We start from the raw sequence: 243,793 nt of genomic DNA on the forward strand, positions 1-243,793 counted from the left end.
CCCTCCTCCCACCGGAAGTGCCGTCCCCTCTGGGGCAAGAGCACAGACCGGGACAGGGGCTGGCCTCCTGTGAGCCTGCGGAGCCCGGCTGTGAGGGCTAAGCAGGGATGAGGTGGCCGTGGGGCTGTGCCAGCTGCAGGGCTGTGCAGCCTGGGTGCAAGGAGGATGGCGAGGGAGAGGAAGGCTCATCCCCTCCCAGGCAGAGCCTGGAGGGTCACGACGAGTGACTCGACCTCTCAGGTCTCCACTTCTCACCTGTAAAGTGGGGTGAGTTAAGGGGCCCCGGTGTCAGTTTGCCTGGCATGTCCCTCGATCAGTGTCTCTGGTTGACCCCCCAGCTTCCCCCGAGAAATGTCCCAGTTTAAGCAGTAAGTCGCGTGCTCCCCCCATGCGTAACAGAGCCTGCCACGAGTGGACGTTGCTGCGATTACGTGGCTGCCGTGGCCCTCAGAACATCACGTGGGGCTGGTGCCTGGTACTCCCATCTCTGTCTGAACTCGGTCCAGAAACGGGGCCCTGAGCAGTTAGCACTGGACCCCAGGGTGCTGTGCTTGGGTCCTGAGACTTAGGAAAGCAAAGAGAGGGCCTCTTGGCCTGTGCGGTCCAGCCCAGAGCCAGGGACTGTGCGGGCTGCTGAGTCCTGGGCCCTGGGGACACCCGTGCCCTGTCCTAGAGGAGCCTCCTGCAGGCCGCCCTCGTCCCACAGGGAAGCAGCCTGGGCAGTCCCTTTCTCAGACCCTCATGGCCTGGCGAGTCCTGGGGCAGCTCTGGCCCTGCTGTCCCCTCCTGGTAGCACACGCTGGCCACGTTCTCAACAATGTGGGCTCTTTCTGGTGCCCCGTGCATGGCACTGTCCTGTTGGTGCCCGTGCATGTGTTGTCCTGTTGGTGCCTGAGACCCACTAGAGTGAACGGGGCCACACACTTCCTCCTCCTGCAGGCCCGGGTCCTGGGTGGCCTCGGACCACAAGGACGCCCCTGGCCGCAGACTCTGCCACCAACCCGTGTCCACTCCTTGGGTTCCCATGGCCCGGGCTCCTGTCCGTTCCCCAAATTAGCATCCGTGGGTTCAGCTTGCGCAGTGCTGCCTTGGGGTCAAGGCAGGGGCAGGACAGATGCCAAGAGAAACCCCCAACAGGCCCCTGGGCAGAATGCGGCCTTGATGCTGTGTCCTGGGCCCCCTCGTCCTTGTTTGTGCACTGCGTGAAGTCCTTTTGCTCAGACTCCAGTAGACATGGCCTTCCCCCAACTCCCGGGGGTCCTGGAAGAGTGCAGCCTTGTAGGGGGACGCAGGGGCAGCCTGGAGACAAATGAGAAGTGAGTTAGCAGAGGTGAGCCGGGGACAGTGGTCACAGGATCCTCGGCCAGCCAAGGACGTCGCTGGCTGCTGTGCCTGCAACACAGAGAAAGCATGGCTTCCCCTTGGCAGGGAGCAGGGAGGGCGGTTAGGTCTGAGCCGGGGGAGGGCGGTTAGGTCTGAGCCGGGGGAGGGCGGTTAGGTCCGAGCCGGGGGAGGGCGGTTAGCGATGGCTCCCTGGCTAATGGTGAGGGGAGGGGAGCTCCATGAAGAGGCAGGTGGTCTTACAGGTGTGGACGGCTTTAGAGACCGCACAGGCCAGATGAGCAGCCGAGATCCAGGCTGACCCAGCTCTTAGGAGGCAGAGCACGGACTGGAGCCAAGGACCGCTGAGTGTTCATCCAGACTGAGGTCCACGCCAGAGGCCGCCAGCAGCCAGCCACATGACCTTGAACCCCGGGGCCCGCGGCTCCTTATCTGTCAGCTGGGGCCGTGGGACCGCATGATCTCGAAGCTGCCTTCCAGAAACAACATTCCAGGGTGCTCTGTTCCCCTCCCAGCCCCCAGGGCAGCCTCCCAGGCGGGGGCGCTGTGAGCTCTCCGGGGTCTGGGCTGGCTGCCGGTGCGGCCACGGTGGCTGCCGCGGGTCAGGATGGAGGACTCGGGGTTTCCTGGCTTCTCGGCCAGTGCCTCCTTCGCTCTGGCTGGTAAGGGCGGGACAGGCCAGCTTCCCTCTGGCTGATAAGGGCGGGACAGGCCTCCTTCGCTCTGGCTGGTAAGGACGGGATAGGGCAGCTTCCCTCTGGCTGGTAAGGACGGGACAGGCCAGCTTCGCTCTAGCTGGTAAGGGCGGGACAGGCCAGCTTCCCTCTGGCTGGTAAGGATGGGACAGGCCTCCTTCGCTCTGGGTGGTAAGGACGGGACAGGGCAGCGTCGCTCTGGCTGGTAAGGACGGGACAGGCCAGCTTCCCTCTGGCTGGTAAGGGCTGGACAGGCCAGCTTCCCTCCACCTCCGCGGCAGCTCCTTCCTCAGCCGCACACCCGGGGTGGGGCAGGGGAGTGCTCCCAGCAGGTCTCTGAGCTGGGTGGTCCATGGCGCAGCCTGCTCGCTGGGGGTGAAGGGGGCGGACTCTGGCAGCCATCTGGCCTCGCCTTGCCTCTCGGTTTCTCCATCTGTAAAATGGGGACAGTTGTTGGAGGCTTGAGTGTGAGGACATGACAAGCACACGGCCTGGCCCCCAGGAAGGGCTGTGTGAGGTGCGGCTGGGGCGCTGCTCTCGCTGGCGGACGCTGGCCAGGCCCCTGTGGCTGGATGCCAGCCGAGGGGACAGCTACAGCAGGAACCAGCGGGCAGCACCAGGCCGCTGTCAGTCTCCCTTGGAGAGGGGACCACCCTGCACCTCCCAGAACAGCCTTCTCCCCCCCATTGAAGCAGTTCCCCCGTAACCACAGTCGGGCTCACAGGTGGCCAGGATTCTTATTCACCACAGACTCCGTCTCCAGGGAGGCCACGTCGCGTCCTTGTCATTGTCCTGGTCACACGCGGCCCAGGAGTTCCCAGGAGGTGCAGGACCAAGCCCCAGCCACTCTGCTGCCCCCAAGGCGGAGGCGGAGACTGGGACTGCTGCTCATCCCCTGGCCCGGCCTCTCCCGCTCACTCCCGAGGCCCCTGTGGCATCCTGTGTGCCAGCGCCTCCCGCCCGGAGCACATTCCTGCCGCCGGCTGGGTTGCGGCCCTGCTCCTGCCTTCCCCCCTCTCCCTGGAAACTGGCAGGGCAGGGAGCTCTGTCCCCGCCCCTTGGAGACGGATGCATCACCCAGGAGTCACAGGGTCTGTTCCTCTGAACCCCAACCAAGGCTCCGGGGTGGCCAGGCCTGGGGAGCGCCACCCAGGGGCACCTGCAGACGAGCGCTTTCCCGTGGTCAGTCAGCTGATGGCCCGCGGAGCCCTGCGTGCTGCCTGGTGGAGTGGCACAGCCATGCTTGTTCCAAACGCCAGCGTGTGCTGCGCAGGCCCCAGGAGGGGGCGACCCCAGCCGCACCTCGCCACCCCCACATTGGCCAGCTCCATAGGAATCAGCACAGTGGCCATCTTTGGAGGGCTGGCGGGCAGGGACTGCCCGGGGCTGGGGCCCGGGTAGGGGGGCCTTGCTGCTGGGACGGACGCGCTCTGACTTCCCCGGCGTGCTCGCTGGGCGCTGTCACTGTCATCGGGAGCTGCACCCCTCGGCTTGGCGCACCTCGGTGAATGCCAACAGTGTCAGGCTAATGAGTAAGCGCCTCGCTGTGTCGGGGAACTGCGTGTTTTGGGAAGTGAGAATGATGCGTGAGTGGATGACATCGCCCTCCGTCCTCAGACTTGACCAACCCTTTTATTCAAATGTACACCTTTGGGAATCAACACGTGCCAGGAGCGAGCCGTTCTGGGGCTCAGGGTTTGCCAGAGTTATGGGCGTCTCCTAGGCATGCTCATCGCTCTGTTCAGCTGCGTCCTGAGGTGGGACCCAGAGGCTGGGCCAGATGGCGGGTCTAGTTTAACGGCAGAAGCGGCGTCAGATCACTCGCCCGGAGTCCTTGGCTGCATGGTGGGGGCCGCCCAGGACTGCCGCGGGCACGTTCAGAGTGTGCCGTGTGAGCTCACGGAGCTCCGGTTCCAGTTCGCCGCATCTCATGGACCTGCCACGTGTTGCCTTTTCTGGGGTACTTGGGGTCTCAGGAGCCACGTCCTGGTGGTGCTGCTCCGTTATGTCCGCTGGGATGGCCAAGCGGGAAGGCGCGTGCGGGCTCCACACCCCGCCTGTGCGGCCAGGGCCTCCGGTGGTGACGGCTCTGGGCACTGGCTGCTCCCACGGCCTCTTTCCACTTCCAGGTGGGCCAGGAGAAAGGGAACTGCTCCTTCCAGAGAAACCCGACGCCCTGCATCGTCCCGCAAGAGCAAGGCAGCATCTTCCACACGATCTTCGCTTTCTTCACCAAGTCCGGGAGGAAAGTCCTGGTAAGGGCGTGTGCAGCGGCCGGGCGGCGGGGTGGCTGGGGCGGCTGGGCGGCGTGGCGGTTTCCGTGGCGGAGCCAGCTCTGTGTGCTGTCTGCTGTTCCCCCGGCCTGGGTTTCATCCGTGGACAAAGCTGTGGACCGCGCAGAGTTTGTGGTCTGAGGTTTCGGTCGCAGCGTTCACTTCACGTCCAGATGCCAGGCCCTGGGAGGGGAAGCCTCTGCGGCGACCGAGTGAGATGTGTCTCCAGCTAGAATGAGAGGCTTGGAGGGGCGTCTGGTCTCTGCTACGTGGACTTGGGCTGAGGACTGTAGCCCCTACCTGACACATCAAGGAGATGCGGGTCCACATTTCAGACCCCGCCACACGAAAGGGAAAGGTTACACTTTCCCTGGTGATGGTGGGTGTTTGCGCACGTGTCAGCCCTGTGGTCTACCCCACGTGAATGTCGGGGATGGTGTGTGCCACCGCACGGGCGGAAACTGTAACGTGAGAGGGGCCTCTCGTGCTTCCAGAATTGTCCCCGTGTTTCTCTGAGCAGGCGATTCTGCCTCCTTGTGCAACCCAGCCTTTCGGTAGAATGAATTTTGCCGGACTGGGTGGGCGCGCTCCCGGGTGCCCTCTAGTGGCAGCAAGGAACGCTCGCATCTTCCTGGGACTGCCTTTGCCACGGAGGCTCCCGGGAGGGCTGCTCTGTGATTGTGGGCTGTGGGCTTTGCCCGATGCACTGAACGGTCCCCGCTCTGTGTCCTCAGGACTGCGGAAACCCGGGAGTCCCCTGCCTGACGATGCACTGTAACCTCAGTGCTCTGGCGAGAGAGGAGAGCCGTACGATAGACGTGTTCCTGCTGCTGAACACAGAGGTCCTGAAGAAGGTAACCTTGACCGTGGGCTCCGTGTGCAGGCACAGGAGCCGGCGCTCCCTGGAGGGCTGCTGCCGCGAGGGCCACGGCTGACTGTGCTGCTGGGCGATGCCAGGGGACGCTTCCAGACCCGGGGACCCCAGGGCTGACCCCCGGGCCTTGGGCAGCACCCGGGCTTCCTCACTCTCCATCTTCATTGGAGCCCGTTCCCCCAGTGGACGGGTTGCACATTTAAGTCTCCGGACTTCGCTGTGCGTCCGATTTTCCCTGGAGACCTCAGGAACCGAATCCCTCGGGTGTGGCGTCCGATCCTGCAGGCTGACAAGCCCCCGGTGAGGCTTGTGCGGCTGGTCTGGGTCCTCCCTAGGTCAGGGGTCGGCACACCTTTCCCGTACAGAACCTGCGGCAAATCCTTTCGACTTCCCAGGCCTGGCCTGCCCGGGCGGCTGCCGGGGTCTGCCATGTACATTCTGACGGCAGCCATAGAGAATACACCAGTGGGCGTGGCTGTGTGCCGATAAAACTTTGTTTACAAAAACAGGCAGGGGGCCAGATTTGACCCACAAATCTGGTTTGCTGACATTTATTTAAATCAGAGACGCTCACAACTTTTGAACTCAGGTCACTTTTATTACGAGTTTATGAGAAGTGGCTTATAAAAAAAATACCCCAGCCAGTGGATTGGTGGCCCTTGAAGAATCATAGAGATTTACTAGGATTTATTTTAAGCAAGAACCGCTGAGTTGGAGAGGCCACTTCCCACAAGACGCTATAAAAATAATTACACATGAAGATAAAATATGCACGTTAGCCGCAGAGACGCTGTTTGTTTGCCCCGGGAGAGGCTGAGTGTGTTCCTCTGCGAAACCCGTTGTGTGCGCGTGGTGTCCTGCGAAAGGCCGCTCCCAGGCTGTGCTTCCCCGAAACACAGGACAGACGGGGGGGGGCACCAGGGCAAGCCTCCCACCTCCTGTCTGCAGCCGTCGGGCGGAGCTGTGCCCAGCTCCGGCCACCCTGGCTTGCCCTCCAGGGACGGGGTTAGGGGCCGACTGGGCTGGCACGCAGGGGCCCCGCTGCACCGAGGGCAGTGTTGGAGCCGGGGCCAGGCAGAGCCAAGAGCACCACCACCGCCACCCACAGCCTCTGCTTCCCCAGGGAGCCTGCAAGCCCCTTCCTGGCCCACGTCCCAGCTCAGGTGGAGGGCCGGCCTTCGGCTCCTGGCCTGACCCTGTCGGTACAAGCGGCCCTGCTGCTGACGGTTTTATTCCCTGTGCCACGCCCACTGCCACTGTCAACACAGCCACTCGGATATCTCCGGGCGACCCCACGGCTGCTGGTTACACTCAGTGCGCTGTGCCCAGTGTGACCTGTGCGGGGCCCCGTGTCGAGGGGCACGCCCACGGTCTGCCGTCCCCTCGGCTCAGCCAGGCCCGTGGGGGTCTGGGCACAAGAGCTTAGAGCCACAGGGTGTCCCACGGGGCCTCAGAGGTGTATTCTCCTGGGAGCAAAAACCAACAGAGACCACAGTGCCGGAGGAAGAGCCCCTGGGCGAAGCGAACTGGAAGCCGGATGGGGCCGAGCTGCTCCCCTCCCCCTCCTGGAGCCCTAGATGTAAGGTGTGGGGCTGCCCCGACTCAAGATTGGAAACACGGCGTACCCTGGTCCTGGGATCGCTCGATACAGACTGGGCACTGCAGAAGTGAGCTGACCAGACTGTCAAACATCTGTTTACAGCTGTTTTTGAGGGAACATGGGCACAGGAAGGCCCGGAGAAGTGCAGGAGCCGGGTGCCCCCCGGGAGAGTCTGGTTTCTTCGGCAGGGAGTCCAGGGGCCCCCCGGAACTTTCTGGAGAGGAAGTCCTCCCTTTCCTAGTTCCCTGTGGGTGTAGCCAGCGTGGGTGCTGTGAGCCTGTCTCAGCCCACCTCCGGCCGCTGGGACCGAGTGCCTGTGACCATTTGCTGCCAGCACCTGCCCGGCGTCTGAGCCGGCCTCCTGGCGGTGGTGAGGCGGGCGGGGGCCTCGGCAGGTGTGCTGGCTCAGGTCTCTTCGCGGGCCCCACCCTCCAGACCTCATCCACCCCTGACGGCCCCCAGAGTTCCCTCTCCACATGCCACTCACACAGAACCGTGAGGATTAAGTTCCCAGGACACAGACCCCCGGAGGGAGTCCCGCGCGGCCGCCAGCTGAGTCAATGCGGTGGTGTCCCTGGCAGGCCTCGGCACCGGGCACCCGGCGGGGAGAGGCCGTGCCGCCCCCCCCTCCAGTTCCCCGCCCTCTGTTTGCACACAGAAGCCACGCTCCGTGGCGAGTGCGTCGGCTTCTGTTCCACCAGCTGAGAGGTCCTGGCTGCCCCGGGCCACAGCTTTGCCATCCCCTGTCTTTCCCCAGCGCCTTCTCATAACGGCTCTGGAGCTGCGTTTTCCGTGTCTGGATCGGTGGCTTTGACCGTGAGCCCCGGCAAGGCGTCCGACTGCCACTCTGGGGTCTTCCACACGTCCGTGGCCCCCAGCCTCCTTCTGCTCAGGCCTAATTAATAAGCCAGTGTCGTCCCATTCCTCACCCCTCTGTCAGTGCTAAACAGCCTTGACTCGAAGCAGGGTCCTTCAGGAGCGAAGGAAGAGTTGAAAGTAACTCACGCAGGGCCTGCGGGCTGTGGTCGGGGCAGGAAGATGCCCACGAGATGTGATTCAGGGGCTGGCCGCGCCACGCCACGCCAGGCCTGCGTTTGCTGTGCGCAGTTCGGCGTGATTCGTCCTCAGCTCCCCATGAGGACATCAGTGTCCACGTCCAATAGCTGGCTCTCACCACTTGGAGACCACAACATGCATGCTTCCATGTGTGGGTGTCGACACCATCCATGGCCCTCGGGACCCACCATGATCCAAAAGAAGGAATTCCCATTCGAGACGCCGGCGGCTCGTGTGTGTGCGGTGCCGGCCTGGGGAGAGCCGAGGTCTGGGCTGCGGAGGACCTTGGCGTTGTCCGTCCTGCCCCAGGCTTGCCGAGGCCCAGCCGTCGTCCTGGAACCATGGGGCCAATGCAGTCCTGTTGTTCCCCCCACAGGACAGTTCCTCTGTCATCCAGTTCATGGCTCCGGCCAAGGTGAAGGTGGACCCTGCCCTGCGCGTGGTGGAGCTAGCTGATGGGAACCCGGAGGAGATGATGGTGAGTTGGCCGCTCTTGGCGGGGGCGGGGGGGGGGGGACTGGCTGGAGGCTTGGGGCTGGAATTGGAGGGTACAGACCACAGGGTTGGACCCCAGACCGCAGCTTCCCCATGGAGACCGTCTGTGCTTTGTGGTGGCCCTTGTTGTGCAGGGTGCCATGGTTATGTGGACGTCTCCTGCGTGATTGGCCCAAGGACAGAGAATTTGGGAACACTCTGGAGGGGGCAAATCCACTCTGAAACCGGGACTATTTTTATCTCTCTTGGCCTTTTCCCTCCAAGCCTCCTCTGCCTTCCCAAACACTTCGCTCCATGGATAAACACAGGCTGTTTTAAAAACAAGTTGTTTGACTCACTCGAGGAGGTCACATCCCAGTGCCAAAGACCCAGAAACTTCTCTCCCGCACCGCCCACTCTCTTGTCCTCGGCACGCCGGCCTCGCGCACACGGCACAGGGCGTGGCTGTGGGAGAGGCGGGCAGGAACGTGGCTGAAGACGCCTCCTGCCCTTTATAGCAGGGCCTGGGGCGGGAGTGGCTCCTCCACGGTTTGACACCTGCGCTCGGCTCCTGGACGGGGGCAGGGGCGGGGGGAGAGCGCAGCCCACGAGCTGCTTTGCCACCAGGCTGTGCAGTGTCACTGTGTGCGTCCCCTCCTCTGGGAGACGACCTCCCTGGGAAGTCAGGGTTGCCGTGACGCATGGACAGCTCTGAGAAGCGCCTCATGGCCCCGTGCTAACGTATCTGCTGACAGAGAGAGAGCACGCGTGTTGGGATGCCGTGGTGGGGGAGTTGAAGGATTCATTCAGAAAACAAATCCTTGGGGGCTTCAGCAGGATCCCAGGCCTGCTGCTGTTCAGGGCGGTCGTGAGCACGTCGGGAGTCGGCGTGCCTGGGCGTGTGTGCCCGGGCGGGCCGCACACTCCCCACGCAGGGCGGGGCTGCAGCACCTGCGTGGGCCTGTGCAGGGGCTGTCCAAGCTCTAGCCTGTTCCGTTTGTATTTGTTTCAGAGGTAGAGAGAGAGGTGCTCCTGTCCGCTGGTCCTTCTCCCACACGCAACCAGGACTGGGCCAGGCAGAGCTGGGAGCTGGAACCCATCCAGGTCCCGACCCAGGGCAGGGCGGGGGTGGGGCAGGAACCCAGTCACTTGAGCCATCACTGCTGTCTCCCAGGGTCTTCCACAAAAAGCTGGACTTGGAAGCCGAGTGAAGAACTGACCCAGGCACCAGAACCCCCAAAGCACCCGTTTTAATGACAGAAACAGCAGAGCGATGCTGGCTCCGTAGGGTCAGACTTTGGAGTGGGCTGTGCCTTGACCTCCATGCTTTCTGGCCACTGAACTCCCTGGAAAGTTCTAGAAGTCCTCCAGTACTCTCTGCATCGCTGTCGTCAAGTTTCCTAGGATGAACCATGACAGATTGTCAGGAAGACATTTCTTATGCAAAAACAAACAAACAAAAAAACTGCGTCAACTTCCAGAATTTTTTGCACCAAAATAATCGTGTATTTGTAGAAAATACACTGATTTTCATTTGTCTAAAAGGTAGAGACACAGAGAGAGACAAGAAAGCAGCTAGGCCGAGACCTGCCATCCGCTGATCCACTCCCCGTGCCTGTATTAACCGGAGCCGGGCCAGGCCGGGTCCAGGAGGCCAGAGCCAAGCGCAAGTCTCCCGCGTGGGCGGCAGGGCCCAGCCACGTGACAGCGCTGCTGCCCCCCAGGGTGAGCATTTACCCCTGTGCCAGACGCCTGCCGGATCTTAACCTTTTAACTCCACTTCCCACGTGTATACCCCGCTTTAGAGTTTGAGAATGTCTGCAGGGTGCGGTGTTTATACGAGCAGTTATGACGCTGGCTAAGATGCCCACGTCCACGTCAGAGTGCCTGGGTCAATGCCTGGTTCCAGCCCCTGGCTCCAACTTCTTGTGAATGCAAACCCTCAGAGGCAGTGGTGACGCCCAAATGACTGGGCCCCTGCCACCTCCCTACGAGACCTGGATTGAGTCGCTGACTCCCAGCTTTGGCCTGGCCAAGCCCTGGCCATTGTGGGCATTTGAGGAGTGATCCGGTAGATGGCAGCCTGTCCCTCCCCTCCCCCCGCCCCAAATAAGTTAATTTAAAAAAGAATAAAGAATGTCCTTGTAGCACAGTGTTCACAGGGAAGAGCTGTGGAAACAATGAACAGATTTCCTACCGGTGGAATCCTTTGTGTAGATGGGGAAAAATCACCGGGCACGCGGCCGTCTTAATGAGAGGAGCAAGCCGCAGACCCAGGAGGACATCGCTTACAGCGTGGCCCTGGGTGGGCTGCACGCCCCGAAATGCCACGCCCACTCGTCACTGTTCTGTTCTGAGCTCCGTGCTGACATTTCCATTATCAAGGCTTCTGGGAAGAGGCGGGCCTTTCTCAGGGCTCCTGGGAAGCAGCTAACACCCAGGAACCCCGAGCCCCCACTCCCTGCCGCGCCATGACTGCGTTTCAGTCCAGGGTGGACTGAAGGCTTTGCCACTGCAGAACCAACAGTGCCTTCCCTGCGTGTCAGCCCGGGGCCCACGGGAGGACGCCCACGGAGGCTAAGCCGCCGCATTCCGGTCGGACAAAACCCGCAAGGTGTTAGGTCAGGGACCAACTCGTCCAGGCCTTGAACAGGAAAATACTCGCATCTGGTACGGAGCAGGGTGTGGGTGAGGGGAGGAAGAAGTCAGATTTGTAACCCCACAGAGTACGTGTGGCGGCAGATTTAGCTGATAAGCAGTAACGTTCCTGCGTGTGCTTCTCTGTGTTTCTATGTTTATGCCTTGGGGTGAGCAGGGCTTTCCCGAGCTTCTGGGTGAACCCCTGGAAGTGGGCAGTAGGTGCCTGAGGCCTTTGCCTTCTCTCTTGGGGAAGAGAGCCCGAGCTGGCCGTGTGTAAGAGCGGCTGCGGCAGGTCTGCCTAGTTCCCACGGCCCCAGACCCCGAGCGCCAGGGCAGAATCACGGTGCTGGTGGCCACGTGCTCGGAATGTGTTGAAGTTCACGTTCAACCAGCCCTACTTGTCAGGGAGTCGGAGGTGAGAGGGAAAGGGGTGGAGAGGGCTGGCTAAGCGCCACTGATGTCGGGAAGATTAAGGCAGGGCAGTGCGCGTCGAGGCGCGGTGGGTCCAGCCCCCACTCGGGAAGCCCACACCCCATGTGAGTGCCACGTTCCAGTCCTGGCTGCTCTGCTTCCGATCCCGCCTCCTGCTGAGGCACCTGGGAGGCAGTGGACGCCGGCTCCAGCGCTCAAGTCCCTGCCACCCGTGTGGGAGACGCAAAGGGAGCTCCTGACCCAGCCCCAGCTGTCGCAGCTGTTTGGGGAGTGAACCAGCGGATGAAGGATCGGTTCTCTCTCTCTCTCTCTCTCTCTGCCTTTCAAATAAACAAATATTTTTTAAAAGGTTTATTTATTTATTTGAAAGTCAGAGTTACAGAGAGAGAGAGAGAGAGGGAGAAAGAGAGAGAGAGAGGGGTCTTCCATCCGCTGGTTCACTCCCAATTGGCCGCAATGGCCAGAGCTGCGCTGATCCAAAGTCAGGAGCCAGGAGCTTCCTGGTCTCCCACGTGGGTGCAGGGGCCCAAGGACTTGGGCCATCCTCCACTGCTTTCCCAGGCCGCAGCAGAGAGCTGGATCAGAAGAGGAGCAGCTGGGAATCAAACCAGCGTCCATATGGGATGCCAGCACTGCAGGCGGCAGCCCCACCCGCTACGCCACAGAGCCGGCCCTAATAAACAAATCTCTTTAAGACTGAGGGAAACAGAGCTAATCATGCCCATGGCCCTCGTTTAGAGAAGGAACTCAGAGGAGTCCGGTGGCCGCCTCTCATCTGTGGTTTTACATTCCTGCCATCCAGAGCTATTAAATGGAAACTCCAGAACTAATTTTTTTTTTGACAGGCAGAGTGGACAGTGAGAGAGAGAGACAGAGAGAAAGGTCTTCCTTTTGCCGTTGGTTCACCCTCCAATGGCCGCCGCGGCCGGCGCGCTGCAGCCGGCTCACCATGCTGATCCGAAGGCAGGAGCCAGGTGCTTCTCCTGGTCTCCCATGGGGTGCAGGGCCCAAGCACTTGGGCCATCCTCCACTGCACTCCCTGGCCACAGGGAGAGCTGGCTTGGAAGAGGGGCAACCGGGACAGAATCCGGCTCCCCGACCGGGACTAGAACCGGGTGTGCCGGCGCCGCAAGGCGGAGGATTAGCCTAGTGAGCCGCGGCGCCGGCCCAGAGCTAAGTAATTTTTAGTGTTGTTACAATCAGGTGTGACTGCTCATCTCTCACCATGCCTGTTTGCAGACTCTTACAGGAAAGCACGTGGCATCCTCACAGGCAGGGCGTGGCTCTGTACAGCCGCAGGCGGCCTCGGGTGGGGGTGTTCCGGAACGTGTTCCCTGAGGATACGGGGGCTCCTGCACTCAGAAACAAGACGCACGCAGGCTCCAGAGATGCCCGGCTCTGTCCCTGCAGCCGTGAAAGGACACGGGAGGACACGGGAGGACACGGGAGGACACGGGAGGGGTGTCGGGAGGGGCTCCCCCGATCCCTGGTTGGCTACTGCGGCCCACAGATGGGAGAACTCGAAGTCTGCACCTTCCACAGCGAGCAGTCGTGAACTGAGCTGCAGACGTCCACCAGGCAGACCACCGAGAGCCCGTGGAACCGGCTGTCACTGCAAGACGCAGGACGCTGGCGTGGACTCCTGCCATTTCCAAAGAGCGGAATGCATGGGCAGTGTGCCCGCCCCCAGATGAGCGCGTGGGCTGAGGGCCGGGGCCCACGCAGGGCGGCCTCGCTGTGACAGGATCAGAACGGGAGAGCAGTTCACGGGAGGGAGCTCCAGGCTGGGGTGCGAGCGTAGTTAGGAAGCCAGAGCGGCCGGGCTACAGGGGCAGGATGCGGGACGGTGCCCTGGGGCATCAGCAGCCGTTCGTCACCGTAACGAACACCTGGACCTCCTGAGACAGGACGGAGCTGTGTTTGACTCACTCTCGGAGGCTCAGGGTGCAAGGCCGGGCAGGGGCCGTGGGTGTGGCCGTCGGTGAGGCCGGAGGGTGGGAACAGCAGAACACACGCAGGGCAAGGCTCGTGTGGCGAGCCAGGAGACCGAGGGAGCAGCTGAGCCCCTGGGCTTTTTTTTTTTTTTTTTTTTTTTTTGACAGGCAGAGTGGACAGTGAGAGAGAGAGACAGAGAGAAAGGTCTTCCTTTGCCATTGGTTCACCCTCCAATGGCCGCCACAGCCGGCGCGCTGCGGCCGGCGCACCGCGCTGATCTGAAGGCAGGAGCCAGGAGCCAGGTGCTTTTCCTGGTCTCCCATGGGGTGCAGGGCCCAAGCACTTGGGCCATCCTCCACTGCACTCCCTGGCCACAGCAGAGAGCTGGCCTGGAAGAGGGGCAACCGGGACAGAATCCGGCGCCTCGACCAGGACTAGAACCCGGTGTGCCAGCGCCACAAGGTGGAGGATTAGCCTAGTGAGCCGCGGCGCCGGCCGCCCCTTGGCTTTTATAACCACGTCCTGTGGCCACCAGCCTCTGAGAGCACGTCCCGCTGACCCAAGGACCCCCGCCACCACCCAGCTTCAGCCTGCACAGTTGGGTCACGCACGGTTAGCAGTAAGACCCGGGGGACCGAGCCTTTAACACGGGGGCTCTGGGGACCCCAGCTGACACCCAGAACGCAGCATGCCACCCGATCCCAGCTGACACCCAGAACGCAGCATGCCACCCGATCCCAGCTGACACCCAGAACGCAGCATGCCACCCGATCCCAGAGGTGCTTGTCCTTTCCACAGTGCAGGACGCACTCATTCCACTCCCCACCTCGCCAAGGGCTCAGTGTCCCAGCACTGCTCTCAAGTCCAAGTTCAGTCTCATCTTTGAGACTCAGGGCAAACTCCTCCCGCTGTGAGCCTGGAAAAATCCGACTTCCATACCTCCAGGTCATGATCATGGGATAGCACAGGGTAGATGTTCCCATCCCAGAAGGAAGGGGCAAACTGGGAGGAACTGGGCCAAAGCAAGACCAAAAACCAGCAGGGCAAACAGGAAATCCGAGGGAGCAGCTGAGCCCCCCTGTCTGTCATAACCAGCGTCCTGGGCCACCAGCCACACGCTCCACAGCCAAGTCCACGTGGAGCGCCGGGGACACCATGGTGGGGGATGAGCTGCCGTGGGCCTGGCAGCCCCGCCATGGGGCCTGGCTGGTTGCAGCCCATAATTCACTTCTCACGGCTGGAGTCTCGTCTCCGCAGCTCCTGATGGAGAACCCTGAGGCGGCTCCAACCCCACAGTTGCACTGGGCCTTGCTCTCTCCTGTGGCTGCACCCTGGACCAGCGCTCTGCCCAGATCCTGGAGTTGTCTGAGACATCCTTAGGAACCTGGGCGGAGGCCTCCCTGCCCCTACAGCCCTCACTAGGGGGGATGGCTTCGTCTAATGCACGCCCCTTAAAAATAGCAGGACGGGTGTGGACAGGGCATTGTGGGGCAGGAGTGGACCTAGAAGCTGGACACGAGGCAGTGACCGTGAAGAGGCCAGAGGTCAGAGTGACAAGGGCGGTAGGTTGATGTGCTGGGCACATTCAGGGACTGTCCGTCCTGAAGGGTTGGGAGGGATTGGAGGACCTTCTAATCCTTATTCTATCGGAAGCCGTAGTGCCCTTGAAAAATGCAAACGCTGCCACTCTGCTCTCTAAGCCCTCGTGGGTGGACGGACAGATGGACAGACAGGGAGGAGGAGAGGGATGAGGGGGGCGGCCAGGTGAATGGATGCGGGGTGGGGGGATGGGGAGATGGACAGACGGCTGTGAGGTCGATGATGGGCGGGTGGATGGCCGCAGGACTCCCCAGGAAAGCACTTAGCTCTGTCGCTGAGTGTGTGGAGAAGTGCACTCAGCCCAGCCCCACCATCTCGGTGCCGCACAGTGAAACACGCTCATGGCTCACCTCTGTCGTGGCGGAGAGGACGTTGAGTTTATCAGGGTGGTCACTCCTGATCTGTGTCGTGAGTGGTGACCCTGGCTCGGGCGACAGGAAGACACCCATCCAAGCCCTTGTCCGTTGGCTGCGTCCCCGATGGGAAAAGCCATCACTACTTGCACAGGGAGAAAGGCCTGGAGCTGGGACTAGGGGGCACCCGGCCGTGGTGGCCGCAGGAAGTGCTTTGGGTCTGAGGCCAGGCGAGGGGCCCGGAGCTCGGACAGGGGGCCGAGCGGGCCTGGTCCTCACCTTCTTTCCACGCAGGCTCCCCACCTCTGCGCTACGCCCTGGGGTGCTGTGCTGGGTTTTCCTCTGCTGAGAGAACGGTCCATGCAGCTGGAGTAGGGAAGTGGGCAGGCTTCCAGCAGGAGGAGATGTTGGAGCCAAGCTCCATGTTGTAAAGACGTGTTGCGGTTTGGGTGTGCTTTTTAAAAAAATGTATATATTTTATTTCTTTAAGAGAGAGAGAGAGAGGGAGGGAGGGAGGGAGAGAGGGAGAGGAGACAACTTCTGTCCACTGGTTCATTCCCTAAATGCTGGCAATAGCCGGGGCCGGGCCAGTTGAAGCCAGGATCCTGGCTAAGTCCCGGTCTCCCACGTGGGAAGTGGGCCCGCCCACGTGAGCCGTCTCTGCCGCCCAGGGTTGCACTGGCAGGAAGCCGGAGCTGGAAGCAGAGTCAGGGCTCAAAGCCCGGCATTCAGCGGTGTAAGCACGGCCCAGTCACCTGCCCCCGTACTTGGCTTCACAACGTTCAGTTTAAAATTTTTTTCTGAAGAGTCAAAAGGAGAAAAGAAAGAAAGTTCCCTAAATCTCCACAAAACTCCTCCTTCCTTTCCAGTGTTCTGCCTTGTCCCGCGAAGCTGAAGTCCTGGGTTTGGTAAACGATACTGCTTTTTGTGTAACGTTAGTTAGCGTACTGTCAGTGTAGTAATGTTAGTTAGCATACTGTTAGTGTAGTAACGTTAGTTAGCATACTGTCAGTGTAGTAATGTTAGCATACTGTCAGTGTGTGTAAGGTAGTTAGCGTGCTGTCAGTGTGTGTAAGGTAGTTAGCATACTGTCAGTGTGTGTAAGGTAGTTAGCGTGCTGTCAGTGTGTGTAAGGTAGCATACTGTCAGTGTGTGTAAGGTAGTTAGCGTGCTGTCAGTGTGTGTAAGGTAGTTAGCATACTGTCAGTGTGTGTAAGGTAGTTAGCATACTGTCAGTGTGTGTAAGGTCAGTTAGCATACTGTCAGTGTGTGTAAGGTTAGTTAGCGTACTGTCAGTGTGTGTAAGGTTAGTTAGCATGCTGTCAGTGTGTGTAAGGTCAGTTAGCGTACTGTCAGTGTGTGTAAGGTTAGTTAGCGTACTGTCAGTGTGTGTAAGGTTAGTTAGCGTACTGTCAGTGTGTGTAAGGTAGTTAGCGTACTGTCAGTGTGTGTAAGGTCAGTTAGCGTACTGTCAGTGTGTGTAAGGTTAGTTAGCGTACTGTCAGTGTGTGTAAGGTTAGTTAGCGTGCTGTCAGTGTGTGTAAGATTAGTTAGCGTGCTGTCAGTGTGTGTAAGGTAGTTAGCATACTGTCAGTGTGTGTAAGGTTAGTTAGCATGCTGTCAGTGTGTGTAAGGTTAGTTAGCGTGCTGTCAGTGTGTGTAAGGTAGTTAGCGTACTGTCAGTGTGTGTAAGGTTAGTTAGCATGCTGTCAGTGTGTGTAAGGTTAGTTAGCATACTGTCAGTGTGTGTAAGGTTAGTTAGCGTGCTGTCAGTGTGTGTAAGGTTAGTTAGCGTGCTGTCAGTGTGTGTAACGTTAGCGTGCTGTCAGTGTGTGTAAGGTGTGTCGGTTTCCCCATGTCATCGCCATGTTTCTGAGAGCAAATGAAACTCAAGTGTCAGACAACAGAGGGTGACGCCTTGTCCTGGAGACGCCCTAGCCCCTGTCCCCGGGTGTGGGCCACGGGCCAGCAGCACTCGGGGACGCTTACCTGAACTGTGGGATCTCAGGTAGGAAGGAGACGAGACCCCCAGGGGCCCGCGGGGAGGCAGGCGGTGGTCGGAGCCGAGTTCCAGAAAGACAGCTCGGGCGGCAGGCGGGTGGTGCCGGGGAGCGAGGGCGAGGCCTGAACAGGGCGCTCGCTGGGCTGGCCGTGAACGAATGCAGAGTGCGGGTGTTTAGGGGTGCCAGGGCTCGGGGGGTGCCAGGCTGGGGGGTACCAGGCTGGGGGTGTTGCCAGGGCTGGGGGCGGTGCCAGGGCTGGGGGTGCCAGGCTGGGGGGTGCCAGGCTGGGGATGCCAGGCTGGGGTTGCCAGGGCTCGGGAGGTGCCAGGCTGGGGGGTGCCAGGGCTGGGGGTGCCAAGGCTCAGGGGGTTGCCAGGACTGGGGGCAGTGCCAGGGCTGGGGGTGCCTGGCTCGGTGGGAGCAGCCACAGGACCCATCTGCAGGATGCTTTGCCTCCCCGGGGCCCTGCTGTTCCTTCCTTTGGGTTTTGTTTTGTTTTCCATCTGAGATGTGACTTCTTGGAACCGCAAGCCACTCGGCTCAGCGCCGCGGGCGGCTTTGTTAGAATCAGGACAGGAGAGGAGCGCTGTGGCGGCGCACAGGCGTGCACATCAAGGAGGCGAGCCGACGGCCAGCAGGCTCCGTCCCGGGGTGCGGCGGTGCAGCCTCATCAAAGGTGCCAGACTAAACTGCAGCCCTGACCCCGCCTGTGCATCCGTCAGAGCAGACCCTGGTGCCGCGGCTGGGCGCCAGCCCCTGGCTCAGGACTCTCGCGTCTCCCTCTTCAGACCCTCACCCCGCCAGGGAGGCGTCGGAGCCCAGTGGCCTCGCCGGGACCAGGGGTCAGGCTGGCTCCTGCTTGCGCGTCTTGCTGCCACGTTCCACTGGGCAGGACCCCAGGGTTCTGAGTGTGGGAGGTGACCCTGGTGTGGCTCTGGGTCTAGTGAGGACAGAGCAGGAGGTGCCAGACCAGGCTGGGGGAGTCGGGTCCATGGATGCCCTTGGTGAGGGCTGAGACTGGCAGGGGCGGGGTGGGGGTCACACTGTGTCCTGGCCTGGGCTGCCGGCTGCACGGGTTCACTTAGCATTGAGAGAGTGGGCCTCCAGCAGGCTGCGTGCGTCAGGTGCACACTCCTTTCTCTGTGTGTGCGACACTCTGATAAAGAGCTTCTCAGGGACTCTGCGTCCTTACACCCTGCTGTTCTCTGCAGAGGCACTGGGACGTACCCATTTCACAGATGGGGAAACTGAGGCTTGAAGAGCCGAAGCCCTCGTCCACAGCACAGCCCGTGAGCCTCCACTGCTACTGCAGAAGCACCTGCTTTGTTATAGGCAGCTTTCCCTCTGTCCCCACGAAGCGAGAGGCGGTTTCTGCTCTGTCTGGTTAGCTGTGGATGATGGCCTGGGTCTGGGGTCTCTGAACGGGTCTGTGGTGGGCTGTCTGTCTCAGGGGTGACAGCCACACAGCCTCCCGCCCCAGCTGTGGGAGTGGAGACAGTGAGACAAGGACGCCGCGTTTTCTTTAGACAGCAGCCGACCTTCTGGCCAGCAGGTCATCTTTAATAAAGGCCGCGGTGAGCCAGGCACCTGCGGTGTGGGGCGAGAAACTCGGGGTGGGGAGTCTGGGGCTGCAGAGACCCGAATCCGAACCCCGACTCTGCAGAGAAGCTGTGTGGCCCAGGGCAAGTCGCTTGCTCTCTCTGGGCCTGCGTGTTCCCTTCTGTAAAATGGGTGTCAATGGAGACCTCACAGGTGGTGGCCTGGATTAGACTAGACAGTTCCAGAAGAGCACAGAGCTTGAGAGTGGACGAGAGCGAGCTGGGAGCCAGGGTTAGGGAGGCCCGGAAGCTGTCACCCGGGCTGCACGAGGGCCTCGTCGGCCGGGCTGCCCGGCCCCTGAGCCAGCTTCCCCACCGCGGCTCGGCCCTGCAGGAAGGCGCAGCCTGGACAGAGACCTGTGGCCGGGTCTGGAGCCCAGGGTGCTGGGTGCACGTCTCCCCGAGGAGCGGGCCCGGGACAGTGGCGTCTGAGGGGGGGACTTTGGCGGCAGGGGATACCATGGATGCTTTGAACATTTGCCAGACCTCCCCCCCCCCCGCGAGCAGTGGGCTGTGGTGAGCCGGCGCAGGTCCCACGGGGGTTTCCTGGCCGGCGCAGGCGGGGCTCTGATTCCTGTGCCGGCATCCACCGCGGAAATGCTCCCACGTGGTGGCCCGTTCCGAGCTGCCGTCACGGTGTCACCAGGTGTGGAGTCGGGAAGAGACGCCCACCACTGCGTTCCCGGGGAGCTGGGGGAAGCCCTGTGCGAGCAGGTGGCCAGCCCACAGCCAGCGTCGCGAGTGAGCGCCTCCCCGCCGCGAGACCCAACGCAGACCGTGGTACCCCGCGCGTGGCCCACTGAGCTGAGCACAGAACAGCGCTGTCCTCCATGGAGGCACCTCCGTGCCCTTTGTCTCAACACGAAAGTGGAGGGCGGGACGTGTCTGTCCGGAACCGAGAGCCTGGAGCTTCCTCTGGGTCTCTCCGGGTGGTTTGCTCACTGTGTGATATTTAAAGCCCAGGCGGTACCGCTGCAGCTGTCTGGAGACCTGGGGTCTGGATGGCGTGCCTGTCCAGGTCCTGCTGACCCAGCCGTTGGCCTCAACCAGAGAAGCCCGGAGCAAGGTCCCTCTTTCAGCAGCAGCGTTCTAGACGCTTCCATCTCGAGTTCTCTCTCCAGGCGCCGAGGCCGGGCTGGGCTCCCCGCGCTGCGCTGCGCCTGCCTGGGCGAGGTTGGATCTTTGTGTCTCCCCCGCAGGTGGTCTTCGAGGCCCTGCACCACCTGGAGCCCCGTGGCTACGTCGTCGGCTGGATCATCGCCATCAGCCTGCTGGTGGGGATCCTCATCTTCCTGCTGCTGGCCGTGCTACTCTGGAAGGTGAGTCTGGCCGTGCCAGCGCCACCGGCCGGCGCCAGCCCTCCTGCCTCTGCGGGCGGCAGCCGCCTGCCCGGCACAGGCACGGCTGGGACGGGAATCGTGGCCCTGTAGAGTCCGTCCACAGCTGAGGATCTGGGCCACGCCGGGTGAGAGCAGAAGTCTCAGTGCCTCCCCAAGAGAGTTGACCCCTGGGCTGGCACAGAACGGTGGGCACCTGAGGTCAAAGCCGGAGCTCCCAAGAGGAGCAGCCGGGGTGGTCCAGTGTGCCGTCTGCTTGAAGGAAAGGTGCAGGGACAACCGAGCGACTGTTTGCTCCTTTCCCCTGCGGAAGAGAAACCTGAGAAAGACTTCTGCCCAGGAGCCTGGGGGAACGGGCATGGGTGCAAGGCTAGAGAACTGGCGTGGTCGCTTCCTGGGACCCTCTCCCGACCCCACGGGCGTCTGCGGACGGTGCCTCCGGGACCCTCTCCCAGCCCCACAGTCGTCCGTGGACAGTGCCCCTGGGCCACTCTCCCAGCCCCGCAGGCATCTGTGGACGGTGCCCCTGGGACGCTCTCCCGACCCTGCAGGTGTCCATGGATGGTGCCCCCGGGACGCTCTCCCGACCCCGCGGGTGTCCGTGGACGGTGCCCCTGGGACGCTCTCCCAGCCCCACAGTCGTCCGTGGACAGTGCCCCTGGGACGCTCTCCCAGCCCCACAGTCGTCCGTGGACGGTGCCCCTGGGACCCTCTCCCAGCCCCACAGTCGTCCGTGGACGGTGCCCCCAGGACGCTCTCCCAGCCCCGCGAGTGTCCGTGGACGGTGCCCCTGGGACGCTCTCCCAGCCCCACAGTCGTCCGTGGACAGTGCCCCTGGGACCCTCTCCCAGCCCCACAGTCGTCCGTGGACGGTGCCCCTGGGACCCTCTCCCAGCCCCACAGTCGTCCGTGGATGGTGCCCCTGGGACGCTCTCCCAGCCCCGCAGGCGTCCGTGGACGGTGCCCCTGGGACGCTCTCCCGACCCCACAGGCGTCCGTGGACGGTGCCCCTGGGACCCTCTCCCAGCCCCACAGTCGTCCGTGGATGGTGCCCCTGGGACGCTCTCCCAGCCCCGCAGGCGTCCGTGGATGGTGCCCCTGGGACCCTCTCCCAGCCCCGCAGTCGTCCGTGGATGGTGCCCCTGGGACGCTCTCCCAGCCCCGCAGGCGTCTGTGGACGGTGCCCCTGGGACGCTCTCCCAGCCCCGCAGTCGTCCGTGGACGGTGCCCCTGGGACACTCTCCCGACCCCACAGGCGTCCATGGATGGTGCCCCCGGGTGCAGCAGTGCCCAGGGAACCCTGCTCGGCTCGCGTCTCACCGTGCTCTCTCGCCCTCGGGTCTAGGGTGATGTCTTTGCCTGCAACTTCATCCCCTGCCCATCAGGGGTGGGGTGCAGCTGCTAGCTGACTCCCAAGCTGCTGTGTCCCTCTGGGGAGCGACGCCGCAGGCGGCTGGGCCCACGTGCGTCCGTGTTTCCGTGGCTTCCCCAGCTCCAGACACGGCAGGGCTTCCTGAAACCACAGCCCAGGTCTCTGGAGTGTGCCAGGCCCAGCAGCAGAGGCAGACAGCCTCTTAGATGACTGTGGATGTGCACTCGGCTTCAAGCACTCACGCCTTTGGGATCACAAGATAACACGTGTTTTGATCAAACATGGTAACGTAGCGATAAGGGGAGAAACCCGTAGCCCATCAGAAGCTCACCTCGCAGGAGCGGCCTGCAGAAGTGTCTGGAAGCTTGCAATATGTGTGCGCACACACAAGCTTGACACATAGAAGGTTCTGGAAGAAGTCAGAGGGCTTTTCACAAACAAGGGCGTGTGAGTGTGACCTGGGTCTGGTTGGGTGAGGCTCCATCCAGGGGAAGAGGCGTTGAGAGACGCAGCAGGGTTTGCGGGGAGCAGCTGGTCAGGTGTGTTCCGGAGGGCAGCCAGTGACCTGCTTGAGGCCCTGCTGGCCAGGACGAAGGGGACACACAGGAGGGCTGACCGCAGAACAGAGGCATGGCTGGCTCTGTGGCCACGTGGGTGTGAGGGCCACCATCGGGTGGCGCAGTGAGACACAGTCAGAACAGGCGGGGTTGGGTGACAGGCGGACTGGGCAGGTCCAAGAGCAATCAGAGGCACCCTCCATCCCACTTCCAGCTGAGCCACCAGATTGTCACTGTCACCCAGGATGGCAAAGGCAGGACTGGAAGTTAGTTTGGGAAGAGGAGGATTTGGTGCTGGGATTTGCAATATGCGGTGCCCACAGGAGCCAGGGCTGGGCAGAGGGGAGGGAGCCGAGGTGGCTCCTCCTTCCTCTCATCAGCTCGTCCTGCACAGCACCTACCTCCAGGCTCGGCGTGCCCACAGCACTCCTCCACCTTACACTGTCCTGCCCATGGTGGACAAGGTGGCCAGGGTGGCCGCCAGCCTGTCCAGATGTGCACCTTAGGACTTCCGACTGCAGATGTAGAAGGACCCCCCGCTGCGATTCCCAGGTCCATGTGGCTGGGAGAGAGAATGCTCCTGGCCTGTAGCAACGTCCACTGCTGGAAAGTGTGCAGACAGAGACCCCGCCCGGGTCACCCCGCCGGGGTAGGCAGAAAGGTGCAGGGTAGCAGCCGAGGGGCAGGAAGGAAGGACACTGGGTGGCTGCCCCAGAGGCGTCCACTCTGGCAGGATTTCTGGGCTGTTTGTGACACCGCAGGCTTTGCCCAGCCTTTCTGTCCATCGTGCAAATGTGTGGCTCCCGGACTCAGGAAGGGCTTGGCCGAGCGGTTCTTCTGCTCCTCACTGCGTGGCACTGACCTGACAGCCGAACTGGTCTTCAGAGTCCAAGATGGCTTCACTCCCGTGCCCGGTGCCTTGGCAGGGACGCTGGGCTCTGTCCCTTCTCCCCGTGCACGTCGACCCAGGGCCTCTGTCTGTGATCCTTCCACCAGCGTCACTGGGCTCTGTACACAGCGGCCTGGGCTCCTGGAGGGCACGGGACAGCTGCCAATTCTCCCAGAGGCTAGCACAGAGCTGACATAGCGCTGCTTCGTTGGTGAAAGCAGTCACAGGCTAGCCCAAGCCAGAGGGGGAGAAACAGACCTGGCTTCTCAGCTGGGAGGCGCGGCCAAGACTTTGGGGCCGTTCTGTAGTGGTGGTTGTTCTTGTTTACTTTCGTCTAACTTGAAAGGCCGAGAGACAGAGACAGAGTGAGGGGGAGAGAGAGAGAGAATTTCTGTCTACTGGTTCATTCCCCAAGTGCCCACCTTATCCAGGGATGGGCCCGACCAAAACAGGAGCCAGAAGCCTGGAATTCAGCCTGCGTCTTCCACATGGGTGGCAGGGACCCACACACTTGAGCCGTCACCTGCTGCCTCCTAGGGTGTGCGTAGGCAGGAAGCTGAATTGGAAGCGGAGCTGGGACTGAAGCCCCACATGAGACGCGGGTGCCCGGGACAGCATCTTCACCTCCACACCAGGCACCTCCTCCTGTGGTTGTCCATTTGCACTTATCTATTGGAAACACAGAGAGATGGCAAGAGAGACGGAGACGAAGCAAGCTCCATCCGCTCCCAAATGCCTGCAGCGACGGCCTGGGACTGAGTCCAGGTCTCCGTGCGAGTGGCAGGAACCCCAGTGCCGGCCTCCGCGGGAGGTCTCCAGGACGCTGGCCCACTGCCCTGGTCCACCGGTGGTTCCCTGTGTCCCCTTCAAGGGAAGGCCCCGAGTGGGCCCCAGCTGCCACGTCACTGAGGGCGTGAAGACAGGTGTGGCCGTGTCCAAGTCCTCTCCCCTCTATACAGCCACAACGCACGAATTTCCTCTTAGAAATTGTTACCTAGGGTTGCTTGCCATGCCTTAAACTCTCGAGCCGAAAGGGATTGTTGTCAGAACTGTGTCGCATCATCATGGTCGGCGACATGGTACCCAGAGCCAGAGAGGCAGCAGGCTGAGCTGATGCCACGGCGACCCCAGCCAGGCTGGCCGCTCCGCACGCTTTATGCCTGTGAGGTGGCCGGCGCTTCGTTCAGCAGACAAGGATGGGTTCCCTAGGGAACGGCAGGCCCTGGGCACGGGGACAGAGATGCCCAGAGCCCCCCTGCAGCTCTCTCTCTGCCCGTCGCACAGCCCCTCCGGCGGCCACCAGGGTGATCCCGAGGCCTCCAGACCAAGCCGCAGGAGCCCGCCCTGGCTGCCCCTCCCGTGAGACGGAAGACGCCCCGACAGTCACGCACACCCCTTCCCGCGGGCCCCAGCGAGACCGTGCGCCAGAGACACCAGTGGGGCGCGCTCATGCTGGGAGGTCAACCCTGAGCTGATGCTACACTGGCCACGGCTCCAGACAGCAGTGTGCCGTCTAAACAGTCCAGGAGCCGAAGACAGCGGACACGCGGGTCCCGAGTCAGCCCAGAGGAGCATGTCCAATGTCCCTTTGAACAGCTGCCCAGGACGCAACCCAAAGGCCAGGGGGAGAGAGGGGCCTGGGAGGAAGAGGCCAGTGCCCCAGGCCTCAGCGCGCCCTGTCTCCTCCTGGGCTGCCACCCCCACTCAGCACCCCCCGGCACCCCGCTGCTCCCTAGTTGTCTGGCAGCTCAAGTACACAAGCAGGGTGCACAGGGCAGGGTGCAGAGAGCTGCATCCCCACCAGGGCAGATCCGGAAGGCGAGGGCGGGGTCCCCCGGGCCTCCAGCCGAGCACAGCCTGGCCCGGGCCTCCTCCTGCGACACTGTGCTGCTGCTTCTGCCACAGACAGGCCAGTTATAAACAGAGCTGCTTCCAGGAAGGGCCGAGAACACGTTGGCTCCGTGGGAGTGCAAGTGGGTGTGGGGCTGCCGGGGGCCCCGGGGATGCCTGGTGACTCACTGGCGGGCGCCTTCAGGGTGGGCTCAGCTGGCAACGAAAATGTAGCTTTGGCGCAGGACCTCTGGAAGTTCCCCCAAAGTACCCAAAGGAGATGTATTTGAAGTCCTATTTAAAAAAAAAATGTATTTATCTGAACGTCAGAGTTACAGAGAGAGAGATAGTCCACCCACTGGTTTAATCCCCAGATGGCCACAACAGCAGGAGCCGGGCCACACCAAAGCCACGAGCCTCATCCGGGTCTTTCATGTGGGTGCAGGGGTCCAAGCACTTGGGCCATCTTCTGCTGCTTTTCCCCAGCACATTAACAGGGAGCTGGATCAGAAGTGGAGCAGCCAGGACTCGAACCGGAACCTAAAAGGGATGCTTGGCATTGCAGGCAGTAGCTTTACCCGTTGTGCCACAGTGCCAGCCCCTGAATTAGAAGTCTTGATCTGTCTTGGGCATTCAGGATTTTCTAATTCTCCGTGCTTTGTATACAATGTATCTGTACATTAATGTAAAAATCGGAAGTTCACAGAGAGGTACTTGAAGTGTGCCAAGATATTGGAGTTCTCACACACACTGATGGTGTGAGATGATGGCTGTGTTAATTGGCTGGACTGTAGTAATCATTTCACAGTGCATACGTGAATCAAACATCACGTTGTGCACCTGCAGGGTGGGGACCGTTTTTCTGCCAGGATCACTTGGAGTTTGTAGCATCATTCGTGGGCCGCACAGAATCAGCAGCCTGCAAAGCCTGCCGTGGCTTCCTGAATCTCGTGTCCGTCTGCGCCTGCCTTGGCGGGGCCAGCCCAGGTGCTTTCGCAGGCCTTGTACAGCCTGAGGCCGGACGTGGGACGCTCCCCACTCTGCGCCCAGTGTGTGCAGTTCGTGATTGTCAGTCCTCCCCCAATAAGCGGGGGGCGTGGAAGAAAGCCCGTCGTGTTCCTGGTTGCGCGCCTACTCCTGGTAGGGTTTTCTTCCTGCCGTGACCCGTGTCTCCTTTATGCGCCTCCCCTCAGGACCTGGGCTCTCGGGTTATCAGGGTGCTGTCTCGATGGAGACGCTGGTGAACCACCTGCCCTAGCGTAGGCTGAGTGTCCCAGGCCATCTGCGTGTGCTGTGATCTGAAGACTGGGGGGGGGGGGGCCAGACTCCTGCTCAGACATCACTGATGGGCGCGCCTCGCTCCTGTGTGTAGAGGTGTGCTGGCAGCCCGAGTGTAGGGTAGGCCAGGGCCTGTGTGTAGGGGTGTGCTGGCAGCCCGAGTGTAGGGTAGGCCAGGTCCTGTGTGTAGAGGTGTGCTGGCAGCCCGAGTGTAGGGTAGGCCAGGGCCTGTGTGTAGAGGTGTGCTGGCAGCCCGAGTGTAGGGTAGGCCAGGTCCTGTGTGTAGGGGTGTGCTGGCAGCCCGAGTGTAGGGTAGGCCAGGTCCTGTGTGTAGGGGTGTGCTGGCAGCCCGAGTGTAGGGTAGGCCAGGTCCTGTGTGTAGAGGTGTGCTGGCAGCCCGAGTGTAGGGTAGGCCAGGGCCTGTGTGTAGGGGTGTGCTGGCAGCCCGAGTGTAGGGTAGGCCAGGTCCTGTGTGTAGGGGTGTGCTGGCAGCCCGAGTGTAGGGTAGGCCAGGTCCTGTGTGTAGGGGTGTGCTGGCAGCCCGAGTGTAGGGTAGGCCAGGGCCTGGCACGCATGCAAAAGGTAGGAGTGGGAGTGCGTCAGCCGTGGGAGAAGGGGTGGGGGCAAAGGTCCCAGGGTCTCCTAGGGCCTGTGTATTAAGAGTACTGATGGCGTTGGTGCTGTGGCGTAGTGGGAAAAGCCACGGCCCTGGAGGCTGGCATCCCATAGGGGCACCGGTTCAAGTCCCGGCTGTTCCACTTCCTATCCAGCTCCCTGCTGACGCACCTGGGAAAGCAGTGATGGTTTTCTGCACCCTCATGGGAGGCCCGGAGGACACTCTTGGCTCCCAGCTTTGCCCAGGCCCAGCCCTGGCAGAGTGTGCCAGCAGATGGAAGCTCGCTCTCTCCCTCTCTCCACGTAGCTCTGTCTTTCAAGTAAATACAATAAACCTTAGAATAAAAGAGCACTGACAGCATGTGTCTGCTGCACCCCGGTGGTTATCTTCAGTTTAATGTCGCTCAAGGGGATGACAAGACCTTGCTAAGCTTGGGTTTGCAATGCTCTCTTCTTTTTTTTTTTTTTTTTTGACAGGCAGAGTGGACAGCGAGAGAGAGAGACAGAAAGGTCTTCCTTTTGCCGTTGGTTCACCCTCCAATGGCCGCCGTGGCTGGCGCACTGCACTGATCCGAAGCCAGGAGCCAGGTGCTTCTCCTGGTCTCCCATGGGGTGCAGGGCCCAAGGACTTGGGCCATCCTCCACTGCACTCCCGGGCCACAGCAGAGAGCTGGCCTGGAAGAGGGGCAACCGGGACAGAATCCGGCACCCTGACCGGGATTAGAACCTGGTGTGCCGGTGCCGCAAGGCGGAGGATTAGCCTAGTGAGCCGCGGCGCCGACCCCTTTTTTTTTTTTTTTTTTAAAGGATTGTTATTTCTCCACTCTTGGTGCCATTGCTACGTGTACCCTAGGTTACAGGAGACAGGAATTCTAGGCTCATAGTAAATCCCTGATTCTCACCCCCACACCTGATTGACAGCCGTACACAACTCCTTCAAGCCTTGCCTGTTTCCCATGGGTAGGATTGAGATTAATCCTGTAGCTTGAAATATCGTAGATGTTTGAAGATGCACAGAATTGCATGTGTTTTGTGGAATTTGGAGACCTCACAATCACTTAAAAATATTGTTAAACTATATTGGACTTTTTTCTTTCAAATTTAAAACAATTTTGAAAATTTTCCAGAAATTCCGCAAAACAAATCTTTGAAACAGATAACACTGGGCCAGGACCCCGCCTTGTTCTCTGTCAGAGCCCTGGATCCATGGTTTTGGGTCCACAGACAAGGCTGCCATCAGGATTCGGGGCAGAGGCAAAGACCCTGGGGTCAGGAGACAGAAAACGGCCTTCGCTGTGATCCAAGGGCAGCTGGGGGGGGGGGGGGGCAGAAATCCGACCCCAGGCCCCTAGGCCGTGCCTCCTCCGTGAGCAGGCCGGGATGGCGCCAGGAGGACCTGCCGTGGCCGCGGTTGGGGGATCCCTGCTGTCTGTGTGTGGACTCCATCTAACGCCCTAACCACGCTCTCCGCAAAAGCACAAAGGTGACGTTCTCCTTCTCTGAAGTAGCCTTGCTTTGCTGTTTTAAGAACCAGTGTTAGCGTGACAGGGCCACTGCCAGACCACACGGCCCTTCCGTGGCCCTTCCTCAAGACACTGACATCGTCTGTTGGAAAATTCAGAGAAAGCTACGGACTGTGTTAGCGCCAGACTCTCTGCTGCCATCTCCTGGAAAGTTGGATAAGTGCATACGGCTCTGATCGCAGAGGTGGTGGCAGCCCCCACCCCTGCACCTCCAGGGGACCCAGCTCTCTAACCAGGGAGTGCATTATGGTTTTTGTTTTTCTAAGGATTTATTTATTTGAAAGGCAGAGTCACAGAGAGAGAGAGGCAGAAAAAGAGAGACATCTTCCATCCTCTGGTTCACTCTCCAGATGGCTGCAACGGCCAGAGCTGCGCCAGTCCAAAGCCAGGAGCCAGGAGCTTCTGGGTCTCCCAAGTGGGTGCAGGGGCCCAAGGACCTGGGCCATCTTCCACTGCTTTCCTAGGCCACAGCAGAGAGCTGGATAAGAAGTGGAGCAGCCAGGACTCGAACCGGCGCCCATATGGGATGCCAACACCGCAGGCGGTGGCTTCACTCACTATGCCACAGCGCTGGCCTTGCATTATGTTTTAAGAAAGGGTCTTTGGGCTCCAAAGAAGAAAGACATAACTCATGCTGGGGCACGGGGTAAGGAGGCGAGTGCTCTTTAGGCCTGAGGCTAACATCACTCTGAGAAAAAAGCTCGCTTCCGGAAGCCTGCAGGAGACAGCGGTGCCTCTGTGCTGCTGGTGAGGGGTGGCAGCCGTGAAAACCGCAGATGAGCGTGCGTTCAGAGGCTCTGAACCCCTCCCACACACTCGGTGTCAAGTCCTCCACTGGGACAGCCGTGAGAGAGCCAGCCAGCTCTTGTCCATCTGTGGACAAGTGAGATGAGTGACCAGGCCCCTGCATCCCTTTCTGTCCGGAACCCTGCCCACTGCCCCCTGACTCATTCAGTAACCTCGCAAACAGACAAGAAATCAAGGATGTGCCCATGAGCCCGTGCGTGTGACCGGCAGCTCCGGAGCACCAGCCGTCTGTGCAGCTCGCTGTCCGTGGGCTGGCTGAGTTCCGCAGGCTGGTTCTTGCGTCTCAGCTGGGCCTGTGTGTGCACCTGCAGGCGGTCAGGGATTGGCTGGTCTGGCCTGTTTGAAAGCAGGCAGAGAGTGAGGTCCTCTGAAAGTAGCCAGAACCCACGGGGCCTCCGCGTGGGGTGGACACGGCTTCCCCTTCCTCACATCCAATCTTCAGAGGGAGTCTTGGCAGAGCTTCCGGGCGGGGGAAAGAGACTCCGCCCCGTGATGGGGGCAGATGCACAAGTCCCTAGGCAGAGGGCCCAGCCGCAGGGGGTGGCAGGTTTCTCCCTGGTACCAGCCACAGGGGGGAGACACAGGAGTCCCAGGACAAGTGTGGATGACGGGAGGGCAGCAGGACGGAGGCCCCTTCTTGGTGAGTCCACGCGCCTGGCTGTGCTGCACAGACAGCGGGAACTCCGGAGTGGAGAGAGCCGGGCAGCAGTGAGCTCGTCTGCCCGTAGAGGCACATCATGTGAGAACGGATTTATCAGCTGCTCCGCAGGTGGCTGGTGCCTCCCAGGATGTGAAAGCCATTGGGTCAGGACGTAGCAGGCCCTGGGTTTCTTATCCATGGGAGTCTCGGCTGTTCTGTCCGTGACAAAGCTGCGGCCAGGGCTGGGACGGCCGTAGAGGGCCCACGGGAGCGTGTGGTCCGGCCCTGCCAAGGCTACGGCAGGCGGGACTCGCAATCCAGTCATCTGCAGCAGGTGGTGTGTAAGTTGGTCGTTGAGTGACGTTGTCCATGTCCAAACGGCCCCGGGGGAAGAGGCTCCCCAGCCCTGCTCTGGACGCAGGACAGAGGACGATGTTTCCCCAGGTTTGACCGCGAGACTTCCTGCACTCCCAGACACCTTTGCGTGCTGCCCACCCAGCTCGGGAAACGCCTCGCCTGGTGCGTCCTGTAAGGAATTAGCAGCTTACTGAGATAGCCCGCAGGGAGTCCGGGCATTTGAAAAGTGGTCCAGTGCAGCGCTGTTGTGGCTCGTGTGTTTTCTAGACAGTTCTCTGAGGCTGCCCAGCTCACACTGGTCATGCCTTCCCTGCCCAGGCCAGACCACCCTGGACTCCACACGGCCAGTGATTCCACAGCTTTGCTAACCCGGCCTCTCCTCTCTGCCTTCCAGGTGGGCTTCTTCCGCCGAAGATACAAAGAGATCATCGAGGCCGAGAAGAACCGGAAAGAAAACGAAGGCAGCTGGGACTGGGTACAGAAAAACCAGTGACCCGCCGCACCGGTCAAGGGCCCACTCGCCAGCCTGCCGCCCTCGATCTTTGTATCTTCCATATTTGGAAGAAAAAAAAAATGTTCTCCAGATTTTTCGGAGGCCCCACTGATGCTGTCCCGTCCTCATTCTGCGGAGCCCAGGTGCTGGCCTGAGGCGGCCACGGCAGCCAGGCCGCTTGACCGGAGCCACCACCCTGCCTTTGCAAGATGAACTTGAACTGTGGAGAGCGAGTTACGCGCCTGGATGCAGCGTGCGCGGTCAACCCTCAGGGGAGAACTATTGCCTAAAAGTATTTTTATAAATCGAAGCCTTTTATATGGATTATGTCTATATTTGTACCGATGTTTTATTATTTCTATTAAATAGCTATATAATTCACTCAAGCACGGATCTCGGGCCGGAAGTCTTGGCAAACACGGAGGATGATCTGTCTGTGCTATGGGACTTGCTGTTAGAGGACTTGCCGACGGCACAAGCCAAGGAAGCCTGGAGTCCTGGACCCACCGCGCGGTGGTGCTGCGTGCCCGGCGGGGCGGTGCAGAACCCTGGGACTTTGCACGTCCGCAGCCTGCGGTCACGTTCAGAGCCAGGCGCCGCGGAGCCCCAAGTGTCTTCCCCTGTGCACCTCTCCTTGGAAGACTCCCAGCAGGAATTTGGACAGGAAATGTGGCTCCCAGCAGCACGTCTGCTCTGCATCGCATCTCCTCCTCCTCCTCCTCCTCCAACTTGATGGATTTTTGGAACAACCCACAAGGGTCATCTGGTCAACCTCAGAATGGCACCTGACCCAGGACACCTTCCATCAGGACTCCTATGTCACAAGGACTCAGCGTGCTCTGAGCGGACTTGCGTCTGCCTGCAGCAGGACGTGGTCGGCGGTCATTTTCACTCAGAGATCTCTGTCCCCCCCCCCCCCCCCGCCAGGCTTGCTGTCCCGGAGCAGGGTCATTGCAGACCCCTCCCCAGTGACGAATGTTCAACTCGTCTTTTTTTTTTTTTTTTTTTTTTTCGGTCTTGGGTAGGGATCCCAGAAGCAGACCCTGAAACAAGGATTTGTGTGCAAGTAACTTATTCAGGAAGTGTTCTCAGGGGTGCCAGGTCAGGGGTGGGGGGTGGGGGGGCAGGACAGGGAAGGAGAGAGCGCGGGCAGAGGTGCCCTTACAGGGAGGGCCCACAGGGGCGGCTTCTGCTCCATCAGGGCTGCTCTGGGAGTGGGGGTGGGGGTGGGGGGACGTGGGCCCCACGCCTGTCCCAGCCGGAAGCAGGGCCCCCAGGGCTGTGTTCCTGCACCCAAGGGAGGTGTGGGTCTTCTGCTCACAGCCCCTGCTTGGCAAAATGGCTCCAGTGAAGTGGGGGGCAGGGCCCTAAGGGAAAGCCACAGGTGGTGCCTCTACCTGGGGACGCAGAGAGACCCGGCCCAGCACTGACTGCCCCCCCCCACACGTGTGGAGCTGAGCTGCAGCCGCCAGTGCTGTCTGTGCCACACCCGGTTCTGAGTGCAGCGTGGTTGTCTGGCAGGCAGGGAGGCGGTGGGTAGCTGGCGTGCTCAGCCCGACGGAGGCCCCGGGCACACACTCAGGAGCTGTTGGTGGACATGGCCAGCATTCCCGCTGCTAGAACCCTCACTAAGAAAACGCGGGGCTGACAGCGAGTCCCAGTGGCTGATCAAGCCCCGGCCCCGTACTGATGGCCTCGAGTGGGAGCGAAACGGTGTAGCACGCAAGGATCTTAGAGGCCTCGCTTGCTGGGAGCTGACACGTCAGGGGTCTGCGCATCGCTGGGAGGACACACATTCAGCATCGGGCAGACGGGTGCTCTCTGCACCTGCTCGGCTGACTTGCAGACACAGCTGAAGTCTGGGCAAAGATGGCGAGAGTCCTGAGCAGGCGGAGGTGTGGGGCGTGTGTGTGTCCTTGGCTTCTTGCTGCCCTGCCGCCGCCCAGCTGCGGGCAGGCATTGAGTGTGCCCTGCTCCCCGTCCTGGTGAGCTGGGGGAGAGACAGCACAAAGCTGTGGACTCAGCTGACCCTCGCACTCGGGGGCTGCTGCTCACGGCGGGGCTCAGAGGTAGCGCCAGGGCCGTGCTGCGCCACGAACGAGCGCTCATTTGTGGGTTTGGTCAAAGCAAGAAGCAAAGCAGTCGTGGGTGGGTTTTGGTTTAACAGCCGTGCAAGGCCCCCGCTGTGTGCCGGGCATCGCGCCAGGTCAGGAGCTTCCCCGGGAAGACCCCAAGGGCTCTGTGCCCCGAGGTGGCCAGCCCTTCCGCTTTGGCGTGTGGAGTGGGCATTTGGGACCCCACTCACTGCTCCCCCTTGATGGATGGCGTCTGGCAAACTGTTTCCCTTTCGTAAATCACTTGGGATTCTTGGGTGTTGGGCCTGGGGCAGCTGCACCCACAGCTCTGGCCGCGCGCCTGTGGAACCTCTGACCAGCGTCCTCCAGGGTGCGGGCACCTTGCTACAGCGTCGAAGGGTGAGCCCAGGCCCTCGGTGCTGCTGCTGGAGACCAGAGCCCCACTTTAGGACCGGAGGCCTGCCGTGGGCACCTCACAGAGCAAGACCCCACTTGCTACTGCTTGATTCCAAAGGGTGGAACCACACACGTTGTGACCTACCCGGGAGGTCCCTCGGAGTCTTAAGGTAGTGGTCACAGGAATGGCCCTGCGTCACGAGGAGTGGATGCTGGCAGCCAGCCCAGGCGTCTGTGTGGGGAAGGCTGGTGCCGCCTCTCGTCCGATCCTGCTGAGCAGCACGCGGGGTGAGAGCTGACACAGGCCGAGCTGTGGTTAGAGCTCTCGCTGCGGGCAGTTCGCCGGCCCCACCCCCGGCAGGAGGCCCTCGGGGAAGCAGACCGGGTGGGGCCGTGCGTCTGTCCGCCTCTCCAGGATATTCCTGTGAGTCTCACCGCGTGTTCCCGCTCTGCAGGCTCACTGTAGGGTCCTGTCACGTCTCTCTCCGGTCTGCTTCAGCTGTCAGCCGCGTGTTCACTGTGCACCCCGCCGTCGGCAGGTGCAGAGCCTCGGGAGGTGGCCGAGGGTCTTAGCAGCAGCCGAGCCGCACAGTGGCCCCTTTGCAGAAATGGTTCCCTGTGCTCAGCGCCTGTAGGCCGTGAGAGTCTGTGGGGCCTGGGCCTGTCCCAGAGACAGGGCTGTGAAGTTCAGGAGCGCGGGGGTGTCTGCAGGCACCAACGGGCCCACAAGGCTTCCCCGGGCCATCTTCCAGGAGACATCTGTGGGCATCGCCGGGACTCAGAGGTCTGGCAGACGTTGTAAGCCATCCAGCAGTTCACCTGCACCAAACTGGGTAAAGTCAACGGCAAGAAGGTGAGACAGAGGCCATGAGCGGTCCTGGGACACGTGGGCCTCCTGGGAGAGCGGGGACAGATCCCGCACCTGGCCTCCGTGCCGTGCTACTGCGGGCTCCTGCGGGAGACATCCGTGAGAGGCGATTCTTGGCTTATTTGGGGGCGTAAGGCCGATGGCCAGTGAACACAAGTATGCTGGGTCCCCCATGCCACGTACACCTTGGTGCCCCACAGGCCCCGGTCAGACTCCCAGAATGCCGAGGGTGTGTGCCAGGGCTGTGGCTGCTGTGTTGCGCTGTAGGGCAGTGACGTCCACAGTGGAGCGTGCTTTGGAAGCCCAGACTGGCTGGGGGGAGGGTACGGAGCCAGGAGGCCAGCCAGGCACCCAATCAGGCCGGGGGGGCGGGGCGGGGCGCGTTCCCAACGTGTGCAGCGCTGGTCGGCGTGGCGATCGCGGGTTCAGGCTCTGTTCAGGGCCGTCTTGTTTTGCTGTGTTTTGGTTTTCGTGATGTGCGCGGTGTGAGAGCGGAGGGTTGCATGGCAGGTCCCCACTCTGCGTGCGCTTCGGCACCCCGTTTCTGTTGAGGAGTTGGGTGGCACGGGGGGCGCTCCTCATAAGGGCTCGTGTATTAAAGTCTATGCAGTCACTTGTACTTCACCTGCACTGTGTGGGAATGCCAGGTTTACCAAAATACATGTTTGGAATAAAAAAAAATGGCTGCAGATGACTCGGGAGTCTGATTTCTGGGGTCTGTGCCGCAGCTCCTCATTGCTGGGAAATGCCTTCCAGTGTGCCCAGCACGCACTCGACAGGGCTTGGATTCCGAATCTCCGTCCCTCTGTCCCTCCGTCCCTCCGTCCCTCCGTCTAGTTACGTCCTCGTTTTTACCGAGCATTGGAGGTTCTAATCCTCAAGACGAGTCGGACAGAGGTCTGCCTCAAGAGTAAGGCTGTGGTTATACCAATCAAGTCCACTGCTTCCTGCCTACTGTGGCGTTCACTACTGCTTTCACGTTTACTAAAGTCTCTTCTGCCTTTAGGTTAAAATTCACCCACCGCACCTTCCGGAGGAAGAGAGAAAAGATACTCACCAAGGGGCTAGGGAGGAGCCTGGAGGGGGAGCAGGGGGAGCGACTGCATGGGGCACCTGCATCTCCTCTCTGAGCCCGGGTCCGTCCACACCTGCATCTCGTATCTGAGCCCGGGTCCGTCCACACCTGCACCTCCTCTCTGAGCCCGGGTCCGTCCACACCTGCACCTCCTCTCTGAGCCCAGGTCTGTCCACACCTGCACCTCCTCTCTGAGCCCGGGTCTGTCCACACCTGCGTCTCCTCTCTGAGGCTCAGGTCCGTCCACACCTGCGTCTCGTGTCTGAGCCCAGGTCCGTCCACACCTGCGTCTCCTGAGGCTCAGGTCCGTCCACACCTGCGTCTCTTATCTGAGGCTCAGGTCCGTCCACACCTGCGTCTCCTGAGGCTCAGGTCCGTCCACACCTGCGTCTCCTGAGGCTCAGGTCCGTCCACACCTGCGTCTCCCGAGGCCCAGGTCTGTCCACACCTGCGTCTCCCGAGGCACAGGTCAGTCCCACACCTGCGTCTCCCGAGGCACAGGTCAGTCCCACACCTGCGTCTCCCGAGGCTCAGGTCAGTCCCACACCTGCGTCTCCTGAGGCTCAGGTCCGTCCACACCTGCGTCTCCCGGGGCTCAGGTCCGTCCACACCTGCGTCTCCCGAGGCTCAGGTCAGTCCCACACCTGCGTCTCCTGAGGCTCAGGTCCGTCCACACCTGCGTCTCCTGAGGCTCAGGTCAGTCCCACACCTGCGTCTCCTGAGGCTCAGGTCAGTCCCACACCTGCGTCTCCTCTCCGAGCCCGGGTCTGTCCACACCTGCATCTCCTCTCTGAGCCCAGGTCCGTCCACACCTGCGTCTCCTGAGGCCCAGGTCCGTCCACACCTGCGTCTCCTGAGGCTCAGGTCCGTCCACACCTGCGTCTCCTGGGGCTCAGGTCCGTCCACACCTGCTTGTGGTGCAGCTCTCCTCTGATGCACATCTGGAGGTTGCTCATGAAAGCTCAGGTGTTTGGGTCCCTGCCCTCCCACGTGGGGGACCTGGGCGGTGGCCCTGGCTCCTTGCTGTGGTGCAGGTGCCGGCCCTGGCCGTTGCAGGTGTGTGGGGAGTGGACCAGCAGATGGGCGTGAGCTCTCCGTCTTCCTGCTCCCAGATAAACTCCGTGCATTGTCTTTAAATGGTTTTCATTGGGTTGGTCAGTGTTTTTGCTTCACTTTGTTCTGGCTTGTCTGAATTTCAGTCTTGTGAGTTTATAGTTCCTTTATGATAACGAAACATGCGTGAATTTTTTTAAGATTTATTTATTTGAGAGGTAGAGTTACAGAGAGGGAGAGAGAGGAGAGAGAGAGAGAGAGAGGTAGAGAGAGAGAGAGAGAGGTCTTCCATCTGCTGATTTACTCCCCAAATGGCTGCAACGGCCAGAGCTGCACTGATCAGGAGCCAGGAGCTTCTTCCAGGTCTCCCACGAGGGTGCAGGGGCCCAAGGACTTGGACCATCTTCTACTGCTTTCCCAGGCCACAGCAGAGAGCTGGATCGGAAGTGGAGCAGCCAGGACTCGAACAGGCGCCCCTATGGGATGCTGGTTCCGCAGACGAATGCTTAGCCTGCTACGCCCCAGTGCTGGCCCACTGATGCCCGGCGTCCGGCATCCCCCTCGGTGCGGCGTGGGAGTGGGGCGGAGCGGTTTTACTTCTGCTTTACCCTCAGGCTGCCATTAGCCTTTTGATGACATCCCAGCTCCTGGAGAGGAGCCGTGCCCTGCAGATCCCCTCCTGGAGCGGCTGCGGGCCTGGGTCTCCATCCCCCTGCCCTGTGGTGCTGGGACAGCGATGCCCAGTGGGTCTGGGTCTCCATCCCCGTGCCCTGTGGTGCTGGGACAGCGATGCCCAGTGGGCCTGGGTCTCCATCCCCGTGCCCTGTGGTGCTGGGACAGCGATGCACAGCGGGCAGAGCCTCCATCCCCCTGCCCTGTGGTGCTGGGACAGCGATGCCCAGCGGGCAGAGCCTCCATCCCCCTGCCCTGTGGTGCTGGGACAGTGATGCCCAGCGGGCAGAGCCTCCATCCCCCTGCCCTATGATGCTGGGACAACGATGCCCGAGTTTGCCCAGTGGGCCTGGGTCTCCATCCCCGTGCCCTGTGGTGCTGGGACAGCGATGCCCAGTGGGCCTGGGTCTCCATCCCCGTGCCCTGTGGTGCTGGGACAGCGATGCCCAGTGGGCCTGGGTCTCCATCCCCGTGCCCTGTGGTGCTGGGACAGCGATGCCCAGTGGGCCTGGGTCTCCATCCCCCTGCCCTGTGGTGCTGGGACAGCGATGCCCAGAGGGCAGAGCCTCCATCCCCGTGCCCTGTGGTGCTGGGACAGCGATGCCCAGCGGGCAGAGCCTGCAGCCTCGGCACCTGCCTGCCCCCACCCCCGCCCACCTGGGTTCCCGCCTTTACTCACTGCTTGGCCTGGATGTGCCTTATTTTCTTCCACTTCATCAACAATTTAAGAAAAACAAATGCAACGCTCATCTTGGACTTTTAAGATTATTTCAACTGGAGTGTCTGAGATTTTCTGAATATTTTGGATGTCATAATTTTTAGATAGTCGCATCAAAGGGAAAAAAATCTAACAACTTATTCTAATGTGTGCTGATTCTCATGTGTTCTACTGTGAACTTATTTAAATTCTGACGTAAGTGTAAAAGAGATTACATAAGACGCTGAAATCAGGGAGATGAGAAGCCCTCCAAGCCATTTCTTTTGTTTTTGTTTTATGTATTTATTTGAAAGTCAGAGTTACAGGGAGAGAGAGAGCTTCCATCCACTGGTTCACTCCCCAAATGGCTGCAACGGCCAGAGCTGCACTGATCCGAAGCCAGGAGCCAGGAGCCTCTTCCGGGTCTCCCACGCAGGTGCAGGGGCCCAAGAACGTGGGCCATCTTCTACTGCTTTCCCAGGCCATAGCAGAGAGCTGGCCAGGAAGTGGAGCGGCCGGGTCTAGAACCGGTGCCCATACGGGGTGCCAGCACTGCAAGCCAGGCATTAACCCGCTGCACCACAGCACCTGCCCCAGGTCTACCTTTCCGGTAGATTTGAAGGTGGATTGACAACGCCACCCTTGATGTAGCCGCTGGCAGTGGACACACGAGGTAAAACTTCATGCCACACTGGGATTCATCGCACACTGGAACTTCTGTGCGTGTATAAGCTGATGGCGGTAGGAAGAGTCTAGGTGACTTAGGAGCAGCAGCAGTAATGACTGGGGTCGTTTTATGTGGTGCCAGGTTAGCCATAGCAATAGTGTCCGTCGGGTTTACTCACAATGTCTCAGAAGAGATATGTGACTTCAGACACACGTGTGGTGGCTGAGAACAGTCACCCCACAAGCCAGATGCTGGCCTGAGTGCCCGGCGACGCCACTTATCCTGGACCATGAGGCCTGGACAGCTCCGAGCCCGCGGGAATGAGTGTGCATCTTGGAATGACACCAGCGCCCTTTTGAATTTGTTGTTGTTGTTTTTGGCTCCTGCATGGGATGTTTCTCCAAGTGGCTGGGGGGTCAGTCCACAAGAGGGCGTGCAAGGCAAACAAGATCCTCGTGTAGCTGTGTCCTCATCCTCATGCCTGCTCGTGGTCCGTCCTTTGCCTCCTGCTGGGTTAGCTCCTTGGAGCGGAAGCTGGAATCACAGAAGCCACAGCACACCTTAGGGAGGCCACGTAGGAGGGACGGCCCCACCCCTGCAGGGATCCTGTGTTCCCAGGGCAGGAGGTGGCTCCAGCCCCCTACAGAAGCCACAGCACACCTTAGGGAGGCCACGTAGGAGGGGCGGCCCCACCCCCTGCAGGGATCCTGTGTTCCCAGGGCAGGAGGTGGCTCCAGCCCCCTACAGAAGCCACAGCACACCTTAGGGAGGCCACGTAGGAGGGGCGGCCCCACCCCCTGCAGGGATCCTGTGTTCCCAGGGCAGGAGGTGGCTCCAGCCCCCTACAGAAGCCACAGCACACCTTAGGGAGGCCACGTAGGAGGGGCGGCCACACCCCCTGCAGGGATCCTGTGTTCCCAGGGCGGGAGGTGGCTCCAGCCTCCCACACGTGCGTCACTCTCAAAGTACACACAACAGAAATTCAGACTGTTTACCACCCTCTTCTGAAAGACGAAGGCCCGGAATACATATCCTCTCATGTTCTCGGCCGTGTCCAAACCTGCCGACTCCCACCAAAGCCCCAAGACACAGGCGATTGGCAGGGGGAAACCCTGCCCAATGGCACGCCAACGCCTGTGACCGCCACACTGCCATGTCCCAGACCCTCACTGCGGGGACAGGGGAGACAGGAGTGACACGGCTGCAGAAGGGCAGCCCGGATGCTCGCTGGACGGTCCTGCACGGACTGCAGCTGTGTGGGTGCAGCGTCCCTGCGGCTCAGTATGCTTTCACCGCCGTAAAATCCAGAATAAGGACCCGGGGTTGTGGCCTACTCTGGAATGTTCTCTTCGGTGCCCCGACATTGCATTTCCCCCGCTTCTGCTCCAACAGCCCTTTTGTCATCATCTACCACAACTCCCTGCCCCTGGTCAGCACCCCTGAACCACAGAGCCCCCTGACTCCCAAGCCCTCCCATCCATCTGTGCCAATCTCCCCACCCCCTTTTATTTTTGGAAAGCAGTGTCTGTGTATTTCACCTCCGAGACTGCACTCGGAACACCCCGAGTTGTTGTATAACACGGAAGATTTCCCTCGTCTGGACCAGGACATCTCCAGCCCCTGCAGTTAATCTCCACCAGGGCTTCCAGCATCCCTGACACAGACGAAAATCGCTGCCACCCCAGAGTGCAGCCACCACGCAAACTCTCCTCCTTGCTGTGGGAAGCCAGGATAGAGGTAAATTTGGCAACTAGCTTTTTAAAAAGATCTATTTATTTTGCTTGAAAGTCAAAGTTACAGGGCGGGGGGTCTTCCATCCGCTGGTTCACTCCCCGATTGACCGCAACAGCCGGAGCTGCGCTGATCCGAAGCCAGGAGCCAGGAGCTTCTTCTGGGTCTCCCACGTGGGTGCAGGGGCCAAGGACTTTGGTCATCTTCTACTTCCTTCCCAGGCCACAGCAGAGAGCTGGATTGGAAGAGGAGCAGCCGGGATTGGAACTGGCGCCCATGAGGGATGCCAGCACTGCAGGTGGCGGCTTTACCCGCTACACCACCGCTTCCTTTACTTTGTGCGATAACATCTGGCACAACCTGTGCTGTGCAGCGGGGACACGGCTCAGACAGCCAAGTCCCATAGCGGAGAACCCGGGCGTGGACCCCAGCCGTGCTCCCGGGTCCAGCATCCTGCTGGTGTGCGCGTGGGGGCAGCGATGCTGACTCCGTGCTTGGGCCCCTGCCAGCCACGTGGGAGACTCTCACTGAACTCTACGCTCGTGGCTCCCGCCTGGCCCAGCCTTGCCTGTTGTAGACGCCTGGGAAGCCAGTGAACGAGAGCTCTCTGCCTCTGTCTCTTTGTCGTTTCTTTGCCTTTTAAATCAAACAGAGACATTTATCATGTGAAGCCATTTTTTTTTTTTTAGAAAAAATGAACTTGATTTTGCAGCACCCTACAGACCTCATCCGGATCTCACCGGTGCCTGTAGCATATGTTTGTGCATGTGTGCATGTGCGCATCTGACAGTTTTTCACAGCTTGGTCGCATACGGCTCCCCAGAACCACCACGTCCAAGATGGACCACCAGTGTGCTCCCAGGCACCACCCTCCCATCCGCTGCCCGGAGCCCCATGCTCATCGCCATCACTTTGTCTTCTAGAAAATGTGATAGAGGCCGGCGCCGTGGCTCACTTGGCTAATCCTCCGCCTGCAGCGCTGGCACCCTGGGTTCTAGTCCCAGTTGCTCCTCTTCCAGCCCAGCCCTCTGCTGTGGCCAGGGAGTACAGTGGAGGATGGCCCAGGTGCTTGGGCCCTGCACCCCATGGGAGACCAGGAGGAAGCACCTGGCGCCTGGCTTTGGATTGGCGCAGCGCAGCCGTAGCGGCCATTTGGGGAGTGAACCAACGGAAGGAAGACCTTTCTCTCTGTCTCTCTCTCTCACTGTCTAACTCTGCCTGTCCAAAAAAAAAAAAAAAAAAAGTTCAGAAAATGTGATAGAAACGGGACCTCACAGTCAATGAGGGCACTAAAGTCCGTGCATCGTTTTTTTCATAACGACGTCCCGTTGTAGAACCTTTTTCCTTCCATTGTTGGTCTCTGCATTCACTTCCTCTGTGCCTCCCCGGAGGGCCGAGAGCTTCCATCCGTCACGTGGGAAGGAAGGCCTCGGCTTTCCGACCGAACAGCTGCCCCACAGCGGTGGCGCTGTGTCCCACCGCTGGATTTCAGGGAGAGTCAGGTTCCGCGGGCTGTAGAACCACACCGAGGGCCAGGCACACGTGTTCTGTGAGCACACACTCAGAGACTCGGCTGCAAACCCTGGCTTTGGGACTGTTGTATCCTAACCGTGTGGCCACATTTTGCTTTGCCAAGCATCAGGTGGGCTGGGAATGACTTCTCTCCGGCCACGGACTCTGGGAGCAAAGATCTCTGAAGTTTTCGAATAGCAGTAACCACAGTGTGAGAGGCATCCAAAAACCCAGGGAGGGGCCGGCGCTGCGGCATAGCGGGCTGAGCCTCCGCCTGCAGTGCAGGCATCCCATGTGGACGCCGGTTCTAGTCCCGGCTGCTCCACTTCCAATTCAGCTCTCTGCTATGGCCTGGGAGAGCAGCAGATGATGGCCCAAGTCCTTGAGCCCCTGCATCCACATGGGAGAACCCGAGGAAGCTCCTGGCTCCTGGCTTCGGATCGGCTCAGCTCTGGATGTTTGTTGCCAACTGGGGAGTGAACCGGCAGATGGAAGACCTCTCTCTCTGTCTCTCCCACTCTCTGTAACTCTAACTCTCAAATAAATAAATAAAATCTTAAAAAAAAAAACCCTCAGGGAAGCTGTATTATAAAAATACGAGGCACCGGCAGTGTGGCATAATAGGCTAAGCCTCCACTTGTGACTCCCGCATCCCACATGGGCACTGATTGGAGTCCCCGCTGCCCCACTTCCCACCCAGCTCTCTGCTGTGGCCTGGGAAGTGTTGGAAGATGGCCCAAGTGCTTGGGTCCCTGCACCCGCGTGGGAGACTGGAGGAAGCTCCTGGCGCCTGGCTCCTGGCTCCCGGCTCCTGGCTCCTGGCTCCCGGCTCCTGGCTCCCGGCTCCTGGCGCCTGGCTCCTGGCTCCCGGCTCCTGGCTCCTGGCTCCCGGCTCCTGGCTCCCGGCTCCTGGCTCCCGGCTCCTGGCGCCTGGCTCCTGGCTCCTGGCTCCTGGCTCCGGATCGGCGCAGCCCTTGCTGTTGAGGCCATTTTGGGAGTGAACCAGCGGATGGAAGATTCTCCTCTCTCCTCTCTCCTCTCTCCTCTCTCCTCTCTCCTCTCTCCTCTCTCCTCTCTCCTCTCTCCTCTCTCCTCTCTCCTCTCTCCTCTCTCCTCTCTCCTCTCTCCTCTCTCCTCTCTCCTCTCTCTTTCTCCTCTCTCCTCTCTTCTCTCTCTTTCCTCTCTGTATTTCTGTCTTTCAAATAAATAAATCTTAAAAAGAAAGAAAGGTGAGGAACCGGCACTGTGGCGCAGGAGGTTAAAGCCCTGGCCTGAAGCGCCGGCATCCCATATGGGCGCCAGTTCCAGTCCAGGCTGCTCCTCTTCCAACCCAGCTCTCTGCTGTGGCCTGGGAAGTGTTGGAAGATGGCCCAAGTCCTTGGGCCCCTGCACCCGTGTGGGAGACCCACTAAAGCTCCTGGCTCCTGGCTTCAGATCGGTGCAGCTCTGGCCATTGCGGCCATCTGGGGAGTGGACCAGCAGATGGAAGACTTCTCTCTATGTCTCTACCTCTCTCTGTAACTCTGTCTTTCAAATAAATAAAATCTTAAAAAGAAAGGTGATTCATAGATTTCCATTTCCTTTGCCACAAAATTAACTTTTTTTAATTCCATTTTTCCACAAACTTTGAGTCCCCCTTCTGTCCCCTGAGATGGACAGTTTGCTCAGTCAAGTCCTGTGTGGGCTCTCCAGGGTCCAGGCTCTGAGCTGTTGTGTGTTAGCAGCCTGTTCCTTTTTTTGTCTGTAGGTGCCCATGGTGCGGCCGCGCCAGTCTGACTGTTCACGTTCTGAACCCGCGTGGGTTCCTGCCATACGCTTCTGCATCACTGACGTCCGTATTCAGGTGGTGGACGTGCGCGTTTTGCTCTGTGATGCAGGTACATGCACACAGTCCTGCAGGCAGGTGCTGAGCTCTGCGCCTGCGCGTGGTCTGACTGCCCACGAGGTTCCGTGGCTGCTCAGTTTTTACCTCCCACCGGTAGCGGGTGAAAGAGCCAATCTCCCCGCACGCTCAGGGCTATTTCGGGCCGTCACGACTTTTTATTCTTGTCGACTGGCTTCATCCTGCTGCCTGTCTCGGTCTGCATCTCCCTCGCTAGCAGCATGAAGCCTCTTTCCCTGTGTTTATCCGCCACCTACACAGCCTCTCCGCGTCTTTTGCCCGTTTCACACTGGGGTCGCTCGCTCTCTCACTGCGGAGTCCGGAGCGTTCTCTCCAGGTTCCGGGCACCAGGCCTTCACTGGGGACCTTTCTCCCGGCCTGGAGCTCGTCTTTCCCTGTGGCTGTGATGTCTCTCATGCTTCAGATTTTTGGCGTCATGTCTAAGAAATCCTCACCTAACGCGAAGGCCATGAGGATGTTCCCCCCGCGTTTTTCCTAAGTTTTTGTCGCATTGCATGTTGTATTTAAGCCGATGATGCACTGTATGTTCATTTCTGTCGTTAGGATGCGGGTTTGGGTGAAGCGTTTTGTCTGCTCGCTCGCTGTTTAAATAGATACTATTTTTACAGGGGTTTTAGCTGCACAGCAGAAAGTAGAGCCGTCTCCCTCGCCGGCCCCACACCCGCACAGATTCCTCTGTTACCCACATCCCCCCGGAGGGGTTCACCTGGGAGCCCATGAGCCCGGGCCCAGGCCCACAGGTGGCATTAGGGTCCACCTGCAGGGCGCGGTGGTCTCTGGTGTTGAAAAATCTATGTAACAGCCTGTGTCCACCCCTGCGGTACCAGACGGGAGAGCTTCACCACCCAGGACGTCCTCGGGGCTCCACGGGCTCCCCTCCCCGCCCGCCTCGCCCCCGGCGCTCACGATCTTCCTAGTCCTGCCGGTTCTGCCCTTTGTGGCCGCCATCGGGTTGGAATCCTCCCTCCTGCTCCTCAGAGCGGCTCGCGCTTCCTCCACGGCTGACGGCGCGTTTCTTCTCGGCGGGGAATGAGACTCTGTGGTCTGAGTGGACGCCCGGGTACTGATCCACTCACCACTGCAGGGCGGCCTGGCTGCTCCCGGGTCTAAGCCAGTGTGGACAGAGCTACTGTAAACCAAGTCGTCGTGTAGACTAAGTGCCCCGCTCGGCGAGCCAAGCCCCCGTGAGTCCAGTCTCTTGGTCCCGTGGTGAGGGTGAGGGTGCCCTGAGCGTGGCGGGACCTCCCAAGCTGTCTTCCCAAGTGGCTGCGCCGTGTTGCACCCTCACCAGCCAAGGCTGGGAGTCCCTGCTCCACACCCTCGCCCTCATCTGGGGTTGGCAGTTGTCTGCAGGCTGGCTGCTCTAATCCGTGTGTAGTGCTATCTCATAGGGGCTTTGAGGTCTTTATTTATTTGTTTATTTCCATGTATGTGAAAATCAAGGAGACAGAGAGAGATCTTCCACCCACTGGTTCTCCAGTCCCCACAGAAGTCAGGGTTGGGTCAGGTCGAAGCTGGGCGCAGAGAGCGCAACCCAGGCCCCTTTCTGTGGTTGCTGTGGCCGAGGTTCACTTGTTTGCCTGTAAAGGTCAAGTCCTCCCGCACAACTGCTACAATGTTGAAGCACAATGCTCCTCATGCCCTTGAAGCCGCTTGGTCCCGGGGCTCCAACTCCGTTCCCCTCCCCTCCTCCCCGAGGGCGGATCCGGACCCGTGATGCCGAGGACATCTTTCCAGCCCTGTTTCCATTTTCTCACGTTTCTGTAAGCATCTGTGCACTGTGCACTGTTGTTCTCTGTGCTTTAAATTTTTTTTTTTTTTTTTTTTTTTTTTTTTTTTTTTTTTTTTTTTTTTTGACAGGCAGAGTGGACAGTGAGAGAGAGAGACAGAGAAAGGTCTTCCTTTTGCCGTTGGTTCACCCTCCAATGGCCGCCGCTGCAGCCGGCGCACCGCGCTGATCCTGGCAGGAGCCAGGAGCCAGGTGCTTTTTCCTGGTCTCCCATGGGGTGCAGGGCCCAAGCACCTGGGCCATCCTCCACTGCACTCCCTGGCCATAGCAGAGAGCTGGCCTGGAAGAGGGGCAACCGGGACAGAATCCGGCGCCCCAACCGGGACTAGAACCCGGTGTGCCGGCGCCGCAAGGTGGAGGATTAGCCTATTGAGCCACGGCGCCGGCTATGCTTTAAATTTTTTAAAGACTCATTTGTATGAAAGCAGAGTGACACAGGGAGAGCAAGGTCTTCCATCTGCTGCTTCACTCAAAGTGGCTGCAACGTCTGGGGCTGGGCCAGGAGCTTCATCCGGGTCTCCCTCATGGGTGCAGGGGCCCGAGCACTTGGGTCAAACTCTGCTGCTTTCCCAGGCGCATTAACAGGGAGTCGCATCAGAAGTGGAGCGGCCAGGATTCGAACCGGCCCCCATGTGGGATGCTGGTGTCACAGGCAGCAGCTGACCTGCTAAGCCACCACGCTGGCCCCAAGCTGGCTATTTCCAACTGCCTGGCCAGCTCAAGGGAAGACAGTCTGCAGGTCAATTCTGAATTCATGGCTCAGGGCCAGCTCGAGCAACAAGTCACTGTACGGTCGGCAAAGAGAGTCGCTCGTGCGGCGCACGCCTGAGGTTGCCAGACTGCAAACTCCATCAGAGCCTCGGATCCCTGTGTGAAGGTGGGGCTGAGAGGGAGTGACGGGCCTGGGACTGGGACGCCGGGCGGGTTCCGGGAGTTCCTGGCCCTGCTGTCCCTGGAGGCTGGGCACACACGGCCCCCGCCGGTGCCTTCGCACTGCAGGGCAAGGGCGCGGGGGTGGGGGGCGGTACACACAGCAGCAGCAAACCACTGCACACGGCTCCCGGAGGTGCTGCACACGCTCCCCCCAGAAGTCTGCACACGGCTCCCAGAGCTGCTGCACACAGCTCCCCCAGAAGTCTGCACACGGCTCCCCCAGAAGTCTGCACACGCTCCCCCAGAAGTCTGCACACGCTCCCCCCGGAAGTCTGCACACGGCTCCCGGAGCTGCTGCACACGCTCCCCCAGAAGTCTGCACACGGCTCCCGGAGCTGCTGCACACGCTCCCCCAGAAGTCTGCACACGGCTCCCGGAGGTGCTGCACACGGCTCCCCCAGAAGTCTGCACACGCTCCCCCCGGAAGTCTGCACACGGCTCCCAGAGGTGCTGCACACGCTCCCCCCCCCCCAGAAGTCTGCACAAAGTCCCCGGAGGTGCTGTGCACAGCTCCCGGAGGTGCTGCTATGCTCCTGGAAGGACCCGCGGCCCCGGGTCCAGGGCAGCCCGGCCTTGCTGAGCGGTGAGGAAGGCTCCGGAAGACGCCGCTTCACCAGGAAGCCAGTGACCGGGAAGCCCGTGCAGGCCAGACCATAGCACCCAGAGAGGAGCCCGCGAGCTCGGCAGCCCGTGGATGGCAGGGGTGTGTTTCTCCCAGTGCCGGGGCCCCGCACCATCCCACATGCTACCCCGACCCGCATCCAGCTCCCGCTGTGGCCTGGGAAAGCACTGGACGGGGCCCCAGGGCTCGGGCCCAGCACCACGAGAGAGGCCGGACGGAGGCCCCAAACACTGGGGGCAGTGGGGAGCGGACGGAAGATGCCTGTCTGCCTCTCCCTCTCTCGGTCACTCTGCCTTTCAAATGGAAAGAAAAACTTATATTTTATTATCTGGAAGGCAGAGTGACCGAGAGAGGTCCTCCACCTGCGGGTTCACTCCCCAGATGGCAGCAGCGGCTGGGGCTGGGCCAGGCCGGAGCCGGGAGCCAGGAGCCTCCCCGAGACCCCCACAGGGGCGAGGGGCCCAAGCACTCTGCAACGCTTTTTCCAGGCCGTTAGCAGGGAAGTAGGGCAGCCAGGACTCGAACTGGCGGCCTTGGGCAAACGGTGTTGCCTGCGGTGGCTTTACCCACTGTCACGGCACCGCCCCCTGTACCGGGCAGGGCTCGCCAGGGCCGCCTTGCTGTGCGCGGTGTTTAGCATTTACAGAGCAGGACCTTCGACTTCCCAGAGCTCCAGGGACGCGGTGCCGAGGGGCAACAGGAATCGGGAATTAAGGGCTGCACTCAGCGGGGACAACGGGAAAACGGGCCCGGCCAGCGTTCCGAAAGAGCAGCGTTCTTCAGCCGTAAACGTGAGAGCGGCTCCGGGACCGGCATTAGCTCCCAGGTGCAGAACCTGAGGACCGAGGCGTGGGACGCAGCGCGGGCAGGGTCTGTTCCGGGACGGGGGTTTCCCCTGCACCCGCGTGAGCCGGCCGCTCTGCGCCAGCCCGAGCCCCTTCCACCAGCAGGTGCGAGGCCGTCACAGTGCCCGCTCTCCATTTTAGCTGACCAGATGGCGCCCTAACTTGTCTCTTTTTGCTCATGAGCTACGAGCAACATGTTGTAGTTTTTAACTGTACTTAAACGCTGAAGGTAAAGTCTGTTTGTAGAAAAATAAGCCATTTAAAAATACCCATTTTACACACAGAGAAGGCAGCAGAGGTGTCCTTTGACCCTAAACTGTCTTCTTGCGGCATTGCCCTCAGTCCCTGCCCACGACCACGTGCACAGGTGTGTGTGTCTCCGTCGGCCCCTGCCCACGTCCGTGTCCACAGTGTGTGAGGTGCTTGGCTGGACGCTCGGCTCCTCCCAGTTTAAAACTCTTCATTGTACGTGGAGATGCCTCGTCTCAGGATTCTAATCTTTTAAGAGTCACCATTCTACTTTGACAGGATGGCTTTAAGCTGTAGCCTACTGAATTACATGGCGGCACTTTGCCTACTGAAAACGTTAGTTTTTTTTTTTTTTTTTTTTTTTTTTTTTTGACAGGCAGAGTGGACAGTGAGAGAGAGAGAGACAGAGAGAAAGGTCTTCCTTTGCCGTTGGTTCACCCTCCAATGGCTGCTGCGGCCAGTGCGCTGCGCTGATCCGAAGCCAGGAGCCAGGTGCTTCTCCTGGTCTCCCATGGGGTGCAGGGCCCAAGCACTTGGGCCATCCTCCACTGCACTCCCTGGCCACAGCAGAGAGCTGGACAGGAAGAGGGGCAACCGGGACAGAATCCGGCGCCCTGACCGGGACTAGAACCCGGGATGCCGGCGCTGCAGGCGGAGGATTAGCCTAGTGAGCCGCGGGGCCAGCCCAGTGTTTGTTTTTATGAGCTGTCTGCAGGGGGCTTTCCATCTGGGAATTATTTTTTAAAGAGACAGTAAGGACTGCCAAGAAATAGTTGCAATTCTAGAAAAGAGAATTAAGCTGTAAGCTACAAAAGGGCACGAGGAACGTTATTGACACACTGTAATATCCCAAAGCACCGTCTTCCACAGGACCGGTTCCAGTGAAGGCGCTGGGCTCTCAGATTTAGAATATTGTGTGTCGACGACAGACGCACATCCCCCGATTAATTTATCTGAGCAGCAGCACTCGAGGTAACAGATTTTCTGTCCAAGAAGAGCCCGTCTTCCGTTGACCCAGCTCCACGTGTGGGTCCGTAACACTAAGAGCCGTGTGACTCCTGAAGACTTCCCGAGTTTGCGTCTCAGGGTTTGGAAGGCATTGCATTCGGTCTTCAGCCACTGCGGTTTCTTGGTGAATTCTTTTGCCGGTGGGAATAGCTGGCGTTTTTATCCCGAGGCACCTGCCGCCCTGGGGGGCGCCGTTCCCTCCTGGGGTCTGCTCCGTTTCCCCACTGGGCGAAGTGGTTGCAGACTGACTGTCGGATGCAGAGTGCTTGTGGCATTATCTGTGCAGCCTAGGAGGGGTGGGAACAGCCGTCACTGCTGGTCACAGCAGAATGAGCGTGCACAGTTTATCAACTTCTAGCCAGAGCCAGTGACACAGCCGCCACGGGGCAGCGGGTCCGGAGCTCCTGGGGCGCCTGTGTCCGAGTGCGGGTCCCAGTCCCCGCAGCCGTACACTGTGGATACAGCTCCCTGCTGTTGTGCCTGGGAGGCCGCAGACGATGGTCCAGCCACTGGGCCAAGTGCCTGCCACACACGTGGGAGACCTGGACGGAGCTCCTGGCTCCTGACTTCGACCTGGCCTAACCCTGGCCTTGCGGCCATTCGGGGAGTGGACCAGTGGATGGGAGAGCTCTCTCCTGCTTCTCTCCGCCCCCCGCCATGCTGAATCTTCAGGATGAAGACCTGCCTCTCAGAGTCAGGAGGGAGACAGTTAGCACCCACATCTTGCCAGTCTCCTCCCCACCCGCCGCCAGCCACCGTGACTTGTCTCTTCTGAGTCCACCCAGACTTCATGTACTAACAAGCAAGTAAGTATGGCTTCCTTGTTCGTCTTAATTTTATACAAAAACAACATGTAGCCTACTGCACATGCTACTCTGCATATTGTCTCTCTGTGCTGGTTCACAGAAAGCATATTTATTATTTTTCATGCCTGTAGGATATCCAGTCCGATGCACGGATAAAACCGTAATTTATGTACTAAGCCTCCCTTAGAGGCAAACCAGCTTAGCTTCTTTCTGATTGTGTGTTATTGCTCCAGTGACTAGTCCTGTTATTATCATTTTGCCTGTGCGCAAATACACTTTAGAGTAGAGTTCTAGAAATGGAACCAAGAGGGGGCTGGCGCCGTGGCTCAGTAGGTTAAAGCCCCAGCCTGCAGCACCAGCATCCCATATGGGCATCGGTTCAAGTCCTGGCTGCTCCACTTCTGATCCAGCTCTCTGCCGTGGCCTGGGAAAGCAGCAGAAGATGGCCCGCGTCCTTGGGCCCCTGCACCCACGTGGGAGATCTGGAAGAAGCTCCCACCATTGTGGTCATTTGGGAGTGAACCAGTGGGTGGAAGACCTCTTCTCTCTCTCTCTCTCTCTCTCTCTCTCTCTCTCTCTGTAATTCTGCCTTTCAAATAAGTAAATAAATCTTTAAAAAAAAAAAAAACAGACCTGGAAAGCATATTCACATTGTCTCCAAGTACCCCCAGATAAATGCTTTTAATTACCAAGGGAAAAATACAAGGGACATAACTTACCATGGAGACGATTTAGACATGGCTGTAACTAAGCAATCAAAATCAATATTGCTAAGTATGCCACAAAGCAGCACGATGAACCCTGTCATGTGATGCACTTGCGAGGATACGGTATCACCGCTGAAACGTCCTTGCCAAAAACATAACCTGCGTCTAACGAGGAAGCCACAGAAAACCCAGTGAGCCTCATTAAGTCCGCAAATATGTCAGCAGCTGTGACACGGCACGTTGCTAGATTTGCGGGTGGGCATCGTGACGCAGTGGGTTAAGCCGCCACTTGAGATACCCGCACGCTTATCAGAGCGCTGGGTTGAGGTCCAGCTCTCCCACTTCCGATCCAGCTTCTTGCTAATGCGTCCTGGGAGGTTCAGTGCTCGGGCTCCTGCCGCCTGCCGCCTGCGTGGGGGCCAGGTGGAGTTCTGGCTCCTGGCTTCAGCCCGGCCCAGCCCCAGCTGCTGCAGGCATTTACGGAGCAAATCAGCGATGAACAACCTCTCTCTCTCTCTTTCAAGTATATGACAATAAATTAAAAATAAACGTTTATTAAAAAGATTTATTTTTTAAAGAGTTACCGAGAGAGAGGGAGAAGCAGAAAGATGATTCATCCACCGCTCACTCCCCAGGCCAGGCCTTCAGCAGGGAGCTGGATTGGAAGTGGAGCAGCTGGGACACAAACCGGCGCCCACAGGGGATGCTGGCGTCACGGGCAGGAGCTTTACCTGCTATGCCACACGCCAGCCCCCAACATAAACGTTTTTAAAATAAAATAGATTGGAAACCATAATCTAGAGTTTATATAGCCTTTATTATCATTAAGAACAAAAATTCAGGTTCTCTAAATAGGCACTGGGACAATATCGTTCTTACCTTTTACATATTTAAGCCATCCTACAAATAGGACAAATATGACGGCCTTTCATACAGTATACAAAGAAACGGCCTTCATTACCTGTTCAGCAATTATTTTTGGTGGAAAGGAGCAAAAACCAAGGGCGAGGTTACATGCCATTTTTGACAATATGTTGCTTTTGTGTGAAATGGCTTGTTTGGACATTGGTGTTCTTGACGTTTGGTGAAACACAGCTCTTGTTAACTCTGACATCGCCCCTGACAGCGGCAGGATTCTTCCTCCTGACAGCTTCCCATCCCTTTGTCGTGGGCCTGCTTGTGGGGAGCAACTGGGAGCAACTTGGACTAGACTAAGTTACTGGAATTAAGACTTATTCTATGCATCTGCTCTCCCACAATATGGCGCTGAGAGAGGAGCAAACAGCTTCTACACAGCTGCCTCCAGTTCAACCAATTAACTGTAGGACTTGCTCCTGATTGGAGGAGAGCAGCGTACTCGGCGTGTGGGCAGCAGAGTTGGGATTGGTGGAAGAGGACTATAGAGGAGAGAGACAACATGCACCTGGAACATCTAAGGGGAACATCTATCTGAAGGAACACCTGTGCAGCCCCCGAGAGAGCCGGCCGGCGGTGTGCCGCTCCCCTGCGGAAGTGGGGAATGTGGCAGGGGGAACCCCCTTCCACGGAGGTGGAAGGGACGGCAGCCAACCCGGGAAGAACCAGCAGCAAACCCGGGGAGGGCCGAGCAGACGAAAGAACAGCGCAGGGTCCTGTGTCGTTCCTCCACGAAGAGGGGGAGCGACACCTGCTGCCTAGGTGTCTTGCAGTCCAACACATTTATGTATGAGAGCTTTATTGTCTTTGTCCACAATAATGCATGCATTCGTGAGACACAAAGCAGCGATCAGAGCATGTCTGCCCCCGGTGGAGGCGGACTGTTTGGAAAGCGGCCGACGCGCACCACCGCTGGCCGTTGTGGTGGGCACCCTGACCGCTGGCCGTTGTGGCGGGCACCCTGACCGCTGGCTGGGGCGCACAGGCTCTGCTCGTCACTCCTCTTCTCCATGGAAGAACTTTGCTGATGTGTTCCAGGTATCAGAGTGCATCCCAGCCGCTGAGTGTGTGCTGTAGCATCGGAGCGAAGTGGCCCTCCTGCGTCTGCTCACCCGCGGTGTGGGCTGCAGAGGACACTTGTTTATTGCTTTCCCTCGTGGAGCCAGAGGTGTAGGATCCAGCGACTGGGAAGCTGTGCCCAGCCATCACAGTGAGCAGACTGGCCAGGCATAGATAGAGGAAGGCCGGTAGGACTGTGGGTCCTGAACGCGGACAGCATCTGCGAACCGCCCGACTCCCGAGCACACAGCTCACACGAGCGGCGGCGTGCCAGAGGTGGTCACTGTGCGCTGTGTGCTGTCCCCGTGCCCCGTTCCCGGCCAGCTGTTTCCAAACACGAACAGCTGAAATGCAGTGCGCTCCTCACACTGAAATGACGCTGGTTCTGGAAGACGCTTGCATGGACGCGTTCTGTACTGCATGTGGGTGCGCTGCAGTCCTCCCTTCGCTTGAACAGGTGTGAAAGCAACTCCTGCAGTGGAGTTTACCCCAAGTCACAGTGAAATCTAAGATGGCTTCAAACGCTCCAGTCGCTCTCTTGCTTTTCTCAAAGAATAGCAGTGTAAAGGCACAACATGGATTTAAAGCTCCCATACTTGTATTTGCTGTTCCATTTATGTTTTACAGGGAGGACGCGGTGCGGGTAAGGGCAGGTCTCTAAAGCGCCAGGGCTGTGATGGTCAGAACTGTCTCGACCCTGGAGTAAAGAGACAAGAGGGATGTGCTGTTCCCGAGGAACCGGAGGGGAGGGGAGGGGAGAGGAGGGGGGCGGGAGGGGAGAGGAGGGGGGAAGGGAGGGGAGGGGAGAGGAGGAGAGGGGAGGGGAGAGGAGGAGAGGGGAGGGGAGAGGAGGAAAGGGGAGGGGAGGGGAGGGGAGGGGAGAGGAGGGGAGGGGAGAGGAGGGGAGGGGAGGGGAGAGGAGGGGAAGGGAGGGGAGGGGAGAGGAGAAGAGGGGAGGGGAGAGGAGGGGGAGGGAGGGGAGTGGAAGGGAGTGGAAGGGAGGGGAGGGGAGGGGAGGAGGGGGAAGGGAGGGGAGTGGAGGGGAGTGGAAGGGAGGGGAGGGGAGGGGAGGGGAGTGGAAGGGAGTGGAAGGGAGGGGAGGGGAGGGGAGGAGGGGGAAGGGAGGGGAGTGGAGGGGAGTGGAAGGGAGGGGAGGGGAGGGGAGGGGAGTGGAAGGGAGGGGAGGAGAGGAGGGGAGGAGGGGAAAGGAGGGGAGGAGAGGAGGGGAGGGGAGGAGAGGAGGGGAGAGGAGGGGAGGAGGGGAGGAGGGGAAGGGAGGGGAGGAGAGGAGGGGAGGGGAGGAGAGGAGAGGAGGGAAGGGGAGAGGAGGGGAGGAGAGGAGAGGAGGGGAGAGGAGGGGAGGGGAGGGGAGGGGAGGAGAGGAGGGGAGAGGAGGGGAGGAGAGGAGTGGAAGGGAGGGGAGGGGAGAGGGAGGGAGGGGGAGGAGGGGAGGGGAGGAGGGGAGAGGAGGGGAGGGGAGGAGAGGAGAGGAGGGGAGAAGAGAGGAGAGGAGTGGAAGGGAGGGGAGGGGAGAGGGAGGGAGGGGGAGGAGGGGAGGGGAGGAGAGGAGAGGAGGGAAGGGGAGAGGAGGGGAGGGGAGGAGAGGAGAGGAGGGGAGGGGAGGAGAGGAGAGGAGGGGAGAAGAGAGGAGAGGAGTGGAAGGGAGGGGAGGGGAGAGGGAGGGAGGGGGAGGAGGGGAGGGGAGGAGAGGAGAGGAGGGAAGGGGAGAGGAGGGGAGGGGAGGAGAGGAGGGGAGAGGAGGGGAGGGGAGGAGAGGAGAGGAGGGGAGAGGAGGGGAGGGGAGGAGAGGAGAGGAGAGGAGGGGAGAAGAGAGGAGTGGAAGGGAGGGGAGGGGAGAGGGAGGGAGGGGGAGGAGGAGAGAGGAGGGGAGGGGAGGAGGCGAGGGGAGGGAGGGGAGGGACCACATTGTCTTGAATGGGATCCTAGGACAGACAACAATCACGCTTCTTTTCTGTGTAAGGGACAGGTGAGTCGGGGAGACAGTGAGGTCTGTAGCTTAGACGAGGCCAAGGTTGCGCCAGTGTTGATTTCCTGCTCTGGCCCTCGCGCCGCGGTGATGGGAGACCCCATCCTGTGTTTTAGGACATCCTGAAGCCGTGGGGGTGAGTCTGCTGCTGGCTCTCCGTCGCAGGGAGCGATCCACCACACTGGTGTCGCGGGGAGGGAAGGAGTGGTCGGGGCGAGCAGCCCCCGGCAGGCAGGACAGCGGTCACCTGCTGCGGGGGGGTCACAGATGGGGAGGCCGGCCAGGGCCTGTCCACCACGCGTGGCCTCCTTGTTGCCGGGGCCTCCTGCCCTTCACGCTGACATTCAAGTTGTAATGACTCGGGATGAAAGTCCACACTGGGGGAGTCTGGTGAAGGGGTACCCAGGACTTCTTTATTTGCACACTATTTCTGTAACTGTTAGAAACAGAAAGCCATCCTGAGAACGCACACTGTAGAGGCAACACCGGAAAACCAACCAGAACAACAAACCACGTTGCCACCAGCACGGCCGAGGGGCTGCCGCGCGGCTGCACCCGACTCAGCTGCTTCCTCGGGGTGGCCGAGCCTGACGTCCTGCAGACAGCACTGGCGCCGTGCGGGAAGACGCTCCTGCCTCTGGAACTTTCTGTACTTATTATGTTTAAACATGGATTGATTTGTTTGAAAAATAGAGGGCTGGCGCCGTGGCTCACTAGGCTAATCCTCCTGTGGCGCCGGCATCCCATATGGGTGCCGGTTCTAGACCCAGCTGCTCCTCTTCCAGTCCAGCTCTCTGCTGTGGCCAGGGAGTGCAGTGAAGGATGGCCCAAGTGCTTGGGCCCTGCACCCCATGGGAGACCAGGAGAAGCACCTGGCTCCTGGCTTCAGATCGGCGCAGCACGCTGGCCATAGCAGCCATTTAGGGGGTGAACCAACGGAAGGAAGACCTTTCTCTCTGTCTCTCTCTCTCTCATTGTCTAACTCTGTCAAACGAATGAATGAATGAATAAAAGAAAAATAGAGAACGAGAGAGAAATCATGCATCCACTGATTCACTCTCCAAGTGGCTGTAACGGCCAGGGCTGGCTCAGGCCAAACCCAGGAGCCTGGAACTCCACCCAGGTCTCCTCCCACGCAGGTGCAGGGGCCCAAGCACTTGGGCCGTCTTTCATTGCTTCTCAGACGTGAAGCAGCAGGGCCTCAAACCGGCGCTCACACGGCACGCAGGCCCTGAAGGCGGCAGCTGAACCTGCTGCACCACATCACCAGCCCCTGGAGCTTTGAAATCACCAACTTGACGATAAAGAGTTTCCACGTGAGGGCAGCCCCAGTCGGGCCAGAGCCGCCTGGGAAGGCCGCACCTCCCTGCTGCCCGCAGAGGGGCCAGCGCGCCCTGGCCTCCTGGCCTCCGCGCTCATGCACACAGCGTTCCAGGGTTATCCGATCACCTTACAGAGTCCCGGCCGAAGAAAAGCATTCATGCAAATAAACGGAGAAGACACCTCCAAGTCGAGTGAGCAAGGTTAGGACGGAAGAAAGCTACGTTTCAGTGCTAGAAAGGGAACCACCGGGCGTGGGTGTCACACTGCTGGCCAGGAAAGAGACCAGTGGGCGCGGGGACTCCTGCACGTGGACGGTCACAGCCAAGGGCGCGGCGCCGTCTGCCAGAGCCAGCGTGTGTTCAGCGTGTAGCTGAGCTAGGGGCCGTTCGCGCCACCTCTCCCTTCCCAGCCTGCGAGTCCCAGGCGAGGGGAGCACGGCCCAGAAGCCCGAGCTCCGAGGACCAGGCAGCCCGGAGACGCAGGCCTGGGCGGCCAGGAAGCAGTCCCCCGCAGGGACAGCAGTGTCGGCAGAGCGTGTGTGCCGACGAGACGCATGTCTCTCTGTATCTTCACAGCTCTCGGGGACGATCCGGGGGTGTGCGAGCTGCAGTGGGAGTGCGGCTTCCTGAGCACACGGAGCCCTGGGCCTGAGACATTCTGGGTTTCAGGCCTCGCTCTCTGGAGTCAGAGAACGCGCCCGTCCTGGGCCGTGGTCCTGTGCGACTCACACCAGAGAGCCAGAGTTTGTCCTGGAACACTCGCCTGGACTGTGCAGCCTGGGGAGGCAGCAGCACACGGCCGGCCACTTGGGCCCCCGACACCACGTGGGAGGCCAGGATGGAGTTCCTGGCTCTTACGCCCACCTGAGGACGTGAGCCAGTAGGTGGGCGAGCTTGCTCTCTCCCTCCCTCACTTCGCTTTTCAGATAAATAAATAATTTTTTAAAAAAGAAAACGGGCTGGGAGAAAGAGATCCAGTGAAGAGATCCAGGCTGGTCTGAGAAGTGAGTTCAGAGCTGTTTAGACAGCATGTTCCAGGGTTCTGGAAGCAAAGTGGGGGGGGGGGGGGTGCGTGTGTACGCGGCTTCAGACGACCACCGACCTGTGCCCGCAGATTCCTCACCCACGCAGTAAGGGACCACCGCACAAGAGCCTGCACAGGACTTCCCAAGTGCCAGGCCCGGATCGGACCCCTGAGCGCTCAGTGGCAGTCCCTCGGGGGAGGCGGGGCTTGAAGAGCCCCGCCCAGAGAGGATGCCTGTGGGAGACAGCATTTTCCAAAGCCAGGGCCAGGGCCGCACAGCCTGCAAACCCCTACCCCACCACGCTCTGGAATGCTCAAACCCTCGAGACTGAAACTGTTGCGGACTTTGGGGCGTTTGGGACTCGTGACATTCGGGATGCTCAGCTGGTAAAGTCTGCGCACCTGCTGCAAAATCCGGAAAGCTTTCAACACTGAAACACGGCTGGGAGGGGAGACCACCTTGTGTCTCCACTCCGGCTCTGCTCTCACCTCTGCCCCGAATGGAGGGCGCATCAGGGCCGGCTAGGAAGCCAAGGCGGGAGCCTTGTGGTTTCTAAGGGAGGGAACAGGTGAGCCGGGGTGGGTGGTCACCTCGTGCACACAGTGCCGGGGACGTGGCACGGAGCGGCCTCTGAGACTGGCGCATAGACTGTGCCGTAGCTTCCAACGGGGGCCCTCAGCACGCTCCCCTCTCAGCTCAGCCCCCGTGTCGTGTCGCAAGGTTACCCAGGCCACTGGAGAGAGCACGGCTTAGTAGACCTATTGTATTGCTATTCGGGTGCGATGAGGCCGGTGGATCCATTGAGAAGTTTGTGATGCGCACAGATCCTACGAGAAAGGGCACGCCGCACGAGGTGGGGAAGCGTCAGGGTTGCAGGAGCCTTTACTGTGGTTTCTAGTGCAAGGAGCAGGTGAGACAGGGCGGACAGGTTCAGGACTAGCTGGCCGAAGTCCTTCCAGCGGGCTCTGGGGTGTAGGGGCCGTCTGTGATTGGCGGGTACCTGGCCCTGGGGTGTGGGAGCTTGATGAAGGAGGTGTTGGGAGTGTGGGCTCCGCTCGGTTTGCACAGGAAGGACTTGCACAGGTGAGCTACCCCTAGGAAGGGGGAGTCTCTCCAAGCTCTGAAAAGACCCAGCAGTGCAACCACCTGTAGGTCTTCATTTAAAAACATTTATTGATTTGAAACACAGACCAACAGAGAGAGGGATGGGGGGCACAGAGAGAGAGAGGAAAGAGAAAGGTGAGAGAGGAGAGAGATCTTCCATCCGCTGGTTCACTCCCCAGATGGTCACAATAGCCAGGTCAGGAGCGGCTGAAGCCAGCAGCCCAGAACTCCATCCGGGTCTCCCATGTGGGAGCAGGGGCCCAAGCCCTTGGGCCATGATCCACTGCCTTCCCAGGCGCATTGGCAGGGAGCTGGATTGGGAGCAGAGCAGCTGGGACTCGAAGCAGAACTGACAGCAGCAGCTTACCCGGCTGTGCCAGGATGCCAGCCGTTTGTGGGTTCTTCATGCAAAGCCCAGTGGTCTTAGCCGATAGCCGGTACCATGACTGCAACCCCTTAGTGCAGCGACTCTAGCCCAGCCTTGGCACAGCCCGGGCGACGCCATGTCCACCAAGCCCTCCCCGAAATGCAGAGTCACGGACCCAGGCAGCATTTTTTAAAGTCACTACATTTGGGGATAATATTTCACACAGCCACAGTGACTTGGAAAATGGCAATGAACTGAGCCAAGCATATGCACTCTCTCTCTCCAGCACTTAACTGGGCCTCGGGAAGCTCAGTGGGCGGGGACAGGAGGACACGCTAGGCGCAGAGATGCTGTGGTGGGGCGTGAGTCCCGCTCGTGACAGACGACTTGTCTGCAGCAGCGGAGTTCCCTCCAGAGCGGCCTGCTTCCCCGTGCCTCGGATTCAGAGGCCAGCTGTGGCGCCGCCACGCCCAGGCCTCCAGCTGACTGGTTTCTCCACAGTCCAGGCTGCCTTGCTGTGAGGCCCTGGATGGGCAGAGACCCCTGCCCCAGGTCCCTCGTGCTGGCCCTGTCCTGACACCCTCCAGTCCCTGCAGCCAGGAGAGCCCCTCACCTCTGGGGACCACGGTGCCCAGCCAGGGCCCAGCCTACAGCAAGCAAGCAGCTTCCACCCTCTCCCTTCTCTTACCAAGAGCCACTGGGACCCGTGCAGACGGCAAAGGTCAAGGAGCTCTGTGAACCCTCTGGTCTAGCCAAATCCACACAGCTAGTATCTTCCTTTCTCCAAAATATTTGCTTTTTTGGAATTTGAAAAATAACTTTAATAGTTCCAGAACATCCTAGAAATTGCACCTCCTTGGTCCCCTCTCCCAGCTCGGACCCGGACAGGGGCCTCTTTCCAGTCTGCACCCACGGCAGCGCAGGGGAGCGCCAGGTGCATGCTCCCGCGTGGGACGGTGAGGCCCCGAGGGGGAGCCGTTTGCCTCTGCCTCTTTCGGCTGAGATGGGGTTTCCTCGGGCCAGGAGCCCCACACCCGCCTTCACTCCCCGCCCCAGCCCGGCCCCCGGCTGTGCTCACCGTGGACGCTGCCACGCCACAGGAGGGCCAGAGCCACCCGGCTGGATGGCAGCTGTGGCCCTTCAGAGGGGTTGGACAGTGTGCGCTCCGGGAAACTGGGGAGGGGTGTGCACAGCGGGGGGACAGGTGGCCGCAGGGACAGTGAGCACAGAGGAGGCAGACTGCTTTCCTGAGCGGTTATCTTTTTCCCTCCCTGTATCACACGCACACACACACACACACACACACACACACACACATGTGACACAGGCCTCCAGGAGTTCGTGTGGAACTTAGAAAGCACCAGCTGCTCCCTTGTCTCACTGACGACCACAACGTGAGAGCGGCTCCGAGGACCTATTCAGGACGAGGGAGCAGGAGGCAGGGGAGTGCTGGCCAGGGCCGGGGCAGGAGGAAGGCGACGCAGGCAGCGCCAGTGTGCAGCAACCAGTCTGGTCCTGTCTGAGCCCGTGGACAAGGGAGCACGCAGCCGCGTGTGCCAGCATGTGTGTCTGCGGCTGGATGTGCCCGTGAAAGTCCTCGCCTGCATGGCCAGGGCCCCACCCGTGGGAATGGCGCCAGTGGGAGGGGCTGCCGTGGGCGGGTTCCTGTCGCAGCTGACCTTGCAAGTGCCCTGGGAAGCCAGCAGCCTGGCCGGGGGGATCTACACACACACAGACACACAGGCCCCCTTGTCTGTACCCACCCACACAGCCTCTTGACTGGCAGCCTGGGGAGTACGGGCGGCCGAGAACCCACAGCTCCGCCCCGGTCTCGTCTGGGTCCGTCCACTGTGCTGAGGCAGCCTGGGGGGGGCACAGGCCCGCGAAGAAAGGGGGTACCCGGGAGGCCGAGTGGCACAGGCCGCAGATGCAACAGCTAAGCAGAGGTCGCCCCTCAGGCACCACCTGGCCCCTGAGGCATGGGGAAGGCATCACAGGCAAATCCGTGTGGGTGCCGGGGTGAGACACCCCTCGGGGGCTCGCCGGCTCCAGGGGTCACCACGTCAACCTGAGACCTCCGCCTATTTGGGAGCCGAGGCCACTCCTGCCGGCGCTCGGGGCACCAAGGCCCTCTGCTGCTCTGCTCCAAGGGCCACTCTTGGGTGACAGGGTCCCAGAGCAGGGCCGTGTCCTGCCCCACCCAGGGTTCTCAGGGAGAACCTAGGGCAGGCCGTGTCCCCTCTGGAACCCAAGTTCCCTGGGTAGAGCAAGTCTAGAGCTTTGGAGGTAAATGGGAAGTGTCAGGGGCACCCTCCTCCAGGAAGGCCTCTTGGGCTTCCTGCTACCCTGAAAATGACCCATCTCAGAGGCAAGGCCCCCGAGTCCACCTGAGACCAGGCTGTCTTGCCCTCCAGTTCACAACCACTTCCCAGCCCCGACTTCTCTCCGTGCCCAGAACCCCCGGCTGACCGCCCCGGCGGCCTTTCCACCTCCCTCCTCCGAGAGCGCTGCTCCCTGCAGCCCCGCAGCCCCGCAGCCCCTCCACCTCCGCACAGGGGCCCTGGCATCCCAGAGCCTCTGTTCACATCCCGGGCAGAGCCGCACCGGAGTGCACATCAGGGCAGAAGGAGAGGTAGGGAGCCACCGAGCCACCTTCCCCCAGCCGGCACAGGAAGGGGCCCTCGCAGCACGGCGGCCACCAGGGGGCAGGCTGCACCTGCGGGATGCTGACCCACTGGGGGCCTTCCTCCTGGTGGGGCAGCGAGGGGGGGTGGAGAGCACCCCTTGGGGTGAGGACAGGGAGGCCCCGGTGTCGGCAGACAGAGGCCTCTGTGTGACGGGCAGAGTGGGCCTTGGCGAGGAAGGGGCAGGGTGTGGAGGGCAGGAGGACGCCGTCCCGGGAAGCTGGAGTGTAGACACCCTGGCTCTCCTAACTGCACCGCCCTGGTCACAGGGAGGGGCGGCCTGGGCTCCGGGCCCCTTCCAGCCCCGAGCAGCACAGTCGCAGCTGCTGCCGCCGCTGGTCTGAGTTTTCACTTCCTCTACAGATCTGCCCTTGTTTCTTTCTTTTTTAAAAAAAGATTTAACTTATTTATTTCAGAGGTGGAGTTACAGAGAGCGAGAGAAAGGTCTGTCTGCCAATTCACTCCCGAAATGGCCGCAAATGAGCCGATCCGAAGCCAGGAGCCAGGAGCTTCCTCTGGGTCTCCCACGTGGGTGCAGGGGCACAAGGACTTGGGCCATCCTCCACTGCTTCCCCAGGCCACAGCAGAGAGCTGGACAGGAAGTGGAGCAGCCGGGACAAGAACCGGCACCCGTGCAGGATGCCGGCACTGCAGGCAGAGGCTTAGCCACTGAGCCACAGCGCCAGGCCCCCAGTCTTGTTTCTTAAGCTGGGCCTGCTGCTTGCTCACAACGTACCGGTGACAGTGACGGCACAGGTTAAATCCAAACTCAGCCTGGCCTCAGGACCCCAAGGTTTCCCTCACTGTCCACTGCTCCGAGGCAGCCTTCTCCGTGGACACTACACGGTGGAGAAGTCCTCTCCCTGGGAGTCCGAGGGCTCCCAAGAGGACAGCTACCGTCATCTCCTCCTGGGGAGTCCCTGGCCCACTAGGAAACAGATCAACTCTGCTCCTCCTCTGCCTCCTCCATCAGGCCGGGAGCCCTGCAGGTCACCGTGTCCTCTGCAGTCCCGGGCGTGGCTCAGGCCTCGCTGGAGCGGGCTGCAGACTCTGGGTCTGCGGCCCAGGGGGAGGGCTGCTGCCCGGAGCGACCCCGCCCAGGCCCCAAGGTGACCCCCAGAGCGAGACCTGTGGGCGGGCTCAGGGCTGTCCACTTGACTAAGCACCAGGAGTCACTGCCAGATCCCACCTCCGTCCTTTCCCGTGGGGTGGGGGTGGGGGGCGCCTCCCGAGCCAGGAGCTGGGAAGCCTGAGGCACCAGACAGAGGTGCCTCAGCTACAGCCAGCCAGAGACCGAGCCCGGACACACCGAACGTTCCAGTCAGACGCCCGCCGAGAACCCACGCAGGCCAGCAAAGAGCCTGGAGGGAGACACTCAGAGACGGAGCGCGGGACGGGGCAGGGACACAGCACGGGGCATCTCCCAGGGGCCTCCGCTCTTCCTGGGTCCCCCAGCCGGACACTAGGTGCCCATTTCCTCCTTGCGCACCCCTCCCTTGTCAGGCCCAACTGATAGCAAGAGTTGTCCCTCCTGGGTCCTGTCTGCGCCCCTGCACCCCCAAGTCCTCTCCTTCCTGTCATACAAGGCCTTATGGGGTCTCCGCGCCCCTGCAGGGCCCCTGTGCAGCCTGTTGGTCAGCAGGGACACGCCCAGCGTGCATCTGCGTCCACCACCCCCAGCAGGCCTGGTAAAGCCCGGTGCCTTTCCTGGTTTACGACTGGCTCCCTCTGAGCCCCGCCCCTCACCAAGCTTTCGCACTGTGTGCTCAGTCCGCGCCCCCTCCTCAGGGCAGCCTCTCCCTGCGCTCACCCCTCGCCCGGCGCCCACAGCAACCACCCCCACCGCCACCAGGCTCAAGTCCCACAGGAGCGCGGACGCAGGCTCCCGGCCTTCCCCTTCCTAAGTGCTGCGTCCCCGCCCTGGGCCCCGCCCTCTGCCTCCACCTTCTGCAGGGCCGCAGCCGCTCCTGCAGCGTCCATTCCATCTGCTTTTCCTTAAATGCCGTCACTCGTTTTCTGCGTCAGGAATTGCATTTACATCGGGGCTGGTGCTGTGGTGCGGTGGGTAACGCTGCCGCCTGCACTGCAGGCATCCCACAGGGACACTGGTTCGAGTCCCGGCTGCTCCTCTTCGGATCCAGCTCTCACTATGGCCTGGGAAAGCAGTGGGAGATGGCCCAAGTGCGTGGGCCCCTGCACCCACGTGGGAGACCTGGAGGAAGCTCCTGGCTTTGGTTCAGCGAAGCTCCGGCCATTGTGGCCACCTGGGGAGTGAACCAGCGGATGGAAGACCTCTCTCTCTCTCTCTCTGCCTCTCAGTAACTCTTTCAAATAAATAAATGTCTTTAAAAAATTCTGCTGAAATAACAAGGGTAGCCAAAGTTATCAATCCTATTCTTCGTAATTTCTACAATTTTTGTTGCTCTCAAGCGTTTCTCATCCCAAATCAGTTTGCTCTAATTTATTTACTTTTTGTATTTAACCATTCGATCCATCTTGCATAGCTGCAGGATCTAAGGTGAAGACGTCTTCTCCCGGCGGCTAATCGGCTGTGTGACCACAGTTCTCCGTCTCCTCCATCTGTAGAGCCGAGAAGCTGTCATCTAAGCGCCTTCCGGTGAGGAATTATGCAACGTGCATATGGCAGTTACGATTGTCGCCGCCTGGAAGAACGCTAAGTGTGTCACTTCAAGCAGTTGTTTGTTCCCAGCTGCATAAACTCGTCAGCATACAGCGAGGCGGGGGATACAGGGAACAGGTGTGATGCGGGTGGGTAGGGCCGGGGTGAGATTTTACTGTTAATATTTGTGAAGTAATTATAAACGGAACGCTTACGTGGACGGCGTGTAGAAGGGACGGGGAGTGCAAAGTGGCAGCAGGTAAGGGTGGGGGGTTTGGGGAGGTGACCCCAGGGAGCTGAGGAGGGTGGAGGGTGCAGGGTCCTCCTGGGCCACTCTGCGGCGCGGTACCCTGCGCACCGAGCCCCTCCGCAGCCCCAGCAGGGCGGACAGAACCTTTGCAGGACCCTAACCGCCCCGCCGCCCACGCAGGAGCCAGGCCGCGAGGCCAGCTGGGGTGCGCAGCCACCAGGCAGCAGAGGCCGCCCCCGCCTGCGACCACCACGAACGGGAAGGGTCTGGCAAGCTGGGCCCTGATGGGCGCCCCAGGGCGGCCACTGCTCACAGGTGCGGCCCGCCAGGCGACCTGCGCGCAGAGCCCAGACCCCCGAGGCCCGGGACCGAGTCTACGCCTGCCTCCCACTGCGGCTCCCCTCCGGGGCCGGGAGGGGCGCGCAGCGTGTCCGCCCGGCCTGGAGTGCGCGCGCAGCTCGGCGGGCGGAGGCGGGGCGCTCCTCGCGCCAGCCCGCCCACGCGGCCCCGACCCGCCGCGTCGCGCCCCGCTGATTGGCCGAGAGCGCGCGCGAGCTCCTCCTCCGCCCCTTGAGGCGCTGTCTCGCCCACGCGGCCCCGCCCCTCCGCGTCACGCCCCCGCTGATTGGCCAAGAACGGGCGCGAGCTCCTCCTCCGCCCCTTGTGGCACTGTCCCGCCCACCGGGCCCCGCCCCGCCGCGTCGCGCCCTGCTGATTGGCCAAGAACACGCGCGAGCTCCTCCTCCGCCCCTTGCGGCACTGTCCCGCCCACGCGGCCCCGCCCCGCCGCGTCGCGCCCCACGGATTGGCTGCGGGCGCGCGAGCTCCGCCCCCGCCCCTTGAGGCCCTGTCCCGCCCAGCGGCCCGCTGGGTGGGCGCCCTGCAAGTTGGAACGCGAGTGCCCCGGGGCCCCAGGGCCGTCGAGGCTAAGGGGGGACGCCTCCCCGTCCCGTGCACCCTCACAGCGGCCCGCCGCCACGCGGAAGCACAGTCCTGCCCAGCGTGGCCCCCGCCGCCCCTCTGCCCGCGCCAGGCTGCCCCTCGTCCCCTGGCTGCAGACCGGGACTCCTCGCCCCCACAGGCCGGGAGGCTGGTCCCCGAGGACCGGCTGCCCCTCGGCAGGCTCGCGCCCCTGCGGACCCTCCCCACGGCCCGGGGCCCTGCCTCTCCTCCAGCTGCCCAGGCACCCGGACCCCGATCCCGCGCTGGGACGCCCCCCGCCAGCACCACGCCGCCACGGCCCGCCCTCGCCCACCCCACAGGCTCGCCCTCGCCCACCCCACAGGCCCACCGCAGCCTGTCCTCGCCCACCCCACAGGCTCGCCCTCGCCCACCCCACAGGCCCACCTCGGCACGCCCTCGCCCACCCTACAGGCCCACTGCGGCCCGTCCTCGCCCACCCCACAGGCTCGCCCTCGCCCACCCCACAGGCCCACCGCAGCCTGTCCTCGCCCACCCCACAGGCTCGCCCTCGCCCACCCCACAGGCCCACCTCGGCCCGCCCTCGCCCACCCTACAGGCCCACTGCGGCCCGTCCTCGCCCACCCCACAGGCTCGCCCTCGCCCACCCCACAGGCCCACCGCGGCCCGCCCTCGTCCACCCCACAGGCTCACCCTCGCTCACCCCACAGGCCCACCTCGGCCCGCCCTCGCCCACCACACAGGCTCGCCCTCGCCCACGCCACAGGCCCACCGCGGCCCGCCCTCGTCCACCCCACAGGCTCACCCTCGCCCACCCCACAGGCCCACCGCGGCCCGCCCTCGCCCACCCCACAGGCTCGCCCTCGCCCACGCCACAGGCCCACCGCGGCCCGCCCTCGCCCACCCCACATGCGCACCGCAGCCTGTCCTCGCCCACCCCACAGGCCCGTCCTCGCCCACCCCACAGGCCCACCGCGGCCCGCCCTCGCCCACCCCACAGGCTCGCCCTCGCCCACCCCACAGGCCCACCGCGGCCCGCCCTCGCCCACCCCACAGGCTCGCCCTCGCCCACGCCACAGGCCCACCGCGGCCCGCGCTCGCCCACCCCACAGGCCCACCGCGACCCGCCCTCGCCCACCCCACATGCCCTCCGCGGCCCACGCTCGCCCACGCCACAGGCTCGCCCTTGCCCACCCCACAGGCTCACCGCGGCCTCACCCACCCCACAGGCCCACCACGGCCCGCCCTCGCCCACCCCACAGGCCCACGCTCGCCCACCCCACAGGCTCGCCCTCGCCCACCCCGGCTCGGGCGCTGGGCCCCACGCCGCACCCCCGCGGGCCCTGCGCGCCCCTCCCCACAGCACTCGCGCCGGGTTCCTGGCACCGCTCTCGCGTGCCGGGACCCCCACCCTCCACGCACCGCCTCCGCCGGGACCCCGCGCCCGCTCCCCCCACGGGCGGCGGAGGCCGGTCCGGGCTGGGACACACCCACCCGCCCGCCCTCCTCTCCGCCCTCGCTCCCCGCTCCCCGGCGCCCGCCGCCCGCGCCCGCTTCCCGCGGCGCCGGGCCTCCCGCTCCGCCTCCCCGAGCGCGGCTCTCCCGGGCGCGGCTCCGGGGTTCATGGTGACGAGGCGGCGGCGGCTCCAGCCCAGCGGCGGCGGCGGGAGCGGGGGCGCGGGCCCGGGCCGCCTCTTGCGGAGCGCGGGGCCGGGCGGCGGGCGCGCCCAGGCGGCGGCGGCTGCGAGCGCCCCCGCGCGCCCCCCGCGCCGCGGCCCCGCGCGCCTGGCTTGCGGGGGGCCGGGCCTGCGGGCGGCCGCCGCGCCGCGCACCCATGGACGGCCCGGCCATCATCACCCAGGTGACCAACCCCAAGGAGGACGAGGGCCGGCTGCCCGGCGCGGGCGAGAAAGGTGAGGAGGAGCGCTGGGCCGGCTGCGGCCGCGGGCCGGGGGCGTGGGCACCCTCGCGCCGGCTCGGGCCTGCGGGAGGGGGCGCCCCGGGCCGGGCGGGTGCGTGGGTGTGGGGTGCGCCCGCGGAGCCGGCGTGAGTGTGCATGTGCGGGAGCCGGCAGAGAAGTTGGGAGAGTGTGTGCCCTGGCAGGTGTCCCGTGTGCACCTACCGGGAGGCGGGGAGCGGGCTGTGCACCTGCCTGCCCCTGGGTGAGTGTGGACACCTCCGGCGGTGTGTGCGCGCCCACCAGACTGTGCGCGCTCGGGGCAGAGTTGTGTGTGTGCGCGCGGGCAGGTGGGCGTCGTGTCCCTGCGCCGGGGGGATGTGTGTCCCAGGCAGGCCCCGTGTCCCCGTGGGCTCAGCTTGAGTGTGTGCTGAGCCACCACCGTCGCAGGCCCACTGGCCTGTTGGAAGGACTTGCAAGGCCTGGGGCTCCCGGGGCCCTTCGAGGGCCCCGCTGTAAGGGGCACGGGAGGCGCCCACAGGGTGCTAGGAGGGCCCCTGGCTTGCTTTGACACTTTGACACTTTGGCCCTGAAGTTCCCCTCCGCTTCCTTCCCCTGCCCTCTGCCCTCAGAGACTCTGTGTCCCCTCTCCTGAGCGCCCAGCTGGCTGTCTAGGGAGGACTGAGGTTCTGGCTTGCTCTGGGGTCTGCCGCTCACTTCCAGCACTGTGACTGAGGTCGGGCAGCCCCGGAGCTCTGTCCCCTCTCCAGGCCCAGCCCCGGGCAGCTCTGTCCCCTCTCCAGGCCCAGCCCCGGGCAGCTCTGTCCCCTCTCCTGGGAGCTCTGTCTCCTCTCCTGAGTGCCCAGCCCCGGGCAGCTCTGTCCCCTCTCCAGGCCCAGCCCCGGGCAGCTCTGTCCCCTCTCCCAGGAGCTCTGTCCCCTCTCCTGGGAGCTCTGTGCCCTCTGCAGGCCCAGCCCCGGGCAGCTCCGTCCCCTCTGCAGGCCCAGCCCCGGGCAGCTCTGTCCTCTCTCCCAGGAGCTCCGTCCCCTCTCCAGGCCCAGCCCCGGGCAGCTCCGTCCCCTCTCCAGGCCCAGCCCGACTTGGTCACAGCTTTGGGACAGCCTCAGGGCTCTCCTTGGGCTGCCAGCCTTGCTGTTCCAGTGAGGGGTGCAGCCTGGCTGGGAAGTGGGGTGGGGGTGGAGGAACACTCTCCTCCCTCCAAGCAGGGGCGGCTGGGCGAGCCCACCAGGAAAATGGAAAAATCCAGCGACAGCTTCGGATGGGGGATTTCTCAGGCTGTTGTAGACTGTAAACGTCCTATGGGCCTACGGACTGGCAGTGGTGTTTGGAAAATAAAGAATTCAAACTGCCAGGCCTTCCTCTGTGCCTTACAAATGGGCTTTAGAAACACTGCAGGAAGGCGCCCTGGTCGAGTCCCTGTCTCCCTGGGGCCTGGCCTTCCTGCCGTGGGCGCTGGGGCTGATGGGGCCCCTCAGGGAGGGGTGAGTGGGAGGCTGCTCCCCGGAGCTCCCGTAGAGCGCCCGTGTGCCGCCTTCCCAGAGAGGATCCGCAGCTCGGGCTGGGACAGGGGGGCGACAGCAGGGCAGCTTCCTCAGAGCCCCCTCCTCCTGCCCCTGCCACCTGCCGTGCACACAGGCTTCGCCAGAGCTGCTCCGGCTGCAAAGGCGGTGCACACAGACTCCCCCCCCCCAAGAGCCAGACCAGGCGTGCACCGCAGGCCGCGCTTGTTCTGCTCCACTTGTTGACGTTTCTTTCAGCGCCCGAATCCATACCTGGAACGGCCAACTTTGTTTTCCAGTGTCAGACTGGTTGTTTGTTAACTGATTAGAGGAATTCCTTACCTGCTCTGGGGGCGGGGCGGCTGGCTGGGAGTCGGTCAAGTCCTGCTGAACTTACTTCTTCACGCTAACAGAAGTGGGGGATAACCTTGGCTGTGGGCAGTGTGGCAGAAATGTTGGCGTCTCCTCAGATTCCTAATCCGCTGAAAAGGGTCAGCAGTGTTCCAGTTTAGGCTCATGTCTCCAGATAGGCACAGTATGCCTTACGTAATTTTCATTTAAGGCAAACATTTAATCACTTTGTTTTTAAATACTGGGCCTAGAATGTTCTAAGTTTTTGTAATGGGGAAAAAATGCCAATTTAAAATGTTTGCTTTCGGCATTTGTCCTGCAAAATCGGAATAAAATGACTGCCTGTTGAGTTTGATGTGCTGGTTACAAGACACGGTGTTCCGTAGTGTTTCCTGGTTCTCCAGGGCGTCAGTGTCCCACACACCTCGCTCTAGGTATAGAGCGACAAGTCTGCCTCGACCTAGCCCGCCGGCGGTCGCGCAAGGGCTGCGAGTGGTTGGTTGATGGTGTAAAGATGTGGACACAGGTTCACTGTAGGTTTAACGTAGCCCAGCTTGCTCTCTGGAAAGCCTTCTTACCAATCCATGGGAGGTCAGACGGTGCCGTGGAAAAGTAGCAGAAAACACGAGCAACAGAGCTGTGGAGGGGGAATCCGCTCGGGCGATGCCGGGCGTCCCGCGCGGGGCAGCTTGGCTGAGCACTTACGTGACTGCCGACATTTGAGGTTGATGGAAGTGGGGAAACGGTTGCTTTCAGCAGACAGGTGAGGACAGACTTCTTAGAGTAATCCAGGGCACAGGAGGGGTGCGCTGGGCTACAGGTGGCAGAAACGCAGCCTCAGAGCAGCTGCAGCTGGTAGTTCGGAGGTGGGCTGCTCCTGGCTGTGGCCGACGCCAGGCCCAGCAGCACTGCGTTCTCTGCATTCCCCGTGTGTCGTAACCGGCTGCCACCCTCCAAGCCCACAGCCGCCCTCCAGACAGGGAACACGGTGCTGCTGTAGCTGCCCCTTGACCTGGAAAGCAGAAACCTAGGGACCACCTACCAAACCTGGCTGTTTCTTGATCGACCAGAACTGGGTCACATGGCCGTCCCTAGCTGTGAGCGTCTGGGAGGAAAGCGGATTTCCAGCTGTTCCTGCCTTTTGGCGGGCGGCAGGAAGGGAGATTGGAAATGAGTGGGAGGGGTTTTGGTTCAGCCAGTCCACCGTGTTGGCCACGCTTTGAGAGCTCCAGTTCTACTTTAAGTTTGGTCCTAGAGAATCGTCTTTGTTTGTGCTGAAAGACGCACACTCAAGGATTTTCCCTGAAGGCTCATCACTTGCGGTAGCCAAACCAGAGCCGGCGTGGGGCAGGTGCTCAGCTGGTGGCTGGTCCTGCCCGTTGGAATGCCTGCACCAGCGTTGCCGTGTCTGGGTTCCAGCCCACTTCTGCTTCTGAGTGCGGCTCCCAGGGCACGCGGTGGCTCAGCTAGCTGGCTCCCTGCCACTCACGTGGGGACCAGGGCTGAGATCCTGGCTGCCAGCTTTGGCCTGGCCCCGACCAGCCTGTTTGGGACAATTGCACTGTGGCCCAATGGGTAGGATCCCCTCTCCCTCTCTGCCTCTTGAAGAAAGGAATTACATATTGCAGGTTTTAGAAAAGAATACTGCAGGCCGGCGCCGCGGCTCACTAGGCTAATCCTCCGCCTAGCGGCGCCGGCACACCGGGTTCTAGTCCCGGTCGGGGCGCCGGATTCTGTCCCGGTTGCCCCTCTTCCAGGCCAGCCCTCTGCTGTGGCCAGGGAGTGCAGTGGAGGATGGCCCAGGTGCTTGGGCCCTGCACCCACATGGGAGACCAGGAGAAGCACCTGGCTCCTGCCATCGGATCAGCGCGGTGCGCCGGCCGGAGTGGCCATTTGGGGAGTGAACCAACGGAAGGAAGACCTTTCTCTGTCTGTCTCTCTCACTGTCTAACTCTGCCTGTCAAAAAAAAAAAAAAAAAAAAAAAAGAAAGAAAAGAATACTGCAGTACTCCTTTATACAAGTAAATGGAAGCCCGAGTCGTCCCAGTGTCAGCAGGCCAGCGGTCAGACCACGGTGCAGCAGCACCACAGAGTATTGGAAGCTGCTTAATGAGCTGCATTTGGACCAAACATGCTGACACGTGAGTTTCCAAGATGTTTGAAAGGGGGGAAAGAATTCAAAGAATGATATAAACAGTCTGATCCTATCTTTGTAAAAAAATCACACCCTCCTCGAGCTGTACATATGTCTAAAAATACACAAAATTAATGTGGAAGGAAGTAAACCAACAACAGTGATTATCTCTAGGGAGAGGACTGGGGAGGGAAGGGAGGGAGCGTAACCTTTTTGTTTAAATATTAATGAAAACAGACTTGTGTTTTTACCGATGAAAATCACTTTAAAGATTTTTATTTATTTATTTTGAAAGTCAAAGTTACAGAGAGGGAAGACACACACAGAGGTATCTTCCATCTGCTGGTTCACTCCCCAGATGGCCACAGTAGCCAGCACTGGGCCGGTCCGAAGCCGGGAGCCAGGAGCTTCTTCCAGGTTTCCCGTGTGGGTGCAGGGCCCAAGCTCTTGTACCATCTTCTACTGCTTTTCCCAAGCCGTGAGCTGGGAGCTGGATTGGAAGTGGAGCAACTACGCCACAGTGCTGGTCTCCAAATGAAATGTTTTAACTAAAAATTATTTCCCATAATTCTTTGGAAGGAAAGAAATAAGTTGAGGGTTTGAACAATAAGAAAGCAAAAGCAAGAGACCTCAGTTAGAATTCACTATTACCAGCAGCGCAGCAGTGCTGGTAAACACGTCGTTGTTTTGTAAGCTAACAGATGTCCCTGATGCCATCCCTGCAGGCAGCCTTTCGGGGGGAGGGGACGTTTTGACCCCCGTACTGGGTACGCCTCTAAATGTCTGGGACATTGAACCTCAGCAACTTTAACCTTCAGGTTGCTGGCAGAATCCTGACAAAGACGCTTGGAAGCAGTATGTATTCAGAGAACAGGTTTGAAGGCCGTTCAGCGCAGCATCTTAAGACTGCAAAGTAGAAATTGAAAAGTAACAGTGTCAAGTACAGTGAGAGAGCAGCGAGAGAGGCAAGCTCACATCCAGCTGCTGGTGGTGTAAACTTGTACCACCTTTATGGGAAATCACTTTTTACTCACGAGTCAAGATCCTTAAACGTGTCTGATCCAAGAAAATAATTTGATAGATACGCAGGAATGCATTTATGAGGGCTTTCATTGCAGCAAAATCAGAAACAGCCAACTTTAAATAAGTTAAATTGTCGCTCCCCCTCTTCGTGGAGGAATGACACAGGACCCTGCGCTGTTCTTTCGTCTGCTCGGCCCTCCCCGGGTTTGCTGCTGGTTCTTCCCGGGTTGGCTACTATCCCTTCCACCTCCGTGGAAGGGCAGTTCCCCCTGGCCGCATTCCCCACTTCCGCAGGGGAGCGGCACACCGCCGGCCGGCTTTCTCGGGGGCTGCACAGGTGTTCCTTCAGCTAGATGTTCCCCTTAGATGTTCCTGGTGCATGCCGTCTCTCTCTCCTCCTTTATAGTCCTCCTCTGCCAATCCTAACTCGGCTGCCCACACGCCGAGTACGCTGCTCTCCAATCAGGAGCAAGTCCTACAGTTTATTAGCTGAACTAGAGGCAGCTGTGCGGAAGCTGTTTACTTCTCTCCCAGCGCCATATTGTGGGAGAGCAGATGCATAGAATAAGTCTTAATTCCAGTAACTCAGTCTAGTCCAGATTGCTCCCCACATTAAATATAATGGGCATCTACCTACCTATTGATTTGGCCACCAAATAAACCCTTTCTCAGAATTGCCCATCTCTGTGCACTTGATTGAGGTAGAGATGCCGTGTGACTATTTACCAGGCTGCAAGTATGTTTCTGGGTTCATCGATTCTTTTTGCAACTATTTGCCCACTATGTACCAAGCAGTGCTCATCAGCAAATCAGATGAAAATTCCTACCCTCATGGAGTTTATAGTCTGCCTTTAATTGTGATAGCTTCTAGCTCAGGTTTTATTTTGTAGTTTCCAGCTGATGTTATCCTGACACCAAATCTAGCGGAAGAAGGAACATGCATGTCCTCAGTAGGCACACAGATCAGCGTGGCTCTTGTTCCTGTTTCTGAAGTGACCGCTGTCAGGTAGCTGGGTTGCACAGGTCTCCCGGCCTCCTGGGAACCAGAGGACCCCACTGGAACCACAGCTGGGAGTGGGGAGAGCTGGAGACCACGTAGGGATCAACTGTGGCTGAAAGGAGGGCAACCAGATTGCGGGTACCCTAACCCACCACTGTGTTCTGATTGGTGATTTTCATCGACAGAATTCCCGCTGTAAATTGATCATCGTTTACAGCAGCTAGAGTTCACGTCTCATTTAACGTTAAGATTAAAAACACTTCCCCCTAGATTTTATATATAAGAGTACTTAAAATATTCAGCATTTGGAGTGGGCATCGTGGCACAGTGAGCTAAGCTGTGGCTTGCGATGTCTGAGTCTCTGGTCCTGGCTCCTCCACTTTTGATCCAGCTTCCTGCTAATGTGCCTGAGAAGGCAGTGAATATGATGTCCCAGGTACTTTGGTCCTTGCCACAATGTGGGAGACCTGGATGGAGTTCTAGGCTCCTGGCTTCAGTCTGACTTAGCCCTGGCTGTGGTGGGCATTTGGAGAGTGAAACAGTGGATAGAAGATCTCTCTCTCTTTCTCTCTTTCCCCCATCTCTCTCTTATTCGGCCTTTTTACTCACTCACTCAATCTTAAGGAAAATGAAACATTCTGCTCTCAATTCATCTGGATTTTGTTTTGGTAATGTTGTGATATAGGAATTTAATTTTTTCAAAAATGTGTTTATCTGATTTTCTGAATTTTTATGATCAAAAGGGATGGGATTGTGTGGTGGAAAACTGTTTTAAAAGGTAGACATCACAGTCATTTGTGTGCTGGGATGTTTAACACCTCATTGCTTAGAGGGGGTCGGGGACAATTCAGAGCCCAGATTAAGGGAGAACAGAGTTTAAACTTAACCACCAGTTAGCTCTCGGGCTTAGCAAGTCTCTGAGCCTCAACGTTCTCTGTGTAAGGGAGACAGTATCTCCTCCTCAAAGGGTGGTTGTGATAAATAGCACAATCTTTGTAATAAATACCGGATAGTTCCCGGTGCATAATAAAGATGTGTACTAACAACCAATACATTTATTAGTGAGAAAAAAAAAAAAAGACTGGACTTTCTGTTTGGAGACGACTGCAGGCTGGTGGGCCGCTGTGAGACGTCAGGTCCTCTACCGCTCCGCCCCGTTGCCCCAGTGCTGATGTCTCACAGACTGTAGCGCGTGTGGACGTCGATGGTCGAGATGCACAGACTGTAGTGTGTGGACGTGGATGTGGTCGAGATGCACAGACTGTAGCGTGTGTGGACGTCAATGGTCGAGATGCACAGACTGTAGCACGTGTGGACGTCAATGGTCGAGATGCACGGACTGTAGCGTGTGTGGACGTTGATGTCGAGATGCACAGACTGTAGCGTGTGGACGTTGATGTGGTCGAGATTCAGACTGTAGCACGTGTGGACGTCAATGTGGCCAAGATACACAGACTGTAGCGTGTGGACGTCAATGTGGTCGAGATGCACAGACTGTAGCACGTGTGGACGTCGATGTGGTCGAGATGCACAGACTGCAGCGCGTGTGGATGTCGATGTGGTCGAGATGCACAGACTGTAGTGCGTGTGGACGTCGATGTGGTCGAGATGCACAGACTGCAGCGCGTGTGGACGTCGATGTGGTCGAGATGCACAGACTGTAGCACGTGTGGACATTGATGGTCGAGATGCACAGACTGTAGCACGTGTGGACATTGATGGTCGAGATGCACAGACTGTAGCGCGTGTGGACGTTGATGGTCGAGATGCACAGACTGTAGCGTGTGGACGTTGATGTGGTCGAGATGCACAGACTGTAGTGCGTGTGTGGACGTCGATGTGGTCGAGATGCACAGACTGTAGCGTGTGGACGTCGATGTGGTCGAGATGCACAGACTGTAGCACGTGTGGACATTGATGGTCGAGATGCACAGACTGTAGCGTGTGGATGTCGATGGTCGAGATGCACAGACTGTAGTGCGTGTGGACATTGATGGTCGAGATGCACAGACTGTAGCGTGTGTGGATGTCGATGGTCGAGATGCACAGACTGTAGTGCGTGTGGACGTCGATGTGGTCGAGATGCACAGACTGTAGTGCGTGTGGACGTCGATGGTCGAGATGCACAGACTGTAGTGTGTGGACGTCAATGTGGTCGAGATGCACAGACTGTAGCGTGTGGATGTCGATGTGGTCGAGATGCACAGACTGCAGCGTGTGTGGACGTCGATGTGGTCGAGATGCACAGACTGTAGCGTGTGGATGTCGATGTTCGAGATGCACAGACTGTAGTGCGTGTGGGCGTCGATGTGGTCGAGATGCACAGACTGTAGCGTGTGGGCGTCGATGTGGTCGAGATGCACAGACTGTAGCGCGTGTGGACGTCGATGTGGTCGAGATGCACAGACTGCAGCGCGTGTGGATGTCGATGTGGTCGAGATGCACAGACTGTAGCGCGTGTGGACGTTGATGGTCGAGATGCACAGACTGTAGCGCGTGTGGACGTCGATTTGGTCGAGATGCACAGACTGCAGCGCGTGTGGATGTCGATGTTCGAGATGCACAGACTGCAGCGTGTGGGCGTCGATGTGGTCGAGATGCACAGACTGTAGTGCGTGTGGACGTCGATGTGGTCGGGATGCACAGACTGCAGCGTGTGGGCGTCGATGTGGTCGAGATGCACAGACTGTAGCGTGTGGATGTCGATGTGGTCGAGATGCACAGACTGTAGTGTGTGGACGTCGATGTGGTCGAGATGCACAGACTGTAGCGTGTGGATGTCGATGTTCGAGATGCACAGACTGTAGTGCGTGTGGGCGTCGATGTGGTCGAGATGCACAGACTGTAGCGTGTGGGCGTCGATGTGGTCGAGATGCACAGACTGTAGCGCGTGTGGACGTCGATGTGGTCGAGATGCACAGACTGCAGCGCGTGTGGATGTCGATGTGGTCGAGATGCACAGACTGTAGCACGTGTGGACGTCGATGTGGTCGAGATGCACAGACTGTAGCGTGTGTGGATGTCGATGTTCGAGATGCACAGACTGTAGCGTGTGGACGTCGATGTGGTCGAGATGCACAGACTCTAGTGCGTGTGGACGTCGATGTGGTCGAGATGCACAGACTGCAGCGCGTGTGGATGTCGATGTGGTCGAGATGCACAGACTGCAGCGTGTGGGCGTCGATGTGGTCGAGATGCACAGACTGCAGCGTGTGGGCGTCGATGTGGTCGAGATGCACAGACTCTAGTGCGTGTGGACGTCGATGTGGTCGAGATGCACAGACTGCAGCGCGTGTGGATGTCGATGTGGTCGAGATGCACAGACTGTAGCGCGTGTGGGCGTCGATGTGGTCGAGATGCACAGACTGTAGCGCGTGTGGATGTCGATGTGGTCGAGATGCACAGACTGCAGCGCGTGTGGATGTCGATGTGGTCGAGATGCACAGACTGTAGCGCGTGTGGACGTCGATGTGGTCGAGATGCACAGACTGTAGCGCGTGTGGACGTCGATGTGGTCGAGATGCACAGACTGCAGCACGTGTGGACGTTGATGTGGTCGAGATGCACAGACTCTAGTGCGTGTAGACGCCGATGTGGTCGAGATTCAGAAAACTCCCCGCACCAGCAGCTGCTGTGTGGCTGGCTGCCCTCCCAGCCTTGCCCTCCCTCACCCCTCCGCACCGCTAATCCTGCTCCGCTCCTGACACTGTCACCTGGGAATGCCATCTGAGGGGAGTCCAGGGTCCACCTTTTGGAGTTGCCTGTTCTCTCAGCCCAGGTCTCGGGACTTAGCCAGGTGTTGCTTTAGGAACAGCTGTTCTTTTTCATTGCTGAGTAGTACTCCATGACAGGGCCGTGGCACAGCTTGCTTAGCCTGTCGCTCCCTGCAGGACATCTGGGCTGTTTCTAGGTGTGGAGAAATACAGCGGAAGCTGCTGTCCACGTTGGTAGACATGCGTTTATGTGAACAGGGTCTTCCTTTCTCTGCATGAGGGCCCAGGAGAGCAGTTAGTGTGTCACACAGAGTTCGTGTGTGCCTTTTTAAGAAACTGTCCAACTGTTTTCTTGGATAACTGCACAATTTTACATTCCCATCAGCAATATATGAGTGACCCAATTATTCCATATCCTCATATTTGAAGTTGTCATTATTCAATTTACTTATTTAAGGATTATTTATTTCAAAGGCAGAGTGACAGAAAGGAGAGAGAGAGAGAGAGAGAGAGATCCATCTTCCATCTTCTGATTCACTGGGACTGGACCAGACTGAAGCCAGGAGCCAGGAACTCCATCCTAGTCTTGCAGATGAGTGGCAGGGGCCCACTAGTTGGGCCATCTTCTGCCGTCTTCCCAGGTGCGTTAGCAGGAGGCTGGATCTCAAGCAGAGTATCTGACATTCAAGCTGCCCCTCCAGACGGGGATGCCAGCACCCCAGACAGCAGCTCACCCCCGCCCCTGTTTCTTGTACTAGCCGTTCTGATGGATGTAAGGTGGTAGCTCATTTTGGTTTTAATTGCTTTTCCCTAATGACTAATGATGTTGGACATCTTTTTACATTTGCATTTTCCCTCTGAATGTCCTTGGTGAAGTGGCCTGTCATGTCTTTTGTCCATGTCTAATTAAATTTTTTCTCTGTTCTTGAGTTTTCAGAATGCTTTGGGTATTTTACATGTTGACCCCTTATCAGCTTTGTGGTTTTCAGGTATTTCTCCTAGTCTATAGCTTGTCTTTTCTTCCTCTTAACACGGTCTCTGAAAAAAGTTCTTACTTTTGGTAAGGTACAATTTATAATATTTCCTGGTACCGATTGTGCTTTTGGTATCAAGTTTAAGAATTCTGCTAGGAGTGAACCCCAAAGGTTTTTTCTTATACTTTTCTAAAAGTATTGTAGCTTTGCATGTAAGTCCATAATTCATTCTGGGTAGAGACTTGGGGTTCAGTGTTTTGCCTTTGGGAGTCAAGTTGCTTCAACCATGTTGTTGAAAATGCTGCCTGCCTTCCTCCCTTACATTTCTTTCGCATCTTGGTCAAAATCAGGTGGGCTCCTCTGTGTGTATCTGTGTCTGGGTTCTTTATTTTGTTCCACTGAACTGTGTGTCTTTCCCTATGCCTGTGTGACACAGTCCTAAGAATTGTGGTTAAATGATATGTCTTGGCGTGGGATAGACTGATCCCTCCAACCTTTTTTCTTTTTCAAAGTTGTTTCAGCTATTCCATAGCTACCCTATAGTCTGTAGCTACAAACCTACTTTGCTGAAATTTGGTAGCAGTTGAATTAAGCCTGTGTATCAGTTTGAGGAAAACTGCCATTACTACGTTATGTCTTGCATCCATGAACATGGTATGTCTCTCTGTGTATTTGGATCTCTGTTTCTGTCACCAGGACTGCGTGGTGTTCAGTGGACAAGTCTATCGGTGATTGTTATATTTACCTCTAAGTGTTCTTTACTGTTAAGCAGTTGTAAATTGGATTGCATTTTTTAGTGTTCCCATGTTCAGTCCTAGCACATGCAGATACAGTTGATTTTTCTGTGCTTATCTTGTATCTTGTGACCTTGCTGAGTTCACTCACTAGTTGCAAGGGGATTTTTGTAGATTCCTTGGGAGAGGGGTTTAATATAGACAAGCACGTTATCAAAAATAACACAGATTCCATCATTTCTGACTTGTGTTCCTTTCTTTCTTTCTACTTTATTACACTGACCAGAACTTCCAGCAACGTGCTGTGTGACAGCGGTGTGGCTGCACGGCCTCGCCCCCTCCAAGTCTTAGGGGGAAACTGTTTAATCTTTTACCATTGAGGATAAGGCAGCTATAGACTGGTGTTTTTTTTTTTTTTTTTTTTGGAGACTTGTTTATTTATTTTGAAAATCAAGAGTTACAGAGAGAGAGGGAGAGAAACAGAGAGACAGAGACAGAGATCTTCCATCCACTCTTTTACTCCCCAGGTGGCTGCAGTGGCCAGCACAGAGCCAATCCAAAGCCAGGAGCTTCTCCTGTCTCCCACGTGGATGGCAGGGCCCAGGCACTTGGGCCATCTTCCACTGCTTTCCTAGGCCGTTATCAGTGAGCTGGGACTGAAGTGGAGCAGCAGGGACATAAACCGGTGCCCGTATGGGATGCTGCTATTGCAAGTGGAGGCCTTACTCACTACACCACAGCACTAGCCCTGGCTATAGGCTTCCTCTTAAAGTTTTATTTATTTATTTGAGAGGTAGTTAGAGAGAGAAAAAGGTCTTCCACCCACTGGTTCACTCCCCAGATGCCCACAAAGGTCAGAGTTGGGCCCATCCAAAGCCGGGAGCCAGGAGCTTCTTTCAGGTCTCCCATGTGCATGCAGGGGCCCAACGACTTGGACCATCTTCTGCTGCTTTCCCAGGCCACAGCAGGGAGCTGGATTGGAAGTGGAGCAGCCAGGACAAAAAGCAGTGCCCATATGGGATGAGGACACCGCAGGTGGAGGCTTAGCCCACTACAACACAACGCTGACCCCAGCTGTAGGCTTCTTATAGTCTTCATCAGATTGAGGGATGTTCCCCTCTATTCCAGTTTTTCTGGAAGTTTTTATCAAGAATAGATGTTACATTTTATCATAGGATTCCTCTGTATTATTTGGGATAATCGTTAGTCTGTTTATGATACGCTGTACTGGTTTTTTTTAAGACTGAAGCATCCCTGGAATGTATCTTAATTGGTTACAGTTAATGATCCTTTCAGTACTTTGGTGAATTCTCTTTTGTAAAAGGTTTACTTTAGAGGCTGGCGCTGTGGCGTAGTGGGTAAAGCTGCTGCCTACAGTGCCGGCATCCCATATGGGCTCTAGTTTGAGTCCCGGCTGCTCCTCTTCTAATCCAGCTCTCTGCTGTGGCCTGGGAAAGCAGTAGAAGATGGCCCAAGTCCTTGGGTCCCTGCACCCATGTGGGAGACCTGGAGGAAGCTCCTGGCTCCTGGCTTCAGATCAGGCCAGCTCTGGCCGTTGTGACCATCTGGGGAGTGAACCAGCAGATGGAAGACTTTCTCTCTCTCTCTCTCTCTCTCTCTCTGCCTCTGCCTCTCTGTAACTTTGCCTTTCAAATAAAATAAAATAAATTTATAAAAAATAAAAAGAAAGTTACAATTTAAGAAACAAAGTTTACTTTAAAAAAGAGGATTATTTATTTGAAAAGCAGAGTTACTAACACAGAGGGAGGTCTTCCGTCCATTGGTTCACTCCCCAGATGGCCACAAGGGCTGGGGCTGGGTGGGCCGAAGCCAGGAGCCAGGAGCTTCTTCTGGGTGCCCCACGCGGGTGCAGGGCCCAAGCACCTGGGCTGTCCTCCACTGCTCTCCCAGGCCACAGCAGGAGCGGGATGGGAAGAGGAGCAGCCCGTCATGAACAGCTCTCACTTGGATGCTGGCGTGGTAGGCTGCAGCTTAACCCACTGCACCCCAGTGTTCACCCCACATTGGTGAGCTCTGTTTGCTCATACTTCACTAAGGATTTGTACTCCTGTGAGTGATGCTAATCTGCAGGTGTTTGTTTTTTGCATTGTCCTTATCTCATTTGGTATCAGTGTCATAACATGAATTAGGAAGTATTCCCTCCTCTTCTGTTTTTTGAGAGATTCTATGGAATTGGTGTTAATTCTCTAGGAAAATCTTCTGGGCCTGGAGATTTATTTTTGGGGGAAATTTTTTAAAAAGCATTTCTTTATTTATTTGAAAGATGAGTTACAGAGAGGCAGAGGGAGAGAGAGAGAGAGAGGGAGAGAGGGAGAGAGAGTCATCCATCCACTAGCTCACTCCGCAGATGGCCCCAACAGCTGGAGTTGCGCCAATCCAAAGCCAGGAGCCAGGAGCTTCCTCTGGGTCTCCCCCACAGGTGCAGGAGCCCAAGGGCTTGGGGCATCTTCTACTGCTTTCCTGTGCCATAGCAGAGATAGGAATATAGGATAGGAACCGGCACCCACATGGGATGCTGGCACTGCAGGCAGTGGCTTTACCCACTACGCCACAGTGCCGGCCCCGCGGTGAAATTTTTAAACTACAAAATCAACCTCCCTGATAACTGCAGATCGGATCCTCTTTCCTGTTGGGTGAATTGTGGTTTCTGTTTTTGGTTTCAGGTTCGATCGATTTCACCCAAGTTTGCATATGGAGATGGTCATGGTGTTCTCCTTCATCTTCTTGATGCCTGGCGCGCCGTGGTAGACACTGTTTGTTCCTGGTGGTGGTTGTCTTCCATCTTATTAGTTCCCCAGTTGTACCAGGTTTCTCAGTTTTCCTGATTTCTTTGCAAAGTAGTAGCTTTTTGATCCATTTTCTCTGTTGATTTCTGTTCTTCATTTCCTTCCTTCCGCCCGCCCTGCGCCTGCCTTAGTCCTCTCCGGGTGCTGGGAGGAGAGCTTGCCTGATGGGTTTGAAGCTTTTCCTCTGTGCTAATATATGCATTTAACGCTACCGTTTCTCTCTGGCAACTGCCATAGCTGTGCCCCACGAATTTTTGGTACGTTGTTATTTTCATTTTTATCAGTTCAGCGCATTTCTTTAAAAACAGACTTTATTTCCTAGAGCAGTTTTATGTGCACAGCCAAACCGAACAGACTGTGCAGGGAGGTCCATGTTCCCCTGACCCACAAGTGCACAGCTCAGCCGTGCGTCCTGCGTGAGCAGTGCCGTTAGCGCAGGGGCTGAGCCCCGGTGACGCCTCTGTCAGCTGACACTCACAGGTCTGCGCCACGCTTCGCTCCTGGTGCTGTGGGCCTGTGCCTCGGGCACGTGTCTCCCAGTGCAGCATCTCGGAGAGTGACCTCACGGCCCGAGACAGTTCTGCGGGCCGTCTCTCCCCCTCAGCCTCTGGTAACCACGGGTGTTTCTGTGGTCTCCACAGTTGGGCCCAGAATGGCATGCAGGTGGAGTCATACAATGTTTCTTTTTCGGATTACCATTCTTTTTTGGGAAAAATATTTATTTATTTGAAAGGCAAAGTTAGACAGAGAGAGGGAGAAACAGAGAGAGAGAGAGAGAGAGAGGTCTCCATCTGCTGGTTCACTCCCTAAATGGCCTCAACAGCTGGGGCTGGGCCCGGCCAAAGCCAGAACCTCCATGCAGGTCTCCCCTGTGGGTGGGTGACGGGGCACTTGGGCCATCGTTTGCTGCTTTCCCAGGTGTATTAGCAAGCAGCTGTATCAGAAATGGAGCAGCCAGGACTTGAACCACCACAGGCTGTGGCGACCCACTGTGCCAGCGCCACTTGGTCATGTGCATCTAAGTTTCCTCCCTTCTTTGCATGCGCTGAGAGCTCATTGCTTCTTGGTGCTGAATTACACTCCTTTGCGTGGGTGAGCCAGAGTTCGTCTGTTCCCAGCTGAAAATGCGGTGGTTGCCTTCCAGTTTTAGCATTCCTCAGTGCAGCTGGGAACACCTGTGTGTGTGCTGCTTTGTGTAGACATCGTTTTCCAGCTCGGGGAGTTTCAGCCAGGAGCCCAGCTGCTGGGGTGTGTGGTGGGAGTACTTTGATTTGGAAGAGCGCCGGAGTGCCCGGAGGGCTGTGCCTCGTCTTGGCAATGGTCTCTCTGGACTCACCCTGCTGATGGTTCTCTCGCTCCTTGAGTTCATGTCTCTTGCCAAGTCCGGGAGGCTTGGAGCCATCATTTCCTTGAGCACCGTCTCAGCCTGCCGTCGGCCTAGAGACTCCGGTGTCGCAGCGCTGTTGGCTCTCTGTACCGGCCTCGCCGGCTCCTCAGCACCGTTTTCCAGGGTTTCCTCTCTGCTGTTCACACCAGGAGGGCCTCGTTCTGGCCTCAGGTTTATCGACTTCCTCGTCTCCTCCGGTCTGTGGGGAGCCCATCGACTGGACTTTCAGTCTCAGTTATTCATCTTTTTATTCTAGGTTTTCCTTTTTTTTTCTGTCTTCTACTTCTCTGAGACTGTCTTAATTCTTTGCTCAGGCTTTCGGTGTTTCCATTTGTTTTGTTTTAAGCATGTTCCTAGTTGCTTGTTGGAGCACTTTTACCACGGCTGCTTTCAGATCATTGTCAGGTAAGTGTAGTGTCTCTGCCATCTTGGTGCAGGTGTGTATTGGGTGTCCTGTTCCATCCAGTTGAGGTGTCCTGGGTCTTGGTCTAACGGGAGCCACAGTTAAACCTTGGTGCGGGTGTGTACTGGGTGTCCTATCCAGCTGAGGTGTCCTGGGTCTTGGTCTAATGGGAGCCACAGTTGAAGCCTTGGTGCGGGTGTGTATTGGGCGTCCCGCTCCATCCAGTTGAGGTGTCCTGGGTCTTGGTCTAACGGGAGCCACAGTTGAAGCCTGCACGCTGTGGTGGAGTGAGACTCTGGTCCTTGTGTAGACCTTGTGTTTTACTTGGTTTTCTCTGCCATGGCTCCTGCAGGGAAGGGGCAGCTGGCAGACTGGCTCCCAGGTGTCGGCACGAAATCTTGCCACCTGAGCAGGAGTTCTGGCATCCACGTGATCACTACTGAACGTGAGGGGGGCGGTCTCCTTGCCCCTGGACGGTGGTGGACGCCCTGACTGTGCCTCTGATGCCAGCCCAGTGGGAGGGGCGTGCTTCCTGGTTGGTGGGGAAGCTCGCGGCTCCCCTGCCCCTGCCGTCTCGGGGCCTTCTTTGGTGCCGGTCCAGCAGGGGAGTGAGGCCCCTCGCTTGACTCGGGGTGGGATCCTGCGTACCCCTTGGGTCTTTGCTGGCAGGGGTGGGGACGGGCCATGGCGGGGCAGGGGGCAGATGTAGAAATTTCAGTCTTGCTGGGTTGCCTTTTCTGGTCCTTGGGTGACAGATGGTTTTGTTGGGATGCTTTGTTGTTGAATTTCTCCGGTTTCTTCAGCTCAGAGTCCAGGATCTAGAGAGCAAAGAGAAACCCTGGGAGTCGCTGCGCACCGCCCCTCGGGTCCGCGCTGGCCGGCCCTCTTTCCTCCTCTCAGCCCTGCTGACGCTCCACGCACAGACTGTAGTTACGCTCGATGAAGGGAATGGGAAGGGGAGTGTCTGATTTATCTTTCTGGAGCCAGTGCCTTGATTTGCTTTGTGTGTGTGTGTGTGTGTGTGTGTGTTTAAGATTTATTTTATCTATTCGAAAGAGTTACAGAGAGAGAGGGGTCTGGCTTACTCCCCAAATGGCCGCATTTGAGCCAATCAGGAGCCAGGAGCTTCTTCCCAGTCTCCCACCTGGGTGCAGGGAGGGGCCCAAGGATTGGGCCATCATCTGTTGCTTTCCCCGGCCATAGCAGAGACCTGGATCGGAAGAGGAGCAGCTGGGACTTGAACCGGCGCCCATATGGGATGCCAGTGCATCAGGCCGGGGCTTTAACCTGCTGCGCCACAGCCCTGGCCCCTTGATTTGCCTTTATACTTGTCTTCCCTAAGTATTTTAAGGGAGAACTATCGTGGAAAATTGTCTTTTTAAAGGTCTGTTTCAATATTGTGCTCTGACTGCAGTAAAGTCGAGTTCAGTTGGTCTCGTGAGAGTCGTGGTTGTCCCCTGAAGAGAAACGACAGTGACTCCCGTGTCGACTGAGTCCAGTGCGCTGGGGCTTCGGTGGCCGTCACGTACCTGACTTCCAGAGGGCGCACTCGCGAGCTTTGCTCTTAACACCGTGATTGTATCTCCGCGTTCACAATGTTCTGATTTAAACGTGTCTACAGTCGGCCTCTCTGCTTGCAAACATGCTTAGCCCCCTTTCCGTTTATTTCTCAGTTAATAAAGCTTCTCTCTGCGTGCAGGGACGTCTTCTTGGGGGAGGGCACACAGGAGCTTGTCTGAGGTCCAGGGCCCGGACACTGGCTGGAGCAGCCTGCTCCCGCCCGCCCGGCTGCCCTGGAAGCCAGTCTGCTGCTCTAGACGCCTGCCCTTGGCCGTGCTGCTGTGGGTTCCCAGGAGCAGCCACACAGCTCCGAGTCCTAGTTCCGGGTCAATGGCTGGGGGAGGTTGGGGCGTGAAGCTGGAACATAGCTAGTGCCAGTGGGTTTGCCAGGCCTCTCAGCCGGGAAGCTGCCAGAGGACTGGAAGTGGCCTGGCCACAGACAACTCTAGATACAGGTGTGGGCACGGGCGTGTGTACATATATTCATATGTATATGCAGTTTTCGGCTTTTTCACTTGCTTTAGTGGTAATATGTGGCCTGCAGTACCCAGGTACTGAATCAGGGAGTGAAAGGGTTCTCTTGGGCAGCGTTGAACATGTGAGGGGCGAGAACCCTGCAACAAGTCCATGCGACAGTGGAGGTGAAAGTTGACCTTGGAGGCCGGCACTGTGGCCTAGTGGGTTAAGCCTCCACCTGCAGCACCAGCATACCATGTAGGTTCCGGTTCAGTCCTGCTACTGTGCCTGGGAAAGCAGTGGAAGATGGCCCGAGTGCTTGGGCCCCTGCACCCACGTGGGAGACCTGGAAGAAGCTGCTGGCTCCTGGCTTCAGATCGGCTCAACTGCAGCCGTTGCGGCCAGTTGGGGAGTGAACCAGCGGAAGGAAGACCTCTGTCTGTCTCTCCCTCTCTAACTCTGCCTCTCAAATAAATAAGTTAAAAATCTATTTAAAAAATTTATCTTGGTGCAAAAAATTTTTGGAATTTATATATAGTTTTTTTACAGTACACATTTTCCATGAATCTTTTGAAGACTTTTTGTATACCTTTGAACAAACTGCAGCTACTCAATCCTGACTCATTGACATTTAAAGTTCAGTGCTGGGGGTGTTGTGGGCAATGGTTAGGCCACCACTTGGAACCCCGCATCCCACGTCAGAATGCCTCATTTGAGTCCCGACTACTTTGTTATCCTAACGCACCTACCTGCTAATGTACCGGAAGACAGTCGATGATGGTGCAAGTACTTGGGTCCCTGCTGCCCAACTGGGAGACCAGGATGGAGTGCCTGGGTCCTGGTTTCGGCCTGCCTCAGACTGCTGCATTTGTGGAGTAAACCAGCAGGTGGAAGATCTCTCTGTTTCTCACTCTTTCTGTCACTCTGCCTTCCAAATAAATAAATAAATCTTTAAAAATTCCATATTGTAAATGACCTATCTCTTTTCTAAAAGTTCATTGTCATCAACATTCATCCTAAAGGTTACGGTGCCTGTGTCCCCGTTGGTGGAGCCTGGGTTGGAGTCGCGCCTCTGGCTCCTGACTCCGGCTTTGTGCTAGCACAAATCCTGGAAGACAGCTGGTGAGTGGGCTCCTGGCCCCCCCACGGCCCAGCCTCCGCCTTTGTGGGCATCTGGGGAGTGAACCAGCTGATGGGAACACTCTCTCTCCCTTTCTCTCCCTCTCTCTTTCTCCCTTTTTCTCTCTCTGCCTCTGAAAAAAAAAATTTTAAAAATTTAAATTGAAAAGAATGTACTTTCCTGAAATACTTCTTTGTTTCCTTTAACCCTACTGGAGAGGATGTATTCTGTGTTATTTAAGATAAACAAACACTCGTCTTTGTGGTTCTAACAGCAGAGGCCTCGGAACCGCGCGTGGCCCTGGCTGAGGGAGTGGACCTCTGTGCTGGGGTCAGGGCTGACAGCCTCTGACGCACGGTGGTCCGTGTGGGTGCTAGGACTGGGTCGTCCCCCAGGGGCTCGCCGTGCTGCTTCTGGGGAGCTGAGGGCTTCTCTGTGGTCAGAATCTGTGGTGAGGCCGTTGGCCAGCAGCTTCTGAAGTCCGGGCACCACAGCACTGGAGGCGTTGAGGCGTGGCCTGGCGTGGGGACTGATGCTGTCCTTGTCGCTCAGAGCTAGTGTTCAGCCCCGGCTCTGGCGCTGCAGGGTGGCGGGAGGAACGGGCCGCTCCCTCTTGTCAGCGTGGCCGCTTTGAGTGCAGAGAGAAGTGCGCTGCCTGCACGCACCGTCTGCCCGGTGCTCTGCCCCAGGTCCACTCTCGTCGTAAACCCGCTCCGTGTGTCCGGCGCCCCGTGTGCGAATCCAGACTCTGCCCTTTCCCTCCACTGCTCCAGGCAGAGCTCTGGTTCCTTCCGTCTTTTGGGAAAGGGCTGAGCGTATGCACTTCTGTTCCGGCTGGAACAGCGCGTGCCCAGCGGCCATCAGACGGCGTGAGATTGGTCAGCACTGCTGCTGGGCGGCGCTCACGTTCCTGCCGGGCCTGCTCTGTGGCACCGCCATGGGCCTGGCTTCTCTCCTTGAGCTTTTTAAGACTTAGTGATTTACTGAAGCAAATGTGCAGAGTAAGGAGATCACTGGTCCTGGTGTTCCCCAAGGTTGCAGTTGTGTGGGTTCACACGGACTCGCGCAGCGGGGACGGACCCCTCGCCAGGGTGTGTTCACACGGACTCGCGCAGCGGGTGACCAGCGGCACAGCTGGGACGGACCCCTCGCCAGGGTGTGTTCACATGGACTCGTGCAGCGGGGTGACCACCGGCACAGCTGGGACAGACCCCTCGCCAGGGTGTGTTCACACGGACTCGTGCAGCGGGGTGACCACCAGCACAGCTGGGACGGACCCCTCGCCAGGGTGGGTTCACACGGACTCACGCAGCAGGTGACCACCAGCACAGCTGGGACGGACCCCTCGCCAGGGTGGGTTCAGACGGACTCGCACAGCGGGGTGACCACCGGCACAGCTGGGACGGAGACCGGTCCCCTCACAAGGGGTCCCCTACGGTGGCGCCTTTGTGTCTTCCAGCCGGCCGGCGTCCTCGTCAGTGCTTGGCGGTGTCAGGTCTTTTCTGTAATTTTAGCCCTTCTGGTGGGTGTGTAGTGGTGTCTCATTGTGGATGTAATCTGTATTTCTCAGACCTCTGATGGCGCTAGGGTTATTTTTATGCACTTGTTTGCCGTCCAGATCATTTCTCTGGTGAAGTGTCTGTGCGAACGCTGCTGCCCACTTGCCAGAAGTTGGCCCGTTTTTCATTACTGAGGGTGCTTTATGTAATTCTGGGTCCCAGTGCTGTGTTGAATGTGCGTTTTTGAGTATGTACTTCTTCCTAGTCTGTGGTTTATCTTGTTCTTCTCTTAGCCATGTCTAATTTTTTTCAAAATCTTAAAACTTTGGTAAAATACGTATAATGGACACTTACCACTTCACCACTCTGCGGTGTTCAGATGGTTGTGCTGACGCCGTTCACCGTCTGCATTCTCCGTGCGGCAGAAATGCAGCTCCCGTCACACACGGACACGCCCGTCACACACGGACACTCCCGTCATACACGGACGCCCGTTCCCAGCCCCCGCGCAGCCTAGCAGCCCCGCCCGCGTCCTGTCCCCGGGCAGGCGGCTGCCCTGCACCTCACGGAGCTGGAACCGTGCGGCATTTGCACGGGTTACGGCCGGCTCAGCCACTCAGCACAACGCCTCAGTGTTCCTCCACGTTGTGCACACGTCAGAGTGTCTTCTCGTTTAAGGCTGAGTAGTCTGCCATCGTGGGGGTGTGTGTGGGGGGGGGTCTCACGTTGTACTTACCCCTTCATCAAGCTGTAGGCGCAGGCTGCTTGTCCATTTTAGCTGTGTGGGTTGTGCTTGAACAGGAGCGTGCCGGTGTCTGGGTCCCCGCCCTCACCTCCTGGCGCGTGCACCCCGAACTCGAATCGCTGATCATGTGATGCACCCCGAAGCCGAATCGCTGGCCGTGTGACGCAGCCCGAAGCCAAATCGCTGGCCGTGTGACGCACCCCGAAGCCGAATCGCTGGCCGTGTGACGCACCCCGAAGCCGAATCGCTGGCCGTGTGACGCAGCCCGAAGCCGAATCGCTGGCCGTGTGACGCAGCCCGAAGCCGAATCGCTGGCCGTGTGACGCAGCCCGAAGCCGAATCGCTGGTGTGTGTTCGTTCCGTTAGGGATGTGGGGAGGGGCTTCCGCGCTGTTCTACACAGCACTTCCAGCAGCCGTGCGCAAGGGTTCCAGCGTCTTCCCACACTTGTTCTTTGCTGTTTGTGTTGTGTTTTCGATAGTAGTCATACTAATAGGTGTGTCTCTTGAAGAACAGAAATGGCTGATTTTGATGAAGTGTAGCTTATCAGTTTTCTTTCTTTTACCGACCATTTCTGTGGTGTAAGACATCGTTCCTATCCTGTTTCCAAAGGTTGGCTCCTTGTTTCCTTCCAGAAGCTTTTCTGGGGGAAGAGCAGGGAGGGTTACATTTAGTCTATTTTTAATTTATTTTTGGATAAAATACAAGGTACGGATTGAGGTTGTTTGTGTACATATGGATGTCCACTTGTTTCTGCTTCATTTATTGAAAGGACCAGCCTTGTCTTCATCATGTTGACTTTGAACTTCTAGCAGAAATCAACTGAATATATATATATATATATATACAAGTTATGTATATATATATAAACATCTGGGTCTATTTCTGGACTCATTCTGTCTTTGGGATTTGATTACCTCCCCTGGTGTGGAGCTATGTGAAGCTAACTTGACACCAGCCTCCCCCAGAGGAGAGTTTTTGGCCACGATCTAAGCAGAAGGCACTTGCAATCTGGCGAGGCATGGTTGTTCTGCGTTCTGCACGGAGGGGACTCTGAAAGGCAAGACCTCGCCTTTCTCCATCCTTTATTTTAGGAGCTTACCCGAATAGATGTTGTAGGAAATCTGTCTCCAGATCTAAAGCTGGGACTGAGAATATCTTCCAATCTTGATTATCTTTCTGCAGGAAATTAACTCAAAGTATAGGATAAGCAGGCTGCATCTGAGTGGGGGTCAGGCAGTGGCACAGAGGCAGTGCCTGCCTTGCTGGGGTGCAAGGGGTACAGGATCGAACACCCCAAGGACAGAGGGAATGTCCCGGAGTCCCCCTCCCAACGTGGGGTCTGTGTGGGCCGCAGATGACTGTAGGGGAAAAGGAAGCGGTCACGCTGCCTGGAACCAAGGGAAGGGCCGGTTGTCTGCTCAGCGGAGGGGGTCCCTCACCACCAGGTGATGAAACCCGGTGACTCAACCGAGAGTGAATCCTCACTTGGGAGCCGCAGCCGGTGTAGGGATCCCAGTCCCGTGGGTCACCTGGGCCGGGCGGAACTCGGGGGACAGTGGGAGACGGCCGGGGTCTCGGAGAGGGCACCGCTGGGGCGAGTGGGTCGTGGTCTTCCTTCCTTCCCTCTGCCTTGTCAGGGAGTCAGGCCACTTCTTCCTCCTGTGGCTGCTGGCTGTGGATTTCTAAAGCCCACGTGTGGTCACGCCACAGGCTGATTAAACGTGGAGTTTCACGGCCCCTCACAGAGGCCACGTGTCAGCCCCCGCCCAGGAATCCCTTCTCAGCCTTAACAACTACTCGTTCAGCAGACACGCCACAGGGCACGTCCCGGTCCTGTTCCTGGGACGCCTGTTGGAGGCTGAGGTCCCGGGCGAGAGTCACCTGACCCCTCCCGCACTCCCTGTGCAGGGTGCAGTGTGGCTGTTGGAGGGCCTGGGCTTGGGCGAGAGTCCCAGTCACGTCCTGTGTGAGTTGTGTGGATTCTGCGAGTTAGTGTGTCCCTGAGGTCTGATTCATAGTGCTGAGCCCCTCAGTGGGTCAGGGTGAGGATTAAGTCACGTCGTGTGTGTGTGTGTGTGTGCATATGCGTACACGCATGTAGTGCCTGTTTCCTGTCCTTACACTGTTCCCCGACCCTGCTCCTCCTGTCCTGCCAGGTGTCGCGGTGTGAGGGAGGCCTGGCCCTGCCGGAGGTGCTGGAGCACAGTGCTTCAGGGGGGTGAGGGAGGCCTGGCTCTGCCGGGAGTGCTGGAGCACAGTGCTTCAGGGGTGTGAGGGAGGCCCGGCCCTGCCGGAGGTGCTGGAGCGCAGTGCTTCAGGGGTGTGAGGGAGGCCCGGCTCTGCCGGAAGTGCTGAGCACAGTGCTTCAGGGGGGGTGAGGGAGGCCTGGCTCTGCCGGAGGTGCTGGAGCACAGTGCTTCGGGGGGTGAGGGAGGCCTGGCTCTGCGGGAAGTGCTGGAGCGCAGTGCTTCAGGGGTGTGAGGGAGGCCTGGCTCTGCCGGAAGTGCTGAGCACAGTGCTTCAGGGGGGGGAGGGAGGCCTGGCTCTGCCGGAGGTGCTGGAGCACAGTGCTTCAGGGGGGTGAGGGAGGCCCGGCTCTGCCGGAAGTGCTGAGCACAGTGCTTCGGGGGGGGAGGGAGGCCTGGCTCTGCCGGAGGTGCTGGAGCACAGTGCTTCGGGGGGGGAGGGAGGCCCGGCTCTGCCGGAGGTGCTGGAGCACAGTGCTTCAGGGGTGTGAGGGAGGCCTGGCTCTGCCGGGAGTGCTGGAGCACAGTGCTTCAGGGGGGGGAGGGAGGCCTGGCTCTGCCGGGAGTGCTGGAGCACAGTGCTTCAGGGGGGGAGGGAGGCCTGGCTCTGCGGGAAGTGCTGGAGCGCAGTGCTTCAGGGGTGTGAGGGAGGCCTGGCTCTGCCGGAGGTGCTGGAGCACAGTGCTTCGGGGGGGGAGGGAGGCCTGGCTCTGCGGGAAGTGCTGGAGCGCAGTGCTTCAGGGGTGTGAGGGAGGCCTGGCTCTGCCGGAAGTGCTGAGCACAGTGCTTCAGGGGGGGGAGGGAGGCCTGGCTCTGCCGGAGGTGCTGGAGCACAGTGCTTCAGGGGGGTGAGGGAGGCCCGGCTCTGCCGGAAGTGCTGAGCACAGTGCTTCGGGGGGGGAGGGAGGCCTGGCTCTGCCGGAGGTGCTGGAGCACAGTGCTTCGGGGGGGGAGGGAGGCCCGGCTCTGCCGGAAGTGCTGGAGCGCAGTGCTTCAGGGGTGTGAGGGAGGCCCGGCTCTGCCGGAGGTGCTGGAGCACAGTGCTTCAGGGGGCGTGAGGTGCCGCGGAAGCTGCTGTTTATTTTGTGAATGTGCTATGTGCTCAGCACCTCACGTGTTTTTCTTTTTTAAGATTTATTTTATTTATTTGAAAGGCAGAGTTACAGGGGTCGGGGGGTGGAGAGAAATCTTCCATCTGCTGGTTCATCTGTTGGGCCGTCCTCCACTGCCTTCCCAGGAGCAGTAGGAGGGAGCTGGATCGGAAGCGGAGCGGCCGGGACTCCAACCTGGGCCCATGTGGGCTGCCGGCACTGCCTGCTGCGCCACAGCACCGGCCCCGTCACGCGTGTGTTGTCTGCACATCTGCCAGGCGCAGCTGTTACCTCGCTGCACAGCCTGACGCAGATGTGTGTCTCCCAGCAGTGGAGCCGGAGTTCAACCTGTTACGTCCGGTGCCTCGAGGGCTCTCAGACGACCACAGCCCTCCAGGTTCACATCTCGACAGGCAGCAACTGCAGTTCTCAAAAAAGTGCTTCATTCTTTTCTTTTTAAGATTTATTTATTTATTTTAAAGGCAGAGAGAGAGGTCTTCCATCCACTGATTCACTCCCCAGAAGGCTGCAATGGCCGGAATCCGAAGCCAGGAGCCTGGAGCTTCTTCTAGGTCTCCCATGTGGGTGCAGGGGCCCAAGGACTTGGGCCATCTTCTACTGCTTTCCCAGGCCACAGCAGAGAGCTGGGGCAGAAGTGGAGCAGCCGGGACTAGAACCAGCACCCACATGGGATGCCGGCACCGCAGGTGGCGGCTTCACTCGCTACGCCACAGTGCCGGGCCTGCTTCACTCTGCTTTTACATAGGCAGCAGGTTTAACGAGGTAAATCCTAGCGTTCACCCACGATGACAGCCTGCATTTTCTTACAATGCACATTTCCTCATCCGTCATCTGTAGCACAAATTCTCGTCCTTGAGTCTCACAGTTAACACCTGACACTCGCATGTTCACTTGTGCACTATGAATGCTACAAATGGCCGAAGTTAGCATTCGTAGTGAGGGTCAGGAGTCCCTAAAATTCTGAAGTAGGCCTCACTCCTGTCCCTCACACACTGCCTATTGGTGTGTGACTAATGAAAGTAGAGCTTAAAAACCTTTACAAGGGCTGGCACTGTGGCACAGCAGGTAAAGCCACCGCCTAAGGCGCCGGCATCCCATATGGGCACCGGTTCCAGACCTGGCTGCTCCACTTCCCATCCAGCTCCCTGCTAATGCACCTGGGGAAGCAGTGGAAGACGCACAAGTCCTTGGGCCCCCACACCCACGTGGGAGACCTGGAAGAAGCTCCTGGCTCCTGGCTTCTGCCTGGCCCAGCCCTGTCTGTTGCAAGGCTTTGGGGGAAAGGACTGGCTGATAAGTCATTTTTCCCTTTTGTCTCTTTGCCTCTCAGAAAATGAAGTCAATAAATAAGCTTTAAAAATAGAATATACTAGCATCACATCTGTTAACTAAAAACATGCGATGTTGAAGAACAGAGAAAAGTTCCGAATTACACCGTGCGGTACCGCACACACGGAGTTTGAAGTGCACATCTATGTCACACGTGGATGAATGCACACAGGGAAACCAGAAGTTCATGGAACGGAAAGAAAGGGAGGGGTGGGGGGTCAGGGAGTTTCAGTTGCATCCTCAGTCTTTGTTTTTGGGGAACAGTTTTCTTTAAACAAATACAGCAAAATGTTGAGCTGTGCTAGAACGGGCTAGTGGAGCGGTCTGATGTAGTTGTTACGTTTACGTTCTGTGTTCCTCTGCGTGTTTAAGTATTATTCCCTGATGAAGAACACTGCTCCTGGGCGCTAGCTGCGTATTAGGAGGAAGTTTGTTTTTTAGACAAGTAGAGTTATAGACAGTGAGAGAGAAAGTCCTCCTTCTGTTGGTTCACTCCCCAAAAGGCCGACCTGAAGCCAGGAGCCAGGTGCTTCTTCCTGGTCTCCCATGCAGGTCCTGGGCCATCAGGAGGAAGTTTTAAAAACATGACCTCCTCTACATAGAGATGATTTTTTTTTTTTTGACAGGCAGAGTGGACAGAGAGAGAGACAGAGAGAGAGGTCTTCCTTTTGCCGTTGGTTCACCCTCCAATGGCCGCCGCGGCCGGCGCGCTGGGGCCAGCACACTGCGCTGATCCGATGGCAGGAGCCAGGTGCTTCTCCTGGTCTCCCATGGGGTGCAGGGCTCAAGCACTTGGGCCATCCTCCACTGTACTCCCTGGCCACAGCAGAGAGCTGGCCTGGAAAAGGGGCAACTGGGACAGAATCTGGCGCCCCGACCAGGACTAGAACCCGGTGTGCTGGCGCCGCAAGGTGGAGGATTAGCCTAGTGAGCCGTGGCGCCGGCGAGATGAATTTTTTAAAAAGTGGTTCCTCTCCTAAGGAGGGTGCCGGGAAGACAGCCAGAAAGCCTGGTGATGAGCCTTGCGCGGAGGTTCAAGTGAGCCTCAGCCCCACCGGGCTGTGCTGGGCGTGCAAACCGGAGCCTGGAGCCGCATCAAACCTGCCTTGTTAGGTTTCCCCCGCGTGACCTTCCAGAGGTGCCGTGAGCGCCGCTGCAGGCCAGGGTGGCAGCCACAAAGAGGTTTAAGCTGCTCTGTGCACAGATGCGCAGCCAGACAGCACCAGCATCATCAGAGGAATGGCTGGCTCCATCAGCGTCTGCCTGGACATTTATTTGGGGAGTAAAGGAACTGAAACGCCTGCTCAGGTCCTTTATACAACGCAAAGTGAAATCCTGTTGGAGAGAGAACAAAGAAATGAATGCAACGCAAATCAAGAGGTGTCTCCCAGCTGAGAGTGTTTGAGACCAGCAGGCTCCAGGGAGGCCTTGACCTGGTGGGAGTTCTGTCCCCTGGGACACTGTCCCCAGTGGTCTCGGCCACCTCCAGCTGTGTTCCTTTAGTCCTGGGGTTTTTAACCTGGAATACTCAGACCCCAAGTGGTCCTTGCACAGAATTCTGGGAGCCTCAGAACTTGGGTAGGAAAAATATTGCTGTTGCTGACTCTAACTGAAATGTAGCGTCTCCATCATGACGGTGGACCACACAACACGGTGGAATTTAACAGGCCAGCGCCTTTGTCCTGTGCCCAGGAGTGGCCCGTGCTTGTCCCCTCTTGGGGCTTTGGTATGGAGACGATGCTGGCTCAGAAAGCAAGGTGGGGCGTTCTCTTCTCTGGAAGCATTGGTGTGAGTTTGGTGTCACTTCTTCCTTAAATACACAGCATAACCCACTGGGGAGGCCTTGTGGGCCACAGTTTTCTTTGTGGGAAGATTTTACAATATAGCGTTAATCTACTCGATAGACACAGCACTGTTTGGATAGTCTGTCTCTCCTTGTATCAGTTTCGGCAAGTTTCCTCTTCCTAGGAATTTGTCCATTTCGTCCACATTTTGAAAATAACGGGCAGCGGTCCGGCGGCCCTCCTCACGGGACCGTAGCATCTGCAGTGCTGTCTGCGTTCTTGCGTTAGTTAGGTATCAACTGCAACGCCAACACAGCTCAGGCTCCTTCAGACTCCAGGGAGACGGCCACACTGACGGAAGCTGAGTTGGTGCAGGCTTTCTGGAAGGCTGTTCACGTGAAGTGTGAATGTAGTTTATCCAACAACCCCATTTGAGGAATTTGCCATAAATAATCTCACAGATGCAAAAATATTAAGCATGGTATTATCTATAACAGCAAAAAAATGGAAACAATCAGTGGAAGACAAATAGCTATGTTATTTACATGCACTAGAGTACCTCGTGGTGACAGAACAGGGGGTGGTGACGTGGAACGTGCTAGAGTCCACCGCCGGCCACGGAGCAGGGCAGGGGGCTCCCACGGAGCAGCCCCTCGTAGTGACAGAACAGGACGTGGTTTCAGTGTTTGCAGTTCACAGAACTCCTGGGAAGAAGCCTAAATCCAGGCCCCCAAGCACAGCAGAGGGGGTCCCTGACTCAGTTCCTGTGGGGTGGAGTTGAGTATCTGCGTTTAAAAAAAAACTCCCCGCCGGCGCCACGGCTCACTGGGCTAATCCTCTGCCTAGCGGCGCCGGCACACCGGGTTCTAGTCCCGGTTGGGGCACCGGATTCTGTCCCGGTTGCCCCTCTTCCAGTCCAGCTCTCTGCTGTGGCCCGGGAGTGCAGTGGAAGATGGCCCAAGTGCTTGGGCCCTGCACCCTATGGGAGACCAGGAGAGGTACCTGGCTCCTGCCATCGGATCAGCGCGGTGCGCTGGCCACAGCAGCCATTGGGGGGTGAACCAACGAAAAAGGAAGACCTTTCTCTCTGTCTCTCTCTCTCTCACTCTCTCACTGTCCACTCTGCCTGTCAAAAAAAAAAAAAAAATTTCCCCAGGTGATCCTGATAGGGAGCGAGCTCTCGGCATCTTGGAGACCTGACCTGTCTCTGGTTTTGTTTGTTTGTTTTCGTGCTCCCTGGTACTGCCCCTGCGGGCACAGTGAGGCTTTGCTGAAGCATTGCCACCCCAGGAGCGGGGCTGGGTTACTCTACAGCCAGATTCCCGTGGTTGTCATGGCAACGGCTCGGTGTGCAGCCTGCTGCCTCGTCAGGTTCACGCCAGCCTGGCCCACGCGGCGCTCTTCCCCGTTAACAGGGGCCCCAGCAGCCAGATGATTTTTCCAAAGTTAACTTTTAGGCATACCATGGCAGAATACTGAGTGTGCAGAATTCCTGCTGGAAACGGCCTGCGTGCCAGGGCGGTAGCCAGCACCTTGACATGTGACGCCCGGTGGCTGTGGCTGCCAGCTCTGCACCACGGAACACCCAGGACACCAAACCCAAGCAGGTGCCCAGAGCTTGCCAGATCCCTGCACACACAGCCCTGGACCAGGACGACCACGGGACCCCAGCGTCACTGCGTCCTGCTGCCTGACCGTCCACGGCCCCTTGCCTCTGTCCCCTTGAGAATAGGAATTAAGAAAATGACGATAGGAGCAGTGTTCCTCCCTCCCAGGAGGTGAGTGGTCACCCAGGAGGTGTGGCCAGGGCTCAGCGTTGTCGTGAGAGCAGTGAGGACAAGACGCCTGCCGAGAGGGAGCTCCACGCTGGACACCGTCGGTCAGCAGCCCCTGCGGCTTGAGCACCGAGGGCAGCGGGCAGCGGGGCAGCAGGCCCGGACCCCGAGACCGCGTCACGGGGCCAGTGCTCCCGGCAGCGAGGCCCCGCCTGCGTGCCTTCAGGAACACGGCAGCTCCCATCTTGGAGGCGGTGACAGTTACGTAACAGGCTGCAGCCGTGCAGCTGAGCGGAGCCAAAGGTGGGGGGGCGCCTCAGAAGGCGCCTTAGTGCCGAGGGAGGGGTGTGATGGAGGAGGAGGTGGCGGGAGCTGCGTCTTCACCAAGCCCCGGCCCCGGAGACGCCCGCCCGCCCTGTGCCTCGCACGCAGCCAGAAAAACGCCTCCTGACCTTGGCCGTGAGGCCGGCTGGGGGCGAGGAAAGTCTGCCTTGCATTTGCCATATTGCCAGTGTCTTCTTACTCCTAGGAGTGTTTTCACACCGAAGGTGAGATTGCGTCAGTCTCCAAATGACAGGAACTTGGCTTAGTCTCTGGAATTATGCATTTCCCTCTGTAGAAGACTCCGCGTGCGGTGCTGCCGAGGCGTCGCCTTCCTGTGCCGCGCTGCAGGCTTAGCCGTGCTGCCCGATGCTCCGGCACGTGGCGCCCGCGGGAGAGCCTGACACGGCTGTTGGAGGGTGGCTTCTGGGGCGGGCTGCTGTCCCGAGGTGGGCAAGGCTGGTCTGTGAGCGCTCGCCCCGCGTTCGTGTGCCAGCCATTGAAACACTCAGCTGCGCTCTCGGAGTGGCACGGTGCCTCCCCCGGGGCAGCTCTCTGCTGTGTGGTCCTTGTGGAGATGACGAGCTGGGGTCTTCAGGTCCAGGGTGGGGAGCATGCCGGCCACCAGCCAGACCCTGCCGAAAGCCTGGCCCGTCTCAGCACGGGAACCCGCCGCTGGTCTCAGCAGAGCGGTGTGGATGAGTTCCTGACAGTGAGTGGGGCCAGGAAAGCCTTGTGGGACTGAGATCCAGAATCCTCCTCTGGGAAGATCTGATATTTACCAGTGAGAGCTAAACCTGGAGTGAGTATTTTTATTACTCCCTGTCAGTGCCACTTGGTGGCCGGCGGCAGCTGGTAGCAGGCAGAAGCTGCACCTGGCTGTGATGAAGAGGCAGGAGAGAGGGAGAGATGAGACGTGGCTGTCAGCGGCTTTCCCAGAGGTCAGTGTCCACGGCAGAAGCCCCGCGAGAGAGAACACGGGAACCAGGACAGGAAGTGGCTGCAGAGCCAACACGAGAAACTGCTCAGCCCTGGCGGCCAGCGCTCTCCACCTAGAGCGTGGTGCCGTGGGAAAAACGGCCATGCCGGCACGCGGCCGTCCGGTCCCGCACTCAGACACGGCGCGTGGGGAAAGCACCGTGAAGCGGGCACGCGGCGCACACGGGGGAACAGGACCGTCTGCAGGTGTGACATCAATGGGGCGAGAAGGCAGCGGGATCGGAAGGAGGCTTTTCCCTCCAGAACTGCACACCCCGCCGGACGCCCAGTCCCCGGCCAGACGCCCAGCCCCCGGCCAGACGTCCAGTCCCCGGCCAGACGTCCAGCCCCCGGCCAGATGTCCAGTCCCCAGCCAGACGTCCAGCCCCCGGCCAGACGTCCAGCCCCCAGCCGGACGCCCAGTCCCCGGCCAGATGCCCAGCCCCCAGCCGGACGCCCAGTCCCCGGCCAGACGTCCAGCCCCCAGCCGGACGCCCAGCCCCCAGCCGGACGCCCAGTCCCCGGCCGGACGCCCAGTCCCCGGCCAGACGTCCAGTCCCCAGCCAGACGTCCAGCCCCCGGCCAGACGTCCAGTCCCCAGCCGACGCCCAGTCCCCGGCCAGACGTCCTGCCCCCAGCCGGACACCCAGTCCCCAGCCGGACGCCCAGTCCCCGGCCAGACGTCCTGCCCCCAGCCGGACGCCCAGTCCCCAGCCGGACACCCAGTCCCCAGCCAGATTTCCAGTCCCCAGCCATACACCCAGTCCCCAGCCAGACACCCAGTCCCCAGCCAGACGTCCAGTCCCCAGCCAGACACCCAGTCCCCAGCCAGACGTCCAGTCCCCAGCCGGACGCCCAGTCCCCGGCCGGACACCCAGTCCCCAGCCAGACGTCCAGTCCCCAGCCGGACGCCCAGTCCCCAGCCAGACGCCCAGCCCCCGGCCAGACGTCCAGTCCCCAGCCGGACGCCCAGTCCCCAGCCGGACGTCCAGCCCCCAGCCGGACGCCCAGTCCCCAGCCGGACGTCCAGCCCCCAGCCGGACGCCCAGCCCCCAGCCGGACGCCCAGTCCCCGGCCGGACACCCAGTCCCCAGCCGGACGTCCAGTCCCCGGCCGGACACCCAGTCCCCGGCCAGACGTCCAGTCCCCGGCCAGACGTCCAGTCCCCAGCCAGACGTCCAGCCCCCAGCCGGACGTCCAGTCCCCGGCCGGACATCCAGTCCCCAGCCGACGTCCAGTACCTGGCCAGATGTCCAGTCCCCAGCCGGACACCCAGCCCCCAGCCAGACGTCCAGTCCCCAGCCGGACACCCAGCCCCCAGCCAGACGCCCAGTCCCCAGCCGGACACCCAGTCCCCAGCCGGACGCCCAGTCCGCCGTGAGGACAGGACGAAGGCTTCTAAATCTGCAAGACCTCAACATTTTGCTCTTGTGAACCCACTCCTAGGAGAGAGCTAGAGTAAGTACTCGGTGAGATGAGGAAGCAAACCGAAAGGGAGGAAGAGGAGCGGCGTTACGGCGCAGTAGGCTGAGCCCTGCTCCGGAAGCCCACGGCCCAGATCAGAGTGCGAGTTCAAGTCCAGGTCCCGCCGGCTCCGCTTCTGACCCAGCCCTGCAGGCGTGGGGCACGTCCTGCCTGCTGGCCATGTAAGGCCCTTGGAGTCACTGGGTCTGGCCCTGCCAAGGAGACCCCGGGTGGGACTCAAAGTTCAATACATCTATAGTGAGCCAACGTTAAGTTTATAATTGTGTATATTATATCCAGAAGGTTTTCTGCCTCCCGTGTACACGACCTGGAAGGCAGCGGGTGATGGCTCAAGTGCTTGGGTGCCTGACACCCATGTGGGAGACCAGGATGGAGCCTCCTGGCTCCTGGCTTCAGCCTGCTGTTTCTGGCATGGGGCAGGGGGGAACCAGTGGATAGAGGATCTTTCTGTCTCTCTCTCCATCTCCGTCTCTGCCTTTCAAGTAGATGGAAATAAATAAATAAAAATTAAACGGAAAAAGATATGGAGAAACAGAACTCAGGAGACAGGGAACCAGCTGGAAAACAGCCGGGAGACTCCCAAGTGGTGTGCAAAACGGGCCCGGCCACTGTGGAGCTCATAGTCCCGTGTGAATGCCGTCTGGAAGATCATATTCGAGTAAGTACACACACACGCAGTCATAGTTAAGGTAGAATATTCGGGAAAATGTTTGAAAAAATAGAAGTGCATAGGAAGCCAAGCAAAGTAAAAAAGGGACTATTTACAGAAAAGGTGATGCATGGAGAAGTAGGAGTCCTTGGCTTAGTAGTGAGCAGTTTTGTTATTATAATAAAGCGAGGAAAAGGGAATGCAGTAGGCAGTGTAAAATAGCGACTCAGTGACAGCAGGAAGTTAATAAATGGCATAAAGAATTGGTAATACTAGCATCTTATCCGGGTCTTAAGAAGCTGAAAGTATTGGAAGTGCCTCCGGCTACCGTTTTCTATGCTTTACTGAGCAGTGTTATGTGAACGTGAGTTTGAGTGCTCTGGCAACGATGATTCGTCGAGGGCTAAATGACAGTCGGTGGAAGATCAAGCCTGCAGCACCCACCGGGCGTTTGCCACCGCAGGCGTTACCAGCTTGGCGCGGGGTAGCTTAGTCAAGGTCTTGATCAGGTAGATCTAAGGCTCTTGTTTTAAGATTTATTTATTTATTTGAAAGAGTTACAGAGAAAAGGAGAGAGAGCATGAGCTTCCATCCTCTGGTTCACTCCCACATGGCTGCAACAGCGGGGCTGGGCCAGGCTGAAGCCAGCAGCTTCTCCCAGGTCTCCCACATGGGTGGCAGGGGTCCAAGCACTTGGGCCTTCCTCAGCTGCTTTCCCCCACGCACGTTAGCAAGGAGCTGATGGGAAGTGGAGCAGCGAGGACATGATGGCGCCCATGTGGGATGCTGGCATTGCACGCGGCTGCTTCGCCCGCTACGCCACGGCGCCGACCCCTAGGCTGTGTCTTGAGTTCCTGGTCGCAGGGTGTCCTCCCTGCCTGTCTCAGGACTAGGCTGTCTCCTGCCACTCCTACCAAGTTTCAGATGAGGTTGTAAACCGAGCAAGGGCGGGTACCTCATGGCAGGGAGGGAGGGAGGGAGGGAGGAGAAAGTCCCACCTTGTTGCAGAGACCAGTCCAGGACGTTCTGTCTGTGACATCGACTACAGCTCCCCTCCTCCAGCTCTGAAGCTGGCCTGCTGTGACCCCCGGGGGCTCTCTCACCCCTGCCCCTGCTCTGAGCTGGCCTTGGGATGAGGGACCACGGGTTCCGGGGGGCTCTCTCACCCCTGCCCCTGCTCTGAGCTGGCCTTGGGATGAGGGACTGCAGGTTCCGGGGGCTCTCTCACCCCTGCCCCTGCTCTGAGCTGGCCTTGGGGTGAGGGACCACAGATTCTGGGGGGCTCTCTCACCCCTGCCCCTGCTCTGAGCTGGCCTTGGGATGAGGGACCACAGGTTCCGGGGGCTCTCTCACCCCTGCCGCTGCTCTGAGCTGGCCTTGGGGTGAGGGACGGCAGGTTCCGGGGGCTCTCTCACCCCTTTCCCTGCTCTGAGCTGGCCTTGGGGTGAGGGACCACGGGTTCCGGGGGGCTCTCCCACCCCTGCCCCTGCTCTGAGCTGGCCTTGGGGTGAGGGACGGCAGGTTCCGGGGGCTCTCTCACCCCTGCCCCTGCTCTGAGCTGGCCTTGGGATGAGGGACTGCAGGTTCCGGGGGCTCTCTCACCCCTGCCCCTGCTCTGAGCTGGCCTTGGGGTGAGGGACCACAGATTCTGGGGGGCTCTCTCACCCCTGCCGCTGCTCTGAGCTGGCCTTGGGGTGAGGGACGGCAGGTTCCGGGGGGCTCTCTCACCCCTGCCACTGCTCTGAGCTGGCCTTGGGGTGAGGGACCGCAGGTTCCGGGGGGCTCTCTCACCCCTTTCCCTGCTCTGAGCTGGCCTTGGGATGAGGGACTGCAGGTTCCCGGCTGGCGTTCCCTCCCTCCCCACCCTGCACCCAGGGAGCGTGCTTTCCACGCGGCACCACTGTTCTCTCTGCCTTACTTTAAGTGGGGGGCCTACTGCAGACCAGGTGAGCCCAGGTCTGGTCCTAGCTGGACCCCAGGGCGTCGCGGTGTTCCTGAGTCCTGCCCTTCTCTGCCCTGCCTGTGGGCCAGCGCAGTCCCTTCTCCACCCTGCCTGAGGCCAGCGGGGTCTGAGAGCAGTGGCTGTAAAGAAAAGAGCTGCCCCACTCCTGCATGCAGGTGTGCAGGGCGGAGGGCGGCCGCGAGCTGGGACCGTGCTGCCCTGTCCTGCCGCGCAGAGGGCCCGCCACGCGAAAGCTCCCTCTCGGGGAGACCCCTGCGCAGCCAGGTGCTTGTCCCCAGCTCCGGAAGCGTTTTTCTTAGAAAAGAGTAATCTTTCATGTCTTGCACAGTGAGTCACCTTTAAAAATCTTGTTTGTTGCAGAAGTAAGTGTGTGCCTGCAAAAAATCAAGATAGTGCAGAAGTGTCTTTCCAAAGAGCCACCCTCCCCTGATCTGTCCACGGAGGGAGCGGGTGGAGTGCGTGGGTGTGTGGGACGGGCACAGCCCGTGTGCGCCGCGTGTCCGTGCGTCTCCCCTCCAGAAGCCGCCGTTGGGTGGGAACAGGCCCGTCTTCCCAGCGCTGCCCCACTCCCCAGCCAGGCCCCGCTGGCCGGCAGGACGTTCTCGAGGCTGTGGGTGCCGGTGCTCTGCTGCGTAGCTCCCAGTAAAGCACGTGGTGCACACTCTAGAATCTCCATCCACTTGGCAACTCATCAAAACCGTGCCTCACGGGGCTCTGATTTATAAAATGGGAATGAAATTGTTCCGAGAACGTTCCTACAAGGGAGAAACACAGCGAGATAATGCAATCCACTTACTGTCTCATCGTAACGACAGCTAGCTTGATCGAGCATTACTCGAAGCCAGACACTGTGTGGATAAACAAACACCACGTTGTTCTATGCTAAAGCTCCCAACTTATTTTTTAATGTCTGTGCGCCATCATCGTTATTAAAATGACATTAGCTATTCCTAAGCATTTGCTCCTCCAGGTAAATTTTAAAATCAGCTTTCCACCTACCTCCCATCAATATAGCAAGCTGCAAAAAAAAAAGTTAAGTTGGATTTTGGAAGGTTGTTGTTTCTTTTTAAGGAATCCGCTTTGAAGGTTGCCAGAGCAGGAGGCCCTCACCTGAGTCGGGGAACTGGGCGCTCTGTCGGTGTCCTCCCGAGGCCGCCTGACCGGCAGCTTGGCCCCCTGTGACACGCGGGCTGAGCCCGGGGGAGGGGCACCGGGCCAGCGCTGGCGCTCGGTGTCTGACAGGTGTGCCGGCTGCTGAGGCAGGTGTGTGTGGCTCCCCTTCTGGTCCCTGTCCTCAGCACCGGTTCCAGGGCGCCTCTGAGAGGACCCTCGGTGAGAAGTTTTTGGGTGCAAGCAGGCAGCGCGGGGCTGAGGGCCCCTAGGTGCTGTGCAAGGTGGGCTGCAGTGTGTGGCCGGTGAAGGGGAGGCGGGGAAACACGGACTGTCCCCTTCCCCGGCTCCAGCCAGCAGCCGCCGGTGACTGCCTGCTGCAGGACCGCTGACCTCTGGGGCTCCCTGCCTGAGGGGGCTGCCCCGGCCCGGAAGGCAGCTGTTGAGGGTCGGAGGCCGGCTGACTGCGTGTGTGGCGCCCGCTCGGGGTGTGGGCACCAGGGAACACGTCTGCCCTGGGTTTCAGCAAGACCAGACGCACGGCCTGAAGGAGTCTGTGTGGCCAGGCTGTCTCGTGAGCCTTTTTTTTTTTTTTTTAACAAAAATGAACGCTTAGCAGCAGCTTTGAAAAGGACTGGGAGAACTCAGCGGAGTAGGGGCGGGGGTGCGGGTGAGGATGGCGCTCCGCGCTCAGAACACTCTGGACAGCAAGTCCAGCAGACGCGCTCGCGTGGGGGAGGACGACACGTCCGAGGGAGCCCTGCGGCTTGTTCTCTGCGCTCTTTCCGAGGCCTGGATCGCGCGTAGGGGAAGGTCTGCGTGTGCAGCATGCGTGTGCAAGGCAGGCGGGACAGGAAAGAGAGGTCCTCAGTCTGAGAGCAGAGCGTGAAGCAGCTTCCTGCCCCCAGCCGGGCTCTGCCCAGCTCATCTGATTCCTAGTCATCCTAAAACACGCACTTTAAAGTTTATGTGCGTTTGTGTATAAACTGGCACGTAGACAACCATCCGTTATATACAAGTTTTTTTTTTAAGATTTATTTATTCATTTGAAAGGCAGAGTTTACAGAGAGAAGGCAGAGAGCTTCCGTCTTCCAGTTCACTCCCCAGAGAGCCGCAACAGCTGGAGCTGGGCTGGTCCAAGCCAGGGGCTTCTTCCTGGTGTCCTGTGTGGGCGCAGGGACTCAAGCACCTCGTCCGTCGTCTGCCACTTTCCCGTGCACATCAGCAGGGAGCAGGATCAGAAGTGGAGCAGCTGAGACTCGAACCTGTGTCCTCGCGGGATGCGGGCGGCAGCCTTGCCCACGAAGCCACAGCTCCGGCCCCTGTTTATTTCACCTTCACTCTTACGGATAGCCGCGCTGGATGCGGAGTTCCGGGCTGAAGGGCTTCACCCAGACTCTGCTCTGCGGCCCTTGGGCATCCCTGGTTTCCGGTGGAGAGCCACCGGTCCCTGGGCCCGTGCTACTTTTGGGGGATGTGTCATTTCGCTTTTGCCGCTCTCGAGATTTTCCTCTCTTTGTAGTTCCCTCTGTTTTTGGTTTGCTCTGTGTCTGTCCGCTTGGAGTTCATTGAGCTTCTTAAATCTAACTTGATTGAGCTTCATGAGTCTCAGATGTGAGCATTTTCAGCCATTATTCCTTCAAATCTTTTTCTGTCCCATTCTGTCTCTTCTTCTTCTGGGGTAGCAGTTAGACCTGTGGTAGACTAGATGTAGAAAGAGGAGGAGGCAGATCCTCCACCTACCGATTCACTCCCCAAATGGCTGCAATGGCCGGGGCTGGGCCAGGCTGAAGCCAGGGGCCCCACACTTCATTCACGTTTCCCACGCGGGGGGCAGGGGTCCAAGTGCTTGGGCCATCTTCTGCTCCTTTCCCAAGTGGATTGGAACTGGAGCAGCCAGGGCTGAACCCACGCTGCAGTATGGGAGGCCGGCATTGCAAGTGGCAGCGTGCCCGGCCGCGCCACAGACTGGCCACTAGGCAGGCCTGTCGGTGTTGTCCCGCAGGCTTGAGGTGCTGGGTTGTCCTCCCGCCCGGTCTTCAGGTCAGGTCGCTCCTGTTTTCACCTCGGTGCTGTTCAGCTCATCCAGTGAGTTTTCTGTTTTAATCTCGTGTATTTTAAAACCCTAGTTGACTCCCTTGCAGTTTGTGTCCCTGCCAGGGCTCCCTGTGCATTGATCCATTCCTTCCATTCCTGCCTCATCCTTATGCCCTGAGCGTAACTGCAGAAGCTGCCCAAATCCCTGACTTGCTGACTGCAGCATCTGGGTTGTCTTGAGCCGCTGGAGACGGCTTTCTTCTTAAAGATGGTGGCATCTTCCTGCGGCTCCACCTGTTGAATGATCTGGGTTTGAACTTGGATCAGCGTGAGTATTTAACGTGGAAACTCTGGACTCTGCTTTACTTTCCTGAAGTTTTTGGGGCAGGCAGCTGTTATTTTTGTTGTTCCATTTTTGCCCTGGTCAGCAATTAGCTTGATTGAACGAAAACCGCAAGGTCTGTCTGTGGGGCAGCCACCGCGTCCTGGCTTGGTCACTCAGTCCTTAGTGGGGCTGCTTAGTGTCCGTCCCAGGCCTGCAGGGTCAGAGGTCAGCCAGGGATTCGGGCAGTTTTTGTACAGAATTGGGGTTCTCCCCCCTCCCGGCATAGGGCCGTGATCGTCCCGTCTGTTCCCCACTGACGCACTTGACAGCGGCCTCCCCCAGGCTGAAGCACAGACTGGGAAACACCTAGCTCCTCTCCACGCGCCACCCTCCTCCACCGCTGGCCTGCTCGCCGTCCTTCCACGTTGCCCTGGAGCGGTCACTGTTTACTTTGTCCAGAGGTTATAGTGATTTTCTCCAGAGAGCCAGTCCAGTGTGACAGACCCAGTCAGTGGAGCAAAAACATCAGGACAGAGGTGAGCGTAGCAGCGCGGTGGGTGCAGCCGCCTCCCGGGACCCTGGCATCCCACGTCAGCCCTGGTTCCCACCCAGCTCTCTGCTGTGGCCTGGGAAGGCAGTGGGGGATGAACAAAGTGCTCGGGCGCCGCACCCGCAGGGGAGACCGATGGAATTCCTGGCTGCCGGTTTCAGCCTGGTCCTGCCCCAGCTGTTTTGGCCATTTGGAAGCGAGTCAGGATGGACGCGCTCCCTCCCTCCCTCCCTCCCTCTCCCCTCCCTCCCTCCCTCCCTCTCTTCCTCTCCCCTCCCTCCCTCCCTCTCCCCCTCCCTCTCCCCTCCCTCCCTCCCTCCTTCCCTCCCTCCCTCTGTCACTCTGCCTTTCAAATAAATTAATAAATAAATTTTTTAAAAAGTCAAAACAGTAAGAGTTTATTCAGGTGTATATACACGGTATCTTCAGGAAATTCATGCAAAATGTGCATTATCTTTTCGTTCCATTTTTCCCTGAACTGTTTGAAGTCCCCTCATATTTGTCAAAGCTCAGTGAATGTTCACTGAATGTAAATTTTCCCTCAAAAGAAAAAAATAGCGTTGAGTTATAGGTACATACATGCGTGCTGATTATTTAAGGGAGATAAAGTCATATCTGCAGCTTACTTCTCCATGTCAGAAAAAATAGGTAAATTGATGGCTGAAGAGAGAAACAGTTATGTACGCAGACAAGTGAGAAAGCCAGCACAGTACAATGTTAATCGGGAACCCAGGTGGCCTTGGACACACTTTGCTGTGTCTGAGAAGTTTCACAGTACAATATTAATAAGAAAAAGTGAAAGAAAGGTTTGTAGTTCAGTGTGCACAGACTCACTGGAAGGCAGCTAGTGGAGCCCGCGTTGGCACCTGCTGTTATAAATGGACCAGAGAAAAGGGCTGTGAGCACATTCGTTCTCAGTGTCTTGACAATGACTGTAGCACAGCGCTGTGACAGGAATAAACACATTCCCTGCGTCTAATGAGGGCAACCACGCGGGGCGGGCGCTCGGTGCAGCACGTGGGCGCCCGGGCCCCACTGCAGCACGGGGTCACGGCCAGCTTCTTGTCAGCGCGGACCCTGGGAGGCAGCGCTCCTGGCTCAGGAACTGGGCCCCCGCAGCCCACGCGGGAGACGCGATTGCGTTCTGCCTCCTCCTGGCTTCAGCCTGGCCCAGGAGGAGACACTTAGGGAGCAGACCCCTGGAAGGCTGATCTCTGCCTGTCTCCCTCCATCCGTCTCCGCGTTTCAAATAAAATGAATAAAAATATTAAAAACAGATACACAGTTGGACCTCCATACCTACATCCGTGGACTCCACCAGCCACAGACTGAAACATCCAGAAGAAAATGTTCCGTCTGTACTGTCGCTGCTTCCCAAACAGTAACGTGTAATACCTGGTACGTAGCAATAACGTGTAATACCTAGTACGTAGCAATGACGTGTAATACCTGGTACGTGACAATAACGTGTAATACCTGGTACGTAGAAATAACGTGTAATACCTGATACGTAACAATGACGTGTAATACCTGATACGTAACAATGACGTGTAATACCTGGTACGTAGCAATAACATGTAATACCTAGTACGTAGCAATAACGTGTAATACCTGGTACATAGCAATGACGTGTAATACCTGATACGTAACAATGACGTGTAATACCTAGTACGTAGCAATAACGTGTAATACCTGGTACATAGCAATGACGTGTAATACCTGGTACGTAACAATGACGTGTAATACCTAGTACGTAGCAATAACGTGTAATACCTAGTACGTAACAATGACGTGTAATACCTAGTACGTAACAATAACGTGTAATACCTGGTACGTAGCAATAATGTGTAATACCTAGTACGTAGCATTTTTATTGTGTTCGGTATTTTAAGCAATCGAGAGATGATTTACAGTGCGCAGGATGCACGTAGCTGTTACGCATGTACTTCGCCATTTCCTAGAAAGGAATTGAACCTCTGTGGGCTTTAGTACCTGCGAGGGGTCCTGGTACCAGTCCCCCGAGGATGCGAGGGGGCACTGTACAAATAATTGAATGTGGGTGATAACGCATCCCCTAAGGGATTCTGCACCGTTCAGGAGAGGGCAGGCATGCCGTGGGGGCTGCACAGAAGAACCCAGGTCAGAGCTCCAGCGGGGAGAGCTTCACAGGTCGGGTCGGGGACGAGGCGTGGGCTTATTCAGTAGCAGGAGAGCCTGTGTGTTGGCCAGGGTGGGAGAAGGAGTGCGCTAGCATTCCACTGTTATGGGGACCCAGGCATGCAGGCAGCCCAGGTGGGAGCCTGCCCCCCCTCAGTGTGAGGCACACCCCAGGCACACCCCTGGGTGGGGGCCCGGCCCAGCCTTAGAGGAGCTAGGCTGGAGGGCCTCCACATCCAATCCAGCGTTCTGTGACCCCTTGGCTGCTTCAAAGGTTGCTGTTCAAACAGACTCAATATTTCTTTTTGCAGTGCTGTTTTGTGTTAGCATCTCGTTTTTCGTAAGTCTGGATTATGCTGTTGAAATATTACCAATGATGTCGCGCTTCGCAGCACTGGAAAATCTCAAGCCTTTCCACTTTCACACTCTGAAAAAATGACCGACTGTGTTGTCAGTTAAAGGGGGTCGCAGGGGAGAGCTTCGAGGGGGCCCAGTAGTGGCGCACCTGTTGCAGGCGAGTCTGAGTGCTGACCGTTCTAACGCCCACATTCGAGGAAGTGGGACCTTCAAATTGTGTGGGACTGTTGAGCCTCTCTTCTTTGAAAAGAGAGTCTTTCCCTGTGAGTTTTTACTCACGTGTCCACTGTCGTGGAGGGAATAGCTGTCCTTAATCTTTGTCCCAGAGGCCCCAAGCAGTGAGTTGAGCCCTTGGGTGAGGGCTGAGAAGCTCACTTCGTCTCCTCCGGTCTGGGTAGACGTCTGCTGTCGGCGTGAGCAGGAGGCTGGAGGCACTGTGTCTTCTCAGACCGCGGGTGAGGCATGACTGACAGCCTTGGGAGACAAGCAGGAAGGGGCGGCCAGGCCACCGCACTCCCGCGAGCCAGTTGGCCATCAGCTCGTGTTTGGTGGCGCTGACTTGGGTCGAGCCTGCCCCAGCACCGCGTTCGCGGAAGAGTCTGTGGTGGAGAAAGCGTTTCTTCCCCTCCGTTCACTTCTCTTCTCTTCAGGGGAGACACCGCGCCTGCCCACAGAAAAGCCACCTGAACACAGCGTCCCACCTCCCTCGGTCCCGGGTGTTCGCTCCCGGAGGGCTGGGCAGACAGGCAGCTGCACGTTACTGGAGGAAGGAGTGCAGAGTGGTTTCAGGAGCACCGGGGTCTTTGCAAGGAGCGCCGCAGAGGGGGGGCCTGGGGGGCGTGCCTGGGCGCAGGCCCCGCCTCTGCCCACGCTGGCTGAGCTGTGCGCTTTCTGGCCACCAGCAGACGGCAGCTCTGGAGCCCCGCCTCCCGTCCAGGTGAGGACAGTGTGTGTGAGAGCCGTGTGAAACTGCTGCCTCACAGGTGAGTAAAGTTCACGTACTAGCAGTGTCGTGTGGCTGAGCCTGGCAACGGCAGCAGCAGTGTTGGTTACCGTTCCTGTTCTCTGCCGAGTGTTTCCTGTAAGCCCCGTGCTGCGGGCGTTTACACACACACACCTCTCCCACCCCAGCTTCATTAACCACGTTACTCATTGCTGGTTTTACCTGCATTTGGTCTTTCGAGAAATATTTACCAAGCACCGGATGTGTGCAGAACAACAGCAGTAGTTAGTAGGACAGAATTCCTGTCCTCATAGGCCCTCCTGTCTAATGGGAAGGGCGGATGATACCAAGTAAACCAAAACGTTGATGGAGTATAGATGGTGGCGGTTGAGGGAAGCAGTGCCCGGGGAACAGTGAGGAGCCGCGTGGATGCGGAGCTGCCGCCCGTGACTGAGCCGTGACTGTTCCGTGGGCTCGGCCAACCACAGTGCCTCCTCTGGGGGTGACGCTGAGAAACTGGGAGGTGTGGCCTCGAGACGCACTGCGGTGGCAAGCGAGCCCTGAGACGGGCGCGAGAGGAGGACCAGAGGGAGGCCAGGCCGGAAGCGAGGGGTCGGGGCCAAGTCCTGAGCAGTCTCCAGGTCTGGTCTCCGGCCACGGAGGCAGTCGTGTGGAACGTGGCCAAGTAGGGTTGTTCAAGGTGTGGATTCTGGAAGCACACTTCTTCCGTGTAGACGCCAGCTTTGCCATGCACTCTCTAAATAACCCTGGGTAAATTAACTCACAGGGAAAATGAGGGTGGGAGCCCGCGTGGTGCGGTGGGCTCGGCCACTGCTTGCGACACCAGCACCCCTGTGGGAGCGCCAGTTCGAGTCTAGGCTGTTCCACTTCCAGTCGAGTTCCCTGCCAATGTGCCGGGGCAGGAGTGGCAGATGGTGCAAACAGCTGGGCCCTTGCCACCAACGTCAGACCTGAGTGGAATCTGCGGCTCCTGGCTGTGGCCTGGGCCAGCCCTGGCCATTGCGGCCACTTGGGGAGTGAACCTCTCTCTGTCTCTCCTTCTCTCTCTGTTGCTCCGTTTTTCAAACAAGTAAATAAGTACATCCTTAAAGTGCGGGTAGTACAGATACAGACTTGAGCACGGAGAGGGCTCCTCTCAGCGCCCGCTCCAGCAGCACGAGCCCTGGGGATTTCTCTCAAAGGCGTGCGGGAACTCTTCTCTGGAGGATGGGTGGCGCGTGCGGCAGATCTGTCATCCGCATTGTGCCAGTGAGAAGACAGGTTCACGGGCTGAACGACCTGGCCCTGGTCCTCGAGCCAGGCGTGCCGCTGCCTCCCACGGGTGTGAGAACTGGCGCTGTTCGTGAGCCGTCGCATCGAATGGAACCTCCGCTTGGGACCAGGAGAAGGTGTCGCTGGCCTCGGCAGCCTGCTGGTGCCCGTGAGCAGGCGAGGGAGCGGGGGTGTGGCAGAGGTGTTACGTCGGGGAGACGAAGGAGCCCGGGGTGCGGTGGTGAGGCCGGGAAGGTGCAGCACCTGACGGGGAGGACCGCACAGCCCCTGTGGCGTCCTCAGGACCGGAACCGGCCGCCCTGCCCATCGGCTGCAAAGTGGGCTCGTGTGTTGGGACTCACGGGGCTCACTCTGACGGTGACGAGAAGGCCTAGCTGCTACCACCGTGAGGACTTGGAGGGGGAGGGAAGCGTGCCGATGAGCCCTATAGAAGCCTTGGAAAGTGCAGGAAAGTAGGACTGCAGGGCGCCACAGACACCGCGTAGCGAGGCCAGCGTCACTGCCTCCGGGGGATTTTTCCTGTCTTCTGTGTTTCTCCTGCACATGTCTGCGCGTGAATATCCTAGAGAACCATGGGAATTCGCTGCCTCTCTGGCTTCCTTGGCCACTGTTGGCACACCTTGAGAACTTCCCGAGCTGCTCAGAACCGCGAGAGGCCCTCCTGCGTGCCTGCAGAGAGCTCACGCGTGGCCACAGCACCCCTTTGTTTTAGAGGTTCCCCACAGGACACAGGCAGCTTGTCCCCAGTGTTTTCCTGTTGCCAGAGTGGCGCATGCGTTGTTCCAGGAGACACGCTTCTGTGGCTGGGGAGGGGGAGAGACGAAGTCCATCTCAGTGGACCCCTCTGTCTGCTCCCAGTAGCCCCGCAAAGCTAAAGCACCTAGCCCGGCCTCATTCTCTCTGAGAGAGAGACGCCCCCTGGGTTCCCGTGTCTGTAGGCTAAGGTACTGACACGTGCCTGGAGCCCTCCCGGGCCCGACAGCAGCGACGTGGCTGATGTTGATGGAGCATTCGCTGTGGGGGGCAAGCACTTCCCACCCACCCAAGGTTTCCCGTGCATTCCTCTCGTCCTGGGATCGGGGGCAGGGCTGCCCTGTGGAAGCAGCAGAGTGGACTCTAGAGCCACGGGGCCCGTGGTCACAGCTGCGGCTGCCCGCTGTGGAAGGTAGGGCGTGGCTGAAACAGGTGCGCTGCTGCCTCTGCTGCCCTGGGCCCAGGGCTTTGTGCTCCTGGTGGCAAGCTGGCCGCTGCGCGCCGAGGCCCCAGCTCTGACTGTCGGGAGGAGGGCGACGGAGAGAGGAGCGGAAAAGGACCGTGCCTGCATCAGAGGAGCAAAACCTTTTTCAAAACTCTCACCCTGCGTGCCATCGCCAGAGCTGTCCGCTCGCCCAGCAGCGGGGCAGGGAGAAGTCGGGGCAGGGAGAAGTCGCAGCGCAGCGGGGCCGTTGCCGTCCCTGAAGATCGGAGTTGTGGGGAGGGCGGCAGGGCAGCGAGCGCCGGGAGAGGAGCCGCCGTGTCTGCAGCAGCTTCCCCCCGGCTCAGGTTCCGCCCGCGGCAGTGTCTCGGTCCAGCTTTCCAGAGCCCACCTGCTTTGCCTCGGGATGGCAGCTCCCTGTGCCGACCCCCAGGGACGGGCACCTGGCCTCCACCGCGACCCCCTCCAGGCGGGGGACTTCGCTCCCTCCCTCCCCTTGGTCTGGTGTCTCAGCTCTGCCCCCGGCTCTGCTGGCCCCGAAGACAGGGTGTCTCAGGGCACTGCAGTCCGGCAGGGCCTGGCAGCGGGCCTCCCCCAGCACACACCGTGGCCGCCCCCTCCACAGAGGCCTGCAGCTGTGCTCCCAGAAGCCCCAGGAAGTGGCCCCCCTGGCGCTGAGCACCGTGGCAGCACTGCCCCTCAGTGGGCCTCGGTTGCTCAAGACTCCCTGAGATGGCGGGGGGCTCCTGGTTACCTGGCCGCTCGGGAGCCCAGCACACACCTGGGCCTGTGTGAGGGGCACAGGGGGAGTGTGCGCCCTGTGAAAAGACCGAGCAGTGGACCTGGCCAACAGAGAGCGCTGCGGGCCGCGCCCTCCACCCCGGCTGCCGCGAGGTAAGGGCCGGCGCGGGAATGTGTGTGCGCGGACTCTGAGGCCGTGACTCGCCAGGGAGCCCTCTGGGTGCTGTTATCACAGCTGTGAACCCTGAGGCGTGAGGCTGGCTCCGGGGCGTTGGGAGGGCGGGGCCCCTGGACGTGAGAGCTTGCATTCAGTGGGCCAGCCAGGGGACCTGGGGGACGGGAGAATAAGGCTCCTCTGTGTCAGGAGTGGCTGCCGGTTGTTTGTGTGATTCCGGATGGCAGCTGGATGGCCGCAGGGTCAGACACAAGACACCGTCACCCGGCTGTCCCAGCCCGTCCGGCCACACAGGCTCTGCCGCACGCCCGCCAGACTCCTCTCCGTCTGGATTGGAGGTGGCTTCGAAGCACCAGGCACGGGCCCAGTCTCCCGGGACAGAAGCCCAGCCGAGCCTCCTCCTGCCCCTGGCTCGCACGCTCTTCCCTGGCGGCGGCCGTGGGCAGGGTGCGGCCACGGTTTCTTCCGAGGCCACGTGCAGTTGCCCTGGCTGGTGCCCAGCCCGAGCCAGCCTTCACCGCCACGGTTGCCCGGTTGCCGGCTTCCTGGAGCAGCCCGCGTTGGGGCTGTGGTAGTTTAAGCATGAAGAAAGTGGGCGGCACTGCCTCCCTCGCAGGACCCAGGCCACGCGCGCTCCTGGTTCCGGGGCTCCTCCTGCGGCCTCCCGGGGTGGGGAGGCTGCGTGTGGACCTCCCCCACAGGAGGAGTGCCACGGAACAGCGCCGGCCGCACGGGCTGGCCTGGACTGTGTGACGTTGGTGTGTGCAGCAGGGAGGCCGGCTGGGTCTGGCTCTCGTGTTGTCTGTTTAGCTCTCCCTCCCTCTCGGGGAGGCCCTCCCTTGGCCTCTTCTCAGGCACACAGGAGAAGGAGGGGTGCGCCGTGTAGGGCCGCAGAGGAGAGGGCTCACCCTGTAGATGGAAGACCCGGGGCCTGGTCTCACCCAGGCCGAGGAACAAGCTCACGGTGTGGACGGCTGGCTCACAGGAGGTGGGGACCCACAGAGCGGGACAGGGGAGTGCCTCGCCAGCCCAGCTGCCCTGGCCAGCACCTGTGCGTACCAGATGCCCTGCTCGGCCCTGGGACTGGCACAGCCCGCCCGGGCTTGGCGCTCAGCCTGGCTCCCTGCTCAGGTTCCTTTTTATAGAGAAACCAAGTCTGTGGCCTGAGTCCCTCCCATGCACGTGTCCAGAACACATCTCCCCTGCTGCTTCCTCTCTGACGGGGAAGCCATCCTGCCGGTCCTCGCGTGTCAGACGCAGCGTACGGCGGGCTCCTGGCTAGACCTCCCCGTCATCACCCTGCACATCTTCTCTGCGTAATTTGCCAAAACACAATGCAGTCTAATCACCTGCCCCGTTCAGAAGCTGTCAGCGCCTCCTCGCCGCCTACGGGAAGCAGAAGGTGGGAGAGCCTTCCTCTGTGGCTCGGCCCCACCTGCCTCTCCGATGCGTCTGTTCCACCATGTTCTGCCCCCATCTCCAAGCGCAGGACCTCAGGAAGCACGCAGCAACGCCGTGAATGATAAAGAATTAGAGGGCTGTTCCGGGTGCTGCTAACCTTGCACGTACAGGGCCATCCTGCTAAGGTGTGTGTAGGGGAGTCATCGCTGGTGGGGTTTCCACGCCTTCCGCACCGCAGCCTGTCGCCAGCCGTACGTCATCGAGGGGCGGGGTTTATAGAGCACATCAAGGAAATCGGGCCGCCAGTAACATTTTGATCTTTCATTTTGCATTTGCAGCTCAGATAATGCCTACCGAAATGATCTCAATGATTTGTTCTTTTTTTAGCCAGCCTGCTCGCCAAATTTAAAAGGGCTTGGAAGAACATGTGACTTTTAAAATATCCTGGAGTATTTTTCCAGGCCTGGGCACCTCATGGGTCAATGCACAGCTATTTCTGTGTGCAAGGAGGGTGAGCGGGCACGGCCTCTCCACTGAAGGCCGGGGCCGGGCGTCTGCACTGGGCAGTGGGAGGAGCTGAGGCCCGGCTGCTCTTCACTGCGGCCGCAGACCCGTCTCCAGACCCACTGTGTCTGTGTCTGTGCCTACACCTGCCCCATGCAGGCGTCTTTCCCTAAGCTGTGCTCCCCTTAACGTGAGACCCTGGACTCCCGGGTCAGCGGGGTGTGAGCAGGGTGGGCCTTTGGGGAGTGTCAGGGGGCCGTGTAGACTGCTCTGTGGAGGGGTCACTTCGGAATCTCTTCCTTGAGGGAAGTGATCAAACTCCACCTGATGTGAAGGCCTGCTGATTGCTGAGGTGTGAGTCATGCCACAGGAATCCTCAGATCCCAGGCAGAGGGAGGGCAGCCCGGATCGCGTTCCAGAGTTAGCTCTGCCACTCACCTGGGCTCTGAGGCCAAGCCGTCCCCGGGGGCACAGCACCTTGCAGGGCAGGAGGCGGGGGTGGCCCTTGCCCGGCCGAATTCCCTGGACGCTGACCAGTAGGAACCGGGTGAATGGGCTCCGTGCTTCCTGGCTCCCTATTGTGTTCTGTGCCCCGGGGGACAGCGACAGGAGGCTGGGGGAAGGCTTAGTGCTGGCTCCACCCTGTGGCATCACCAGCAGTGTGGGCCCCCGGCACAGGGCGCTCTGTCTCAGGGTCTCCCACACTCCTTCTGACCTGGCAGTGGAAGTGAGCCGCTGTCCCTGGTCCCAGAGCACTGCACTGTGGACCCCTCTGTAAATGGCCCCCTTCTTGAACTCTCCTCCAATTACCCGTTTTGAGAGTGCCATCTGTTTCCTGCCAGACCCTGGCGGATAAGGTTCCTACGATCTTTCCAGCTCGAAAAAGAGGAGGACTGCAGGCACGGAGGAGCCGACCTGCGGGCTCCCTGGATGGTTCTGGGGCCCTGGAGGGCGGGGCTGGAGCCGCTGGTGCCCCGCAGGCAGGAGGCGTGCTGCCACTGGGGTGCGGGGAGGTTGCTCCGCCACTCCCCTGCGTTCTGCCTGCATGGCTCCAGGCCAGTGGCTACGACAGACAGGTGGGACTGCTTGGTTCAGTGCAGAGCTAACGCGGGTTGCAGTCAAGAGCAGCTTTTACGGGGGTGGGGGTCACCCACAGGGCACTGAGCCAGGTGGGGTTGTTCTGCCTCCTCCTGCATCCTTCCCCACCCCTCCCCAAAACCTGCTCCCTGCCCTCTTCCTGGCCCCTGCAGTGCAGGGCCTACGTGGCTCCCAGGGCGTCAGTTTGAGGATCAAAGCCTGACCTGGAGACACCAGATTACAAACTCATGCCACCGGACGGCCAGCGCAGCCTTCTGACATCCCTGGAATTTGGATTCTGACCCTGAGGGTCTCGGCTGGCCGCGTACAGCCCTTCTGAGAGCAGCTGCTCTGAACAGGGCTACAGGAGTGTGACCACCAGCACAGCGGTGTTGAAATGCACACATTCCCAGTGTTACACTCCAGGATGAGGGCACACCTTCCCAGTGTTACACTCAGGATGAGGTGCACACCTTCCCAGTGTTACACTCCAGGATGAGGGCACACCTTCCCAGTGTTACACTCCAGGATGAGGGCACACCTTCCCAGTGTTACACTCCAGGATGAGGGCACACCTTCCCAGTGTTACACTCCAGGATGAGGTGCTCACCTTCCCAGTGTTACACTCCAGGATGAGGGCACACCTTCCCAGTGTTACACTCCAGGATGAGGGCACACCTTCCCAGTGTTACACTCCAGGATGAGGTGCTCACCTTCCCAGTGTTACACTCCAGGATGAGGGCACACCTTCCCAGTGTTACACTCCAGGATGAGGGCTCACCTTCCCAGTGTTACACTCCAGGATGAGGGCTCACCTTCCCAGTGTTACACTCCAGGGTGAGGGCACACCTTCCCAGTGTTACACTCCAGGATGAGGGCTCACCTTCCCAGTGTTACACTCCAGGATGAGGGCACACCTTCCCAGTGTTACACTCCAGGATGAGGGCTCACCTTCCCAGTGTTACACTCCAGGATGAGGGCACACCTTCCCAGTGTTACACTCCAGGATGAGGTGCACACCTTCCCAGTGTTACACTCCAGGATGAGGGCACACCTTCCCAGTGTTACACTCCAGGATGAGGGCACACCTTCCCAGTGTTACACTCCAGGATGAGGGCACACCTTCCCAGTGTTACACTCCAGGATGAGGGCTCACCTTCCCAGTGTTACACTCCAGGATGAGGGCACACCTTCCCAGTGTTACACTCCAGGATGAGGTGCCCACCTTCCCAGTGTTACACTCCAGGATGAGGTGCACACCTTCCCAGTGTTACACTCCAGGATGAGGGCTCACCTTCCCAGTGTTACACTCCAGGATGAGGTGCCCACCTTCCCAGTGTTACACTCCAGGATGAGGGCACACCTTCCCAGTGTTACACTCCAGGATGAGGTGCACACCTTCCCAGTGTTACACTCCAGGATGAGGTGCACACCTTCCCAGTGTTACACTCCAGGATGAGGTGCTCACCTTCCCAGTGTTACACTCCAGGATGAGGGCACACCTTCCCAGTGTTACACTCCAGGATGAGGGCACACCTTCCCAGTGTTACACTCCAGGATGAGGGCACACCTTCCCAGTGTTACACTCCAGGATGAGGGCTCACCTTCCCAGTGTTACACTCCAGGATGAGTGCACACCTTCCCAGTGTTACACTCCAGGATGAGGTGCACACCTTCCCAGTGTTACACTCCAGGATGAGGGCACACCTTCCCAGTGTTACACTCCAGGATGAGGGCACACCTTCCCAGTGTTACACTCCAGGATGAGAGCACACCTTCCCAGTGTTACACTCCAGGATGAGGGCACACCTTCCCAGTGTTACACTCCAGGATGAGGTGCACACCTTCCCAGTGTTACACTCCAGGATGAGGTGCACACCTTCCCAGTGTTACACTCCAGGATGAGGTGCTCACCTTCCCAGTGTTACACTCCAGGATGAGGTGCTCACCTTCCCAGTGTTACACTCCAGGATGAGGTGCACACCTTCCCAGTGTTACACTCAGGATGAGGTGCACACCTTCCCAGTGTTACACTCCAGGATGAGGTGCCCACCTTCCCAGTGTTACACTCCAGGATGAGGTGCACACCTTCCCAGTGTTACACTCCAGGATGAGGTGCCCACCTTCCCAGTGTTACACTCCAGGATGAGGGCACACCTTCCCAGTGTTACACTCCAGGATGAGGGCACACCTTCCCAGTGTTACACTCCAGGATGAGGTGCACACCTTCCCAGTGTTACACTCCAGGAGGAGGGCACACCTTCCCAGTGTTACACTCCAGGATGAGGTGCACACCTTCCCAGTGTTACACTCCAGGATGAGGGCACACCTTCCCAGTGTTACACTCCAGGATGAGGGCACACCTTCCCAGTGTTACACTCCAGGAGGAGGTGCACACCTTCCCAGTGTTACACTCCAGGATGAGGTGCTCACCTTCCCAGTGTTACACTCCAGGATGAGGGCACACCTTCCCAGTGTCACACTCAGGATGAGGGCACACCTTCCCAGTGTTACACTCCAGGATGAGGTGCTCACCTTCCCAGTGTTACACTCCAGGATGAGGGCACACCTTCCCAGTGTTACACTCCAGGATGAGGTGCTCACCTTCCCAGTGTTACACTCCAGGATGAGGGCACACCTTCCCAGTGTTACACTCCAGGATGAGGTGCTCACCTTCCCAGTGTTACACTCCAGGATGAGGTGCCCACCTTCCCAGTGTTACACTCCAGGATGAGGTGCTCACCTTCCCAGTGTTACACTCCAGGATGAGGGCACACCTTCCCAGTGTTACACTCCAGGATGAGGTGCACACCTTCCCAGTGTTACACTCCAGGATGAGGGCACACCTTCCCAGTGTTACACTCCAGGATGAGGGCACACCTTCCCAGTGTTACACTCCAGGATGAGGGCACACCTTCCCAGTGTTACACTCCAGGATGAGGGCACACCTTCCCAGTGTTATACTCCAGGATGAGGGCACACCTTCCCAGTGTTACACTCCAGGATGAGGGCACACCTTCCCAGTGTTACACTCCAGGATGAGGGCACACCTTCCCAGTGTTACACTCCAGGATGAGGTGCACACCTTCCCAGTGTCACACTCAGGATGAGAGCACACCTTCCCAGTGTTACACTCAGGATGAGGGCACACCTTCCCAGTGTTACACTCCAGGATGAGGTGCCCACCTTCCCAGTGTTACACTCCAGGATGAGGGCACACCTTCCCAGTGTTACACTCCAGGATGAGGGCACACCTTCCCAGTGTTACACTCCAGGATGAGGTGCACACCTTCCCAGTGTTACACTCCAGGATGAGGGCACACCTTCCCAGTGTTACACTCCAGGATGAGGTGCACACCTTCCCAGTGTTACACTCCAGGATGAGGTGCACACATTCCCAGTGTTACACTCCAGGATGAGGTGCACACCTTCCCAGTGTTACACTCAGGATGAGGTGCACACCTTCCCAGTGTTACACTCCAGGATGAGGTGCCCACCTTCCCAGTGTTACACTCCAGGATGAGGTGCACACCTTCCCAGTGTTACACTCCAGGATGAGGTGCCCACCTTCCCAGTGTTACACTCCAGGATGAGGGCACACCTTCCCAGTGTTACACTCCAGGATGAGGGCACACCTTCCCAGTGTTACACTCCAGGATGAGGTGCACACCTTCCCAGTGTTACACTCCAGGAGGAGGGCACACCTTCCCAGTGTTACACTCCAGGATGAGGTGCACACCTTCCCAGTGTTACACTCCAGGATGAGGGCACACCTTCCCAGTGTTACACTCCAGGATGAGGGCACACCTTCCCAGTGTTACACTCCAGGAGGAGGTGCACACCTTCCCAGTGTTACACTCCAGGATGAGGTGCTCACCTTCCCAGTGTTACACTCCAGGATGAGGGCACACCTTCCCAGTGTTACACTCCAGGATGAGGTGCTCACCTTCCCAGTGTTACACTCCAGGATGAGGGCACACCTTCCCAGTGTTACACTCCAGGATGAGGTGCTCACCTTCCCAGTGTTACACTCCAGGATGAGGGCACACCTTCCCAGTGTTACACTCCAGGATGAGGTGCACACCTTCCCAGTGTTACACTCCAGGATGAGGGCACACCTTCCCAGTGTTACACTCCAGGATGAGGGCACACCTTCCCAGTGTTACACTCCAGGATGAGGGCACACCTTCCCAGTGTTACACTCCAGGATGAGGTGCACACCTTCCCAGTGTTACACTCCAGGATGAGGGCACACCTTCCCAGTGTTACACTCCAGGATGAGGTGCACACCTTCCCAGTGTTACACTCCAGGATGAGGGCACACCTTCCCAGTGTTACACTCCAGGATGAGGTGCACACATTCCCAGTGTTACACTCCAGGATGAGGTGCACACCTTCCCAGTGTTACACTCCAGGATGAGGTGCACACATTCCCAGTGTTACACTCCAGGATGAGGGCACACCTTCCCAGTGTTACACTCCAGGATGAGGGCTCACCTTCCCAGTGTTACACTCCAGGATGAGGGCACACCTTCCCAGTGTTACACTCCAGGATGAGGTGCACACCTTCCCAGTGTTACACTCCAGGATGAGGTGCACACCTTCCCAGTGTCACACTCCAGGATGAGGGCTCACCTTCCCAGTGTCACACTCCAGGATGAGGGCACACCTTCCCAGTGTTACACTCCAGGATGAGGTGCACACCTTCCCAGTGTTACACTCCAGGATGAGGGCACACCTTCCCAGTGTTACACTCCAGGATGAGGGCACACCTTCCCAGTGTTATACTCCAGGATGAGGGCACACCTTCCCAGTGTTACACTCCAGGATGAGGGCACACCTTCCCAGTGTTACACTCCAGGATGAGGTGCACACCTTCCCAGTGTCACACTCAGGATGAGAGCACACCTTCCCAGTGTTACACTCAGGATGAGGGCACACCTTCCCAGTGTTACACTCCAGGATGAGGTGCCCACCTTCCCAGTGTTACACTCCAGGATGAGGGCACACCTTCCCAGTGTTACACTCCAGGATGAGGGCACACCTTCCCAGTGTTACACTCCAGGATGAGGTGCACACCTTCCCAGTGTTACACTCCAGGATGAGGGCACACCTTCCCAGTGTTACACTCCAGGATGAGGTGCACACCTTCCCAGTGTTACACTCCAGGATGAGGTGCACACATTCCCAGTGTTACACTCCAGGATGAGGTGCACACCTTCCCAGTGTTACACTCCAGGATGAGGTGCTCACCTTCCCAGTGTTACACTCCAGGATGAGGGCTCACCTTCCCAGTGTCACACTCCAGGATGAGGGCTCACGTTCCCAGTGTTACACTCCAGGATGAGGGCACACCTTCCCAGTGTTACACTCCAGGATGAGGGCACACCTTCCCAGTGTTACACTCAGGATGAGGTGCTCACCTTCCCAGTGTTACACTGCAGGATGAGGGCTCACCTTCCCAGTGTTACACTCCAGGATGAGGGCACACCTTCCCAGTGTTACACTCCAGGAGGAGGTGCACACCTTCCCAGTTAGGCTCCCCGGGAGGCGTCTTGGCGTGCAAGAGTAACACATCGTCGAAATCTACAGGTTCAGTGCTGTTTCCGCTAAAGAACTTTAGTGCTGCTCACCTGACTGCTGACTTCATGTCAGCCCACGTGCGTGCAGTGCACACGCGTGATGTGTGGGGTGCATGGAGGGACAGGCCAGGCAGGGAGAAGACACCGTGGGAAATGCTCCCCGTGTGTGTTCACGTAGTCAGCCGCTGCGCACATGGCTGCGTGGGTGAACCTGGGGCACAGCACTCAGTGAGGAGAGCAAGAATGAGAGGCACAAACTCACGTTTCTACGAATTAAAAGTGGGTGCTGGGAAAAGCAGCGTAGTCCTGCCAACATAAGATCCACGTGGAGGCTGGTTACTGGGCTTCTCTCCTGCCGACACCAGCATCCCGTGTCAAAGCCTGGCTCAGTTCCCATCCAGCTCCCTGCCCAGGCTCCTGGGAAGGCAGCATCAGGTAGACCAGGTGCTCGGGCACCCATGTGCAAGACCAGAGTGGAGCTCCAGGCTCCGGGCTTTGGCTTGGCCCAGCCCCGACACAGCCTTCGGGGAGTAAGCCAGCATTTAGAAGATGTCCGTCTGTCTCTCCCCCTCCCCTTCTTTCTGTCTCTGATTCTGCCTTGCAGTTAAGCACACTGGGAAGTTTCCTGTGGGTGAAGGGAATGGGGGTGCCAGCAGGTGCCCGGAGCTGTCACGTGTGGGGAGGGCAGCCCTCTCTCCAGAGGGGGCCACATACTGTTACCAGTGAATGGCAGGGTCCTTGTCTTCACGCAAGAAAGAATTCAGGTGTGAGAGAGTAAGTAGAAAGCAAATAGCAAGGTTTATAGGGCAGGGACATTGTAAGAACGGACGGGCACCTCTCCAGACAGAACCTGAGATAGAGTGTCCAGTCGCTCAGACTCGGGGAGAGCGAGGTTACATGGTTGAGTGGGGAGTACACCTGGGCAGGCCAGGCGGGCGGTCAGCAGAGAGGCAGAGGGCTGAGCGCGCAGCTAGCTGAGGCCGGGGGTTTTTAAGGGGATGGGTCTCTGTCTTCACACAGTTCCTCCAGAAACAAAAGACTTTATGGGTATAAATACTAGAAACTCCTATCTGAGTTTTCCCCCTAAAGGTATCCGACAGGAGGAAGCCTGGCTGGCGTCGTCCAGGTTAGAGGAAGGATGGGCAGGACCCCCTGGGGATCAGGATCCGGAGCCGGGTATTTGAAATATGGATACTGGGCTGCACCCGGAAGGTCATCAGGCAGAAGGGGCGGGACCTGGCAGGTAGAAGGGGCAGGGACCCCCACCCGGGTAGAAGGGGGCAGGGCAGGATGCAGTACTGGCCTGCCCCGGAAGGTTGTGGGGATGACTTTGAGATGCACAGATGTCAACTCTTTAGGCCTTTGTCGCACACACGCAAGCTCATATCTGACTTCCTACCTGACAATAGCACCGCGGGCCGGGGCGTCCCAGACGCGGTCTCTTGCGTAACGGCCTCGCAGATCACGTCCGCTGTGGGGCACGCGCGCCCGCCCACCGGAGGCTGCATGAGACGTGCCTGAGCGGTGCCCCTCCTCTCTTTCTGGGGTGTTTCCCGCCTTCTGAACCAGTGCTGTCAGGGCCCCACGGCCACACCATCCACACGCCGCACGTTGCCAGCATCATCCTACTTCTTTCCTATGCTGCAGTGAACGGTGTCTCTCGTTTGGCCACCCGGACCCCGTCAGCGTCGTGGTCCACGGCTGGGTGGTGTTTTGTTGACTACAGAGCCCGACCTTACTAGCCGTGAGCCCTTGTGTGACGTTTGCACTGCCGCTTGCTTACCGCGCCAGGCCGGGGAGAGGAAGGCGCCGTGCGGCACGCGCCTGCTCGTGTGTGAAGCTGCACCCTCGGATCCACTCGCGAGTGGGGTCACCGAGCAGAGGCACACGCAGCAGCGTCCGTGGCCCCGGAGCAAATCGCTGACCTGTGTCCAGAAGCCGTGGCCACCCCTCGGCAGGTCAGCGTTTCTGCTTATATTACTGCCGGGGAGGCTCCGGGCTTTTCTTCTCGATATATATGTGAGCTTTACTTGATGTTGATAGTAAGTCTTTGTCACAATTGCTAAGTTATTTTGTTTGCTTTTTTTAAAAAAAGTTTATTCTTGTTATTTGAAATGCGGAGTGACGCAGAGAGGGAGCTACCTCGTGTGCTGGTTCCACGCCCAAGTACTGCAGGACCCGGCCAGGCCACGGCCAGGAGGCAGGAGCCGTCTGGGTCTCCCGCGTGGGGCGGGGGGCAGGGCCCCAAGCACCTGCAGCTGCCAGGCTCTCCGCGGGCCACGTCAGCAGGGACCTAGAGATTGGAAGCAGAGGAGGGCTTGATGCAGACGCTCGGGCTGGGCTGTGGTCGCCCCAAGCAGCGGCTTAACCCACCGTGCCGCCGTGCACACCCCTGTTTGCCCTTTGAACCACGTTTCTTCAAGGAAGTTGGTGCTGGTCCATCGTGTCTCTGTCCGTTCTGTTGGCTATATAGAAGTCAAGTTACCTTGCGGCTCGCTTCAAGAACGAAATTTCAGAGAAAGGCGTGCTTAAAAAAAGAAGAAAATGCATCAAACTGACTTCAGGTTGAGCTGCTTGGAGCCAGGTGTGGCTTCCTGCCCCTGGGACACCCTGGCTGGGCAAACCCTGACCGGCTCCGAGCCTGCCCCTGGGACACCCTGGCTGGGCAAACCCTGACCGGCTGCGAGCCTCCCGGGCTGCCTCTGTGCCGGGGGGCGCGGCCCTGGGATTCCGCCTGCCCTGGCTGGCTCCTCCCTCCCTCCCGGAGCTGGGACAGTGCAGCTGCTGTTCCGGGACCTGGTCGCCAGCTTCCTGTTTTTCCTGAGTGTGGTTCTGTGAGCAGCAGGAGGGAGGCCTGGGAGGCCGCTGAGTTCTCTGAGCCTCTGCAGCCGCACTGTGACCTTCGCACCGGGAACCCCGTGGGACCGGGGCGCCGTGCCGCGGGGTCCCACACCAGGCAGGGAGCGGAGTTCAGGCGCTGGACACAGGGCTCTGGTGCCACGAACCAACAGGAGCGGATGTTCGTGCATGCTGGTTGAACAAAGCGCACCTGTCACTCCTTCCTGTTCTCTTCACATTCCCAGCGGAGTGCTTCCCACAGGAGCGCTGGAGCCCAGCTCCCCCACCTGTCAGCTAAGGGGCTTCAGGCTTGAGTTCCCCACCCCCAGGGGGATGAGCGGGTACAGCCGCTGCCTGCAGGCCCGTGGGGAGTGCCGTGGTGGGGCTTCAGCCGCCCAGGACCCACACAGGCGCTGAGGCCTTTACCTGCTGACGCCCACACGAATCCAGAGTTATCAGTCTGGATCGCGTTCTTTGGGTCACAGACTGGGACATTGCATTTTAAAGGTAATTTTTCAAAGTGGGGCAGTGTGTGAAGATCCACGTTAGGAGTGTGTGAGGACTGGGTGCCTGGTGGGGGATCCCCACGTCCCATATTGAGGAGCCCAGCTCCAGGTGCCAGCTCGGCCTGCACTCCCAGCTTCCTGGGGTCGTGACCCAGGTTCCCGCCGCCCACCTGGGAGACCCAGATCAAGTTCCTGACCCCTGCTTCGTCCTGGCCTACCCGTGGCTGTGCAGTCGTTTGGGGGAGTGAACCAGAGGCTGGGAGACCTCCGTATTTCTGTCTTTTGTCTGTATCTGCCTGTGTGTGTGTGTGTGGGGGGGGGTGTGTGTCTTGTTTAAGAGAGTATCTCTGGGACGCGTTTCTAAAAGTTGTAGAATATTATAAAATAGATATTTTCTTTTTTAATCGTCCCGCATCGTTAAAATGTGGGGCGTATTCCAATGGAAATGCTGCTGGACCACGTGCTCTTTGTCCTTAACACCTGCGCCCACACGGTGGTGCCCGGACTTGGTGGGAGGCCACGCGTGCAGGTGGTCCCTGCTGCCGAGGGAGGGAGGCGACGGGCCACAGCTCTCCCGGAGGTGGGCGGCCCGGCTCGTGGCCAGCACGGGGAGCACTTGCCGTCTTGCAGCCCCTCAGCACCCTCGCTGCCTTCAGCACCCGTCTCCGGGAAGACTGACTTGGGTTGACGGCTGTGCTCAGGAAACCCAACAGAGGGTGAGCCCTGGATGTGGTTAGCGGTGTGGTCGGATGCCGGGCTGAGGGTGGTGCTGCCGGGTTTACCGCCTGGGGGAGATCATGGCGGGCCTGAGCCGGCGAGAGCTGGGAGAGGAGCCAGAGCAGGCCGGCGAGATCTGGGAGGGAAGCCCCGTGAGGGACGCAGAGCTGAGCAGCTGGAGCCGGGACGGCCGAGTGAGGGACAGGACGCTGCTTCACCCAGCGCGCAGAGCGGAGAGCCTAACTCCTCTGCACGCCCAGGGACAAGCGCCGTCGGCAAACCGCGTGGATTTGTTGGAGGAAAATGTTTGCTTTAGCATGTGAGTGGGTTTCCAGGACAGGTCTCAGATTCTGGGGAGGGCGGGATCGCCTGGAAGCTGTCGGCGCAGCCTCCTGATACGCACGTGAATCCAACCATCTTCCCTCGCTCGTCGATTACAGGGTGGCGTATTCATCTGTGACTTGACTTTAAAAGGAAAAAGATATTTATGTATTTATTTATTTGAAAGGCAGAAGGAGAGGGAGGCACACACAGAGAGAGCGCTTCCATCTGCTGGTTCTCTCCCCAGACGCCTACCACCGCCAGGTCTTCCCAGGAAGGGTAGCCGGGACCCGAGTGGCTGCTTAACCCCCAGCCCGCCCCTCGTCTGTGACCTTGAAACACCTTGAAGGAGAGGCCAGAGACCTCGCCTGCCTACATAGCCACCACGGTGGGTCCAGAAGTGCTGTGACCGTCCAGAGCGGGCCGGGCGGGCTGGCAGCCGGGCCACGCCTCCCCTGGGGGCCTAAAGCGCACGGTCTGGATGCGGGCTTCGGAGTGCCCAGGCAGTCGTGAATTGAGGAGTGTCTGGGGGAAGGGAGAGGCCGCGGTGTTAACCGGGCCGCTGCCTGTGCGGGAGAGGGGAGGGGACGCAGTTGCCGTCTCAAAGGGAGTCACGCACACAGTCACTCCCACAGGCTGAGTGTGGTTGGAAACTTGATAAGGGGGCAGGCGCAGGGGTCAGCTCCTCTGGTGATGCCAGGACTAGGTGACCCATTCGAGGTGCATTGGGCCACGCCCTCCGTGCTCACGGTGCCTGGGCTGTGGAAGGGTCACCTCTGGAGGTGGCAGGACACGGCCTAAGCCTTGCTGTCCCTTTGCCCTGCAGAGCAGAGGGGAGTGTTGTGGTTTCCTGGAAGACCGGCTCGCTCTTGGTGCGAGTGAGTTGAGAACTGGGGAGACCTGGCGAACAGGAAATGCTCACGGGTCTGCGCACTCGCGTTTCAAATCCAGATCTTGCTGTCCTAATCCAGCTACCTCCATTACAGAAGAGACGGCGGTCCAGGGAGGGGGATCGTCGCCGGGGATCACAGAGTGGACGTGGCCTGCCGCCGGCAGCGCCCTCTCCTCTGGTCTGAGCTCTCTGCGCCGTCCCGCCGCTCCGTTTGTCTGCTTTGGGCACAGTGCTCTAGGATCGGCTTCCGCGTCCCGTAGGACACGCCTGTTCCTGTCCCCTGCAGCGGCACATGCGTGTTTGCACCCGTGAGCAGAGGACGGCTGGACGGTCTGAGGCCGTGTGGGCGTCTCCTGAGACTGCAGAGTCTGGGAGAAGAACTGACGTCTCTCCAATGTGGGTCTCCGCAGATCAGGAACACGACGTCTCCGCCGTGTCTTTGTGGACGTTCTAGAATGTTCCGTGTAAAGTCTGATTTCCAGAGTGTAGCCGAGGGCTGGGGTCTGCTGTGTGCATCATCAGTGTCTGAGTGAGGGGCTTCCCTTCCTTGTGCCCCCTCCGCCGGTGTCATGCTGACGCCTTGTCTTGTCCTTGGTCTCAGCGTCTCCCCAACAAGTGTGATGAGTGCTGAGGTTACGGATAAACACCAGCGGTGATTCAGGAAGCCCCTGCCCAGTCCTGGTTGGATGCGGAGTTTCATCATAAGTGGACATTGAATTTCATCGGGCTGCTTTTCTGGATCTGGGCGTATGACCATTTGAGTCTCCCCCTGTATTCTGCTAATAGGGTAACATGTTCCTGTAATGAAACCAATTTGCTAGTGATGCGTCACCATTTTTCTATGTCTCTGGATTCTGTCTCCTAATAGTTCGTTCAGAATTTTGCTCACAAAAAGAGTTTTTTACTTTACTTTTACTTTTGCGTTGCGCCCTTGCCAGACTTCGTCGTGGTTTGCCCGGAAGGCGGCCTTCTCCTTTGTTCTCGGAGGAGTGTGTACGATCAGTGTTGCGTCTTTCTTCGTCGGTTCTCTTTGGCTTTACTGATTCTTTAGACGTGTGGGTCTTTTCCTTCGGCACTGTGACTAGCTTGTGGTGTTCGCATTCAGAAATCAGCTGTCCGTCGACTGCACTCCTTTGTCCATAGCCTGTCCCCCACCCTGCCCCCACCCCCGCACTGTGGCTGCTTTTAAGGTTCTCTTTACTTTGGGAGCTGAGCGGTTTAGTAGGGTGTGCCCGCTGAGGTCTTCCTTGTCTTGTGTAGGGTTCATCCATCGAAACTCTCGACACTGTGCTTGGTCTTGGCTGCTGTTCCTTTTTTTTTTTTTTTTTTTTAAATTTATTTGAGAGGTAGAGTTACAGGCAGTGAGAGAGAGAGAGACAGAAAGGTCTTCCACTGGTTCACTCCCCAACTGGCCACAACAGCCGGAGCTGTGCCAATCTGAAGCCAGGAGCTTCCTCTGGGTCTCCCATGCGGGTGCAGGGACCCAAGGACTCGGGCCATCTTCTACTGCTTTCCCAGGCCACAGCAGGGAGCTGGATCAGAAGAGGAGCAGCCGGGACTAGAACCAGCGCCCATATGGGATGCCGGCACCACAGGTGGAGGATTAACCTACTGCGCCACAGTGCCAGCCCCTTGGCTGCTGTTCCTCCACCCAGTTCACCTTCTGTGACTTGGAGTGAGAATCCTCTAGTCCTCATTGCGTTCCCAGTATCGCTAACCCTCCTGCCTTTATTTTTTTTTATTTTATTTTTTTTATTTATTTATTTTTTTTTTTGACAGGCAGAGTGGACAGTGAGAGAGAGAGACAGAGAGAAAGGTCTTCCTTTGCCGTTGGTTCACCCTCCAATGGCCGCCGCGGTCAGCGCGCTGCGGCCGGCGCACCGCGCTGATCCGATGGCAGGAGCCAGGAGCCAGGTGCTTTTCCTGGTCTCCCATGGGGTGCAGGGCCCAAGCACCTGGGCCATCCTCCACTGCACTCCCTGGCCACAGCAGAGAGCTGGCCTGGAAGAGGGGCAACCGGGACAGAATCCGGCGCCCCGACCGGGACTAGAACCCGGTGTGCCGGCGCCGCTAGGCGGAGGATTAGCCTAGTGAGCCGCGGCGCCGGCCCCCTCCTGCCTTTATTGTCTGTACCTCTGCAGCTCTCAATTTCACACCAAATATTTTCTTTTGACCCAACAATTACTGCACTAGTTTCTCTTCAAGCTGTATTTATGTGAATGCTAAACTAACATGTATGATTCTTCATTTTACTTGTTATAGAATTATAGTTCAATTGCTGTGTATTTTTTTGTTTTGTTTCTAGTGCTCTGAAAAACTTCTCCATTTTATGTTTTTCCTCTTTAGCATAGTTCTTTTTAAAGATTTATTTTATTTATTTGAAAAGTAGAGTCACAGACAGAGTCAGAGAGACAGGGGTCTTCCATCCTCTGGTTCTTCCCTAATTGGCCACAGTGGCCTGGACTGGGCCAGGCAAAGCCAGGAGCCAGGAGTTTCTTCCGGGTCTCCCAGTGGGTGCAGGGGCCCAAGCACTTGTGCGTCTTCTGCTGCTTTCCCAGGTGCATCAGCAGGGAGCTGGGTCAGAAGCAGAGCATACGTGCCCGTATGGGATGCCGGCGTTGCAGGCAGTGGGTTAACTGGCTGTGCCACAATGCTGGCCCCAAGCATAGTTGCTTTTTTTGTGTGTGTTTTTTTCTAAAGCATAGTTAGATTTTTGTTGCCTTTTTTTTAAGGGAATTTATTCAGGGGTTGGCGCTGGTTATTTGTGAGAACAGACACCGTGGATAAAGCCACAGAAGTGACCCGGGCCCTGCCTGCTGTCACTTCCTGTAGGGGGAGTCTACCTGCACGAGCCCCTGGCGCACCTGCTGTGCAGCGTTAGGGTGGCGAGCGTCTGCCCGGGGAGAGAGCACTGTGCACGCAGGGCTCAGCCCTGTGGGCCTGCCTCCAGAGACTGTCCAGAAGCGCCACTCAGCTCCTCGGGCGCAGCCCCTGCCTGCAGAGGTGCCGCTCCCAGGGGAAGGGTCCCCTGCTGCCTCCTGAACGCTGGACCCCTCATCCGCCGCCGTCTGATAATTCTCCGTAACTTCAGCAGGATTTTAAGAATACTTTCCAGCTCCTCTGCTCTCCCAGGAGGACTGTTCCAAGTTACGTGGGTGACATCACTCTGATGGCAGCTCCTCTGCTCTCCCAGGAGGACTGTTCCAAGTTACGTGGGTGACATCGCTCTCATGGTTGTCACGCGGTGTGTTTGTTCACACGGTGCTTGCTGTAGATTGAATTGTGCTCTCTTAAAAGGCTGATGTCCATCGCCGCCATGTTTAACCTTATTTTGAAATAAGCTCATTGCAAATGTAAGTACAGGTTGAATAGCCCCCGTCCAAAATGCGTGGGGCCAGAAGTGTTTCGGATTTGGGATTTGTTTGGATTTTGGAATATTGACATACGCATAATGAGATATCTTGGTTATACAAACCAAGTCCAAACATGAACTTTGTTTATGTGTTTGTGTCTTGCATGTATCTCAGCACATAGCCTGGAAGTAACTTTGTCCCGTGTTCCTGGCGTGCCTGCACTCTGACCCTGAGCCAGCGCGTGAGGCCAGATGTGGGATTTTCCACTTGTGGTATCCTGTCAGCACTTACCAAGTGCACTGTTGGGGATTTCGTATTTTTGGATTAGGGATGTAGTTAAGGTCAGGTCATACTGGAGTAGGATGGCCCTGATCCCATGTGACCACGGTCCTTTTAAGAAGAGGAGAAGGGGCCGATGCTGTGGCATAGCGGGTAAAGCTGCCGCCTGCAGGCCGGCATCCCACGTGGGCGCCGGTTCAAGTCCCAGCTGTTCCACTTCCCATCCAGCTCTCTGCTGTGGCCTGGGAAAGCGGTAGAAGATGGCCCAGGTCCTTGAGCTCCTGCACCCTCGTGGGAGACCCGGAAGAAGCTCCTGGCTCCTGACTGCAGATCGGCTGTTGCAGCCAACTGGGGAGTGGACCAGAGGATGGAAGACCTCTCTCTCTCTCTCTCTCTCTCTCTCTCTCTGCCCCTCCTTTTCTCTCTGTGTAACTCTGACTTTCAAATAAATAAATAAATCTTTTAAACAAGAAGGAGGAGGTGGAGGAGGAGAAGACACAGAAGCAGAGACGCGGGGAAAGAATGGCCACGTGAAGCTGGAGTGGAGACGGGCGTGCCGCATCTGCGAGCTCCTGACACCCAGTGGTGCGGGGAGGCGAGGCCAAGGCGTGGCCCGCCAGCAGCCCGATTTCAGGCTTCCTGGGTGACGCTGACTCTCTGTTGGTACAGGGCACCCAGCTTTGACCTGGCAGCCCAGGACACCAACATAATAACTGTATATATATATAAAGTCTGCCTGGCCCCTCAGCTACCCAGAGTGCCGCTCAGCGTCCCGGGCCCCGAGCCGCTCCTCCGGACGTGGCAGGCGCTCCGCTGGGAGGCCCAGGCTCTCCTCCGCGCCTCTCTCCTGATCTTCGCCGTCTGGCCAAGCCTGAACTTCCGGCGGAATCCCCTGCTCTTCCCGGGGAGGGCCATTCTGAATTGCATCCTGGGTGTTTTTCCCCTTAGCTGCACTATTTGTGGCCTGGGGTCCTTTCAAGGGGGCGGGAGGACAGGGGCTCTAGAAAGGATCGGAGAACAAAGAGGGGGCGTTGAACCCTGGGCGCGGGAGTCACCGGCAACGTTTGGGTGGTGCCAGGCGTCCTGCTGCCTTCTGTGGCCCGAGTGCCAGTTTTCCTCTGATTCGCTGCCTCCTGGTGAAGCTCCCAGCACCGAGCGCCGGTGCCCATTACTTGCAGGTGGAGTGGGCAGTCTCTCCTGAATGTGGTTTCTGCGTGTCAGCACCAAGATCCTGGGCCGGGGTGGGGCCCAGCACAGGGACACAGCAAGGGGGCAGGACAGGGACTCAGCCCTTCCCCGAGGAGCTCCCAGTCCAGTGGAGAAAAGACGCAGGATCTTCCGAGGGCGTGTGGACGACGTGTGCCGGGACAGGCTGCAGTGGATTTCAGGTCGTTGGTACCAACAGGGGCGAGCCTGACTCCCTGTCCCCCGTGTGGACAGGGGTGAGCCTGCGTCCCTGTCCCCCGTGTGGACAGGGGTGAGTGAGTCCCTGTCCCGCGTGTGGACAAGGGTGAGCCTGAGTCCCTGTCCCCCGTGTGGACAGGGGTGAGTGAGTCCCTGTCCCCCGTGTGGACAAGGGTGAGCCTGAGTCCCTGTCCCGTGTGGACAAGGGTGAGCCTGAGTCCCTGTCCCCCGTGTGGACAGGGGTGAGTGAGTCCCTGTCCCCCGTGTGGACAGGGGTGAGTGAGTCCCTGTCCCCCGTGTGGACAAGGGTGAGCCTGACTCCCTGTCCCGTGTGGACAAGGGTGAGCCTGAGTCCCTGTCCCCCGTGTGGACAGGGGTGAGTGAGTCCCTGTCCCCCGTGTGGACAGGGGTGAGTGAGTCCCTGTCCCCCGTGTGGATGGGGTGAGTGAGTCCCTGTCCCCCGTGTGGACAGGGGTGAGTGAGTCCCTGTCCCCCGTGTGGACAGGGGTGAGTGAGTCGCTGGGAAGGGCACCACGTGGGTCTGGCAAGAAGCTCCGTCGGGAACAGCCTGTGTTCTGCAGGAGCTGAGGCAGGAGTCGGCTGAGGGAGGTCGGGAGTGGTGAACCGAGGCTCTCTGAAAGTTGTGTGTCCAAAGGGGTGAGCGGTCGCCCCCGGGCTCACTCGCTGTCAGAGGGGACGGGCCCTGCTGGCGGTCACCGGCAGACCTTGCGCGTTGCTTTGTAGGCGAGTTCGTGTTGCCCTCGCCTCCGTGGGTCGGGCCAGGGAGCAGCAGCAGAGCCCGGCCCCGCCAGTGCTGCCTCTGGGTTCTGCTCGCAGCAGCTCTGACTGGGGATTTCTAATTTAAACCTCCACTCGACAGGCGCCCAAACTCCCACTCCAAGCAAGAGCAGAGCCTGCTTCGCTTTTTAAAAATGTATGTATGTATCCGAAAAATTACGGAGGGTGAGGGGAGAGACAGAGAGAGAGGTCTTCCATCCACCGCTTCACTCCCCGGATGGCCACAGTGGCCAGGGCTGGGCCAGGCCAAAGCCAGGAGCTTCGAGTTTCTTCCAAGTCTCCCACGTGGGTGCAGGGGCCCAGGCACGCGGGCCATCCTCCGCTGCCTTCCCAGCTGCGTTAGGAGGGAGCTGGATCGGAAGCGGAGCAGCCAGGACACAAACCGGTGCCCGTATGGGATGCCGGCATCGCAGGTGGCGGCTTCACCTGCTTTGCCACAGCGCCAGCCGCAGGAGCAGAGCCTTCAGTGGAAATGTTAAACACGGGGGTCAAGATCCTGAAGCGTTTCTTCAAATAATTGAGGACAGGAGATGAAGCGGGCTCTTCCAGGACAGTCTGGAAGACAAAGCACAAAGCAGTGGCTGGCAGAGGTGGGCGTGGTCTGGAGCAGAGGCAGGGCTAGCGGCTAGCGTGGCGCAGCAGGTTAACCCTCGCTTCGGAACCCGGCATCCCACACTGGAGTGCTGGTCTGAGTCCCGGCTACTCCACTTCCGCTGTGGCCATTTGGGAAGTGAGCCAGCAGGTGGAAGATCTCTCGCTCTCGCTCTCTGTCACTCTGCCTTTCAAATAATAAATACAATAAATAAAAATTTCTTTTTAAAAAGGAGCACAGGCCACGGCAGCAGTTTTTTGGGGACGCGTAAGGCATTTTTGGTTTCATACTTTGTGGGCAGCCGGGGAATATGCCGTCTCCCTGTTGTGAGAGCGTCTGAAGAAAGTTAGCCAGGGCTCTAGAATAGAAGTCCCGGGCCAGTTCACCAGAGCGTGCCTCGCCGCACGGCGCCCCTGCCCATTCCTGTCCTCGAGCAGGAGCAGGTGTGTGCGAGTCGACGCGAAGGTGTCAGGCATCCACCTGGGAGCCCTGGTGCGGCTCGGGCCTTTTGCTCTGAGACCGTGAAAGGGCACCCGTTTTTCTGCAGTTCATAAAATGCAGAAGACGGCACTGGCCTGACCGCACTCCCCAGGCATGGCCTCCGTGGCTGCTAGCATCACTCACAAAGTGCCTTGAACTTGACGGAGCTGATATTGAGAAATCAACTTGTAGCGTCTTTTCTCTCTGAATTCCATTCTGTGTGAGCTTCCCGAGTCTCCTGCTGTTCACACTTGACCTTCGGTGGCTGCAGGTGGAGCTTAGCAGGGCATGAACGATCTCGCTGATGCAAAGTGCATTCATTCCCCGTGGCTTGCACAGAAGCGGGAAGTGAGGAGACATTCGTCTGTCCTGTTCAATAGTGATGACTCGTCTTGTGCCCCGAACGTGAGACGCTTCCATTGTAATTATTTAGAAAATTACTTGCCGATAAGTTGCTGGAAATTATATCCCAGTATAGATGAATACATCTAGACCTCGTTACGCCGATGTCATCTCTCGGAAAACACAGCTTTCGCCAAGCGCCAGACTGCGTGTCCAGGTAGACCTGTGCTGGCAGGTGCTTCCGCCTGGTGCCGTGTCACCCGGCCGGCACGGTTTCAGTGAGGACCATGGACTGGTGTCCAGCAGCCCTCAGCCGCAGACGAGCCATTAGCGGTGAGACTTGCCGTTGTTAACTCGTTCGGCCTTAATTGAAGTGTCTAGGCACGGCACATGGTGTTGCATAATACATGCGTGAGTCAGGTGCCAGCTCCCGGCTGTCGTGTTTGACAGCAGGTATTCAAGAAAGGAAAGGAGGGAGTGAGCCAGCCAAGGGCTCCAGGGTAGCAGGCACGGGGAGGAGTTTCCATAGAATTAGTTCTTAAAAGGTGAGAAGGGGGAGGGAACAGAGGAAGTGCTGGGGTGCGCAGTGAGGGAGATGGAGGCAGAGGCAGAGGTAGGCAGAGACCGGGAGCGTGGGAGGGGCTGTGCCAGGGGCACGCGGGAACGCAGCGGGCTCCCGTGGCTGTGGCTTCAGTGCCCTGCAGTCTAAGGGTGGCACAAAGCCTAGGATCGCCACGGCGTTCATTATGGTGTTGCAGCTGTTTTGGTTATCACTGGCTCCTGCCACTCTCTTGCTGTGCCAGATTGGTCAGGTCACCTGTGCACAGGTACGGGTGTGAGGAAGAGGGGGCAGAACAGGGAGGAGACAGGGTATGGACTTGCAGCCAGGACGAGTCTATTCAAGAAAGATCAACTCTGCAGAGGTGGCCAGCTGCCGGCGTGCACACAGGCCAAACACTGGTCCCCCATGGGCTGGGCCTTATATATCTCAGGGTGGGCTGAGGGTCCGGGGAGGAGTTGGGGGGGTGATAGGCCGAGGTGAGTGTCTCCTTCTCGTTGCATCCATGTATGTACAGGAGAAAGCATGGGTGCTGGGTCCAGGTGCCCCGGGGAGGAGGGGTGCCAGGGAGGAGGGGTGCTGGGTCCAGGCGCCCGGGGAGGAGGGGTGCCAGGGAGGAGGGGTGCTGGGTCCAGGCGCCCGGGGAGGAGGGGTGCCGGGTCCAGGCACCCGGGGAGGAGGGGTGCCGGGTCCAGGCACCCGGGGAGGAGGGGTGCCGGGTCCAGGCACCCGGGGAGGAGGGGTGCCGGGTCCAGGCGCCCGGGGAGGAGGGGTGCCGGGTCCAGGCGCCCGGGGAGGAGGGGTGCCGGGTCCAGGCACCCCGGGGAGGAGGGGTGCCGGGTCCAGGCTAATGTTTCCCTGGCTCTCCTCTAGGGTATTTTTATTGTTAATTTATTTACTCAAGTGGCAGAGAGATCTCCCACCGGCTGGTTCACTTCCCAAGTGTCCGCGACAAGCAAGCCAGGACCCTGGGGCTCGTTCTGGGTCTCCTGTGGCTCCCAGCGAGGAGGGTGGATTGGAAGCAGAGGCCGACTCGTGCGCCGGCGCTCCGGTCTGGGACGCCCGCATCCCAAGCGCACCTTAGCCACTGCACAAAACACCTGCCCCCCCACAGTCTCCTTGGTGTCCCCATGTCTTGTCCTGCAGTAACTCGGATAGACTATACCCGTATTCTTTTTATAAAAAAAAAAATGTATTTGAGAAGGTAGAGATACCGAGAAAGACAGAGAGAGGTCTTCCGTTCTCTGGTTCCCTCCCCAGATGACCACAGGGGCTGAAGCTGGCCGATCTGAAGCCAGGACCCAGGAACTCCCACGTGGGTGCAGGGACCCAAGCACCTGGGCCGTCTTCACTGCTTTCCCAGGCCACAGCAGAGAGCTGGATCGAAGAGGAGCAGCGGGGACATGAGCTGGCGCCCATATGGGATGTCGGCACTGTAGGCGGAGGCCCAGCCTGCTACACCACGGCTCCAGCCCCTTTACTCTTATTCTTTAATTGTGGTAGAGTCTTGGTTTTTGTTTGTGTGCCTTGATACAGGCTCACATAAAGGACCGTCCTCAGAGCCTGGACAAACCGGACTCCTTTGCCCAACAAGCATCAAGAACTCTGGGTCTGGGTCCTTTGCTGACAGGGGGGCCACGGCCATGAGGCAGCAGTACTGCTGCCCGCCAGGAGCCCCCAGGCTGCAGGGGGAGAGGCCACACAGAGCAATGCGAGTGGGGGTGGCAGGAGCCTCCGAGGAGGGGCGCTTGGGGCAGTGGAGTTGTGTATCGGCCGACAAGGATTGTGTGTGATCTCCGTGATAGACTCTGTCCCACCAGTGGTTTCCACACGGCTCTGGAATCTGCTGTGGGCTGGGTGGATCAGACGCGGTCTGCCACACACCCATGCGCACACACGCATGTGCACACACACACACGTGCACACACACACACGCTCGCATCCCCGCGTGCACACACTCACGCGCACTCACACGCGGCAGCTCTTCTCGGCGTCCAGCGTTTTCCACTGGGTTTGTGAAAGGGTGTCCTCGGTTCTGAAAGTTCGAAGCCCCACTGTGTGTGCTGGGCTCCGGACTCCGGGGTCTGCGGAGCCAGTGGAGCAGCCTCGCTTGGAGCTGCTGGGCGCTGTCCTCGGGGAGTGCAGCCAGAGGCGCAGGCTTCCCTTGGAGCGCTGCCCCACACGACAGAGGACCGGTTCCTTGAATATCTTTTCACCTCCATCTTTATTTTAAAGGTGCCGTGCGCGGTAGAGGCTGGGACAGGAGGTGGGCGGGGCGGGTGTTGCGGGCTTGCCTGGTGCTGGCTCTGAAACACGGCCGGAGAGGCTGAGGGCTGCTGGAAGCCTGTGGCTTCTGCAGCTGGGGGGCTGCTCGCCAGGTGGGTGCCCACAGCAGGCGTGGCCTGAGAGAGGGGCCAGGGGGTCCGTGTGCTCACCAGGTGGGTGCCCGCAGAGGGGATGGTGTGAGAGAGGGGCCGGGGGTCCGTGTGCTCACCAGGTGGGTGCCCGCAGCGGGCGTGGCCTGAGAGAGGGGCCGGGGCATCCATGTACTCACCAGGTGGGTGCCCGCAGTGGGCGTGGCCTGAGAGAGGGGCCGGGGGGGGTCCGTGTGCTCACCAGGTGGGTGCCCGCAGCAGGCGTGGCCTGAGAGAGGGGCCGGGGCGTCCATGTGCTCACCAGGTGGGTGCCCACAGAGGGGATGGTGTGAAAGAGGGGCCGGGGGTCCGTGTGCTCACCAGGTGGGTGCCCGCAGTGGGCGTGGCCTGAGAGAGGGGCCGGGTTGTCCGTATGCTCACCAGGTGGGTGTCCATAGCGGGCGTGGCCTGAGAGAGGGGCCGGGGCGTCCGTGTGCTCACCAGGTGGGTGTCCATAGCGGGCGTGGCCTGAGAGAGGGGCTGGGGGGGTCCGTGTGCTCACCAGGTGGGTGCCCACAGCAGGCGTGGCCTGAGAGAGGGGCTGGGGGTCCGTGTGCTCACCAGGTGGGTGCCCGCAGCGGGCGTGGCCTGAGAGAGGGGCCGGGGGGGGTCCATGTGCTCACCAGGTGGGTGTCTGCAGTGGGCGTGGCCTGAGAGAGGGGCCGGGGGGTCCGTGTGCTCACCAGGTGGGTGCCCGCAGCGGGCGTGGCCTGAGAGAGGGGCCGGGGCTCTCCTTCCCTGGGGTCACGGAGTTTCTGTGTCTGTCCCCAGGCCCTCCCCGGTGCTGTGTGTGGCTGGGCACAGGTAGGCAGAGCAGGAAGTTGGGTTGCTGGGGTGAGCCATGCAGAGATGCCCACAGGGTAGCTGGAGAGGGGAGCTGGGTGGCACAGCCAGGGGCAGAGAGCTCACTGGAGAGGACTGGGAGGGGCCAGTGTTGATGCGACGGCACCAGCATCCCTCGTGGTGCCGGTTCGAGTCCCGGCTGCACCACTTCTCATCCAGCTCCCTGCTAATGCACCTGGGAAAGCAGCGGAGGACGGCCCAAGTGCTTGGGCCCCACCACTCTTCAGCCATGTGGCCATTTTGAGATGCTGAGTCAGCAGATGGAAGATTTTTCTGTCTCCCCTCCCCTCCCCCCATAAGTCTGCCTTTCAAATAAATAAATGTGTTTTAAAAAACAGATGACAGGGACTTATGGGTGCTCTGGGAGTGATTCCTGCTGTGAAAACTCAGCGCAACCCAGTGCCTTAAAGCAACACCAGTCACCCCCTTGCCGTGCCGCGGTCAGAAGTCGCGTCGGCCTCAGTTGGTTCCAGCCACGGCCTCCGCAGGCTGGCTTCCTGGAGGCCCCGGGGGAGAACCTGTGTCCTGCCCTGTGCCAGCTGCTGGGGCCACCTGCAGCGCTGGGCTCGAGCCCCTCCTCCCGTCGCTCCACCTCTGCCTCCCGACTCAGGCCTCGGCCGCCTTGCATCCGTGAGACTGTCTCAGGCCCACTGGATGCCAGGGCCAGCTCCCCCATCTCGTGAGCCTCGAGCAAGCCACGAGTGGCCTCTGCCGTGGTGAGGGCGCTGACAGGCTCCGGGGTCGGGCTCGGCCCTTCCGAGCCGTGTGTTTTGCAGCCTACATCGGGGCTCTGCGCTTCCGGGACCCAGACTCACGCCTTCCCCTTGGCATCTGGGAGTCTGTCTGGGGTGCTCGGTCTCGGTGGCTGAGCTGGCCCGCTGGCAGAGGTCCCGGACTGTCCTCCCAGAGATGGAACGTCCCCCGGCATGCCCAGGGCCTGCTGGGACGGCCTCTGGGGCAGCTCTCTCCAGCGGTACTTGGCTGGTGCTGGAAGCTGGGGGTGGGGTGGCAATCAGTGCCGATCAGTGGGCGTGTGTCCATCCGCTCCCACCAGTCTGGGGGTTTTCTGAGCACAGGAACATTGATTTGACTGTTCTTAACCTCCTGGTGCTGGTTGGGAAGGCACCCCACCCCCACCCTCCCAGGCATGCTTCTGTGCTGACCTTGAACTGCTGGGACGTCCTGAGGCCCATGAGCCCTCTGCTGTGTGGTCCGGGCAGACCTCCTGGAAGGAGGCGCTCGTCACCACTGCCGGTCACCCTGGGCCAGGACACGCTGTGCCCTGCCGTCCTGGGCCTCGCCTCTGCGGTCACGGGTGCGGGAGGACTTCCCCAGGCCGTGGGGAAGGCAGAGCCCGGGTCGGAGGGAGAGCGCTAGCACACCCAGCAGCCCGTGTGCTCTCCTGCCTTTGGTTCGGAAGCCTTCCAAGTGGACACTGCAGGGCCTGAGCCTGTGTGGCCAGGGAGGCAGGGCCAGCAGTGACCAGGAGGCCCTGAAGGGAAGGGGGATGGCCAGGAACTGCGGCCGCCCCAGCCGCGGGCACACTTCCCTTCGTCTGCCCAGCGTGGGCATGGAGGTCTTGTTTTATTAGAGGAGCTCAGTTGCTTCACCTGGGCTGGGTGCTGGTGCTGGGTGCTGGGTGCTGGGTGCTGCGATGGAACTGTCATACATTCCCGAGGAACCGACCCTCTGGTCACTGCAGAACGTCCTTGTCTCCTGCGACAGCTCTGACTTAAAACCTGCCTTGTCTGTTGTCAGTGTCCCCACCCTGCTCTCTGCCGCGTTCTGGACTGTCCCTCCTCCCCTTTACGTGGAGCGAGTCCTAGACAGCGGTCACTGGGCCTTGGTTTTCTCTGCTGCTCTCCCTTGACTGAGGACTTAATCCTCTTACAGTCACAGTAGCCACTGACGGGCAAGTTTGTGAATATTCCAGGTTATAGTTCTTCAAACATTTTATTTTTATTTCTCCGCCTAGCGGCGCCGGCACACCGGGTTCTAGTCCCGGTCGGGGTGCCAGATTCTGTCCCGGTTGCCCCTCTTCCAGGCCAGCTCTCTGCTGTGGCCAGGGAGTGCAGTGGAGGATGGCCCAGGTGCTTGGGCCCTGCACCCCATGGGAGACCAGGAAAAGCACCTGGCTCCTGGCTCCTGCCATCGGATCAGCGCGGTGCGCCAGCCGCAGCGCGCCGGCCGCGGCGGCCATTGGAGGGTGAACCAACAGCAAAGGAAGACCTTTCTCTCTGTCTCTCTCTCTCTCACTGTCCACTCTGCATGTCAAAAAAAAATTAAAAAAAAATTTTTTTATTTTTATTTTATCTGAAAGTGGACAGAAAGAGAAAGACCTTCCACCCCCTGGTTTACTCCCCAGTTGCCGGCGACTTCTGGGGCTGGGCCAGGCCAAAACCAGGAGCCCAGGCCTCCATCCGGGCCTCCCGTGTGGAAGGCAGGGACCCGAGGACTGGAGCCGTCGTCTTCTGCCCCCCAGGCGTGTGCACTGGCAGGAAGCGGGGAGCTGGACTCCGGTGGGATGCAGGCTCCGAGCCGGGCTCCGGCTGCTGAGCCGGCGCTGGCCTGGCCTGCAGCTCCTCGTCTCTGCTTCCTCACCTTCTGTCTCCCTTGTGTTTTGTTGATTTTTTCCGTGGCAGGCTTTGATCCCGTTCTCGTTTTCTTTTATCTTCTGTAGGCATTTTCTTTGTGGTTACCGTGGGCTTACATAGAAGCATCTATTTCAGGTGGATTAACAGGGCCTCTCTTAATCTTGGCACAGTTTGTAGGCATAAGATACAACAAGTGGATTTTTTTTCTTTTTCATTTTAACCATTTAATTACTCTAATAGAGTTAACTAGAATCAGTGGATGTATATTTCCTGAGTCTAATGCAACTCCGTCCTAATGGTTCTTTTCTCAGGAGTTGATAAAGTGACTCTGACACTCCTCTGGAAACAAAAAGGGGTTGCACTCGCCAAGATATTCTGGGAACACAGTGATGAGGGGCCCAGTACTGTCCAGTCCGGAACAGAACCTGTGCAGTAGCAAGCCTGTGTTTGGCTGGCAGAAGCAGGAGAATAGAAGGCATAAGCTCGACCAGAACGAGTGCCCACCCGGTGTCTGAGGGTGGGCTTCTCAGTAAGCGTTAGGGGGTCTGATTAACCTTCTGGAGGAAGAGGAGATTGATATTCCCTACTGCACACCAGGATGAACCCCAGACAGCTAACACATTCACCTCGAAGACATTTGCTAGAAGAAAATACAAGTGAACAGTATGTCGGAATGCAAAGGAGCCACTTATTAAAAAAGTGGTTCGATTTGACTCGCCAGAAACTTAAAACTTCCACCCGTCCATAACCACTCTAGATAAAAGCCGTGTAGAACGTGAGTATTGCAGCAGGAGAGCCCGGCGACTGTGCCTCTAACGCGTGACGGAAGAGCCAGCCCAGGCAGAAGCAGACACGGCAGAGAGCACACAGCTTCCAGGGGCCGGGCGCTCCGGGACGCGGAGCGGGGCGGGGCGGGGCCGTTCCCACCTGCCTGGCGAGGGCCCGTGGAGTCTGGCTGGGTGCTGGCACGGGTGTTTCAGTGGGGGCCCAGGAGTGCACCTCCCCGCCTCCCTCCCAGGTGCCGCACGTTCATGGGGGGAGGGGGGCCAGATGTTGTGTCCAGAGACTTTCATCCCAGCCATTACATTTCTAGGAATTTCATTTAAAGGGACAATCTGACATGTGCTGAAAGATGTGTACGCTGAGGCTCACGAGGGACTGTTTTGGGCATTTAAAATGTTTACCTGGGGCCGGCGCTGTGGTGCAGCGGGTTAACGCCCTGGCCTGAAGCGCTGGCATCCCATATGGGCACCGGTCCTAGTCCTGGCTGCTCCACTTCCAATGCAGCTCTCTGCTATGGCCTGGGAAAGCAGGAGAAGATGGCCCAAGTCCTTGGGCCCCTGCGCCCACATGGGAGACCTGGAAGAAGCTCCTGGCTCCTGGCTTCGGATTGGTGGAGCTCTGGCCATTGTGGCCATTTGGGGAGTGAGCCAGCAGATAGAAGACCTCTCTCTCTCTCTCTCTCTCTCTCCCTCCCTCCCTCCCTCCCTCCCTCTCCTCTCTCTGTGTAACTCTTTCAAATAAATAAATAAATCTTTTAAAATTTTTTACCTAGTATACTGCGTGATGCATGACACAGAGACTCATTTTAATACATGATACAAAACTCAAAGTCCACAAAAAAGAAAAGCATCTTCCGTGTCTCCCTGCTGGTCTGTCCTCCGTCCTCCCGACTTCTTCCCGAGGGGCCACGGTGACTTCTGGACCTTCCACCGTTGCACGTGCTTTTAGTTGTGTGTGTGCACTTGATGTTGCATCTGCAGGCTCACGGCAACAAGCGCCGTGCACCGGCCGCGCCGGGCCCTGCTCGATGTAACAGGCTCTCCGAGTGCTCCGTTGCCAGTGGGCAGCACAGTGCCGGGAGCTCAGACCGCCTCTCGCTGGCGGTGTCATGTGGGCGAGTTTCTCGCCTTCATGGAGCTTCGTTCTCCTGGTCTCTAAAAGCGTGCATGATGACAGCCCACAGGATCAGTTAGGAGTTAAACGAGTCCGTGTACGCCAGGAATACAGAGTGGGGCCTGCACGCCTCAGGTAAGGCGTTAGCTACGGTGAGTGCGTGTGCACCTGCCTCGTCCTCCGCAGCTTTGTGGGGATCCCCCAGGGGACAGGCTTGCCTGACCAGTCCTGCACTGCGCTGATGGACAGCTGGGCCGTTCCCAGCACTGCTGTCGGCAACAGGCGTCAGCATTTATCATTTATTTATTTATTTATTTATTGACAGGCAGAGTGGACAGTGAGAGAGAGAGACAGAGAGAAAGGTCTTCCTTTGCCGTTGGTTCACCCTCCAATGGCCGCCGCTGCCAGCGCGCTGTGGCCAGTGCACCGCGCTGATCTGAAGGCAGGAGCCAGGTACTTATCCTGGTCTCCCATGGGGTGCAGGGCCCAAGCACTTGGGCCATCCTCCACTGCACTCCCGGGCCACAGCAGAGAGCTGGCCTGGAAGAGGGGCAACCGGGACAGAATCCGGCACCCTGACCGGGACTAGAACCCGGTGTGCCGGCGCCGCTAGGCGGAGGATTAGCCTAGTGAGCCGCGGCGCCGGCCAGCATTTATCATGACACCTCCTTTGAGAGGAAACTAGGTGAGTGCCCCAAGTTAGTTTAATCATCGCCTGGTGCACATGCGTACAGTGGGATACAGTGCAGCCAATCCAAACAAGGCCGCAGGGAAGTGGGCAGGCGGTCAGCCTAGTGGCCCCTTGCTGGAGCACCTGGGTTCAAGTTCTGGTTCCGCTCCCAGTGCAAGCTTCCTGGGAGGCAGCAAAGAAGGACCTAATTGGCGGGGCCCTTGCCGCCCGCGTACGAGACCTGAGTGAGTTCCCAGCTCCTGAGTCTGGCCCAGCCTAGTCCTTGCCGTTGCAGCCGCTGAGGGGTAAACCCGTGATGGGAGCTCTTCTGTCTGTCTGTCTGTCTGCCTCTCTCATTCTGTCACTCTCAAAAATAAATAAAAAAATTTTAAAGATTCATTTATTTTATTTGAGAGGCAGAGTTACAGACAGGGAGAGGGGCAGACACAGAGAGAGGTCCTCCATCTGCTGGTTCACTCCCCAGATGGCCTCAATGACCGGAGCTGAGCCCGGAGCTTCCTCTGGGTCTCCCATGTGGGTGCAGGGCCCACACACTCCATCATCCTCCACTGCTTTCCTAGCCGGGACACACACCGGTGCCCTTGTGGGATGCCAGCACCATAGCCCCATAAATAACTTTTTTAAATGTTCACTTATTAAGTAGAGACAAACTCCTTTAATATTTACCGGGTTTCCCGTAATAAACATCATGTAGATGTTTATTAAGCACAGATGGGCTGCCGTGAGCTGCTGGTGTTATCTCACGCAGAATCTCCCCGAGAACGTGCACGCGTCTCAGAGGAAGCTGGGATGACCGAGTTTGCTCGGCGTAGCAGGCGAGTGTGCGGAGTGTGCACGGGTCCCCCAGATGGGCACCGGCGTGGGTGTGGCGTGAGCTGAGGGTGCCGGGACAGAGGCCTGCCGTGCCCGAGACGGGGTCCGCTGCCCGCTGAGCTCTCTCCCTCGAGCGCGGGCGCCGCTCTCTCGATTCCCCAGCCGTCTCCACGGTTCTGAGTTCCTGTCCGTACGTTCATTCCGTGAGCCACCCACCACGCCAAGTGTTTGTGATACGGCATGGCTCTAGGTCCCAGGGCCTCGGAAGGTCTTTGTCGCCCTGGGGCCCGTCTTCCAGAGCTCGTCCAGACACATGGGACAGCCGGGGATATGTGGGGGTGCGTGCCCGTGACTCGGCTGCACGGGGCACTCTCTGCGTCCACCGAGGACATGCACACGGCCCGCACACACACTGCCCGCACACTACCCGACACACACAGCCCACACTGCCCACACACTGCCCACACACTGCCCACACTGCCCACACGCACACTGCCTGCCCACACACTGCCCACACACTGCCCACACACTGCCCACACTGCCCACACACACACTGCCCACACACACTGCCCACACAGCCCACACACTGCCCACACACTGCCCACACGCACACTGCCCACATGCACACTGCCCACACACTGCCCACACACTGCCCACACTGCCCACACTGCCCGCACACTACCCGACGCACACAGCCCACACTGCCCACACACTGCCCACACACTGCCCACACTGCCCACACGCACACTGCCTGCCCACACACTGCCCACACACTGCCCACACACACACTGCCCACACTGCCCACACACTGCCCCCACACACACTGCCCACACACACACTGCCCACACACTGCCCACACACACTGCCCACACTGCGCACACACTGCCCACACACTGCCCACATGCACACTGCCCGCACGCACACTGCCCACACACTGCCCACACACACTGCCCACACTGCCCACATGCACACTGCCCACACACTGCCCACACACACTGCCCACACTGCCCACACACTGCCCACACACACTGCCCACACACACACTGCCCACACACTGCCCACACACACTGCCCACACTGCGCACACACTGCCCACACACTGCCCACATGCACACTGCCCGCACGCACACTGCCCACACACTGCGCACACGCACACTGCCCACACACTGCCCACACACTGCCCACACACACACTGCCCACACACACACTGCCCACACACTGCCCACACACACACTGCCCACACACTGCCCACACACTGCCCACACACACTGCCCACACTGCGCACACACTGCCCACACACTGCCCACATGCACACTGCCCGCACACACACTGCCCACACACTGCCCACACACTGCACACACGCACACTGCCCACACACTGCCCACACACTGCCCACACACTGCCCACACACACACTGCCCACACACTGCCCACACACTGCCCACACACACACTGCCCACACACTGCCCACACACACACACTGCCCACACACTGCCCACACACACACTGCCCACACACACACTGCCCACACACACTGCCCACACTGCGCACACACTGCCCACACACTGCGCACACGCACACTGCCCACACACTGCCCACACACACACTGCCCACACACTGCACACACACTGCCTGCCCACACTGCCCGCACACACACTGTCCACACACTGCCCACACTGCCCGCACACACACTGCCCGCACACTGCCCACATGCACACTGCCCACACACTGCCCACACACTGCCCACACGCACGTCCCTGGCACGCTGCTCATCTGTCGCGTCTGTCCTGCAGTAGGTCAGAACCGGCTGTTAGCAGACACTCACTGACGGTTTCTGCTAAGTGTTAGCCGTGACTTCCTCTGAGGTCCTTGTCTGAAGTCCTTGTTCGTTGCTTAGCTGTGGCTCTGGAGCTGAAACCAGACTCTGTGTGGTGAGGTTCGGAGCCCGATCTAGCTTGGCTGCGGCTGACTTGTGCTCACCCCCCGGCTTCGGGCCCCGGGGTCTGGGGCAGTGCTGAGGCACGGTGGGCATCCAGCAGAGGAGCTGTCCTGGGAAACTGAGTGACCACAGGCCGAGGGCCTGGGGACCTCTGGGCCAGGCGGGACAGCCACGGTGTCTGGCTTTATCTGGCAAGGCTACTGGGAGTATTTCCGGCTCGTTCTGGAGTTTTCAACTGTGTGGGGTTCGGGTGGAGGCAGGGGTCCCGGGACACCCGCGTTGCCCCGGAAATGCGGGCAGAGGAGGGAGGGGCGGGAGGTGGGAGAGCCGGGGCCCAGCACCCCTGCTGCAGGGCTGCGAGGAAGGGCTGCAGCGGGGTGGCCACGTCAGCAACGCGGAGCAGGAGAAGCCCGCCTCCCCGGGCAGGGTGAGGCCGCAGTCCCTCCGCCCCCCTTCCCGCTGGCCGAGGGGCGACTGCAGGGGAGAGGCGCTTTCAAAGGTAGGCTTGTTTCGCAGGGTGTCTGGTAGAGCTGGGGGGGCTCATCGCCTGGAGATGAAGCAGGCTGTCTGGAAGGCGCCTCCCCCCGCGGCTGCCCTCCCCCCACTCCCCCCGTAGCCCGGCAGAGGGAAGTCGTGTTTGTTGACCACTCTTTCGGGTGGGAAAGGAATGTGATGTATGCACAGACCGCCCAGAATTTCCTGTCTGACACCCATTCCAGACCCCGGCCTGGGATGCGTGCCAGAGAGAGCAGCCGATCCTGGGAGAGAAGAAACGGCGCATTCATTCAACCCTGGCCTCTGGGAGGACCTCCGGTCTCCTCCCCTTAAAAGGAGAGTGAGGGCCGGCACTGTGCCGCAGCCGGTTAAAGCCCTGGCCTGCAGCGCTGGCATGCCCTATGGGCACCAGTTCGAGTCCTGGCTGCTCCACTTCCAATCCAGCTCCCTGCTAATGCGCCTGGGAAAGCAGTGGAAGATGGCCAAGTCCTTGGGCCCCTGCACCCAGGTGGGAGGCCCAGAGGAAGATTCTGGCTTCAGATCAGCTCAGCTCTGGCCATTGTGGCCATTTGGGGAGTGAACCAGTAGATGGAAGCCCTCTCTCTGTCTCTCTGTCTCTACTTCTCTCTGTAACTCTTTGAAATAAATAAAATAAAATAAATCTTAAGAAGAGTGATTCAGCTTTTCCATCAGAATATGGTGGTGAGTTAGCTGCGCGCTCCGGGCAGGGTGGTAATGCGTTTGACTCCCACGTGGGAAGAAAGGGCATTAGCTAATGGCCGGTCTCAGCGTGGCCCCACGCTCCTCCCAGCACCCGCGTCCAAGCGAGGCTCAGCACAAGCCGTGTTAGCGCTCCGTGTGCACTACCTGGCCCTTATAGGTTGCTGTCTGAACTCTGCTCTCGGACGCGGAAGCTGACCTGAAGGGCAGGTTTGGGGTGCCTGGGGGCAGCAGCAGTCCAGTCCAGAGAGCTGGGCAGTGGCTAAGCCCAGGCCATTCAGGACTGCTGCCGTGGGAGCCCTGGACTGGATTCCAGGTGCAGCCTGGGGCAGCAGGGATTTGCCTCCAGGGAGCAGGGGAGGGGCTGTGGATAGAAATGACTAAGAGAGCGGGAGGGCGGGGGAGGAGCCCCAGCAACCCCACCTGCCAGGACTGGCGGAAGACCCGGCCAGAGTAGATTGGACACACCTGGGGCAGGCAGGGGCGTGATGAAGGGTGGTCCTCGGAGGATGGGGGTTCTTGCCAGATCTGGACCTTGCAAGCCATGCACAGAAGGCTCAGCGCCCTGGCAGAGTTTGGTGCAGCAAGGGCTCCTTGTCAGCAGTAAGCCAGTTTCCTTTTCCTTTTTTATTTTTATTTATTTATTTTTTTGACAGACAGAGTGGACAGTGAGAGAGGGAGACAAAGAGAAAGGTCTTCCTTTGCCGTTGGTTCACCCTCCAATGGCCGCCGTGGCTGGCACGCTGAGGCGGCGCACCGCGCTGATCCGAAGCCAGGAGCCAGGTACTTCTCCTGGTCTCCCATGGGGTGCAGGGCCCAAGCACCTGGGCCATCCTCCACTGCACTCCCTGGCCACAGCAGAGAGCTGGCCTGGAAGAGGGGCAACCGGGACAGAATCCGGCACCCCGACCGGGACTAGAACCCGGGGTGTTGGTACCACAGGCAGAGGATTAGCCTATCGAGCCATGGCGCCGGCCACCATTTTCCTTTTCGAAGACTGATTGATTGATTGATTGCTTTGAAAGGCAGAGTTACAGAGGGAGAGGGAGAGGCAGATTGATCTTCTGTCTGCTGGTTGACTGTCCGAATGGCCAGCATTGGGCTAGGCCACTGCCAGGAGCCAGGAACCTCGTCCAGGTCTCCCTCATAGGTACAGCGGCCGGGCACCCAGACCATTTTCCACTGCTTTTCCCAGGCTCACGAGCAGGGAGCTGAGTAGGAAGTGGAGCAGCCGGGATTCGAACCAACGCCTGTGTGGGATGCCAGCAGCACAGGTGGCAGCTTTGCTCACTGGGCCACGGCGCCGGCCCCAAGCCGGTTTTCTGTGAGAGTTGCATTGTGCGGGGTGTTTGCCCATCCAGCCCCAGTGCTGGCACAGATACATGGCAAGATGCTGGCTTGGCACCGTGGAAACAAGGCAACATCTGTGTTCTGTGACTGCCACGATGCAGTGTCTTCGCCAGGGGAGGAAGGGGAATGGTTAGAGTCGGGGCCGCAGCCTGCGGCTGCCCTGCCTTCCTCCTGACCGGCCTGGTGTGAGGTCAGCGGAGACGGGGGATTCAGGACATGGGCGACCGGGCGAGCACAGGAAGCTGAGGCCGTGCAGACTTGGCCTCCAGGCAGGGGCTTCCATAGCCTCCCCACTTCTTCATGCGAAACCAGGCAAAGCAAAGAATTCATGCGAGCGCCGGCTGTCCAGAGTTCCGGGTCCTCCTGGAGAGTGGCGGGGTCGGGAAGCACGGGAGGGCGCCCAGAACCCCGCCTCGGCCTGCGCACGGAGCCGCGTGTGGACTCAGGGTACGGGGTGCTCCCCACAGCCCTGTGCGCATGATCGCAGCCCAGTCCTCTCGGGCCACGGACGGCCAGGCCCCGCCTTCAGCCACGGTGCCCACGGACGGCCAGGCCCCGCCTGCTGCCACGGTGCCCACGGCAGCCAGGCCCCGCCTGCAGCCATGGTGCCCACGGCGGCCAGGCCCCGCCTGCAGCCACGGTGCCCGTGGATGGCCAGGCCCCTCCTGCAGCCACGGTGCCCACGGACGGCCAGGCCCCGCCTGCAGCCATGGTGCCCACGGACGGCCAGGCCCCGCCTGCAGCCACGGTGCCCACGGACGGCCAGGCCCCGCCTGCTGCCACGGTGCCCTTGGCAACACTTGTCTTTCGAACGGTCTTTAATAGGACCCCGAGTCTCAGGGTTGATCGTGAACCTCACGCGTGGCGCCGTTCCTGTTGTTTTGTGAATCATGTAAGCACACGGTCGCACAGACGCTCGCTGGAGAGGAGGCGCCTGCGAGAGCGCCGCGCTGTTCCGTCCTCAGTGCGTCCCCCACGCGGCCCAGGTGCTGCTGAGAGGGCTGACGTCTGGATGCAGGCTAAGCGCCGGCGTCCGCGGTGGGACACTGGGCTGCACCTGCACCCACCGTAGTGCTTCCCCAGACACAAACCCCTGTATGGCAGTCCTGGGGTAGGGCTGGGCACACCAGCTGACAAGGAGAGAGAGAGACAGAGATCTTCCATCCACTGATTCACTCCCCAGATAGCCGCAATGGCCCACACTGGGCCAGGCTGAAGCCAGGAGCCAGGAGCTTCCTCCAGGTCTCCCACGTGAGTGCAGGGGCCCAAGGACTTGGGCCATCTTCTACTGCTTTCTCAGACCACAGCAGAGAGCTGGATGGGAAGTGGAGCAGCCAGGACTCGAACTGGCATCCGTATGGGATGCCAACATCACAGGCTGTGATTTCACCCCCTGTGCCACAATGCTGGCGATCAGATGTGGCTTAAATGGCCCACGCACCTGATCTGCAGCTGTCCAGGGCCTCTGCCTTAAAACTGAACCTGGGCAGCGTTTGGCGCGGTGGTTAGCACACTGCTGGAGAGCCGGTTCTCGCCCCGCTCCACTTCCAACTCCAGCTCCCCACTAGCGCACCCACCGTGGGGGGCAGCAGTGGCGGCTCTAGTACTTGGGTTCCTGCTGCCCCCATGGGCGACCAGAGGGAGTCCCCGGCTCCTGCCTTTGGCCTGGCCCAGCCCTAGTTGTTGTGGGCATTTGGGGAGTGAACCAGCGGATGAAAGATCTCCCTCTCTGTCTCTCTCCCCCACCATCTCTCCTTCTCTCCCTCTCTCCCCTCCCTCTCCCCCACCTTCCTCCATCCCTCCTTCCCCCACCTGTCTCTTTCTGTCTGTTATCCCTCTACCTTTCCACTAAATAAAATGAAATCTAATCTCAGTCGTTCCCAATCACGTCATAAGTGACAGAGGCATCGCTGTGCAGATGTGGTCACATCACACACACACACACACACACACACTTCCTTAGGCTCCAGTCCAAACTCACACCACAGTTTCTGGATGGTGCACACCCACCTGGCCTCCTCAGCCCGCCTTAGAAGAGTCGGTCCCTCACCCGCCCAGCCCCCAGCCTGGGGCCCCAGCAGGCCTGTGCCCTGTGTCAGAGCCAATGATCCGATCTCTCCCGGTAGACTCCCACGAGGCCGGGACCAAACCTGTTTCCACACTGCCTGGCATAGCCCCCGAGGTTTTCAGAGACAGCCCTTTCTTTTGCAAATAACACAAACCCGCTCACACCAGCTCAGGGGTGAAAAGGGAATTTGTTCTTACAGGAATGAACATTCCGAAAGGGCCTGGGCTTCCTGCTCGGGTAGGCGCGGCTCACCCCCTGCCACCTTAGAGACCCCTGCAGAAAGAGAACCTCCCTCCAGCCGCTCTGGTCAGTCGTGGGCTGCGGATTGGCCAGGTCTTGGTGGTGCACTGAACATTTGTGGGGTGAGGACTCCCCAAAATACCAGTGTGTCGGCTTCCCCGGCTGCAGCTGGCCACTGAAGACACGGCGCCCTGCGGCAGGGCTGCAGGTGCCCGCTAGACTGCCCACCTCGTCTCAGACTGGGACTCAGTTGCTGGGAGGAGAGCGGCCGCTGTGTGTGCGCCGTCAGCCACCCGCTCATCAGCCCTCTGTGTGCCTGGCACTGGCAGAGGGGAGCAGGGTCTTCGCCAGGCTGCCGTGACAGCAGTCCAGGAACACGGAGCCGTGGGCCTGTCTTCACCCCAGGGTCACTGTCCCTCCGGGGGACACACAAGGCCCGTGCCTGACAGTGCCCGCTCCTCACAGCTCCCCAGGTTCCTGCTCCGCACAGGCCTGCCCAGGCAGATGGGGAGGGCCAAGTCTCAGGAGGACCCCACCTGCTCGCCCTTGGGTGTCTATGCCTGTGGCCCCACCACCCAGGCAGTGGGAAGGGCAGCCGCTGGGCCCACCCTGGGCCTGTCTGCCCGAGCAGGACTGAGGAGGACCCAGGCTGGTTCTGCCGACAGGCTGTGCCGGGCCGAGCCTTGAGGAAATGGCGGCTCTTGGTGGCTCAGCAGGGGTGGGGGTAGACAGCAGGGGCGGCAGGTGGACAGCAGGGGTGGGTGGACAGCTCCCTCTGGTCGCACAGCGTAGGGCACAGGCTGCACACTGGCCCAGCGCAGCACTCAGCTGGGGGGGGGGGGGCTTCCCACCCCTCCACCTGCCGGCACTGTTGCTTCTCTAATGGACACGGCCCCCAGCGGACCTCTGCGCGCTCGACCCGCCCCTTCCCTGTTCAGCTCTCACAGCAGTGCAGTGGAACTGTCTCCTGAGGCTTTTCCTTCTAAATGATAGTTTACGTAACCAGGATCTGTCACAGTCTCCCAGGTGCTAGATGCAACTCCAGCCTTCGATCCCAAATGTGCCTGCAGAGGCCCTGCTCCCTTCCCAAGCAGAACGGTCAAGGGGCTCGGACACTATCAAAGCCCGCAGTTACGGCGTGGCAGCCCTGCGCTAGGCACTGTTCTGAGCATTCATAGCGGCTCTTTTAATGTTCCCAGCAAACCCGTAAGATGGGTACATTTGTTTGTTTGTTTGTTTGTTTACTTATTTGAAAGGCAGAGTTACAGAGAGAGAGAGAATCTTCTATCCTCTGGTCACTCCCCAAATGGCCACAACCAGGGCTGGGCCAGGCCAAAGCCAGGAGCCAGGAGCCAGGAGCTTCTTCTGGGTCTCCCACATGGGGCAGGGCCCAAGGATTTGGACCGTCTTCTACTGCTTTCCCAGATGCACTAGCAGGGAGCCGGATCAGAAGTGGAGAGGCTGGGACTGGAGCTGGGCCCATACGGGATGCCGGCTCTGGAGGCGGCGACTTTACCCACTGAGCCACAGCGCCGAGACCCAGGTGGGCATCTGTTGACCCCCATTTTGCAGAAAGAGGCCGCAGGGCAGTCACAGGGTTTACCCAGGTCTCTACCACTGCCAGTCCTGCCAGCGTTCATTCCCGGGTAGGCTGGCTGCCAAGCCACGCCTCCGTCGGTCATGTCGGGAATTAGTTGTGAGACTCGAAACTGGCGTCAGGGAGATGTCAGGAACCTGGGAGGGTGGCCCAGGCACGAAACCACGAGGGCCGCAGCAGGGACAGGGAGTCGCCGAGGACAGATTTAAGAGCTGTTGGGGACGTCGGGACCAACCACGAGGGAGAGGGGAGGCTGGGTGAAGAGGGGGCGCGAGGCGCCGGCGCAGACACGCTGGTGGGTCGGCGGCGGGGGCTGAGTGCAGCTCCGTGAGGCAGTGCAGCGGCCAGGGGATAAGTCACCGCCTGGTGCCTGCTTCCTGGGAGAGGCTGGCCCTGAGCCACAGCCTGCAGGGCGGCCTGCTCTCAGACGTGGGCTGTGGGAGGCGGGATGCCGGTGTGATGACGTGTCCGCCCTGGGGGAACCGGGCAGGGGCCGGCTGTGGACAGAGCAGGGAGGTGATGGGGCAGAGCGACACCACTTGGATGACTCCGCCCTCCTGAGCCTGGTCGGAATGAAAATCTTTACACGGTGTCGTAGACCGATGGCCAAAGCTGCTGCTTCCCCATTGCTCCTGCAAAGTCAGTTCAGAAAAGCCGGTGTCACGAGGCGATGCGTGCCTCCGACTCACGGCAGGGTCCCAAAGACCGTGTTCCTGGACACCTGGGATACCTGGACACCTGTGCTGTCGCCGTCGGTGTGCGTGTTGTCTCGGGGACGCTGGCGGCCGGGAGCAGGCGTGGGCTCTGGCGTCACACACTGCCCACGTGGCTGCATCGAGCCGGGTGCAGAAGCACGGGGCTCACTCCAGAAGGCTGTTGGAGGAGTAGGACCTGATGTCCGCTGAGCGTCATGAAGTTGCTCAAAAGTGCTTAGGGGCGTGTTCAGCGTGCGGGACAGGCGTTGGCACAGCGGTTAAGCTCCCGCCCTGCACTGCAGCGTCCCGGTCCATTACTGGCTGCACTCCCAGTGCCAGTGTCCTGACGTCGTGCACCCTGGGAGGCAGCTGGTGATGGCTCAAGCACTTGGGTCCCTGCTACCCCGGCGGGAGACCAGGATCGAGTTCCCAGCCCCTGGGGTCAGCCTGGCCCGGCACTGACAGTGCAGGCATTTGGGGAGTGGACCAGTGGACAGGAGGCCTCTCTGTCTCTGGAAGAGGCAGCAGCTGGGGATGAAGGCAGTGGCCTCCCGGGACGCAGAGAGGCCCCACCTGGAGCCTGTTCAGGAGCAAGTGAACGCTGAGGGCGGGGCTCGCCGAGACCCAGGAAGTCCTTCCGGCTCCCCCAGTCCTGGTTGGGAGGGTGCTGGGCCTATCCAAGAGCGCTGAGAAAGTCAGGAAGCCCCCCCCGCGTCCCAGAGGTGCCTGCCACGCCCTCACCTGATCTAACAGGAAGTGGGATGCGTCCACTTCCTCCCGTCCATGCAAAGGGAGAAGCGGCTACGCTGCCACTGCTTACTTCTGTAGAGTAGGCAGTCGGAGGGCAGATACTGCAGACAGAGGGGCCGGTACAGCCGCCACCCACCCACCTGCGACACCGGCATCCCTCATGGCGCAGGGTTGCGTCCTGGCTCCTCCACCTCTGATCCGGTTCCCTGCTAATGGCCTGGGAGAGCAGCGGAGGACGGCCCCTGCACCCACCTGGGACAGCAGCGGAGGACGGCCCCTGCACCCACCTGGGAGACCCCGGTGAAGCTCCAACTTTGGCCTGGCTCAGCCCTGGCTGTTGCTGTCACTTGGAGAGTGAAGCGGCGGGTGGAACATCTCTCTCGCCCTCTCTCTATAACTCTAGCTTTCAAACAAATAAATTAAAAACAAGGCTGCAGGTAGTTGACTGGCTCCAGGTTTGGAATATACATTGTTCACTAGGCTGTCGTGAGGAAGGTCTGCGTGACCTGAGCACCTCAGACAGTCTCTCTGCGACGGCACAGCGTGCGTGGGGCAGGAACAAGCCGCTTGTTACTTCCAGAGAAACGTGTGATTAGCCGGGGAGAAGTTAATGTTTTCCTTCCCCTGGCTGACGCTAGCTGAGTGGCGTAAAAGCCAGAACCCCCTAGGTAGCCGCGAGGCAGTTTAACCAGCGTCTCTACTCAGGAGCCGTCTGCGCCGTGCGGCTCGCTGCCTCCCTAACCCAGCCCGAGCTGTTCCAAGGTTGCCTTTGGCGAGGCCCACGGGGAAGTTACACACGGTGGGGACAGGCCTGCCTGTGCTCGAGTGCCGGCACAAGCAATGAAGGACCAGTTGGCTTTTTCTCAGCTGAACGATGGAAGCAGTAATGCCTGGCTCCTTCGGTGGGTAGCGGTGAGGACCCTCGGTAAACAGGCTGGGGGTCCATGCCCCTCGTGGAAGGCCCTCGTGCCTGGGCCCCGGGGCCTGGCCTGGCCTGGGACTTGAGATGAGACGACCGGCCGTGCTTTGTGACATGGCCCCACAGAGTCCCAGGGAAGACAAGAGCAGCCAGCCTCCTCGGCCCCTCTGCAGTGAGTGAGGGGCTTCAGTAGCTGCTGACCGGGCCATTTGCCCAGTCCCAGGCTAGAGACCGCCCTTGTCCCTGGAGTGGCTGGAAAAACAGCTGTCCCGTCCCCTGCACAATTTCCATCCCGAATGCGTCTGGGGTTTTGCAGCTGGCGGAAGCGTGCCCTAAAACCCTTGGCAAAGGCCTCGCGATCTCCCGGGAGCAAAGGTGCTACACAGGTCACTGGTAAGTGCACAGAAAGAGGAACCGTGCCAGAACGGCTTTTGGGGAGAGATAAACTCAACAGTTATCATGTGGACTTAAATCCTCCCTCTGGCAGTTGCTCCATTAGCCCTTGGCTTGGTCCCTTGCCTGTGGCTTCTGCTCAGAGCGGGGCTGAGCCGCCCAGACGTGGTATGCGGTGGGACAGCCCCAGCTGCATTCCCGGGCGAACACTCCTGCCCCTCCAAGTTGCCAGCCTCTTCCCCCGAGGTGTGTTTTCCACCCGTGCTGAAGTCTGCCTCCTCTCTGACTTGTGGCGGCTTGCCTCGTGCCCGGATAGACAGAAAGGACCCGTCGCTCCCTGCGGTGCAGTCCCGGGCAGGCCGGGGCACAGCGATGCCCTGAGTCTCATGAAGATGGGCTTGGCCCTGGCCAGTGCCCAAGGTCGCAACCTTCACATCTGCGCGTGTGTGTCACGGGGGCCTCAGCCGCGAGCTCAGCGGGTGCAGCCCCATCAGCCCGTGTCATGACAAGCAAGCAGGTTTGAGAAGAGGGCTCCTTCTGCCTGTCCGTGTCCTGTTTGTTAACCCCGGAAGCCAGTCAGGGCCGTGGTGAGCGGGGAGCATCCAGTAAGCTAGATGCCAGTGATTCTCAGTACCCGTCGTGGAGAGACGCGTGGTTAGAGACGCGTGATGGAGACGTGTGGGAGAGTCGCGTGGTTAGAGACGCGTGGTGGAGGGTCGTGTTGTGGAGAGACGCGTGGTTAGAGACGCGTGTGGAGAGACGCGTGGTGGAGGGTCGTGTCGTGGAGAGACACGTGGTGGAGACATGTGGGAGAGACACGTGGTTAGAGACACGTGGTGGAGAGACGCGTGGTTAGAGACGCGTGGTTAGAGACGCGTGGTGGAGAGACGCGTGGTGGAGGGTCAGTGCAGTGGGCGGGGAGTCTGCTCTGTGCTCGCAGCCCTGCGTGTTGAAGGATGGCCTAGCGCAGGGTGGAAGACCTCCTTGCCGGCCTCGGGAGCCCGCGGTGCCTGCCCCCGAGGGCGGTCAGTTACTAAGCAGAGCAGGGGGCTCTGTCCAGCCGGTGTGGTTGGACGCCGTGGGCTCCTCCTCTCATCCTGAGCAGATGGGCGGGCGGGCAGCGCGGCAGAGCGCTCCGCGGCTGGGCAGCTGGGCGGCTGGGCGGCTGTGCGGCTCCGCGGCTGGGTGGCTGTGTGGCTGGGCGGCTGGGCGGCTGGGCGGCTGTGTGGCTGTGTGGCTGGGTGGCTGGGTGGCTGTGCGGCTGTGCGGCTGTGTGGCTGTGTGGCTGTGCGGCTGGGCGGCCGTGTGGCCGTGTGGCTGGGCGGCTGTGTGGCCGTGTGGCCGTGTGGCTGGGCGGCTGTGTGGCTGGGCGGCTGGGCGGCTGTGTGGCTGGGCGGCCGTGTGGCCGTGTGGCTGTGTGGCCGTGTGGCTGGGCGGCTGGGCGGCTGTGTGGCTGTGCGGCTCCGCGGCCGTGCGGCTGTGTGGCTGGGTGGCTGTGTGGCTGGGCGGCTGTGTGGCTGGGTGGCTGTGCAGCTGTGCGGCTCCACGGCCGTGTGGCTGTGCGGCTGGGCGGCTGTGCAGCTCCGCAGCTGTGCGGCTGGGTGGCTGTGTGGTTGGGCGGCTGTACGGCCGTGTGGCTGTGCGGCTGGGTGGCTGTGCGGCTGGGTGGCTCCATGGCTGTGTGGCTGGGCGGCTGTGTGGCTGTGTAGCTGTGCAGCTGTGTGGCTGGGCGGCTGTGTGGCTCCGCGGCTGTGTAGCTGGGCGGCCGGGCGGCCGGGCGGCTGTGCGGCTGTGCGCAGCCCCAGCGTGCTCTGTGTCTCTTTCCAGCTTCGCAGTGCAACGTCAGCCTGAAGAAGCACAGGAACCGCAGCCTGCTCAGCTCCTTCTTCTGCTGCTTCCGGGACCACAGTGCGGAGGCCCCTCCGGCCAGCGGCCCCAGCGCGCTGCCGCCCCTGGTGGAGGAGAACGGCGGGCTCCAGAAGGTCAGTGCCGCGGGGGCTGCACCCGGCCCCGCTGCTGGCTGCATCCCTGCCCGTCCCCGGAAGGTGTCCTCGCACACACGCGCACATACAGGCATGCACACACACACGCACACATGCTCACACGCACAGTGCTGACGGGGGGCTGCGCCCAGCCCCGCTGGCGGCCGCATCCCTGCCCGTCCCTGACAGGTGTCCTCGTGCACACGCACACACACACGTAACTGGAGAGCACACTTAGTGGGAGTTATCAGAGTCACTTCACATTTGTATCACATCCTCTTTCAAGAAGTTGATGCGTGAAGTAGAGTTATAGACCCATTGGGGCTGGCACTGGCCTTTGTGGCGTAGCAGGTAAGGCCACCTCCCGAGACGCTGGCATTCTCTACGGACGCCAGTTCGAGTCCTGGCTGCTCCACTTCCCAACCAGCTCCCTGCTAACGCGCCTGGGAAGAGCAGTGGAGGAGGGCCAAGTCTTCGTGCCCTCCGATGGGAGACTTTGTGCCTGGGAGACTCAGATGAAGCGCCAGGCTCCTGGCTTCGGCCTGGCCCAGCCCTGGCCGTGGCGGCCATCTGGTGAGTGAACCGCTGGATGGAAGATCTGTCTCCATCTCTACTCTCTGTAACTCTGACGTTCAAAATAAGGAGCCAGTAGCAGACACACAAATGGAAACCAGGGAGCAAGGCACAGGGAAGAGCTGACCATCAATAGATCTGTAATGCAGTGTAGCTTCCTCGTGGAATAGCAGTCATGTGTTAATAGTCCCTTGTATGTATCAGATTTAAAAATAGAAGTCAGTGGCCGGCGCCGCGGCTCACTAGGCTAATCCTCCACCTTGCGGCGCCGGCACCCCGGGTTCTAGTCCCGGTCGGGGTGCCAGATTCTGTCCCGGTTGCCCCTCTTCCAGGCCAGCTCTCTGCTGTGGCCAGGGAGTGCAGTGGAGGATGGCCCAAGTGCTTGGGCCCTGCACCCCATGGGAGACCAGGAGAAGCACCTGGCTCCTGCCTTTGGATCAGCGCGATGCGCCAGCCGTGGTGGCCATTGGAGGGTGAACCAACGGCAAAGGAAGACCTTTCTGTCTCTCTTTCTCACTGTCCACTTTGCCTGTCAAAAATAAATAAATAAATAAATAAATAAATAAATAGAAGTCAGATCGTCACCACAGGTCAAGAACCAAAATCTCTCCAGGTGCTGATAGACACACCCCAGACAAAGGTGCACAGTGAGCAATGAGATTTATGACGACGAACCCAGTGCAAATGGTGGCAGCACAAACCTGTCAAAAGAGAATTCTGGGTAAAATCCGCTGGAAGAGGCAAAGGGGATTGTTTGCTTTAGGCTGAAGGTAGAGGACAGAAAGGTTAGAACACTTCATGTCCCGAACGCCAGGAGCAGGGCGGGAAGACAGCTGGTCAGGTACGGGAGAAGCGGGGAGTGCTGCACGTGGTTAGCAAAGAAGTGCAGGCCAAGACCACGGCACCTTGGCCGCCAGTCACATCACCAAACCCTCCTGCAGGCGATGTTTGGATTTAGCTCGGGGTGGCAGGGGCAGGTGAGGGTGCCGGGTGGTCGTGGGTAAGAGTGCGGCTTGGGTACAGCTCCGCTGGTGACCGTTTGGCCACCTGACCTCCACTGCTGTTTTGTTTTGGTTATTCAGTGCCATACTTGTACACTGTTACGGGGCACATCAGTTTTCAACAAGTGTACCCAGCATAAGCTGACCCAGCAATAATTCCTTACACCTTAAACCTGTCTCTGGCTGTCAGTCAGGCCGGTCCACTTTATGGACGAAACTGGGCAGCACCGGGCCTGGCGTTGTGGCACAGGGGGTGGACTGCTGCTCGAGACGACAGCATCCGACCCTGGAGAGCTGGCTGGGTCCTGGCCGCACTGCTTCCCACCCACTCCTGGGGAGGCAGCGGAAGACGGCCCAGTGCCTGGCCTCTGCCACCCCGCTGGGGGACCAGAGAGCTCCAGGATGGTGCCAGCCTGGCTGGGGCGGCCATTTGGAGAGTGAAGCAGCAGATGGAAGACCTCTGGCTCTCTGCCTTTGAAATAAACAAATCGACAAATCCTTTTTTTAATTATGAAGTGCAAAGACTTAGCTGTAAGATGTTACAAACCTGTAAGTAACCTGGCGTACAACAGCAGGTGGTTTATTAAAAGGTCTGCAGAGCTGCCAGCGCTGTGGCACAGCGGGTTAATCCTCCACCTGAAGCGCCGGCATCCCATAGGGGCGCTGGTTCAAGTCCAGGCTGCTCCTCTTCCAATCCAGCTCTCTGCCGTGGCCTGGGATGGCAGTGGAGGATGGCTCAGGTCCTTGTACCTGAGGTCCTTGTCTCCTTGTGGGAGACCTGGAAGAAGCTCCTGGCTCCTGGCTTTGGATCGGCGCAGCTCCAGCTGCTGCGGCCATTTGGGGAGTGAACCAGCAGGTGGAAAACTCTCTCTCTCTCGCCCTCTCACTCTCGGTAACTGTGCCTCTCAAATAAATAAATCTTTAATAAAGAAGATGAAATAAAAGGATTGCAGAATCACCATACCGTCAAGTGGCCATTAAAGTGACATGTTTAGAGTCAGGTCACAACTAACACGGAGAGGGAGAGACGTTCAGAGTGCACCATTTAGTGAAAAGTAATACGATAAGGTTGGTATATTCAAAGTATTTATAGAGTCACATAGACACAGACAGTTGGAAGGCTGTATGTGTGGCGAAATGTGAAGAGGTGGAGTTGTGTGCAGGATTTTCCTCTCTCCTCCGTGCCCTTCCACAGTGTTCATAAGTCAGTTTGCATTTATGAAGGGTGCACTCACTTCACGTCCGTGTGGACGTCCGTGTGGTGCAAGGAGCTGCACTCGGGGGAGGGGCCTGGGCACGTGGGTGACAGCAGAAAGTCCTCTCTGAGCCCAGCAGGGAGACACGAGAGTGCTCGGTGTCAGTCCTGGCTCTGACTCTTTTTGTTTTGTTTTTATTTTGACAGGCAGAGTTAGTGAGACAGACAGAGAGAAAGGTCTTCCTTCCGTTGGTTCACCCCCCAAACGGCTGCTACGGCTGGCGCTGCGCCGATCCGAAGCCAGGAGCCAGGTGCTTCTCCTGGTCTCCCATGGTGTGCAGGGCCCAAGCACTTCGGCCATCATCCACTGCCTTCCTGAGCCACAGCAGAGAGCTGGCCTGGAAGAGGGGCAACCGGGACAGAATCTGGCACCCTGACCGGGACTAGAACCCGGTGTGCCGGCGCCGCAAAGCGGAGGATTAGCCTAGTGAGCCGCGGCGCCGGCACCAGCTCTGACTCTTGAATCCGGCATCCGTCAGCGCAGACCCTGGAAGGCAGTGAGGATGGTGCAGGTGCGGTGGTGCCCGGCCAGATGGCGTAAGAATCTGGAGAGTGAACTCACAGATGGCACCTTCTCTCTCTGTCTCACTAGAGCGCGCGCTCACTCTCCCACACTGCCTCAACATCTAAAAATTATTTTTTAGTTTGCAAAACAGAAACTTCCTTTTTGAAAACCCAGGTGGGTCTGCTGCAGAGCCGGGCCAGGCTCGGGGCACCGCCTGCTCTGCAGAAGCAGAGAGAGGCCAGCGCTTGCCTCCCGCAAGTCCAGGGACAGAGACCTGAGGTGCGTCCTGGGAAGCCAGGCAGCCAGCGAGAGCCCGTGGGCCCCTGGGAAGGGCCCGTACCGCCCCCGTGGAGTGTGTGCTGGCTGCGTGGCTGTCAGTTCTTTCTTTTTCTTTCTTTCTTTTTTTATGTGTGTATTTGAAAGGCAGCGTTAGAGAGCTTCCATCCACTGGTTCACTCCCCAGATGACCACAATGGCCAGGCCAAAGCCAGGAGCCAGGAGCTTCTTCCGGATAGGTGGCAAGAGCCCAAGGACTGAGCCGCCAGCTGCTGCCTTCCCAGGCGCATCAGCAGGGCGCTGGATGGGAAGTGGAGCAGCCGGGACGCGAACCAGCACTCGCAGGGGACGCGGGCACTGAGGGTGGCCCGGCTTTCAGTTCTCATGCCCTGGAAGGGCCGGCAGCACAGGGCTTTCTTCGTCTGCTTTGTCAGCTGGGGCTCTGCTGGGCCACGCACGCTGCACGCCCTGGAGACCCCGAGCGGAACGCGCAGGCTCAGCAGGGAAAACCCCTGAGAGGGCAGCCCTGTAGGAAGAGCCGGAGCTCAGCAGGTCACCGGGAAGTGAGCGGAAGGGGAAGGCGACTCCTGGAACTGAGAGAAACCGAAGGCCTGGCTCCTGGATATAAACGTGGAGCAGACGAACCAAGTGCAGGAGAAGGCGGGCCCTTCTGGGGAGCACGGTCCAGGCTCAGCGGAAGCCACAGTCCAGACGAGGGGGCGGGAGCCGCCGGAGACCTCACGCGCGGTGGAGGGCTCCAGAGGAGAGGACCCTGGAAGGAATTTCTCTTGAGCTGAAGACGTGTGACTGTGCAGACTGAGAGGGGTCCCGCGGCCCCGCAGGCAGCACAGGCCCGGGTGTGCTGTTGGAGAGAACGTTCTAGAAGCTTCCAGAAGAAATGACCGTCAAAGAAAATGGTCATACCAGTGTCAGACTTCTCACCATCAACACTAAAAGCCAGAGACAGAGAAAAAAGTTAACTGCTGTGAGATAAGTATTCAGCCCTGCGCTCTTCAAGTGACCACGGGGCACAACCTGTGGGGGACCAGCACACTGTCATACATGAGGGGGAGCACATGACCACGGGGCACTTACCTGTGGGGGACCAGCACACTGTCATACATGGGGGGGAACACATGACCACGGGGCACTTACCTGTGGGGGACCAGCACACTGTCATACATGAGGGGGAGCACATGACCACGGGGCACTTACCTGTGGGGGACCAGCACACTGTCATACACGGGGGTGCACATGACCACGGGGCACTTACCTGTGGGGGCCAGCACACTGTCATACACGGGGGAGCACATGACCACGGGGCACTTACCTGTGGGGGACCAGCACACTGTCATACATGAGGGGGAGCACATGACCACGGGGCACTTACCTGTGGGGGACCAGCACACTGTCATACATAAGGGGGGCACATGACCACGGGGCACTTACCTGTGGGGGACCAGCACACTGTCATACATGAGGGGACACGTGACCACGGGGCACTTACCTGTGGGGGACCAGCACACTGTCATACATGAGGGGGAGCACATGACCACGGGGCACTTACCTGTGGGGGGCCAGCACACTGTCATACATGAGGGGGCACATGACCACGGGGCACTACCTGTGGGGGACCAGCACACTGTCATACATGAGGGGACACGTGACCACGGGGCACTTACCTGTGGGGGCCAGCACACTGTCATACATGGGGGGAGCACATGACCACGGGGCACTTACCTGTGGGGGACCAGCACACTGTCATACATGAGGGGGACACGTGACCACGGGGCACTTACCTGTGGGGGACCAGCACACTGTCATACATGAGGGGAGCACATGACCACGGGGCACAACCTGTGGGGGACCAGCACACTGTCATACATGAGGGGGCACATGACCACGGGGCACGACCTGTGGGAGACCAGCACACTGTCATACATGGGGGGGAGCACATGACCACGGGGCACTTACCTGTGGGGGGCCAGCACACTGTCATACATGGGGGAGCACATGACCACGGGGCACGTACCTGTGGGGGACCAGCACACTGTCATACACGGGGGAGCACATGACCACGGGGCACTTACCTGTGGGGGGACCAGCACACTGTCATACACGGGGGAGCACATGACCACGGGGCACTTACCTGTGGGGGACCAGCACACTGTCATACATGAGGGGGAGCACATGACCACGGGGCACTTACCTGTGGGAGACCAGCACACTGTCATACATGGGGGGGAGCACATGACCACGGGGCACTTACCTGTGAGGGACCAGCACACTGTCATACATGAGGGGGAGCACATGACCACGGGGCACTTACCTGTGGGGGACCAGCACACTGTCATACATGGGGGGGAGCACATGACCACGGGGCACTTCCTGTGGGGGACCAGCACACTGTCATACATGGGAGGAGCACATGACCACGGGGCACTTACCTGTGGGGGCCAGCACACTGTCAAACATGAGGGGGAGCACATGACCACGGGGCACTTACCTGTGGGGGACCAGCACACTGTCATACATGAGGGGGAGCACATGACCACGGGGCACTTACCTGTGGGGGACCAGCACACTGTCATACATTAGGGGGGCACATGACCACGGGGCACTTACCTGTGGGGGACCAGCACACTGTCATACATGAGGGGACACGTGACCACGGGGCACTTACCTGTGGGGGACCAGCACACTGTCATACATGAGGGGGAGCACATGACCACGGGGCACTTACCTGTGGGGGGCCAGCACACTGTCATACATGAGGGGGCACATGACCACGGGGCACTACCTGTGGGGGACCAGCACACTGTCATACATGAGGGGGAGCACATGACCACGGGGCACTTACCTGTGGGGGCCAGCACACTGTCATACATGGGGGGAGCACATGACCACGGGGCACTTACCTGTGGGGGACCAGCACACTGTCATACATGAGGGGGACACGTGACCACGGGGCACTTACCTGTGGGGGACCAGCACACTGTCATACATGAGGGGAGCACATGACCACGGGGCACAACCTGTGGGGGACCAGCACACTGTCATACATGAGGGGGCACATGACCACGGGGCACGACCTGTGGGAGACCAGCACACTGTCATACATGGGGGGGAGCACATGACCACGGGGCACTTACCTGTGGGGGGCCAGCACACTGTCATACATGGGGGAGCACATGACCACGGGGCACGTACCTGTGGGGGACCAGCACACTGTCATACACGGGGGAGCACATGACCACGGGGCACTTACCTGTGGGGGGACCAGCACACTGTCATACACGGGGGAGCACATGACCACGGGGCACTTACCTGTGGGGGACCAGCACACTGTCATACATGAGGGGGAGCACATGACCACGGGGCACTTACCTGTGGGAGACCAGCACACTGTCATACATGGGGGGGAGCACATGACCACGGGGCACTTACCTGTGAGGGACCAGCACACTGTCATACATGAGGGGGAGCACATGACCACGGGGCACTTACCTGTGGGGGACCAGCACACTGTCATACATGGGGGGGAGCACATGACCACGGGGCACTTCCTGTGGGGGACCAGCACACTGTCATACATGGGAGGAGCACATGACCACGGGGCACTTACCTGTGGGGGCCAGCACACTGTCAAACATGAGGGGGAGCACATGACCACGGGGCACTTACCTGTGGGGGACCAGCACACTGTCATACATGAGGGGGAGCACATGACCACGGGGCACTTACCTGTGGGGGCCAGCACACTTCATACATGAGGGGGAGCACATGACCACGGGGCACTTACCTGTGGGGGACCAGCACACTGTCATACATGAGGGGGAGCACATGACCACGGGGCACTTACCTGTGGGGGGACCAGCACACTGTCATACACGGGGGAGCACATGACCACGGGGCACTTACCTGTGGGGGACCAGCACACTGTCATACATGAGGGGGAGCACATGACCACGGGGCACTTACCTGTGGGGGACCAGCACACTGTCATACATGAGGGGGAGCACATGACCACGGGGCACGTACCTGTGGGGGAACAGCACACTGTCATACATGGGGGGGAGCACATGACCACGGGGCACTTACCTGTGGGGGGCCAGCACACTGTCATACATGAGGGGGAGCACATGACCACGGGGCACTTACCTGTGGGGGCCAGCACACTGTCATACATGAGGGGGAGCACATGACCACGGGGCACTCACCTGTGGGGGACCAGCACACTGTCATACATGAGGGGACACATGACCACGGGGCACTTACCTGTGGGGGACCAGCACACTGTCATACATGAGGGGGAGCACATGACCACGGGGCACTCACCTGTGGGGGACCAGCACACTGTCATACATGAGGGGGAGCACATGACCACGGGGCACTTACCTGTGGGGGACCAGCACACTGTCATACATGAGGGGAGCACATGACCACGGGGCACTTACCTGTGGGGGACCAGCACACTGTCATACATGAGGGGGGAGCACATGACCACGGGGCACAACCTGTGGGGGACCAGCACACTGTCATACACGGGGGTGCACATGACCACGGGGCACTTACCTGTGGGGGGCCAGCACACTGTCATACATGAGGGGACACGTGACCACGGGGCACTTACCTGTGGGGGCCAGCACACTGTCATACATGAGGGGGAGCACATGACCACGGGGCACTTACCTGTGGGGGACCAGCACACTGTCATACATGAGGGGGAGCACATGACCACGGGGCACTTACCTGTGAGGGACCAGCACACTGTCATACATGAGGGGGAGCACATGACCACGGGGCACTTACCTGTGGGGGACCAGCACACTGTCATACACGGGGGAGCACATGACCACGGGGCACTTACCTGTGGGGGACCAGCACACTGTCATACATGAGGGGGAGCACATGACCACGGGGCACTTACCTGTGGGGGCCAGCACACTGTCATACATGGGGGAGCACATGACCACGGGGCACTTACCTGTGAGGGACCAGCACACTGTCATACATGAGGGGGAGCACATGACCACGGGGCACTTACCTGTGGGGGGACCAGCACACTGTCATACACGGGGGAGCACATGACCACGGGGCACTTACCTGTGGGGGACCAGCACACTGTCATACATGAGGGGGAGCACATGACCACGGGGCACTTACCTGTGGGAGACCAGCACACTGTCATACATGGGGGGGAGCACATGACCACGGGGCACTTACCTGTGAGGGACCAGCACACTGTCATACATGAGGGGGAGCACATGACCACGGGGCACTTACCTGTGGGGGACCAGCACACTGTCATACATGGGGGGGAGCACATGACCACGGGGCACTTCCTGTGGGGGACCAGCACACTGTCATACATGGGAGGAGCACATGACCACGGGGCACTTACCTGTGGGGGCCAGCACACTGTCAAACATGAGGGGGAGCACATGACCACGGGGCACTTACCTGTGGGGGACCAGCACACTGTCATACATGAGGGGGAGCACATGACCACGGGGCACTTACCTGTGGGGGCCAGCACACTTCATACATGAGGGGGAGCACATGACCACGGGGCACTTAACTGTGGGGGACCAGCACACTGTCATACACGGGGGAGCACATGACCACGGGGCACTTACCTGTGGGGGACCAGCACACTGTCATACATGAGGGGGACACATGACCACGGGGCACTTACCTGTGGGGGGGCCAGCACACTGTCATACATGAGGGGACACGTGACCACGGGGCACTTACCTGTGGGGGCCAGCACACTGTCATACATGAGGGGGAGCACATGACCACGGGGCACTTACCTGTGGGGGACCAGCACACTGTCATACATGAGGGGGAGCACATGACCACGGGGCACTTACCTGTGGGGGCCAGCACACTTCATACATGAGGGGGAGCACATGACCACGGGTCACTTACCTGTGGGGGACCAGCACACTGTCATACACGGGGGAGCACATGACCACGGGGCACTTACCTGTGGGGGACCAGCACACTGTCATACATGAGGGGGAGCACATGACCACGGGGCACTTACCTGTGGGGGCCAGCACACTGTCATACATGGGGGAGCACATGACCACGGGGCACTTACCTGTGAGGGACCAGCACACTGTCATACATGAGGGGGACACATGACCACAGGGCACTTACCTGTGGGGGGACCAGCACACTGTCATACACGGGGGAGCACAAGACCACGGGGCACTTACCTGTGGGGGACCAGCACACTGTCATACATGAGGGGGAGCACATGACCACGGGGCACTTACCTGTGGGAGACAGCACACTGTCATACATGGGGGGGAGCACATGACCACGGGGCACTTACCTGTGGGGGACCAGCACACTGTCATACATGAGGGGGAGCACATGACCACGGGGCACTTACCTGTGGGGGACCAGCACACTGTCATACATGAGGGGGAGCACATGACCACGGGGCACTTACCTGTGGGGGACCAGCACACTGTCATACATGGGGGGAGCACATGACCACGGGGCACTTACCTGTGGGGGACCAGCACACTGTCATACATGGGAGGAGCACATGACCACGGGGCACGTACCTGTGGGGGACCAGCACACTGTCATACATGAGGGGGAGCACATGACCACGGGGCACTTACCTGTGGGGGGACCAGCACACTGTCATACATGAGGGGGAGCACATGACCACGGGGCACTTACCTGTGGGGGACCAGCACACTGTCATACATGAGGGGACACATGACCACGGGGCACTTACCTGTGGGGGGCCAGCACACTGTCATACATGAGGGGGAGCACATGACCACGGGGCACTTACCTGTGGGGGACCAGCACACTGTCATACATGAGGGGGAGCACATGACCACGGGGCACTTACCTGTGGGGGACCAGCACACTGTCATACATGAGGGGGGCACATGACCACGGGGCACTTACCTGTGGGGGGCCAGCACACTGTCATACATGAGGGGGAGCACATGACCACGGGGCACTTACCTGTGGGGAGACCAGAACACTGTCATACACGGGGGAGCACATGACCACGGGGCACGTACCTGTGGGGAGACCAGCACACTGTCATACATTAGGGGGAGCACATGACCACGGGGCACTTACCTGTGGGGGACCAGCACACTGTCATACATGAGGGGGAGCACATGACCACGGGGCACTTACCTGTGGGAGACCAGCACACTGTCATACATGGGGGGGAGCACATGACCACGGGGCACTTACCTGTGGGGGACCAGCACACTGTCATACATGAGGGGGAGCACATGACCACGGGGCACTTACCTGTGGGGGACCAGCACACTGTCATACATGGGGGGAGCACATGACCACGGGGCACTTACCTGTGGGGGACCAGCACACTGTCATACATGAGGGGGGGCACATGACCACGGGGCACTTACCTGTGGGGGACCAGCACACTGTCATACATGGGGGGGAGCACATGACCACGGGGCACTTACCCGTGGGGGACCAGCACACTGTCATACATGAGGGGGAGCACATGACCACGGGGCACTTACCTGTGGGGGACCAGCACACTGTCATACATGAGGGGGAGCACATGACCACGGGGCACTTACCTGTGGGAGACCAGCACACTGTCATACATGGGGGGGAGCACATGACCACGGGGCACTTACCTGTGGGGGACCAGCACACTGTCATACATGAGGGGGAGCACATGACCACGGGGCACTTACCTGTGGGGGACCAGCACACTGTCATACATGGGGGGAGCACATGACCACGGGGCACTTACCTGTGGGGGACCAGCACACTGTCATACATGAGGGGGGGCACATGACCACGGGGCACTTACCTGTGGGGGACCAGCACACTGTCATACATGGGGGGGAGCACATGACCACGGGGCACTTACCTGTGGGGGACCAGCACACTGTCATACATGGGGGGGAGCACATGACCACGGGGCACTTACCTGTGGGGGACCAGCACACTGTCATACATGGGGGGGAGCACATGACCACGGGGCACTTACCTGTGGGGGACCAGCACACTGTCATACATGAGGGGACACATGACCACGGGGCACTTACCTGTGGGGGGCCAGCACACTGTCACACACGGGGGAGCACATGACCACGGGGAACTTACCTGTGGTGGCCAGCACACTGTCATACATGGGGGAGCACATGACCACGGGGCACTTACCTGTGAGGGACCAGCACACTGTCATACATGAGGGGACACATGACCACGGGGCACTTACCTGTGGGGGGACCAGCACACTGTCATACATGAGGGGGAGCACATGACCACGGGGCACGTACCTGTGGGGGGCCAGCACACTGTCATACATGAGGGGGAGCACATGACCACGGGGCACGTACCTGTGGGGGCCAGCACACTGTCATACATGGGGGGGAGCACATGACCACGGGGCACTTACCTGTGGGGGACCAGCACACTGTCATACATGAGGGGGAGCACATGACCACGGGGCACGTACCTGTGGGGGACCAGCACACTGTCATACACGGGGGAGCACATGACCACGGGGCACTTACCTGTGGGGGACCAGCACACTGTCATACATGAGGGGGAGCACATGACCACGGGGCACTTACCTGTGAGGGACCAGCACACTGTCATACATGAGGGGGAGCACATGACCACGGGGCACGTACCTGTGGGGGACCAGCACACTGTCATACACGGGGGAGCACATGACCACGGGGCACTTACCTGTGGGGGACCAGCACACTGTCATACATGAGGGGGAGCACATGACCACGGGGCACTTACCTGTGGGAGACCAGCACACTGTCATACATGGGGGGGAGCACATGCCCACGGGGCACTTACCTGTGAGGGACCAGCACACTGTCATACATGAGGGGGAGCACATGACCACGGGGCACTTACCTGTGGGGGACCAGCACACTGTCATACATGGGGGGGAACACATGACCACGGGGCACGTACCTGTGGGGGACCAGCACACTGTCATACATGAGGGGGAGCACATGACCACGGGGCACGTACCTGTGGGGGACCAGCACACTGTCATACACGGGGGAGCACATGACCACGGGGCACTTACCTGTGGGGGACCAGCACACTGTCATACATGAGGGGGAGCACATGACCACGGGGCACTTACCTGTGGGAGACCAGCACACTGTCATACATGGGGGGGAGCACATGCCCACGGGGCACTTACCTGTGAGGGACCAGCACACTGTCATACATGAGGGGGAGCACATGACCACGGGGCACTTACCTGTGGGGGACCAGCACACTGTCATACATGGGGGGGAACACATGACCACGGGGCACTTACCTGTGGGGGACCAGCACACTGTCATACATGGGGGGGAGCACATGACCACGGGGCACTTACCTGTGGGGGACCAGCACACTGTCATACATGAGGGGGAGCACATGACCACGGGGCACTTACCTGTGGGGGGACCAGCACACTGTCATACATGGGGGGAGCACATGACCACGGGGCACTTACCTGTGGGGGACCAGCACACTGTCATACATGAGGGGGCACATGACCACGGGGCACTTACCTGTGGGGGACCAGCACACTGTCATACATGAGGGGACACATGACCACGGGGCACTTACCTGTGGGGGACCAGCACACTGTCATACACGGGGGTGCACATGACCACGGGGCACTTACCTGTGGGGGGCCAGCACACTGTCATACATGAGGGGACACGTGACCACGGGGCACTTACCTGTGGGGGCCAGCACACTGTCATACATGGGGGGGAGCACATGACCACGGGGCACTTACCTGTGGGGGACCAGCACACTGTCATACATGAGGGGGAGCACATGACCACGGGGCACGTACCTGTGGGGGCCAGCACACTTCATACATGAGGGGGAGCACATGACCACGGGGCACTTACCTGTGGGGGACCAGCACACTGTCATACATGAGGGGGAGCACATGACCACGGGGCACTTACCTGTGGGGGACCAGCACACTGTCATACATGAGGGGGAGCACATGACCACGGGGCACTTACCTGTGGGGGCCAGCACACTGTCATACATGGGGGAGCACATGACCACGGGGCACTTACCTGTGAGGGACCAGCACACTGTCATACATGAGGGGGCACATGACCACGGGGCACTTACCTGTGGGGGGACCAGCACACTGTCATACACGGGGGAGCACATGACCACGGGGCACTTACCTGTGGGGGACCAGCACACTGTCATACATGAGGGGGAGCACATGACCACGGGGCACTTACCTGTGGGGGGACCAGCACACTGTCATACATGGGGGGGAGCACATGACCACGGGGCACTTACCTGTGGGGGACCAGCACACTGTCATACATGGGGGGAGCACATGACCACGGGGCACTTACCTGTGGGGGACCAGCACACTGTCATACATGAGGGGACACATGACCACGGGGCACTTACCTGTGGGGGGACCAGCACACTGTCATACATGAGGGGGAGCACATGACCACGGGGCACTTACCTGTGGGGGACCAGCACACTGTCATACATGAGGGGGCACATGACCACGGGGCACTTACCTGTGGGGGACCAGCACACTGTCATACATGAGGGGACACATGACCACGGGGCACTTACCTGTGGGGGGACCAGCACACTGTCATACATGAGGGGGAGCACATGACCACGGGGCACTTACCTGTGGGGGACCAGCACACTGTCATACATGAGGGGGAGCACATGACCACGGGGCAGTTACCTGTGGGGGACCAGCACACTGTCATAGATGAGGGGGAGCACATGACCACGGGGCACTTACCTGTGGGGGACCAGCACACTGTCATACATGAGGGGGAGCACATGACCACGGGGCACGTACCTGTGGGGGACCAGCACACTGTCATACACGGGGGAGCACATGACCACGGGGCACTTACCTGTGGGGGACCAGCACACTGTCATACATGAGGGGGAGCACATGACCACGGGGCACTTACCTGTGAGGGACCAGCACACTGTCATACATGAGGGGGAGCACATGACCACGGGGCACTTACCTGTGGGGGCCAGCACACTGTCATACATGAGGCGACACATGACCACGGGGCACTTACCTGTGGGGGACCAGCACACTGTCATACATGAGGGGGAGCACATGACCACGGGGCACGTACCTGTGGGGGACCAGCACACTGTCATACACGGGGGAGCACATGACCACGGGGCACTTACCTGTGGGGGACCAGCACACTGTCATACATGAGGGGGAGCACATGACCACGGGGCACTTACCTGTGGGAGACCAGCACACTGTCATACATGGGGGGGAGCACATGCCCACGGGGCACTTACCTGTGAGGGACCAGCACACTGTCATACATGAGGGGGAGCACATGACCACGGGGCACTTACCTGTGGGGGACCAGCACACTGTCATACATGGGGGGGAACACATGACCACGGGGCACTTACCTGTGGGGGACCAGCACACTGTCATACATGGGGGGGAGCACATGACCACGGGGCACTTACCTGTGGGGGACCAGCACACTGTCATACATGAGGGGGAGCACATGACCACGGGGCACTTACCTGTGGGGGACCAGCACACTGTCATACATGGGGGGAGCACATGACCACGGGGCACTTACCTGTGGGGGACCAGCACACTGTCATACATGAGGGGGCACATGACCACGGGGCACTTACCTGTGGGGGACCAGCACACTGTCATACATGAGGGGACACATGACCACGGGGCACTTACCTGTGGGGGACCAGCACACTGTCATACACGGGGGAGCACATGACCACGGGGCACTTACCTGTGGGGGGCCAGCACACTGTCATACATGAGGGGACACGTGACCACGGGGCACTTACCTGTGGGGGCCAGCACACTGTCATACATGGGGGGGAGCACATGACCACGGGGCACTTACCTGTGGGGGACCAGCACACTGTCATACATGAGGGGGAGCACATGACCACGGGGCACTTACCTGTGGGGGCCAGCACACTTCATACATGAGGGGGAGCACATGACCACGGGGCACTTACCTGTGGGGGACCAGCACACTGTCATACACGGGGGAGCACATGACCACGGGGCACTTACCTGTGGGGGACCAGCACACTGTCATACATGAGGGGGAGCACATGACCACGGGGCACTTACCTGTGGGGGCCAGCACACTGTCATACATGGGGGAGCACATGACCACGGGGCACTTACCTGTGAGGGACCAGCACACTGTCATACATGAGGGGGACACATGACCACGGGGCACTTACCTGTGGGGGGACCAGCACACTGTCATACACGGGGGAGCACATGACCACGGGGCACTTACCTGTGGGGGACCAGCACACTGTCATACATGAGGGGGAGCACATGACCACGGGGCACTTACCTGTGGGAGACCAGCACACTGTCATACATGGGGGGGAGCACATGACCACGGTGCACGTACCTGTGGGGGACCAGCACACTGTCATACATGAGGGGGAGCACATGACCACGGGGCACTTACCTGTGGGGGGACCAGCACACTGTCATACATGGGGGGGAGCACATGACCACGGGGCACTTACCTGTGGGGGACCAGCACACTGTCATACATGAGGGGGAGCACATGACCACGGGGCACTTACCTGTGGGGGACCAGCACACTGTCATACATGAGGGGGAGCACATGACCACGGGGAACTTACCTGTGGGGGGACCAGCACACTGTCATACATGAGGGGGAGCACATGACCACGGGGCACTTACCTGTGGGGGACCAGCACACTATCATACATGAGGGGGCACATGACCACGGGGCACTTACCTGTGGGGGACCAGCACACTGTCATACATGAGGGGACACATGACCACGGGGCACTTACCTGTGGGGGGCCAGCACACTGTCATAGATGAGGGGGAGCACATGACCACGGGGAACTTACCTGTGGGGGGACCAGCACACTGTCATACATGAGGGGGAGCACATGACCACGGGGCACTTACCTGTGGGGGACCAGCACACTATCATACATGAGGGGGCACATGACCACGGGGCACTTACCTGTGGGGGACCAGCACACTGTCATACATGAGGGGACACATGACCACGGGGCACTTACCTGTGGGGGGCCAGCACACTGTCATAGATGAGGGGGAGCACATGACCACGGGGCACTTACCTGTGGGGGACCAGCACACTGTCATACATGGGGGGAGCACATGACCACGGGGCACTTACCTGTGGGGGACCAGCACACTGTCATACATGAGGGGGGGCACATGACCACGGGGCACTTACCTGTGGGGGACCAGCACACTGTCATACATGGGGGGGAGCACATGACCACGGGGCACTTACCTGTGGGGGACCAGCACACTGTCATACATGGGGGGTAGCACATGACCACGGGGCACTTACCTGTGGGGGACCAGCACACTGTCATACATGGGGGGGAGCACATGACCACGGGGCACTTACCTGTGGGGGCCAGCACACTGTCATACATGGGGGAGCACATGACCACGGGGCACTTACCTGTGGGGGACCAGCACACTGTCATACATGAGGGGGAGCACATGACCACGGGGCACTTACCTGTGGGGGGACCAGCACACTGTCATACACGGGGGAGCACATGACCACGGGGCACTTACCTGTGGGGGACCAGCACACTGTCATACATGAGGGGGAGCACATGACCACGGGGCACTTACCTGTGGGGGCCAGCACACTGTCATACATGGGGGGGAGCACATGACCACGGGGCACTTACCTGTGGGGGACCAGCACACTGTCATACATGGGGGGGAGCACATGACCACGGGGCACTTACCTGTGGGGGACCAGCACACTGTCATACATGAGGGGGCACATGACTACGCGGCACTTACCTGTGGGGGACCAGCACACTGTCATACATGAGGGGGAGCACATGACCACGGGGCACTACCTGTGGGGGACCTGCACACTGTCATACATGAGGGGGAGCACATGACCACGGGGCACTTACCTGTGGGGGACCAGCACACTGTCATACATGAGGGGGAGCACATGACCACGGGGCACTTACCTGTGGGGGACCAGCACACTGTCATACACGGGGGAGCACATGACCACGGGGCACTTACCTGTGGGGGACCAGCACACTGTCATACATGAGGGGGCACATGACCACGGGGCACTTACCTGTGAGGGACCAGCACACTGTCATACATGAGGGGGAGCACATGACCACGGGGCACTTACCTGTGGGGGACCAGCACACTGTCATACATGAGGGGGAGCACATGACCACGGGGCACAACCTGTGGGGGACCAGCACACTGTCATACATGAGGGGGAGCACATGACCACGGGGCACTACCTGTGGGGGACCAGCACACTGTCATACATGAGGGGGAGCACATGACCACGGGGCACTTACCTGTGGGGGACCAGCACACTGTCATACATGAGGGGGACACATGACCACGGGGCACTACCTGTGGGGGACCAGCACACTGTCATACATGAGGGGGAGCACATGACCACGGGGCACTTACCTGTGGGGGACCAGCACACTGTCATACATGAGGGGGAGCACATGACCACGGGGCACTTACCTGTGGGGGCCAGCACACTGTCATACATGAGGGGACACATGACCACGGGGCACTTACCTGTGGGGGACCAGCACACTGTCATACATGAGGGGGAGCACATGACCACGGGGCACAACCTGTGGGGGCCAGCACACTGTCATACATGAGGGGGAGCACATGACCACGGGGCACGTACCTGTGGGGGACCAGCACACTGTCATACATGGGGGGAGCACATGACCACGGGGCACTTACCTGTGGGGGACCAGCACACTGTCATACATGAGGGGGAGCACATGACCACGGGGCACTTACCTGTGGGGGCCAGCACACTTCATACATGAGGGGGAGCACATGACCACGGGGCACTTACCTGTGGGGGACCAGCACACTGTCATACACGGGGGAGCACATGACCACGGGGCACTTACCTGTGGGGGACCAGCACACTGTCATACATGAGGGGGCACATGACCACGGGGCACGTACCTGTGGGGGACCAGCACACTGTCATACATGAGGGGGAGCACATGACCACGGGGCACTTACCTGTGGGGGACCAGCACACTGTCATACATGAGGGGGAGCACATGACCACGGGGCACGTACCTGTGGGGGACCAGCACACTGTCATACATGAGGGGGGCACGTGACACAGGTCTGGGGGAGAAAGCCCCTCGCTGTGCCCACAGGGAATGCAGGGTCACCTGAGCAGGAGGAAGCCATCTGCATTGAGGAAGGGTAGAGACACAGCTCCAGGCAGGGACGTAGCGGTGCTGTGAGGGCGGTGGGAGGGTGGGGGAGCCGTGTTTCAGGCGTCCCGGGCCGCGTCCCCCTGGTCTGGCAAACGCTATGTCGGGAAGGAGTGATTTGGGTGAACGCTCTCGCCGGGAAGGAGTGATTTGGGCGAGCAGTAGCTCCAGCAAGCGGGGACCATCTCCCTCACCCAGGCCTGGCGAGGCAGGTGCAGGCTTTGGTCCGATGCCTGCTGGCGCTAGGGGAGCCCAGACTCCTGCCGCCTGTTCATCGCCTGTCTGCTTCACCGGCCTCGGCTTGTTGCCTTCAACCTCAAATCACCGCACATCAGAAGCCGCAGCCGTCACAGCCGTATTCCGGGGCGGGGAGGGGCGGGGGCGGCACCAGCCACAGGCGTCCCTTTTACAGAGCGTGATTGCGTTCACAGAAAAACCACAGAGACTTGTCCTGGCCGCGTGGTCCTCAGGAACACCACGCTCCTGCATGAGGGAGCAGAGGGGCAGGCGGGCGTGCCGAGCAGGGGCACTGGGCACCGAGGGCTTGCATCCGCTTCCGCGACAGCCGCAAACCACAGAGTCCTAAAACCCTAGACGCTTGGTTTCACGTGCACTATTGTTTATCAGGGAGTAGCGGAGACTGTTCTGTGACACTGGCCGGTACAAATATAACACAGATCAGATACGGGATTTTTTTCTGGGAGCCACACTTAAGATATTTTAAAAACAGGTGAAGTGGATTTTAATCATACTTTTTAAGCTCAGCCCATCCAAAAAAAAATTTCAACATGTATTCACTTAAAAAGAAGATACTTTACACTCTTTGTCTTCAAAATCTGATGTGTGTTTTACACTTAGGGCATATGTTACTTTAGCCACTTTTTAAAATACTTGTTTATTCGAAAAGCAGAGAGTGACAGAGAGAGTACTTCTGTCCACTGGTTCCCTCCCCAAACGCCCACACAGCCGGGAGCCCAGAACCCGACCCAGGTCTCCCCTGCGGGCGGCAGGAAGCCAGCAGTGTGCACCGTCATCTTCTGCCTCCCAGGACACTAGGGAAGTGGGATCGGAGGCAGGGGCATTCCCGGGGGCAGCGTGGCCTGCGGCACCACAGCACCACCCAGGACCGCCCGCGGCTCGTGCCCGCCAGCTCCACGCGCCTGAGCTGCTGTGGGGGGACGGACGCACTGTCCACTCTCCTGGGCCTGGGCTGAGGCGGTCTCCTGTGACTGTTGCCGCGGGAGAGCCACGCGCCACACCACGCGGCTCTGCGGCCTTCAGTCAGACAACACGTGGTGAACTTGCGCTCTCTGGGGTGCCCGCAGCCGACGTGGAAGGGCGTGGAAGTGTGATCCCTCCGCGTCCCCAGGAAGGAAACAGGAACGATTTGGTGACCGGTGCTGATGGCTGTGGTGATGGGTGACCGACAGCTCTAACACACTACGATCGAGGGTGTTGATGTTGCGGTAGAGCAGGTTAGGCCACCACGTGGGAGCCTGCATCGCACGTCGGAGTACCCGGAGTGGAGCCGCCTCCATTCCTGATCTGGCCTCCTGCTGGTGTGCACCTGGGAGGAGGTAGATGATGGCTGCAGGACTTGGGTCCCTGCCCCCGGGAGGGGGACCTGCATGGAGTTCCTGCTCCCAGCTTCAGCCTGGGCAGCCCCAGCTGTTGTAAGCATCTGGGGCGTGAACCAATGGATGGAGCCTTGTCGCTCCCCCTCTTCGTGGAGGAACGACACTGAACCCTGCCTAGGCTTCATATCCGAGTCACGGCACCATTATGTCGCTCCCCGTTCTTCGTGGAGGAACGACACAGGACCCTGCGCTGTTCTTTTGTCTGCTCGGCCCTCCCCGGGTTTGCTGCTGGTTCTTCCCAGGTTGGCTACTGTCCCCTCCACCTCCGTGGAAGGGCGGTTCCCCCTGCCACATTCCCCACTTCTGCGGGGGAGCGGCACACCGCCGGCCGGCTCTCTCGGGGGCTGCACAGGTGTTCCTCTTAGATAGATGTTCCCCTTAGATGTTCCTGGTGCATGTTGTCTCTCTCCTCCTTTATAGTCCTCTTCCACCAATCCCAACTCTGCTACCCACACGCCGAGTACGCTGCTCTCCTCCAATCAGGAGCAAGTCCTGCTGTTTATTGGTTGAACTGGAGGCAGCTGTGTAGAAGCTGTTTTCTTCTCTCCCAGCGCCATATTGTGGGAGAGCAGATGCATAGAATAAGTCTTAATTCCAGTAACTTAGTCTAGTCCGGGTTGCTCCCAGTTGCTCCCCACAGAGCCTCTCCTCTCCTCGCCCCTCCCCTCCCCTCCGCTCCCCTCCTCTCTCTCTCCTTGCCTTTCAATAAAGTAAATAAATCTTTAAAATAAATAAGTTGTAAAAGCATTAGGATAAGAGGGACATTTTATAGTAACAAAAGGTCTAATACATGAAGTATGGAATAGTCTGTAAAACTTTGTGTGTAATCAACAATGCAACCAAATATAGGAAAAGTCCTTGAGCACAGTAAAAGGCCACCCTCTAACAGCAGCAGCAAGCAACACGGGGAATCACTGGTAGGGGCTGGCTAATAGGATAAGACCGGAAAATGAAGTAATTGGCCTCAATGTGGAAAAGACGCAAGGTGTCTCACTTGTACATGACATGATTATTTACATTGGAAACCCAGAAAAGGCCACGAGAAAGGGGTTAGATTGTTGAAAGGCCTTGACACGGAGCTCCTGTCTACGGGAAACAAGCTGTGCTTCTTGGTGGACCGTTCAGGTTCCTGTGGAAGAAAGCATCCAGGAATAACAGAGTCCCTGAAAAGGAAAGAACGGCGAGCAGTTGGCCTCGGCAGGTGCTAGTCCTGCTCTGTCTCCGTGGGTGTGGACGGACCGACGGACGGGAGGTGCGTGAGGATCCCAGCCCCGCACCTGCTGTCCCCTCCGTGTGCCTCTGTCACCCCTCTAGTCCCCAGTTGAAAACACCGTTGCTGGAGCAGCCGCTGCCGTATAGAAGTGCCTGGGCTCAAGTCCCTGCTCTGCTCCCAGTCAGCAGGTACCTGTGCGAGACCTGGTGGAGCTCCCGGCTCCAGGCTTTGATCTGGCCCAGCCCAGCTCCTGCGGGTGGTGGGAAGCAGGTATTTGTCCTCTCTCGCTCTCTCTCTCTCTCTCTCTCGCTCTCTTAAATAAACAATGCTGTTGCTGTAGAGCGTTGCCAGGAGTGACGGCAGCATGGGTTGCACGTAGGCCAACGGAAGAGGAAGAGAGAGAAGTCCACGCTGTCCGAGCAAGCCTGGATTTTGACGGCAGCGCCTGTGGCAGTGGCCTGAGGACACGGCACCGCGTGGCCGCGCACTCTCGGAGTGCTCGCCGAATCTGTCAGCGAGTACAAGCCCTCGAAGGCAGCCCCTCTGACAGAGCTGCACTCTGCTTCTCGTTCATCCGTGGACGTCTTCTGCCGGCTTTGTCAGGGTGGCTTTGTCAGAAGATTTGTGTATTTGAAAGGCACGGAGATGGACAGAGGTAGAGGGGCAGAGAGATCTGTGTGCTGGGTCACTCCCCAGGTGGCTGTAACAGACCGAAGCCAGGAGCCAGGAGCCAGGACGCCACCCAGGTCTCCCCGTGTGGGTGGCAGGGACGAGTCCTCAGACCGTCTTCTGCTGCCCTGGGCGCGTTGGCAGGGAGCTGGATTGAAGCGAAGCAGCCAGGACACGAACCAGCTCTCGACGTGGGATGCTGGCCTTGCAAGTGGTGGCTTAACCCACTGGACCACGGTGCCAGCCCCCAGAGCGACTTTCCAAAAGAATTAAATTGGCCTTTGAGCTACCGTAGCTAAATCTGAAGTGAGGGTTATGCATCACACGAGTGACACGTGGCCGTTCAGTCTGCGAGACCACACGAGTGACACGTGGCCGTTCAGTCTGCGAGACCACACGAGTGACACATGGCCGTTCAGTCTGCGAGACCACACGAGTGACACGTGGCCGTTCAGTCTGCGAGACCACACGAGTGACACGTGGCCGTTCAGTCTGCGAGACCACACGAGTGACACGTGGCCGTTCAGTCTGCGAGACCACACGAGTGACACGTGGCCGTTCAGTCTGCGAGACCACACGAGTGACACGTGGCCGTTCAGTCTGCGAGACCACACGAGTGACACGTGGCCGTTCAGTCTGCGAGACCACACGAGTGACACGTGGCCGTTCAGTCTGCGAGACCACACGAGTGACACGTGGCCGTTCAGTCTGCGAGACCACACGAGTGACACGTGGCCGTTCAGTCTGCGAGACCACACGAGTGACACGTGGCCGTTCAGTCTGCGAGACCACATGAGTGACACGTGGCCGTTCAGTCTGTGAGGCCACACGAGTGACACATGGCCGTTCAGTCTGTGAGACCACACGAGTGACACGTGGCCGTTCAGTCTGTGAGACCACACGAGTGACACGTGGCCGTTCAGTCTGCGAGACCACACGAGTGACACGTGGCCGTTCAGTCTGCGAGACCACACGAGTGACACGTGGCCGTTCAGTCTGTGAGGCCACACGAGTGACACATGGCCGTTCAGTCTGTGAGACCACACGAGTGACACGTGGCCGTTCAGTCTGTGAGACCACACGAGTGACACGTGGCCGTTCAGTCTGCGAGACCACACGAGTGACACGTGGCCGTTCAGTCTGCGAGACCACACGAGTGACACGTGGCCGTTCAGTCTGTGAGGCCACACGAGTGACACGTGGCCGTTCAGTCTGTGAGACCACACGAGTGACACGTGGCCGTTCAGTCTGTGAGACCACACGAGTGACACGTGGCCGTTCAGTCTGCGAGACCACACGAGTGACACGTGGCCGTTCAGTCTGTGAGACCACACGAGTGACACATGGCCGTTCAGTCTGTGAGACCATACCCCAGAACAAGAGCCCGTGTTGGGTGGGGGGACAGGCTCGTGTCCAGAGGAGGACCCCGCCCCCTGCATGTAGCTTTATGAGGACCCAGAACACGAGGCTCAGGCCGGCTGGATGAGGAGAGATTCTAGACCGGACTGCCGCTCCCTCTCCAGGGGTGCCTGCCTCTCGGACGGCAGACGGCACGGGTGAGGCCAGGGGTGCCTGCCTCTCGGACAGCAGACGGCACGGGTGAGGCCAGGGGTGCCTGCCTCTCGGATGGCAGACGGCACGGGTGAGGCCAGGGGTGCCTGCCTCTCGGACAGCAGACGGCACGGGTGAGGCCAGGGGAGCCTGCCTCTTGGTTGGCGGGCAGCACGGGTGAGGCCAGGGGTGCCTGCCTCTTGGTTGGCGGGCAGCACGGGTGAGGCCAGGGGTCCCTTCATCCTGAACATTTACTTTGCCGTGGAGGAAGGTGTTCAAGCCGCTTCTGCAGCAGTGGCCTGGGGTGGCGGCCCTTCCTGGGATCACGGCCACGCTCTGGGTCTGCAGGCAGGGATGGCGTCCGAGAGATCGCTGGACACTCGTGGACGTGTGCCTACCCCACACCTAGGTGCATGGCCGAGCTATAATCCAGCCCAGAGATTTACCTAGATCAGCGCCTTCACTGTCCGTAGCCGGTGTCTCACCACACCCTCAGACGTGGCCCCTCCCACCGCAGGTGTGCTCCCCGCACCTGAAGTTGGCTCTGACGGGGCGCCTGCCCGCCGGGGCTGTCTGCTGTCTCCGCGGGGTGAGGTGTGCCCACCAGAGGCTGCGTGGAGACACCTTTGCTATCAGTCCTTGGTGGAGCATACTGGCGTCTGGGGTGCCGCGGTGCACCCTGCAGGCGGAGCGGCCCCCACAGCGCTGTGGCCTGGAGGACCTACTCAGGGTCGTCCCCACCAAGGGCAGCGGCCTGGCTCCAGCTGCGGGCGCTGGAAGCCCCGATGTCAGAGCTTCTGGACCGAACCCCCCCACCCCGGCTCGTGCCAGCCCGGATGCGGTGTGATGGAGCCGCTCGGTGATGTCAGAAGGCGGCTTCCAGGCCCAGGCGGACCCCCAAGCCTCCCGCAGGTGGGGAGGGCCGTGCAGAGCATCCCCCGATGCAGCCCGGGTGCGGGGACACGGCAGAGGCGAGCACCTCGGGCTGGCAACAGGAAATGTCGAGCAGTGCCCACCGCCCGCCACGGCGAGGCGCACGCGAGACAGGGAGCCCTCGCAGAGGCAGCCCCGGAACTGGACCCACTCAGTGGAGGCCAGCGTGCTCTTAGCGTTTGACAACGCCGAGACGTGTTTTCTGCCAGCCAGCTGGGGAATGGCTGACTCTCCTCGGGGCCGGAACCCGCTAGCACTCCTGGGAGTGCAGGCTCTGCCCTCCTCCCCGGAGGACCCCAGCTCCACTTCCCTGCGGAGGGCATGCGCTTAGGCGTGGGAGGGACAGCCCTGCTTACAAGCGGAAGCAAACCACTTGGGACCAGCGGGCAAGGGTCGGGTTAGCATTTTTGTTTTCACTTGTGCCTGTAAGCTGGGATGGGTTTCCTGGGAGGAAGGGAGGCAGTATTAAAAGAAACAGGCTGTGCACTGAGCCGTGGGAATCCAGCCTGGTTCACGGGGGTACGGGTGCTGGGGAGGGGTATAGAGCCCGGTGCCCCGACTGTGGGTGGTCTTGGGGTCCCCCATGCCTTGAACCCCTCGAAGGTGCGGAGAGTGGGAACTCACGCCCAGGGCAGCTGTAGGTACCCCAGAGGGCTTTGGATCGGTTTGTGTAGGATTTGGGTCTCTCCTCCAGCCTGACGCTGATTTTTTTTTCTTTTTCCTCAGGGTGACCAGAGGCAGGTCATTCCCCTTCCAAGTGTATGTATACTTATCCAATTTTTTTAAAACCATCACAGAACCTTGTGCCTTTGGACCTACGACTGTCAGTCTTTCTTAGTGTTCGTGCTTGTGTTGTCCCACCGCTGTGGTAGAAACAGTGCTGCCGTGTGACAGAGCAGAACCAAGCTCCATCTGACACTGCACGCAGGAAGCCCCCACACAGAGACAGCATCCTGGTTCAGCACTCATTAACCAAGTTCCCGACTGTGTTCACTCTGGAAGGGCCCGCAGGTCCTCATGAGCTGAGGGCCCGGCCACAGACGCGGCTGGGCGCCCCTTTGCCCAGCCGTGGTTCTTTGCAGCAGGTCCGGTCCCAGTGCAGCTGGACTCGGCAAGCCGGGCCCCGGCGAGCCGGCCGATTCTGACTTGATTTTAGCACTGCTGGTGGCCCGCCTGCAGCTCTGAGATCAGAGAAATCACCCTCGTTCTGTCCTGAGTTGGCAGGACCCACGCCACGCCACAAGGCAACGCCTCCCTGTGTGTCCCCCCACTTCTGTTTTCTGGCCTGGAGTTTGGGGGAGACCCTGTCCCCCAAGACCACTGTCCCCAGGTGGCCCTGTCTTCCAGCCAGAGCAGACGCTAGGGGCTGACTCCCAGAAGAAACCCCGCGGAGCTGTCGCTGCCAGGCAAGGCCTTCCAAACAGCCCTGTGTCCTTCGGGTGGGGCCCGGGTTCCGGCACGGCCCCCGGACCCGGCTCGGGCCGCTCCTCCATCTTCCCACCTTTTCTGGGAACCTCAAGAGACTCGGCGATTGCTCAACGGGAGGCGAGGTTTTCCTTTTTTTTTTAATTAATTAATTTATTTATTTGAAAGAGTTACAGAGAAGCACAGAAAGAGAGAGGGGTCTTCCATCCACTGGTTGACTCCCCAGATGGCTGCAACAGCTGGAATTGGGCTGATCTGAAGCCAGGAGCCAGGAGCTTCCTCCGGGTCTCCCATGCGGGTGCAGGGGCCCAAGGACTTGGGCCATCTTCTACTGCTTTCCCAGGTCACAGCAGAGAGCTGGATGGGAAGTGGAGCAGCCGGGACTAGAACCGGTGCCCATATGGGATGCCAGCGGCTTTACCCGCTATGCCACAGCACTGGCCCCTGTATTGTCTTCTGAAATTTAAAGGAAATCAGCACTTTTCTCCAACTTTCTGATAAACTGGCCTTGTTTGTAATCATCTTGGCCGCAGACCACGTGTTAATTTTGCCTGGATAAACGTGTTCCTCCTGCCCTGCAGAGCTGCTGGGTTTTGTGCTGAGTCGCTCTCTGGCTGTGGACCACGCTTCCTTACGGTTTCCCAAGAGTTTCACCCTGAAGCTGAAGTCTGTGGTCCACTCAGAACTCCTGATGGTAGAAGGCAGGAGGTAGAGTCAGCGTTCTTCTCCCAGCAGCTGCGCGGTGTCCCAGCCCAGGTTCACGCCCACCGGGAATGACGTTGGTGTGGACCATGGAAGGTCCCCCCTTGGGACACGTCTCTCAGCTCCTCAGCCCTGGGCTGGGTTTACTTAGGGCCCCCCTTCCTGGGAAGCTGGCTGGGCTGTTTGGTAACAGGTGCTGAGGGTGAGGAAACCATGCCGAGGGGGGCCGGCGCTGTGGCACAGCGGGTTAAAGCCCCGATCTGCAGCCTGGCATCCCGTATGGGCGCTGGTTCGAGACCCAGCTGCTCCACTTCTGATCCAGCTCTCTGCTGTGGCCTGGGAAAGCAGTAGAAGTTGGCCCAAGTCCTTGGGCACCTGCACCCACGTGGGAGACCCAGAAGCAGCTCCTGGCTCCTGGCTTTGGCCTGGCCCAACCCCAGTCATTGTGGCCATTTGAGGAGTGAGCCAGCGCCTGGAAGACCTCTCTGTCTCTACCTCTCTCTACAACTCTGCCTTTCAAACAAACAAACCGTTAAGACAAGATGCAGAGGAAGAAGCGGGTGTGGAAACCGCAGAGGTCAGAGGTCTGGGTGCCCGTGGCCCGCGCTCAGCACACGCGTGTTGGCGCCGGGGCTGCGGCCATTGCCACGCTCTCGCCCGAGTCCCACATGGCGCCGATGCCGCAAACAGGAGAAAATGGTGACGGCGAGAGAGCAGTGTTTCCTGAGGGCTCGGCGTCTGTGCGCTCTGAGACTCGGAGTGAGGCAGCGGTACAAAGGACAGGTCGGCACGGCGCGCTTCTGGTTTCAGCCGGATTTCACGTGGCCCGACCTCTGCCCCGCTCGCTGAGGCTTGGAGAGCGGCTGCAGCCCCGGGCCTGGGAAACCCTCAGTAAGAAAACAGTGACCGCGCGTTCCAGGAAGAGGGCCGAGATCTGCAAGATTTACGAGCTTTGTGGGGTGGGTACAGCGGAGGAAGTAACCTTAGCGTTAAACTATGCACGCTGCCAGGTCACTGGCCAAGGCAGGAAGCTTCAGAGGTCCTCCCAGGAAGAGAACTGCCACGAATCACTTCCCACGGCGTGGGTGGCAGCTCACAGCCCCACCCCCACCCTGCCTCCCGGCCGGGCGCTCCCTGTGCCTGTGGGCAGCTGCTTTCCACACAGAAAAGGCCCTCCTCGCTCCAAGTGTTTCTCTCGTTCTTCAGGGAGAATTTGGTTCAGGGCATCTTTTAGTTGGCACCACCTGCACCGCTGCGTTGGAATTGCAAAGCCCTGTGGTGACGGCCTGCGCTGGGCAGAGCCTTCTTAGCCAGGAGCTGGAGAACGCGTGTGAACCGAAGCCGAGCTCAGAGCTGTGTGCATCTAGAGCGGGCGGAGGGAGCGGCCAGCCCACTGCCCACCAGCTCGGCTTCGTGCTCTGCGCTCGGCAGAAAGTCAGCGCTCGCTTGACGCGCGCCTCACCCTCTCTCCCTCGGACAGCGCGCGAGGGCTCGGGCTCCTGTGGACGCCGAGAACGCGTGTCCCGCAGGGTTAGCCAGGCTTCAGGAGGGACTTTGTGATCTTGGGCTTGGGAAAGAACGGAGCCGCTTTGGGCAGCTCGTGGGTGTTTCTGGAAGTGCGAGCCGGAGAATTGCAGGTCGCCTGCTTGCCAGGCACAGCGTCGTATTTGTGATGCGTGCACACGTGGGGAAGGAGCCGATAGAAACCTCGCCAGGCTAGGAGGGGACAGAAACGACGGTGGCTGTGTGCTGTCGCCCAAGCCCAAACTCTTCCTGATGCCAGCTGTCTGTCGCCTACTAGGTGGCGGGAAGCAGAGCAAGCTGTACTCTGGTGACATTCGGCCACAACAGAAATAACCCAAGTCCCCCCACGGCACCGCCTTGGGCTCAGCTCACTGCCTGTTCACAGCGCTGAGACCTCTCTTGCCAGCTGCTTTTTTTTTTTTTTATTTTTTGACAGGCAGAGTGGACAGAGAGAGACAGAGAGAAAGGTCTTCCCTTGCCGTTGGTTCACCCTCCAATGGCCGCCGCGGCTGGCGCGCTGCGTCCGGCGCACCTCGCTGATCTGATGGCAGGAGCCAGGTGCTTCTCCTGGTCTCCCATGGGGTGCAGGGCCCAAGCACCTGGGCCATCCTCCACTGCACTCCCGGGCCACAGCAGAGAGCTGGCCTGGAAGAGGGGCAACCGGGACAGAATCCGGCACCCCGACCGGGACTAGAACCCGGTGTGCCAGCGCCGCAAGGCGGAGGATTAGCCTAGTGAGCCGCGGCGCCGGCTGCCAGCTGCTTTTAATTATTTCCAATGACCTGTGACTGGCCCGATTATAATGAAGAATGGAGGCGTGGCTGGGTCCTTCGTGGCACGCCTGCTCTAAGGCACCTGCCACGTGTCCCCTCCCGTGCACGGGACCACAGAGGCTGCTTGGCCACGTGTCCCCTCCCGTGCCACGGGACCACAGAGGGCTGCCTGCGAGCATTGGTGGAGCCTAGGGAGGTGGGGCCCAGAAGGTGTTTCCTTCTGGACGATGTTGGAAGAGGGTGAAGCACCCAGCGCCCAGTGGCAGAAGCCCCCTGGACCCTCTCTGCCAACGGCATCCTGGTATTCGCAGATGTGCCCAGCGTGTCCTCTGCCCGGTTCCGTGCACAGGTGACCCAGGTGATGTCCACAGTACCACGGAGGTTCAGCCTCAGTGGGAAGGAAGGGAGCCGGCCACTACACAGGGCCCCTTGGTTTCGTGTGCACCGCCGGCCCTTCCGTGGCCAGGGACGGACACTCCCTCGAGCTTTGTTTGCTCCGAATGTGCGGTCGACAGAGTCAGGCCTTCCCGCAGGGCAGGGAGGGGACACGTGGTCAACGCTGGCCACCGCACCACAGAGCAACCAGAATATCTGGCCGCCTCTGGGAGGAGGCGCGGCCCGGGCAGTCAGCAGGTTTGCAGTCGAGGGAGGGTACCTGCACGCGCCAGGACTCCATCTCTAGACCAGGAGGGCTTCTGGGCAGCGGAACCCAGCTCCAGGGCCGGATCCGGGGCTCAGAGCACGGGACAGCGGCTGCGCCCGGGCCACTTCCGGTCTGGGGGTCACTGTGGGGTTTCGTCCTTACGCTGGACCTACCGGTTCTCCTCAAGCTTCAGAAAACACCAGTCACGTGAAAAATAATTTTAAAAAAAGTACTTCCAGCGTCACCCTAAAACAGGCTAACCTATTACCGTGAAAATATGTCAATGGAGTGTATGGCCCTGGGAAACAGGCCTGTGTGGTTAAGAGCAGCTGTTACAGTTTTTTTTGACAGGCAGAGTTAGACAGTGAGAGAGAGAGAGACAGAGACAGAGAGAAAGGTCTTCCTTCGGTTGGTTCACCCCCCAATGGCTGCCACGGCCAGCGCGCTGCACCGATCCGAAGCCGGGAGCCAGGTGCTTATCCTGGTCTCCCATGCGGGTGCAGGACCCAAGCACCTGGGCCATCCTCCACTGCCCCCTTGGGCCACAGCAGAGAGCTGGACTGGAAGACGAGTGACCGGGACAAAATCAGGAGCCCCGACCAGGACTAGAACCCGGTGTGCCGGTGCCGCAGGTGGAGGATTAGCCTAGTGAGCCGCGGCGCCGGCCAGCTATTACAGTTAAACACCCATTCCTGATGAAACACTTGCTCTCGTAGAATCCGTTGCAGTAACGACAGTGGCAGCGCAGGTGTCACCGCCGTTCTAGCTGGTAACGGCAGTCTCACCGTGGGGGTTGTGACCCCAGCTGACAGCGGGGGGTGGCACAGCTGATACCCTAACCCCAGTCGTCCCGTGCCACAGCCCGGTGCCCACCGCCACTCAGATGGTGGCACCGTGCCTGCTAGAACTCCCGGCACCAAGTCTGCATGAAACCCGGCAATGAGCTTGACTGGGGACTCCAGTGTCACTGTCACTTCTGCCACCGTTAGCATCAGAAGACGAGAATCAGGCTGTCGTCGGCAGAAGGGAATAACCAGGGTTCTCTTCCCTCTCTCCTCTTCAGCCACCAGCTAAATACCTCCTCCCCGAGGTGACCGTGCTCGACTACGGGAAGAAATGTGTGGTCATCGATCTAGATGAAACCTTGGTGCACAGCTCCTTTAAGGTAAATCAACACACACGAGCACACACACCCCCAGGCCGGTCACACACACACACACACACACACCCCAGGCCAGTCACACACACACACACACACACACCCCAGGCCGGTCACACACACACACACACACACACACACCCCAGGCCGGTCACACACACACACACACACACACACACTCCAGGCTGCGGCCCCCCCCTGATTTGTGGGTTTTGGAGGAAGAATCCGGGGTGAGGGCGCGAGGCCGCAGACATCCCAGCCTCCCGGTGAACGTTAACCAGAGCAGTTGAATATTAACGCAGCTCGTCTGCAGGAGAGGAGGCCGCGGCTGGGCTGCCGGGTCCCCGAGCCCTCGCTTTACTTAATAAGTTTGCCTTTCGTAAGCCGACCCCCCACCCCACCCAACACCTTTGCAGCCAGGCCGCCAGCGCCCCAGGGCGCCATTGCATTGTCCAGCTGGGGTGCGGGCTCCTAGGGCGGCACAGCTGGAAGCTGGACGTGACCTCGCTCTGCTGGGAGTTTTTCCCGGCTCCGTGTTTCCAAAGGTGGCCAGGCCCGCAGAGGTCTGCCAGAGTCAAGGGCAGGTGAGCCGACTCTGCCGCGCATGTCGACCGTGTCCGTGACAGGCAGGAGCGCCCGCCCGCGTGACGTCCCTCAGGCAGAGGCGTCAGGGAAAGCCCCGCGCCCGCGTCCCACCGGAACACGGCGAAAAACGCCAGCGAGCTCCGTGCTCACCACCAGAGCTGAGCTGATCAGCTGGCCCTGCCCACTTCCTCAGTGCGATGAGCTGTTTAAGGAGACAGGAGGGAGCGGGTGCCGGGTTGGGTCTGGGTCTGATTCCCGGGGGTATTTCTGGCCGCGGCACTGCTCTGCTGGCTCTAGCTGCTAATGTGTGTTCCTCCCCACCTCCGCCCAGCCTAGTCCCCCCGCACTTCCCTGGGACACACAACAGATGCCCTGCATTTGGGTCGAAGAGACCCGAGTAGCCACACAAGAAGCCACAGGGGCTTTGCCCCAGCAGCCCCTACCAGGACATCCCTCCTCGTGGCTCCTCCTCCCGAAAGCCCTCAGGTGAGCCCGGAGGTGGCCTGTGAGCCCTGAGGGGCGTGGGGGCCGGGAGGAGGGGCCGCCCCGTGGCCCAGCACCCTGAGGCCGGCCTGGGCGAGCTGCTCCCGATGCTTCCTGGAGGAGAGCCCTTCCCAGTCCGTTGCCATGGCCACAGAGAGAGTTCTGGACGCAGGGGCAGGGCCTCCCCGCGGGCGCTGATGCCACAGCTGATGGGAGCAGCATCTCTCCCTGGCAGAGTGTTCTCCAGGGCTCGGACTTGGCACTCGGGTTTGTAGCGCTGGAAGCCACAGGCCCTCTCCCCTTAGAAGCTCCCGGCCTCGCTCACGCCAGCCAGCCCACGGAGAGGTGGGGCAGGAGCTCGCCGACCCCTGGGGAATGAGTGCTGGCTCCTAATACACTCGTGGGTGGCCTCGCTGCCCAGTGTCCCGCGAGTCTCTGCCTGTGGCCTCTCGGTTGTCAGGCGGTTTTTAGCACCATTCTGTGTTTCAGCTGTGAAAGTCTGACATACTGAGCTCACCCTTGACCTTCCGACCCTGGGGGTAGACGAGCTGTGACCTTGAGCCCAGGTGCACGGCGGGCGCCAGCAGCGGTGCAGCACTCAGTGGGTACTGCAGAAGCGTGCTCGTGTGTCCCGCGGTGGCCCAGCAGGGCCTGGCTCGGGACTCCAGCCCCGACACCCACACAGCGCTCCCTCCCACCGCCGCCTCCCGTTGCTCAGGCCGATGCTTCTGGTGGGTGCGCGTGGTTGTCTACCCACCTTGTGGAATTCCACCAAGAACTCTCAGGCCAGGCCTGAGAGCACACGGCCTGCGCAGGAGCCGTGGGACGTAGAGCGCCAGTGACGTCACCCACGAGTTAGTTTAAACAGAAGCGTCAGCGCTCGACAGGGTGTTCCCGCGAGAGGACACTCAGGTGGCCGGCTCTGCCCCTCTGGGGGTGGGCGAGAGGGGCTATCAGGCCACCAGCTGGTGGGTGAAATCAGATTCTCAGGGCTGCATGGAGCCTGGGCCCCCACCAGACCCATGCCTGTGGCTGTGAAAGGAGAAGAAATGCAGGCACGGAAAATGGAAGAGCCTGCCCAAGGCCGTGCCTGTGGCCTCTGCGTGGTCCCCCGCCCCCGGGGTGCCCTGGGCCGGGCTCTGGGTCCCTGTTCCCAGCACCTCCTGCTGAGCAGCCTCGCGGGGAGTCTGAGCTGTCTCCCCTGCGCCCCCTGGTGGCCACCGGAGGGCTCTGGGCAGGCCTGGACTTAGGGCCCCGTGCTCTGGCCAGGCTGGGCCACCTGTGTGGTTGAGGCCAGGTCAGAGACTGGGCCTGGATGCTGGAGACGCGACCCTGTTCAGAAGAGAAAAGATGGCTGCCTCCTGCTCAGGCCCAGTTCCAGGAACCCCGCGCCGTCCCACGTCGTCCTCCTCAGCCGTTTTTCCCGGTCCCCAGTACCCTGGTCCCAGCGAGATTTTTTTCTGGCTAAAATTTCCAGTCCTGCCTTCCTCTCTCAGGCGTAGTAATCATAGTTTCTTTTCCCTCTAGCCTATTAGCAATGCTGATTTTATTGTTCCGGTTGAAATCGATGGGACTATACATCAGGTAAGAATCGAAGCGAATCTGAGTTTCAGTTAGCGCTTCTCCAGTGACTGCATTTCCCGTGGACTTTGTCTCCAGGTGCCCACCTCAGCATCATGTCCTCCAACAAAAGGAAGCGGCCTTTGACCTCAAACACCATGGCTTTTCTGCCTTCTTTCGCTTTATTTTGTACTGAGTTTCGAAGGAAACATGTCATCCGTTTGTGAATGTTAGGTGTGGCCGCGAGTTCAGGCAGCTCTTTGATTCGATGCGGACTTCCGAAGGTCCAGTGTCGCCCAGTGGCCAGACGTGATGGTCCAGTTAACTCCCCCAGCGGCTGCTCTCACTGCTCTCCCCGCGGGCCGGAGAGAAAAGCTAGGGTTCCCTGGGAGAGGGGCACTTCCGTGCCAGCCGCTCAGCCCGGTCACCCTGTCCAGTGGGGTTTCCAGCCAGTGCCCAACCTGAGAGAGTGGGGGAGGGCGTGAGCGTGGGCTTCAGCTGCTGCTGTGAACACAGCTGGGCAGTCGCCAGGCAGGCGTCACCCAGGGCTGTCTGTGCTGTTTTTTTCTTCTCCTTATCTGCATAAAACTCTTCCAGAAATAGTGTCGTTTATGAAACCGTGTTCAGAACGGGAGCCGGGGGCGGGGCTGTGTCGTGCTTCCCGCAGCCCGACGTCCTGGAGGACAGGTCCCTGGCCTCGCGTGCCGGGCAGGAAAGGCCCTCCTGGTGCTCGAGCCGAAACGGCGTCTCTCCCCAACACTGGGCGGTCGCGCTGGCTCTGGAGTGTAGGGTGTCCGCAGGACGGGCGGGTCCTGGAAGGCAGCTGTGTCCAGCCAGCTCCGAGCAGACAGGGAAGGAGGGGTGGCCTGGGGTCACGAGGGAGAGTCGCAGGCTCCAGCTAACGCGAGTGCCTCCCTCCCGCCATCCTCCCTCGCCTGCTCTCCCAGGGGTGCTGCCCAGAAGCTCCTGGGGCGAGGCGCCTCCATGCTCCGTGCTTTGAAAAGCCGTCGCTGAGCCGGCCCGCTGGGCACTGGGCAGGCAGCGTCCGCAGACCACCGAGTGCGCTGACTCAGCTTCAGGACAGCTCAGTTCTGTGTTGCCTCAGCTCAAGACAGACAGAGAGGCCGCCCAGGGCACGGCCAGACTTGGGAGCAGGCAGCCCTTGGCAGAAGGCGACCGTGAACGTGACCGGCGGCCGCTGCTGACCCGTCAGCCTCCGTCCTGCTGGGCGGCGGAGACCCGGGTCCTAAGGCTGGGGTCCGAAACCCTTCCCTGGCGAGGCCGTGGCCGCGTTCAAGTAATCCAGGATAGGCTGTGCAGGTCCCGAGGGGCCTATTCTTGGTTACTTGGACGGGGACGCGGGCCTGCACGCCGGCATCCGGGCCCAGGACCCTGCTCTGCCAGAGGCACCGGCGCCACAGTTCCCAAAGCAGCCTCCTGCCTCTGCCTGTGGCAGCGCTGGCTTTCCAAGCAGCGCAAGGAAGCTGTGGCCTGCAGGAGCCTCACCGGCATCTCACGGTGCCCAGCCCAGCCTCCCTGCTCCTCGGAGCGCCCACCCGAGGCCCTCCTCCTCCTCCGGCCCCTCCCAGCATCAGCCACAGCCAGGCCTACCCCATTCCGGCCAGGAGGTCCCCACTGAGTCCTGGCCCCCGAGCACCTGCTTCTGGCACTTGAAGACTGTCCGGTCCTGGGTGGACCCTCGCTCTGCAGACAGCGCCCCCGCTCCCCCTGGCTCCCTGCTGTCTGTCCTGGGTAGACCCTCGCTCTGCGGACAGCACCCCCACTCCCCCCGGCTCCCCTGCTGTCTGTCCTGGGTGGACCCTCGCTCTGCGGGCAGCGCCCCCCACTCCCCCCAGCTCCCCTGCTGTCTGTCCTGGGTGGACCCTTGCTCTGCGGACAGCACCCCCACTCCCCCCGGCTCCCCTGCTGTCTGTCCTGGGTGGACCCTCGCTCTGCGGGCAGCACCCCTGGCTCCTCCCGGCTCCCCTGCTGTCTGTCCTGGGTGGACCCTCGCTCTGCGGGCAGCGCCCCCCACTCCCCCCTGGCTCCCCTGCTGTCTGTCCTGGGTGGACCCTCGCTCTGCGGACAGCACCCCCGGCTACCCCCACTCCCCTGATGTCTGTCCTGGGTGGACCCTCGCTCTGCGGGCAGCACCCCCCACTCCCCCCGGCTCCCCTGCTGTCTGTCCTGGGTAGACCCTCGCTCTGCGGACAGCACCCCCACTCCCCCCGGCTCCCCTGCTGTCTGTCCTGGGTGGACCCTCGCTCTGCGGGCAGCGCCCCCCACTCCCCCCGGCTCCCCTGCTGTCTGTCCTGGGTGGACTCTCCCCCTGCGGGCAGCACCCCCACTCCCCCCGGCTCCCCTGCTGTCTGTCCTGGGTGGACCCTCGCTCTGCGGGCAGCGCCCCCCACTCCCCCCGGCTCCCCTGCTGTCTGTCCTGGGTGGACTCTCCCCCTGCGGGCAGCACCCCCCACTCCCCCCGGCTCCCCTGCTATCTGTCCTGGGTGGACTCTCCCCCTGCGGGCAGCACCCCTGGCTCCCTCTGGCTCCCCTGCTGTCTGTCCTGGGTGGACCCTCGCTCTGTGGGCAGCGCCCCCCACTTCCCCCCCGGCTCCCCTGCTGTCTGTCCTGGGTGGACCCTCGCTCTGCGGGCAGCGCCCCCACTCCCCCCGGCTCCCCTGCTGTCTGTCCTGGGTGGACCCTCGCTCTGCGGGCAGCACCCCTGGCTCCCCTGCTGTCTGTCCTGGGTGGACCCTCGCTCTGCGGGCAGCGCCCCCACTCCCCCCGGCTCCCCTGCTGTCTGTCCTGGGTGGACCCTCGCTCTGCGGGCAGTGCCCCCACTTCCCCCCCCCGGCTCCCCTGCTGTCTGTCCTGGGTGGACCCTCGCTCTGCGGGCAGCGCCCCCCACTCCCCCCGGCTCCCCTGCTGTCTGTCCTGGGTGGACTCTCCCCCTGCGGGCAGCGCCCCCCGGCTCCCCTGCTGTCTGTCCTGCTGCTCCGTGTGCTGTTCGGAGCTCTGTACGTGCTGACTTGGCAGCTCCAGCCCCTTCCTCTGCTGCGCCCCCGCCCCTGCGATGGGCCGGACGTGCAGGCTCTGCCGTTCTCGCCCCCCCTGCTTCCTCGCCCTGGAAGCTCACTCCTCATCCTGGCTGGCCTGGCGGGCTCCTGTTGGATCTTCAGGGTCCAGACCCAATGTCCCCTCCGTGGCTGCCTCCCACGGGGAGGGGAGTGGGCCCTTTGCTGGGACGCTCTGTAGGCCCCGTTCATTCTGCAGTATTTCTGCCCGGCTGGGGCTCGGTGGGTGTGCTTATTTCGGGGATGTGGCTAATGTCAAGTTTTGGGGGGTGGGCTCTCCCGGTCACTGGCTCCTCGCTCCTACCGCTCACCGGTCTCTAGTCGCAGCTTTGCCGTCAGAGCCCTGCAGGGGGGCTGCAGCCCGGCCTCCTCACAGCCCACCCTCTGGGGCCTGGCCTGGCCCTCGGGGTCCCACGTTGCCCAGCCGGTCTAGAAGAGCCTGCCGTTGGCTCCCTGGCTGGAGGCCCCTCCTGGCAGCGTGTTCCTGGGGCCCCGGAGGCAGCTGGGGACACCCCCTGACATGCCTGTTTGCATGCTGCGCCCAGGAGAGCCCCTGTGAGTATCACGCAGACGGCGTCCCAGGCCGACGCAGACGGCCTTCTCGCCCGGTGGCGGGGCCTGCCCTTCCGCCCAGGCCCTGCCGGTGAGGGAAGCGTGCTCTTCAGAAGAGCGGGCAGCAGCCAGGCCTGGCCTCCAGCGGGACAGCACCCAGCCCCGGGCTGTGTCCGCAGAGCCGGACCCCCGACAGGTGCCGAGACACACGTGTGACCTGAACGAGTGGCATAGCCCCTGCCTACTCCCTGGTTCTAAATTGCCGCCCCAGCCCCCCTTGTCCTCCCTCCCGGCACCCGGCGCCGCCTGAGCGGCTCGCGCCCTCCGTTGCAGGTGTACGTGCTGAAGCGGCCACACGTGGACGAGTTCCTGCAGCGGATGGGGCAGCTGTTCGAGTGCGTGCTCTTCACTGCCAGCCTGGCCAAGGTGGGTCAGGCAGCCCCTGGCTCGAGGGGAGATGCCGTCTCCATGGTGCCGGGTTCCCGCCCCAGATGGGATGGATGCAGGCCCTGTGCACACTGCCAGCCCGCAAAGCTTCTGGGTTGCCATGGTGACGGCGCCCTTCAAACACATGCTCCCCGGAGTAGCTGTGTGCAGCCGCTGGGAGCCGGCTGTCCCCAGACGGGGAGGCCGCACGGGAGCCCTGGGTGGCCTCTCCTCCACTGACGGCGGCCAGGCGCCCCTGCGTGTCCTGCTGTTTCGCTCACGCAGATTTGGAGGAGAGAGCAGAGCCAGGGGTTCCCCCGCTCGCCGGCCCTAACAGCCCCGAGGCAGATTGAGAATAGCGCGCAGGGCGAGCACTGCTGCCACCCGTGTTTTTAAATAGAGATTTGTTTCTTTATTTGAAAGGCAGAGTGACAGGGAGAGGGAGAGGCAGGGAGGGGCCGGGTGGCGGGGGAATCTTCTGTCCACAGGTTCACTCCCCAGACAGCGGCAGTGGCCAGGGCTGGGCCAGACCAAGGCCGGAGCGGGTGGCACTCCGCCTTCGCATTGTTCGGATTCTCCTCCTGAACTGCGCCCTCCTGCACCTCTGTCTGTTCCCCAACCCTCCCCTCGCCGCCACTCCAGCCCGGCGGAGCCAAATCTGCTCCCGGTGCAGCCTGCCAGCCCCTCGCCTCCCTGCCGTTCTGGAAGACATCTTCCCAACACCAGGGCCCCCAGAGACACCTGGGGGGCCTCCCTTAGGGGACAGGGCAGGGAGGCGGGGCCCCCAGAGACACCTGGGGGGGCCTCCCTTAGGGGACAGGGCAGGGAGGCGGGGGGCCCCAGAGACACCTGGCAGGGCCCTCCCTTAGGGGGCAGGGCAGGGAGGCGGGGGCCCCAGAGACACCTGGGGGGCCCTCCCTTAGGGGACAGGGCAGGGAGGCGGGGACCCCAGAGACACCTGGCAGGGACCTCCCTTAGGGGACAGGGCAAGGAGGCGGGGCCCCCAGAGACACCTGGGGGGCCTCCCTTAGGGGACAGGGCAGGGAGGCAGGGGCCCCAGAGACACCTGGGGGGGCCTCCCTTAGGGGACAGGGCAGGGAGGTGGGGCCCCAGGGGACAGTTTTGAGCAGGGGTGTGGGGATAAGATGTGTTTTCCTGCTGGCCACTGACAGCTTCCAGGCAAAGGGGCGCCAGGGACCCAGGGCCCCGACGGGGGGGGGGGGGGGGGGGGGAGGGAGAGAGAGAGAGAGGGATGGGGGTGGAGTCTGGGTATTTCTGGAGCTGCAGCTGGCAGGAATTCCTGGTGGGCTGGCGAGAGGGAGAAGCCAGTGCGTGGTGGGCATGCGAGCAGGAAGATAACCGGGCCCCGAAGCACTGCCACGCCCGTGCACCCTGTCTACCAAGCACCATGCATCCGGCCACGGTCGGTGGGGCTGGGTCCTCCCAGGCACCCCCCCACACTCGTTGCATCGCCTCTCCCCAGTATGCAGACCCCGTGGCCGACCTCCTAGACCGCTGGGGTGTGTTCCGGGCCCGGCTCTTCAGAGAGTCGTGCGTCTTCCACCGTGGCAACTATGTGAAGGACCTGAGCCGCCTTGGGCGGGAGCTGAGCAAAGTGATCATCGTGGACAATTCCCCTGCCTCGTACATCTTCCACCCCGAGAATGCAGTAAGTACCCCCCACTCCCCGGGACGGGCCCGTCTGCCCAGGCAGCGCCCGCGGGGGAAGGCTCCGGGCCTGCTCACGGGCGGAAGCCTCGGCTGCCTCGTGGGAGCGTCGGAGGCCGCCGGAGGGCTCAGCGTGGCACCCGGCGGGCTCACTTGATAAGCTGTGTAGCAGTAGGAGTTGAGTTGCTGAGAAGGGGTCTGTGTGCCCTTGACCCCGTCCCTGGGCCTCTGCGTTCCGGGAGGCCGGGTGACCTCTTCAACAGGAGGGTTTCTTAGGGGTGAGCACAGCCCTCCGTGCAGCCCTCACCAGCGCCTCCCGGTGGTGCCTGGGAAGTCGGGGGTGGGGGGACAGGGCCCGCACCAGGGCTCGCTGGCTGCAGCCGACCCTCAGAGCAGGCGGGAGAGCCCTCCTGCCCAGCCTTTCCGGGGGCAGAGACGGCCTGGGCACCCCACCCACTACACGGGGCCCCAGCCTGGGCCTCCGAGCTCGCCAGAACTCCGCAGCTTCAGAGACGGCCTGGGCACCCCGCCCACTACACGGGGCCCCAGCCTGGGCCTCCGAGCTCGCCAGAACTCCGCAGCTTCACCTGCGTCCACACCACAGCAAGCAGTGAGCTCCAGCTAGGCTGAGCCAGCCCTTGTGAACTGTGATTTGCATAAACACTCCGAATGCATTATATCTAACTTGTTCATCTGACTGGATGGTTGTAGCGCACTTGGTGCTGTGTCTCCGGAGGGCTGCACCCCCACACAGACGCCGTTCCATGGTTGCGTCTCTCTGAGCAGCTCCTTACGTTGTCCGATCCCGGACTGTGGCCGCTCTGTGCCCTCCTCACCCTGGAAGATTCTCTTCATTCGACTGCGGGCTTCGCGGGGCCACGTGGTCCGTGCATCGCTCTGGTTGATGTCTCTTTCAACTGTTCTCTTAACTGTGTCGGAGTCCCAAAGCCACTCCTCCCCCCCCCCTTTTTTTTTTTTGACAGGCAGAGTGGACAGTGAGAGAGAGACAGAAAGGTCTTCCTTTTGCCGTTGGTTCACCCTCCAATGGCCGCCGCAGCCGGCGCGCTGCGGCCGGTGCACCGCGCTGATCCGATGGCAGGAGCCAGGTACTTATCCTGGTCTCCCATGGGGTGCAGGGCCCAAGCACCTGGGCCATCCTCCACTGCACTCCCGGGCCACAGCAGAGAGCTGGCCTGGAAGAGGGGCAACCGGGACAGAATCCGGCGCCCCGACTGGGACTAGAACCTGGTGTGCCGGCGCCGCAGGTGGAGGATTAGCCTAGTGAGCCACAGCACCGGCCTCCCTTCCCTTTAAAAAAAAAAAAAAGTTTTAATTTTGTTTGGGGGGTAGAGATCTTCCATCCACCGGTTCCTTGCCCAGATGCTCACAACGTCCAGGCCAAGTTGACACCGGGAGCCTGGACCTCCGTCCGGTCTCGCATGGTGGCAAGGACCCGGGCACTTGAGCCACCACGGCCGCCTTGCAGGTGCACAGTAGCAGGGACTGAGCAGCCAGGACTTGGGCCCCAGGCATCCTGTGCAGGACGCAGGCAGCCAAGAGGCAGCTCGCTGCGCCAAACGCCTGCCCCGCCCTTTCTTCTTCTCTTTAAAATATTTATTTATTCACTAGAAAGGCAGAGTTACGGAGAAAGAGAGGTACAGAGAGGTCTTCCATCCATTGGTTCACTCCCCAAACGGTCACAACAGCCGACACTGGGCCAGGCTGAAGCCAGGAGCCCAGAGCTCCGTCTGGATCTCCCACATGGGTGCAGGGCCCAGGTCCTTGAGCCACCACGGCCGCCTCGCAGGTGCACAGTAGCAGGAAGCTGGATCGGAAGCAGAGGCAGAACTCAAACCCCGGCCTGCAGGTGTCTCGAGTGGCAAGCTCAGCCTGCCAAGCCACGCCCACTCTCCACTCCTTTTACAATTTCTTTGATTTTATTTTACTTAAGTGGCAAACAGAGGGCTTCCAACCACTGAGTCACTCCCCAGATGGCTGCGACAGCCAGGGCTGGGCCAGGCCAAAGCCAGGAGCCTGGAGCTCCCTCCAGGTCTCCACCAACCACTGGAGCCATCGCCTGCCGCCCTGCGGATGCCCTCCGCAAGGAAGCTGGGATTCGGAGCAGAGCCAGCCTCCAGGACGGGCACTCCGGCGCGGGATGCGGGTGCCGGGGCGGCTGCACCAGAGTGCCGTGTTGGCAGAGCGCTGTGACGGCCCAGCTTCATGCATCACTAGGCTCATTGGCCGCTGCTTTTCTTCTCTCGACGGTTTGAGTTTATTTGGGTTCTACGGCACGTGTACCTGGTTCCGACACCGGAACCGTCGATGAAGAGGGCGGGCATGTAGCGTCGCAGTTGACACCGCTCGGGACACCTGCGCCCACGTTGGCTGGGTTCCGGTTCCAGCCCCACTCCCCATTCCCGTTTGCTGTGGTTGTGCCCCTGGGAGCCAGCAGGTGGGTCCCTGCCAGCCGTGCGGGAGGCCCAGCTGAGTTCTAGGTTCTTGGCGTTGGCCTGGCCCAGCCCCAGCTGCTGCAGGCATCCGGCTGTGACCAGAGACGGGCGTCTGTCTCTCTGCCCACAGGCAGTAGGCAGGTAGCAGGCAGGTAGCAGGTAGATAGTAGGCAGGTAGTAGGCAGGTAGTAGGCAGGCGGTAGGCAGGTGTAGGCAGGCAGTAGGCAGGTGTAGGCAGGTGTAGGCAGGTGGTAGGCAGGTGTAGACAGGTGTAGGCAGGTGTAGGCAGGCGGTAGGCAGGTGTAGGCAGGTGTAGGCAGGCAGTAGGCAGGTGTAGGCAGGTGTAGGCAGGTGTAGACAGGTGTAGGTAGGTGGTAGGCAGGTGTAGACAGGTGTAGGCAGGTGTAGGTAGGTGTAGGCAGGTGTAGGCAGGTGTAGGTAGGTGGTAGGCAGGTGTAGACAGGTGTAGGCAGGTGTAGGCAGGTGGTAGGCAGGTGTAGGCAGGTGTAGACAGGTGTAGGCAGGTGTAGGCAGGTGGTAGGTGTAGGCAGGCGGTAGGCAGGTGTAGGCAGGTGTAGGCAGGTGTAGACAGGTGTAGGCAGGTGTAGGCAGGTGTAGGCAGGTGTAGACAGGTGTAGGCAGGTGTAGGCAGGTGTAGACAGGTGTAGGCAGGTGTAGGCAGGTGGTAGGCAGGTGTAGGCAGGTGTAGGCAGGTGTAGGCAGGTAACAGGCAGTAGACAGGCGGTAGGCAGGTGTAGGCAGGTGTAGACAGGTGTAGGCAGGTGTAGGCAGGCGGTAGGTGACACAGATGCCTGACAGTGGTGAGGAGGCTGCAGGCGTCTCCCTCCCTTTCCGCTGAGGATGACCTTTCACCAGCTGTCCTGCCAGTGTCTGAGAACTGCCTGCACAGATTTGCGTGGCGCTAGGTTGTCGGTAGGTCTGTTTAAAGGGCCCCTTTTGGGGTTTCCTCAAACTCCTCTGCAGCTCTCTTCTCTCTACTCCTGGCTACCCCCATGACCACCGTCCTCCCACCCCGACTCCCCCCACCCAAAGCTGAGGGAGGGTCCCGCGGGTGCCCCTGGCTGCAGAAGCCCTGAGAGCTCGCGTTTGTGCTTTTACCGGACGCCGCTGAGCGTGGGAGGGATTCTCAGCTCTGTCTGCCCTGCAGCACGGCACGGCGACCTGAGTGTCGCCCGGCCCCGGCCCACGTGTCACCTTAGCTCCCAGCGCTCTGGGATGCAGGGACCTGGCACCGTGAAAGGGGCCTTTGAAACCGGCGGGAGGCAGAGCGCATCCTGGAACATCCCGGGCCCTGCCTGCCCGAGCTGCCTCCCAGCCGCTGCATCAGGCAGAGGGGCCGCGGTTGACGCCGAGGGGCCGTGGCTGACGCCGAGGGGCCGCGGCTGACGCCGAGGGCGTGCGCCCAGCAGCCCTGCGCCCGCGGGGAGTGTCCAGGGGAGCAGACCCGGGCGCTGCCTCCTGCGCTTGTCTTGCAGGTGCCTGTGCAGTCCTGGTTCGATGACATGACGGACACCGAGCTGCTGGACCTCATCCCGTTCTTCGAGGGCCTGAGCCGGGAGGACGACGTGTACAGCACGCTGCACAGACTCTGCAGGAGGTAGCCCCGGCCCCGGGCCCGCCCGGCCTCTGCTCCCAGGATGCTCCGCGCTCCAGGCCACGGCTGAAGGTGGCCACGCCTACCTGTCTGGTTTTTTTTTTTTTTTTTAAGAACAGAAGCAACTATTTTAAAAAGAACTCTTTTAACAGATTTCATAAAGGAACATGCATTTTACTGGATTTGCTTTTTCTTAAAACATACCAAAAAGGGAAAAAAATGGAAGAAAAAAAAAAAGCTTGCTCTCTCTCGGACTTCCTTTGAGCTGTCTCCCCTCCAGCCGCCAACCCAGCCCCGTCCGCCCGGCTCGGAGCAGCCGACGCGACCAGATCTCTCCTACAGGATGAAGTGCCTTTTTGAATGTTATTTTAAGCTGAGAGTTGATTTTTCTACACGACGTATTTCCAGATATCTTTTAGTCTTTTATTGTCTTAGAGACTCTAAGATGAAAATGACAATTTTCTAGAACCTGGTGGAGAGTGTGCGTGCGTGAGTGTGTGTGTGCATGCGTGTGTGAGTGCGTGTGCATGTGTGTGTGCGTGTGTCACGGGCTGGGGCGGGGCAGGCGAGGCAGGAGGGAGTCACAGGAGCCTGCCTCCCCCAGCCGCGACTCTGCCGGGACAGCGTGTGGCACGCGGCAGGCCGTGGCGCCCGCAGCGTGAGTGCCTGCGTCTGGACCCCGCTCCCGCTGACTCCGCGTGGAGCACCCCGCGCTGTGTGCTCGCACTTCAGGAAACAGGAGGCGCTGCCCGCGGTCTGTGCGATGCGACAGATGTGCTTGAGGTCGCGTTTCCCCTGACAGGCGCCATCCTGTCACTCCGCTTCCACACCACTGCCATGGACCGTCTGTCGTTGTCGCCGTCGGTAGAGCAGTTACCACGAACCCGCAAGCCCTGGGATGGATTAACAAAAAGAAGAAGAAAAAAAACGGTATTGATTTTTTAAATCTTTCCTTTCCAAAAAGCTGGACACGGAGCTGTCTGGGGACTTTGCTGCTACCGCGCTGCCACCAAATGGAACTGTCCAGCGGCTGTTACACTGTTCTTTGCCACTGTGCCTATGCCCGGAACATGCTCACTGCTAAGCTGCGGGTCGGACAGGGTCAGGAGCAGGGTCCCCACCAGCGCAGACGGCACCGGCCGTGTCCCTTCGCTGGCACTGGCCACCGGCCGTGCACACAGGTACCATGGCAAAGGGCCAGCGCCCCACACAGATGCGGCTCTCTCTGGTTGCCATCGACAGCAGATCCTGTGAGAGGCTGGCCGTGGTCCCTTGAGACCTGGGGCCCAGGTGCAACTGCAGGTCCCCTCCCCGGAAGCACAGCCTGCTGATGAGCCAGGCCCGGGGTGGGGCGGAGGCCCCTGCCGCTGAGCCGGGCCCGGAGAGGCCTGGCCCGGGAAGACCCAGCCCAGGGAGGCCGGGCCCAGGGTAGGGCGGAGGCCCCTGCTGCTGAGCCAGGGCCCTCTGGGCAGCCTGGGCTGGGGAGGCCTGGCCTGGCCTGGGGTGGGTGTTGAAGCAGCACCACGTGGCTTGTTGACAAGTCTGTGAAGTATTGCTCTTGGAGATCATTTTGAAAAAGAGCCCTGTGGTGTTGGCACCACTGCCTTCGTCCTCTGTGGCCTGGGCCTCGGCCGGAGTCCCGTGGGAGCCCCTGGCACGGAGGAGACTGGAACCCGGGGTCCCAGAGTGGAGAGCCCCCGCTCACACGTACCGGAGCCAGCGGCCAGTCACGTCCTCCGACAGCAGCCAGGTCTGCGGGCGGCCGTGCCCTCAGCAAAGTTCCTTATTCAGAGGGCACGCAGGTGGCCCGGCGTTGAGTGTCCCACACCCAGCCATCCGCGTGCCCCGCTCCGGGCATCCCCGCAGAAGGCGGGCGGCGTGCCACAGACCTTCATTCGGAAATCCAGTCCTTCAGCGACCCCGTGCCTTAAATGTCCCGCACGTCGCGGCGTGTTGCGGTCCACGTGGAAGCAGGCCGGGCCGGAGCCTTCACCCCTGCTCGCTTGGCTCCCCAGGGCCTCTTCTGGAAGAGGGGGCGGGAGGGTCTTTCAGAGGAAGCGAGCCTGGGGGGACAGCTCCGCTGGGGCAGGTGGAGTGGAGGCGCCTGGCAGGCCTGGGCCAGGCCCTGTGCTGGCCTAACCCCGCCCCCGGCCTGCCCGAGCCAGGGCGGAGCTGGCGGGGGCGGGGGGGGGGGGTGCAGCCAGAGTGTCTTAGGAGAGCCAGCCGAGCCGCTGAGGCTTCTGGGTCTGGGCACCTTATTCGACCACACTCCAAAATTCCGTTTTCGTTTCCACCCTTGATTCTGCTTTGTGTATATAATCAAGATATCGATATATTTTTTAATCGCCAAGCTGTCAATGAAGCAATAGAATTGTCACATGAGGCCAAGAAATGAGGTGAATGTTTGGGGTTTATGTTTTTTATGGTCAATACGGGTATTATCGTTTAATTATTAACCTTTTATTAAATTATGGGCTTTCAAACCTAAGGGGACCTGTTAGCTCCTTCTCTGTGCCATATACCCCCCACGTTACCAAAAGACACCCAGCTCATTAGCCAGAGGGAAGCCGACCTCGCCCTGAGCGCCAGGGTCCTTGGGAGCCAGGTGAGAGCGCGGTCCCTGGACGCAGATTTCTGACCCTGAGACCGGGACCGGCGCCTTGGGTTCACGGCCACAGCCACCGTGACGCACGACGCGCCCGCCGTGGTCACGCCCTGTCTTCCATCCCCTCTGAACTCCCGTCTTGGTCTTGTTCTCGCATGGTAGCTGTTTGTCGACAGCACATCTGTACTCTGAACAGGAACGCCACCTGTCCCGGGCGACAGACAGACGGGGTGGGCAGGCTCCTTCATGAGGTGGCCTTGGGGACCTGAGGGTGGGTGCCCTCGTGACACCGATGCGTGCGTTTGGACCTCCAGTGTGCGGGGGGAGTCGCCTGTAACCTGGGGCGCTGTACAACCCTGCGTTTCCAAGATGGTGAAGTCCACACCCCCTCAGGCCTGTGCCCAAACACTCGTGACGTGCATGCCGCGGGGTTCAGGAAGAGTGGACGGCACAGGCTCGCGGGGCCCTGGGCAGAGCCGGCCGGCCGCCTCTGACTGCACACTGCTCTTGCCTGTTCCCGGGCCATGCACCGGGAGCGTCTGCGGGTGGGGGCCGATGCAGGGTGGGGCTGGGTGGGGGAGGGAGAAGCCCCTGCTGGGCGCCAAACCCGGCACTGCCTGGGCCGAGTGCTGTCAGTCGAGGTGTGCGATGGTTTCCTTCCTGCCAAAATAAACCTGTGAAACTGCTCTGTCTCCTGTACGAACTGCTTCCCTCGCGGTGCCCCCCAGCCCCCGCGAGCTCAAGCCCCGGGCCAGCGCCTCGGTCCCCTGGCATCCCCACTGGCACTGGGGCCGATGGAGCCGGGCTGCAGACCCTGGCCCCCGGGGAGGCCCAGAGACCGCTCTGCCCATCAGCCCCCGGCTTGCTCTTCCCGGACAGCAGCAATGGGCTTCCAGTGGCAGCTAGAGAGACCCGTTGTGCCAACCCCACCGCAGGACCACCGGCACCGCGGGTGGCACCTCGAGCGTTGGCCACTGCGCAGGAGCCAGGGTGCTGTCGGCGATGTGTGGCAAGGAACCTCAAGGTAAGGCACTACCAGGAACACCCTGTAGGCCACGCCCTGGGCCCGGCCATCCTCCTCCAAGGCTAGCAACTCCCCCACCCCCGTGCACCCCCTAGGGACTCCTGGCAGGAGCTCACACGTGACACCACCCTCACAGCGACCCCAATCCCGATAGCAAGGTGCACCGGCGCCCACGATTCGGCAGACGGGGCTCCTCCAAGCCCGAAGCCCGTGGGGCCAACTCTGCAGGTCTGCGCTCCGCCTATCACGGGACCCGGGCCCCCGCCAGGCCTGCGCCTTCGACCCAAACCACACAGGACACGCGTGGGTCTCGGCCGAGGAGCCTTCCTACCTAACAAACAGCCGCCAGCCCCCGCGTGCCCCCCCCCCCGTCCCCGAGGGAAGGCGTGGCCGCCCCTCCCTGCTGGCCCTTCTCTGACCATTCTTCACGGCTCCCTCGGCCTCCTGGCGTGCTGAAGTGTCCTGCTGACCGTCCACGCCCCCTGCGGGGCACAGGCCATCGGGAGGACGCTTGGGATTCAGGTGTGCGGAGGTTCCCCTCCCCGTGCTTTCGAGTTGGCACAGGTCCCACTGTCTGCGGGACGGCACCAAGGCGTGGGTGGGGAGAGGCAGCCCCCGGGACACTGCGGGCAGGTAGAAGCACACTGCGGGCTTGCGACAGAATCCTCAGAGCAGCCTGGCGTAAAACCCCTTGTGCCAGGGCTGGCCGGGGTCAGCAGGCGACGCCAGGCCCAGAGCCACCAGCCTGCCACCGAGGTGAACTGGACTCTGCTGTGTCCTGATGGCCAGAGCCACAGGGCCGAGCTGCCGCGGGCCAGGCAGGGCCAGCTCCTCCTCGGTGGGGGCGGGGCTCATCTCTGATCTGTCATCAGAGGTGGCCCTGCAGGGGAGCCGCTCCTCCTGTGGCCTAAATCCCAAGGCAGGACAGTGGCCAGAGTTCTGGCCTGGAGGTCTCCTACAGTGGGCCTGAGCCAGCAGCCTCCGCCCGCCCCTCCCACACAGCTGTCCAGGTCCCACCCGGCACCTGGTGGGGGGGAGGGGGCAGTGCTCTGCACCTACCAGGAAGGGCTGGGCTCAGGCCACGGGGCTGGGGGCGGAGCCTGGAGGGGCAGGGCCAGCTCAGGGCGACTCCTTTGCTTGGGTCAATATTAGCCCAGTGAGCCAGGCCTGCAGAGATAACCAAGTGGCACCGAAGCCCTGGGAGCCCGTCCAGTAAGGGTGCCCGTGCCCGAGGAGGCCGAGGTCAGCGGATTAGGGGGTCTGGCCGGCGTGGTGCTCGTGAGGCAAGCTCGCTCAGGGGTCCCTGGGAGGGAGGGCGGAGCCAGTGAGAGTCTGGAGCCGGGCGGTGCCGTGATCCAAACGACGGCGAAATGCCAGGGTGAGGGCCTCCCTCTGGTTTGTCAGTATCCTAGAGACAGAAACAGGATGGTGGCTGCCAGGGGCCCTGGGGGCAGGGGATGGAGTGACTGATGGATGAGCGCAGAGGGTCATCGGGTGAGTGCCCTGGGGCCACAGAACAGCATGCTGGGAAATGGTGAAGACGGTGAATTTCAAGTACACACCACCAGAATAAAAAACAGGCACAGAGCGGGGGGGGGGGGGGGGGTCGCTCTTGGCTACTATGGAAGGATGGACACTGGCACCAGGGTGGCCACAGAGGACGGCTTAGGCTGCCTCCTGGGGAGCGGGCTGGCATGGTGTGGAGAGGGAGGGAGACCCCAGCGACTGGCTGGGTGTCCGCACGGAGGAGACCAGTCGCAGGCCTGGGAGCCTTGTCTGTGCTTTGGAACATCGTCCGCGGGCCACACAGGAAGATCGACTTAAACACCTGCTGCAGAATTACTGAGTTTCCAGGCCGCTCGGCTTGTGGCTGCCGTGGTCAGGCCCGGACCCAGAGACTTCGCGCGTGGGCCAGACGTGTCCCACCCCGATGGAGGAAGGGGCCGGAGGCTGGGGAGGCAGCAGGGGCGCCACTACCTTTCCACGCAGGTGCAGCCTGGGGACTGGCCCTGGGGAAGAAACCAGAAGAGAAAGGAGACAGGCGCAGCGAGAGGGAGGAGACAGTGACAGCACCGGCCCCAGCTGCGGCCAGTGGGGGGGCGTCGGTGCCCCAGGAAGGTGCCATTGCCAGGTGGGACAAAGACCAATCCAAGGGGCCCAGGGCAAAACTGGGCAGGAGTGAGGCCCTGGGATCCTGCTGGGCGCAGGCGGAGCCAGACGTGCTCACTCATCACAGGAGGCGCGAGGGCACGTGTGGCAGCACCCAAGGACAGAGCCTGGGTCCTGCAGCGGTCCTGGAGCACCCACCCCTGGGGCGGGCCCCCCATGGGTGAAGACGGCACCGGGGGAAGGCTGCGGGGCTGCGGGCAGGCTCAGCGGCGCCGCCCTCCTTGGCGACTGTGGTCCCGGGCTGGGAGGTTCTGCCCCTGCGGTTCCTGGAAGATTCTGTTGCCCCAGTCAGGTGGGAAAGGGGGCAGCCCAGAGTCGGGGGGAGGTGTCCTCCGCCCGGGGCTGGCCTCTCCCACGATGGTATCAGGGCTCCCCCAGGAGGGCCAGGCTGGGCAGCGAGCCCAGACTGGAGCGGGGTGGAGGGAACCGCAGAGCCCCAGAGGGAGCCCGGGTGCCCCCCACCTCTACAATGGCCAGCTGTCCCGGAGCCTGACCCCACTGCAGGAGCCTTGGTCCCACTTCCTCCTCTAGTTTGCTGGGGCAGCCTTGTCCTGGGGTCCCGGGCAGATCCCCCACGGCCTCCGGGGAGGAAATTTCAGTGTCCCCACCCCCACCCCGCTGCCCACCGGCCTCAGGGTCCACACGGCCGCTGGGACGCGAGGAAGGGTCGAGCGCAGTCGGCCAGGGTCCCCAAACGGCTGTGACTCAGTCTGACGGCCCAGCCCGCAGTGGCACCGAGCAGTGGGCGTGTCCTGCGCGGGCCAGGCTCCAGCTACCTGCAGGGGCCCGCGCCCACAGGCAGGTGCCCGAGCCTTCCGGCAGGTAGGCCTGGAGGGCGGGGGCTCGGGGCCCTGGGGGAGGGGAAGGGGTGGAGAGTGAGGGCCATGGATCAGAGCAGCTGCGGAGCCCCGGGGCAGCGAGCAGCCCTGCAGGTGGGAAGCCTGGGGCAGCCCGAGGGCGGGAGAGCGACAACTGGTGGGGGTGGCGGTGGGGGGGGGGGGTTGCCAGCGTCCCCTGGAGCTGCTGAGGCCGCCCCTCCCGCTTCCGGTAAGTTGGGCGAAGGCACTTCTGGGCCCGCCCCCCGCGCAGGTACCAAGGAGGAAGGAAGGGCGCACCTGGGCGGACAGGAGACTGGGAGGGGAGTTGGGGGAGAAGAGGACAGGAAGGGGCGCCCTGTGGGGGGGTGGGCGGGGCGGCCGGGACGGGGTTGGTGTGCTGGGAGCCACTGGGCGCCCCGTGGGGGGTGGGGGGCGTGGCGGCCGGGTCAGGGTTGGTGTGCTGGGAGCCACTGGGCGCCCCGTGGGGGGGGGTGGCGGCCGGGTCGGGGTTGGTGTGCTGGGAGCCGCTGGGCGCCCGTGGGGGGGGGGCGTGGCGGCCGGGATGGGGTTGGTGTGCTGGGAGCCACTGGGCGCCCGTGGGGGGGGGTGGCAGCCGGGACGGGGTTGGTGTGCTGGGAGCCACTGGGCGCCCGTGGGGGGGGGGGGGGCGTGGCGGCCGGGTCGGGGTTGGTGTGCTGGGAGCCACTGGGCGCCCGTGGGGGGGGGGGGCGTGGCGGCCGGGTCGGGGTTGGTGTGCTGGGAGCCACTGGGCGCCCCGTGATGAGAAGGTATGGGGGGGTGTGCCGCCAGGAAACCAGGGGCTCCCGGGGCAGCCGAGGGCCCGTGTGGGGGTCCCAGCTCCGGGAGGCCGCGTCAGGGAGAGCGCCAGAGCGGAGAGGAGCTGCCCACAGCTGCCGGGGGGGGGGGGCGGCACTGCTGTGGGAGAGGGAGGAGGTCCCAGGGCGGCTTCGCCCGTTGTCCCAGACCCCAGCTGGGAGGCAGGCACACACAGTGACTTGGGCATGGGTACTGGGCTCTGGTGGCCTGAGAGTGTCTCCCCAGCTGCACCCTCCCAGCCCCCTGGGGGGCGATGCTGGCCCCTCCCATCTTGCTTGGGAAACCTGCCAGGTCCCAGCTTCCTGCCCCCCGCCCCAGGTTCTGGCTGCCACTGTCCTGAGGCCAGCCAGTCGTCTGTCACCCAGTCACTGTTTTACTCTGTCCCACACGCTGCATCTCACGGTGCCCATCTGTCTGTCCCTTTGGTCACTGGCTGCTGCCACTGGACACTGCCTCTGCCTGTCCCTCCATGGCCTGCTGCAGGGTCAGTGTCATGTGTCACCGTGGCTTGGGCGCCCTGTGTCACAGCCACTGTGTCTGTCAGCCGCGTCACACTGATGGCTGTAACCGCTATGGCTGTGCCAGGTGCAGAAAAAGCGCCCGTATTCCCTCCTCCATTCACAGCCCTGCGGTCCAGTCCTGGTGACACTTCATTCAGTAGCTATTTGTCTTGCGCCCGCCAAGTGCAAGGCAGCTGGGGCCCGGCAGTGGTGCAGGAGACCGGAGCCAGCACACTCCACGGCTTTGGCTGGAGCTGGGAGGGCAGCGTCCTGTGAGGGACACAGCCCACTTCCGCGGTCACCTGGCTGGGCACTGCTGCTGTGTACCGTGAGCTGGCCAGGGCCCGGGGCCCTGGACGCCGCCCTCACACCGCGCGGGATCCTGGGACCGCAGAGCCCAGGGTGTTACTGATGATGAGAGGGGCAGGGAGAGGACATGCACACCACGCCGAGGCCAGGAGCGGGAGACTGGCAGGGGCTAGGGTAGACGTGGAGTCCCATGGTGCAGGGATGGCCAAGCCTTGCCCCCAGGGTCCTGGGAGGTGCAGGGGAGCCCTGGGGGCGGAGTGAAGGAGGACAGACCTGAGGCACAGGGTCACTCGGCCCCTCCTCCCGAGACACCGGCCATGCCTGTGTCTGTGCAGCCTGTTTCAAGCCCACTGTGTTTGCCTGCGCCGTCGCGAGCTCAGCCCCATGGTTAGAGCGCACGCACGTACAAGCCAGGACCCTGTCTGTAGCCCCCCGTGGGCCAGTCTGCAGCACCTGTGCCGGGTCGCACAGAGCCTGGGAACGGTGGTGAAGGAGAGCTGTGTGTGTGCCCCCTGGGGGTGCAGAGGGGTCCTGCAAAGCCCAGAGCACAGGGAAGGGGGGGAGAGCTGAGAGCCCCGCCTCTTGTCCCCGTGTCCGCCCTCCTCCCTGCCTGGCCTAGGATGGACCACAGCAAGGACCTCCCGGCCATCGAGAGGAACAGGGAGCTCCACGTATGGATCCTGGAGGTGAGGGGCGCGCTGCAGGGCAGGGTGTGGGGTCTCTGAGACCCCCCTCCACCGTGGCCGCATGGGGGTGGGGGCGGGACTTCTGAGCTGTCACCCGGCACCCTCCTGGCCCAGAACCAGAAGATGCTGCCGGTCCCTGAGCAGGCTTACGGGAACTTCTTCGAGCAACACTGCTACGTCGTGCTGCACGTGAGTGGCTGGGGTGACACCGGCAAGTCACTTCCCTGGGGTGGGGGGTGGAGGGGTCTGCCGCCCCCAGCCTCAGCCCTGTTCCCCCCCCTTCCCTGGTAGCACCCACCCACGGCTGCCGGCGTCCCGCCCCCTCTCCTGACCACACCCACACCCTGGGCCCTAGGTCCCTCAGAGCCCCAAGGCCCAGCAGGGCGCGCTCAGCGACCTGCACTACTGGATCGGGAAGGAGGCGACGTTGGAGGCGCAGGGCGCCGCGGCCGCTTCCGTGCAGCGCCTGCAGGAGGCGCTGGAGAGCCCGTGCGTGCAGCACCGCGAGGCGCAGGGCCACGAGTCCGCCTGCTTCTGCAGCTACTTCCGCCCCGGAGTCGTGTGAGTGCTGCGGCCGAGGCCGTCGGTGCCGGGGACAGGCGTGCGCCGCCGTGGTCACAGCCAGCTGCGGAGCAGTCACCTTCCAAAGAGCCCAAACCTCTCAGCCCCCCCCCCCCCGCCCCCGGTTCTCTCCTGCAGCCCGGCGGCCTCTGCCCGCGCTCGCCCGCTCCAGGGCGCAGTCTTACAAGCCCTGTGCCCCTCACCCGGCCCCCACGCTCGGCCCTGCTGAGGCTCCTCTGCCGCTCCCTGGAGGTTCCTTGCGACCTCTGCACACTGTGGGGGCCCCGCTCTGTACGGCCGTGCTGCGATGGACGCGTGTGCCCCAGGTCGCACGTGGGCACACGCTTCCTTCCTCTTCCCACACCTGGGAGTGAGCCCCGACCTCCCGAGTTCGCCTTCGTGGGCTACACCTGTAGAAGGAGGCCCTTTGCCGTAGGCCGTTTCCAGTGCAGAACCGTGGATGTGGGTTGGGTATCGGGAACTGCCAGCGTTGGGCCATGTCCGTCTCTCCCAGCTGAGCCTGACACATCCTTGCAGTCCGCACACAAACGCGTGCACGGCCCCTGCGTGCCCACCTGTGGCTGGGCGTCCTTACACGCGGGTGTGAAGGGGCGCCCGGGCACCTGCAGGCGTCTAGACTCACGTGGACAAACAGGCACACTCGGTGCCTCTACCCCCTCTTGCACGAGGGTGGACACCACTGGGCCCCGCGAGCGTCCCTGTGCAGGCAGACGGGCGAAGTCCGCCGCAGTGTGTGCACTCAGCGGGCCCCTGTCCCCCCAGCTACAGGAAGGGAGCCCTACCCTCCGACCACAGGCACGTCCAGACCAACACGTACGACATCCAGCGGCTACTGCACGTCCGGGGCACAAAGCACGTTTCGGCCACCGAGGTGAGGGCTGCGGGGGCGCCGCCTGCCTCTGCACACGGCCCGCACAGTGTCCGAGCATGCGGACTGGGGGTGTGGGGCGCAGTGACCGCTCCAGAGGGCCTGACTGGAATGAGAGGGTGGGGCCGGGCGTCAGCCCACCCTGGGCCCTCTGCCTCCTTGTCGGCCTCCGGGGTCAGCCTGGGAAGCAGCACCCGGAGGAGCAGGGTGCGTGCGGGAGGGGCCTCGCCCGCCTCTCACACACGTCGTCGCCGTCACCCCGGGCACACGCGCCGTCTCCTCTGCTCCCGAGCGCTCCTCGGGCGAAGTGGGACAGAGCGCCCTGGCTCCCATCTGTCAGGAAACCCAGGGAACGCTGAGCTTGCAGGGCCAGCCCTCTCGTTGCCACCCGGCTAGCATTCGGTGCGGCCGGCATCCAGGCATGCAGGGCGCAGGGCAGCGTTTGCGCTGTGCATGTCACAGCCTGCAGCCTGGGGTGGCCCCGTCACTGTCACCCACACACAGCAGAGAGCCCACGCCCAGGCTTCGCCCAGTGACCCGGCGTCCTGTGCACGGGGCCTCCCTTTCTCCCCCGGAGCGTGTCAGTTTGGTGGGAACCTTCTGTCCACAAGCACAGGTGTCCCCAGCAAGGGCGGTCACCGGCTCCAGGAGTACATACACGTGTTCACACTTGCTGCACCCCATGTATGTACGCGTGCACATATAAGCACACAAACAGATCACACACACACCTGAGCCGCTGCACATACCACAGAGCACGCCTCCAGGCCGCACAGGGGCACGCCCGCGCGCAGGGGCCTGGCCAGCGCTGCTGTCCCCCGTGGGAGCTGGTGGGATTTCTCTCTGACCCTCTGGCTCCGGCAGGTGGAGCTGTCCTGGAACAGCTTTAACAAGGGGGCTGTCTTCCTGTTGGACCTGGGCAAGGTGATGATCCAGTGGAATGGGCCCAAGACCAGCGCCTCCGAGAAGTCCCGGGTCAGTGTCTGCCCAGCTGCGGGGTTCGGGGCTCGCGGAGTGGGGTGGTGCTCGGCGCCCAGCCTCCCCAGCACGGCCGGAGACGCACCTGCTAGGCACCAGCTGGTGGGGCCCCTAGGGGCGAGGACGAGGGGCACCTGCGCCTCCACCTGCCGCCTCTGGGCCTGGGGGTGGCTAGGGCATGCTGGGAGGGCCTGACCGCGGGTCCCCTCCCACAGGCGCTGGCCCTGACCCGCAGTCTCCGGGACAGGGAGCGCGGAGGTCGCGCACAGATCGGGGTGGTGGAGGACGAGGGCGAAGCCGGCGACCTCATGCAGATCATGGAGGCTGTGCTGGGCCGCAGACCGGGCAGCCTGCACGCCGGGGTGCCCACCAAGAGCACCGCCCGGCCGCACGAGGCCACGGTCCGCCTCTCCCGGTGAGCAGCCCTGGGGCGGCCGCGGCCGGGACAAAGGGCCGTCATCACTGCAGTAGCACAGGGTCCTAGCGAGCCCTCCAGAGGGTGGGGGGTTTGGGACAGGCCCCGTGGGACCCTGGGCCCAGCCTGCTCTGCGGCACGGTGCGTGACGGCCTCAGCGTGGTACCCACGGGGAACTGCTGCCCGCAGGCGGGACCACAGCGCGGCCACAGCCCCTCTGCCGCGGGGTGGGGGTGGGGCACCGGAAGGGGCTGGGCCACACCTGCCGCCTGTTCTGCAGCATCTTCGAGGAGGGCGAGGACCTGGTGATCCAGGAGGTGGCCACTCAGCCGCTGACCCAGGACCTGCTGCAGGAGGAGGTGAGACGGCCGGCCCCAGCCGCCCCGGCCCAGCCTGCACCCTGTCCTGGCCCAGCTTGCACCTGACCTGGCCGGCCCCCCCCCCGGCCCCCAGCCCCCATCCCCCATCCCCCATCCCAGCCTGCACCTGACCTGGTCGGCCCCCCCAGCCCCCAGCCCCCAGCCCCCATCTCAGCCTGCACCTGTCCTGGCCGGCCCCGCCCGCCCCATCCCAGCCTGCACCCGTCCTGGCAGCCGCGTCCTTGCTCCCAGGCCTGCTACATCCTGGACCAGGCCGGCTCGAAGATCTTCGTGTGGCAGGGCCGCAGGTGCAGCCTCCCAGAGAAGCGGGCGGCCTTCAGCCGGGCGGAGGTGAGGCCCGCGCGAGGGGACCTCGCCCTGCTCTGGGGTGGGAGCGGCGGAGCGAGGCCTGGGGGCAGCTCTCGCCTCTGCCCGTGGCGGCCAGCTGCCCCAGGCCCGGGCCGGGGGTCCTCGGGGAAGGGCAGCGGCCGACCTGGCTGCTTCAGGGCCTCGCGGGAGGTGCCCGGGTGCGGTGGGCAGCGGGGCGCGGGGCCCTCGTGTGCCGGCTGACGCCGCCTCCGCGCCAGGGCTTCATCCGGGCCAAGGGCTACCCGATGTACACCAACGTGGAGGTGCTGCACGACGGCGCCGAGTCGGCTGCGTTCCAACAGCTCTTCCGGACGTGGTCCAGGGCGCCCGGCGGGCCCCGGCGGCCGGGCGGGCGGGGTGAGCGGCAGGGGCGGGGCGGGGCCTGGCGGGGCGGGGCCTGGCGGGGGCGGGGCTGGCGGGGGAGGGGCTGGCGGGGGAGGGGCGGGGTCCTGCGGGAGAGGGGCCAGAGGGATAAGCGGGCAGAGGGCAGAGCCGGGGCGGGGCCTATTATAAGTGGGCGGGGCCTGGCAGAAACCAAGGGCGGCGGAGTCCTTGGAGTGGGGTCCCCGCCGGGCTGGGGGAAGGGGCCTGGCGGAGCGGGGCGGCCACAGGGCCGTGGGGCCGCTGACACGCTCTGCCCCTCCTTCAGGCGCGGCGGTTCAGGTCAAGCTGGACTCGGGCAGGCTGCACAGCCAGCCTGAGCTAGCCGCCCAGCTCAGGATGGTGGACGACGCGTCCGGGAAGGTGGAGGTGAGAGCAGTGGCTGCGGGGGTCAGGCCCTGCTGCGGTGAGCTGGGGCCCCGCGTGTGCAGCAGGGCCACCCGTGCACGTGCACACCCCACCTACTGCTGCCCCGTGCACTCCCTGCTACTGCTGCCCCGTACACACCCCTGCCTACTGCTGCCCCGTGCACACCCTACCTACTGCTGCCCCGTGCACACCCTGCTACTGCTGGCCCGTGCACACCCCCGCCTACCGCTGGCCCGTGCACACCCCCGCCTACCGCTGGCCCGTGCACACCCCCGCCTACCGCTGGCCCGTGCACACCCTGCCTACCGCTGCCCCGTACACACCCTGCTACTGCTGCCCCGTACACACCCTACCTACTGCTGCCCCGTACACACCCCCGCCTACTGCTGCCCCGTACACACCCCACCTACTGCTGCCCCATACACACCCTGCCTACCGCTGCCCCATGCGCACCCCTGCCTACCGCTGGCCTGTGCACTCCCTGCTACTGCTGGCCCGTACACACCCCCGCCTACCGCTGCCCCGTGCACACCCCCGCCTACCGCTGGCCCGTACACACCCCCGCCTACCGCTGGCCCGTACACACCCCCGCCTACCGCTGGCCCGTGCACACCCCCGCCTACCGCTGGCCCGTGCACACCCTGCCTACTGCTGCCCCGTACACACCCCTGCTACTGCTGCCCCGTGCACACCCTGCTACTGCTGGCCCGTACACACCCTGCTACTGCTGGCCCGTGCACCCCGCTTCCTGCTGACCCGTCCGTACGTAGTGCAGACACATGGGCACAGTAACCGAGCAGAGCTGCCACAGGAACTGCTGGGCCCCACACAGGGCCCTGGCTTCCTTTAGGCACGTGCTCTGCTGCGGATGCACAGAGCCAGGGACTGGAGAGAGCCGGGGAGGGAGGAGATGAGACGGGACAAGGAGGCAGGCAGGGAGAGAGGAGGAGGGGGCAGGGAGAGAGGAGGAGGGGGCAGGGAGAGAGGAGGAGGGGGCAGGGAGGGGGGGCAGGGAGTGAGGAGGACGGGGCAGGGAGAGAGGAGGAGGGGGCAGGGAGGGGGGGCAGGGAGTGAGGAGGACGGGGCAGGGAGAGAGGAGGAGGGGGCAGGGAGGGGGGGCAGGGAGAGAGGAGGACGGGGCAGGAGCCAGGGAGACGGGGCAGGAGCCGGGGGGGGGGGGGCAGGAGCCAGGGAGACGGGAGGAGACAGGTAGGGGGAGAGTGGGGGGATGGGAACGAACACGGGGCAGGCAGTGGCAGGCAGGCAGGCCAGCAGAGCGGAGGGCCAGACAGGGAAGGAAGGAGGGCTCCGGGACCCAGGCTCCAAGAGCGAGGCGGGGGCAGGGACGGAGGCCCGAGCCAGGAGGGCTGGCTGCCGGTGTCCTCGGGCAGCGCGTGGGCTGGGCCGGGCTCTGCGCTCTCAGGCGGCCGTGAGGCTCCGTGTGGCACGGCTTCCTGCTACTCACGTGAGGCGGGGCTGCGACCCCCGACTGGTGGGCCAGAGAAACGGGAGTTAGGAGGGGTCTCGCTGCCCACCCAGCGCGGGCTCCCTTCGGTCTCTGAGCAGCCTTTGTTTTTCTAAGTCACACTTGGAAGGGGGACATTGGCCGTGAACTGCAGGCCTCACTTCCTGCCTCGCTTCTGCCGCGGTGACTGCCAGCAGGGCTGTGGCTGGTGGGGCCGGGACGGGCGTGGCTGGGCGCGTGGCAGCGGCAGCCCCTCGTGCCCAGCCATGTGTTTACCTGGGTGCCACACACACTCGGGGTCCAGGCTCGGTCCTGGGCCCCTGGGGGAGAGGCACGTGCAGATCCTGGCACAGGCCCGGCAGGGTGCAGAGCCAGGCGCGGGGGCAGCTTTGTGGCTGGTTCTGGCAGAGCAGCCACCTGTGCCCCTGGGTCCCTACAGGTGTGGTGCCTCCAGGACTCACGCAGGCAGCCCGTGGACTCCAAGCATCACGGCCGGTTGTGTGCAGGCAACTGCTACCTCATCCTCTACACCTACGAGAGGCTGGGTGTTGTCCACTACATCCTGTACCTGTGGCAGGTGCGCTGGCCCGGGGGAGGGGGGCGTGTGAACCGCAAGTCCAAGGGCTGGGACGTGAGACTGGACATGAGCGCTGCGCCAGGTCATCACCTCCCCTGCCTGCAGGGCCACCAGGCCTCCGCCGCTGACGTCCGGGCCCTGACCCACAACGCAGAGGAGCTGGAGCTGGCGTACCAGGGAGCGTTGGTGCAGGTGCACGTGACCATGGGCAGCGAGCCCCCCCACTTCCTCGCCATGTTCCGGGGCCGGCTGGTGGTCTTCCAGGTAGGGCCCGCCTCACTCCAGTGGCACAGCTTTCAAAGCCCCTTCCCGGGCTGGGGCCAGCTGACCATCCCCCAGGCCCTCCTGGGGTTTGGCCCTGGCCCAGGAGCTCCGAGGGTGCTGCCCACCTACGAGCCAGGAGCACAGCCGGGAAACTGAGTCAGCGGGGTGGCCAGGGGCCAGGTGCTTCTCCACTCCACCTTCGAGGCCTGGGCACCGTGCCCTGAGCCCTCGGCGGGGGCTGAGGACTCGGTTAGAAAAGCCTGCTTCTCCTGAACCATCGGCTCCCCTTGCCCACAGGGTGCAGCGGAGCAGTGGCTCCGAGCCTGGACCCTGAGCCACCAGGCAGTCTGAGCCCACAGGAGCGGGGAGGTGGCCCCTGGAGGCCTTGCCGCAGCCTGAGGCCCAAACTCTTGCAGGGGAGCGCTGGCCACGGCGGCCAGGAGCAGCCGGCACCCACCCCCAGGCTGTTCCACGTGCAGGGCACTGAGCCGCACAGCACCAGCACCATGGAGGTGCCAGCCCGGGCCTCGGCGCTCCGCTCCAGCGACGTCTTCCTGCTGCTCACAGCCACTGTGTGCTACCTCTGGTTTGGGAAGGTGCGGGCTGCACTGACCTGACCTTTGCCTGGGCCAGGGACGTGCTCCCTGAACAGGGCACACAGGCTTCAAGCAGCCAATGGGGGTGAGGGTGGGGAAGGCAGGGAGAGGCCCCGGGAAGCCACCAGTGGCAGGTGGACCTGAGGGTGCTCGCGTCACAGCCCGCTGGCTGGAGCAGGAGCCGTGGCCACCCCACGTCTCACTCGAGAGGGCGGGGCCTCGCGCGGCGGGCTGGAGTTTTCTGTGATGCTGGACAGAAACCACGGCTGACCCCAGACGGGGGGTGGGGGGGGGTTGCATTTTTGCTCTGGACCCAGGGAAGGGCTCAGACCCTGTGCGCTGATGAGCCGGGGAAACAGGCCTGCAGGGCAGGGGGGGCGGACCCCTCCTGGAGCGGAGACCCTGCCGCCTGTGGGCCCTGACCCAGCCCTGTGCCCGCCAGGGCTGCAGCGGCGACCAGCGGGAGATGGCACGCACAGTGGCCACGGTCATCTCGCAGAACGAGGAAGTGACGGTGGAGGGTCAGGAGCCTCCCCACTTCTGGGAGGCCCTGGGAGGCCGAGCCCCCTACCCCAGCAAGAAGAGGTAGACGGGGTGAGGCAGGGCTGGGGCTGGGGCTGGGACCGGGGCTGTGTCCCGCCCCCCGCCATCCCTGGGACTTGAAGCTGGAGGATGCGGGAGCTGGGCCATGGCGCCCTCTGCTGGCTGAATCAGCTCCCAGTGTTGCTGTGACCCTGGGCGGGCAACCCCAGGGCCACAGGCCCCCTGCTGGCCTCAGTGTCCTGGGCCATGCACTGCTCGCCCCCGGGTCCTTGGCCCCTTTCCAGCCTCGATTCCCTCCTGCCGGGCCCAGAGCGCCTCCCTTCCCGGGGACAGCTGGCCTGCAGCTCCGCCCACTCCTGGGAGCTTCCTGGGAGCTGCTGCACCGCTGGCCTGGGCCACACAGGCCTCCTGTCTGCTCTGTGCACTGCCAGCCAGGAGGGGAGCCCAGGGCCCAGGGTGCTCCTGGAGCGAGTGGTGGGGTGGGTGCGGGCGCAGGGTGCGTCCCCGGCCCTGGGTGTGGCTCAGGCTGCCCCGCAGGCTCCCGGAGGCGGCGTCCGGCTTCCAGCCCCGGCTGTTTGAGTGCCGCAGCCCGAGGGGCCGCCTGGTCCTCTCCGAGGTGGCGTCCTTCAGCCAGGAGGACCTGGACCAGCACGACGTCCTGCTCCTGGACACCTGGCAGGAGGTGAGGCGGGCGGGCACCGGGCGCGCCTGCAGCCAGACCCGGGCTGGGCACAGGGAGGCTGCGTGGCGACACGTGTGGCTGTGAGATGTTTGGGGTGGGCTGAGCGAGTGACTAGAGGGCTGACCACTGTGTGTGTGTGTGTGTGTGTGTGTGTCCGGCTGTCCTGGGGACTGTGGGGACAGCCGCAGCAGTTAGGGCTGGTGAGGCTGTGCGGGACTGGGTGGCTGTACTTGTGCGGCTGCCAGCAGTACCGCTGCACTCCCGCTAGGTGTGCGTGCCTGTGGTCTCAGCGCACCGCTGAGTGGCTGTGTCCCTCTCTGTGGTGTGGGGGTGACGTGACAGGCCCCCATGTCCCTCAGCCCTTCCTCCATCCCTGTGTGGCCTGGCCAGCCACCTCAGGCCGTCCCCTCCCACTTCCCCGGCCACATTCCCAGAGTGTGTAGGCGCCTTCGCTATGGCCATTCCTGCTGTGGGGAAAACCCTGCACCCCCATACACCGGCCACTCCCTCCATACACCGGCCACTCCCCCCCTACACCGGCCACTCCCCCCTACACCGGCCACTCCCCCCCACACACCAGCCACTCCCCCCCCCACACCAGCCACTCCCCCCCCCACACCGGCCACTCCCCCCCTACACCGGCCACTCCCCCCCCTACACCAGCCACTCCCCCCCCTACACCGGCCATTCCCCCCCCACACCGGCCACTCCCTCCATACACCGGCCACTCCCCCCCTACACCGGCCACTCCCCCCCTACACCAGCCACTCCCCCCCCACACTGGCCATTCCCCCCCTACACCGGCCACTCCCCCCCATACACCGGCCACTCCCCCCCCCAAACACTGGCCACTCCCCCCACATATACTGGCCACTCTCCTCCCCTACACTGGCCACTCCCAGGCACGTTCCATGGTTCTCCCACTGTCCCGTCCCCAGGACCTTGAAGAGGGCACACAGCAGGGGCCCAGTCACTGTCCGTGGACTGACCACATGCACACCGAGTGCCCGCGACCTGTGTGTGTGTGTGTGTGGCCGGGGCTGCGTGGGGGGCTCTGACACCGTCTGACGGACACGGGGAGGGCGGGAGGGGCGGCTCTGGGAGGACCCTGCCCACAGCCACGCCCCTCTGTGGCCCAGATCTTCCTGTGGCTCGGGGCAGCCGCAGGTGAGCGGAAGGCAGCGCTGGTGGCCTGGGGCCGGGAGTACCTGGAAACCCACCCGGCAGGGAGGAGCCTGGCCACGCCCATCCTGCTGGTCAGGCAGGCCCGAGAGCCTCCCACCTTCACCGGCTGGTTCTCGTCTTGGGACCCCTACAGGTGGACGGTGAGTGAGGCCCACGCCCTCTTTCCCCCAGCCCCACCCTCACTCCAGGGGAGGGCTACGCCCTCTTACTCCCAGCCCCACCCTCACTCCAGGGGAGGGGGCTACACCCTCTTACTCCCAGCCCCACCCTCACTCCAGGGGAGGGGGCTACGCCCTCTTACTCCCAGCCCCACCCTCACTCCAGGGGAGGGGCTACACCCACTTACTCCCAGCCCCACCCTCACTCCAGGGGAGGGGCTACACCCTCTTACTCCCAGCCCCACCCTCACTCCAGGGGAGGGGCTAACCCTCTTACTCCCAGCCCCACCCTCACTCCAGGGGAGGGGGCTACGCCCTCTTACTCCCAGCCCCACCCTCACTCCAGGGGAGGGGCTACACCCTCTTACTCCCAGCCCCACCCTCACTCCAGGGGGGGGCTACACCCTCTTATCCCCAGCCCCACCCTCACTCCAGGGGAGGGGGCTACGCCCTCTTACTCCCAGCCCCACCCTCACTCCAGGGGAGGGGCTACACCCTCTTACTCCCACCCCCACCCTCACTCCAGGGGAGGGGGCTACACCCTCTTTCCCCCACCCCTCCCTCACTCCAGGGGAGGGGCTACACCCTCTTTCCCCCACCCCTCCCTCACTCCAGGGGAGGGGCCCGCCCTGGCTGGGTCCTCCGCCTCAGGCCCCTCCCACGGTGCTCATCCTCCTGCCCCAGGGCAACCAGTCCTCCCAGGAGGTGGTGGAGGCCAGCTCGGGGGCAGCCCCCGCCCTCTCTGAGGTCACAGCGGTGAGTACGGCACCCCCCACGTGGTGGGCAGGGCCAGGGCGGGGATGGAGATGGGGGGCCCCAGGCTCCAGGGCGGCCTCCGGGGGCTGCCTCTTCCCCATCTCCCCAGCCTGAGGCCCCTCTCCGGACAGGAAGTCAGCAACTTCCAGCTCTCCCAGCTGGTCAAGGGCAGGCCGGGTCCCGTGGCTCCGCAGGCCCCCGCAGGCTCCCAGGACAGCTCCGAGAGCCAGCCAGAGCGGGGCCCCAGGGCGGTCAGCGGGGCCCTGCCCCGGGACAGGCTCATGCACCAGGCGGCGGAGGACCTGCCCGAGGGCGTGGACCCCACCCGCAAGGAGGTGAGTGCCCAGACCCTGCTGCGCCCACGCCGAGCCGGAGGCCGGGGGGGCTCCAGCCGCCAGCCCTGGATTCTGGGCTCAGGCACGCCCCCCCCCCCCCCAGTTTTACCTCTCAGACTCGGACTTCCAAGACCTCTTTGGGAAATCCAAGGAGGAGTTCTACAGCATGGCCAAGTGGAGGCAGCAGCGGGAGAAACAGCAGCTGGGCTTCTTCTGAGCGCAGGCCCTGCCCGCGCCACCCGCACGGCGAAGCCATCCCGGTCCCCCGCCGCACCGTCAGGGCAGCGACCCGTCAATAAAAGCTGGGGCCTGTGCCTCACGGCCTCTCTGGGGCCAGGGCTGTCAGTGCTCTCTGCACCCTGTCCTGCCGGGGTTTGTGTCTGGCTCGTGTCTCCAGAACACCCAGGGTGAACGTGGGGACGGGGCAACAGGAGGTGCTGTTGGGACACACACACACACGCACACATACATGTGTATACATGTGCACACACATACATGTTCACACACGCATGCACACACACACACACACCCTCACAGGGAGCTTCTGGTGTGCAGGTAAACAAACCACAGGGCTCAGTCTTAGTGTGATTTTTATAAAAACCCTTGACCTAGGGCCGGCTCCAGGGCGCGCGGCCGCGGTGCTGGTGCTAACGGAATCGAGGACAGCTCCAGGGACCCGGCCACCCCTGGCTCCGGACAGCAGCAGCGAGGACGACACAGCGGCGCCGTCCGCGGCGCGGGGCCTCCAGCTCGGAGCAGCCGCAGCAGCGCTGCCCCCGTGGCGGGCGGAGAGAGACCCCGCGGGACCCCCGGGCCTAGTCCTTGAGGGAGATCTTCACAAAGAGGGTGGCCGACGGGTGCTGGTCTCCGGTCTTGGACAGGAGGTGGACATGGCGGTACCCTGGCGGGCAGGAAGCAGCACTCAGCCGGCTGCCCCGCGGCCGCCAGCCGGGCCTCGCCTCCCGTCCTCGCCCGGGACTCACCCTGCTTGAGGCTGCCGAGGGGGATGGTGCTCTGGCCGATGAAGTCGTTCTTGGAGGAGGCGTCGTAATCCTCCACCACGAAGCGGACCAGGGCGAGCTCCGGCACCACCACCTCGAACTCGAACTCCGTGTCCCACCGCGGGTTGAAGCCTACGGAACCGGCACCGGCACCGCGTCAGCGGGGAGGGCGCGGGCTCCGGGAGCCAGGCTCGGCAGGGACCCTGCACGTACCGTTGTTGGTGACGACCGCGGTCTGGCGGCTGGCCACGTCCCGGCTCACGCCGTGGATCTCCACCGTCACCTTGGGGTCCACGATGGAATTCTTACTCTTGTTGACTTTCGGGAGCTGCTGGCCGGAGATGACCTAGGAACAGCAGGGGACAGCTGGGGCTCGGGTGTGGTGGCGAGGGGGCGGGGAGGCAGGCCACGGGCACCCGCCCCTCCTGCACCGGGCCGTACCCTGATGCTGAGCCGCTTCCGAGCCCACCAGGGCCCCTGGGCCAGGGCACGGGCGTTGAACGTGGTGTTGGGGTCTCTCAGGAAGGCTGGCTTCAGCACATAGCCACAGGCCCCGTTGTCCAGGAAGCGGCCCTGGTACACGTCCATCTCTGGCCCCGGCGTCTGGAAGTTCAGGGCCACTAGAGGCAGGACAGAGCAGCCACAGGCTGTGGGCCAGCAGCGGGCTGCTCGGGGCACGCTGGGGCCGGGGTCACACAGCGAGCTGGAAGCAGGTGCAACCCCCCTGCCCCTCGGCACCGACCACACACCCCGTGCCTGGTGCCAGAATCCCCCGCGGGATGCCAGACACCGGGACTTGCTGGCCAGTGGGGGGGCCCTCCGGGCAGCACTGAGCAGTCCCGCCGGCCCCCGCCGCAGCCCGCCCTTACCGATCTGGCAGCCCCCGTTCCACATGTCCACGGGGCTGTAGTTGGAGGAGTCCGTCCTCCAGCCGGCCGGGTAGATCCTGCTCAGGTGGCCCACGTTGTGGCGGACAAAGCTGTTTCCTGAGGGCAGGTGTGGTACGGTCAGGAGGGGGAGGGTGGTGGGCCCACGCGGCCTCCCGCTGCTTCTGCCTGCTGGCCGGGCAGGGGACAGGGGACAGCCCCCAGGCCTCACCCGACTCCTGCAGCAGGCGGAGGGCGCGGTTTTCCGAGAAGGACATCATCTCGTAGAAAGCCCGCCTGGGCGTGCCGGGGCTGGAGAAGCCGTCGAAGTGGACGCTCTTGCAGTAAATGACCAGGTCCGAGAGCTCCTGCACTAGCCTGACCTTGTCCGCCTGGGGGCCGCGGGGAGGCCCAGGTTAGAGTCAGAGAGGGTGGGGCAGAGGAGGCGCTGAGAGAGCCAGAGACCCAGACACACAGACACGGACAGGGCGACAGACAGAGAGAGGGGCAGAGGGTCTGAGAGCCGAGCCGGGCAGCAGCCCGCGGGGCCGCCCCGCCCCACTGCTCCCCCGCGAACCTTGGGCTGGTGCTGCACGCGGCTCCTCACCGCCTCGTCCTCCATCTCGGCGGCCTCGTCCTCGTCCGACACCACGGTGGCCTCGGGGCCGCCCTCCCCCGCGGAGGGCAGGAGCCCCCCCAGCTTCTTGCCCTTCAGCAGGATCTTGCCTTTCAGTTGCTAGCAGTGAGGGGCGCCCGGTCAAGCTGCCGGCCTCGCAGCCACACCCCCACGCCCCTCCCCGCCCCGCCTACCTCGGGGGAGGGCAGGCTGCTGGTGACCCCGTCCAGCGGCCTGTCCAGCAGCATGGGGCCCAGCAGGGTGCGCAGGTGCCGCGCCATCACGCGCTGCTGCTCCAGGCTGCAGTGGTTCTCCAGGGACAGGATGACGGGGTAGGGGGACACCTGGGGGCGGGCGCTCGTTAGGAGGCGGGGCCCCTGCTAAGCCCCGCCCCTGGGGTGGGGTGGGGGCTCAAGCACCTTGAAGGCGTAGTCCCGGATGGCCCTGAGCGCATCGCAGAAGAGGATTTTGGACGTGAACGTGTAACCGTGGTAGATGACCGGCTCCAGGCTGGGCCCGTCCCAGCAGTCGAGCTCCAAGCAGCGGCAGCCCTTGCACAGGGCCCTGGCGGGGGTGGGCAGAGCTAGGACCCCTGGGGCTGGGTCCTGGGCCCCCCCAGGCTCCCACCCCAAGCTCCCCCCCCCGGCTCCCGCCCCCAGGCGTCCCTCGGCACACCGGATGTAGGCTTCGGTGCTGCTGGGCCCGGTGAGCTGGTCCTCCAGCAGGTAGGTGTTGTGGGACGAGGAGACCAGGTAGTGGCTGAGCGGCTGGCCCATGTCCTGGTACACCCGCCGGTGCTCGCGGCTGAAGGCGCTGCCGTCGGCTGACAGCAGGTACATGAGGAAGCCGTCCTTGGTCATCTGCCGCTGCGCCTTGGCTGGGGCAGGCGAGGGCGCAGGTCAGGGCCGGCCCGCAGGCCCCTCCTGGCCACCCGCCGCCCTGGACGGAGGAGCCCCCTGCCCGCTGCCTGCCTGACGGGCCACCAGCTCGGCCCGCAGTGACCGAGCGAGGGGCCGCCTCCTCGTGCTTGCCCTGCACCTGTCTTGGCGTCTTGGGGGCGGGAAACCAGGCCCAGAGCGGCGCTGAGGCCGGGCCTGGGAGCGGCCGCGCCGGGGAGGCCCTCACCCGTCTCGCTGGGCTCGTAGCGCTCAATGAGGGAGAGGGCCAGCGCGGGCCCCGCCGCCTCCTCCCGCTGCTGGTGCTGCAGGAAGCCCACCAGCTGGTCCACGGACAGGGTCTGGCCGGAGCCCGCGGCCTCGGCGAAGGCCCGGTCGATCTCCTCCCGCTGCGTCAGCATCTTGTAGAAGGCCTCGATCTCCTCATCCTCCAGGGAGTCCGTCTGCGAGCGGTCGCACTCCTGGCGGGATGGCGGGGAGGGGCTCAGACGGCCCTGCGCTGGCCTGGCGGGGGGGCCCCTCCCCACTCACCCTGCGCCTGGCGGGGGGCCCAGCGACCCTCCCCACTCACCCTGCGCCTGGGACAGGGACCCAGCACTGCCCTGCACAGCCGGCCCCTCCCCGCCTCACCCTGGGCATAGACATGCACACACACACACACACACAGCTGCCCGCCCCCGCCTCACCCTGGGCACACACACGCACACACACACACACACACAGCTGCCCGCCCCTGCCTCACCCTGGGCACACACACGCACACACACACACACACACAGCTGCCCGCCCCCGCCTCACCCTGGGCACACACACGCACACACACACACACACAGCTGCCCGCCCCCGCCTCACCCTGGGCACGCACACACACGCACACACACAGCTGCCCGCCCCCGCCTCACCCTGGGCACGCACACGCATGCACACACACAGCTGCCCGCCCCCACCTCACCCTGGGCATGCACACGCACGCACACACACACACACACGCACAGCCGCCCGCCCCGCCTCACCCTGGGCACGCACACACACACACAGCCGCCCGCCCCGCCTCACCCTGGGCACGTACACACACACACACACACACAGCTGCCCGCCCCCACCTCACCCTGGGCATGCACACGCACGCACACACACACACACACGCACAGCCGCCCGCCCCGCCTCACCCTGGGCACACACACACACACACAGCCACCCGCCCCGCCTCACCCTGGGCACACACACACACACACACAGCCGCCCGCCCCGCCTCACCCTGGGCACGTACACACACACACACGCACACACAGCCGCCCGCCCCCGCCTCACCCTGGGCACACACACGCGCACACACACGCACAGCCGCCCCCGCCTCACCCTGGGCATGCACACGCACACACACACACACACACACAGCCGCCCCCGCCTCACCCTGGGCACACACACACACACACACAGCCGCCTGCCCCGCCTCACCCTGGGCACGCACACGCGCACACACACGCACACGTGCACACGCGCACACGCACGCACAGCCGCCCGCCCCGCCTCACCCTGGGCACGCACACGCACACACACATGCACACGTGCACACGCACACACGCACGCACAGCCGCCCGCCCCGCCTCACCCTGGGCACGCACACACACACACACACACACAGCCGCCCGCCCCGCCTCACCCTGGGCACGCACACGCACACGCACGCACAGCCGCCCGCCCCGCCTCACCCTGGGCACACACACACACACACACACACACACAGCCGCCCGCCCCGCCTCACCCTGGGCACACGCGCACACACACGCGCACACACGCACAGCCGCCCGCCCCACCTCACCCTGGGCACGCATGCGCACAGCCGCCCGCCCCACCTCACCCTGGGCACGCATGCGCACAGCCGCCCGCCCCACCTCACCCTGGGCACGCATGCGCACAGCCGCCCGCCTCACCCTGAAGATCTTGCGGGCGTAGCCGTCGTCCACCTGGATGTTGAGCTCCTTCAGGAAGTTCTGCAGCTCCTTGAAGCTCATCTTGTTGTCCTTGTTTTTGTCAGCTTTCCGCAGGCAAGAGTGGATCCAGCTGGGCGGGGATCAAGGAGCCATCCCGGGACAGGGGCCGCTGACCTCCCGCACGCGGTGCCCAGGGGGCCGCCGTCTGCCCGCACGCCCTCGCGGCGCCCAGGGGGCCGCTGTCTGCCCGCACGCCCCCGCGGCCTGCGGTGCCCAGGGGGCCGCTGTCTGCCCACATGCCCCGGCGGCCTGCGGTGCCCAGGGGGCCGCCGTCTGCCCGCACGCGGTGCCCAGGGGGCCGCTGTCTGCCCGCACGCGGTGCCCAGGGGGCCGCCGTCTGCCTGCACGCCCCGCGGCCTGCGGTGCCCAGGGGCTTGCTGACCTCCTGCACGCCCACGCGGCCTGCGGTGCCCAGGGGGCCGCTGTCTGCCCGCACGCCCTCGCGGCCTGCAGTTCCCAGGGGGCCGCTGTCTGCCCACATGCCCCGGCGGTCTGCGGTGCCCAGGGGGCCGCTGTCTGCCCACATGCCCTGGCGGTCTGCGGTGCCCAGGGGGCCGCTGTCTGCCCACACGCGGTGCCCAGGGGGCCGCTGTCTGCCCACATGCCCTCGCGGCCTGCAGTTCCCAGGGGGGCCGCTGTCTGCCCACATGCCCCGGCGGCCTGCGGTGCCCAGGGGGCCGCTGTCTGCTCATTTCAAAACCGTTGGACATTGGGAAAACTTTCCCGACTACCAAAGGCTCGCTGCAGACAATTTAGAAAATGCAGACAAGGAAAGAAGCCACGGACCCCCAGCGTCCTATCACCAGCATGTGCCTGGGTTCCAGTCCTCCCAAGCACTTGGGCTTAGTTTACAGGAAGAGGCAAGGGTGGGAGCTGGCGCTGTGGGTCAAGCTGCTGCCTGAAGCGCCAGCATCCCATACGGGTGCCGGTTCAAGTCCCGGCTGCTCCACTTCCCATCCAGCTCTCTGCTGTGGCCTGGGAAAGCAGAGAAGATGGCCCAAGTCCTTGGGCCCCTGCAGCCATGTGGGAGACCCAGAGAAGCTCCTGGCTCCTGGCTTCGAATCAGCCCAGCTCCGACTGTTGCAGCCACTTGGGGAGTGAACCAATGGACGGAAGACCTCTCTCTCTGCCTCTGTAACTCTGCCTTTCAAATAAAAAAATTAAAAAAAAAAAAAAAAGGCAGCAGGGTCAGCCGGCCAGAAGAAGGGGCGCACGGGCGAAGGGAAAGCCTGGACCCGTGAGAAGACAAGATGACGACCTGACGGGGAGCCAGAAGAGGCGGCTGGCCTTTGGCAGCGCTGCTCGCAGATATCAAAGATTTGAAAATGAGATGCAGTTTCCTAAACTATAGGTCGATCAGCTTAACAGCACCCTGTGCAGGCGAGCGTGAGGGAAACTAAAGATGAAGCTTCAACCGCAGCGGCTGGATCGCAGGCTTCAGAGGGCAGGGGCCAGGGGACTGTTTTACTCACTGGAGGGGTTTACGGAGACGACCCTGACACCGGGAAATAAGTGTCACACACAGAGCGGACTACAGAGGCGCGAGCGCCGCGGCTTTTGCCAAATGCATCTGGGGGCAACTGAGATGCAGAAGCAAAGATCAGGAAGGAAGCTGAGGTCAGCCTAGAGCAGGCCATTAAAACTCCGTTCTCACCGGCGCCGCGGCTCAACAGGCTAATCCTCCGCCTGTGGCGCCGGCACACCGGGGTCTAGTCCCGGACGGGGCGCCAGATTCTGTCCCGGTTGCCTCTCTTCCAGGCCAGCTCTCTGCTGTGGCCAGGGAGTGCAGTGGAGGATGGCCCAAGTGCTTGGGCCCTGCACCCACGTGGGAGACGCGGAAGAAGCTCCTGGCTCCTGGCTTCAGCCTGGCCTGGCGCTGGCTGTTGCAGCCAGCTGAGAAGTGAGCCAGCAGATGGAAGATGTATATCTCTCTCTGTGTCTGTCTCTCCCTCTATCCCTGTAACTCTGACTTTCAAATAAAGAAATAGGTCTTAAAAACAAAACAAAGCAAAACAAAACAAAACCTCTAGGGCCCGTGCTGTGGCACAGTAGGTTAAGCCTCTGCTGTGGCACCAGCATCCCTTATGGGTGCCAGTTCATGTTCTGGCTGCTCCACTTCTGACCCAGCTCTCTGCTGTGGCCTGGGAAGGCAGTAGAAGATGACCCAAGTGCTTGGGCCCAGAGGAAGCTCCTGGCTCCTGGCTTCAGCCTGGCCCAGCTCTAGCCATTGCGGCCAACTGGGGAGTGAACCAGCGGATGGAAGATCTCTCTCGCTCCCTCTCTCTCTGCCTCTCTCTGTCTGTAACTCTGCCTCACAAGTAAATAAATAAATCTTTAACAAAAAAGATAAGTTTTTAAAAAATGAAACCCATGCATACCACAGGGCTATAAAAAAGTGCATGGAAAAGTATATTATGAAAAAACCTGCAAACATTTCGAAAGCTCCTGCATCAAGATCAATGTATCTTTACATTGTATTTCCCACGAACATTCAAAGTGCCTTCTTTAGCACACGGATGACAGATAGATGATGGGTGGTGCATGATGGAGAGATGAGAGATGGCTGGAGAGGTGAAGGATGGAGAGATGAGAGATGGCTGGAGAGGTGAAGGATGGAGAGATGAGAGATGGTCAGAGAGGTGAAGGATGGAGAGATGAGAGATGGTCAGAGAGGTGAAGGATGGAGAGATGACAGATGGCTGGAGAGGTGAAGGATGGAGAGATGAGAGATGGCTGGAGAGGTGAACGATGGAGAGATGACAGATGGCTGGAGAGGTGAACGATGGAGAGATGGCCGGAGAGGTGAAGGACGGCAGGATGCCAGGTGAAAGCCTCGAGTGCAGAGAGGCCCAGCCAAAGTCCGCGCTGAGGGCTCTGCGTGGGGGTTGGCGCTTTATGACCTCGCATTCCGGCAGCAGCCCCCGCAGAGCTCACGGGTTGTGCAAGGACAAGGTTGCACAACTTGCAATGGGCCACAGAATGAGGCTTCTCAGAGGCACAAATCAGGCAGAGGCAGCACCGGGTTTACCACTAAAGGCTCAAGTTCTCCAGGGCACGCAGGAAATGTCGCGCACGGGCTCACACTGTGTCGCCCAGTCACCACAGCTTCACAATGAGTGAAGTGCTCCACCACACCGCTCCAAAGTACAAACCCCGGGCTCTGAAAACCACCGCACCGCTGAAAGAAACGAGACACAAATACAAATATTTCCCCTTCACTGGCAGAAGACTGGACGCTTCACTGAGAACACTGTCCAAGTGGATCCACAGATTCGATGTAATCCCCGCTGGATTTCTCTGCAGAAACTAACAGGCCGATTCTAAATCCGTGTGGACGTCAACAGACTCGGAACAGCCCCGCAACCTTGCAAAGGAAGACATCGGAAGGACTCACACTTCCTGATTTCACAGAAACCGAAACCCCGTGCTGGTGCCAGGATTGACAGCCAGACGCACGGACGGGAACTGAAAGTCGAGGGTAAGGCCTCGCGCTGTGGCCGGCTGAAGCCTGACAAGGGACAAGACAGCGCAACGACTGTCAGTCCAAGATAATCTTTTCAGAAAACAAATGTGTGACGAAGGGAGGGAGGGACCCCTTACCTCACACCATATGCAAAAGTAACCTCAGAACGGGTCAGGCACCTCAGTGTGAGAGCTCTCGAGTAAATGTTGCTAACTCCGGGCGAACAGACCCCTCTTAGACCCAAAAGCACAAACAAGAAAAGAAACAGGCAGATGAGTGACACTTCATCAAAGCTAAAGGTGCCTGTGCTCTGGAGACACCACCCAGAGGACAGACACAACACACGGAGCAGGAGGGACCATCGGCAAAGACGCATCTCCCAGGAGACATAGAATACATGCAGACTCCGTACCACTCAGTGAAGACAGGGGGCCGGTGCTGTGGCGTAGCCGGAAAGCCGACACCTGCGGCACCGGCATCCCATATGGGTGCCGGCTGCTCCACTTCCGGTCCAGCTCTCTGCTGTGGCCTGGGAAGGCAGTAGAAGATGGCCCAAGTCCTTGGGCCCCTGCACCCACAAGGGGGACCCGGAAGAAGCTCCTGGCTCCTGGCTTCGGATCAGCGCAACTCTGGCTGTTGCAGCTAACTGGGAAGTGAACCAGCGGATGGAAGACCTCTCTCTCTCTCTCTCTCTCTCTCTCTCTCTCTCTCTCTCTGCCTCTATATAACTCTGACTTTCAAACAAATAAATACATACATCTTAAAAAAAATAAATGAAGACAGATAATCCAATCAAAACTGAGCGAAGACTCCGAATAGTGTTTCCCTGAAGGCAACACACCCAGGCACGTGCAGACGCTCAACATCACTGGGAACCCACGTTCACAGTGCTGTCCACAGCTGCCGAGAGGCGGAAGCCACGCACGGGTCCCCACGGACGAAGGCACACACGGTGTGGCCGACGCACGTGGTGGGACACCGCCCGCCTTCACGGGGCCCTGGCGACACGCAGCACTACGTCGGTGAACCTCAAGGACACTGTCGCGTGACGCCACAGCACGAGGCTCGTGGTCAGATTCGTGGAGACAGAAAATACAGAGGTGACTGCCAGGGCTTGAGTGGGGGGGGGGCAGGCACAGGAGCGTGCGTGTAGCTGACACGGAGTCGCACACTTACAAACAGCTAAGACGGGAAACTTTACGCTGTGGGTGCCTCATCACAGTAAAGCCCAAAACCAAAAATTCAGCGAGGAAAGTGCTCGGTGACAATGCAAATGGGCAAAGGATCTGAATGGGTATTTCTCCAAATACAAACGGCCGGTCAACACCCACACAGATGCCCAACAGTACTGGCCATCAGGGAAGCGCAAATCTAAACCACAGTGACCGGCACCCCACACCCACAGGGTGCCCACCACCAATAGCACAGACGACCCCAAGGGCCGACCAGGACCCGAAACGCAAGCGTTCTGCACTGCCGGTGGGAACGCGCACCAAGGCGGCGACCCCCCAGGTTAAACCCAAAGGCACCAAGTGACGCAGCAAGTCCACGCCCAGGTGCCCATGGAAGAGAAACAGAAGCACGCGTCCCTACGGAACCGCACGTTCACAGCAGCTAGGAAGCCCCAGGACCCCAAAGCGAAGCCACCGCAGATGCCAGTGTACACAGTGGAGAATCAGCAGGTGGGTCGGGATGGAGTCCCGGCGCGGGCTACAGCGCCAAGTCAAACGAAAGAAGCCAGGCCCCACAGGCGCGTGATCCACTCACAGGCCATGCCCAAAATAGGCAAACGCAGACGGCAAGTAGCTCCTTGGCTCTAGGGCTGCAGGTGGAGGGAGAGGCGGGGGCAGGAGGCTGCCACGGGTGCAGGCTTTCTTTTGCACGCGATGTTGTCAATGTTCTAAATGAACAGGGCCCAAAATTGATTGTGGCGCCAGCCGCACAGCTCTGGGCTCTTCTAAACAGCGTTGAGTCAGGTTCAACACTTCCACGCGTTCCTTGTCCAGTACGTGAATTATACGGCAATAAAGCCACCATTAACAAAGAAGCGGAACTGCTTCCACCCTAATCTGTCCCCACCAGGAGCCCGAGCACCTGCAGTCACCAGCCAGCACGGTGTACAACCAGATCCAGAAGGTACGCTGACCGAAGCCAGCCCCAGCACACTCTCCTCAAAGGACGGCACAGGCGGTTATGCACCCCCCCGCCCCCAGGGGAAAAGGCACAGGAACTCTGGAAGGCGTGGTTGAAACACCCACGGCGAAGTCGCCCACGGGAGCAGCTGCCCCCACCTCCGCGGTCTCCCAAGCCCATCCCGGTTAGAGAGAGCGCAAGGGAGTACCAGAGGCTGCACAGCTGGCTGGCCTGGGGCCATGGCAGGCCAAGAGGGCTCCTCACCGGCCCTGCTGCCTCCCCTCGTGGACTGGCTCGTGGGGCCCGCAAGGTTGACGGTATTTGGAGATGGGCGTCTTTGAAAGGTATTCGGGTTCAGACAATGAGGTCGCGAGTGGTGCTGGGGCAGAGGGCCAAGCTGCCACGTGGGACGTCCCCTATCGGAAGTCTGACTTCTGATGGCCCCCAGCTTCCTGCTAACGCACACCCTGGGGGACAGCAGGTGACGGCTCAAGTACTGGAGTCCCTGCCCCCTGCAAGTGAGACCCACATGGAGTTCCTGGCTCCTGGGTTAGCCTGACCCCCCCACCGGGCTGGCTGTGGGCATCTGGGGCGTGAACCAGCGGATGGAAGTTGTCGCGGTCCCTGCCTTTCAGATAAATCAATAAGACTCAAAGAGAGAAAGGCCAAAGAGCTTGCTCTGTCCACGCCCACCGCGTGCGGACAGTGAGAAGCTGGCCTCCCACACCCCGACCTTGTCGGCACCCCACCTTGGACTCAGCCAGAGCCAGGCTGCCCTGGGGACCAGCACCACCAGGGTCCACGGCCCAGCCTGCACCGCCGCCCCCACAAGGATACTGCTGCAGCTTCTGCCGCTGGTCCATGGAGCCCGAGTGGTGGATGACCTTGCGCAGCCCCTGCACCCAGTGCTGGGCGTCAGCGGGCGACGGGGCGATGAGGTCCAGCGGGCTGCGCTGGTCCTTGAAGACGATGGAGAAGCAGCGGTCCTCCGGCACGTCGCGGGCGAACTTCTCCAAGCCCTCCGTGCGGTGCCCCACACGCACCTCCTGGATGTCCTCGATGGAGACTGCGGGAGCGGGGAGAGGTCAGGCGGCTGTGAAGCCTCATCGGCCGTGCTGGCCACCACAGCGGCTGGGGCCGAGGGCGGGGAGCAGGGCGGCAGTGGAGCCCGGGGCGGGCGGGGGCATGAGACACAGCCGCAGTGGACAGCCGGGGAGCGGCCAGGGCAGACTGCGGGCAGGAGGGCGCCTGGGCTCCCGTCCCAGCGATGGGAGGGGGCAGGGCCCTCGGGAGAGGACTGCGGTGGGGCAGGGCTCTCAGGAGCCAGGAGAGGCCGCTGCACACGGGTCTTGGACCCCGTCCTGATCACCCAGCTCTGGCCCGGGGCCTGGGGCAGAGGATCCAAGCCAGAGGGAGCCGGGCCGGCGGCAGACAGGGCCTCGCCCCGTGTGTGTCTCTGCGTCTCAAGCCCCTCTGCAGGGAGGCTGCAGGATGGCCTTGACCTCCGGGGTCCCGGAGACAGGGGTCTGTGATGACGTCACTCTGCCCGTAGGAGCCAGGGACAGGCAAGCCCCTGCCTAACCCCACCCCACACTCGCCAAAGCTGAGCTGGGAGCAGCCCCCAGGCCAGGCCCCTGCGCCTCGAGACAGCAGGAGCCGGGTTCTGCCCTGCCCCTCCCCCACCCGGAGCCATCCCTCGGTCCTGAGTCCTAGACCAGCCCTGGCGGAAAGTCCACCTGTCCCATCCCCCGAGTGCCCAGGGCCTCCCAGCCACCTGCAGGCCTCACGTGTGGGGCACGTCCCCAGCCCAGGCCACAGGCTCCGAGGGAGGGGACACGTGAGGCCGGGCCATCTGGGGCTCCGAGAATATCCCTGCTAATCCCTGCGTCCGCAGCCTCTGAGCCCCCCACCCAGGCCCCAGCTGCAGGGGCCCCAGACCGGGAGTGGAAACAGGAAGCCTGGGACACGGGGCTCCCCAGAGCCAGCGCAGACGCCCGTCACCGCCGATAACGCCGAGCGCACCTCCGGGAAGCCGTCGTGGGGGCAGGGAGCCAAGGAGAACTGGGGGCTGCTCCACCTGCTGCTGCGGCTGTCTCCTCCCCAGGCGGGGGCTCCCACTCCTCAGGCCCCCGCCCCTGCCAGGTGCTAGATGCACGCCGGGGAGCTGCCTGGCTCTGAGCACGGGGTCCCGTCCCCGCGGGGCCCGGCCCACCAGCATCAGACAGGAAGGGCCCTATCAAGGCAGCAGCCCAGCGCAGGAGCCTGCATGGCGCCACAGGGGGAAATCAAGGCGACAGGCTCCTCTGGGAGGCGGCAGGCCGTGCTGAGGATGCTTCAGGACCCCTCCCCCGCAGCCCCTGCCCTGGCCGCTCACGGCCCCCGCGACCCTCTGAGGGCTCCTGTCCTCCAGCCCGTCCCCAGCCCAGGGGCTAACGACACCCTACGGGGTTACCCTCGGGGGGCCGAGCCTCCCCTTCCTCCAGCTCCCCTCCTGCCCAGGGCTTGTCACTGCTCTGCCTCCCGGTCCTGGCCTGGGGCTTCCTGGGGCCGTGGGCAGTGTGAAACAGGCTGCAGCGACCCTACCCCACTGTCCAGGCTGCAGCCCCCAGCCACCTGCGGCCATGGGCACATGAATCAGTGTAAGCTAAATAACGCTTCAGTTCCTCAGGGCCAGCGTTGTGGCGTAAGGGATTAAACCTCTGTCTACAGAGCCAGAATCCCATTTGGGCGCCGGTTCGAGTCCCGGCTGCTCCACTTCCGATCCATCTCCCTGCTAATGGGGCTGGGAAAGCAGTAGAAGATGGTACAAGTCCTTGGGCCCTGCACCCGCGTGGGAGACCCGGAGGAAGCTCCTGGCTCCTGGCTTCAGCCTGGCCCAGCCCTGGCTGTTGTGGCCATCTGGGGAGTGAACCAGCAGATGGAAGACCTCTCTGTCTCTGTAACTCTTTCAAAATAAATCAATCTTTAAAAAAAAGAGCATCTTTAAAAAGGACTCCGTTTCTCAGGCCCTGGCGGCCCCCTCCGGGCCCGAGCGTTCAGCCAGGCCGGGGCAGAGGCCAGCGTCTGCTTCCGCCGACCCCACAGGGCTTCCGAGCCAGCTGAGGGCCTCCCCCGGCCCCGCACAAGGTGCCTTCCGTCAGCCTCTGGCCTCCCGTTCCTGGGCCTCTGCCGAAGCTTCCGGACGCCTCAGACCCACGCTCGCTGGCCCAGCCTTGCTCCGGTCCCCCTGGAAGGAGCGGCCTCCTGCGGCCCCACCTCCCACCTGGCCGGGGACACCCGGAAGAGCTTTCTCCGCCTCTGGACTTTGGGCCTGGCTTCTGGCCTCGCCACACCTAGAATCCTAACTCACAACTTCCCTCCTTCCTGGGTGGACACCTGTGAGTTCCCACAGCTCTGTCTCGCTGGGCCCGCCTGTCCCAGCTGTCCCCTGCTGGCGTCACGCGCACGCGCCCGGTCCTCCCCTCGCTCCCGCACCACGGGCCTCTGTTGCAGACGCCCGCCTGGTGTCTCCGTCCCAGGCTGCCGCGCCCCTCCGCGCCCGCCCCGTGGCCCCGCACTCACACAGCTGTGACTCCGGGGACCGCATGACCTTGCGGGACTCCTGCCAGATGGTCTTGCAGTCCTCCTGTAGCTTGAGGAAGCGCTCTCTGCGCCACGAGCCGGACTTCACCTTCAAGAGCTGGCTGCCCTTCAGCAGGACCTGGAGGTCCCTGTCACCCTGCAGGCCTGGAGACCAAAGCTGCTAAGAGGTCACCTGCTCCCCCCATGGCCCCCGCGCTGGCCACGCCCGCCCCGACCCTCTCAGAGTCCGCTGTCCCCCAGCCGCATCCTCCTCCCCAGAGCCCGCCTCCTCCAGGGAGCCGTCTCTGATTGCCAGCGGAGGTGGCCAGGCAAACCCTAGGACCGCGCTGGCACACCGGGACCTGCTACCCCCAGTTCAACAGACTGGCGTCTGGGGACCAAGCCCCTAGGAAATGGCCTGGCTCCGACAGATGAGGGGTCCCCCGGGGTCCTACTCAGGGGTCAGAGTGAACCAGAGGGTGCTGGGACCAAAGATCAAAGAGGGCAGATGAAGTGGACCCCAGAATCCTTTGTCCCTAAGGCCCAGGGGCCTGTCCTCTCCCAGCCAGCGACTTGGTGTGGCTGGGCCTCTGCCTTCCCGGAGAGCACACAGGGCTGAAGCAGCTCCCACCCCCAGGAGCAGTCGCAGGGCTACACGAGATGACGCGGTGGACCTGTGGGGTCCCGCAGGATGGCCCTGTGGCCCTGTGGGCCCCTGCTGCCCGCCCCTGCCCAGAGCGGCCTCTGCTCCTCGCCCCTGGCAGACACAGGAGCCCACCGAGGCCTCCCCCCAGGGGACAGCAGGCGGCCCAGAGGCGGGGCCCGGGCCAGAGCCCGTAGGGAGGACCGCCTTCCCAGCCCAGACATCCAGGGGATGCCAGACCACCGCCCCCCCCACACACACACACCTCGAGGCAGGAAGCCCTGTGAGGGGCGTGTCCCCCAGGCCGCTCTGCTCGGCCACTGGCCACCTCGCCTCGTGCCCCACTGCTGCTCCTGGCCCTGGGGACCCCAGGACTGCGGGCCAGACCTCCGGCCTCTCCCACTGTAGCCAAGCTGTTCCAGCGGCCGCACATACCCACGGGGCCTGCGGAACTGTCCGGACCATTTACCCCGCTTCTGGCATCCACACCCCCAGGCCTCGGGCGACTCTCTTCCCTGTCGGTGCCCCATTTCCGGGTCAGCACCGGGTGGGGACCGTGTTGAGCAGCCAGGGGTGGCGGACCGACGTGACCTGCCCTTACCTTTGGCGCAGGTCCATGCACCCACTTCCAGGGGACACAGTGTGCCTGAGCCCGAGGGGAGGCCTCGCAGAGGGCAGCTTCGGGCCCCCAGAGGCCGGGCCTCGTCCTGGGGGATGCCAGCTGGGAGGGACCCCTCCTCGCCCCCCGCCAGGGCCCCACGAGGGAACGCCCCCGCCCTCCTGTTCTGGAAAACACCATGAGGCGATGACACGCTCATCCTGTCCCCTGGCTTCCGGAAACGGACCTCAGCCCCGACCAGGAGAGCCACCGGGAAGCCCGGCGGGCGCCTCCAGATCCCGGCCTCAACTGGGAACTTTCGATTCAGAGCCCTCCCCACCCCGCTTAGCACCCACAGAGTGTGAGCACCCCTGGCTCCCTCCTGCCCGGGTGGGGGCGGGTGCACAGGGCTCTGAGCGCCAAGCCCTGGCTGGCCTGTAGCATCCCAGCCTGCCTGGGCCAGCTGCACGCAGGGCACATAGAGGGGCCGGCTGGGGGGTGGCTAGGCTGGTGCACAGTGAGGACCCACAGGACCCATGGGAGGCACAGCCACAGCACAGCCACATGGCCACACAGCCGCACACTGCTACCTACAACCTTCGGCCACGGTGAGCGACAGTCACACGGACCCCGACAACGCAGGGTCACCTTAGTCACCCCCAGCCAAGCCACGTTCAGTGCCATGGGGCATCGTCCTCAAACAGCGGCCACAACAGTGATCGTTAACACGGCACGAGATGCCGTTCTTAGCACCTGTGTTTAAGCCCCCAGCTGCCCCACGCCAAAGGCACTGTCATTATTTCCATTTTACAGACGAGGAAACTGAGGCTGGGGGAAGCTGCCCCGCGGAGTCCGGGCTCAGAAGCAGCAGCCTACCCTCGGGGTCGGCAAGAACAAAGGCGCCGCACACACCAGCCGGCACCCAGACCGCCCTCCGCTTCCCCTCCCCTCCCCGGTCTGGGGTGTTGCTGGGTGGCGGGCTCCCGGCCGCGGAGTTCCTGAAGTGCCTCCCAGAACTCCGTCAGCACAGGGCGGCCGGGCCTGGGAGCTCCCTTGGTGTGGGGGGGGGAGGGGGGGTCTCTCCTGAGCTGCCCCAGGCAGAGGGCTGGGACCCCCCTGACGGTAGGCGCACCTTGCTCACTCCGCACACAAACTCCCGCTTTCTAGGGCCGCGCCTACACCCACAGGCTAAGACGCCCTTACACCCACAGCTAACCTGTACCTGGCCCCCTTAGCAGGCACACTGTCCCAGCGTAACAGAAGCAGCAAAGCCGCATAACACACACACACTCACCCACACACTCACCCACACATCCACACACACTCACCGACACACACACACCCACATACACACACACACTCACCGACACACGCACACTCACCGACACACACACACACGCACACCCCCACACACACGCACACTCACCGACACACACACACGCACAGGGGTCACGGCCCAGAATGACAGGCAGTCACCGACGGTGCCAAACACCACACAGCTGGCTGCACATTACCCGTCACCCCACGGTGCCCGAGCCTGACAGAGGCACTGACCTCACTGGGGCACTCGCGGGCACACCTGTCGCGGGCATCACATCGGACCACCCGCGCTGTACAGGCGACCTCACTGGGTTACACCCCATCTGGAGCCCCGGGACACCTGTTACCAGGAGGGGCTCTGCGGGGGCCGAGGTGTACCAAAGGGGCACACCTGCCGCCTCTGCACACAGCGCCGCGCGCACAGGAGGACCCCAGGGCCGCGTCCCACCCCTGCACCCCCGCGTCTCTTACCCAGCCTCCTGCCATTGAGCGCCGCCACTCGGAGGCTCTGCTCCTGCAGGTAGAGCTCTCTGGAGCGGCTGCGGCTCCTACGCGGCAGCCCCAGGCACTGCATGGCGCTCCGCGGAGCTCCAGACCACAGTGCCGCCTCCGGGAACCTGTCCGCTCCCGGAGTTCAGGCGTGGGGGGCGGAGCTCGGGCCCAGAGGCGGCCGCGAGCGAAATCGGGGTCCGAAGGGGCAGGGCCAGACCGTAGGGGGCGGGGCCAGCCCCGGGGGCGGGGCCTGTGCCTTCTGGAGGTGGGGCGAGGGAGGGGAGGTGTGGCCAGGGCACAGGAGCAGGGCCAGACCTAGGGGGCGGAGCTATTCCTGGGGGCGGAGCCAGTGCCTTCTGGAGGTGGGGCGAGAACGGAATGCAGGCGGAGGTTGGTGGAGCCAGGGCACAGGGGCGGGGCGGAGGCGAAGGGCGGGGCCTTGCCTCTGGAGGTGGGGCGAGGGCGGGATGCAGGGGGGGATTGGTGGAGCCAGGGCACAGGGGCGGGGCGGAGGCGAAGGGCGGGGCCTTGCCTCTGGAGGTGGGGCGAGGGCGGGATGCAGGGGGGGATTGGTGGAGCCAGGGCACAGGGGCGGGGCGGAGGCGGAGTGGGACGAATCCACGACCAGGAAGCAGATCCGTGGCGTCAGGCAGAGGCCAGAAGGCGGGCTGGGGGCGGAGCCAGAGCCACGGCGGCGGGCGGGAGAGGATCAGGCTCGGATGGTGACGCGGGGCAGAACCCCACCCGGGAAGCAGCCGGGGGCTGAGCCATGGCGCAGGGGGCGGAGCCAGGGTGTGGGGGCGGGGCGGGGCGGCGAGGGGCGGGGCCAGGGCTCAGGGGGCGGGGCGGAACCGCCTGGACAGGCGGTCCTCGGGCGGCGAGGGCGGGCCGGGCCGCGCGGTCGGCGGCCACCCACCTCCGGGCGGCGACGCCTGCGGGACTCAATGAGCTCCTTGTGAGCAGAGCCAGGTCTGCAGACGCGACCCCTGGAAAGCGCGCCCTTTCCCTGCAGGCCTGCCCCGGTGCACGGCGGAGGACGACGCCACGTCTGAGACTGGGCGCCAGTGTGCTGCGAACAGTGCGGCCTTTCACTCTCGCGAGCCCCTCCTGCGCGCAAGGCCGGGCCCACCCAGGGGGTGACTCAGCCCCGCGGTGACTCACCGGCGAACCGGCTTCTGACAGTGAACACAGCGAGCGGGCCTCGCCTAGGGTCCGTCCCAGAGCAAGGCCCCGCAGGACCGGAGAGGCTGCGCTTGGGGAGGGGGCCAGAGTGTGAGCCGGGCACGCGTTAGAGGAAGCCTGGGGCCGCCGCTAGCACAGCGGGCAAGCAGTGCGGGCACCCAGTGCGGCGCCGGCTCGAGTCCCTGGGCCCCTGCACCTGCGTGCGAGACCGGAAGAAGCTGGCTCCTGGCCTCGGGTGGCTCAGCTCTGGCCATTGCGGCCACCTGGGGAGTGAACCCGCGGATGGGGGTCCCCCGGCCCGCCTCAGCCTCTCTCTAGCTCTGCCTTTCAAATAAAGAAATAAATCTAAGAGAAAGAGAGAGAGAGAGAGAGAGAAGAAACCTCGCACTGCTCTTCACCCCGCGGGCCGGGGGAAAGACCCGGTCACCCCCAGGGTCCTCTTTGCTTTATCCTATGCGTTTAGAAACACAACCCTGAGAGGACCCCAGGCTTCCCCGACTGCTGGAGTGGCCTGTGGCACAGAGAAGCTCAGCGAGTGTCTGAACACAGCAGGTGCGTGGAGGGCCCAGGGCTCTGGCACAGCGGGTGAAGCCACCACCTGCAGTGCCAGGACCCATGTGGGCAATAGTTCGAGTCCCGGCTGCTCCACTCCCGATCCAGCTCTCTGCTGATGCACCTGGGAGGGCAGCAGAAGATGGCCCAAGTGCTTGGGCCCCTGCACCCACATGGGAGACCTGGAGGAAGCTCCTGGCTTTGGAGCCCAGCTCGCTGTAACTCTGCCTTTCAAATAAATAAATAAGCCTTAAAAACTAAAACGGGTGGGGAGCCAACCACCCCGACATGCCACAGTGGCCCCACACCATCTCCTGATTCTGGGGCTCCCACCCCACTTGTACGTTCTCATGCCTCCCCCCCTTGTGAGCTGGGTGAGCACACAGGCCCAGGGGGCCAAGGGTCACAGAGCAAGCAGAGGCAAAGCTGGAGAGGAGCCCGGGTCCCTCCAAGGTGAGGCTCCGGCGCCTTCCACTTTTACCAATGCCGGGTCCTGCAGGGGGACAGGTGTGGGGCATCACTGGAGGCGAGCGTGTCCCGTGAAGGGAGGGCCCGCCCCGGAAGGGGTCTTCGGGAGAAGCCAGCGCGGGCCTGGCTGGAGTGGAGTGGCGAAGACGGGTTAGGGAGCAGGACGGGACCGGCAGTCGGGGGCTTCGGGGGCTCTGGGAAGAGCCCTGGGCGTGGAGCCCACTTCTGGCGGGGACACCTCGGGGCCTGTGGTCTCCCGCAGCGCGCAGGGGTGGCCGCCTGCAAGACCTCCTGCAGGTGCACAGCACTTTCGGGGAGCCAGGTGCTGGTCACCGTCTGACAGCCCCACGAGGCAGGGCCGCTTTACAAGTAAAGAAACTGAGGCACGGCAAAGCCGAGCGTGCTGTCTGAAAGGACTTGGCTCTGGGGCCATGCTTTTACACCAGGCTGGCTCTGCGGGGGATAAGGCAGGAGGGACCTCTCACACCCAGGCGAGCCCCCAGGTTCCAGGCAAAAGGGGGGAGCGCAGAGGGCGTTCCTGAAGCAGACCCTCACCCCCCAAGTCCGAGAGAGCGGTGGGGCGGGGCGCTGCGGCGCAGCCCTGGGAGGGGCGGCCTCTCCCACAGCCAGATTCCTGCATACCCGCTCTGCAGGGTGGACGGCGGCTGCTGTGAGCCTCCAAGCAGATAGCAAGCTGCCTCAGGAGAGAAACCGGACAAAGGCAGGGGCACCGAGGGTGGGGCTCTTCCGACAGGAGCTGACAACCCGCGGGCTTCGCAGAGACGAGAGGCAGAGACTCAGGAGAGAAACTGGACAAAGGCAGTGGGCCCCTTCCTGACCGCCCGTGGGCTTCGCAGAGACAAGGGGCAGTGATCTGAGCCAGAAAGCAGGTCTCCACCGTGGCCCTTCCTGCCAGCCCCCCAGGGGCATGTGGGATGCCTGTAGCCAGAGAGGCCGGAATCCCATGACCCAGCTGGACAAGGTGGTTCTGAGGAACCCCCACCCGCCCCCCGGGTGAGGTTAACAGCTCCGAGCAAGGTCTCCCTAGACCATGGGGACCACGAGACAGATGGCAGACTGGCTGATGACAGCCCCCTTCAGGGGGGCTCTGCCTCTCTCTCTCCCATCTGCTCTCTGCGCGGATGGTTTACAGGGAGGTGGACCCTGGAGGCTCCGACCCCAGCAGTACTAGGAAGGACAGGGACATGCAGGCTAAGCGGGCAGGCTTTGCTCATCGGGCAGAGAGGAGCAAGGATCCCCGAGAGTGGGTGACTCCCAGGCACGGAGCAGAGAGAGCCCGGCGCCCGCCTCCAGATTTCGCAGCTGGCAGCCATGGGCAGGAGCCGGCCCAGATTCTGGCAGGTCGCCGCACACAAAGCTCGGCTGGGCTAAAGGTGGCGCGGCCGGCGCCCGAGCTGACACCCGGAGCCTCGGCGCTGACGGCTGTTCCTGCGCTGGGCAGCCCGACCCCGGCTCGCCGCGCACCCCGCCACGCCCCGCCCCGCCTCGCCACGCCCGCGCGGCCCGACGCGGGCCAGGCACCTCGGGGCCTGGGGGACCTGCGGGGGCGGCCCGGACGGTCGCTCGTGGATGCAGTGCGCGCCGAACCGCGGGACCCAGCCTTTCGCGGCCGGGAGAAAGGGGGCCCGAGGCCGGAGCGCCTGCGGAGGTCTCCAGACGCGCGCCGCTCCCCTTCCCCCCGCCCTGGGGACCCGCCTGGGAACGCCCAGCGCCCTGCAGTCCTCCGCCGGCGCCGCGGGCTGAGGCTGCCCCCAGCCCGGCAAAGGGGCCGAGGCGCGGGCCCGGGGCGGGGGGCTCTGCCCGGCCGATCCCGGCCCGGACGGCGTCTCCGGCTCGCGTGCGCGGGGTACTCACCGTGCAGGGTCAGGAAGTCCCCGCCCGAGTCCATGCCCGACGGCGGCGCGGCGGCGGGGGCGCCCCGGGACTCCGGCAGCAGCGACAGGGCCCGGGTCCGAGCGGCGCACGGTGCAAGGGCCCGAGTGGCCCGCGGCGGCTGGAGGCCGGGAGGTGGGCCCGCGCCGCGCCCCGCCCCCGGGGCCCACCAACCCGCGTCTCTCCCCGCCCCTCCCGGGGCCGGGAGGACCGGGCCAGCCCCGGCCAGAAATAGCCAGCTCCCTCCTGCCTCCTACGCCGCCGCCGCCGCCCACAGGCCGCGCGCCCTGTCATTAGTGCGGGCCGCCCGGCCCCACGCCCCTTTGTGTGGGCGCCCCGCTGGGGTCGCGCTGGTGCCGGCTTCCAGCGCCCCGCCGCAGCTGCCCGGGGTCTGCGTCCCTTGTTCCACACGGGCGCACAGGCGCGGAGGAGCGGGTCCGGCCGGGCGCGCCTTGGGCGAGGGGACTGGGGTGGAGAGCTCGCCCACCCGCACCCCCAAGACGCTGCCGGAAATCTGTGCAGGACAGGGGCAAAGGCCGCAGGATCTCTTCCTCCGGGGTGGGGGTGGCTCCCCACGTGGCGCCCCCTCAACTCTTAGAACCCAGACAGCTCCTCTCTAGAGAGCTCCAGGGAGTGCCCCCCCCCCCCAGAGCTGGGCGCTGGGTGTGGGCATGGGAGGTGCTACCCCTGCCCGAGATGCTGACGCCAGCGTGAGAGTCCGGAAGAATCCCTCACCCCTGACCCAGCCCTGCTGGCCTCCCCCAGGCCCTGGTAGCCTTGAGCAGGGATGGGAGAGGGCTGGAGGCTGGGCCAGGACTTTGGGGCTTTGGAGAGACCCCCGCTCTGCCCCGCCAGGGCAGGCGGGCCCTTTCTGCACTCAGCCCCAGTCCTGCTGCCCTGAGCCCCCAGCCTGGTGTGGGGAGGAGGAGGGGTTCCCTCCTCTGCCTCCGCCTCCCCTCTGGGGGGGGGGGGGCAGGATGCACAGCCCAGGCCTGCTCAGCCCTCCTCTCTCCTCTGGGATGTGAGGCGGGCAGGGCTGCAGCCAGTTCCTGCTCTGCACACCCCAAACCCACCTCACCGGGCCCTCTCGCTGGCCTCTGGCCCAGATGCAGGGGCCGATGCTTCCTCCAGGCCCGGGGTTGCCAGGCAGGATGGGCACGGCTGACTCAGAGCTTGCTTATGCCGCCAGGCCCCGCTGGAGAGGAGGGCTGGGCCACGCCCCGCTCAGGGCCGCTGCTGTGACCCTGGGCAGCCCTCTGCAGTCCCCCTGCTCCCCCCACATCCGGCCCACAGGCTGGCTGGGGGGCTCTGCGGGTGGAGGGCCCGGGGCTGGGAGGCCCAGCAAGAGGCTTTGTCAGGCACCACAAAGGTGCTGCTCTGCCCTCCCCTCCCAGGGTGCTCTGGGGCCACGCCCAGCCAGGCACCTAAATTGCTCTCCCCAAAACCCAGCTCCCTCCCGAGAAGCCCGGGTTCCTGGTGACTCACAGGACTTTGCAACCAGCTCACCCAGGGTCTGCGTGAGGGGTGGGCGTGACGGAGGGCTGAGGGACACCAGTGTCTGTACCCGTGCCAGCCTGCTCGCCCTGCCCTCTCCAGAGTCGGGGGAGGGGCGCACAAAGCCACAGACACCCCCATGCACGCCTGCAGGCCCGGGTGGGGCAGGTGCACGGAGGTTTCCGCAGCACAGCGGGTGGCGGCTGTTTAAATCTCAATCCACAGTTTCCTGCCCAGAGACTGAACCAGTCACTTCCAGAGGAGCTTCTGGGTCAGCTGAGATAAGGGGGTCAAGTCAGTACCTCCCCAGCCCCTCTGCACCCCTGCAGAGGGGACAGAGTGACAGCTGCCTTGCCCGCGCCAGCTCTGCACATCCTGACCTGAGACCCAGGGTGCCACCAGGGCCCACGACATCTCGGCTGCAGGAAACTCGGGGTTCTTGTCCGCGATGCTACTTCAGGGTTTTAGTGTACATTCGCTGTGAGTGTGAGCTATTTATTTCAATGTTGACTAAATCCCGACACTCACTCCACCCCACTCCCACAGTGACAGGAGACGTGACCTCTGACCCCTGCCCCCCGACCCGAGGGAAGAGGCAGCCTAAGGAGCTTCAGCGTCCTGGGGGAGACACTGAAGCCCCCTTTGGGAAGTACTGTCACTTCACCTCCTGAGCAGCTGCTGCACCCTGGGTGTGTCCCAGAGACTGGGACCAGCGCACACCAAACACGGAGGCCCTGCGCAAATTTTAATGGGAGGAGGAGAGAGCGCTGACACAGGAGGCGCACCCTGGGTCCCGGTGGGCTCCGGCTCACCATGGCCCGACTGCGGAGTTTCCTCTGCCGCGGTGCGGGAGTGGCCTGCATTCAGTGGTGTCCGTCTGTTTT

At 61.1% G+C, this 243,793-nt stretch overlaps 4 protein-coding genes across 22 annotated transcripts in view; 3 read left to right on the forward strand and 1 right to left on the reverse strand.

Moving 5' to 3' along the window:
* The window catches only part of ITGA9 (integrin subunit alpha 9), a 302,474-nt gene extending 270,833 nt beyond the window's left edge, over positions 1-31,641 (forward strand). For both annotated transcript variants that reach the window (XM_070073006.2, XM_089331343.1), the window contains 5 exons: positions 4,166-4,291; positions 5,044-5,163; positions 8,216-8,317; positions 20,073-20,192; positions 30,473-31,641. In XM_070073006.2, the coding sequence (XP_069929107.2) occupies positions 4,166-4,291; positions 5,044-5,163; positions 8,216-8,317; positions 20,073-20,192; positions 30,473-30,571 (567 nt within the window). In that variant the 3' untranslated portion in view covers positions 30,572-31,641. The remainder of the gene's footprint in view (positions 1-4,165; positions 4,292-5,043; positions 5,164-8,215; positions 8,318-20,072; positions 20,193-30,472) is intronic.
* A 34,351-nt stretch (positions 31,642-65,992) lies between these two features.
* CTDSPL (CTD small phosphatase like) lies at positions 65,993-203,198 on the forward strand. 2 transcript variants are annotated; one of them, XM_051829256.3, is made up of 8 exons: positions 65,993-66,346; positions 156,171-156,325; positions 181,992-182,024; positions 187,396-187,497; positions 190,087-190,143; positions 194,079-194,171; positions 195,655-195,840; positions 199,789-202,395. In XM_051829256.3, exons 1-8 carry the CDS (start codon positions 66,268-66,270, stop codon positions 199,912-199,914), a joined length of 831 nt encoding a protein of 276 aa, XP_051685216.1. In that variant the 5' UTR covers positions 65,993-66,267; the 3' UTR covers positions 199,915-202,395. The 2 variants fall into 2 exon arrangements, with proteins under 2 accessions (XP_051685216.1, XP_051685217.1); XM_051829257.3 differs by lacking the exon at positions 181,992-182,024 and having other exon boundaries at positions 65,996-66,346; positions 199,789-203,198.
* A 1,484-nt stretch (positions 203,199-204,682) lies between these two features.
* On the forward strand, positions 204,683-220,099 carry VILL (villin like). Of its 14 annotated transcripts, XM_070073016.2 has the most exons (22): positions 204,683-204,778; positions 205,526-205,667; positions 205,773-205,997; positions 208,789-208,855; positions 208,970-209,044; positions 209,211-209,416; positions 210,200-210,308; positions 211,170-211,280; positions 211,499-211,698; positions 211,979-212,057; positions 212,292-212,408; positions 212,645-212,783; positions 213,076-213,176; positions 215,081-215,218; positions 215,324-215,482; positions 215,899-216,078; positions 216,521-216,663; positions 217,159-217,303; positions 218,443-218,628; positions 219,262-219,402; positions 219,538-219,737; positions 219,841-220,099. In XM_070073016.2, the coding sequence occupies exons 4-22, from the start codon at positions 208,790-208,792 to the stop codon at positions 220,034-220,036; spliced, it is 2,691 nt and encodes an 896-aa protein (XP_069929117.2). In that variant the 5' UTR covers positions 204,683-204,778; positions 205,526-205,667; positions 205,773-205,997; position 208,789; the 3' UTR covers positions 220,037-220,099. The 14 variants fall into 14 exon arrangements, with proteins under 14 accessions (XP_069929117.2, XP_089187475.1, XP_089187478.1 ...); XM_089331349.1 differs by lacking the exons at positions 204,683-204,778; positions 205,773-205,997 and having other exon boundaries at positions 205,317-205,667; XM_051829229.3 differs by lacking the exons at positions 204,683-204,778; positions 205,773-205,997 and having other exon boundaries at positions 205,321-205,667; positions 219,534-219,737.
* Positions 220,100-220,310: 211 nt separating this feature from the next.
* On the reverse strand, positions 220,311-242,505 carry PLCD1 (phospholipase C delta 1). 4 transcript variants are annotated; one of them, XR_016232947.1, is made up of 15 exons: positions 237,300-237,665; positions 234,268-234,432; positions 231,544-231,772; positions 225,051-225,180; positions 223,346-223,577; positions 222,896-223,097; positions 222,640-222,784; positions 222,415-222,564; positions 222,182-222,340; positions 221,837-222,052; positions 221,608-221,724; positions 221,180-221,358; positions 220,952-221,084; positions 220,721-220,870; positions 220,311-220,638 (listed from the first exon to the last, which is right to left on the reverse strand). XR_016232947.1 is itself a non-coding variant. In XM_089331355.1 (15 exons), the coding sequence occupies exons 2-15, from the start codon at positions 234,290-234,292 to the stop codon at positions 220,553-220,555; spliced, it is 2,097 nt and encodes a 698-aa protein (XP_089187481.1). In that variant the 5' UTR covers positions 234,293-234,432; positions 242,489-242,505; the 3' UTR covers positions 220,311-220,552. The 4 variants fall into 4 exon arrangements, 3 of the variants coding, with proteins under 3 accessions (XP_089187481.1, XP_051685196.1, XP_051685195.1); XM_089331355.1 differs by lacking the exon at positions 237,300-237,665 and adding an exon at positions 242,489-242,505 and having other exon boundaries at positions 221,837-221,996; XM_051829236.3 differs by lacking the exon at positions 237,300-237,665 and adding an exon at positions 241,398-242,017 and having other exon boundaries at positions 221,837-221,996.
* Positions 242,506-243,793: the final 1,288 nt, after the last annotated feature.

This window comes from Oryctolagus cuniculus, chromosome 4 (assembly GCF_051225735.1).
Source record: "Oryctolagus cuniculus isolate XC-2025 breed Fujian yellow rabbit chromosome 4, ASM5122573v1, whole genome shotgun sequence".
In the NCBI taxonomy this organism is placed as follows: Eukaryota; Metazoa; Chordata; class Mammalia; order Lagomorpha; family Leporidae; genus Oryctolagus; species Oryctolagus cuniculus.

Excerpts from the sequence above, each read along its gene's own strand:
- VILL (XM_070073016.2), top strand. The coding sequence starts at position 208,790 with ATGGACCACAGCAAGGACCTCCCGGCCATCGAGAGGAACAGGGAGCTC. Across the intron at positions 211,699-211,978 it reads GCCACGGTCCGCCTCTCCCG|CATCTTCGAGGAGGGCGAGG; the intron begins GTGAGCAGCCCT and ends CCTGTTCTGCAG. Across the intron at positions 219,403-219,537 it reads CCCTCTCTGAGGTCACAGCG|TCAGCAACTTCCAGCTCTCC; the intron begins GTGAGTACGGCA and ends CCGGACAGGAAG.
- CTDSPL (XM_051829256.3), top strand. The coding sequence starts at position 66,268 with ATGGACGGCCCGGCCATCATCACCCAGGTGACCAACCCCAAGGAGGAC. Across the intron at positions 194,172-195,654 it reads TCACTGCCAGCCTGGCCAAG|TATGCAGACCCCGTGGCCGA; the intron begins GTGGGTCAGGCA and ends GCCTCTCCCCAG. Across the intron at positions 195,841-199,788 it reads TCTTCCACCCCGAGAATGCA|GTGCCTGTGCAGTCCTGGTT; the intron begins GTAAGTACCCCC and ends CTTGTCTTGCAG.
- PLCD1 (XM_051829235.3), bottom strand. The coding sequence starts at position 237,402 with ATGCAGTGCCTGGGGCTGCCGCGTAGGAGCCGCAGCCGCTCCAGAGAG. Across the intron at positions 221,997-222,181 it reads GCGTGCAGCACCAGCCCAAG|GCGGACAAGGTCAGGCTAGT; the intron begins GTTCGCGGGGGA and ends CGCGGCCCCCAG. Across the intron at positions 220,871-220,951 it reads CGCGGTCGTCACCAACAACG|GCTTCAACCCGCGGTGGGAC; the intron begins GTACGTGCAGGG and ends CCGGTTCCGTAG.